Here is a 247,632-nt window from a genome sequence, read left to right as displayed (position 1 = left end):
GCATATAGTAAATTATTTTTTGAAAGAATAAGGTCATAAAGAAGTTTCACTTCTTTGTACACTAGTACACGCACACATTTTTTTTTCTGTTAGAGAAATTAGAATACTGTAAATTACATAATATTCATAATTACCATGGTTACGGCAAAAACAGTGAATGGTTTAGTTTAAAACAACTAAGTAAAAAGAAGTAATCAGAATACTTCTTTTTACTGAAAAACTACTGTAGATTTTTTTCATTTTAATGGAGCCTATTTATAAAGGAAAGTGTAGAATAAAATAATAATTACTCTAAATAAAACGAAATGATCACGGTAAAGTAATTTAATAAATTAATATATAGGTTGTGATTAAAACAAATTTTATATTTAGACTTTTACTTTATTGAACTCTAACAAAAACATTTTTTCATAGTAAATATTCTCAATAGTAAATAGAATAATAATTCTCAATAACAATTACAATTGTTTTCAAATACACTATTCATTTAGATATTAGGTACTTCATAAGCTTTTGAAAGTAAAAAATCTCTATTTTAATTAGGGATGTAACGATACCGATACCGATACCGATATATCGGCCGATATATCGGCAAACCGATATATCGGTATCGCCGATAATAAATCAACCGATACCGATATTTTTTTATTAAATTCTTTCTTTTCTTTTATGTTTTTGCATTGTATTCATTCATATTGTTTTATTTCTGTTTCTGTAATAGTGTTAAGGAAGAGCGGAACCTCCTGACACAAGCATTTTATTTGCTTACTAGGAGTGTTCCGATCACAAATTTGTTTATGTAAAGGAAAGAAATAAATAATTTTGAATTTTTTTTTATTTTTAACGTGATAACGTTTTTAAAATCGTTTTAGTCGGGTGACATGTTCATAAACTTGTGTCACACCAAAACCTCACGAGCGCGATCGCAGGTATAACGAGAGAGAGACGGACCGATCTCCCGTTTCATCTCGAGCGCTGCCACTGCATTATGTTATGACGTAAACATCTCGATCGTAAACCTACTTTACAAACAACCAATTTTTTTTATATCAAATAATTCAAAAATCCGCGCCCAATGAACGATGCGGGAGGCCGCCCGCGCGTGCGCACTTTGTTTTCTGAAAAAACTCTACCAATATAGTAAAATTTTATTAGGTACTGATTGTATGTGTATTACTTAAAGTTTAACTGACTTCGTAAAAATAATAATACTAAAATAAATGGTTTTGTTGTTTTTTGATTTGGCATTTTTATTTAAAAGAATACGATTAACAGTTGTCTCTGTTAAATGTTGGTAACTTTTTATGCATAATTCACTATTTATTTTTCTACCAAGCCATCGATATCGGTATCGGTATCGGTATCGCCGATACATTACTACAAATATCGGTATCGGTATCGTATCGGCAAAATCATGTATCGTTACATCCCTAATTTTAATATTCGAATGAAAGGTACCATGTTACAGTAGCTTAATAATTACAAACTTTACTGACTATAATCTAGTCAAAACTTTAATAAAACTTATTGACAATCAATGTCTAACAAAAATGTCCCGGCAGACGAACAGAGAACAAACGAATATAAATCATAGAATTCTTAGGTGAATTTCGTATAGCAATTAGCAAGTAGGATATTCTTACTGTATTCCTTCTGTAGGTAGACAACTACTTTTATGTTAAAGTTTAGTGTATAATAATATATATTTTTTTAACCAAAAATACGTTGGTATTGACAAAATTCAAATATTATATAATAACAGATTTTTAAGTACAATATTATGGCATATGAACTATAAGAACATCACAAAAATACAGGCACTCATCTTAAAAAAAATAAGCAAGTGAATATAAAATAGAAATAAAGTCCATGAATAAACAAATAAATCACTGGGAAATAGTCGTATCTTCTTGCCATGAAGAAAGAAAAAAAATGGTAAAAATAGATATAAACGCCATCTATAGTTAAAAAAAATATTGCAAGAATAAATAAATAATAATGAACATTAATATTCAGAATAACATAATATTATAGATTTTTATAAGAAAATTGTAGACTAAGGATATACTTATCTATAGAAATAATTACTATTAAATCTTAGTATCTTACATTTAATAAACATCCAATTTCAAAATCACAAGCATATAATTAATTTAATTAAGTATAGTACGACATAAAAGAGATGAAATTAATTATTTTGGAACTAATTCGTTTTTCATTACCTGGCAACCCTGAATTGGCAATGTAGCTGTCAAGTTGAATAAAAATTTGTTGTTTTTTTCGTGAAGTGGAGAATTATTGAGATAAAATTGTTATTTAGAACAAGAAATTTAAATAAAAAAGGAGACATCATGAAAAAGGTTAAACGTAGCGGTGTCCGTGATGTGGTGTATAAAGTTTTTATTCGGTGTTTGTCCGAATTTCAAGCTGGAAATTTATTGACTGATTTGGAAAACGTTTACAAACGTACAGCAGAATATACCGGTGAGATTCCATTTATTTTTGCTCAGTACTACGTAAAATAGAATATTCCATTAGTGACGAGTGTTTAATGTATGTATGTATGGCGATTATTACGTTTTCGCAATTTAATTTGAGGTTATTTGTATGTAAACAAAAACTAGTTTTTATAGTGCGACCAGCACAATTTGAGTTAAGAAGTTATATCCAATCCAACCAGCCTCAAATAAAGTACCTAGTTTAGATTTTACTACATAGTATAGTGATAACTGTTTTCATACAGCTATCTATCTATTTATCAATCAAACCATAAGAAAAAAAATCATGTTTACTGTATCATATTTACAGATACTGAAGATGCCCCGTAACCTCTTGCCAGTACTTCGAAACAGAGTGATGATCAGTCCTTTGAAGGAGTAGAATATTTAGATTTTGATGAATTATATTAATGTACAAAATTTATCTACAAAAAAAATAAAAATATGTGGTTTTCAAATCGCCTTGTTTTTTTCTACCCGACGGACCCAGAAAGAGGGTAATGTGTTTGTTCGAACCAAGGCCTGCCACCCACTGTCTCTCGGGAACGATTATAATAAAACAAAAGTTCCAAGTGAGCAACAAAAATTTATTCTTCTAAACAAATATATGTTTACACAAAAAAACTACAATAGTGCGATGTAAATATGGCTTAAAACAAAAATATGCCATCTCTCAGCGAATAGCAGAACTAAGTATACTCTAGGTATTTGATAAATGAACAAACAATTCAATAGCGCGATGCAAAAACACACGTTTTCGGTACAGCGACCTCTAGCGACAAATAGTTATAACTAGTACCTAATCAGAACATTTAACATTCCGCCCACCATGGACAGAATGTCCATCACTTAAAACTACATACATTGATAACTGCGTTACCGCCCACCATGAAACATTAATGGCAGTAACGTCTTAAGACACAATACTGATGAGGTGGGGCATTTAATATGCAACGCAAGGACACAACTCTTGTGACCTTGTCCGAACCAGTATGTTTATCTAAAATAACCCAATGAAGCAATCGCGTAGGAGGCAAATCATCCTCCAGCTCTCAATATGTGTTCACTGTCGAGATACGGATGAAGCGAGGTAAGCCAAAATAATGACTCTGACATACACGAATGCACGACATTAAAACCTCATAAATTTCGGAAAACCTTAAATTAACAGAAAATTTTGTTTTAGATTTAAAAATTAAAAAAAAAAACCTTCGGCAATATGTAAGAACTCTCGTTAGCTTAATCAATGATGAAAATCTTTTAATAAATTCATTTATTTTTTTTTTTTTTTATATTAACTACGTAACACAGAAATTTGTCCTTCTTCTCTTCAAGATGTGTATTTCTAACTTCACCCTTGCTATGTTCAATTGACTTATTTTTGAGCCAACTAGGTCCCTTCATCCATGACTCAAGTTCCAATAATTCCATCGGACTAACACCTTGCGAAGCGCAATCTGCAGGGTTGTCTTTCGATTGAACGTGTGACCATTGATCGCCATCCATAATGAAAAGTATTTCAGAAACGCGGTTTCCAACAAAAGTTTTCCAACGGCTGGGGTGTCTTGTCAGCCATGCTAAAACTACCGAAGAGTCAGTCCACGCATGTAAATTATTTTTCGAAACGCCTAATGTGACTGAAACTTCACTTAGAAGTTTCGCAAGCAATACGGCGCCACACAACTCCAACCGAGGTATGGACACCTGTTTGATAGGGGCTACCTTGGTCTTAGATGCTATGAGACTAATATGAATATTGCCGTTGGAATCAACTGATCGCAAATTAACCACAGCCGAGAATGCCCTATTGGAAGCGTCACAAAAAACTTGTAGTTCGAGCTCAATATCCTCTCGACTAGTGTGAATCCACCGGGGCAAGCAAAATTGGGTGAGTTTATGTAAATGGTCTCGATATACGAGCCAATCCTTTAAAAGCTGATGAGGAAGTTCCTCATCCCATTGAATACCCGAAAGCCAAAGTCGTTGTATAAACACTTTAGCCGTTATAACAACTGGGGAGATCCATCCGAGTGGGTCAAATATACGAGCTATGTCCGATACCACTCGCCGTTTGGTTACTGGAGTCTTCAAAGTAGGTAGATGGACAGTGTATTGAAATTCATCAAAATTTCGATCCCATGTTAGACCTAAAATCTTCATAACATTATCCTTTTCGAAGATAATGTTCTCATTACAATCACACGTTCTATCTCTTATCTTGAGTAACAATTCATGGCTATTGGTGGACCACTTCTGAATTTGAAAACCTCCACGACTCAACAACTCGGACAACTGACGATGATTCTGTTCGCCTTCAGAAATAGTCTCACAACCAGACAGAAAATCATCGACATAAAAATCAGACAAAACACGTTTTGCTACCAAAGGAAAATCATGTCCTTCGTCATGAACCAATTGCTGCAAGGAACGCACGGCTAAGTATGGAGCCGAGGATGTACCAAAAGTTACACGCAACAAACGCAAATGATGTAACTCAGTTTGCGTATTGTCACGCCACAAAATGCGTTGATAATCTACATCCTCGTCAGCTATATCCTCTGACTTGCCAATCTTGCATTGGGGATTGTCTGTCTTAAAAGGCAATCTAACGATACTCGTATCGTCTCTTTTGGTAGTTTTAGAGTAAAATTCCTCGCATTTCTGTTCTTCTTCAGTTAAAATAACCCCCAAATTTGAAGAATCTTCCGACTCTTCCAACTCCCAAAACTTCTTCAGATGATCATTGATATTCACCTGTGAATTAACAACTACGCCGTAGCAAGCCGGCTTTTGAGTTTCGACGGACTGGACTTCGCCAGACAAAATCCAACCGAGCTTAGTCCTTTGAGCAACTGGTGCTCCAGGTGGTCCTCTTATCAAACCTTCCTCCAGAACAGCGCCGACCACTCTAGTGCTCAACAGCAAATCAATACTGCCTGGAGTATGGAATGAGGGATCCGCCAACTCCAAAGGCGAAACCATCGGCAAAGCCTGAATGATCCTTCTCTCAGGAAGGTGTGAGGCTAGCCTTGTTAAAACATACGCGTCGACATATAAAACAAAATTGGGGTCTAGGCGAGACTGCAATTTAAACTTAACAATCCACTTGGAAGGCATTGAAATGCCTTCGTCATCGCCTAGACGGAGTATGTCGGTATGAGCAGGTAACTTGGTCAAGCCAAGAAGCTGGACTGCAGATTCCGTGATAAGGGAAACCTGAGAGCCTTGATCCATCAAAGCTCTTAAAACAAAGGCAGCTCCAGATCTCGATTCGACGTTGACCAAAGCTGTGGCTAATAAGCCTTGACTATGAGTATTTGCATAACAACAAACAGGGGTGGTTGACTCACCTTGATAAGATGTAGCAGCTGCTACATTTACATCTGCTGGACTATCAGTCACAGCAGCGTTGACAGTTTTAGGGTGCAGAAGTGTGTGGTGTCTTTTCTTACACTTATGGCAACGGGTAGATTGACGGCATGAATAAACATTGTGATTTCTATTAAGACAATTATAACATATTTTACTGATTCGGGCAAATTCACGACGAGAGTTAATGTCCTTTGCGGCGAATTCCTTGCAGTGACACAGTTTATGATCACCAGAACATAGAATACAAGACACAGAAGCTACATGAAACGATTTAGGATTATGTGAACGAGTAACATTTTGTTTAGGATCTAGATATTCTAGGGAACGAAATCGGGTTTCCAAAAATTCCTTCATACTATCAAAAGATGGTAATTCATCTTTCGAACTAACTCTCACCTCCCACAACTTACGCGATTCGGAATCTAATTTTAAGCTAATTATGTATATTATGATTGTGTCCCATGAACTTACATCTATACCTAATGTACGCAAACCGTGTAAACAATCAAGTGTCGTATCTAAAAGGTTCTTAATTAAATTTGAAGATTCTTTTACAATAGTTGGCTGATTCATAAATCGTTTCAAAATGCAATTAGACAAAAATCTCTTATTGTCATAACGCTTAATGAGAGTTGCCCAAGATTCCGTGTAATTAGAAGCCGTGACAGGAGTATATCTCAATAATTGTTCAGCTTCTCCAGATAAATGTGTTTTCAAGTAATGAAGCTTCTCAACGTCGTCCAAAGTTTCATTTTTGTGAATAAGTGAAACAAAAAGATCGCGAAAAGACGTCCATTCGTTATATAAACCGGAAAAAATAGGTAAACTAATTTTGGGTAACTTTACTTTCGATGTGACTTGAGATGCTTTACTACAATTATTACAATTTAAATTATCTTGTTGTGTATTTAACAACTCTTTTAATTCTGATTTATAATTGAAATAAATGTCTTCTGTTTCGTCGTAGACGTCAGCCGTAAAATATGGGTTAGTGGTTGCATCTTTGTCAGATGCCTTTTCGATGATAGACTTATGAGTATTAAGAAAATTTGACCATTGTGACTCGAGTGCTTCTAATCGAGTTTCAATATAAAACTGAGTCAATCTTTCTTTAGGAGATTTTTTGAAGTTGATCCTGCCCTTGTAAATAATATTTTTGTTGTTTAGTTGTACTTTAATCAATGATTCCATGTTAAACAACAATAACACAAATTTATGAAACAAAAATAAGAATCAGTAAAAATTCTAAGTTCAAGAATAAACTTGAAAAAATTACAAGTGTTTAAATTTATAAACAACTTAGAAAAAATCGGGCATGGATTCCCCGTCTAATCACTTTTTGCTTAATTATTCTAAGTCTAAATTAACTCTAAATTTTAAACTAAGTACAATGTTCTAAATATACGTAAAATAATTAAAGTCCCAAACACTTCACTAATAATTGTAACTTGATCGAAATGAAATATTTTTACAAGTACACAATGTTTACTCACAGTTGTTTCTTCAAACCATTCATAATATGTTGCCAGTCGTAAGTGGCGCCCTCTATAGTTGGTCGTGCTCAGTTGCTGCTGTGTGGAAGGCCCGCCCTCTGCCGGAACGTAGCACTAGACTGCGAGTGCTTGCTGCTTGAACTGGTTCCCATAGGCTGGTGGCGCCCTCTCGCGGAAATGCTGCAGCTTCTTATGCACACTCCTTATGGATGCGCTTACGCCGCTCACCACAATGGCGCTTCAGTAGCAATCCACTACCGGTTTGCGCGCCGTACTTTAATACAAAAATCCACTGGTCTAGGTTCTTAATATTCGCGCTCGAAGACCAAAAAATGTTCGAACCAAGGCCTGCCACCCACTGTCTCTCGGGAACGATTATAATAAAACAAAAGTTCCAAGTGAGCAACAAAAATTTATTCTTCTAAACAAACATATGTTTACACAAAAAAACTACAATAGTGCGATGTAAATATGGCTTAAAACAAAAATATGCCATCTCTCAGCGAATAGCAGAACTAAGTATACTCTAGGTATTTGATAAATGAACAAACAATTCAATAGCGCGATGCAAAAACACACGTTTTCGGTACAGCGACCTCTAGCGACAAATAGTTATAACTAGTACCTAATCAGAACATTTAACAGTGTTTGAGCTGCATGTATACTTGTTTGTTTGTATGTTTGATTCTATGTGCGCCTCTGCAGTCTAAGCACTTGACCGATTTTTATAAAATAACTAATTCCAAATACATTTAAGTAAAATTTGACCTAGGTAGGTCAATTAAAATACTAATGTATTTTTGTCTTAAATTTACACTATTGCTACAATGAAACAATTATAACGGTTTAAATCGCGGTATTTATTTTAGATTATATATATATAGATTTTTGGATTTTTATTCTATAGTATCAAGATCGCTTGCGTCGCAGTATCAGTGTTGCTATATGAGTGACGGTGGCGCCCTCATTTATTTTCATCTCTTTTGTGTCGCACTGTAAGGTAATTTGACAGAACTTAACAGGCGTACTACACGTCATAATGTTTATCTTATTTCACATTTAAGGGAGTATTCAGAGAGAAAGCTTGAAACTTATAAGCGCTTATCGGCGCTTGTCATGTTCATATATTTTCCTGTCAGTGCTGTCAACCCGCGCAGTTTCAAGTTTCAAGCTTTCTTTCTGAATACGCCCTAAGGAAAGGTGTGTAATGTTCAAGAAGCTTAATCTAATACACTGGTGATTTGAACTTGCCAAGTTAGGTGTGAAAGGGATAAAAAAACATACAGGCGTCATTCAAGGTCATATTTTCTTGTTACAAGTTAATGTTCATACTGAAATCTCCAGTGTATTAGATATAAGCTTCTTGGTAAATGGTAATGTGTAAGTCTCTTAAAAAAACCTATAACTTTAATGTTGCAACATTAAAAAAAAATACAGGTTTTTTGTTAGTCGTCTTTTGCCTTTTCCCGCTCAATTTTGAAATGTGTAGTACGCCTGATTCAACATATTCGCATCACACTGATACATCCACCAAGCATGCAAAATAGCTTTAAAGTAATATATAATTATATATTTTGTATTATTTATTCAATGTAAAGTTCAAAACGTGCGCGACCAACGCGGCTGGAGCTGCTGTAAACGATATCCCGTGTCCAAATCCGGCATTCCACATTGATCACGACGCCACCTGAAGAATATAATGCAATGCAGTCAGGTAATAGTATTTAGAATTTTTTATTAGACAAATTATGTAGGTACCTATGGTGTTGAACAGCGATTATTATTAACATTTATAAAATGTTTCAGTATTATGGCTAATTTTGTATCAATTTTATGTGATTAAGCGCGATAACCGCATTACTGATTTTAGTTAAAAAAAATTTGATTCTTTGAAAATTTTTTGAAGTGAAATTACGTACTTATTATAATTAAGTTTGCGATATTCATTAACGGATTCGTTGTAATTTGAAACTTACGCCGTGGGTTCTCAAAGAAGACAGCAACCAACGGTCCATGAGTTTGATCAGGCAGCTTCCTCGTGGAGTAGGGTATACGGTCAGCGGTATTCAGTCGGCTGGTGGGGAAGCCGGGTGGTAAGTTGGCAGGGATGTACTGGATTGGACCAACGTTCTCTTCGTCTGAGGTGAACTCGCCATTACAGGATACCCAAATGAAGTCCCCGTAGTGGTGCGCTGGTCGTTGTTGCTAAAGGATACGTAGATTTAATGCTTCAGTAAAATAAAAGGATTTTAATGTGGTAGTTAACAAATAGAAGATAACATAGTTTAGGGGTATTGACGCTTGAATACATCTTGTTTAAATTACTTAGCCAGCCAAAATATATTATTATACCTACGGAATCTCACACTATGTTCGTTAAATCTGACCACAGAATACATAATAGTAGCTAAACAAATCTTACCATAAATTGTTTGATATTGTTCGGCATCTCTGGAGGAATACCTAGTGGTTTAGACACATTATAAGGTTCAGGTACCCAATAGTGAATCTGCAACAATCAAATAGAGTTTGAAAAACATCAATATGGTACAAATATGACCTTATCGTCTAAAGAGATCGTCCAAACAACTTACATGATTCAGTCTCAAGAAAACACATGGTTTCCCAGCCGCATAGCCATAGAAGTTATCAGCATTACAGGGTGCCCACATGTTGAGTGTACGTTCACAGTTCGGCACCACGAGCCGCTGGTCGTGGCGATGTATAGAGCACGGAGCTCGAGGTGGCTCTTCTGGCACTGTGGTCTCATAGTCTGAACACACAGATTATTTTTTTTAATTTCGAAGAGTAGATAGCTTGCTGGGACACTTTTGAAAACTTAATAGTTGTTGTACGCTTTTATTTGGAATACTTAGCCATTATTATTTGTTTAGGGTATTTTCAATTTTATGTAGAAAAACTAAACACATGGTGAAAGCAAATACAGGCGCCAAAAAAAGCTGAATACCGACGTAGGTAGACTATAATTTGTAAAAGAGGACCCAAATGTAGGTGCATTAACTCAATAATGAACTATACTTAAAACTTACCACGTAGGAAGTCATTGATGCGCGTATACCAGATATGCCAGCTGCCAGGATCACTCGCTCGGAAGTGAATTAGAGGCTCGTAGTAGTTGTACTCGTCAGAACGGGGCCATACTTCCAATTCTAATCAAGATAAAAACAGTTCATACGAATTGCTGTTATGTAAAGATTATTTCAATGATTTTCGAATTTAAATAAAATTGACGATCATTATCAAAAATAAAAAAATCCGAAAATAATTAATATAGAGACATTATAGAGTTCAAAGGCAGTTATTACTTACCAACGTATCTGTATGGTAGGAAAATAGCCAAAAGTACTCCTAGGACGGTACCTGTGGAAGAATTATAAATTTTTATAGGTAATCTTCTCGATCATCGATCTTTACGATCGATGCGATGAATACATACGACATAATTTCCTTTCGTTGACGTGTTCTAAATCTTTGTCTTGTCTTCCTATTTATGAAATAAAAAATTATTACTGTTTTGCGTATGTTCAAAAAAATTAACAAGAGAATATACGAAAAATAATATAAGTTTACAAGTACACGTTTATTTTGCGATCTTCGCATACCTCTATAAAACTTTATCCTGAAGGATATAGTCCATCCACTACGAGAAGCCCTAGAACGAGGGACTGTAATAAGCTTACAACCTAGGCATTTTTAATTTCCGTATCATTATTAAATAGGTTAACACTTAGTTAATGTAAGTACTGTATCCGTTCAGGCTTTTTGTTTCCCTTCGCACTATTGCAGGTCATCAATTACCAGAAATATAAAATATATTACTTTGTAAATTTATAGGCATTCATGTGATTCTAAGCTTTGCTAAGCGTAAGGCTGCGTTGAATGAGATGTTTAATTTTCTTCCAAAATAAACAAAGGCTACAGTTAGAAAATAATTTTCTTCTAAAATAAATCTTTTTCCAAAAAATAAAACAAGACGCATGCACATTTACTTGGCCTTATTTTTAATGCTCACAAAACGAAGTTTTTTTTACGTTTAGCTAATAGCCACTCAATCACACTCAAATACACGAATCAATCAATCAATTTTGGGGGCCGAGTCACCTTCGTCCGTAGGAGTTTACCCGGAGTATGGATACCCTACACGTGGCCCCTGGGTGGTGCTAATCAGGTGACATGGTGGGAGACAATCGTCGCGGCTATAATGACCACCCATCAGCTGAAGCCGTGTCGCCAAGCGTCCGCGTTCCGACACGATGAAGCTGATGTAGCCCATGTGAAGACGGGTCGAATCAGTTGCGCTTATACAACCTGGACGATTTGACGCACACTTATGTTGTTGCACCTGGAGACTAGTCATGGAGGGTAGCGGGATCCGAGGCACGGTTCACCGCTGGCCGACCGCTAGTCAGTAGGGGGCCCAAGTAGCGTGCTAGCCACATGTGAAAGGCTGCCCCGCCAACTAGCGAAAAATCCCAAGATGCGCCATAGTGCCGGTTGGCGACCGGACGAGAGGGCCCTATGGACATCCTTGGGGGGGCTCGGGCGTCCCCGCAGTCTCCAGACTAGTCCCCATAAGTGTAGCTTCTGAATGTGCGTCTCAGGTCTAGAAGTATAGCGCCTCGATTCACTGCCGTCTTCACACCTACTTCACTCTCCATTAAAATGATGAAAAAGACAAGGTACAAGAAAAACGTTGTACAGCGGCAGCACTCCCTCTCGCTGAAAGTAGACCTCACTAACATCAGAGGTCTACACTCCAACCTCGTTGCAGTCCACTTCCACCTAGAGACTAGCAAGCCTTGTATCTTGTTCCTCACAGAGACGCAGATTAGATGTCCGTCTGATCAGGCGTACCTATCGTATCCCGGCTACACCCTGGAGCATAACTTTAAAGCTCGGTCAGGTGTGTGCGCGTACGTACGTGACGACATCTGCTGTCGGCGTCTCCGTTACCTTGAAGACCCCCATTTCTCTGTACTTTGGATGCTGGTGGACACAGGCCTAGAGAAACTCATCTATGCTTGTGTCTACCGAGCGCACAGCGGAGACCAGGAGACGATCAGGCTCACAGAGTACCTAAGTGAGGCGGCGGATGCTGCTCAACACAAATACCCTTCCGCTCAGCTAGTGCTTCTGGGGGATTTTAATGCCCACCACCAGGAGTGGCTATACCCATACCAGTGCACTGACCTCGCTGGGAGAGAGACGCGTAAACTCGCTATAGCGTTAAATCTCACCCAGCTGGTTCAAGGAGCGACGCGGGTTCCTGATGTTGAGAGCCATACAGCCAATTGCTTGGATCTTCTGCTGACAACCGATCCAGACCGTTACTCGGTAGCGATTTCATCGCCGCTTGGCAGCTCCGACCACTGTCTGGTGAAATCTGTATCTGTCTACTCGCCGCCCGATCCCAGTCCCAGGGGCTCTCGGCGCGTATGGCGATACAAGTCAGCAGATTGGGACGAGATGCGTTCTTTCTTTGCATCTTATCCCTGGCGGCCTGTTTGCTTTTCTTCTGAAGACCCTTCAACCTGTGCGGATGCTGTGACTGATGTGCTGCGGCAGGGAATGGAGTACTACATTCCATTCTCCGATGTAGCCACGTCCAGCAAAGCTCAACCCTGGTTCAGAGCTGAATGTAGACGCGCTGAAGCGCTTAAACATGAAGCATATTTAGCCTGGGCTGATGCTCGACACCGCAAGGCCAAGGACGTATCTGAGAAGAAGAAAGCCTTCAACCGGGCCGCCAAGTCCTGCAAAAAGGCTCTACGGAAAGCTCGATTTGACCACGTTAGCCGTATAGGGAACAAACTGGCTTCTTACCCTTCTGGTAGCAAAGCGTTTTGGTCCCTGGCAAAGTCGGTTGAATCGAATTTCTGCCGCCCCTCACTTCCTCCACTGCTGAAACCAGATGGGTCGCTGGCTCACACTGCCACGGAGAAAGCGAACCTACTAGCTACTCTGTTCGCTGAAAATTCACGTCTAGATCCAGCAAGCGCCAAACCTCCCAGTCTACCTGGATGCGAGGTGAGCATGCCAGAAATTCGCATCCGTCAGACTGAGGTTCTGAAAACGCTGCGAAATCTTGACGTGAACAAAGCTAGTGGCCCTGATGGAATACCAGCCATAGTGCTTAAAACCTGTGCGCCTGAGCTCGCTCCTGTCTTGACACGCCTCTTTCGCCTTTCGATGATGACTGGAAAAGTACCGAAATCATGGAAACTTGCCAACGTGCAGCCTGTGCCCAAAAAAGGCAGTCGTGCCGACCCCTCCAATTATAGGCCAATTTCAGTCACGTCCATACTCTGCAAGACTATGGAGCGTGTACTGAACAGCAGGCTAATGGCACACCTAGAAGCGAACGATCTACTCAGTGACCGCCAATACGGATTTCGCCGAAATCGGTCCACTGGGGATCTTCTAGCGTATGCCACCTATATCTGGAGTGAGGCCATCGAGAATCATGGTGAAGCACTCGCAGTCTCCCTCGATATCTCGAAGGCCTTCGATAGGGTCTGGCATGATAGTCTTATTGGCAAGCTTCCATCGTACGGTCTGCCTACTGGTTTTTGCGCATGGATCTCAGATTTCTTGAGGGACCGGTCGATTCGAGTAGTCGTCGACGGTTGCTCGTCCGACCAATTGGCTATTAATGCCGGGGTCCCTCAGGGATCAGTTCTCTCCGCAACACTATTCCTGCTACACATAAACGATCTGCTGAAACCCGGTATCTATGGGTACGCAGACGATAGCACCGTTGTGGAGAGATACACATCCAGCGCGCGAGCCAGTACGGCACAAATCCAGTCTCTACGGGAGGCGATGGTCGAACGCATGAACTTGTCCTTACAGGCAGTCTCCGAATGGGGCGAGGCCAATCTGGTCAAGTTCAATGCGACCAAGACCCAGGCGTGTCTATTCACCGCTAAACGGAGTCCATTCAACCTAACTCCGTCCTTCCAAAGTGTATCCGTACCGATAACTGACCACCTCGAGCTTCTTGGTATCACCTTAACGCCTACTCTCAACTTTGGTTCATACATTGAATCAAAAGCCCAAGTAGCCTCAAAAAAGCTTGGTATACTGGCAAAGGTGAGGCAGTATTTCAGCCCGGGACAGTTGCTCAACCTCTATCAAGCACAGGTCCGTTCGTGCATGGAATACTGCTCTCACCTCTGGGATGGATCTGCCAAATACCAGCTGGAGACACTTGAGGCGATAGAGAGGCGTGCCAAGAGGCTAATAAACGACGATGAGCTAGTAGGCAAAAAACTCCAGAGCCTCGCCCACCGTCGCAGAGTGGCAAGTTTATCGGTTTTTTACCGGATACACTTTGGAGAGTGCGCTGCGGAATTGCACGACCTAATTCCGCCATCCCCATTTTTCCATCGTTCGTCGAGGCGCACAGATTCTAGGCATCGCCACATGGTTGACGTTCCATGTACCCGGACAAAGCGGTTCGGATCGTCATTCTTTATTCGAACCGCTAGGGACTGGAACATGCTTCCTGAATCTGTGTTCCCCGACGAGTACAATTTGGAGGTCTTCAAGAGGAGAGTGAACAGGTACATTTTAGGGAAGCGCGCTCCATCTTAGGCCACATCTCAGCTTACCATCAGGCGAGATTGTGGCCAAGCGCTCCCCTATTGTACAATAAAAAAAAAAAAAAAAAAAAATCACTGTATGAGTCGTATTAGGTACATCGTCATTACCACATTTTTTATAAAAAAAACTTGCGTGAACGTTATTTGTATCATGCATGTATAATTTAAGTTTTAAGTTATTAGTTTAAGTTTTAAGTTTTGCATAGGTAAATTGTGTCATGGAATCAAGCTATTTGTCTCAAATTAAATTCGTTTTTATTTAAAAAGCTTTCAATGCGTAGGCCGTAGCCAACAATTTTTTTTTTGTTTTTCTTATACATAATAATATATCTGTTTGTTGTAAATATACACCATATATGTATATCTAATAATATATTTTTTATTACTATATTTCAAATAGAACGAAACGAAGTTACATGCAAATATTATGCATCATTTTCAGCAAATCCTTCCTTAATCCCTTCAAGGCACAGCAATAAAAATAAAGTTTACTTTTAATAATTATTATAACTTAAATCTCTTTCAAGTCAATAATACTTTAAATAAAAAACTGTATTGTATTAACTAAGAAAAAAAACAGCTCTATCTCACTCACATAACTTTCTTTAACAGAAAAATCTTTCAAAATCCGTCCAGTAATTTTCAAAATTTTCATTACAAAAATATTTTTACACTATCACAAATCTCACCCAGGACCAGAAGGACCGCAACCACGACCACAATGATCTTAATAGTGCGTTTGTCCAGGCCCATGGTAGCGACTGTACTCTGAGCGGGCTAGGAGAAAACTGTGGTATTCTAGGGTGTATTAGGTCAACGGGAGTGTTCGCAGTACATCGACGCTTTGATATTTTTAACCCAATTATCTTATATATTGCAAGATTTTTATGTCCCAATATTGGCAAAGTGCATTTTAATAAGTTGCCATTGTTTTGGGAAAATATGTTGAAATCAAAAAGTTTCAAACTGTTTTATAGCGCGATGTTACGTTGGGATTTATCCAGAATTTTGCAAAACGAATAAATTGATTCTTTTAATACGATTAAAATATCATTTCTGCACTTCCCATATATATACTTACATATTTTTTATGCTTTGATTATTGATAGATAAGTATATTTTAAGAGATCAGCTTTACTTTAAACTTTTACCCTTAAAACACCAGTTGAAGTAAGCTTTGGTATATAATGAGCTTAAAAATAGATTACTTTGTTTTTCTTTTATTCATTCTGGATTCGTAAAAATTGAGATAAAATTAGAGAAATCTTATTGTATACGCACAGATTTCTATCATTATATATTCATCCTAGATTTTTTGTGTTAAACACATAAACTCATTTTTATTTCGTAGGTAACTAAAGCTTCTTCATCTATTAATCATCATAAAACTGAAACATCTATCGCAATTTTATACGTACGGTAGTGACTAGCATAAAATGTATAAGACTCTAACCTACATTGAAAATTAAGTACCATTATGCTCATTATTTTTGGGTTTAAAATATGATAACCCCTTCACTTAATATGTTTTATCTTATCCCTCTAAATATCTACGATTTTTTTCAATAACATCCCTAAAAATAAAAAGATCAATTAACTAACTACTTATTCTATAATTTCACATAATATTATGTAGAGGTATGATATATATAACTCTGTTATTTACATACAAAGACGTAAGATAGTAAGAAAATCAATGTATCGTGATCTCGGCCAGGGGTTGTCTGCTACGACAGACGACAGGCGCCAAAACCGTAGCGTTGGCGCCAACCGAAATTGCGTAGCTTTGTTGTAAATGCCATACTGCCGGATTTTATAGGGACAAAGCTTTGTCTTATGTAATGTACGTTTTGTCAACAAAGAGTTTTGTAACGATTATTGAGTTTAATAAGGATACATGTAGATAAAAAAAATAGTTTTAAAGTTACTTTTTAAGTAACTATAAGTAGGATATTTTTATGGAACCTTTTGCTGCCTTACGAAAACTTTTTATTATAATAAGATTGTTTAATTATTTTATGGTTTAAATCGTATACAATAATTTTGAACATTTCTTAAACTTCCAAGCTAAATTAATATTTACCCACCAAAAAAAAAGTCTTCGAACAACCTAACAATTAATTACCACGTAAGTTAGGTACATTGTTCGTTTTCACGACTATCACAGGTGAGATCATGTAGCTTGTAGGACAGTTGTAAAAGCTATTTACTGTGCAGGTTATTGACTGAACTATATCAACTATATAGGATGAGATCGGATGTAGGGCATCGGCTGCGACAGCGCGGCGCCAGGGTGAAACTTAAGGTTATACCACATTGTAGGGATAGAATAAACATGACGATTCTTTGTAATGGGTGTGTAGTTGTGGACTATGTTAAATAGGATGCGGAGTTAAATGAATTGTAGATTCATAATCAAGAAAATAGATAATATTTAAAATCTTGAGAGTTGTATTATAAAAGTCTTTTATATTGTTATCCTTATATAATTATGTAATGAAATAAAATTTCATCAATATTCAAATTTGCCGCGCTTCACGCGTTCATGTTATCTGTGGCACGGATTGACGTAGCGGTAAAAAAATGGCAAGATAGGATTAAAAGTATTGTGTTCTGGTGTGCAACGCAATTTATAATAAAACTTAAAGATAGAAGGGATATAATTGGGGATTTACTATATGTGGACTTTAAATGTCGTTTCTTTGAATTTACAGACAAACAAATTGGTTTTCTTGAAATTCCTCAATAATATAATATCTTATATATACTAGGTTGATCCAAAAGTAATGATAATTGGGTATTTCCTGTGCACATAAAAATATAAAATAAATATTTTTTGCTTGCTCATGTACTCACTAAGTTATCACAAAAAAATCATATCAACAGGCCACGTTTCCAAGTATTTACATTAATTTGAATGTGAACCGTGGGTGCCAGAATGTTTCCCGACGAAAAGAAGAAACAACGATTCGACATTTAGAGGGTGAATTTCCAAATTTTTTATGAGATCAGGATAATTTTTTGTCACGATTTGTGATCATGGACGTTACCCGGGTTCACCATGTTTATGCTAAAACCAAGAAACAATCAATGGCCTGGATGCGAGCTTCCAAAGTGACGATGAAGAAATTCAAAGTGAAAATTAGTGGGGTAGATTAAAGCGGTAGTTTTTTGGGACGCTGAAGGAATAATTATGGTGGGATATTTTAAGAAGGTAGTCACTATATTGGGCTCTTACTACACATACCAAATTAAAAGATTACGGTAGGTTAGTAAGGAAAAGAGACATGGTAAAATGCGGGCTTGAATGCTGTTTCACCCAGACAACGCACCAGATCACAAAGCGTCAGTTGCAATGGCTGCCATTCAAAAATCGGCATTCCAAATGCTTGAACACCCACCCTGTTTGTTAGATCTAGCTCCTAGTTATTTCTATCTCTCTCCTCGGCACAAGAAACACCTTCGAGGCAAGAAATTTTAAGACGACAGCGAAGTGATGGCCGCAGTAGAGGGGTTTTTGTGGATGAAGTCAAAGTTTTTTTTTTTAAGTTTAAGAAAAAAATATCGATGTATATTATCTAGTTAGAAGACTATCTAGAGGAATACATAATAATTTTAACTGTAATGACCTTGTTTAATATTGATTATCATTACTTCTGGATCAACCCATGTATATTAAGAGATACAACATATATAAAACTAATTGTGATTAAAAGTGCATAGAAAGTGTAGCTCTTACACTAAATGTAATTGAAAAACAAACTTTTGCTTTCAAAGTTGCATTATGTAACAATTTCAATCCCAATGTGGCATGACCTTAAACGTTTTCCAATTTTCGCAAAAAGGGAGAGTGAATTAAAATAAAGATGTTCGTTGGATTTTAAATATTACCCTTGCGTTGTAGGGTACTTTCATATCATAAGAAACTCTCCCCTATTACTGTTAGTGTTATTGCCCCTCATATAGAGTTAGGTATTATATTCCAATTTAAGTGGAAGAATTTAGTTTGAATTATTTTAAAACATTATTTACACAGATAGGTAAGGTAATGTTATGTTTTATATTAACATCGCGACAAAAGGTTCATATTGTTTTATTTCTTAACTAAAGCTTTTTCATCTATCAATCACCATAAAACTGAAACATCTATCACAATTTTATACGTAGATAGCGACTAGCATAAAATTTATAAGACTCTAAAATATAAAAGCTCTTTTGGATATATTTATTTATTCTGAAATAGTTCCTGCAAATAATTTATTAGTAAGTGAAAGAGTAAAAAAAAGATATAATGACAGGCTCCTCAACCTTTCACAAAACTAGCTTTTTGTCTACGAGCTACGAGCATACGTCATACGATGAACCTACGTGAACACTTCCTCTTATATCATTATCTACTAATTTGGTCTTCAGTATTTACAAAAAGCATACTCTATCCATAAAAGCGTTTCCCTAAAGTGTTTGATGCATTCTTAGATGCATTTTTCGAAATCGACATTTATTTCCACGCATTTCCACGTTACTTTAATATCTATTGTACGTAGCTATTCATATCTACATAGGGTTCATATAAGTATAGGAAGCGGCATTTTGTTTTCGCAGTCGCAACATGAGGGATGAGGGACGAAGGTCCGACAGAGCGGCGCCGGGACCCTCTGCCAAATGTAACTGAACTCTCTTGCGTCACTAGCTGTAACGATTATCTAAGATATTACGCAGTACGCAGGAGTAATTTCACTTATTATTATAGTTAGTATAGTTGAGGGGTAAATAACATGGTAAATAATTATAGAATAGGTAACTTAAAATATCTCACTTGTGTTGTTTGAGTTTTATTAATAAAAATGAATTTTTGTATTAAGTAATTAGATTCAATTTTTATTAATCACTTTGAAATTTAATTAAGACTTCAGAATCAAATGGCTATCGCCTCAAATGCAGCTCCCATTAATTTTATTTTCACGTCTTTATGTTTATGTAGGTACCAACTGTAAATGTTTGATTAGTTGTATTGCTACTAGAAATTTTAAAGAATAATATATTATTATATAGAAAAAAATATGTCATTTGACACAATTCGCGAAAAAAATATTTTCCTAGATCATGTCGTTTTCGCGTAGAACCACACGTAGAACGTTCTAAAAAGCTTTGCTAAAGCTTTCTCAAATATAAATTTCATTGAAAAATTAAATAGGGTTATGTAGCGGAACACAGGACAAAGAGAAAATCAAATAAGTCGAGAGAATAAGAAAATAGAATTTCGAATTGTAGCTTTTGCACAAAACTACAAAACGATTAGCTTTGCTCTTGCATACTTTGAATTTTGACATAATTTATCTTTTAAGATAGATTTGTTATTCCAGTACTAATGGTATCTTGATTTTATTTCAGTTTTTAAGCTATTGCATAGCTTCTATCGCGGGCCTTGAGCGCGGGGACCGAATCGAGAAATTTCGTAACGAAAAAACCTCACGATCCCCACTCCGACGGACACGGAGCTGTGGCTTGAAGGCATGCTATGCAATAGCTTTACCGCGGCAGTCCCCGAGTGCCACACGTCTTTTTTTTATTATACTTTCATACTACGCGTCTTTTTACGCAACTCTACATATCAATATCTTAGCTCAAACTAAAACAACACAGTCTATAATAATGCTGCTCTACTTACTTATACCTATGCTAGATATATTTTATTTGGTTTTCCTAAAAACCTATCATTCTACTACTATCATGAAATATTATTCTTATCCCAAAATTTTAAACAATTGTAGCAGATTTTTTGTATTTTGTGTAGGTACTCATTTATATTAGATAAATTGTGGTACCTAACACGTTATAAACATCATAGCTTAAAAATAATATACAATTAGCAAGTATTTTGGTTCCGGATCGTCTTAATTAAAATTATTTTTAACTCCATCGTCGACACCTCCCAGATTCGTTTTAGATAATAGGTACACCTAATATTACGTTTTTTTTTTAAATGATCCAATTTTATACTAAATACGTTTCTACGTAAGAACTCTAACTTAATATTTAATCACATTACATGAACACAGGGCTGGCGTTAGGGGGGGGGGGGGGCGAGAGGGGGCGATGGCCCAGGGTGAAAAATTCTGGGGGGCGCCAAGGTCTGAATTTGGTTAACCTAACACTTGATATAGCTTCCCTCAAGTGGGTGCCACAATATTTTCGCCCGGGGTGTCAGTGGCCCTTACGCCAGCACTGCATGAACATAATATGTATGTTAGGTACTTTATTAGGATATTTTTGCAATTACTGCAAATAACAATGAATGAACAATAATTATGTTGTCTCAGAATTAACTTAGCATATTCTTTTCGGTACTTTCAATTTCCCTAATACTTTAAATAAATATCAATTTTTTCTCCAGACTTACGAGTAAGTAGAGGTGTGAAAGAGCTTTTGTCTTGATAGAGCAATCAGTGTTGCGTTTTTCAGGTGACAAATTTTTCTTTTTCGTAATGACTATTGCATTCCAAAGCTATTTAATTCGTCTGGCTAAAAACTCATCAATTAACTGTCTTATAATTTTATTATTCGGTAACTTATTAGTATGATATAATTTTCATTTTTAACAATAAGCTTGTAAGTACTAAAACTTTTTGTGTAAGCATTGATTACTTTTTTATGAGCACTCTTATTTATTTTCTGTAAGTTATTTGAATATGCTTTTAATGATATCGAAAAACACTTTAACCTGTTTTAGAAATCCGCAAGTAATTTAGTCACTTTTATAGTCATTAAGAGGATAGGAATAAAGGATAAATAAAACACACAAAAAAGCTAAATTGGAACCAACTATTGCATATTTATTGACTCATCGTCCAGAAAACATTAATATTAAACATTATTTAATAATTTAAACTTTATTTAAGCGTGTAAACAAAACTGTGTTGCCATGTGGCTATTCTAAAACGAATATAAATTAATCGCCAACTAGGCTATTGCTAAAGGTACGGCAGCCGGCGCCAGGCATGACCATGGCAGCCTTCGGCCAACTGACTTGGCCAGTCTCTGGACGACCACTAAACTGGGCATGGAATGCGTACACTCAGGACACACATTACACAGAAGTTTTGCAAGGACACAAAGAAAACGTTGAGCAAGAAAACACGAGCAATATTTGCGCAAAAGCTGCCACACGGAGGCTCACAGAGTTTAACACAAAATCAGGTTCAATAGAAATAAACCTAGTTTACTGATCGTCGAGAGTCACCTTAACAGAAACTTAACCAATTGGCGAACTATATTGGCAGCCAAGCACCATTTGGCCAATCACAAACTCAGAATGGCAGTGAGGTTGCAATAGAACGCTGGACGTTGACTAGAGTGCTGGCCAATGTGGCGATGGCGCCGAGGCGGGCGCTTAAGCGCGGTCCACCATCAGCTCGAAGTGGACAGACCCTCGCCGCTCGTATCTGTCGTAGAAGATGTTCTTGGCCCACGCTTTGCACTCGATGTTGATCAGGACACCGGCTGTAAACGAAGAAAAGTTATTTAATGTCTATATCATAATTTTATACAAAACTGACATCAATAACGAAAACCTAAAAAAAATGATGAAATTAAGGATATTTCAGATTTAGCTTCGGAGCTTAATTTAATGTGATGTTTTTAAGCTCTAGGACGGCTCTAAATTATATTTTGTAACATAAATTATTTATGAGCATATATTATTTCTCATCTACTTTATTTGAACCAATAGAATGATATAATCCTCAGTCCTGATTAGTAAAATTAGAAGCTTAAAACTCACTCCTAGGCTTCTCGAAGAGTACAGCAACCAGTGGGCTCAAGTACCCCTCCTTGTTGGTGAAGGGGTAGTAGAAGTTGGGGAAGCCACGGCGCGGGATGTACTGAATCGGTCCGATGTTCTCCACGTCAGCTGGATTCTCTCCCTCGCAGGACACCCACACCGTATTCGCTTCTGGCTTGCCGGACTGAAATGTTTTGATTTGGCAACTTTTTAAATGTGTTGTGAATATTATAACAGAACGGAATTAAGAAAACGTTCATGTCATCATTAATTATATTAAAGATGGAGGCTGATTTTATTATTCATTTTTTTGGATCACCTCCAGGAGTCATGATAAATGCGTATAAAAAGAGTGAATGAGTATGAGATAAAGACAAGCCCATGCCAAAGGAATTTTTAAGGTCATCAAGAATTTCTTTCACAAGTAATCTTTTTGCCTTGTATTTCGTTACGTGTTTATGAGATTCAATTATTGTAATTTGAAAGATATATAAACGTAAGCTACTTACCACCATCTTGATGTGTTGCTTCAGGTCCTCGGGCATCCTGTCAGGTAAGCCTTCCGTGTTGTTGTATGGGTTCGGGGTCCAGTTGAAGATCTGAAAATTGATAAATTTTAATCAACTTTAGAGTTTATTTATAGTTTAGTTTTTTTCATACAGAGTTAGATAATTTTCGTGCTATGTTCGTTACTTCATTTACCTACCCATCATTTTTACTGCGATTGTGACTTTACTATCTAAGGTATTTTTTTTTTTGTTATGAAGAATTAATTTCTTCTGTATTTTTCATTTCCGAGAAGCTTTTGTAAAACTTGAAATTCGATAGTCAACTGCTGAGCAAAAAATTTAAATTGAAGGAATTGTACGATTCATCAATTTGGTTTAAACTTTGAAGACGTAGGATTTTTCTGAAAGAACTTTGTGTGCTTACAATAAGAACAAAAAACACTTGATCATATTATCGATGCAATTTTACCTTGTTCAGCTTAAGGAACACGCATGGTCCACCCTCCTCATAGTTATACTGGTTAGCGGAGGTGCAAGGATGGAAGTCGTCTACCGGCACATCGCAGACCTGGTTCTCTCCCACGGGGCCAGAGGTGGGGGTGCAGGGGACGCGGTTTTCAGCACCAGAAGCCTCACCACTGCCACTGCCCTTCTTACGGTATTCTGGAAGTAAGGAAAACATTATTACTTAGTGCATTTTTTATTGTTTTTAAAATGAGGGTTTAATTAACATAAATGTCGTCACCTGACTTATTTTTACATACAATGTGAAATTTTACTATATATACTCGAAATTTTACTCTCAACCCGCCTAAAGAAGTTTCACTTTAAAAGACCGTCGTCTTATAAATATTTAAAGCAAACTACTCAACATACAATAGAAATACGACACGGCTCTCATGATCATAGAACATAATTTTTTCCAGGTTATAATTAACGATACATCAATTGCTTGTTAAACTAGCTCTCCGGTTTCACCCAGGTTTAAATAGATCAAAATGGTTAATAAATCAGTCTTAATTACAACCTTAGAAACATTTTAAGCTATTGCATAGCTTCTATCGCGGGCCTTGAGCGCGGGGACCGAATCGAGAAATTCCGTAACGAAAAAACCTCACGCTCCCCACTCCGACGGACTCGGAGGTGTGGTTTGAAAGCATGCTATGCAATAGCTTTACCGCGGCAGTCCCCGAGTGCCACACGTCATTTTTGTTTTTTTTTAATAATTTGATTTATATAAGTACAAACTTACGGTCAAGGAATTCGTCGATCACTTGGGCCCATCTCAGCACGGAGCCCTTGTCATTAGCCCTGTAGTAGATCAGAGTACTCTCGACGTTAGCTGCTTCGGGCATGGGGCGGAAACCTAAGCCTGTAAACGGGGACATTAATTTTAAACAAGTAAATTAAACTTTTTGCTGAACTACATATTGAAGAAATCCAATTAATTTCATTCACGGCCGATTTTCCAACTCCTGGATATATTATGTTCAGCTTGATAAATAATTTATAAATATTTACAGAAAATGAAAACATTTACCTAATAACTTATCGTGAACTATGATGTTACGCAATTAAGTTAAATTTTTATGAAAATATCAGGCTTACCAGGATTGCTGCCAATCAGGGAACTTTCCATCTGCCATTTAGGCATCTTAGAGTCAAGGGTCTGGTAGAAGATCGCCAGCATAGCGGCGAAGAAGCCCACCAGTATCGCATAGAAGATCAGGTAGAACAAGAGGATTTTTGCTGTAAAATAAAAAAGATAATGAATAAATTGTTCAAAGGAAGAGAGTGACTTCACTCTCAAAATTGCATCCGTCATTTGTTTTGGATTTTTGTTCCTTAGGCAAAAGTTAAGGAGCTGTTTTATTAAATGACGATTAACTTCTAAACAAATGTTTAATACTGTGCCTAGTTACATCTAGACCTTTTTCATAAAATCTAGATTAAAACCTACCAAAACCATTTCTAATTACATCAACTCGAATCAATTGAACCTACCACATCAATTTCGGTGTAAATAAACAGATCTAGAGACAAAATGGGAACGAATGTGCGTGTCCATTGACCAGTCTCAATGCTGTAATTGTCTCTAAACGATGATGTTCATGGATAGTAATTGTCAACCGAACATTGACCGAGTTATAGTGTAGCATATAAATGTATGTACATAAAAAGTGATTGCAAATTTATACATATTGGGTCATCTCGTATCTTTTTAGGCAGTTCCGACTTCCGTTCACGATTCACATCATGAAATGAATCTGAATATACTCATGATATCGTTATTTTTGCAAAAAGGACACATTATTAAAGATATAATTTGTATTATCCAGTATCTAGGATTTAAATAAAACCCTATTATCTAATTCTCTGTTGGCCATAAATCAAAATCATGTTACACTATAAATACTTACTTCCGAATATTATTATATACCTACATAACAGTGATGAAGCGAGGACAAATATAGCTGTTCTAGTTTCGTGATAATTAGAGTCGCTAATTAAAATGCGCTTGTTAACCATCTAATACCTATGAGACCAAAGAGATAGCTAATCTATAGAGGGTAAATTTTCGAATAAAATATATTCAATTAACTTTTACCTGAGATACAAATTCGTCCGCATGTTTTTTTTTCAGAAATGTGTAAAAGTGTAATATGCCTGTATTCAGGTAATGATTTTTTCAGATCCTTCGAAAGTTGCATGTTGCATGTAGCATGAAGCTAATGTATTATGCATATTTAAAACATGCAAAAAAGTAATATCATATACTGGATCTATATTCTGAAAATTGTTGTACAATGCACATATTATGTAAAAAAAGCTGTTGCTAAAGTTTTTTTATATTCCATAGCAATTTATATGTATACAAATGAAATACAGATGAGCGCTTCGATAGAGCACACGCCTGCTAGATACTATAAACCTAGTATTTTAGGTCAACCTAGGTCATAAAGTGTGCGCATGCGTACTAATAATGCGGTATATTATGGTGCATCAGGAAAACCAATGAATCATATCATATGTGCACCTAGGGTAGTACATATACTTATATTTTATATGAAAAGTTATACTGTCATTCAAATAGTGATAATTTTAAGCTTAATAATAAGGGTAGTATGATAGGATATCAGTTATAAGTAAATAGCTTGCATATGTTGAATTGAAATTATAGCGCAGAAGTCGTTGCTTAATAATTTCTATCAACTATGGAGTTTCTTGTCGGTTCTTCTCCGTAGATAGGTACTGCTTTCCGAATCGGTGATAAATGTTAAAAATATGTAATGACGTTTCAAAAGTGCTAATAGGAGAAGTCTAATTGAATAAATAAATATTTGAGTTTGTGCTTGAGTTTGAGTTCAACTAAATTTCAAGATCGCTATATTTAAATCGGAATGTTCTCAAAAAAATTCTATAAACGGGAGTAAGATGAAAATATCGTGACTATGGAAAAAACGTTATTCTCCTCCCGTTTCTTAAGTGAAAATACTTCTAATTTAAATTGAAATATGACCCTGGAAGTTATTTCACACAATTGGAATCCATTCAACGATATTTATAAATCACGTGTCTCTGAAATATTGGATCAACGTGGTGCACTGTGCACCTGTCACTATCTGCAAACGTGAATACATGACAATACATCTGAAATATATGTACATAATCACTACAATATAAGTAGTATAAAACAAAGTCGCTTTCTCCTTCCCTATATTCTTATGTCGTCTTTAAAAATTTCGATGCGGTTTTTTTAATAGAGAGAGTGATTAAAGAGGAAGTTTTGTATATTATAATTTATTAGGTTTTAGACAAAGCGAGCGAAGAAGCGGAGGGAAAGCTAGACGTACTATTTAATAGAATAATCATTATTATATTGATTAATCATGCTCCCTGAGTAGCTCTACTATGTAATTTTCATGTCGGTTATATATAAAGTTTATCTTTATCTAAGTGCTAATTGTTAGACAATATGACCATTGACCATTCAAGAGCACTTCTCAGAATAAAAGATTAAGATCGAGATACGCAGTCTCGCAAATTATACTAACTGCAGTGAGAATACTGTGAGAATTGAGATAGATTACTATAGGTTAATGGCATTATGATAAGATTACTAGAGAATATAAATAGAATATAGAGTTTTCAATCATTTAGACGTAAAAATAAACGATAGCAAAGTATTTGAAGCATTTTATCCTTCTCTTTCCCTAAATAGGCAATCGCATGTCAGTTACACGATGAAAACCCCTCTCAAAAAGAAATATTTTATCTATTTTCCCTATTGTCAGAACATGGTCAGAACATTTTCGTTTCTGAATAATATAAGCTACAATAGCAATAAATAAAAGCCTTTTCCATCCAATCCATTTTGATTATCTTACAATATATCTATTATGAAGAAACTATCTTTTCGAGATAGTAGACAATTCATAGTAGTTTGGCGAAGCGAATTATTCTACACCTATCATGATTATCGGCGAATAAGTAGGAAAAATATTGTTTACAGCCCTGAAACTTGATCCTTTAAATTCATAAATCAACAAAGCATACTAAGTCAAGCTGTTTTATGATGAATCCATAAAATATTCCCAACTAATGATCATAAACAGTGTATGGGCACCGGGCAGGTAGAAGTAGGACAATCACAAAGGTTGCGCTGGTGCGCCGACTCGGCTGCGCGCGGCTCCAATCGATCCAAGGGCATTGCTGCTCCACAAATAGGTTACCGATGCAAAGCCTAGATTTTCAGACCCTGTGACAAAGGTCTACGCAAAATTACATAAAACCCCAGTCTTGCCACCAGACTTTAAGGAAATTAAAGGCAAAATATAATGTCTACATTTGTCTTAAAGTAGAGTAACGCGTAAAAATTTGTAATAAAATCGTTAATAATGATGGTTGTAGAAACCAATTATTAATATTTATTTGAGGACGTAGATTCTCGAACGATAGAATAGACTATTAACTAGATATAATTAAATTTCTATGCACAATATAAATTCAAATAGGACCCAATAAAGTATCATTGTTCTTACGTTTCAATGTTTATTAGGTACTAGATGGGCTCTACATTCAATCCCAAAAATACATGTATTAATTTTATAATATATTTAATATCAAACATATAAAATGTTTTTAACAAAAAACATATCAAAGTTGGCTCTACATTTTAGAAAATACCACCGTACACTTTCAAATTCATAGAAAGTACTAGCGATCCGCCCCGGCTTCGCCCGTGGTACATGTTTACGTTTTCTCGACATAAGAACCATCCTCGTACTTCAAGGAATATAATAAAAAAAGAATTATCGAAATCGGTTCAGCCGTTCTCGAGTTATGCGCTTACCAACACATTTTGCGATTCATCTTCTTTCTTCTTATCTTATATATAAAATTCTCGTGTCACAATGTTAGTCTGCATACTCCTCCGAAACGGCTTGACCGATTCCTCTGAAATTTGGTAAGCATAGTGGGTAGGTCTGAGAATCGGCTAACATCTATTTTTCATATGTACCACGGGCGAAGCCGGGGCGGACCGCTAGTTTTTATATGTAAGAAGATTAACACAGTTGACAGATATATACGTGTATTAATGTTATATTTCTCCACAGAGGAGTTTAAAGTACCTACTCATAGAAATGAATCCAATTAGTGTATTAAAGAGAAGATAAAAAAAATTCGGATCTTAACCATCCTCTATTCTGTAATTTTTCTCCAGATGTCCAGAATAACACTCAATTAAACTGATTTATCAAAATAGTGCATCAAGGACCATACTTAGCAAATGTCAGTCTAATTAGAACCCTAACTCAAAGTGTTAGAGTTGTAATTAACGAATAGTATTCATATATGGCAGTAGTGTTCGTTAATAGCAAATAGGTAGTACAAATCAATCAGTAAGAGTGACATTTGTGAAATTGATACCAAGAAAAACATATTGTTGAATGCACATTTATTATGTAGTTTCACATTTATAATTTACTCTATTGTTTTTTTAAAGCATAACATCTACCTATTTTAGTAAACATTTTATTTGTAAATTCTAAACAAGATTTTAAAACTTAAATATTTAAAAACATCAATAAAGGTTTTTTTTGATATCTTAATCAACTGGCATTAGGTTATTCAATATCGATATTGTACGTAGTACATTCTATCTCGATGATATTATAGTATATTTTTAAATCGTCCCAGATTATTGCCTCTTTTACTCATTTCATCAAAAACGTGCTCTACAAATTAAAAACCTTCGAAAATCCGTAAAAAGTTAAACCATCTCCTTTTAACAATGTACCTATGCAATACATAAGTACCTAACTCCAATACTAAGTACATACTAATAGTTGTTAATGAAAAATCTTGACATGGTTTTCCTTAACACATTGATGCTAAGACACGTGTTTATGACCATTCATAATTAGTGTTATTTATTAATACAAAGGTCTTGAAATATTGTTATTAACTAGCTTTGTAAGCAACTTAATAATTATATCGTTTTAGACAATAAATATTTGACATGATATAAAATAATGTTTTTACAGTTCCGGTTTTTCTACTATTCGAGAAATGCACTACTTAATGAATATAAAAATTATTTAGTTGCAAAATTATGTAATTTGCACTTTGCTATTAGCTATTTAAAATTTCAAATTATTATCTTATCTCTATAATCTATAGGTATAATATTACAATCATAAATTATTATATTTAATACCTTTTATAACGACGTATTGAAATATTCTGTTCCTTATTTATCCATTTTAAAAAAGGCAAAACCGCGGGCTACAGCTAATCACATATTTAACGTTATAATATTCCACGTTCATAGGTTTCTTCAGTGCTTTGACTGTAAAGCCTTAATCCCTGTAAGGTATCCCACGTTACAAATCTCATAAGTTCATGACGTTAACTTATAAACTGTTATGTATTGTTCATTTAAATTATAACAGTTTTTTCGTGTATCATTTTTCGTATTCATTTTTCAGTGTCATTTTTTTATATTCAATATGTTTTAAATTTCCATCCCTGTACTTTTCTAAACCGAATATTTTTTAAGCTATTGCATAGCTTCTATCGCGGGCCTTGAGCGCGGGGACCGAATCCAGAAATTCCGTAACGAAAAAACCTCACGCTCCCTACTCCGACGGGCACGGAGGTGTGGCTTGAAGGCATGCTATGCAATAGCTTTACCGCGGCAGTCCTCAAATGCCACACGTCTTTTTTTTATTTACCGTTAGTTAGAAATTAATAAGAGTAAAGATTATTGTATAATTTTAATTTATCATTAGGTTAAAGTTCAAATTTTGAACGTTGATTATAATTTGTATCTTAAATTACATTGTATCTCTAGGGACAGTGTTCCTCATCAAATAGTAAGCAAGTTAATTAAGATCTAAAATATTCCACCTGTACTAAATTTTATGAAGGGTTCAGGTCACATCCCAACTTTTTAGTAATCTGTGGTAAGTAGGTATATATTCCAAATCATCTCAATAGTTTATTGATAGAAATTGTTCAGTTTCCTCAGAAAGATTTCTATGTAGAGTCACGTATCTACTGATTGTCTGATGGTAGAAGCTAGGAAGAAGGCATACATGAATACATAAACTAATTCTATCCAAAGGTTGCCTGGCAGAGATCGCTTGAAAGCGATAAGGCCGCCTATTTGACATGTTTTATCTGTCTTATATGTTTTTTTCTTTTCTTTTCTTTTCTTCTGTATGTGTGTGTTAAATAAAGAATTTTGTATTGTATTGTATTGTACATGTTTTTTAACTATTTTCCATCCAATACTTATGTGACAATTTCACTCATCCGTATTGATTTACAGGATTTTAAAATACCTATTCTCTTAGATACTCTGGCGACAGATTTCTGGTGTTTAGAGCATACTTTAATATGTTAGTGACTTATGACATGACATTTCACGCATATAAGAACTGTCAAATTTAGAAACAATTATAGACTTCAAGTTTGTGGTTTAGATGTTAAGGCTGACAAGCAGTAGAGCAATATTAATTAAGTAATCTAATTATCATAGCTATTTGCAGTACAGATAGTTTGAATTAGTTTATTGTAGTCGTAGCTTTAGTTTTTAATGAAAACGCTTGGGATTTAGATATTGTTTCATTAAGCTCTTAATTGTACAATATTTTATGCTGCAACGTTCATATCCTGATGCACTGAAAAATTCTCCTTGTAAAAATTATATTTGAATAATGAATAAAAAATTACATGATATATATATCAGTTAGGAATATATGTTAATTTGTTTCATTATTGTGCGCTTATCTCGCGCAATTGTGTGATTTCCGGTGACAATGATGCGCACGCGCAACGCGATACAATTAAATATCTTACTTTTATTAATGATTATTACGAACTTTTATAGCCATTTAGTTTATTTTTTATTTTTGGTTTTAATTCTACGTAAGTAGGCACATACGAGTCAATGATGATGTACATGAAAGATTGGCAATACTGAAATATTATTTCAGGTAGATAACTATTATTTGTTAGTGAAACCTCACTGAAAATGGCTACAAATAATTTACTTATCGAAAAAGGATGGCATTTATTAATAGCATAGCGCTTCATTCCCGAATTAAGTTATGTTACGTAACAGGGTATCTACGCCCATCCTATTATTAAAACATTAACAATAAAATGCATCTATTGTTCCCATTAAGAATCTATTACAATTTTCAGTTGCGCATTGCCAATCAATAATCGATTTTCCCTCCAAAAGACCGTCACGTAACATGATGCGGTACTCACCCCAGCTCGATCCCGTGCGGCCCAGCACCTGCCCCGTCTCCGAGTTGTAGATGAAGATCCTGAAGCCCTCCCATTTTCCTAGATCAGGTGGTGGAGCATAATACTGTTCGGTTACTTTTGTCTTGTCTGCCATGGTCGAACGCCGAGCCGGACTGCGGTGCAGAATCGATTGCCAGCGCCTTCGACCCTCCCGCCGCTCGCGCCCCGCACCCCGACGTACCCTCTGCAACCCTCTATCCCTCTTACGTAACGATTGCGTAACGCTGCGCGCGCATCTCGCTACCCGAAACCAGAGCGCAAGACCCCGCTTTTCCGATGTACCAGTACGGTCCGATCAATTTTCCGCACTGTGGAAAAGGCGTGAGAGCTCATGTTCTGTTGGACGCTGAATTAGGCTACAATCTTTAGAGTATATGCTGCCATGTTCTCTATATAGACGACATAAGGTGCTATTTTAAGATAGGCATTTTCTTTAAGTTTGTTAGGCATAGCCCGATCATGGGTTATCGGCCTAGACACAAGGAAATATGAATATTGAGTTTACATTATTGATGATTTCGAAACCTAATTCTGACACATTGTGCATTTTTCGCGTTATTAACTATGTGTATTTTTAGTATTACTGCTTACATGATTCTATTTATTTCGTTTCTATTTATGGAAATCCTTTTTAATTTAATTACTTTTTAAACGAGGAACACACAAAAATTATTGTAGGTTAAAATTTACTATTGCTAAAATGTATTTTTGATAGACTTTATAATAACTGGGCAATTATATTATAAAAAAGTCGTCTTAAACCGATTAAAAATAATTCTTACTGAAATTATATTTTATACGATTTTGTACAAATAATTATGAAAGATATCTAGATAGGTATTTTATTAGTGTGAAATGGCTTCGGAGAACTTTTTAAATATTTAAGTCTTACAGTAATTATGTATGCAGCCATAACTCTTTTTTTATTGTGTAGGAAATTAAAAATCAAATATAAAGCTATAAATTTATTCAAATACAATACGCTCTACAATACAATAGATTATAAATACGCCTGAAATATTTCTCTTAGCTCCAGTTAACAAAATACATTCCACTATTTTATTTCACCAGGCGCTAAAAAATGCAAAATCAACTCCAGTGAAGTTAAGTTCTTTGTCAACTTGAATGGAGTTATTAGATAACAGACATATTACATATTAAGTCTAGCCTGCTGCATTGGATCTCCTGCTTTTTCTACTTTATCTGGGAGTGGTGCATCACTCAATACATCAGATTGTGGTTTGGTCCACGCCTGACAAACGCAAGTAGGGCCTTGTCCCTGGTTATTAGGTACTAGGAAACCTTGTCCATTAATGGTTCCACTTTCGTTGCCCTGGTAATGTCCAGAACTGCCCTGATACTGTCCATTACCCTGGTACTGCCCTGTGCTGCCCTGGTAATGACCATTGTTGCCCTGGTACTGACCAGATCCTTGGTATTGCCCATTTCCTTGATACTGTCCTGTACTTCCTTGCTGACTTACAGCTTGTGTCGTACCATAATATTGGCCATTCTGCCCGGACACAGTTTGAGCAACGTTGGTCGCTTGACCAAACTGATTTGGTGTGTTTTGGTAAACGATCTGGTACTGCTGGTTTTGACCTTGCGTGCTAAAACCCTGGCTAGGTGCAGAGAATCCTTGGTAATTGTTGTTTTGGGCAAAATTTCCGGCTTGATTGTATCCGTTCTGATAGTTATATTGGCCCTGTCCGTTGAATTGTCCTTGATACTGAGTTTGGGAGTTGAAACCGTTTTGGAAATTCCCGTTTTGATAATTCGCTTGGGAGTTCCATTGTTGTGGATATTGCGGGTAGTTTTGATATTGGTTCTGTTGCGGCTTGTTCTTGTGGCTCTGTACGATGTCAATGACCCCGTTGATGATTTTCTCAGCCTGCGGCTTGAGAAGTCCTCCTGTCCTTACATCTTTCGTTGTTGCTGTCGCGGTGACGTCACGAAGGGCTATGAAGGCTATGATCTGAAACAAAGACGTTATATAAACATGAATATAGTAATAGACATGGGTTTTATAATCAAAACCGATGAAATCTACAGATATTTAGAAAAAGTTATGATTATATGTAGTGCGACCTAAATTGTACTTTGTAGCTTAGTTGCAAGAATTGCTATTGAATTAGTTATTGCGCGTCTTGATGCTTCTGTAGGTATCATTGATTATTTTGTGGCTAAAACTGCACAACATCATTTATAATGATTTTTGCAAAGGCAAAATTAATCGTCTCTTTAATTAATTGTCTTTGATAAACGATTTTAAAATATTCTTATGCATCTATCGAAATTCAATTATGTTAATTATTTTGCCAAGTCGACTAGATACAAAAATTTTAAGTTAAACTACACAATATACACTTCATTCATAACCAAAAATCATGCATTGTAGTGGATTAAACTCATATATATAGAATAGTACTATGCTATAGTTTTACTATACTATACTATATTTTATTTATTTAATATTTAAATACATAAAATATGCAGAACATCTATATGAATTAAATATTATTTGTGTCACGACTCCACTCGTGTGGACTGCTCTTCAAGCCGTAATACTGACCTAGCACACCATTTTTTTTATTGAAATTTAACATTTATTGTAAATTTACTTCAATTCAAAAAATAAAATAAATATAAAAATATTGGGTTAAAAAAGTATTGTACAACAACACATATCAAACGCGAATGAAACTCTAAATACAAAGTTTCCTCTACTTAGTAAAGAAAAAAGTTTTTTTGCAGTTTTTCTCCGTAAAGAAAGATTGTACGGTTAAAATCATATAACACCACAAATAAAATGCAAAACCATATTTATAATGCCATGTTCATCCCCATATTATATTATTTTAAGGATCTTTTTTTTGCTCAAGTATAGGAAAATAAAAAAAACTTACAATGAAAGAAATGCTGTACTTCACTTCCATGTTGGTTGACTGAAAGCTCCAAAGTTGCCGAAAAGTTCCAAGGACAAGCTTTTATATGCAACTCAGCGGCAAGATAGAGCCTGTGTCTCGCTGTAAAATCATTTATAGGGCTGCCAAAGATGCAAAATTAAATTAAAAAAATTAAATTTGGCATGTATGTTCAATAATTAGTGATTAGTTAAAAATAATATGAATTAAAAGATATTCATATATTAATAATTAAAGTATTGGTGTGTTTAACTTTTGAAATTTACAAAACAGTGTGAGTTACTAATATATTATATTTATGTATTTAGATTTATTTTGTTCAAAGTCAGTTCTGCATCTGTATTTTAATATTAATATTATAATATAGTATAGTTAAAATAACTATTCTAATACTTTTTTAATAAAATACCATACATGAATCATATTGTCGCATATGCATTACCTACAAACTAAAAGCGTCTCAATCGACATTTATATTCTAAAAAAAAGTCATCGAGGTACAACCCTAATGCAATTACAAGAGGTTCCGTAGTAGTGAGTGATGTGTACAAGTGATCGAGGAGGCGGTGCGCGAAATATCTCACCCTGTGGCCTACAGTCCCGCTATATGAGTGTAGTGTTGCGCTGTTGATTTATCGATATCCGATACATTTAATTTATAAAAAATGAAGAAAATGACAAAATATTTTTGTGTTAACAATCGGGCAAAGTAAGTCGTCAAACTCTTAGAGTATATTGTGTAGAGCTAATCTATTCACCTATAGGTGAATAGATTATATTACTTATAAGTAGTCAATAGAAAAGAATCACTTATAATACATAATATTTATTGTATTTAAAGTAAGAGCAGAAAATTTGATCATTCAAATCACTGAATGATTCGATTACAAATATATAACAAACAAAAAAATGCAAATAAATATTCAACTTGCACATTTATAATACGAATGCGTTAAATGCTTATTTTTTCTGAATAGCGAAATAACCGTATCGATAAAATTTCATCGTCAGCACCCACCACTAGCCACTGATTGACGCTCAGCCGAAGGCAATCCCTGCGCGTATTTTTTATTCCATTACAATAAAAGATGTTGGATCATTGTCGAATAACGATTTATTAAGTTAACCCCGTTCCGATTCGCGGAAGCTGATTTGTGCGTTCATGTAATTTGATTTTAAGATTGGTTTGTAATGAGGATAAGATTAAATAAAATATAAAACAGGTTACAAATTGGCAGCAGATTGAATTGGCGTGTGATATCAATACTAATTACGAAGGGCGTACCAATTTTTTACCGATTTTTAAAATGGTGATTCATCGGTTGTAATTTTTATTAATGTTATCTCGGTAACTACTTAACCATATTTTAGCTAAATTTATCTTTGCAAAATCTTATATATAAAATTCTCGTGTCACAATGTTAGTCTGCATACTCCTCCGAAACGGGTGGACCGATTCTCATGAAATTTTCTGTGCATATCGGGTAAGTCTGAGAATCGGCCAACATCTATTTTTCATATATACCACGGGCGAAGCCGGGGCGGGCCGCTAAAATAGTAGTTATTATATTATTGTAGTTATCAAAAACATATCTAAATGTACTTTTCTCCTAGTTTATGTACCTATTGTTTTTCTTCCATTTCAAGGTATAGATAGCGTGCTCTACCACAAATTGAATAATGATCTTTCGGTAGAAGAAAGAGCCAGGCAGTTCTGTTTAATATCATTTATTTTGGCTTATAATTAATACTTTTGATCATTTTAATAGATAAACAAATTCCTATTTATAACCTACTAGCGGTCCGCCCCGGCTTCGCCCGTGGTACATATTTACGTTTTCTCTACATAAAAACCATCCTCGTACTTCAAGGAATATAATAAAAAAAGAATTATCGAAATCGGTTCAGCCGTTCTCGAGTTATGCGCTTACCAACACATTTTACGATTCATTTTTATATATAAGAAGACTAGCGGTCCGCCCCGGCTTCGCCCGTGGTACATATTTACGTTTTCTCTACATAAGAACCATCCTCGTACTTCAAGGAATATAATAAAAAAAGAATTATCGAAATCGGTTCAGCCGTTCTCGAGTTATGCGCTTACCAACACATTTTGCGATTCATTTTTATATATAAGAAGACTAGCGGTCCGCCCCGGCTTCGCCCGTGGTACATAATATTTACGTTTTCTCTACATAAGAACCATCCTCGCACTTCAAGGAATATAATAAAAAAAGAATTATCGAAATCGGTTCAGCCGTTCTCGAGTTATGCGCTTACCAACACATTTTGCGATTCATTTTTATATATAAGTTTTATAAACAAATGCTCATAAAATAATTATTTAATCGTAAAATTGTTTTTTCAATCTTCTAGTTAAATCGCAGAGAATGTCACGGGATGTGCCTACTCAGACCATTCAGCGTGCGAGGTAAAGATAATTAAAGGGAATCTGAAACTATTAGGAGTCACCTCCCGCTAATAGTTAGCCCTGATGCCGCCAGGGGGACAGAGACGGTGTTATGCAGTAGTGAGACAGTGTAAAATATTGTTAAAAACGCAAAAAAAATAACGGACGTACGGAAAATAGTACTAGAATCATGAAATTATACAACTATTATCAGGCAGTAGAAGAGAAGAAATTAAATTAAATGTGTTTTAAATCATTGGTAAATTATTTTCCATAGCTTGTATCCAAAAAGACAGATTGTTTTACAGATGGTTTTTGTATTTACATAAGAACCTATGCAAAATGCGCCAAATCGTAAGGGCATAGAATACCTCTTTTTACTGCAATCAGAATAACAGCTTCCCTTCAATCACCCATAACAAAATAAAGGAATAAATCATGAAATACACGCGACATGGTGTCACTGCATGAAGCCATCCCATTATCCTGCGTCGGTGTACGAATGCGCGGGCGCATTTGCCGCGGCCCGTGTTGCACTGTGGACCGCGTCTGTCTCGCTGATACTACGTAAGTCCAAATATTTCCACTTGTTTTTTTCTTTAGATATTGAGTTTGCACGATTTTTTTTTGTATACCGTAGTTGGTTTAGGAACTAATGGTTTACCTGATGAGCTATCACCACCCATGCAAATTTGCAATCCTAAAATATGCAACTCTAAAGATGCTATCGAATAAGTAAAAATAAACTTTACTGTGTATGAAATATAATAAAGGAGAGGCATGATAACTTCAACGGTTGTACAACACAATTTAATACCATCTATTTTTTTGAAACAGTTGGTTAAAAACATCCAAAATGACGGTCAAAAAGCGCCCGTCTGACCTGACCAGCTTGGAGCGGTTCAACCTTTACTACCGGGAGAAGGAACCGCCGCTCACCAAGAGTCAGCTGATGAAGAGGTTCATATGGAACCCGAAGACGAGGCAGTTCTGCGGCCGCACGGGGGCTAGCTGGTGTAAGTATTTGTGATGTAAGGTATTGTAGATTGTGACAGAATTGTACAGATACAGAATACAATTCTGCATTGTGCCTCTTTGATAATTCCGCGAACACATTCGCAATTTGCGAAATGTGGACACAAATATACCCTAAATATCATATTATGTATTAACAATTTTATTGCTAAGCTTTTTTTAAACAAAGAAAATTACCCGCCTTGATTACTATATACAAGGAAGGATTATCGTCAGTCAATTATAATATTTTCAAATATTTTGCTACAGGCAGAAAATATATCACACACATTACAATATTATTCATATGTGCAAGTTTATTGAACGACTTTTTGCAATCATCGTTGAAGATTGTTTAAAATTAATTAGATTTTTTACTTAATTTTTACAATCCAATAAGTAAATTGTCAATAGAAAATAGAAATTTTACTTATAAAAGGTGCTATTTGCTTCAATGAATTTTAATTGAATATCTACATTATAGGATAGCTATCATGATAAGAAAATTTCCAAGCCAATCATTTTAGCCAAAATAGGAATATTGAGATCATCTCCTATTCTTTATACTGCTTAACTTTCATCCTTTACCATATTACAAAATCGAAACATTTATACATTATTGCATTGCACATAGTTTTACAATTGATCGAAATAATTTTTATCATAGCAAAAATCACGTAGTCAAACACAAGGGAATTCCTTTACACCCAGACTCGAAAAAAAAATTCCCCAATTTCATAGACATCGAAACATATGTTAAAATCTTGAGTCATAATCTCAAAAACCCGTGGTCCATTAGTAAAAGAGCAGCCAAGGTCCGCAAGACGCCCCCGGGCGGAAGCGTCGCGGCGAATTGGTCTCATTGTCACATCCTGCCTCACCGGCCACTGGACCGTTGTGATGTTCTATAGCTATACAACTTCTAGTTTTAGCTTATATAGTTCTTCTGTAGTATTGATTTAGTTTTTGAAGTTTTGGGTATGGCGATGTGAGACTTGGCTAAAAACTTTATGACGTAAAATACGTTGGTACTCTACAGATCTCTCTGTATCCAGTGATAAGTGTAATTTGGAAAAATAACTATGTAGGTATAAATTGTATTGTAAAGAAAATCGCTCAGAAATTTTGAGATGCTAAAAAGCCTTGTCACATTAATAGTAAAAAAGTGAAGATTAAACTATGTGTAGGTATCATTTACACCATACGATATGCCTTACCTTTTGTCCATCTACATTCCATTTCATTCGCATTTATTTTTTCAATTGTCAGTCTATGTATTATTTATCCAGATATTTCAGATTTACATGACTAGTAAGTCTGAACTCTAAACAAAATTTGGTACTTTGACTTGACTCTACATAATATTATTCGGCTCTTGCTAATCAAATTCGGCCTAAACCAGATATAATAACCCCACATAATGTAAGTTAAACGTCTGCATCCTTACAATTTCGCCCGACTAGCAATGATGTCACAAATCACAATGAAGGATTTAATACCACGTGGACCAAGTATGATATTTATTAACATAGTTTAGTTTATGTAGGAAACTATAACTTTTTGTCACAGAGAATAAAGCTAGTTTATGGGGAACTCTCTTTACAAGACACCCAATACAAACACATTTGTTAATAACTTAGGTAACTAATTATGACATAGTGTATCACGGGCGTAACCTTAAGTTTTAGATGTAGTGTAGGTATATTTCGATTTGTTTGTTTATTTAATTGTATCGATTTATAAAGCTTAATCTTTTTACAAGTTACAACAACTGTAGAATCAAAAAATTACGACCAGTCACTTGGCTTATCAGCACTTAATTAATGAACCCATGTCTCAAAAATCACATTAATTGCAGCAAAAATCGCGTTATTCTACTTCATATTCTACGCGGCGCTCGCGCTCCTTGTAGTCATATGTATGTGGACATTCCTCCAAATGTTGGACGCGAGACAACCGCGCTGGCAGCTGGAGAGCTCCATCATCGGCACCAACCCGGGGCTAGGGTTCCGCCCCACACCACCGGAGGTCGCTAGTAGTGTGATATGGTACAGGGGCAACGATCCGGGCAGCTACCAGCTATGGGTTAACGAGCTGTCCACGTTTTTGAAAGGTTAGTTTTAGATGCAAATTGTCATTACTTTTCACATAAGGTTTAGGATGCAGGTGGAGTACGACTAAGGTTAAAAAAAATTATAATTTTTTATTTGTTGATGGTGGGAAAATAAGTGCATAGTGACATCTCGAATTTAAATTGTGGGATAAGTTAATTTATTAATAAAATCAATTAATCAATTATTGTTTTACACTGCTGCATATCCAAAAGACATTTCATATTGCCTACAACAGCTATTACTCCGAATCTGAATGAAATTGTATGTTTAACCCTTCGCAGCCTACAAACGCGACGGTAAGAAGACAATCGCGGGTCAAAATATCCACAACTGCGATTTCAAACTACCGCCCCCTGCCGGTAAAGTCTGTGACGTAGACATAAGTGCTTGGGGCCCTTGTGTAGAAGATAATAACTTCGCATACCATAAATCTACACCCTGTGTGTTCCTGAAGTTAAACAAAATATATGGCTGGAAACCCGCTTTCTATGACAGCGCGGATACGTTGCCTGAAGCCATGCCAGATGACTTGAAGGACCATATTCGGAACATGACTGCGTATGATAAAAATTATGTGAGTTTTATTTTATTTAAAGCTATTTTTGGTTTAATTCATAATTATGTGGTCGACAAATGAAGTCTCATTAGCGTTGTTTAATCCCCGACATATAGAGCAGTCTATTTAGGTTAAACACGTGTAAATCTATAACAGCGGAATACCAATTCCAGTTTCAAGATTTCAAGGTTTCACAACAATAGAATTTAATATCACAAGTTATATCACAAGAGAAATTTTTTTTTCCATGTTTCTTATGTAAGCTTTCGAATAAATATTAAGATTTTTCAGTTTCAGTTTTGACAGTTCAATTTTCGCAAAATTTTTCTCTTTAAAACAGAACATATTAAATATTTTATTAAATTACCGCACCGAAAAAATACGTAATTAATAAACACTAATAAAAAAACACATCTTGGAATAAAAAAGCGAACTAATAAACATTTGACTAATGTTTTTTAACGATTCTAGCTGAACATGGTATGGGTATCATGCCAGGGTGAGAACCCGGCTGACAGAGAGAACATTGGTCCCATACAATACTTACCGTACAGAGGGTTCCCGGGATATTACTTCCCGTATACCAACCAAGAGGGATATCTAAGTCCTCTGGTAGCTGTGCATTTACAAAGGCCTAGAAGTAAGTTATTTTATTAAAATTTTCATGATTTGTGCCTGTTTTTCTCTCTTTCTGATTTTTTTCTCCCTATCTGAATATTGTGTAAAAAACTGTAAATTTGACCAATTTTTTTTGTCCAATATTCTTCTTCTCATTGTTTTGACTCCTCCCAAGAGAGTAACAAACTTAGAATTTACAAATTAAAGCATATTTCCTAATTTTTTTTAATGAAAAGTCCGTTTCAATACAGTTCATAGTGAGATAAAAATCGCAGCTTGCCTTTTATCATGTTAATAATACATAACAATGTGTAATCCCGTGTGTAATTCTATTAACCATGTAAAGGCCTAATCAAACTACAGCGGTATCTGCTACCGCCGTGATACCGCTAGTCGCTACCCACGGCGGTATCGGATACCGCTGTAGTTTGAATAGATAGATCTTATATATAAAATTCTCGTGTCACAATGTTAGTCTTCATACTCCTCCGAAACGGGTGGACCGATTCTCATGAAATTTTCTGTGCATATCGGGTAAGTCTGAGAATCGGCCAACATCTATTTTTCATATGTACCACGGGCGAAGCCGGGGCGGACCGCTAGTATACCTATAAATCCATGTTTTATTTAATATTATCTTTTCCAGCCGGTATGTTAATCAACATAGAATGCCGAGCCTGGGCCCACAACATAAAATACGACAGAGCGGAAGGCATGGGGTCCGTACACATTGAGGTCATGGTCGAATAGACCCTGTACCACGGGTATAGACCAAAGAGTAGTATAGGGTTAATGTGAGAGTATTTATAGCGAAAATGGAATAAACTATTGAATGTTTTTTGTGTTTTATTTTTATCCTTCCTTATAAGATTTATGATACTTTGGGTAAATTAACTTATTACCAGCTGTGCCCGCAGTGCTCCGCTCCTGTTAGTGATGAGCGTGATGATATAATATAGTATATATGGCTGATACGATCGGCCAAATCCTTAAAATGTATTACATACTATAACATAACAGTCACGGTTCAAGTTTATGTTTGTTTATGTTCTAATTTTTGGAGATTAATACGAGACAAATATTCATTTAAATAGGTACTTTAACCAGGTTACCAGACCTAGTTATTAAACATAAAACCTATATTAGGTATAGTGTATGAGTAGGTAATGTTCGTGTACTTATACTAAGTACGTATAATCGCAATACTAACGTGATTACGGTACAACCACACTTGTGTGTTTTCTTACACACTCGTGTAGGTATCTCGGCTTGAATATTAAATAGGAATTAGACTAATCACTAACAACTAAAATTAAGAATTTTTTACGATACTACAGCGATGGTCATGGGATAAAATTAATATCTCGTTTAAAATATTATGTTAAAATACTTAGATAATAATAGAAAAGTATACTCGCGTAAAATCGATGAAGAAAATATTAAGTAGTTAATAAAAAGTCGTATACCTACCTATAAAACATATTTTTATACTTATCATATAATTATGTACCTACATTTTTTTATTGTATGTATATAAATTGATTCAAGGGTTTCATTTCATTTATAATGTAGTGAAGTAATTTTTAAAACGTTAAATTATTAAATTAATTAATTAATTATTAAACATTAAAAAATTGCAGGTACCTGCAATTTTTTAATAAAATAGTTTGTCTTGTAAAAAGAATTAAATAAAACAACAATAGTCAATAAAATTTTGTATTACTAATAATATAAATAAATAATACAGTACATATACACTATACATATAAATAACAAAATATATTTTCTGCGTACAGTAGGTAGTTTTCTAAACAATTTAATTATAAATAACACAAGCAATACATATATTTACTATTCGTGATTCATCAATAAATTGCACCGATCTATTTATTGCCTACGTCCAGCAGTGGACAACGAAAGGCTGATGATGATGATGATGATGATGATGATCTATTTATAATAAAGACACATTTCTAAGGCACTTGCAGTTTTAAATATGATACTTTCACTTCCGTTAAAACTTTAAAAGTAGTAAATAAGTAAAAGCCCATTAGAGTACTTAGTAATGACTTAATACTAACCTAGATTTTGTTAACCTATAGGTATTTTTTTACAATTAACTTCCATCTCATATAAAGTAATTTAAGTTATTTTTTAATTTTTCGCAATAATAACATTTCAGCGATATTAGTATATTAAATAGATACTAAATTAAGTACATGATCCTCCTTTTTTACCAGATATTTCTACGTAGTTACATTATAAAAAATATGATATCTATCCAATTTTTTTTTCACATACACAGTCACATACTAATACATACAACAACATTAAAACCTACAACATATAATAAATAAATGCGTTTTCGTGGATATGTGCTCAATCTATCATGATCTCGAGATGAGTCGAACCGAGTCGTTCCTTGAGACTCGGGGTGTATTCTATGTTCTTCGCCCACGCTCGACAACGGATGTTTATTATTACGTTACCTGAAAAGATATAATATGAAATATTATAAATCATTATTAATAAGTAAAGGTTTAGAAATATAAATAGAAATAGGCAAATTATGAGCATTTCCATGAGACTAAAAAATTCTTACGACACTATTAAAAAGTTTGTACACCTTTTCAAAAGCTCAATAATTAAACTTTTTACAACGTCGGTGTCACTTTTTGTGCACTTAACTTATCACGATTGAAATAAATTTTTGAGTAGGTATTACTTTTCATGAAAAACTAACAAGACTACATAGAAACAGTAGTAGTATAAATAATTATTATAAACCATTAACCACGTTTATAAACTTATTATATAAACTATAATATATATTATTACTAGCGGTCCGCCCCGGCTTCGCCCGTGGTACCTACCTGTTTAAACTATCCTATCTCTCAAGTTGGATCGAACTGCACATGGTGTGCGAATTTTATTATAATCGGTTAAGTGGTTTCGGAGTCCATTGAGGACAAACATTGTGACACGAGATTTATATATATTAAGATTAAAAACAACTCACGGAAAGGATTCATCAACTGCACCGCGACCAAAGGGCTCAGATACCCTGGAGTGTTGTTATATGGGAAGTAGACCTCAGAGACCCCCGGATGGGGCCAGTACTGCAAGGGCCCTAGGGCTTCCACGTCCGCAGGCCGTTCGCCCATACAGGACAACCAGACTTTGCGTCGCTGGAAATATATTGTAACAAATTTGAAATGGTTTGTAAAAAAATGGTGTATTTATGTGAAACTAGCTTTCCGCCCGCGGCTTCGCCCGCGTTTTCAAAGAAAAACCCGTTCCCGTAGGATTTCCGGGATAAAACCTATCCTATGTCCTTTCTCGGGTATCAAAATATCTCTTTATTAAATTTCATGCAAATAATTGGTTCAGTAGATAAGGCGTGATTGAGTAACAGACAGACAGACAGAGTTACTTTCGCATTTATAATATTAGTATGGATAACGTGTCACTTTGTATAAGATAAGTAATGGATTTATAAACAGTTATAAATCATGTACCTAGCTAGCTGCTTTCTGGAATAAAGGTTAGACGATATTGTAATCTATTAAAATTAATAATTCTTTGTGCTCTTCCAAATTGAATTGATGATGATTATTATCTTTCATCAATCTTACAGACTCTATTGATCATACTAAGGGCATACCGGTATTATTTTTTATATACATACAGATATTATAGTGCCAATGGACAGTGGACACACAAAAAATGAAAAAAAAATATATTTTGATACATATCTTCAAGAACGTCTTGGTACCTATCAGAAGAAATATGTTTTTTACCTCTTGTGGTGTGGTTGTTTTGTTGATATAGTTAAGGATGTCAGGTGGCATGTCGGGGGGCAGGTCGCCGGGGTCGTCGTAGAAGACTGGGTTCCAGTCGTATATCTAGAAGAAGAAAACTATATACTTTAAAATTTAAAATTATGGATAGTAATTAGTAAGTAATCCAATTCTGTGGGCTTTTAAATACAAATACGTAATATCTTAAAATTCAGCAGATTTTTTATAATATATGTAATGTAATATTTATATTTTTTTAGGCTTGTAAATTAGGCTTAGGCTTTTTTAGGCTTGTAATGTATCTTAAAAAAAATAAGTTAAATTTATTATAGAGCAAAACAGTTTTCAGGTCAATTTAATCTAAAAATACATATCTCTATCACCTTATTAAGCTTTATTATAAGACAGGGCTTTCCTTCCCCATATCCATAGTCATTTTCAGCAGAACAAGGGCCCAGCTGTGACACGTTGAAAGAACAGACATCACCGGGAGGCGGCTTCTTGTCTTGGCAGTCCCTTTGGTTCAGCCCTTGGTTGATGAGAAGAGATTTGTTCTTGTACGCTGGAAAAATAACAAAGAAACATTGTTCTAAGTTATAGTAATTTTTTTTTATTATATGATCATACGAAGAAACCAAGGATGATGAAACTGAAAATGAAAATTTAAAAAAAAGAACGTGTTCCATCCATACAATTTTATCACATTTGATAATAATAGAAAATGCTTCCTATATATATTAAAAATGAGATGTTTTAACTAACGTTTCAATAGATGGCGTGTGATGTCGCTACCTATGGCATAATGGCACATAGAACCGGACGAAAAAGAAGTAATTCGATTCCTGACATAACGATTATATGAAATAATGGGGGCAAAAAGACGCGGAGATGGAACCTTTGATCACAATCATCAATCTCTAATCGATTTCTTTTCAATTAGCAACAGTATATTAAAATACAAATCCTTACAAATCCAACAATACTCACGTGCCAAGAACTCCTCTATATTATCAGTATACTTCTTGTAAGTTGTCTTATTGTCCAAACGGTACCAAATGAGAGCGCCCTCTTCGAAGATTATTGGTCGATGGCCCATGCCTGGGTTATTTCCTGAAACATTAATTGAGAAACATATTATTAGATACTTTCTCTTTAAAAAAAATGACTTTATTTTTAGGAACTCTGTATTTTATGGTAAATCTCTAACAATCGTCTCGGTTAAAACTAAACTAAATTCAATTCAAAATAAATGTACAAATACGTTAACTTTTTCTCTTAAAACAATATAATTTTATTAAAAACAATATAGACTTTATTTTTATTAACTTTATTTTTTATGAAAAAACTCTATATTAATGGTAATAGCCTCGATGAATCCTGAACAAATTTCGAATTCAAATTAGAGTGTAAAATGCGTATAAATACAAAAACTTAGACAAGGAATCTTATAAAGAAACAGACTCAAACTCAAACTCAAACTCAAACATTCATTTATTCAATTAGACTACTATTTAGTAGCACTTTCGAATCGTCATTACATAGTATTTTTAACATTTACCACCGATTCGGAAAGCAGTATCTATGGAGAAGAATCGGCAAGAAACTCCATAGTTGCTCTTTTAAAATAATGTCAATAAATTTACATATAGATATGTAACTTATATCTAACTACATAATATGCCAAAGAACTGTCCTGTGGTTTTTACGCGACAACCCTCCATGGGTCTTTATCGTCCATATATTCCTGAATACTACGCTCTCTGAACTAGTACATTTTTTATGTAAGTTTTAAATTTAGAACTACTAAACTCTTTAATATTGTGAGGAATTCTATTGTATAAGCGTATACCTTGACCCACAAATGAATTTTTAACTTTAGCTAATCGGAAAAATGGCATTTCAATTCTATTCCTGTTCCTTGTGCCATAATCGTGTCTATCTCCTACTCTTGTGTGTAAGTCAGAGACTCTAACAAATACCTATTTTCTCAGAGCAGCATACGTAAAAAAGCTTAGCTTCTTAGCTTTTCTTTATACGTAGATTAATTAAAGCAGCAATGAAGACAGAAATTCTCCAACAAATCTTACTTACCAATAATAGACTCAGCCAGTGTGAAGTACGGTACATGTTCATCCACGGTAGCCAGCAGCCCGCACATACAGATGGAGAAGAAGATCACAATACAGATGTACATAACTAGGTAGATGAGGCCGATTACACCTGCAAAAATAAATGTACATTGAGAAGTTTGAATTTGAGACCTTTGTTGAAGGGCTAATTGTAAAGATTAAAAATAACTACGTTAAAAAAACGACTTCAGAAACGGAAAAGTAAAAAATAAATAAATAATTGATATAATTACTACATTTCATTTAGATGTAATATTTGCTAAATAGATTTGTAGTCGGTGCCGTAGTAAGATAATATATGAACATTAAAATCTTTATAATATACAAAGCAGTAAATGCAGTAAATATGCAATGATTTGTAAAGACATTATCGTCTGCTCAATATATTTAACACTATTAGGCGATAAATGGAATACAACGTTTCTGTGTTTGTATTCACTCAACTTTAAATATAACCTAGTGTTATATTTTGTACCTAGATGTATATTATAGATATTGAAGGCCCTTGTAGATTCAGTTTCAGTTACAGTTAGGTTCCAATTTGAAACTTAAACTCAGTTAGGTAGGTATAACCGTATAGGTAGTTAGGAAAAATTATCAGCTCTTTTAGCGAATACATTATTTTATCCAAGAGAACGTTGACGATCTTTCAGAGACTTTAAACTGACTAAGTTTTAGTGTGTTTCTTTATGATTTTTTATATTATGTATTAACATTTTTGCGTCAATATATGAATCTTTAAAGAAAGCTTAAAATGTTTATAAACATCTGATCTTGATGAAGGAAAAATCTAGAACACTTAGTCTATATTTAAAATTGTAACCGCAAACGTTATTGGTTTTAACAAGGTTGATATTTCTTATGTTTCAATAACCACATTGTTTTATTCTTTTATTTCTTCTGTTTCATCGCTACGGACAGATGATTAAAACGTGTTTGTGTAAATAATAATAACAAGATATTATGTCAATCTTTATACAATTATATATTTACTCCCATTGTAAAGGTCTGAAAATCAATATTAACACATTTAAAACTATTTTTCCTAACTTAGTAACATATATTGCCTTTTATAAATTATGCATTTTTCCTTGCCCTAAATGTCTTGTAAATCGTATCAATCAGAACAGGAAAAGACCAAAATCCAGTATGAATTCAGGTCACAACTTATATCTAGACGTGAGTTTAGTGGATTTAGGTAATGCATACCCTAAATACACAAAATGACGTGAACGAATCGGATGTAGTACAAATAGCCCGGGCGGTCACGGACTGTTTACATTCGCGTATATCAAAGTAAAGTATGGTTTAGTTATATTATGTTAATAATATCAAATACTTTCCAGTAAAAAGATAAAACTTTCAGCTTCTTCGCTATATTCTTTTAATATATAGATAAATTGCCACCCTCTTGTTTCGGGTGTGGTATGTTAATCTCTAACAAGGTCAAGGCTTCTTGCAATTCGCTTTAAAATTATTATGTCGTAAAAATAGCATCATGAAGTTTTATGACGCTAAAATAAATTTTATTACCGCACCATTTCTCTGGTTATTCGAGTATTTGATTAAACGAGTTTGTGCAGTTTTGTTTGTTGGCTTGAGTTGATTCCATTATAGACACGATCATAAAGTCCAATTTCTTTGATGGTTGTAGCGCTGTCTTTGGTTACCATTTTATAGTTTAGTAGTTTACGTTTTGGCTTTTGCTAGTATGTAATGTAGGTACATATTGTGCTATGTTCTATCTGCTTCTTAAGCCAGCGGTTTTGCACGTACAATATGTAACGGTGCGTTTAGTTTAGACCTAACGAACATTGAGCTAGAGCAAGACCATACTCTCGTGATCTTTTAATGTAAACCAAAACTTGGATTCAGTGTTATTCATTATTAGAACATTGCATAGAACCTTTTTGAAAGCTCAGAACAACGAAAGAATGCTCTACGCCTGTTAAAAATAATTTGACATAGTGGGGCATATAAAGTTAATGAGCTATCGCTCGTTTGATCTAAATGCACATTAATAATGTACCTAAATATGCTAACTACATATATTATTCAGAGATTCTCAACTCTCAATAATATATGCTTCAAATTTTGAATAATATTGAACGAATATCAAATCAAATGACGATGAGGTATTCGTTTAAATATTTGTAACCATATTGTAATGAAGGTGGCTTTCTTACTTAATAAAATCTTTGTTTAATTATTTAAAAGTATCATTAATTTTCGTAAAAATAAGCTCGTGTTATGTAAACATATGAATAAATCAAGCTTCTAGCTTCTAGCTAACCTACGAACTCTTCACATATCATTCTAACGAGAAAGGAATATATTTTAAAGCCGTTCAGGTTATTTTCCCTATTCTCTATCTCTATATTATACAAGTTTAGTCAAGAAATGGTCCAATGGAGCCATCACAATCATCACATCAATTGTAAGTATGACGCACGTCCCCAACCCTTGTCATATTGTGTGATGTGTCACTTATGTATATCTGTAGTCTGTAGGTACCTATGTAACAGCGCTCGACAAATATTCCATCAACTTGTTACCGAAAACAATCATATTTTGGGTATCGAAAAAGTTTGGCAAATACAAATAAAACGATTGACCACTGGTTGTTGATTGCTATAGATAGCATATACATATTTTAGAAACTTAACAGCAGTTGTATTATTTTACACGCATTACGTATTAAATATTTAAGAGAACGACTAGAATTGGGTAGGTACCTACTTCACTTCATTTTATTGGGGCAAAGTATATTTTCCACGATTTTCTGGAAATTTTCCATGAAACTACATAATATTAAGTAAGCTAGTGTTATTTTAGGATAAGGGAAGTAGGAAAATAGCGAATCCGTGATTCGGTTGCAATTTATATATAATCTGTTTTAAAGATTTACGGTTGCGTTTATCTTTTTTTGACAAGCGCGCTTTTCATTCGCGTCGATGCGCGTAGCCTTCTACAGCTAGGTACCTATATCCTACGGGAAATTCTTAATAGGTCATTTTTATTTGTGTTAAAATTTAAGTTTAGCAATGCTTACGGCATGTAAGGAACATATTGCTAAACTTATTTAGTCGTTAAATATCACCTTTCTCTAAACCAAAGTTCGTCAAAATCGGTTCAAAACTTGCAGATCAAGTTAATATTTTAATATGTTTTGTGTTCTTCCATGAAACCTCTGAAATAGCCTTTGAAGAAACAATTATGTTTGCAAAAAAGAAACTGAATATAAGGATAATTTCGCACAATCCATTATAAAGCTATTACCTATCGACACCCATAGTAGCACTAGCACAGTTCTGAGTTATGGCTTCAAAAATAACTGCGGAGAGCGTGATTCACTTACGCGTAAAATATGAATCGAATTCCTCAAAGGAGTAACTACGGCTTTATAAAATTCACTTTGAATATTTTATGAGTTTTATACAAATCACGTGCGAAAATTGCGCCTATTTTCCCTTAAGTTTGAATTGAAAAAAGCTACTTAACATAGCTTATGTTTAACTCTAGGCCCTAGGGTCTACTTTCATTCCAAATTTCGTCCAAATCGGCTTGGTTAACCGATAAGCGTAACTAACGGTGAGACAAACAGACTTTTGCTTTAGTATGGATGTTAAATTAGTTTATGTTAGTACCTACTCTTCAAAAGATTCTTATTTATTAGTAGCTTTCCGCCCGCGGCTTCGCTCGCGTTTTCAAAGAAAAACCCGCAATGTTCCCGTTCCCGTGGAATTTCCGGAATAAAACCTTTATTTTTTTGAAATTATTTCGACTGATTTCCTTCTATCTGTTTTCCTCAATAATCTCATCTAAAGGATGTATAATCATAACGAATGCAGTTAGTTGCTCATAAAATTTTATTTTCAATACATAAAACTTACTAAGAACAAACCAAAAAAAAATATTTTAACCAAAATTAAGGCATTAATGTACGATGCCGTTACTTTTTGGAAGTTGTTATAAGTAGTAACAAAGTGTTCAGTAAACATTTGAGTTTGAGATAGGTAGTTTTAAGTTTGAATTTGAGTTGGATATATTACCTATAGTAGTAAGGTTATTTCTCTTAAAACTATGACTTAAGTAAGGATGCTATTGTAATAATAACATGAAAATGTTATATGAACTTATGGTAATTTATTTAATTTAAAGGTTTTTATTGAAATTTTTAATCGTAGAAACGATATAATAGGTTTTTTTAATTTTTTTATTACAGAAGAGGTTTTTGGCGAAAACCAAGTGAAATAAATTAAATGTTTGAGTTTGAGGAAAAACATCTTTACAATCTTTTTACATACAAACTTTTAGATTTATCACTTACGATATTGTAATTTAGGGAACATAATATAAGGACAATCGATTTTGAGAATAATTAATTAATTAAAAATATTTTCAATTAAAATCATCAAATTAATATTTAGGAAACTTCATAAGTTTTATAGATATTTTTTATTAGCAAATAAAACAAAATAGAACAAACAAAACAAACAAATAAAACAAACAAAATACGGTTGGACTCATTTCGATGGAAATTGGTAGCTAAACCGATAGTTTTCATCTCGGAAAAGTATAGTAAAATTTTATTATTATTCGAATTAATTTATTCTTTTTTTACTTTTACATCGCATACATATTTCAATAAAATATTTACCAATATCAATCAGAAATACTTTCCTCTATAAAAACACCTTATTAAAAAAAATACCGGTAGTTACTTACCCCACCGCTTCGGCGTCCTGCCCAAAAACTTCCTCTCTTCCGGATCCCAGATGGCATACTGTATCCTCTGGAGGAAGGGCCTCTGAGGAGGTCGCCTGCAGTAGTTGGGAACTCCGTTCGGCTCCACACCCATGCTGTTCCACGTCCTGTGGTGGACTGAACGAGATGTAGGTGTGTGTGACCCGAGTAGGTAGGAGTGGTTTGTGCCAGAGAGGTAGCGCCTCTGTGAGGCTGATTATGTACAAGGATTTTATGACTTTTGTAATGTATATACTTTAATAGTTAAACAGCAAATAGCTAAATAATAATTAATACATACGCAAAAAAATAGTGAAATTATGGTAATCAAAAGAGAGGATATACAACGATTAAAAAACAATTTATTAATTAAATTTATGACATTTTTTCTGCCCTGCTTTGTTTTTGATTGATATCGTTGTATATTTTGTTTATGAACCCCTTATTTTAACGTTCAGTATGGGTATTAATGTATGCATTCGTAACTAAATAAACTGCTCCTTTATATCAAAAGTTAAAAAGTTCGTAATTTTCAATATCGATCTTGAAACAAACCGTATCTACGCTACTTAATCTATGACAAGTCTATCCGCCCAAATCTGCCAGCAACCGCCCGCCCAGCCCTGACCAATTAGGTCTCGATACTATTAGCTAAGTGACGGAGCCTCCTGTTTGTACTAGTTAATGGAAAATGGAAATAATTCAATTACTTTACGTGTTGTGGCGTGGGGGATGGAAAATTTTGTGAAAAGTTTTCTGGATGAATTTGCACATGTATAGTGAAGTATTTGTTACCGGGAAGGTTTGCATGTCCATGATAAAAGCGTTAGTGTAGGCACACATTACTAAATAAGTAAATAGTAACCACGGTGTCGGTCTGCATATTAAATAACTCTAGAGGTCCATAACAATTTTATAAAAACAATTAGGTAGGTACTTACGTATTTTTAACTGAGAAATTTATATTTTTTTAATCTTGGATAAAATATTATGTAGCTGAAATAAATTAATTTGAAAATCTCATTCACTCGGGATCACGGGTAGCCGAGTTGGTCAAGGTGTCGATTCGCCCCGGATTGGCGGAAGACGCAGGTTCGAATCCCGCCTCGTGATCGAATTTTATCTATTCTTTAAAATGTATGCTGAATATATCAATTGGTACCTACATTAAACATTTTAAAAGTTATATAGAAATATCTTTAGATTTTATAATAAGTGTATAGGTGTAGGATAAGATTAATGAATTGAAAATTGGCAAACGTATTTTTTAATATTAGAAATAAAAGAAACGCATATAATTAATATATTTATTTAAAACATTCACAAATGACTGACAAAAATCTTTATATAATTTTGTACTTATTCCAGGTATACATATGTAATTAATTCATTAAAAAAGTATGTACAAATGTAAGTCCGTTTTATTATACTTATTACATAATTTTCTTTAAATCACTAAAATATACAATTTTCTTTCACTTATAGTTCTGATGATTAAAAAAATATTATCCAATTTAAATAATAATACGGTTAAAAACTGGTGTCATTATCACTAATAAAATCTATTTGACTCTAGCTTTTATAATAAAATACAAATTGGGAATGAAATCACGGTAAATCATTACAATATTCTATTTACAGTAATAAAATAAAAACGTGGCGTTGGCTAAGTTAAGACTTACAGCCATTACAGAAAATACACTAAAAGCACAAAAGAATAGATAGGTTATTTTATGTCACTAAATCTAAAATTTTCAAAATTTTTTGGCTCCAAAAAAATCACAAAAAATAACCTAAAAATACATTTTATAATGCTACGTATATAGAAGAAATTGTGGAAAATTACGCTGTATTTGATTTCCTACGGGTGGGTTTAATAAGGTAAAATTATCTACTTATCAATAACATTACGGTGACAATGCACAACCTACGTTTAAGTTTTTAGGTCATAAAAGTGCTATATTACATTAAAATTATAATAGTATAATCATGGACGTATAAAAAAAGACGGACACCGTATTACGAACAAACAACGTGAAGCCACCATAGTAAGCTAGCGATCGTGTAAAGACAGTAAACACGCACACACTCTCACCATAGTAAGCTAGTCGTCCGCCATTACGTCGTGAACTACCGACTGATTAACTGCGTCACTGTTTCACAAAAAATATTTAAAATGCCGTCTTGCGTGGTTAAATGGTGTCGTAACAGTACAATTTTAAATAACAAAACACAAGGGATTACATTCCACAGGGAAGCAAGTTATTTCTTTTATGTTTTAATGACAAAATTATTACGGCAAAATTTATAGAAAAAAAATACAGCCGCCATTGTCATCAGGACAGCTGTTGCCATGGCAACATGGCACACACACATGGACGTTTCGCCGCCATTACTAGGCTTCACTCAATGTTTAGGCGATATACCGTCCGTCTTTTTTTATACGTCCATGAGTATAATGTAATAAAATAACTCCACTAATTACAATAATTATGAGATTCCATAAAACGTGACAATAATTGAAAAAAAAATGTTTGTCTGCGATTATTATCATATACCCCACACGTTTAAACCCGATATTTTAATCAAAATCAAATTTTGATGGTAGGTATAATAAAAATTAACAATTGCAAACGTGAACTTAAAAAACTAACGTTAAGCTACAGTACATATTTCCAAGATATTTCCAAACACATTAACAAAAAATACATTTTTAATTTTCGATCTTCCAATTATTACAACATAAAATTTGAACCAAAGAGGTCATGTAACTATACAAACTTTTCTATAACACTAATGCTAGGCGTCCATTACAGGCGGATCGGGCCGGGCCGCATCGCAACGGGCCGTCTCTAATGGACGCGCTGTTTGCTCCTGCGTCCACCTGTACGGGGCGCGGCGGACCGCCTAGGCGGATTTTATCTAACAGACGCTCGCCGCTCACATCCGCCTGCCTGCGTCCACTAGACGGGTCGGGGCGGGCCGGGCCGCAGCGCACCGCCGGCAGAAATCCGCCTGCGAAGCGATATCCGCCCCGGCCCGATCCGTCGCTAATGGACGATGTTTCATACAAAACATAGGCCGGCGTATTTTTGCGTTGCGATGCGGCCCGGCCCGATCCGCCTAGTGGACGCCAGCCATAAAGAGTTATAAAACCTCATTTATTTGCTTTCAGCGACATCTGTGTCCGTAGAGTTGAAACCGGTTGTATCCTCTATGTAAAGCAAAATACGGGTGTATCCAGAAGGTTCTTTCAGGCTTTTGTTGTAGTGAATGTTCTTGGCCCAGGCTCTGCAGCGGATCGCGATTTGTGCGTTGGCTGTAAGAAATATGAGTTAAAATAAATAAATTGTTTTGAAAAATTCTTTCGGTGTTGGATAGCCCATTTATCGAGGAAGGCTATAGGCTATATATCATCACGCTAAGACGAACAGGTGAAACCGCGGGAAACAGCTAGTTGTTAATAAAATTGAATCTCTTTAACACAAGATTTTATTCACAGCCCAAATTTAAATGTTGACCTAAATGCTACGACTACCAACCTTGCTCCAAAAATAATAAAAAACTTACGTATAGAAGTGACTTTAACCGCGACAACGGGGCTCAAATACCCCTCCACATTTAGATAGGGGTAGAATCGACCCGGCAACCCCCTGCCCCAGGGGTATTCAATGTTTGTCGCGTTGACTGCTTCATCCTTGCAGGATACCCAGATTTGGTGATGCTGAAAATAAATTGCAGATTGCAGAAAATTTCAAGGTCGCGACATGGCAATACCATCACATCATGGAGTAAGGTGACGATTTTGGTATCTTTGCCTTACTTGATGTGACCGTAGTGCCATAACATAAAGTGCACCACACTAACATTCGTGGATTGCACTCAAATCTCAACCCTGTCCATCACCACCTTGAGACTGAAAAACCACATTTACTGTTTCTTACTGAAACGCAGATTAAACCACCTTCCGATACGGCATACCTTGATTATCCAGGGTATGTCCTTGAACATAATTTTCACGCAAAAGCCGGTGTCTGTGTCTACATTTCTGACAAGATCTGCTATAAACGTCTTCGCCACCTTGACAATAGGGATTTCTCAGTTCTTTGGCTTCTCGCTGATATCGGTGTTGACAAAATAATATACGCCGTTGTCTATCGCTCCCACACTCCTGATCAAGGCACAACCCGACTCTTCCAATATCTTAGCCTGACCGCTGACTCAGTTCAGCAGAAATTTCCATCTGCTCAATTAGTTCTTTTAGGGGATTTTAATGCCAGTCATCAGGACTGGCTATTTCCCTACATGAAAACCGACCACGCAGGCAAAGAAGTTCACAATCTCGCTCTGTCTCTGGGTCTTACACAACTTGTCAAAGAGGCAACTCGGATACCTGACGTTGACGGTCATACGGCTAATTGTCTGGATCTCTTGCTAACCTCAGACCCAGAAAGATATTCGACCTGTGTTTCATCACCTTTAGGCTCTTCAGACCACTGCCTTGTAAAAGCTATAACTACCTATTCCCCACCGGAACCCAGTACTGTGAAAACTAGGCGTATCTGGCGTTATTCCTTAGCAGATTGGGACGAAATGCGTCATTTTTTCGCTTCTTACCCTTGGCGGCGAATATGTTTCTCATCTAATGATCCGACGAACTGTGCTAGTGCTATTGAAGACGTTATACGGCAGGCTATGGAATATTTTATTCCATTCTCAGACGTATCTTCCGGTGGCAAAGAACAGCCATGGTATAATGCCGATTGTAGACGAGCTGAACATCTTAAACACCAAGCATATCGAGCCTGGGCCGATGCTAGAGCACGCAAAGATCCTGATATATCAACAAAAAAGAGAAACTTCAACAAAGCCGCTAAGTCCTTCAAACTAACGCTCAAAAGGACTCGCCTTAATAGAATCAGTCAAATTGGGGACAAGCTTATTTCCTACCCCTCTGGGTCTAAAGCATTTTGGTCCCTAGCAAAAGCGGTAGAAGCCAATTTCTGCAAAACATCTCTACTACCACTTTTAAAACCTGACGGTGCACTTGCCCATAGTGCGAGAGAAAAAGCTGATCTCTTCGCAAATCTCTTTGCAAACAATTCGCGTCTGGACGATGGCAATAAGGTACCTCCTTCTCTACCTCACTGTGGTTTAAGCATGCCTGAATTCCGTATCACTCAAAAAGAGGTCATTAAATGTCTCCGGAGTCTAGATGTGAATAAGGCAAGTGGACCAGACGGTATTCCTGCTCTGGTGCTTAAGAATTGTGCTCCTGAATTATCACCGATCTTAACACGACTGTACCGCCTATCGTACGAAACTGGTAAAGTTCCTATGTCTTGGAAAATAGCCAATGTCCAACCAATCCCAAAAAAAGGAAGTCGCAGTGACCCGGGAAACTACCGGCCGATCTCTGTCACCTCCATAATGTGTAAGGTAATGGAGCGTATTCTAAATAACAGGCTTCTGAGGTACCTGGAAGGTAACGATCTCCTCAGCGATCATCAATACGGATTTCGTCGTCATAGGTCTACTGGGGACCTTCTTGTTCACCTTACCCACATGTTTGGATCTGCTGTTGAGAAGCTTGGGGAAGCGGTTGCGGTTTCTCTCGACATCTCCAAAGCATTTGACAGGGTCTGGCACAGCGGTCTTATCAACAAGCTTCCTGCATTTGGGATTTGTCCAGGTCTGTGCAAATGGATATCTGACTTTTTGGATGAGCGTTCTATTCGAGTGGTGATCGATGGTTGTTCGTCGGATCAATTACCACTAAACGCCGGTGTTCCACAAGGGTCGGTTCTGTCTGCAACTTTGTTTTTGCTTCACATAAACGACTTGTTAGGTCCTAATATATACGCGTATGCGGATGACAGCACAGTTGTAGACAGTTATACGTCCGGAGCGCAGACAGGCAATAAAGTGTTGGTGGAGCAAAGAGAGGCTATGGTTGAGCGGTTGAATCTTACTTTAAAAACGGTCTCTAAATGGGGTGAAGCTAATTTAGTCGGGTTCAACTCTTCAAAAACACAGGCTTGTCTGTTTACAGCTAAGCGCACTGGTTTCGGTCTAACACCCAGTTTTCAGGATGTGTCCTTAAATTTATCCAATGAGCTGGAGCTTCTAGGCCTAACACTCTCTTCTAGCCTGAATTTCAAGAGCTTCATTGAGTCCAAAGTACAAGTTGCAGCTAAGAAGCTCGGAATACTTTCTAAGGTGAGGGAGTTCTTCACACCGGAACAGCTCTTAAACCTTTACAAAGCCCAGGTTCGCTCCGGTGTGGAGTACTGCTCTCATCTTTGGGCAGGTGCAGCTAAATATCAACTCAACGCTTTGGACTCCATCGAAAAACGAGCGATTAGACTCATTGCAAATGAATCCTTAACCACAGGCAAACTGCATAGTCTGGAACATCGTCGGAACGTAGCCAGTTTGGCGGTTTTTTACAGAATCTTTCACGGCGAATGTGCTGAAGAACTGCATAACCTGTTGCCAGCTTCTCCTTTTTATCATCGAGGGACTCGACGCCGGGCCGGTCTCCACCCTTATGTCATCGACATCCCACCCATACGCACTAAGCGATTCGCTTCTTCTTTTCTTATGCGTACTAGTAAGGAGTGGAACAATCTTCCGGCTTCCGTTTTTCCCAGAAACTACAATCTGGATTTATTCAAGAGAAATGTGAATAGACACTTATTAGGCAAACATGCTCCATCCTAGACCACGCTTGTCGCTTTCCATCAGGCGAAGCGATGGTCAAATGCTTGCCTAATCCTAACATAAAAAAAAAAAAAAAAAAAAATAACGCGACGCGAATTTTACTCTCAACGCGCCTAAAGAAGTTTCACTTCAAAAATTTGTGAAATTAACTTGATTTGGTGACAAATAGACAATGTGCGTATAGCTCGTGATAAAAGGCTAGAGTGTACTGATCAACTCATTTATCTAGATGCATGGGCGTAGCCACGGTGGGGCAGGGTGGGGCGCTTGCCCCACCCTGGCTCTAGCCTGGAAGGTACCTAACCAAATCTATAAAACTTAATTATCTAGGTACCGAACTTAATATCTGTTAAAAAATTCTCACTCGAAAGTTGTCAGTCGACACAAAAAGCTTGCGCTTCTATGTTGCATGATTTAAACCACCTTTAGTGACAGAAAAAGTAGTGTAGTAGGTACTGTTACTCCATTAAATAAAGCTGTTTTTATTTAGCCAAATTCGCACTAAATTTCCCATCCAATTTCACTTTTGTTTTAGGTTAAGGGTCACTTACTGACCATAAAAGCACAAAAAGCTGACAGATCCAGGTGGAGCTTCGCTCGCAATCGTAAATAAATGTTTTTGGCTGATATCTCGGAAACTATCCACTTTAAAGCAAAAAATATTTAGATTTTTTTGAAGATAGTAAAATTTTAGATCTTAGATACGTTGTAAACTTTATCGTAAAACTTTCCGTTTACGATTTATGGCCTACTAGCTTTCCGCCCGCGGCTTCGCCCGCATTTTCAAAGATAAACCCGCATAGTTCCCGTTCCCGTGGGATTTCCGGGATAAAACCTATCCTATGTGTTAATCCAAGTTACCCTCTATATGTGTGCTAAAATTCATTGTAATCGGTTCAGTAGTTTTTGCGTGAAAAGTAACAAACATCCATACAAACTTTCACATTTATAATATTAAAAGGATTTAATGATCCGGCTAATCATTTTTAGCAAGTAACTCTTTAAATATTGGATTAATCAATGAAATGCATATATCCATTTTTTAGGATTACTTTATTTGAAACTTTTTTTGTAATGCTTTTTGAGTTATTTAACGTTTAATGTTGGATTACCGGGCGAAAAATAGAAAATTTCAAGATATTTATGTTTCGTATATATTTCGTACAACTAAATAATATTGAGTAGTTATTTTATATTCGGATGCAAGAATAAAATAAAAGGAAATGAAAGGAAAATATTTAAAAAAATCTATTAAAAAAATTTCTAAGGCGATCCTCACACTGCCCCGCATCACGCTGCATGTTGCATGCCGAGTGCAGATCTGCATCATCGTGCGGGTTTTTTGCGCACTCACGCGCGTAGGTGCGTATGTAGATTCACGCACGGCGGCTCTCATTTATTCGCCGTTCTCTGTGGTGGTCGTACAATACTGAGCATCACGACGCGCGGCACTGCGGGATTCGGTGTCCTTGCGTCTCGCCCCGCACCTACGCGCGGGGATGCATGTTTCTCCGCGTGTATGCGCGTGATCCGCATGTACGCGCGTGGTTGCATTTTCAGTGTGTTAGACTGTGCGTGTTTTCTAAACAAACGGAGATACTTACAAGTAACGTTAAACACGCAGTCACGCAACATGCAGCGTGGTGCGTGGCAGTGTGATAATCGCCTATACCCGGCGCGGCCTAAGATGATCCCTATGACACTGACAGTTATTCTCAAGAGACAAACTTGTAATGGCGTCACCATTAAATTAGAAACGTATTGGAGGCGTCTAAAAATGGCATTTATTAATTTTTACGTAGCTTTATGCCATTACTTACAATGATATTCCGTTGGAATTATAACAATTCTTAACATTTACGAGAAATTATATCAATCTGACTTTACGTTTACGTCCTTCAAAACTTACATCGTTGGCATTTATCGACTAGTGCGGAAAGTATCGATAAACAAATTTCGATAATGGAAACGAGTTCACATTTTTTCCATGCTTAAGCTATAGTTCATTCTCTATTGAATGGAACAGAAGATCGCAGCATAATTAATTAATTAATTAATTACCGTTCGCGTTAATTTAATTACCTATGATAATATAAGTTTTTTAGAAAAATTAAATGGGGGATTCCATTTTCATGATAAAATAATATACACTGTGTTAAACGGGTTAAAGATTACGAGAAAATGATAAGGTGCATTTTTATGTTTTGGAAAACTTTCGTTTTACTTACCGTTTCGTTTACATAATAGATGTTAAAAATTCATTTTATAATATTTGTAAAAACATGTTTACCGACGTGGCTGAATGCAAACCACGCCTTAGCCTATAAAATAGTAAAGTATCGACACGATCCATCATACGAGCAATCACTCAGACGAACTGTCATAGGGATCATCTTAGGCCGCGCCGGGTATAAGTAAAAAAAAAATCCACTTGCATTGGAAATTTCTTGTTCGTTTTCATTACATCCGTAAAACAAACTTTTGGCCTGCCACGTCACCCGCCGAGCGGCGGCATTTCTACATTGAACGTACAACAACTCAAAAAATATGGGCACTAGAAAAAAATTCAAACAAAAGTTGTAGAGAATAATGTTATCTAAAAACTACATAAGTACATGCATTTTATTGATTAATCCAATATTTTACGAGTTTTTAGGCAAAAACGATAAACCGGTTCATTAAATAGTCCATAAACCGTAAACAGTAAGTTTTACAAAAAAGTTAACAGAATATAAAAGATGCGAAATTTGATTTTCTACAAAAAAGTCTATGTAACTTTTGCCCTAATGTGGATAGTTTTCGAGATATCGGTCAAAAATTATAAATATAGATTGCGAGCAAAGCTCCACCTGGATCATAGAGCATGTACCCCATGCTCGTTGACCTGGATCTATCAGCATTTTGTGTTTTTATGGTCAATAAGTGATATTTAACCTGAAACAAAAATGAAATTGAATCGGAAGTGCGCGGATAAATGCTTTATTTACTGAGTTATAGACCAGGGCCAATAATTTTTGAAACAAAAAAAAATCACAGTAGGATGAAACCCATTAGAAAAGGAGGGGAATGTGATAAAAATTAAGGGAAAAACAAATTACAGACAATCTGAGTTGGGGAAGTGGGAGGGGGGGGGGGGCTTCTAAGGCTAAAAAATGGTTTCTCTTTATTTCCGACAAAACTACAAGTCCTATGGAAAAAATTTCAATGGCAAAGTTGTAGGTAATAAAAAGGTCTACAACTTTTGTATTCACAATTTTTTCACATAACCTCAAAATTTAGGTGAAAAATTCAAAAAACCAAGGTTTGGGTTTTTTATTTATATATCTTTTTCAAAAAAAATTTTTCTACGATATTTGGTAAAAACTTACCATATTGTGTCCCAAATACACTGTAATTGATTTGATTGAAAATATTTATTTTTTCGCCGAATTTTCAATCGAAAATTCTGACGTCAAAATATCAGCTTTTTACAACCAGTTTGGGGGCTTTTTGTTCGTTGAAATATCTACTTTCTGATGGTGTAAAATATAATATACATTACTATAGTACATTTACTCAGAAAATGCATACAAACAGTGTGATAATAAGCTTTTAGGAGACTCCGACTCGCTCTTGGCCGGTTTTTTTTTTGCCCCACCCTGTGCCCATGGCTAGCTACGCCCATGTCTAGATGTACTAGATTATCCATTTACCTCAAGCTCTTGTAATGCCCCTATGTGTTCCTGTAAATCACTGGGCATGTCCTCGGGCAGACTGTTGACGTCGTAGTACTCTGGCTTCCAGCCGTAAATCTGAAAAGTGGGAAAATATTTATAAAAATGTATTTGTTGAATGAAATTTGATAATAAAAACTTCTTATTATGATGATAAAAGTGTATGGAATATAAGTACCATTTTATATTTTTTTAAACATACCTTATTTAATTTAATGAAAAAGCAGGGCGTGTCGGGATACCCAAAATTATCATCTGCTTTGCAGTCTTTCTTTGCTGAATACCAGTCTTCGGCTTCATAATCTGAAATGTATTAAATTTATATTTTACATCATTACTTAGGAGTAACTAATTAACCACACCTTTTAAATTTTTATTTTAGTTAAGTCTATTCCAATCTTCTTAGTTACCCCATCTATTTAAGGTATCTGAAACTTCTCACTATTTTCATAAGCTATACATATTTGTGAGCATAGTACATTCAGTAGACCAGAACAGACAATACATTAAAGTTTATGTATTACTTAGTATTAGAAGGCTGATGTTACTAATAAAATATAGATGGTACTAGTAAAAACCAGCTTCACTTGGCGTCACAGCTCACTACAACTATATTTTAACTCTAATCGCATTACAAAGTGAACCTTCAACCTACCACTAAAGAAATCCTTCAAATCATCCACAAAAACATCATAACTGGATGTGTTTGTGTTCTTGTAGCGTAGACCAAAGCCAGCAGTTGGTCTGAATGCTACGCCTGGATTCGCTCCTGAAATTTAAAATAATGTTTATTATTATTTAGTATCAGTGGTTATAATACGCTTCTAAGTTATCTTATTTCCATACCGCAAGCTTGAAATGATATCAAGTAGAGGTGTCTAAAGCGTTATCATATTATTTTACATCTGCGGTTTTCAACTTACAACCAAATATTAAAACTTGATAATATAACGAAAACTAATATCACATATACCTATAGCTATATCAACAAGGAGCCATTCAATACTAATAATTAATACAGTTATTGGTATAATACTCGGGATTGCTCAATACAATAGGTACTCGGGACTTCCTTGATATTCAAAGAATTTCAAAAATGTTAAAATGATACTATATCTTATTTAAAGCAAAAGAAAACCTATATTTGATACAGTAATGTCACTTTCACTTACCAATTAGAGAACTGTCTAGAACAAACTTAGGTTTCTTATCATCCAGGGTCAGGAACAGGACACCCATGCAGGTAGCGAACAGCACCGCCAGCACCGCGTAGAAGATCAGGTAGAACGCCAGAACTATACCTGAAAGGAGAGAAATCTAATTTGAAATTAGATATTTCGTTTTTATTCTTATATTTATTTCGACTAGTCACTCGCCCTGGTTCAAATGTAGCTTTATCGCTCAAAAATACTACTTCCTTCTGATGAAAGACTGTTTAAAAATCGCGTTTAGATCGATAAAATCGAATTGAGAAAAATAAATCCATGCGTTTATTAATATTAATGTAAAATTTAGATACTAAATACCTACGGGATACGACTACGAAGTTCCAAGGAAGCAGACCATAAATTTACATGTTAATAAATCTCAATTATCCTAGCAATTTAACAATTGTCCTGAGAATCGGCAAAAAGTCCATGCGCCAAATCGGTCAGGGAAACTGACCTAAATTTCACCTACTATGTCCCCTAGTGAGTTTAGGCACTAGGGGATACTTTTTTACTAACGAGTTAGGACATGGATACTCAAGAACGTTTATTATTAATGTCCACTTCCTGACAGGCATCATAAATTTAGTATATTCGTGTGTGAGGGGACAGGAGACCTGTAACCCTAATGTATTTAGTTATTTATCCAAAGTCCATTCGGATCTCCAATCTGTCTTTTAGGTTTCTTCATCAAGCGCTATAAATTCTAGATATGATTATTATATGTACCATAAAAATTACCTACTTCTGCGCCGTTTCATTTATAGCCTCGGCTCTTGATTAAAAAGCTCAGAATGATTTCCTTAAGTCAGTCATATTGTTTAAAATTATAGTAAATTAAATGGTGTTGTTTACATAACAGGCTATTATTTAAACTGCTGATTTAACAAGTTGATTGCAACACGTACCTATGCATAATTAGATACATATTATATTATGTCGTTATATCATAATAATTTAGAAGTAGTATTCTATAATAATTCAATGCGTGCACTTTATGAATAAAACAATGCTCTGCCAGTGCCATGCACCTTTGTTCGTTCATCACGTAAAAGCGACTTGAGGGAATTCGTTTCAAGTCAGTGTTTATTGAAAAACTGTATTAATTACTATCGTAAAGTTACATAAAAAATACATAAGTTTAATTTGATGAAACTAATTGACCCATTGATAGACCTAACTAAGATAATAATATACGAAATCTCAGGATTACGCTTGCATCGAGAAGCCCAGCATATAATAATGTACCATGTAATGTTATGGGATACCTAGTTCAAAATTTTGAAACATTTCTATAGTATATCTAGTCAAATTGCATATCCACTAGAAAAGTTAGAAATAGCTTTCCTGGACACTAAAGCTGCTGCCTACTATGTCTTATGAAGAATCTTCTTCTAATCATGGCAAATATTTTAATGCTCTCGCCTCTCCTACTATCGCCTGTTAAGATTAACCATGACCTCAAAATTTACAATAATCTGTGACTAATTATGTACCCATGAAAGGTACACTAACCCTAAAACTTTCAACAATCAGGTCAGTTCCGATATTTACAGTAAGGTATTGCGTCTGCGCTATTTCTGTTCCATGTGACGTCACGGCGACTGTCATTCGGCTATATAAATGTGATATACAGAACAAATTTATGTCTAATGTGCACTACAATATATGGCATAAGGAAATGAGTGCAAATTGAAATCTAGATTTTGGTTGTAATCGTGTGATAAAATTGTACCTATAGGTAGGTACCTACTTGAGGAACACCATTCCACCTAGCCAGGAGGAATTCTATAGCTCAGTAGTTAATAATGATTGCAATGAAATACAATATTACATGACTGCTTTGGAAAAGCACAGCACTACCTATCATCTACTGGCCACGTAGTAATTAACGGTTCACAAATTCTTGGGAAAAATTCATCGTAAAAAGTTGTCCATACTAGACTAGATGTTAGAATTGATTTACCCTCATCGTCCACATATTCACAACCAAACTCAACATTATTAATCGTGCCTGCTTCACTTAAACTCAAAATAAACAAAATCACCGAAAGCGTGAGAGCTAAAATCTTAAATACACGTATTTGCGCATATTGAATGCCTCACCCTTCCATGCTCGAAAGACCACAAAAGAACAAGTCCTTGAATGTATAGGAGTGGTAAAGGCTGGTTATTCAAATGGTAATCAGATATTCAATGGTGAGGGTCATGTATTGACTGTGCCGAATAAATTGCGAACATTTATAATGGATAAAGGATAAATAATGAATATTTAAAGCAGTTTGACGATTCTGAACCTGAAACTAGGTTTTATAGAATACGAACCACATGATGAAAATCTAATTCAGTCGGCTGTTAATTAATTTAACTGTTATTAATGAATATGTTAAGAACATTATAATATATTACCTAACATATATAAAATAGTGTCATTGAAAACCAAGCTAATAAAAAACTGCGGACATCCCGAAAGCTTATCGTCCATCTCTAATTACAGATCTCATTTTCTTCAACTATACCTACTATGTAATATATAATTATGTACGTAGTGATTGTATGGGCAGAGAGCACTATGGGACTTCATCTAGTGAATCTTTAGTGAATCATCTTTCAGGTATAGATAATAGTTATGAGTATTTACAGAAACTGGAAACGTTTAAATTGTCAATAACATGCTTTACGATGCCAGCAGCATCAATAGAATGGTTCTAAGTGACATATCACACTAGCGGATTGCGAGCGGTTTCAAAGCGGAGCGGGTGCGCAACGAATACGTTGCGGGCGCGCAACGAACACGCCGCGGTTGCGCAGCGAATTCGTTGCGGACGCGTCATTTTGTATACTCTCGCACAAAAGCCAGCCCTTCCGCCTTGCCTAACTTCCATTCAATATTTCCATCGTTTCTGTAGCACTCAATTTTTTAACCGTACTGTGGAAATGCACTTACTTAACAGTTAACTAAAGATGTAATAACAACTGGAGTTGTTAAAAAAAGGTGCTATAAAATTGAATTACTAGGACTTTTAGAATGTACCATACATTCCAAAAGTATGTAACGACTGACCAGTATAATCTCTCCCATAGCAACGTATGTTATAAAGAGATTTTGTGAACCTAATTATGAGCAAAGTGATAGTGAGTTGCTGGTTGCTTGATAAAATTTTCTATTCACTGCTATTTATCTAATAATAAGATAGCCCTGTTTTAGTTAAGGAGCTTTAACATTTATTTCACTAATGAACTTTCTTAATGAGCAATTAAGTTATCTGATTGCATTTCGACCAAGATTTAATAGATAAAACAATACCCTAAACATTAACATGTTATGAAACTCGTAAAAAATAATGATCTCATAATTATTATACTATCACAAGTTATAAGTAACAACCAGCACGGATTCCATTTTGTTAATGAGTGTACATGACTGCGACGTAAACGTTGCGCATCTGCCACGCGTCCGCAACGAATTCGCTGCGCAACCGCAACGTATTCGTTGCGCACCCGCTCCGCTTTGAAACCGCTCGCAATCCGCTAGTGTGATATGTCACTAACTGAAAATTTGGCAGAGGAATATATAACATACCTACTGATTTATATTGGCTCGAATTAACATAAATATTAAATACACATGTTGATGCTTTTATCGTAGTATCAAATAATTTAGTACCAACTGACCTGAAACAATATTGCTATTTCACATTCGAGCCATTTGAAATCTTTACTAATATTATAAAGCTGAAGAGTTTGTTTGTTTGTTTGAACGCGCTAATCTCAGGAACTACTGGTCCATTTTGAAAAATTCTTTCGGTGTGAGATAGCCCATGTATCGAGGAAGGCTATAGGCTATATATCATCACGCTAAGACTAACAGGAGCGGAGAAATGCGGATGAAACCGCGGAGCATAGCTAGTAAAAAATAAAGCTACAAAGCCCTAAAAATTAAAATTGAATTATGTCTGATTGCTGATTATACCTGACTAGAAGTGATTTGAATAATCAATGTAAGTAATATTCCACCGACTTAATTAATTGTAAACTGTTTTTTGGAGTTCAAAAATGTTATAAAGAATGTTTATAAATCGTAAAGCATTTGGTGAGTTGATTTCACCGTTTATAAAGGGCGTAACGATTAGGTATGAGTTATTTTAATATTGAAGGTCTTCGTATACGTAATCTACATAATTTTCCATTTCCTTGACCTAATAGATTGCGATTCTATAGCAAGGGTTCGCTTCCAAGTGAAGGTATTAAGAAAAGTAAATTGATTAGTATTAAAATACCAAACACACAAGGCGCTTATTTTAAAACAGAAACTTTACTCGATCGAACATTGGGCCGATTTTTCAATGCTTGGATAAACCTTATCCGTCCAATTAAGTACCTATTACACGATGATATTAAAATGTCACGTAAACTGTCAAATACGGGCAATTAGAATACGTTTTTAAAATGGTAGTTTTATACATTTTTCGACGAATAAGTTTTGTCCAAGCATTGAAAAATCGGCCCTAAAAATGCATTATATTATCAGAAGTATTTTTAAATCTTACTAGCTTTCCGCCCACGACTTCGCTTACATGCACATCAGTCATTATCACAGGAAGACGGTATAATTCCGCAATTTACTTCAGGTAATTTGAGAAAAATTAGTGGGCATATAGACATTAGTGTAGTGTAGTCAGAGATCATAATCTCTGGTCTTCAACTATCTCGATGCCAACGTTGTTCCGGCAAACGTTGTTTTGGCTTACTCTTATCACTGAGACCAGGGATATGAAAAAGATGTTGACCGCATTCAGACACGATATGCACGCAAAATTTCATGAGAATCGGTCAAGCCCATAGAGATCTAGATCATCTAGAGAGATGCCAATCGCTTGCGCTGAGTACGAAACCGTGTCTCATAAAAAATTTACGCACACAACTGCAGTAAACAAAATCAAAACAATACTTCGCGTTGGGTGCGTGTCATCACACAAAAGTATGAGAGCGACTATTCGTTCGCACACTAGATTGTAAGTGACGTACGTATACAGCACCGCTACAGTTTGTTCTCTTTTTGTACATATTGCTGCGACACCGGCCCCGCCCCCTAACCATATCTCCCTTTAGTTTCTGTGATCTGTGGTCAAGCCGTTTGGGAGGATTTTAACTACTTACAGATACCACATGTTTCGAAATGAAAATTTGTATAAAAATTATTAATTGCTCCAAAAGTTAAGTTATACCCGATGTTATGATGACAATTATAATCAAAACAAACATACGTGCCAATTACCTCAGTTTTGTAAACATTAAACGTAGATATAATAAAATATAACCTTTTAATCTTTGTTGTTACTATTGGGATTATGGATAGTGGTGTGATTAATTTTAGTAAATAATTCAAGCACTTTGTTGTAGGAAGATAGTCACTTTATTTATCTTCAAATAGAGTATCGAAGGTATGTCTTAACAGTCTGAAGGATACGAGTGAACTACACACAAAGAGCTATTTAACTCAACTATTTTAGGGTCTATATAACACTCAAAATTATACCTTTATTTATGACCCTCTTCGAGTATTTCTTACCCGTACTTCTAGGAATCTATACAATAAATATTCACAAGGTTTAACATGTGTTACCAAGCGTTGAGTGTATACAGGACTCACAATAGGTTTACCAAATGTGCATGATAAGAAAAAAAAGGTCGTTGCAATAAATCACACGTATAGTGTAAGAAACGTAATTGCTTTTTAAGAGAGAAACTTTTGTAAATGAAATCAATATTTCAACACGCCCCCTCAAAAGTTAATCTCTTTTCCAAGTTACAATTTTAATTGCAATTACATATTAATACATATACAATTATATTAATACATCATGATAACCAAAATTCTAAAGTTGAATACAATACTCTTAATACTGATCGACATACCTTCCGCTTACTCTTTGTCTGGGACGGTTGTTACTAACCGTATACATAGTGATCCGACATTTGTCTTCACGATAAGGGAAACCCAGGAAAACCTTATCAGATCATTAAAAATATATAAGTTTACATCAAGATACAACTTATTTACTAATCAATCTTCTGATGCCATTTTCGCTCTTAACTCCAGGAACCTCCCTGGTAGTGGCTTTGTCAGCATGTCTGCAATTTGAACACCTGTTGACATATGTTTAATAATTTTAGTATTATTTCTCATATTGATCCCAAAGGAATTAATATTTGATGTCAATATGTTTGGATCTAATAAGGCTTGTTGGATTGTTAGCTAGTACATCCATTTTACTATTCATATATATTAAGATAGGTTCTTTAGTTTTCAGGTTTATACCTGCTGCTAAAGTTTTTTTTTTTTTTCAACCATATTGCATTTAACAGCTTCATACAGAGCCATATATTCAGCTTCTGTAGAAGAACCTGCCTTATTGTACTCCAACATATTGTACATCAATCATACAACTAGAAGAAGTAACCCGTTGTACTTTTCTTTTTAAATACTAACTCGAATCAATTATCTTATCAATTTGTCTAATTAGAATCAAGTATCTTATCAATTTGTTCTTATATGTTTCCTTTACATATTTAATTTTAATCTACTTGTTTTTAAACATTACCGAGTTCTTGTTTATTTTCATTCACATGTCTGCTTATAGTTAAAGTCAGATCATTGTACATGAAATTAAATACATTAGATTTCCAATAAGAATTCGAAATGGAATACCGTCATTCTCATTGGATTCCATTGCCTCAAAATCTAAATTGAATTTTATGTAAGAAGATTTTGATCACCCATTGTACTAAGTTTATTTCATACGGTTTTAATATTTACTTATGTGCTTTGATCTAGTGTTACGACATTATTTTGTCTCGTGATTCTAAAGCTTAATAAGAATTTAACCTCCTTTTAAATCACCCATTTTAAATTAATTCATTAAATTCTGCATCGTTTTTCAACAATAGTCACTCACTATAATCACTAGATCGTCCACATTTAATTCAGTATAAATATTATTAGAGATATCTCATCTATTCAGTATGTACATTAGGGTGGAGTGATAATGTATGGAAGAAATTTTTTTTTGTTTTTTTCAAACGGCATAGCGACAGAAAGGTGCCTTTTAATGAGTGAATTCAGCATACAAAATATTGTTTACCTGTCTTGATGTTTTGAGGTGCCCCAACCCAATTGAAAATTAGAAAAATATGATTTTTTCGCAAACTTTGATTTCTTTTTTAATCACAGTATTTTTATGGCCCTCAAGTCTATTATATAACAAACTTCTTTGTGATACACTAAATAATAGTCTGATTAGTTGTTTTAACGTATTTCATTAATGAAAATGATATTATAGAGGAATGAAAATATCAGAAATAAGTAATTATTTAGTACTAGCTGCGCTCGCGGTTGCCTCGCGGTTTCACCCGCGTGGCTCCGCTCCTGTTAATCTAAGCGTAATGAAATATAACCTATAGCCTTCCTCGATAAATGGGTTATCTAACACCGAAAGAACTTTTCAAATCGGACCAGTAGTTCTGGAGATTAACGCGTTCAAACAAACAATATCTTCAGCTTTATAATATTAGTATAGATTATAATATTAGTATAGATAACGCTGTTTTTTTTTTTCAAAATTAGGCATTAGCAGTCGTGATACTGATGCTCTTGCCATTATAAAATCATTTTGTTTACTTTTTCAGCAAACTGCACTTGAAGCTTATGTCACCAATTTGATAATATGCTTTACGGCCTGGGCAAGGCATAGAAAATCTTTGATATTCTGAAACTTAGTCAAACCGCTTTTCACGATGTCTTTTAAGGTTTCTTCAGATAAATTAGAAGTCAGAGGCTCAGTTTTCTTACATTCTTGCCACATAGTTAAGTCGGTATAATCTTTTGAGCAAGTACAAGAGAGTTATAAAAAAATGCATTTGCAACTTCAAATATCAAATAACCTTTGGTACCGAGTGACAAAATACTTCAGTTATCTTTTCTTGTTCTTTTTTGTTAGTTTGTCGGTCTTGATAAGGTTTTAATAAGCGTCTATATTCATCGAATACGGTGTGTCGAATAAGTTGTAGTACCTACTCTATTCAAGCTAATAGTGGGAAGCGATGCTTTTCGCCACACATCAAACATTTCCGTAGCTAATCTTTCGGATAAATCAGGAATTTTGTTATTTTATCAGGTTTAAATTCATATCTAATAAATAAGTAATAGTTTCTTAGCATCAGTACAAGTTGGTAATTGAGACACTGGGTACTTCTCTGGCAAACAAAATGCAGGACAACATGTCGTTTGTCGTATTTTGACTTGCAACACTTTACTGTAACAAAGCGAAATTATAGATAGAACTCACATCAAAAATATTAAATTATGATCTTAATTGTATTTACGTGTAAAATGTAATTAAGAAATATTACGAACATTAGTGTTATTTCCTTAACGGCACTGTTTAAAATCAACGTTTCCTACAATAAAGGTCGGCGCAAACGGGCCACCGACCAGAGCCACTGGTAGCCAGCGATAGCCACTTTTTTATATATTGAAATATTATGTATTCTGTGTCTTCCTGTTGGCAACCAACGAGATAACACAGAATCTGATTTAGCGTTAATTTGTCAAAATTAAACTTTAATGATTTTCGACTAAATTTTTTGAATTTCTGAAAGTTCATGATGTTGGGGGCACCTCTAAATGTATCATCTGCAAATTATAATTTTGCATGTGTATTTATGAGCAATAATGACATCTTTTTACAGGTATGCCAAAACGAAAATGAAAAAAAATATTTTTCACTCCACCCTAATGTACATGAATCGATCCTTAAAATCATTTGTAAAACCTTTTTCTAATAGTCTTTTCAAATATTTCAATCCAACATCTGGCAACCTTTTAAGCAATATGCTACCTAATGCTTTGTTTAATTTACAATCGGGGTTCACAAGTGTTTTCACTTTTCACACCCTCAAGTATTTTAATATACTGTACGATTAACTGACCACTTAAAATGCAGTTTAATCAATCTGGTAAACTAACAAGCCATGCTGCTGTTAAAAGACTTAAGTTCAAAATTGTTGCAACCGATATTTTTACTAATACCTCTAGCAACTAAACGGGCTTTACACTTTTATGGATTTCCGAACTCATCGTACTTTATAATATCCATTTTCATTATATACAATATTTGTACTACTTGGTTTTGATACCTAAGTCCAAGCTTTTTATTTACAAATAAAGAATATAGTTCATCATTAATTGCATTTTTCATTGTTTAGCATCATTCCTATTTTAAATTATCTCATGTGAATTAGGAGTAAATATACAATGTATTATGCGCACAGTAAATAATGAAACGGCTAATAATCATCTTCATTAGATGAAGTTTGGCTTTTAATATCTATCTGATATATCGGTTTCATTGTCAATACTAATTGTCTGTGTCATTAAATTTTAGGCACTGTATTGTTTGTATTTTCAATACTTTGATAGCCTTCTGCCTTATTATTTTATTGATGACTAGCTACTGAGTTTAACGCAAAGTTATTGACTACAGTTTTTCGTCTAGGTACTGAGTTTAACGTATAGCTGCTATTTACTTCCAGTTTTCACCAACTGAGCTTATCACATAGCTATTCATTCAGTTTTCACCAACTGAGCTTATCACATAGCTATTCATTCAGTTTTCACCAACTGAGCTTAACACATAGCTATTCATTCAGTTTTCACTAACTGAGCTTAACACATAGCTATTCATTCAGTTTTCACTAACTGAGCTTAACACATAGCTATTCATTCAGTTTTCACTAACTGAGCTTAACACATAGCTATTCATTCAGTTTTCACCAACTGAGATTAACACATAGCTATTCATTCAGTTTTCACTAACTGAGCTTAACACATAGCTATTCATTCAGTTTTCCCAACTGAGATTAACACATAGCTATTCATTCAGTTTTCACTAACTGAGCTTAACACATAGCTATTCATTCAGTTTTCACTAACTGAGATTAACACATAGCTATTCATTCAGTTTTCACCAACTGAGATTAACATAATATAGCTATTCATTCAGTTTCAACCAACTGAGATTAACCCATATAGCTATTTTTAACTGAATATATAAGGTTGTCAACTGAGTTTAACGAATCGTTAGGGACTTCAGTATTTAAACCTGAATCAACCTCGTCTCCCTTTGCCTTTGATTTAAATTTACATCTCTTTCAACCACATATTTATTACTCTCCACTTTATACGCTCTATACCCATTTTACCTTTGATGACTTTTCATCAAATTTGTTTTACTGGTTTCAACATACGGCTGATTCGAAAACCTAAAGGTATTTTAAATATGGAGTTCGTGGCAATGTGAGATGATAACTGATACCTTTATCTACCTTTTAAGTAGTAAGATAAATTCTCTTTAACATGATCAGTAAATAGGTTTACAATACATCAGATTTATTTCTCATAAAATATGTTACACTCTTATGAGTGAATTCATCATTAAACATTACAAAATAATTTTATTATTATTTATTCATTTCTTTTAATCATGAGAACCATAAACATCTGATTTCAACATTATTTTATTAAATGACATTTACACTTGTTTATTGTTTATACAAGCTTCACACAAACAGGTAATCTACCTTTTCATTTAATGTCATCTATTAGCTACTAGATAATTTAACTTTATCAAACTTCTAATAGATAATTTAAAATTTATCTTTTCTTATTTGACCTCGTCACTGATGCTAATATTTTTATTCGGAATTAGAATCTTTATTTTAATAATTAATAAAGTTTAACTTACCGAAAATTCCAGAATAGATATATTGTATTTCGGCTTACCAGTCATTGCCGTCTTACCATTCCACCTCACTGTCAGCTGTCTTACTAACTGCTAAAAGGATATTTCACTTCCTTCATTTGTTAACTGAAAATTTCCAGCCATAAATGCAAAGCTGTCTTCAATCACTGGCTCAGCTTGAATGGTTTGAATTGTCCTTTGTCTTTCTGTACTTGGTTTGGACTTAAAGCGTTTCGAGAAGTTACGACATTCATTTTTATAATGTCCTCTTTTTCCACAATTGTGACACTTAATGTGCCCTTTATAATTTATACCATTTTGTTTCGGCTTGACGATTCCACGACGTATTTTCGATGATTTTCTAAGCTCCTTATTATTTCGTTTTCTTTCATTAGTTTTCTGTTCAACATGTAGAACCATTTTACTTGTGTCAAGACTTTCATTAACAAGTTTAACTTCATGATCTAATAATCTTGTTTTCACGAAACTTAACGTGATGTTGTCTTCTGACAAAGTCTCGATGGCTGTTATAACACCATTGTAAGAAGGTGGTAAAGTAAGCAATAGTTGAGTCACTTTATCAACCTCTGAGATAGTCGCACCGGCTGATGCTAACTCCGATATCAAAGAATCGAACATCATAAAATGTTTACACAAATCTGTGTCTTCTTCCAACTTCAAATTAAATAATTTCTTCCGAGCTCCAATTTGTTTTGCTACACTTTTTCTTTCGAAGATATTGTTTAGTACATCAAAAATTTGTTTTGTCGACGATTCTGGTTTCACGTAACTTAAATACGAATCGGACAAATATTCAATTAACACATTCTTTGCGGTTGACTCCGATTTCTTCCACTTGCTGTCAGGATTCGCTGGTGCTGGTTTATCGATTACATGAATCACTTCAAGTTCATTTAAGAGACTGCGGATTCTGAACTTCCATATATTATAATTTTCACCGTTGAAAGGTTGGATGTTTCTTTTAGATTTTATAGTTTCCATATTGTTTATAAAATCTTTATCTTCACTCTGAATGTTTTACTTACGATACATTCACTAATTTTCAATTGCACTTTGAAATTTTAATTTTCTTCCTCTCAATAAAATTTGTATTTAAATTAATCAACAACGTAGCCTGGGCCCATAACCTATTGGGATTATGGATAGTGGTGTGATTAATTTTAGTAAATAATTCAAGCACTTTGTTGTAGGAAGATAGTCACTTTATTTATCTTCAAATAGAGTATCGAAGGTATGTCTTAACAGTCTGAAGGATACGAGTGAACTACACACAAAGAGCTATTTAACTCAACTATTTTAGGGTCTATATAACACTCAAAATTATACCTTTATTTATGACCCTCTTCGAGTATTTCTTACCCGTACTTCTAGGAATCTATACAATAAATATTCACAAGGTTTAACATGTGTTACCAAGCGTTGAGTGTATACAGGACTCACAATAGTTACAATTTAAACGTTTGGAAAAAATATACCTACTTAATATGAATTACGGTGTAATTTTCATCAGTTTAAAAATGTCACAAAAATACTATATTCCGCTTATCAAAGCTTAAAATATTCAATTAAATTTAACGACATACCTATTATATGCCTATACATTATGATAAATATAATGTATAGGCATATTATAGGTATATACTATATATGCTGATATGCATAAATGAACTAGTATATGTGTCGTGGCCATATCGTAGATTTACTCATTTCATGAAATGATCGATCATTTCATGAAATGGTCGCATTTCATGAAATGGTTGAATGTCTATTGGCCACATCATGATGTGGTTTGAGCAGATCAATGATAAGAAATCGTTTCTCGATATGGCCAACTAAACGCGCGGTTTTTTCATGAAATGATCAAAATTATTTGATCATATCGTAAAATAGTTACATTAATTATTATTGGTAGAGGCTCTGCAAGCGCTGTGTTTATGTGATAAGAAGGCGGCCGCTAGCGAAAATTTAATTATTCTCAGTTAAAAACTTCATAATTCGTTTAATTACAATATGAAAAAAGTCATAGCAAAGAATTTAGAAATAGAAAGTGTAATTTACGACGAAGAGGTTCGAGTACTATGGAAAATGCGGATATGTTATATTGAAGAATAAATGCGTCTAAAATCCTATACATAACTATATATTTATATATCCTACTATGTTATTATAATAATTGTTTTATTATTTAAAAAGCGATTCGCTTCTGCGTTGTTTTAACAAAGTCTAACCTAACCTAACCTGTTTTCTATTGCAAAAACCATTCGCTTCTGGCATTCGCAGGCCGCTGCCGCGGCTCTAACTTAAATGACAATAAACAAGTTCTTAAAATATTCTGAATTTTTTAATATTTTATGGACTATCTATATTTTATACGATCTGGCCAAATGTGGATGATCAAATCGTGAAACATTGATGATTTAACGATCTGATCAAACTATGTTGGCCATTTCATGAAATGCGACCATTTCGTGAAATGATCAATCATTTCATGAAATGAGCAAATCTACGATATGGCCACGACATATGCATAATGCAATGCTAATTTATTAAAACAACGTTATTGTACAAACGTAGGAAGTTATGCACACATACTTTATAACTATGACAATATTTGCACTTGGTATCTATTTAATTGAACTAGATAGTGTAAAAAACAGAATAAGGTTTCTTCACCTTAATTGATAGTGAATTTTTAACTTTATAAACTGAAAAGAAGTCGCTATAAATAAGGTCATTTTGGTCTAAGGAGTCTTAGGTCTTAGGAGATCTTAGAAGTCTTCACTTGGAAGAATACCACTGAGCATCATCAGCCTTCCAGTTTATTTACCCTCAGTGAAATAGAACGAATCTCTATATCTGTCACAGAATTGATTAAAAAGTTTTTAACTAAGTAAGGTAAACAATCTGACCCACGTATTTATTACTTCAGTAGACAAAGTTAATCAAACCAAAATAAAACTAAACGAACTTAAACATTCCTCTAAAGTTATTCCCTTACACTGTACCTATATAACATTTCTGTCTACAAATAGAAATTCACAACAAATAATTACGTAAGTTTCACAATTCCAGAAACTACAGCCCTATATAGATTGTGTTAGAAGCACAGCCATTGTTTTCATAAACAATCTGCTTGTATAGGAGTAATGCAAGCATATTATCATAATATTTGAGTATCGTATTAAATCGTTTAAATATTTGATGTCGTTTGTGTAATACGAGTGTTGTGTATCTGGGCAAGGTAATCTGTTTATTTTGAACTAGTAACAACTAACAGATAATTACAGACTTGATCTGAAACAGAGGCTCTGAAAAACCACGAAAGGTTCTCAATTAGCAGTCTTTTTTATGGTTCACTTTTGGGCTTTATTTTTGGGCAACTTCAAATGTCCACTATTGTGGAATTAAATGTTTATATCTATATTATTATGTTTTACTGTAGAATTTCTAAGTTGTATTTGTATTTTGCAATATAATTTCAAAACATATTAGTCAAAGTTGGCTAAAATTGCTTCGCAATTTGTACAGGCCTCAGTTTACATGTCATGATCTAATTTATGTATGTAGGGGTTTGTGCAACCTTTCGAAAATTATTAGATTATTTATCTAACTCTTTATTATGCGGTCAACATAAAAAAGTTACTCTAAAAGAAGATATAGCACAGAAGACGGCCATCAAGGTATAAATCCTATCCTATCAAATACTACTGAACCGATTACAATGAAATTTAGCACACATATAGAGGGTAACTTAGATAAACACATAGGATAGGTTTTATCCCGGAAATCCCACGGGAATGGGAACTATGCGGGTTTTTTTTTTTTTGAAAACGCGGGCGAAGCCGCAGGCGGAAAGCTAGTATTTAAATAAGTTTTAAATTTTTATTATGAATACACATTACAAAACAATGAATTGTAAACAAAATGAAATTATAGTAAATCAATTCTAACGATAGCATATAATATGGAACGAAATTCTGCAGAATCGTACTTTAATTTTGCGATGTGTTAACTGACTCCTTGTTAAGAGACATTAAGTATATGCAGTTTTAATTTGCTTAGATGTAATTCCAATTTGTATCCATTCTATATGCATTATACATCTAGGATTGTTTCCTATTGTAATTATGTATAATCCATACTAATATTATAAATGCGAAAGTAACTCTGTCTGTCTGTCTGTTACTCAATCACGCCTAAACTACTGAACCAATTTTCATGAAATTTGGTATGGAGATATTTTGATACCCGAGAAAGGACATAGGCTACTTTTTATCCCGGGAAAATGACGCAATCCCGGAAAACCCACGGGAACGGGAACTATGCGGGTTTTTCTTTGACTGCGCGGGCGAAGCCGCGGGCGGAAACCTAGTTTTTTTTATAAAAAAAATTAGTAACTTTGTTGTGACATTTTGAAGTGAAACTTCTGAGGCGCGTCGACAGTAATTTCAAGATCGCGTCATGGAAATACCGTCACGTCAAGTCGACGATTTTGGTAAGCATCTTTGAATCATGGCAAAGAAGTTTCACTTCGGACGCGGATGCTCGACACACACGCTCTTTTTTAAATTTTCGCTTGTTTTAAATATATTAGGAAAAACTATGTACAGTGCACGAGTATCGATGTTAATTGTTTCCTTTACATTATTAAGTACCAAGGTGAGCGGTATAACTTTATATGACCAGCTAATGGGCCCTGGCTTCCATCATTTTATCTTATTAGTTTTTTCCGGGCGGTTTATTGGCGACAGTTTGAACTTTTGTTGCAGTTGCATTTCTAGTTTTAAAGATAATTTATCAAAATAAGGTAAACATTTAGGCAAAAATTCTGAATTTTGAAAAAAAAAGTTTAAATTTAAAATTATCACATATTAATTTGAATAAAATAAGGTGAACTTTGAATAAGTAATATATACAGCTGTATATTACAGTTTAAATACATACAATGTTAATTTAAATAATTGCCTTATGCTTACAAACAGATTAATATAATTAGAAATTTAGAACTATTTCCAGTTTACCTTACCTACTCCACAAAACACGAGACTGTGTGAAACATTAATTAAAACGTAATCATGACGTATGATTATAAAAATTAAAAACAATACATAATAAATAAACGGTGATAAATATTTTTTTATTGGCCGACATTTATGCACAGGTTGGATTCATTATATTTTATACTAGCGACCCGCCCCGGCTTCGCACGGGTGCAATGCTGATACTAAATACACTACAGAAAAACTGTGAACGTTGTATATAAAAATTAAAAACATAGCGTCCCGCTCCGGCTTCGCACGGGTATAAAATAGATAGCCGGGCGGCTGGCCTGTAGCGCTGCAAACGCTACGTCCCGCAATTTTTAAATCTGTAATATCTTCGAAAATATTCTCTTAAATCATACGGTGTAAAGGGCCATATAGATCTATATTAAATGAACAATGTATTCAAGGTATTTAATTGGTTAAGGATTAATGCTGTATTGGTTAAAATCGCATCGAAAATTAGCCATTATTTGTCGTAAAAAGTAAATGACAAAAAAAAGTTATTGTGGGTTATCCATAAGAGATAGACATATACCATCGCGGACTTTTCTGTAGACCTTTTCAGTGTGTATAGGGGAAATACGTACAAAACGACATGTATGGACAAAATGACATAGTCCCCTTATTTCAAAATTGGCGGGTTTAAGCTACGTCTCCGCGACTGTATCACGTGACGGCAGCCATCTGAGGCAGCCATATTTACAATCCTGTCAGACGTTGAGCATCATTCTGACAGTTGCGCCGGAGTTACCAGTTCAAACTTGTATCTGGCCTTCAAAAGTTTATTTTACAGGTGTTTTTTTCCTATTTTCTGGCGAGTTATTTGTTGTTATTTGTAATTATTTGTATTTAAATCGATAAACTACGCTAGTATCCAGTGATTTCGATTAAGTTTATTGAAATCATTAGTTATTTTATGGAATTATGATTTTTATTTGTTTTTCGGTGAATTGGGACAAAATGACATACATACAAATTGGACAAAACGACATAGTATGCCAGTATGCCATTTTGTCCATAGTGTCCATAGTCTTTTCCAATTCTAAGCCCGGTGAAGGTTGGTTACGATGTATAACTTGTTACCTTTGGGCTCATGCGTCATGTGCTGGTGTCCCAAAGAAGACCAAAGGATTTATTTGTGAACTTTGCTCTTAAAAATTTGTATGTCATTATGTCCTTATCTTATATGTCATTTTGTCCATACTATATGGACAAAATGGTTATTGTTATTAGTTATATTTTTCATTATTATATATTTTATTATAGATCCTACTTAATTATTAGACTGTGTTACTGATAGTCAATGAACCTAAGATGAGTATAAACGATTGATACTGATTATAATGCCATTAAATAAATAAATATGATTGGAAAACAAAACACCCTGTCATTTTGTCCGTACTTCCCCTAATACTTAGTACATTATTTTGATAAAACTCGTAGGGTTCAGCCTGCGTTTGCAATAATAACCTTGACCATACTTGACGGATCTCAAACCTCTACCGCTGCACCTTCTTTTTTCCTCGCATTTTGTATTTAAAAAGATACCAATCAGTGAAACAAAAAATCCTCGTCAGGGACTGTTGTGTAACTGATAATTTATTAAACATAAAATTTTCAGAGCTCTAAGTCAGCAGGTTACGAAGTTTATAGAGTACTAGCTTACCGCCCGCGGCTTCGCCCGCTTTGTCTAAAACTTAATAAATTATATACTAAAACCTTCCCCTTGAATCACTCGTTCTATTAAAAAAAACCGCATCAAAATCCGTTGCGTAGTTTTAAAGATTTAAGCATACATAGGGACATAGGGACATAGGGACAGAGAAAGCGACTTTGTTTTATACTATGTAGTGATTTGCGGAAAAATCGATGACCACGGCACATTTTTTTTCTAGAAATCTATTAACTTTGGAAAAAAGTCCTCGCGAGCAATTAAAGATCAAAGACCATCCTATTTTATATATATTTTTTTCGGTATTGTGCTTTATGTTGTACCAGACTTTATAGAGGTTGAACATAGTCGAAATTGCCGGGTAACGCCTTAAACGGAAAAAATGTAATTTTTTACGACATCACATTAGAAACCTCAAAAATAACAGTACTTCTCCACTATTTAATGGATGTTATTATACATATAAACCTTCCTCTTGAATCACTCTATCTATTAAAAAAAACCGAATCAAAATCCGTTGCGTAGTTTCAAAGATTTAAGCGTACAAAGGGACATAGGGACAGGGAAAGCGACTTTGTTTTATACTATGTAGTGATTATCGATAATTAATATTCACTATTAATTGATTCTGTGACATCAATGATATAAGAAGTAAAAAGATAGATTTAGGCATTAGACCAGCGTTTTCCAAAATGGAGTCCGCGGACCCCTAGGGGTCACAACTAAAGAAAATTACGAAAGCCTGACCAGACTATTCTGACGGCCGGACATTATACTAAAAACACTGCAAGAAATCAATCAATTTTTAAAATAATAATATAGATTGACTTATGCGAATAAGTTTTTTTGGGAATCGCGGATCATGATAAGGTGGCGCTAGGGGTTTTGGAAAAGGTTGGGAAAGGCTGCATTAGCCATTAGCGTTTCGGGAATGTTTTTTTGGGAGTATTTCACATCGAAATGTGACAAATTAGCCACATTTTTGTATCAAACTTGTTGTGGCAATAAACTTATTCATTCATTCAAATAATTGTAAATATTAATAATTCAAATAATGTCTGTTTGTAATATGATTTTTTAAGTGAGTTTAAATTAATTATCGTTAACCAATTTTGACAGGACTCTCGTAGATAGCTAATATCATACCCCTAATATACAGCTTTTAGAATCTAGAGAAACTTTGAATTTGTTTTAAAGTTGAATAAGCTAAAAAGTACCCTCATAGGAGGCCCGTGTCCCAGCAGTGGGAACTTATATGGGCTGATGATGATGATGATGAAGCTAAAAAGTATTTTTAGTTTAGGTATTTTTATTTTATATGTAACTGTATTTACATTTAACATTCAATAAAGCGGTGCGATTTAATTTAATAATAAATACATATAGGTAAGTACGATCCTTGATAAGTGTACATAGTTTGAATTAAATTTTAAATCTGTCCGTATCTCACAATAATATACGATAGACTGGTCAAAATCGAGTGTAAAGGGGTCGGTTACATACAAACACACAGGTGAAGCTAATAAAAGAGTGTTAATAATAGTTTTACGTCCCTATCACCAAAACATCTCCCATACCATGTGTGCGGTATAGTTTCCGAGTAATCGAAAACAAACAAAAAAAGCGCGCTTATCTATAATTAATGCATTCGAAATACAATTGATCAATGGATAATATACTGTAATCATATACCTAATCTATGTAAATGCAAATTGTTAGCCAAAATTACAACTCTCAACCTATAACTATGTACTAATAAAATGATTAGGAAGTTACAGGAGCTGCCTGCTGAAGTCTGAACTGCTGAGCTAAATTTGATGAATTTTGTTCAGATAGAAAAAAAACCTCTTAAAATTAATCCCTTCTAAACTATGTTTTGCTTTGAACACATTTTCACACAAACAACAATTTGCAGTACACACAAAATTAAACGCATAGTATTATTTAACCCATTCAAACGGTAAATCCAGGTTATTCAAAAAGAACAATGCCTAGGGTACAAAAGGGGATTAAAACCAGATTTATATAATACAAACTCACCCCATCGCTTCGGCGTCCTGCCCAAAAAGCTTTTCTCTTGTGGATTGTAGATTGCCTTACAAACCCTCTGCCAGAGGGGCCCAGCCTCAGGCGGCGCCCTAGCCCAGCCCGACGAATCAACACCGTTCGATTTGCCCGCCATTTCACAATATATTATAATTTAACTTTTCATAAACTCGTCCGCTATCCTCGGCGGGTTGAACGCAACTGCGCCCTACGGGCTGCGGTCTGCGCATACGCACGTGTTCGGAATCGTATGACATATGCGAACGATCGATGTACACAACACATTTCTGCCCACATTTTATTTGTGTAAATATAGATTGTCCGACTTGGACGGGGAGGGTACTGTTTTTCACCAGGTACACTAAATAATGAACAAATTGAATGGACAAATTGAGTAGGTGTTCTTCATACAGCTACTGTAATGCATTCAGAATGCATAATTTTACATGCACCGACTTAATTTATTACACATTGTTCACAGACGAAATGAACAAAGGATTTTTAAAATAATAAAACTACGTTTTCAAATGATTTATCACTCAACAAAATATATCTACGATAGAATATTTTTTATAGTCCGATACTCCAACCCAAGTCACAGAATTTTAATATGTACCTAGCGATTTTTATTAATCTTATTGTTGAGTGAAGTTACGAATAAACAAACATTGCACTCTACAATAACTTATAATAATTATACACAAAATTCACTGTAATTAACACCCGCAAATGAATGCAATCGAAGCGAAAATTCGTTATCTTCATGTTTTAAATTTCACTATCGAAATAGAATAAAAATACATACTTATCTTAAAATTAATTAAAATTTCAATTAATTATTACGGTCGTCGACACATCGACTTTCTAGTGGGCTATGCGACTTGCCAATTAGTATTGTTTAATCTGTGTCAAAAACTATGCGATCATTCTATTATATTCCACTTGCTTTTAAACGCGACTTCACCCGTGTGGTCAAAGTAAATCCCCATGAGAATAAGATGCGTAGTATAAAGTAGCGTATATCACTTTCTAGCCTACTGTAGGCTACAACTATCTCCGGGACAAAAATCATACCAAAAATCGATCTTTCAAACAGTGTTACGTGAAAGAAAGACAAATAAACATACACTGTCGCATTTATTCAAATATTTATTATTCTTTTTATTAATAAATATTTTGTATCAAACAGCGAAACGACAGATTAACGTTTTCTTTACTCGTGTGTTGAAAGTTGAAACCCGCTAACGACTAAACCAATTTCGATACGATTTTGTTTTATATCTTTTCAGATTCTAAAACAAAATCGTATCGAAATAGTTACAATGTAAATTTTTAATTTGAGTAACTACATATTATGTATACAATATATATGCTATGTCGTGATCATACATAATGAAGACTACTGTTTACATTGAAGGCTTTAGTAATTAGACAAGTTAGTTTATAGTAAATCAGTTATTGTATCATTTCGGTGCGCCGCGTAATGAAAAAAAATTATTACCTCAACACAAAACACTTCGATCGCATTTTTTCAATTTCATTTTTGTCTACAAAAATCGCACTATGAACCAAATATTTTTTCAATATTGTTCAATAATAAATTGTTTCTTATTACAAAATCATTTTTTTAACAACACCCTTCAATAAAAAATAACAGCTATTGAAGATATAACCCTAGATTGACAAGTCATGATGAACGTTAAAATAACAATAAGATGAACATTAAAGTTATAGCACCTTACAGTTATGTCAATAAGCTTGACTTTGCTTTAACTTTTTTTTCTTTCGACTCGAAATTTTACTATTACTTATTTATATGTTGTAAGTGTCTCTATTATGTTCTTAAATATCAAAGGCAAAAGGCATAATTCGTTTATGCATACGATGTATCTGTTTTTAAAAATAAAACAATATATTATACAAATAATTTTATTATCAAAAAAATCAGGCACACATGTTCAAATACATTTGGACGGATACAATTACTCTTATTCTAAGTACAAACATCAAACAAAAAAAGGGTTTAAATCCGGCAATATTCACGCCATACGGTAATGATTTATTAAATGCATTAATATAAGTAGGTATAAAGAATAAGTACCGCAGTTAGCTACTTATTTTATTTTTAATAAATATGTAGTAAAAAAATTTATCCACATGGAATGATACATTTTCAAAAAATCGTCCCCTATGAGATTGAAAAAGGGGAATAAAAAGTATGTTAATTCATACAATTAACTTGTTTTTTGTTAAAAAATATTATTAAATTGTAATAAGTCACTAGACAAGTTTTACAATACATGTTCTTTAGTGTATAAAATATGAATAAGACTCTCTATTTTGTCGGTATTAACTGCATTGTAAAAAACCTGTGTACTCCAGATATACTTCAGTAAAAATGAGACTTTTTACCAAAATATAAAGGTGTTAATTGTTCAGTCTTCCCGCTTTCAAATCAGTAGGTGGGATTAACTACATAATAATAATTATTGTTAGTTAATATTGTAAATTTATATAACTTATTTCATTAGATGCACAATAATCTGGACGGATTATGTTATAAATTCACTCGAGTCTGTTATTATAACTAAAAATATAGCAGCCATTCTTATACGTCATTAGAAAAATAAAAGTAAAAAATTATATAATATGAGATATCGTCCGCGTCATTGTAAGTTGCCGATTGAAAAAGATTCCTTGTAATATAAAAAATATACACTGTCATGAAAAATGTTGAAAAAAAAAACATTTTTGGCGGCTATTTTGAATTCGGAAAATGCAAATACAAAAAAACTTTTTTGTAAAATAGTATATAAAAAAAAAAATATAAAAAATCATTATACTTACGTAAATTCAGCAGAAAAATTCAGATCATCTTCATCATTAATTACATTGATAATATAAAATGTCTAATTTGTAGAAGTTATTGAGATTCGTTAGTCTACTGGGCTTCACTTGGTCTACTGAGGTCTTTTGATAAAAGTCACACTACTTATATAAATACATAATGATAAAATAAAAATATCATATAAGCACAAACATATTCTACTGAAAAGACCAACACGAGATTCGAAAAAAATATCCTTCATGTCAAACCTATTGCTAAATATTTAACTAAAATACCTATAAAAATAGGATCATTCTGTTGGTCTACTAAGACCGCGGTCTACTGAAAAGACCGAATGTCATGGAGGTATATAACAGTCTACTCGATCATGAGTTCAAAATGGACGACTCCCAGCTTCTCTCTTCTGTCGTATTTTATATTTCTGGCCCACGCGCGACATTCTATGTTAATGACTATACCGGCTGAAACAAACATACATTTTTTTATTAAATTTCAATTGTAAAGCAAATTAATTTCTTATGTGTTGAAATAAATTAAAATTATAATAATATGTTGTTTCAAGCTTCTGGTAGACTGTGCGGAGTGTTCCTATAGATATTTAAAAGAGAAATAATAAAAGTAATGTTTAACCTACTTAGCATTGAGGTTTCAAAGATCAGATCTAATCTATACTAATATTATAAACCTGAAGAGTTTGTTTGTTTGTTTGAACGCGCTAATCTCGGGAACTACTGGTCCGATTTGAAAAATTGTTTCGGTGTTAGATAGCCCATTTATCGTGGAAGGTTATAGGCGAGGAAGATTATATATGGATATATCATCACGCTAAAACCAACAGGAGCGGAGCAATGCGAGTGAAACCGCGGGGAGCAGCTAGTGTGGTATAAAACGTTATAAGTTCAAATTCCGCATCTTTTAACCCTTTTTGCTTTAAATTAGATATAAATGTCAAATTAAAGATGTGATTTTTTCAGATTTGTTACTAAAAACAGTATAGGAATGATGATTGTGAACAAAGTTAATTTATGTACTTATATCATAATTTTAATATTGAAATAATTTTCCCTTATGTACTCACTCGCAGGGCTTTGTAGATGCACGGCTACCAAGGGACTCAGATACCCTTCGGCATTATTGTACGGGTAGAAATAACCCGGGAACCCTGGATACGGTAAATATGTGATCGGTCCGATGTTCTCCTGGTCTGTTGGGGTTTCGCCTTGACACGACACCCATATCATGTTAGCCTGGAAGAAAATATTTTTAGTGGTATAGAATGGCAATTGAAGTAATTTATTTTTGGTCCATTGAAAAGTTACATTTGGGGTTGCATTTTTTAGAGGACATTTCGCTGAACATTTTCGCTTATAACTTTTTTATTTATAGTTCTACGACTAAAAGTTACTTGACCAAAGTTGTAGAGAATTTAATTTGCAACAAATAATGTAAACAAATTTTTTTTATCAAATAAATAGTTTAAGAGATATATCGTAAAAACCATTTCAACCGCTATTTTCAAGATGGCGGCCGTGGGACAAGGGTGGCGACCCCACAAACTTGGTGATAGCTTCACACTGACCACCCCTACACATCAAAAAAATAAAATTGCGTCCTCTAAAAAATGCAAGGTTAGGGCTAAAAAATGTAACATTTCAATGGATCATTTATGCGTTTATCCTATGGGCAGTAGATTATTCTATTATTGTATAGTAAATTATTAATAAATAATTATTACATGTAGTAGATTGGTAGCCATACTGATTTTTTTTAACTAGGTAGTAATTCATATATGTATTAAGTTTAACTTTATGATTTATTAAATTTCGTAATGGGATATTTAAAAAATATAACATCAAAGATACCTATTTGTATGAACAAATCTTGAAACTTTGGTTATCAATTAAATCCATCAAAGAGTGTGTGCCGAGCACGTGTCAGAAGTGAAAATTGTATGGCACGATTCAAAGATACCACAATCGTCGCCTTCCTCCATGACGTGACGGTATTGCCATGACGCGACCTTGAAATTTTCACTTCAATAATAATTAATAATTATCATAATATACTTACTGCATCTCTATTATATCCAGTGATATTCTTTATACTGCTCTGTAACTCTGGAGGCATACTCAGTGGAAGGTTGTTCGTATCGTTGTAGAATTCCGGTCGCCATCCGAATATTCTAGAAATTTATTATAATTTATACTAATACTGCGGGTAAAACCGCGGAGCACAGCTAGTAATTTATATAAAATCTTGCTTATAAAATTTCAGAGAAGTATTTCATATAAATTCGAGTTGTTTTTTATGAATTCACACTAATATATTATATAATACTACAACTACATAGATTTCCCCATTAGATTTAATAGAAATAGAAGTTAATATTTCTGAACCTCTTCACCTTTCATAATATTAATTTACAAGATTGTTGCTTTGAAAGAACTTCGAACGATCTACCAATAAAGAATTATAAATCAAAATAATTCTCAAATCTCAATTCAGAAATCAGCCTTTATTTTGATTTTCTAATCACATATTTATTATATGGGGGACGGCGCGTACGCAGTCCCCACTACCAAAAATAACGCGTCCGAGTTATCCACATTAGGGATAATCGCAGAGGTCAACCCCGCCGCAGTGCAATGGCGGGGCCTCGCTCTGGGGGAACCGCCTTCCTGATCACGGTGTCCCCTACGCCAGGTAAGTATGAATTCGCTACGGTTTCAGGGGTATTTACGTGTTTCAAAAAAAATTTCTATAGCGCGTTCTACAAAACCGCTTTGCACTCGTGGCGACATCTAGTGGCTGCTTTTCTAAACACAAATGCACACTTTGGTAACGTTCTTAGTTCCAGTTGTGTCCATAGAGGGCGCTTCTTATGACAATATTCTTTACTTTTTATTAATTTATTTAACACTAATATGTTAGTATTCAATTTAATCATTGCCTTCTTTAAAATCATAGAGCTGAGTTTATTAAAAGGGACATATTCAATAACTACTTCTTGGTTCAACAAAATAATAATTTTTGTATATGATTTTCATGATTACCGAACTCCGAAGAAACCTTTTTCATCAATAAATGAAAAATGTTGCAAAGATATGAAAAAATGGTTGAATACTCTGATAGATCATAATATGGGTTGGTAAAATATGAATATTTTATTTTCAAATAGTGTAAGCATTTTACAAAAATTGAAAAATATAGCGGATTTTGCCAAATTTTTTTTACACGATTTTTTTTTATTCATTAAGGCACATACTTGTTAAGCTTCAAGAAGATACACGGCGACGACTTGTGGTACGAGAAGTGGTTTTCTTCAGTACAGGGTTCGAAACCTCGTATGTCCACATCGCACACTTTCCCAGGCGGTGGGAGGTTACGGAAGTCGCAGTTGAATATGTTCTGACCGGCGCCCGCTGTTTGACCTTTCTTCTTGTAAACTGAAAATGTTATAATATTGTATGTTACAAATGAGAAAATGGTATGAACTAGGTTCTTTAGAGGTTCGAACACGCTTTTTGTTAAAATTCTTGTTGAGTTAGAAGAATTTTTTTTTATAACCAGAATGTGCATTAGTTATTTTGACAATATCAATTTTATTGATAACCCTTTAAAATGGATCCATCTATTCAGGCAGGTCAGAGATTACTCAGTACAGTCATTATAGTCCAGATACAAAATTATGAATACATATATGTACTTTTATTTTCACATTAAATATGGTCAGTCAATCTTATTTAATTGTATTGATAGTATAGTAACAAGTCTTTAAGAGCTTATCTTTAACATTTGCCATTGAGATAATTATTTCTGACCTAGACATAAGTAGATTACAAGTTAAGTCCCATTCATATAATGTTGCCAAGTTGGACTATTTTTAAATAAATAAATACCTATTAATGTTAGCTTAGTATATTGCATTATAAACATTGTAAGCCACTTAACTTTGAGTTGTGCATTTAAGTATTATAATTGAAATGGTTTCATCATATTACATATTATATGAATAATAAAGAAACTAGTAAAAAAGTTACATATTATGGCGAAAAATATATTTTTTAACTTAAGATTAGAAGTATCAAAGCACTGGGTTGCCAAATAAACATCAATAGTTACAAGAATTTAACACTATACAAAGGCTTAGCACACAGCGTATTTTATAGGCGCAGGCTACATGGTAAAGGAGCTTCAAGCGAGATTTGAACGCAACCTTGTAACCTAGGCACATGGGGTGATCATTGCTCGAAAAGTGCGTTTGCTTTGCGTATACGCGCTGTAGTCGCTCGCCTTTGCGTTTTGTTCAGAGACTCTCCCAGTCAGTTCAGTCAACACTGCTTACGTCGGCTTTAGTACTTAATTTAAAACGAAAAAAAAACAAATATAGCGTCAACGGCACCGAAGACGCACATACCTAATACGCGCTTCGCCTGCGCGTTTAAAATACGCCATGTGCTATGGGCCTAACATCGCTTCCTTATCACTTACCAGATAAAAAGTCAATAAGCTGATCCTCCCAAAACCTGTAGCTGTCGTACCCTGTACCCTTATACCATATAAGGGTACTTCTTACATCTTCAGGCAATGGACGGAAGCCGAGCCCAGGGCTTGTACCGATGAGTCCACCATCTTGTTGTAACCTCGGCACTCTTGGGTTGATGAATTGTTGTAAAAATGTCACCATGCATATGGAGAATAGAGCTATGAGCGCTGCATAGAATATTAGGTAGAAGAGGATGATCTTTCCTATAAGAGAGAGAAATAATAATTTTATTGTGTACTCTGACTTAAATCAATTATAAACTTTGTGTGTCTCAACAGGTAAACTAATTTTTAAAACAATCACGAAAATAAGAATTGGCTAAAAAGTAACACAGAAATATTATTGCCTAACCAAAATAATATAAAACATAGTTTTCAATCAAAGCCACAGAGTAATCCGTAATCCACAATAATTTATGTTACTGTTTTCAGTAAACTGCCTTGTTTTTTTTTAAATACTAGCTAAAAAACCCGGCTTCGCCCGGGAGTTGATATGAGATGACGTGGTAGAGTCGAAATAAAAAAATAAACTATGACGTAAAAAGTAAAAAAAAAGTTTATTGAAAACGTTTTCTCATTATTTATAATACTTGTTTATAAACAACATTTTTCATTTTATTGTCCGGAGTATATATATACATAAATTTTTCGGATTTCCTACTCTTGAGCAAGCTACATATAGCTGACCGTGAGAGAAGCAGGATTCTTTGAGGTTAATGCCACAATATTTTAAAGTTTATCCTTGCGCTTTGTTAATTGTAAAACTAAAGGCTAATTTTATTGGAAACTACAGTCTTTTAAATTGAAATGGCAATTCCGAAGAGATCAGTGGTATTCTAGGTATAAATACTGTCTGTCCTTTGGTCTTTCCAGAAATAAGTTCAGCTTCAATGATATTATTCGATAGCTGTTTTACGATCATTCTAGTTCCATTACATAATTTTGGGGAGTTGAGATTTCTGAGTAGTATGATTGGAGTTCCAATTTTCAGACGAAGGCCTAGTGTAATGGCATTCCTGGTACTTGTAAAGAGTTTAGAAATTCAGTGGGGAAGTTGACACTTTCTTCAATAGATACCATCGTGTCGATCGATTTATATATTTTCTCTTCACCAGGAATTTTCTTCAGAATATTAAAATTGATATCGTCAACGATATTATTTTTAGTGGCCAAAATTGCTCTTTGAAATAACCACTCTGCATTAGTATAGTTCTGAATAATATTTGGATAAATTTTGTCGATTAGTTCGTCTTCAGTAGTGGTTATATTACAGAAATCACTATTAAGTTCAATGAGGCCGGTCGTTTGGTCAGTAGGATATGTACCTTCGCCGATTTGTAAAAGTATTTTAGCAAATTGTGCTGTTGTTTCATCTCTTGATAATTCAACTCTCATGTTTTTTGTTAATTGCAGTATTTGGACTTGTGGCCAGAGATGTGATTTTTTCAAGCATGCATTGATCTCGTCTGCTGATGTTGTCTTGGGAATAACTGGAAGTGTTTGTCGAAAATCACCTGAGAGTATGAGTAGAGCTCCTCCCATTATTTCAGAGTTTTTTCGCAATTCTTGTAATGTTTTGTCCATGGCTTCTATAAATTTTTTATGGGCCATGGTGCATTCATCCCAGATGAAAATTTTAGCTTGTTTTAGAATTTGACCACGTCCAGATTTTCCTGAAATTTTACATACCGGGAATTGTTGTTCGGCTATATTCAATGGTATTTGTAAGGCAGAATGGGCAGATCGTCCTCCTTCCATAAGTGTGGCTGCAATGCCAGATGATGCTAGTGCCAGTGCGATGAGTTTTTTAGCACGTATTTCCGCCAGTATTAGATTTATGAGAAACGTTTTACCGGTGCCTCCTGGTGCGTCCAAGTAAATAATTCCACCAATATTGTTATTTATCCGGCTCATTATAACGTCGTAAACTTTTTTTTTATTGTCATTGAGAGTTGTGAGCAATGTATTCAAGTAGTTCATTGATGTTGTAACTTTTTTCCTTCATAATTTCGTAGTTTAGCACACTAAAAGCATTTCTTTGTGGTGCTGGCATTCCAAGTTCTACTTAGGCTTGATTATTTATTGCTAAACATTTATCTTCTAAGGGAATGAGTGTTTCATTGAAGATCTCGTCATTGAATTCTATAGTCAGTTCAGGATTAGCTTGTCGGACTTGGTACAATATATCATCACTCATACTCCTTTTGAAAGAGTCCCATAGCTGTTTTGGGTTTGATGGGTTACATGTTGTTAATATTATAGGGAAATTTCACGAAAAAAACCCACAAATAACTTTTTTCTATTTCGTTTCAAAATCGAGAGTTAATTAAACACACTATTAAAAATACTCACACGTGATACTTCTAAATAAAGGCTCACAGATAACTTCTCTTCTTTTCGTTTTGAAATCGCTCGTTTCGCTGTTCAAATTAAACTAACTCTGGTGAGCGACACCGGGCTCTTATATATTCAGAGAGCCTAGGCTCTAGAATATTCGAGAAAAGTTGAAAATATTTTCCCTCTCACACCTTCTAGAGTATTCTGGTCACTATCGTCCGCCATAATAAAAGGTTCTATAGCGGTAGCATTTGTACTAAAAGCGCGAAATTTTAAAACCTAAATTTTTTAATGTTTTGAGAACTAATTTGGATAACTAAATGTCGCTTTAACTCCAAAATATAAGTTAGCTAATGACGTACAAATACACAAAATTTAATAACTTTATTATAGCAACAAATTAAATTTAAGACTTTATTGAAATTGGAATTTTAAAATAATTTCGTGTCACTACTACACATGCTACAATTGCTCGCAACGCTTTTGGAAATGCAACCTAAACAATCGTTGTCCTGAATGAAGTTCAAATATTCGATAACAGATGGCGCCACTATGTAGGGTTGGAAAGTTCCTTATATCTTTAGAAACACGCCCTTAGATTAAAACGGGAACTTTCTAGCTTCTGTAGCGGTAGCGTATGTAGTAAAGGCGCGAAATTTAAAAACCTAAATTTTTAAATATTTTGAGAATTAATTTGGATAACTAAAATTATGTCACTTTAACTCCAAAATATACGTTAAATAATGACGTATAAATACACAAAATTTAAATTTAAGATTTTATTGAAATCGGAATTTTAAATTTCGCGCCACTACTACACATGCTGCAATGGCTCACAACTATGGAGACTATACACTATGTCTATTGGAGTGTAATATAGTCTCCGAAGTTCAAATATTCGATAACAGATGGCGCCACTGCACTTAATTTCCAAGTTGAAGGGTCGGAAAGTCCCTTATATCTTTAAAAACATGGCCTTTAGATTAAAACGGGAACTTTCTTGTTCGAGGGGGGATAAAGGGCTATCACACCACATAAGTCCCTTTATCGTGTCGGGACTCCTTTTTAAGTTTTATCGGCACGCACATTTTATCGACTTAGTTTTATTATATATATAGATAATTCAAATTCAAATTCAAATCATTTATTGCATACCAATACATTTATACATACATATTAGCAATCTTATACAGATATTGCAATACAATAGGTCATATTATATTAAAGTTAAGTTTTCTGTTAATTCAATACTAATACATAATATAAAGATTTGCATTTTGCACCTACGCGCACTTAATAATTAGACAATATAAAAAGAACGAAATTAAAATCTTAAGACATGAAGACGACAAAACAATATTATAAATTTATTCTATTATTTTTAAAAACTCTAGGAATGAAGCTTCACTACTTCACTTTTAGTATAAAACAAAGTCGCCTTCTATGTACCTATGTATGCTTAACTCTTTAGAGCCACGCAACGGACCTCAATGCGATTTCTTAACAGATAGAGTGATTGATTCAGTAGGTTTAGATAGTTAGGTAAGTATAATTTATTTTTGTTAGTTTCAGTTACATATAATAATTTGAGATAGGAAGAACTTAACAACACGAAAATTCAAGTTTGGCGTAGTTTAGCTTCGAAATATTCATTTATTGAATAAAAGCATTTTTGGATTAAAAGGAGCTTTAGTTGTTTGTTAAAAGAATAAATAGTTTTTTGGTTTTTAATTTGGTCAGGAAGTTTGTTATAAATTTTTATAGCCATGTGATAGGGGCTTTGATTTAACATTTTGATTCTTGAGAATGGTAGGTGTAATCTATTTTTAAAGCGCGTATTTACTTCGTGGTGATCCTCGACTCGTGAAAATGTATTAATATTTTTATAGACAAATGTGCAAATTTCATGTATATATATCGATGGTAATGTTAATATGTTATATTTTCTAAAATGTGGTTTACAACTTTCTGTGTTTTTTATTTGAGCTAAGATTCTCACGCACTTCTTCTGCATTTTAAATACATCATTAGCATCGACGCTGTTTCCCCATAACATCACACCATATCTTAGCCATGAGTAGGCGTACCCGTAATATGCAGATAAAGCGGTGTGTATATTTGTGCTATGTTTTATCTGGAATAGGGCATAGGTAAATTTCGACAACTTAGATTTTAAATATTCAATATGTGTTTTCCAATTTATATGTGTATCTATGTTTATGCCAAGCAAGTTAAACGTGTCTACTTCTTCTAATGGTGTATTTTGATATTTTATATTTATGGCAAGAGATGGACTTTTATAAGTTTTGAATTGAATTATTTTAGTTTTATTAAGGTTTATTTCTAAGTTGTGGTCTTTTAGCCAATTTGTTATTGTATGGAGTGTAGATTCGATTACTGGATTCGGATTATCTGGACTTTTGCATTTTATTAATACGGACATATCATCCGCAAAAAGTATGGGCATAGTTTCATTTCGATCGAGTATTTTCGGAAGATCATTAATGTAGATCAGAAAGAGGACGCAGCCCAATACACTTCCTTGGGGAATAGAACATGTTAACTCCCTAGCGGATGATCTGATAGATTGTATTGTATTATTCCCTTCGTCACTATATTGTATCTGAACAATCTGTGTTCGACGATATAAATATGATTGGAACCACGAGTGAGCTGGTCCTCTAATTCCCGAGCCGTACAGTTTGTTGAGAAGGATACGATACTGTACTTTATCGTACGCTTTCGTCATGTCCAGCAGCAATCCCAACACACGCTCCTTGTCGTTTAGGTGTTGGAGTGCTCCCTGGACATATTTGTATACGGCTAATGTTGTTGATCTCGACTTCCTAAATCCATTTTGGCATTCATCCAAGACGTTAAATTTCTCAAGAAAGTCATATACCCGATTGCACATGGCCTTCTCGAAAACTTTTGAGAATGTTGGTAGTATGGCAATCGGTCTATAGTTACTTGGAGTGTGTGTATCGCCTTTCTTATGGATTGGCTTTACCAGTGCGATTTTTAGATCGTCCGGAAATTTGCCTTCCTGGAAGCTCTGATTGACCAACAACATCAGCGGAGTTGAAAGCTCTTCTACACAGTGCTTCAGTAATATCGGTGGGATATCGTCCACTCCGCAACTGTGCTTATTTTTAATCACATTGATAATTTTTTTTATTTCTGTTATATTGACAGGACTTAAATATAAAGAGCACATGGGTGCGTTTATTACGGGCCGTCCGATTGCTTTTACACTTTGCGAGGCGGGGCTTTCGCCCACGGTGGCAAAATATTCGTTGAATATGTTACATACGGTCGCGGGACATTTTATATGGTCGTTGTTTAGGTTAAGTGTAATATTGTCATGCTTTATTTTTTTAGTTTTACCTGTTTTTGTATTTATAATATTCCACATTGTTTTTATTTTGTTATCGGATTTTTCCATTTTTTTAATATAGTCTTGTCGTTTTGATAGTTTTACACTCTTTTGTAAAATTTTACTAAATTTTTTATAGTATTTTTTTATAGTTATATCTTTGGTATGATTTAAAATAATTCTTAATGATCTTTTGTGTATGCATGAAATTCTAAGTCCTTTTGTTAACCATCCTTTTGACGGTTTATTTTGCATTTTTATTTTTTGTATAGGTATATATTTATTTAACAAATCAGATATAATTTTAGTAAAAGTTTTATAATTTACGTTCAGTTCTTCATCTTTTAGTATAATTTCTTCCCAATTGATTTTTTGTAATGAATTTTTGAAAAGAGTAATTTTATTATTATTAAATATTCGTTTATTTGTGTACCATATTTTATTCAAATGTTTTAGTGTATAGTCTGAGTTTAATTGGATATTTATTGCCTTGTGATCCGAAAGTCCATAATCAAAAACTGTTGATTTATCTATGAAGGCTTTATATACCTACACTATGGCATGAGTAATTTAAAAACATAGTTTTTAAGGCTTTTACAATCAATTTCTGATCAAATAAATTATTGAATGTCATACAAAATAATACACAAGAGTGAAGATTAGCATAACCTAGTTTAATCTTATTCTATCAAATCAAACCAAGTAGCCTATATTCCTATGAATTTTTATACCAAGGGCAATATATTTTAAAGATTAATGCTTAAGCCTGCTTGACACCTGACTGTAAGAGGTTTCAGATTACAGACTAACCCTCATATTTGTTCAGCACGCGATTTAACCGCTGCAATATAAAAACAGCTTTAGGGCTTCTGACGATTGCGTAACATCCATACTAATATTATAAATGCGAAAGTAACTCTGTCTGTCTGTCTGTTACTCAATCACGCCTAAACTACTGAACCAATTTTCATGAAATTTGGTATGGAGATATTTTGATACCCGAGAAAGGACATAGGCTACTTTTTAACCCGGGAAAATGACGCAATCCCGGAAATCCCATGGGAACGGGAACTATGCGGGTGTTTCTTTGACTGCGCGGGCGAAGCCGCGGGCAGAAATCTAGTATATACATATATTTTGATTTAAAGTACTTAGTGTAGAAAGAAAATGTTTAAAGATGATTATTACTCTAGGTTTTAGGGAAATTTAAAATAAATAGGTTTTTAGTGAGAAAAATTTAAATTATTTAGGTATAAAGCTTCTTAACTACAGCTTGAATTAGTGCAGCATAAATTGAAATTATATTTTTAGTTTAAGAAAAGATTTAGTCTTCTTTATTTTTAAATATTAATGAGGCTAAATTTCTTAGTAGACACTAGACACTTGGTATATATACTGTATTGAAAGTGTTACACATTTTCAACTTTTATATTTTCGTATCAATCTAAAAATTTATATTAAAAGTAGTTTTTTATAAAAAAATATAAAATGTTACATATAAAATATAATAATATGCATATCATAGAGCCAGCATAATTATGTGACGACTTTATAAAACCATGTAACATGTAACAAATCAATGATTTTTATATGTTGACATTAATTAGATAAAAAGTAAAAACCATTAAGTTATTTTTATTTAATTGCCCATTGCATAGAAATAAACTGTTATTGTAAATGTTAGGTATACAATTTATGAATGAAAAAGTGTGAAAAAGTGATGATAAATGAACTAACTAATCAAGTTATATTATTTTTTGTCTTTTCCACAAAACTTTCTCAAAATTATAATGAAGAAAAGCCTCAGTTCTGAACATAAAGGCGCCACGCCCATTAACAATAATTTCAAAAAAGAACTCGGTGCGTGTGAATATTCTTACGGAGTAAATATTATCAAATAGAACCTAGAAACTTAAAGTAAAATAAAGATACGAACCCCAACTTTCAGGAGTCCTGCCCATAATTTTTCCAGTCTCATCATTGTAAACGAAATCTGAAAACTTTTGTCGTCCTGTTTTTCTTAATGGTTTCATTTCTATTTCGAACTCTTCTAACTTGGGATTTCGCATCATTTTGTTAATCAAATAATGTTTACTTCACTTTGAATTACAAAACGTACATTCATGAAATAAAATAACCAACAAACATTGAACAACAACGGACGCCGCTTACAATTTTAATGATTTATGAATGATCAACTTCAGCGTCTTCAGCCAAGCCAACTCCAAATCACGAATCCACCCAAACTGTCAAATGTCAATGTCAATTTCAATATCATATCACTGTCTCGTACACTGTCCATTCATGGGCCATTCCGTTCATCTTCGAATTTACGATTTTATGAAAAAAGACTAGTTCGATTTTAGGATTAAATTAAACTCATCTTTATAATGGCAGAGCAGATATACGAGTATCGCAGTGGTTTATTACTATGAATCAGCACAAAAAAATCTGCAAATTAAACAAAATATTTCAAAGAAATAAAATAACGAAAGCAATGCACAGTGAAAACTGAAATCACAGAGTTATTACTTATATACTACGACCGGCGAAACTGTATTATTTAATATTAAAGCACTTGTATTCCATATGAGTAATAATTAATATTAAGCTGCTTGATCCGGTTTGGCCCAGGATACATAAAAATAACCATATGTACCAGTCACAGTACCAGTACATAATATACTAAATCTCAGTCTACTGATGTGCTGTATATTAAATACCCGACCGGTCGGTAAAATAATTAAGATTTTTCTCCATACAAAAAAAAATACGCCTAGGGCCTAGGTAAAAATTGTTGATTTTTTTGGGATTTTTACCATTAGAAAAAGTTGATAGTTGGTCAAGGGTGGTCAAATTATCTGTCTTAAAAAAAAACAGCGGGATAGCGGGGAACATTGAATCATGTGTGGCCTGTGTCCATGAAACTTGAATTTTGGACCACTGTGCGACGCCGCGGCCGACGATGACGGCCTTAGAGCGTATACGCACTATGCGGGTAGCCGTCCGGCTGACCGCAAGCACAATAATATGTACGTAATATTCATTTCTATGCGCACTGCGATGCGGCTACCGCAGACCGCACAGTGCGCATAGAAATGAATATTACGTACATAATTGTGCTTGCGGTCAGCCGGACGGCTACCCGCAATGCGGCTACCCGCATAGTGCGTATACGCTCTTAGATGACGGCTTTGTCCACAAAGGGCTCGGCTCGCGGTACTTATTGTATAGTGAATGGTGGTCAAAATTTTCTCGTTTTTGCGCTCGTAGATTGAAACGTAAATGGCCAAGCTGTCGCCTGTCAATTATTCAACTCAATTGTCAATGTCATAATAATCACCGTAGGACGTAGGATTCGTAAAAAATGAATGAGATCTAATATTTCTGATTTACTGAATTAAAATAATATAAGAGTCGATTACCAGAGTAAACATAGTATAAGAATTGCAATAATCAGTTTGTAAGATGTCATTCCATAAAATTATCCTCACTGTTGGATTTATATCCTTGTTCCACTCAGCATTTTCTGCAGCTCAGCGTAAGTTATTCAATAGCATCTTTGCAAAAGTAAATACATGTTTATTTTGCATTTTGAGTAAAAAAAATTATACAATTGTTTCAGATCGATCGTATCTACGAATAACCTCGCAAGAGTTTACGACGCTACCTTTAGATGTAAGTACTACGTATAACCACAGTTTTGCCAAAACTTATGGTTATATATAGAAGGTCCAGAGGGATTGAGTCAGAAAAAATGAACATGCATGAACTGTCTACTGGCTTTGAAAATGATCATATTGTCAATCATATTATACAGTAAGGAAATCGTGCTGGCAGTAAACATATTCATATAAAGATGGCCTAGACCAAGGGTCTTCAACGTTTATGAAGCCAAGGGCCAACTATACTTTGATATTTGTTCGGTGGGCCGCAATAAAACAAAAACTTTTTATTACTAGCTGCGCTCCGCGGTTTCATCTGCTCTTTTCAGTTCCAATAAGAATGTTGAAATAAAAACTAACAATAATATTTAAAGTTATTTATTATTTAATTTTACAGTACTAAAAGTAATTGAAATTGAAATTGAAATCAATGAGACGATTGACATTGTTTATTCTTAACTAGCTTATCAATATCAGTCCCTATGGTGGTCGTTGAAATCCTCAAACTGTTTTCTAGGTGAATATCGGTGATTCTACTCCTTGTCTTCGACTTAACGTTTTTCATCCGAGAAAATAACTGCTCGCGCAGGTATGTGGTACCAAACAGAGATGTCATTTTCAGTGCATGGTCTCTTATCTTAGGAAAATGTGTAGTAGTGATGTATTTTGAATAGAACTCGAACAATCCTAAGTTGAATTTGTCTTTCAAAGAAGAGTTGCATTGTAATTCTACCAACTCCATCTGAACATCATCAGGGACATCTTCGACAGAAACATTGAATGGGCGAGCAAACAAATTCAAGCTTTTTTCATGTTTTCGGAAATCGGTAAAACGCGACTCGAATTGTATTTTCAGATCCAGCAGCGCGGTAATATATTTGTCCATGTTGAGAATTCGACATGACGATAAATGTGGAAAATGCGTGGTCATATTATTTTTTAACTGATTGATCCACAACTCCAACTTCACTTCAAACGCTTTTAAAGCGTCAAATAGTTCATGAACCATATTATCTTTTCCTTGCAATTTCTTATTTAAATCATTGAGATGTGCTGTTATATCAACAAGAAATCCAAAATCACTTAGCCATGCTTCATCACCAAACTGTGGAATAGCTTTATCCTTATTAAGCATAAATGCTGCAATTTCTTTTCGCAAATCGAACACCCTTTTTAACATTTTTCCCCTGCTTAGCCAACGAACATCACAGAAATAGGTAATGTCACCATATTCGGCGTCTTGTTCTTTTAAAAACTCCTGAAATTGCCTGTGGTTAAGACCTCGAGATTTGATGAAGTTAACGGTTTTTACCACAGTACTCATAACGTCTTGAATATTAACTGACTTAGCACTTAAATTCTCTTGATGTATGATACAGTGGTACTGTATTAAAGAGACATCGGGATTATTTTTCTTTATTAAAGCGACAAGTCCTTCGTTTTTTCCAACCATAGATGGTGCGCCGTCTGTGCAAATTCCAGCCAAATTTGATAATTTGAGTCCATATCTATCTATGACGGAATTGAACGATTCCAACACATCACATCCTCTTGTACTACCTTTCATAGGAAAAAGAGCAGCCATTTCTTCGGTAACGACAAAATTAACGTCAATGCCGCGAATGAACACTGCCAGTTGAGCGGTGTCAGTTATGTCGGTACTTTCGTCGAGTGCAATGGAGTAATAAACAAATTACGACACGCGTTCCTTTAATGATCGTTCGATATCATTAGCCAATTCTTCTACCCTCCTTGCGACTGTAACGCCGGAGAGACTTATTTTGGAAAAAAGTTGTTTTTGCGAGGGACATAAAACTTCTGCTGCGGCCTTAAAAACAATTTCTATACATATGAACCTCATTTTGAGTAAACTAATTACTAATGCCGGGCCGCCAAGGATGCTGCCGCGGGCCGCATGCGGCCCGCGGGCCGCACGTTGAAGACCCTTAGCCTAGACCAATCATTTGTTATGATTTTAGTTAACTACTTGTCCCTCTTTTGAGTATTTAAGAGTCATAAAAAAGTCTATGTGACAAATTTGTTAGTATTTGTAGCATAAACTACAAAAGGTTGGTTGAATTTCAAATTACAAAATCTACACAACAGTTCTGCATAGTTTGAAATCTATAAAGATATTGTATACCTAGTCTGTGAAATAAATATTTTATGGTTTCAGATTGTCATCCAAGCAGTTGGTAGTCTATTTGCAGTAATGTGGGGAGTTTTGCATGTAGCTGGCAACCTCAGAGAGATCCAAGCTGCTGCAGAAATGAACAACACTACATGGGAGACACAGAAGAACATACCATCCTTTTATATATTTAATCATAGAGAGAAAGCGCTGACTAGTAATTATGTGCCAAGCTCTGGTAAAGGGGATTTGGAGAATTTAGAATAATTAAATACAGTTTTAGAGGAAATAAGTATACTTTTATTTGGTGGATGTAACTTGTTTTTATGGGCTACATTTTTCTATCGTTAGCTAGTTATTCATATAGATGCCTTCTCAAATGTCTTGCTTATAATATTACCGTTTGTTTTTAAAACAATACATAATAGTTTTAACCCATTGACCACCGAGCGGCCCGATCGGGCCGAGACACAATAGATTTTCTATTGTGTCTGTGATCCGAGGACTGACGGATTAAGTGAAGTAAATAGTTTAACCACATTGTACTATGATCAATTATTTATTGATAAATCCTTCTAATTGAAACATAACTTGCTTTCTATACTAGATTAAATAATAGCAGTAAATTGGTAGGCAGTTTCATAATCAAATTCTGATAGTTATTTTTTTTTTGTGGAGTGTAAGTGTGAGGGTTCAGTAAATATTTAATATTATTAATTATTATGTATTTTATAAAAGTTATTATTTATGTTGTGCAAAAATTATAATTTTGTTTAAATATAAGGATTATTAAAAATCAATTTCTTATCTCATTTTTCATGTGTCTTCCCTTCTTGATATTAATGATATCATAGTAACATAGTTGCATAATAAATTAATAATTTTAATTTAATAATAAAACACCAAGTGGTCTTATATATTTATTAAAATAAAGATATAACATATAGCCCTATGCTACACAAGTTATACAATTTTCAAAAAACTTAAATGGTATTTACATACAAAAGTTAACTCTACAACTTATACATAAACCAAACAATAATATTCACTGTAGTTATCCAAACCTCATATATCAAGGGCTATACCCATACCATTGAGAATGTCAATAAACTTATAACTAGGTATATCACTATCTTCCGCCGCGGCCACCTCCGAAACCTCCCCGACCTCGTCCACCTCGGTTAAAACCACCGCCTCCTCTATTGAAGCCTCCTCCACCACCTCCTCTACCAAAGCCGCCGCCACCACCCCCTCTTCCGAAGCCACCGCCGCCCCCGCGATTGAAACCGCCGCCACGACCTCCACGGCCGAACCCGCCACCGCCGCCTCCACGACCGCCTCTACCGCCCCTGCCACCACCACCGCGCTTTGCACCAGGTGGCTGGGGCAAGAACCTCTTGAGTGGCAACAATTTAGCCGGATCTATAAAGAACTGCTGTCCCTCCTTGAAACTCTTCGCTTTGATGTTCTCTCCGAGTTTCACAGACACGTAGTAGTCGCGTAAATTGCCGAAGATCTCGTCGATTTTGCCAATCTGTTCCTTGTTTTCTAAGAATATAGGCGCATTAAAGTAAGGCACGTCTTCAATGTCGACTTTACAAACGAGATCGTCTTGCACGGTCCAGCCGTAGTGGCCTAGAGGTATGACTGATTCAGGTGGTCCCGCGTCTTGATGTCTGAAGCCGCCTCCGCCGCCGCCGCGGCCGCGAAATCCGCCACCTCCTCGCCCACCACCACCACGGCCTCCAAATCCTCTTCCGCCGCCGCCGCCGCCACGACCACGAAACGACATTTTCTATTTATAATATAAAAATATTGTGGTATAACCTCACTCCGCGTTGTATTTACCACACGCTTTCTTGACAGGTTGTACTAGTTTGACTTTTGACACATTGGCCTTGTTGCCATCCATTGGTCATACTCGTGTCACATAGCTGTGAGTACTGAGTGTTGTTTTATTACGAATCGAATTCTTAATACCGATTAAAACCGAACAAAAATTTAAAGTATACAATTATTAGCATTATTTTAGATTGAAATGCATTGAGAACTTGAAATAAACATACCTACTCAATCGCTGTGAAGTTAAAAATATAACTTGAACCCAATCTGCCGCAGCTATTACAATAAATATTTCATCTTTGATATTCCAATATCTAAGCAAACAATTATTTGTAAAGTAGGTATTTTGTAATTTAGTACATAATACGTTGTTTTAGAATGCAGCTTTACACTTTCGCATAAAAACACAGCATAAAAATGTCCTTTTTATGTTGCCACTTGAATGGCATTAAGCCTTTCTCCTTTTCTCCTATTCTTTTCCATTCTTCCATGCCTGGTATCTGTCAGTGTCATTGTTTAATGATTAAAATGTCATCTGTGTATTTGAAAATGTTATGTTAGAAAATTGTATTGAAATCGTTGAAAAGCGTCTTGTTTAGTGCACTATAAATAATTATTATTGTTTAAACTTGTAACTGTGTATGAATAAACGTTTCTAGATTAAGTGCCTTAAGTGTTTTCAAGATGTCGAATTCAGAAAGTGAATTAAAAGATTTGCAAGAGAAAAATAACGAATTAGTTCAAAAACTTCAGCATTGGAAGGTGATTGCAGCTAAAAGGGAAAATGAAAAGATAAAACTGATGAAAGAGGCTAGTGAGTTAAGGCTAAAGCTTAGTGTAAGTATTTTTCAGTAGAACTTTGTAGAAGTCTACGCCATTTTCGAAGCATTTGCTATTTTCTCTCACTAACTTCAGACATAAGCTCAGTGGTAATTTATATAGTACTAGCGGTCCGCCCCGGCTTCGCCCGTGGTACATATTTACGTTTTCTCTACATAAAAACCATCCTCGTACTTAAAGGAACATAATAAAAAAAGAATTATCGAAATCGGTTCAGCCGTTCTCGAGTTATGCGCTTACCAACACATTTTGTGATTCATTTTTATATATAAGATTTAACATTTCACAGGCGCCTCTTTTAAAAATTAATTAACTATGTACTTTACAATATATTATGATGCTGCTAATCAGAGCCTTTAAACTTTGAAATTACAAGCCTTAATGAGATATCATCTCATGTTACTTCGCAATTTTATCGCCTGATATGAAGTATTTATTAAATCTACTCTAATTAAGAAATGCATCTTCCACAATAAAAAAATATCTTCTTATAAAATATGTTGATTATGAAATTGCAAGGAATGTGTAAGTAGAAAATCAACAACAGCCCCCCTAGACAAGTGGCTTTCTATTAGCGTAAAGTTCAAAAGAATAGACTATGAATGTATGAGATTGACGTAATCAATCGTCGTCGTCGTCGTAATCAAACGTCAATCTCATACATTCATAATCTATTCTATTGAACTTTACGCTAATAGAAAGCCACTTGTCTAGGGGGGGCTGGACAGACAAGATCAACAATAACAACACATTTATTTTTAGCAGCTAACACATTTTAATTCTGGTCTATTATCCAGTTTGGACAAAGAAGTGCAAAGATTAACCATAAAGTTTCTTACCAATTCGATTGAAGACAATCCAGTTTAAAAAAAACAATTCATAAACATTCTTCACATTTCATATATTTTGCACTTTGCATTACAATCTCATATTTTTTTTTAAATATTTCAATGTATGGGGTGCCCCATAGGTACTTTAAATGGAATGAGTAGTAGACATTTGATTGTTACGCGATTGAATGGTCGGTTGTTACAGTACTGCAAAATACATATGTCCGGTTTTTTTTCCTATAAGTATATACTTTAAAAAAATTATACACATTTTTCCAGATGCTTAGAAGCAACGGAACTACAAACGCTCGTAAATTGGACGCGGCCATACAATCGGCTGTCGAGGAGGCCCTATCGCACCTCGTGCACGCATCGAACGCGGTGGCGCGGGTCTCCGAACTATCAAAGAGCTATATGCAAGACAGAGAGTACCAGGAGTCTGTGATGCCTCGCTGGAGCTGTCTTAGCAATACGCCCTCCCCAGAAAAGGTACATAGGGTACCTCCGATGATGCTCGGCGGGAAGTCCATACAGCCAGTGGTGTCATTGAGCAGGACTTTGTTTGCCAGTAATAATAATAGTAGCAATTGTGAGTATTTTGTCTTTTTTTATAAAAATACATAATCATTTCCATTTTTTGAAAGAAATAATTGTAATCGCAAATACATAATACGTTAAATTGAAAGCTTTGTATCCATAAAATAACTTATATCGTTCAACATTATTGTGATGTAAAATTAAACCTTTAATCCAATTTGTAAATATTTTAAATTATCAATAGATAGAACAGTAACATTGTTGTTGAATTTTATTTCTAGGGCCAGAAAGTAGGACAACTAATTCAAACCTAAATGGTCTCAGGCCTATGCCCGTGCCTTTGTTACCAGGTAATAAAAAAATTGTATTATGATAATGCATATGTCGCAGGCAAATTGTATAATCTCGCCGTTTACAAACGCGCGGCGTTTTGTAATATGCTTTTTTTTTGTGTGGTGTTTCTCAATGTTAGCCAGAAGGGCTTCTGCCTTCTACATTTTAACGCGGACGCGTTGTAATGTGCTGTGTATTTACTTTTTTCAAACGTCCACAAGAAGACGGGGTCCTATTTCTGTGTAGTGTAAAAACAAGAACCTGACCTAACCTACCCCCTTATCCAAACAAAAAATTTCTGATTACGAATTCTCGACATATAACAAAATGCCTAGCGTTTGTAAAGTGACAGACGCCGTTTGTAAACAGAGGAAATTGTACAATTTGCCTGCGACACATACATTGTTATACGCTTATGGAACGTAAATTCAATGAAACAAAAATGGTAAGTCTAATAAGAAATATATTTTTGTTTGTCATAAACAAAATAATATTTAATATTTCAGATGTGTATATACCATTGACGAGGATAGATGCAGAGGAACTGAATAGAAATAATGGAGCGGCTGAGGAGATCGCTAATAATAGTGCTGACGAAATTGATGGGACGGGTTTGAATGGTAAAATATTAAAATATGTGTAATATATGAATTAAATGTCTTTTTTACTGTGCTAAATATGCATAAGTATAACAATAAGGGCTGATTTTTCAATCGTTGGTTTAAACTTATTGGTTGAATAACGTATTAAACTACCATTTCAAAAATGTATTCTTCTTGCCTGTAATTGACAGTTTACAGGTGACATTTTAATATTGTAATACTTTATTCGACGAATAAGTTTTAACCAACAATTGAGAAATCGGGCCTAAGACGAAATATGACAAGAAGATTGAAGCATGAACAATCAGACGTAAATACATACATATATGTATAAAAAAGCATTTTGTATCTTAATATTACATAGAAATTATTTTTGCAATAGAGTTGAAATATGTTCCTGTGTTAACGGACGGATTTGCCGGTTTCTCCGTTTCTCCGCGGGTGAAACCGCGGTTAAATAGTAGTGAATAACTAGTAGTGAATCAAACACTAGAAAATACTAGTAGTAATAGGAACTAAAAATATAACCTAAATTTTTTTTGTGCAATTGGTACTTACAGTTCAATAGGTACGTTTAAATTTAATTTATTCATTTATTAACAACTAACATGAACATTTGCCTATTTTCAGAAAGCGATGACAGAATAATTGAGGAGGAACCAAACATTTCAGGCGAATTTGAAGACTCGTAAGTTTATTTTAAATCAATTTTTATTTTTCGATTTTGCTTGCCATATTCAATATTGCTTTGAATATGAAGCAAACAAGTGAACCAGTTTTTTTATTGTTTGTTTCTGAAACTGAAATCTTATTTATAAAAATGAATCGCAAAATGTGTTGGTAAGCGCATAACTCGAGAACGGCTGAACCGATTTCGATAAAATACATATTATGCTTCAACTACTTTTTAGTCCCGCCAGGATACATTTTTATTGGGCAGTAAGAAATTGTTTTAATGTTTTATATATTTACTAGCGGTCCGCCCCGGCTTCGCCCGTGGTACCTACATGTTTAAACTATCCTATCTCTCAAGTTGGATCGAACTGCACATGGTGTGCGAATTTTATTATAATCGGTTAAGTGGTTTAGGAGTCCATTGAGGACAAACATTGTGACACGAGATTTATATATATTAAGATATTGATTTCAGACGAAGATTGCATGCTGTTGCTGAAGAATCAGATGAAAATGAAATCACACCACAGAGGTATGTACCTACTCATCATTTTTAATTACGAATTTTAGAAATTTTCGATTAGCGAATCGAATTTATCATCATATAATATCGAATTTAGCGATTTATTCATTGTATTTGCAGCGAGTCTCGCTCAGTATTTAAAATAAAATAAAAATATTTTTTTACTTATAGAAGTATTTTTTTCTTCAATGCGTACATATTATGTTTATTTTACGTTGATTATGATTATATTTCAGAAGTAGACTGGACAACCCACTGGAAGGACCCAGCTGGTTACTGGATGAACCCAACGATAAAGTTAATGTGAGTTTATCTGCACATCACTACATAGTATAAAACAGTCGCTTTCTCTGTCCCTATGTATGCTTAAATATTTAAAAATACGCAACGGATTTTGATGCAGTTTTTTTAATAGATAGAGTGGTTCTCGAGCAAGGTTTTAGTATATAATTTATGAGGTTTTAGACAACGCGGAAAGCTAGTATAATATAAATACATAAAATTGATATTACATTTCTTATTAATACACGATTGCGTTTAAATTCTAATCATTATTGTTCTTAAAATTTTAATAGCATTATTTAAAAAAAATGTCAAAAAAATTATTTGATTCAGGGCCGATTTTTCAATCTTTGGTTAAAACTTATTCGTCGAATAATGTATAAAACTACCATTTTAAAAACGTATTCTAATTGCCCGTATTTGACAGTTTACGTGACATTTTAATATTATCGTGTAATACTTTATTGGACGGATAAATATTATCCAAGCTTGGTTATTGGTCAATAAGTTTAACCAAGGATTAAAAAATCAGCCCTAAATTATATTTCCAGTTCTACATGAATAAATTTAAGTAAGTAAAACACATGAATTGTAATAATTTATAGCGAAATAAAACATAAGATTTTCAAATAAAAAAAAAAATAATAATAACATGCAAACATTATTCACAAAACGTGAGAAAAAAGGTATTTTCAATTAATTTATTGTAAAAAATAAGTAAAAGATTTTTTTTTTCGCTGAGGACAGGATTCGAACCTGCGCGGGTATAACCCATTGGATTTCAAGTCCAACTCCTTAACCACTCGGACACCTCAGCTACATACAATCATTTGAATATATCTATCAATAAAATATTAATTAAAAACAAGCGTTGCAAAAAATGTATTATTGATACAAGTGTTTCTATACCTTGATACTTGTTTGTATTATATTATAATCAGCTGTTATTTACATCAATTTGTAATTACTATCTTGGCAATAAATAGTATATGTAATTCATTCAATAAATATTTTTTTTGGTCATTTTAAACCTATTTAAAAAATACAAGTATGATTAAAAATTGAAATAGAAGCAGCTGTTTATGATTTTCAGCTTATTAGCACTCGATTAGAGATAAAGAAATACCTTTAAAGAAAGTTAAATGAAGCTCTAAATTCCGTTTTTATTAATCTATACTTTAACAAGTGCATTTGAATGAAAAAATTAATTAAATTCTTGACTACAGATGCGCAGAGGAAGGAATCGCATGAGCATAGCGCCTGATATCATGGAGTATGACGACATGCCGACAAACCACAATGACAGCGATACAGAGGTATATTAATTACTTTTTACGCAAGCCATATTTTAAGAATTGCAATTATGATTTGAGAATGATTTGTAAAGTTTTATTTAAAGGAACAGTCTAATTTTTGACGAAAATGTCTTGAAATTATGAGTTTTTTTTTTAATTCTTAAGCCCATGTTCATTTTGTATCTACTATTATTTATTTATCGTTTACAATGTTTGTTAATGATTTATTACAGTTAAGCAATAGAAAACACACAAAAACACATAAAATTCAAATTTAATGTTTGAAAATGTATAATAAGTAGGTATAAAGATAATATGCAAATGCAAAATGTTTTTATCTCAACGATAACCGCGTATAAAATGTATGTGTGTGCACAGGGTGTGTTTCCATATAATTATTTAAAATGAAATGAAAGTAAATAAATTTATTTGTCCATTTTAAATTATTTTTTTTATTTATTAACTTAATAATTAATATATTCGGATAACGCAGATCCAAAAAGTGTAGGGCGCGTGCCTCAGCGATGGTAAAAAATTATCTTGTTCTCTAAAATAGACGTTCTGTTTTTGTTCGAACGACGGCCCAGAAATAATGAATGAAATGATGTATGTGCATCCGCCTTTTGTGCACTTACCATTACTTACCATTCATGTTTTTTTGTTAAATTAATATGTTTTTATTACTGGTACTTGTACAATAAAGTGTCATAAATAAATAAATAAATAAATAAATATGTATGTGTGTGCACAGTGCGTGTTGGGGTTGGGGGCGGAGCGGCGCAAGCGCGCGTCGTCCCCGCACCCCGCCAGCGCCACCCCGCGCTCGCCACACTTCTCGCCGCGCAGGCGCTACAGGTTAGTTTATATGCATGTGTATGTATATAAATCTCGTGTCACAATATTGGTCCTCAATGAACTCCTAAACCGCTTAACCGATTATAATAAAATTCGCACACCATGTGCAGTTCGATCCAATTTGAGCGATAGTTTTATCCCGGGAATCCCACGGGAAAGGGAAATATGCGGGGTTTTCTCTGAAAACGTGGGCGAAGCCGCGGGCGGATAGCTAGTTGTTTAAATATGTATAACTAGCTTTCTGCCAGCGACTTCTGCGTAGTCAGAGAAAACCCGCATAGTTCTCGTTCCCGTGCGATTTCCGGGATAAAACCTATCTTATGTCCTTCCTCAGGTCTCAAGCTATCTCTGTACCCAATTTGAAGTAAATACATGCAATACTTTTTTCGCACAATAATCTTTGAGAGTAACATAATTTTCATGGACGACATTATATCAATATAAAAATCGCATTTACCACATAGCAACAATGAATGATTGATTTATTATAATTTGATTTGTAAACATAATTGTACCGTTATTTATAACAATAACTTATAATCCATACTTAATATTATAAATGCGAAAGTAACTCTGTCTGTCTGTCTGTTACTCAATCACGCCTTAACTACTGAACCAATTTGCATGAAATTTGGTATAGAGATATTTTGATACCCGAGAAAGGACATAGGATAGGTTTTATCCCGGAAATCCTACGGGAACGGGTTTTTATTTGAAAACGCGGACGAAGCCGCGGGCGGAAAGCTAGTGTTACAATAAAGTTAACATAATACGTCATAATAAGTCTGAACATTTAAGAAAACTGGCAACTTTGACTCAAAAGAACTAAAAAAAAAACTCAATAAAGTAATTACTTCCCAGCAACAACGGCCGCGTACTCAAAGTGCTAGTCGCCAAAATGCGTCTTGACGAAGACGACGAGGTACCAGCGAAGCGACAAATGATATCCACACCGCAAAGTTTCTCCCCACGAGCTTCTACTTCCCAAAACACAAGCCACTTCAAACAGAGTTTTACTAAGAGACAGGATTCAGAAAATTCCGAAACACAATCCCCAGTTTTAGGGAACTTCTCGAAGAGGCAAGAGTCGCGAGATTCCGATACACAGTCGCCAATTTTAAGGAATTTCTCCAAGAGACGGGATTCCGGAGGTTCGGGGAATCAGTCCCCGCTTGTGAGGGCGAGACGGTCTGTGTCCCGGGATAGGGTGAAACTGTCCCGGGAGTTGGATGGTAGCGGGGATTCCCCGGATGTGAGATTGCGAAGGCTGGAGCGGTTCCCGTCGTTTGACGCGCCCAGTCCTAACGGGTCTACGGACGCAAGGGTTATTGTGTCGTGAGTAGTTTTTTTTTTTATATTTTTAATAGAAACAAATTATATAGTTTCTTGCGCGGTAAACTTTTTAAAATATGTATTTATTTGTAAGAAACGAATCTTGCTTTTGGTACGATGAAAATTCAATCTATTGATATGCTTTGAAAATTCTTAACCATTAATTATAGATTTTACCAAAGCTTTTATATTTCTGAAATTAATTATCTTAAAACAAAAATGTTCAGGTTTTATCTTAAGCTTACTAGGAGGGCCCAACTATATGGTTACCCTACTATATGGTACTATATTAAGGTTACTATTTTTTTTTTTTTATCTTTCATTTTATCATATTTTTATTGTTGCTCAGCAAATTTTGACAATTTACCAACACAATACATAAAAAAAATCACAATAAGTTCAATGCTTGAATGAAAACTATCCTGAAGTGAGGGTAGTTTTACTAAAACAACGAAAAATTGCAGCGAATCGTCAGACCCGTGTACGCACGTGGCCCGTCGGGTCAAGCGCAACAACAGCAACAACAGCAACGACAGCCACGGCAACGGCAACAGCAACAGCGACCCCGTGAGCGACAGCAGTAGTGACTTGTTGCTGGAGGCCAGGACGAGGCGGGCAAGGAAACCGATTGTTTATAAGGAGAAACCGTTGAATCGGTAAGTGTTCAAAATATTTACTTACCAGCTTTCCGCCCGCGGCTTCGCCTGCGTTTTCAAAGAAAAACCTGTTCCCGTAGGATTTCCGGGATAAAACCTATCCTATGTCCTTTCTCGGGTATCAAAATATCTCTATACCAAATTTCATGCAAATTGGTTCAGTAGTTAAGGCGTGATTGAGTAACAGACAGACAGACAGAGTTACTTTCACATTTATAATATTAGTATGGATTGGCAAATAATTTGTGGCTACAAAAAATTACAAATTTTATACATACACTAGCTTTCCGCCCGCGGCTTCGTCCTCTTTGTCTAAAACTTAATAAATTATATACTAAAACCTTCCTCTTGAATCACTCTATCTATTGAAAAAACCGCATCAAAATCCGTTGCGTAGTTTTAAAGATTTAAGTATACATAGGGACATAGGGACAGAGAAAGCGACTTTGTTTTATACTATGTAGTGATATTAAATTTTCCAGCACAAATATCCAACTTTTGGGCATGCAAATACTTTAATTAATTTGTGCAATTGATATTACCTATGTTTCTTATAATCAAAACTTTTGGGAGTATTGAAAAAAATTTACTGATTTGTAATTTTTAAGCTAAGTTGAAATGCACCATAATCTTATTTTCCTCTGATAAAAATATGAGAAGCATTAAAATGTAGAACATAGTTTAACTATAATATAAACTTTATTGCGAAATATTATCACTAAAAAGTTTATTTTCTTTCAGGAAAATGCGAAGGTGATGGCGTCTTATAGCTTCGTTCTGTGCCGCGACTGCATTCATCCTATAGCCTTACTTTGTTAGAGAATATTTATTTATTACATTTTGATGAAACACTACTTTTTGTTTTATTTCAAAAAGACCGATTTTGCCTACGTATCATTAACATAATCAAAGTTGTATGTATTAACATACTCAAAACTTAACATAATACTCATAATATGCATTTTTAAACAAAATTCCCAATATTTAATTGGTTATTTATTTTTTGAATTTGATAATGAATATTATAATTATAAATTTGTATGTATTTTTTGTTTTAAACAAAGTTGGCGAAGCTGCAGGCGGAAAGCTTAGTCACGCAATAGCTATACAAATCACATAAGTAAATACAAAAAATAATCGGCTACAATACCTACTACAAGCACATGACATGACACATGTATGCGTTTCCACTGTAGATGTTATCGCTTGTCTTGTACGGCGAGATTTGAAAAATAAAATAGTTTAGGCCGGCCCTATTAGTTCTCCTCAATTCGCGATGTCATTGTTGTTTGTTTTTTCAGTTGCAAGTTGGTTGTATTTTAATATTAGTAAGGGTTTTTTTATTGCTTTGTTGGTATAAAACAAAAATAGTTGTATGAAAGAGAGAGACACTGAAATACGCCCACGTCGCACGGCTTACATCTAGATTCTAGTCCCCTTTCGTTCGCGATAGGGGACTTCGTTACAAAAATAAGAATACGTCATACTTTAATCATCCAAAGGATTAATAATTACAATTGGTAAGTGAATTAATTTTATTTTATTTAAAACAACCCTACATAATAGGTAAGAATATTGTACGTTTATAAGAAGCTTTGTTTCTGTATAGGTAGTTAATCTACTCGAGTGATAGAAATACCGCACGGCACACATTGAGGTATTATTATAGAGAGGACACCACAAATAAAATCTGTGCGACAAGCGCGGCGGCGCGGGGTAGCTAGTGAGTCATACACTTTGTAGATATTCTGCCTCTTATTACTTAAAAATTAAAACCAATCAATGTAACAAATAAATATTTTTTATCTTATTAAAAAAATATGAATAAACTTATCAATTAAAACCAATCAATGTAACAAAAAAAAAATAGTTTGAGACGATTGACTCTAACTAGTGTTACAAATAGTGTAGTAGTGATGGCCTCGCTACTACGTAGTAAATCGTAACTCAATGACGGCACAGCTAATTTTTTAAATTTTAAAACATATTTAACGGGCTCCCATGGAAAGTTCTTCATTTTGTGTATTGCAGTTTACTTAATGTTTCATGCCTATTTCAAGAAGGTTTAAGTTATAAAAACACCAATAGTCTTATATCAATTTTATTCAATTATAAACACTTAACCACTATTATATTAACAATTAGCACAGAATGTGAGAAAACATGCTATCAACAATTTTATTGCGTACTATTCTTGTAACTTTAGTAAAATTTTATATGGAGGATATTTGAACATTAATAAATTTTTTAATTCATAAACTAAGCTGAAATACAAGTATTTTGAACACAGCAAAATTTAGAATTAATAACTGTTAATTGTTTAATAACTTCACTATTTTATTAACAAAGTAAAATACTAATGTTAATTGAATGTCTTAATTTTAATGTAAAATATGAAGGAATCACTAAAATGCATCAATAACAGTCAATCCCATATTTCAAATGGAAGCTCTAATCCCATATATGGAATATGGGACATATGCTTTCCAATTCATTATTTTTACAGCATTGACGTACTATAAACAACCTTCAATCGTCTAAAAGGTCGTAGTGTCCGAACAACGTGGTATAAGACTTTCAATGGAATTAGCACCTTATTTCGTGGCAGTAATGTTCAAAATACATTGTATCATTCATTAGGAAATCTGTCTAATGCATGCATAGGCAGAGTTTCGATTCGGATAATATTTGGGCGCGATACTGAGTCTATTTGTTTATTGTACGTCAATGTTTTACAGTTATCAGTACCCTGCTATATTAAAACTTGGAAGGGTATGAAATGTCAATCCTAGACCAGGTATAAGCACGAAAGATTAGTGTATTATTAATTAAATATTAATAATATGATTTTTAAAACGTGTTTTTTTTTTAGCATTCATAAACATTCCTATCACATCGTTTCGAAGGAAATATTAAACTTCATACAAAATACATTCTATATGTATAATTTTTTACTTTTAAACTCACGCACGTGCGCTAGAGATGGCATAATGCTTCCTTCTCTTTCACCCACATATACCAGTCTTATAGAAATTTTAATTAACAGCATTAATAATATTTACTTTGAAAATTGTAAGTTTTAGCATGAAGTTATCTGCATAATATGTGCAATATTACGATTTACTTTTATTTCAACCTAAAGCAGGTTGTCATAGCAATGTTTACTTTGAGAACGTTAAGACAGTGCGCGCACGAGCAACTTTGTCTCCGCAACTATTTTGTCTCTCCACCCATGGGCTAGTATGAAAGTGCGCGCACGTAGCGACGCAACTCCCCATACAATTGATGGGAGAGACAAAATAGTTGCGGAGACAAAGTTGCTCGTGCGCGCTAGCTCTAATAAAGGCGTAGGTATAAGTGATAAAAACGATACATTTTTAAAAATACCACAACGCCACATTTTATCATACAAGTTCATTTACCAGAAATGAGATAGCACTATAGATAGACATATGAAAGAAAGAGACAAACATATGTTTCATATTTATTCCGTTACAAAATTAAAAATCAAATATACTTAAACATATACCTACGCCTTTTATTTGAATAATCATGGGTTGTAAAATGGAAATATGTTTAGTAATAATATATTTATTAAGTGTCTAAGTATCAGCGGGCGGCTTGTCGGGCGGCGCGGGCGCAGGCTCCGGCGGCTGTAGCGTTATTGATGCGGTTTGTTCCGTTGCTTCCTGAACATTTAATAAAATATACATTTGTAGCAATAATCACATAAAGTAAACAATATCGTAGTTAATACATTTTAATTTTTTTAAGAAGACTGACAAGTATAATGTTGACTGACCGGTTGGCTTGGTTGGTAGTTGCCCTGCTTTTCAAGTCTTGCGTTCGATTCCCCCCCGGGGCAAATATTTGTGTGATGAACATGTTTGCTCTGTGTCTGGGTGTTAATTTTCTATAAAAGTATTTATTTAAATTTATATATGTATGTTTATCAGCCATCTGGTTTCCATAACACAAGCGAAAGCTTAGTATGGGATCAGCCCCCCTAGTCAAGTGGCTTTCTGTTAGCGTAGCGTTAAATAGAATAGACTACGAATGTATGAGATTGACGTAAGCTGTAGATAAAACGTATCTACAGGTTACGTCAATCTCATACATTCGTAGTCTATTCTATTGAACGCTACGCTAACAGAAAGCCACTTGACTAGGGGGGCAGATCGTGCCGTGTGTGAAAATTGTCCTGAACTATTTATTTATTTAATGTTTGTGTGTATGTTCACCTGTACCGCAGCACCGCTAGTACCGGCGGGTCTCTTCCGCTTCTCAACATGGCCGAAGCAGTGCTCGCACTCGTCGTCGCTCTCCGTGTCCGACTCGTCGAAGCGCCGCGGCTTCTCATATATACAACAGCCTGGAAATTATAATTATAGGAGGAATCTATATAATTTAATGTCACCAAAAGTGTTGCTAAGCGTAAAACTCGAGAACGGCTCGTACAATTCGGCTACCTTTTTCAACATTTTTCTTAAAAGGCAGCTAAAAAAGATAATTTTGCTTATATGTAAACGCGACTTGAACTGAGCCTTTATAAGCTGTTACAATTTAATTTATCACCAAATTATATGTAGTATGTACATACTAGCTTTCCGCCCGCGGCTTCGCTCGCGTTATCATAAATATAAGAAATTATATACATTAAAACCTTTCTCTTAAATTACTATCTATTAAAAAATCCCATCAAAAGCATAATTTTAAAGATCTAAGCATACAAACACACAGTCAGCGGAAAGCGACAGTTATCCATAAGTTTTAAATTTTCATACAAGTACAAAAAAATAGTACAAAAGTACCCACATTTCGACTTCTTCTTATTCATATGTTCATTATCCACTGTGTCCTCAGTCCACACCACCTTCTTGCGTGTTTGTTGTTTCGTCGGCCGCAACGTGATCACGGTCACGCGTTCCACTGATTCCTGAAAATATATCTTGATGGTATTTATTGGGTTTTAAAATAATATAAACTAATATTATAAAGCTGAAGAGTTTGTTTGTTTGTTCGAACGCGCTATTCTCGGAAACTACTAGTCTGATTTGAAAAATTCTTTCAGTGTTAGATAGCCCATTTATCGAGGAAGGCTATAGGCTATATATATTATCATCACGCGAAGACCAACAGGAGCGGAGCAATGCGGGTGAAACCGCGGAGCACAGCTAGTAATTAATCATACCTTTATTATGTTACTGGGAAAGAATTGGAGGAGGCCTATGCCAAAAGGCACACCGAACTTAGGGACCTCTTGTAACCCTATGTTTAGGAATAAAAGGCTATATTATTATTATGTTACTGGGCTTTGATTTTTTGTGGGTATTTCATTTGTTAATAGATACTCGCCTTGGCAAGATTTATTTGTAAGTTTTAACAGTTATTATTCTAATCCAAGTGGAGAAAAATAAACAAATCAAATCATTTAACCCATTGAGCCGAAAGCGGCCCGATCGGTCCCAGACACTATAGATTTTCTATTGTGTCTGTGCTTCCGGGACCTGAGTTACTACAGTGCTGTAAGTTGTAACTAACGCGTCTTTAAATTTAAAGTATGATATAGTTTATAGAATGAAACATATATGGACTGATCATTTATGTTTTTTATGCATTTGATTCTTATTAACTGTGCTTAATTATAAAAATGAAACCATAAAATGCAAACATTTATTTTTAATTAACTAAACTTCAAAAATAAAACACATTTTTAATTCTAAAAGTTTTATTTCAAACATAAATAGCCTCTTCCAATACAATATAGGTGTATAAACTATAAATTTCACAACATTATTACATATAGATCAGTAAAATATCAAGAGATGCATAACAACAAGGTATCTCAAGTATTTTTATCTGATCTCTTTACATTAGATAAAACTAAAAAAAATAAACATTATATTTCAATACAATATATTTACAAAGAATATAAATATGATAATATGTGATATATTTTATCTTTCTGTCTGTGCAAATGTAGCAACTAACGTCTCAGAATACTGTAGGCTATACCATGACAAATACTGTGAAACAATACAGTTGAAAGTTGATCTGAGATCAAAACATTTGCTATTCAAATACATTCAACGACTTTACAGTAATACTATTTGCATATTATAGTTGAATTTGAACATTGATAATAATAATTTTTATTCAAGTTCGTTCTAGAAAGACTGATGTTAATATTGGTGATTTTTATGAAATATGACTCATTCTTTAATATGAATACACAATCACCTTTTTCTACTATAGTATTTCTCTTACATTTCTTTAAAATACCTAAATATACCTTCCTACTAAAACCCACTACAGATTATGCAAAATTGGTCATTTTCAACTACATAATAAATAATTTACATGTACAATACAATGTAATGTCACATAATCAATAAATTATCTGACAACTTTGTTTTCCATCAAGCCCTCAATTTTTGCATCATGATAACCTAAGAAATTCGTCAACACGTCTCGTGTGTGTTGCCCTAATTTTGGCGGTGGTAACCTGACCTCATTACCACCTTCAGAATACACAGTGGGAGGACCAACCATCCTAATCTTTCCAGCATCCGGATGCTCCAACTCTTTAACCAACTTTATTTGCTTCACATGTTCATCTTCAAAAATTTCCTTCATTGTATTTACTGGTCCATATGCAAATGATGCATTTTTAAACACCTCTAACCATTGCTTTTTCGACTTCGTAGCTATGACATCACTTATAATTTTTATAATTTCTTCGCGATTTGCTACTCGCGCCGCATTGTCTTTGAATCTTTCGTCCTCGATCAAATCCTCTCTGTGTATGAGTCGGCAGAAGTCTGCAAACTGAGCGTTGGAGCCTGTGCCAATAACCATCTCTCCATCATTAGTTTTGAAAGACTGGTACGGAACTAAATTAGCATGAGCCGTTCCCCATTTCTCGCCCTCAATGCCGCAGTTCAAGTAATTATTTGCTATATTAATCATGCTAGAGATTTGGGTGGAGAGTAGATTACAGTCAATCTTCTGTCCCTTGCCCGTATTTCTTCTATAGTAAAGCGCAGTCATGATCGCGCCGAAAGCATGTAACCCTGTGGTGACGTCAGTTATGGCCACACCAGCCTTTACAGGTCTACCGTTCCTCTCACCAGTTGAGTTTAAGAACCCTCCCATTGCTGCTGCGATCACATCGTAACTGAAATATAACTGTATGGTTATGATAGATTTTTAAGAAAAGTTAATAAATCATGTATGGTATGTAATATGAAATTGCAATTAATAAAACACTTTTGCATTTTAATTAAATTGAAAATATTAATAATAAGCATGCAGAATTTTAATCTATATATTGACTCTTATGTAATGTTTGTTAAATAAGTAACATAACTGATAAAATCATAAAAAATTCCATTATACCCTGGTTTCATAGCATAAGGTCCTGTTGGCCCAAACCCGGTTATAGCACAATAAATGAGTTTTGGATTAACTTGACTTAGTTTCTCATAGCCAACATCCAATTTATCTAACTTTCCGGGGAGAAAGTTTTCCACAACAACATCACATTTCTTCGCCAAGTCATAAATAACTGATTTCCCTGAAAAAATCTTTATTTGTTAATAATGATATGAGATATAATCTTGAAATTATTGATTTTTCATATTAACACATACATACACGGATCTATATAATGGTAACAATAAATAAAGTAAATACTATATTGTTTTGTGCTAATCAACTTACCTTCCAAGCTTTTTAAATCAACGCAAATACTCTTCTTATTTCTGTTAACAGATAGGAAATAATATGAATCATTTCCTTTAGTAAATGGTGGACCCCATTTTCTCGCCTCGTCTCCTTCAAAACTTTCTACTTTAATAACATTCGCGCCTAAGTCTCCGAGGTTCATAGTACACACAGGCCCCGCGATGATTCTCGACAAATCTAATACATTTATATCGCTTAATAATCCCGTATTAGTCGAATACGAAAATCTAATAAACTTCGACGGTGAAAACCCGCGAAAGATAGGCTTTATAATTATCATAGTTATTTTTTACAGCGATCTCATTTATCAATTCAAGTTACGGCCTATTCGTGTGGCAATTCCATCCAGTCTAGTTATCGTAATCAAAACATGTATTTAACTATGTATTTACAAGTCAAATACATTAGATAAGTGTATATTTACCTCCTCTACCTGTGGGGGAACCGTCGTCACGGCGGTGCTTGTTGTCGCCATGTCTTCAGCGTGCACGGTACGCTGCCGATCTGCCATCAATATCAATATATTAATCTCATCGCATCCTACTATTAGTTAGTTAGTATTAAATATTTATAGTAATAACACAAAAAGCACGAATCCTTGATCTTGAACATAGAAAACCGCAATCAATTTTTTTTATTAAATGTCATTACTGTCAACTGTCATGTTTTCACTCAACTGTCAACATGACGCAATACTTCAGATCGCATGATTACAGATTATAAAATTATACATTACTGATTACAGATTAAAAAAGGCTTCTCAGACTTGAAAAAAAAATAAAAAACGACGTGTGGCACTCGGGGACTGCCGCGGTAAAGCTATTGCATGCTATGCCTTCAAGCCACACCTCCGCGCCCGTCAGAGTGGGGAGCGTGAGGTTTTTCGTTACAAAATTTCTGGATTCGGTCCCCGCGCTCTAGGCCCGCGATAGAAGCTATGCAATAGTTTTACTTTAATCAGATTAACACCAAAAATCCGACTGCTGAAAGTATGCTTATAAAATGTTTAGATAGTATTATAATAATTACAAGATAATTACAATGGATTTTTAATGAATCCCAATCCCAATTGTTAATTGGATCCATTTGAAAATCAGCACCATCTGTTTTTGTGCAGCATATTATGTTTTTTGATAGGTACTGCTTTATTGTATAATTAACTAGTGATCCGCCCCGGCTTCACCCGTGGTACCTACATGTTATTAATCCATCCTATCTCTCCTTAGATCATTAAGTATCTCTCAAGTTGGATCGAACTGCACATGGTGTGCGAATTTTATTATAATCGGTTAAGTGGTTTAGGAGTCCATTGTGGACAAACATTGTGACACGAGATTTATATAATATATTAACTTAGATTAAGATTAGAAGATATTTTATTCTAAGATTAAAGTTTACATTGGATATTGTAAACATAATAAGGAGTACAATTAAAATTTTAATACATAATGTGGTTTAATACAAAAATTTAATACAAAATAAAATAGTTTTCATTATTTCAATACAACGCTTCTAAAATAACATGAAAAGTGTTTACGTACGCAAATCAAAGTATCTAGCAATCGCATCGTAACCTCATAATTCAAAAATATTAAAATTGAGCGCACAACGACAGATTTAATATTAAAAGATAACCTCTGAAAGCCGTAAAGTAACGTTAAGCGACGTAATGTTTAATAAAAATTATTTAAAATCGCCATTGAAGTGGGGTAAATATAAAAATGTCTCCATGGCCGCTCTTCACGACCTGACTTCTGACGCATAACACGAAAATATAAATAATACAAAGTTATTGGCCCGAAGGAATTCATTGGATTTATTCCAGCCGTTCATTGCTATGGGAAGTGGTTTTTTATTTATAAAGTGTACATAATAAATATTATGAAATCGTTGTAAATTGTATATAATGTATTGTACTTGCTATCCTATTGCTATTATTTGAAGATAAGGTAGGTACCGTAGGAAAGTAAATCGTTTGAGAGAACAATTAGCTAATTAATATTACTACATAATATGCTGTAGCCAGTAGCAGTATAAAATACGCAGGATAGTTTAGATTATTTGTTAATTTTGAATTCATCAGTGCCAGTGCTTGTTAAGTAGATATTAAAGTCTATGCTGAGCCTAAAATCCTTGATTTGTTTAATACTAGGTATAGGTACTCATACGCTTCACATTGACATTGGGATATTTGTCTCCAGAAAACTAACGTAAAATTACCAAATATTTGGGAATTTAATGGCCGAGATGCTAAAAGCATCATAAAAAAACAATAAAACGTGCGAATTGATGGGTTCCGACTGTGGGAATTGGGATATGTCAGAAGATCATCACTTTGATATATTTCAAGATGCTGGCTTCATTTTACGATTGTAGATACCTATTAAAAATAGCTATCGGGTGAAGCTTTAATTTTGGAATGTAAAGGAAGGTAAAACTGAAAATATTCATAAAACTAGCTTCCACCCACGACTTTGTAGGTGCATCCCCGTTTTTCCCCGTTCCCGCAAGAATTTCGGGAAATCCTTTCTTAGCGGATGCCTACGTCCTAACATCTACCTGCATGCCAAATTTCAGCCCGATAAAAATTTAGTCCATGTAGGACGTAGGTGTCGCCAACGAAAAAAATAATACATAGTTAAAAACCTTTTATTTCGTTAAAATGTATGTACATAATAAGTATGCTTCTTGAAACACTTTTTAAAATATTAGATATCACCGGTGTTTATAGCAGTTCGTACAATGAAGGAAAAGATAGAAAACTTTTATTAGAAAAGCTACCATAAAACTTTTACTGGTTTTACCTCGTGTCAACGTCCGCGGGGTCCCGACGTTAAGTGTCCTATCCGATATTCCGGTGTATATAGTTTTTATTATACTTATAGGAATTATCTAGCCCTTAGATCTAGCCCCTCTATTTTATCGACGATTTATGAATAGAAAGTAAACTGACAGTTTAATTACCCATGCATTTGATGTTATATATTTATAACCGATATTTTAAACACAGATCGCTTCCCCGCATAATATTATAATCTATCCCACATATTATAGAAATATGGACATGTCGTGGCCATATCGTAGATTTGCTCATTTCATGAAATGATTGATCATTTCGTGAAATGGTCGCATTTCATGATGTGGCCAACATAGTTTGACCAGATCGTTAAAGCGTCAATGTTTTACGATTTTGTCATCCACATTTGGCCAGATCGTATAAAATATAGGGAGTCAGATATTTTGATATTCATTTATTTCTCTTGGGTCTGGAGTGACCAAGGGACGAACATACATATTACATACATACACATATTTATTACCAGGTTAATAAGTCCTATCAATTTCAGACAGATATTTTCTCCTTAGCATTGAACTCAAATATAAATAGTCTAGTTTCTAAATATAAGTCTATTGTTGTTGGTGACGATGCTCTTAACCTGCATTAGTATGTAGGTATTGTTTACATAGGAAATAGCTGAATGAAAAGAATTTCATTGAAGTTACACACTAGTATTTCATATGTTGTTTTTAATTAAAAATTGTTATACGTGAGTAAATTGTAGTTGTACCTAAATTTTTGCTACACCAAGAGTGTATTCTAAACTCTTTTTATGTATTACTTGATATAATAATATGATCACATTCCAGTTCTCATTCTGGAGATTTAGGTATTTATTAGGTAGGTTAATACCATTCATAATTATATTTTAGCAAGTCCATATAAAATATCTAAAGATTTTTTTTTATCAGAGCAAGCAAAAGGATAGTTGTAGGCCACCTTATGTTAAGTGGCCACCGCCCATAAACACTGATAACACTGAAAATCCTGAAGATAAAGCTTTTTTATATACATTTGTTTAAAGCTTATTCTATAAGCACGATTAGATCACCTATCTCCTATCCATTGACAGTTAACAAGGAATAAAAACAATAGTTCGAACTCTAAAACCGCGCGTTGCAACGTTCCGTATGTAATAAAACTATATTTAGGAACAAGGCAATTGTATTGCTTCGAAGTCTGCACCGATTGATTTAAGATTACAACGGCTATTGCGAAAAACTCGGACGATGCTACACGAATATAGACCAGCTTATCATTCTCCAGAAATGAAGCGACAGAGACGGATTCAAACACCACCTGGAGAATTCCAGCTGTACATAGTATATGTATGGACTTTACATTGCTTATAATGTCTATGACATTGACTTAATGTTAATATATCGATAAAGTATTATTTAATTCAATATGCACATACGAAATCAGCTAGAGGCAATGAAATGAATAATTTAACGAATGTTATTGAGCTCTTAATAATTGGAACACAGGAACAACGACATTGTTATTTTGTACACAGCCTGTCTGCTTAAACGTCAAATTATTTAGAGAAAATATTACCAAAGTAAACAAACGAACGACAGCCTTATAATTTGGCAAAGAAATGTGTTTTAAGAAAAACAAGACGCCAATGGAAACTCATGATTCACGGATGAATTCCGAGCTGACAACGAACAGACGATTAATTCTCTGTGAAAAACAAAGAAATATATATTTAAAGCGATTTTTATAATTATTTCGGTATTGTCTGCATTTCCCATTAGTAGTTCGAGGAGAGTGGTCGTGAAGACAAAATGATCTCATCTTCGGAAGGCACCAATTTAGTAGCTACGTACTGTATTCTTTTGCTGTTGCTCATATCCTTGTGGGCTTTGTACTCGGTCTTCTAAGATTCTTCTGATTTTCAACTGTGAGTAAAAATATGTTATTATTTCTAAACAACTTTATGAAGAATCCAAACCTGTCATACTTTATTTTTATGCGTTCTGAAACGTCTCTTGTTGTAAATTACCCGTGAGACAATTCAGAAGGCGTCACATATCGTTTTAATAAATCTATTTTCGTTTCGCGTATCTTTCTGTGAGAATATAATTTAAGTGGACAAATTATTTTGATGTTCTATTGTTAAACGTCTGGGTAACATTTGTCATCGTTAATTCAAATTTAGACTTAAATTAAAATATGTAATATAATTTTTAATGACTTTCAGGAACAATCATAAAAATCTATGTAATTTTGTCTCTACATAAGATAGAGATTAAATCAACTACATATATTGAATCTTAGCAATATTTGAGCAAAAACTTAGCTAATGAAAATAGGTTAAGGTATATATTATTACTACTCATAAAAATAACTAAAAATCACATTTAATAATATTTTACTACTACTGGTGTTAGGTTTGCGTTTCAGTAACATTTAGAGGTTCTTATCAACGTCCAATACCACCACAACCATCTTTATCGACCTATGTTTCTATGCGTGCGTTTTTTGTATCTTTTTATTTAAAGTTCAACAATCAAGATTAGGTTGTTGAGTTTAATCTACAATCTAACGTAAAAAATGCAGTCACTTCTTTAACAATAACCTGGAAAACACCTGGAAGCGTCCTTACATGCTCGAGTAGGGCCCTGTCCAATGACGCAGTCGGTCAGCTGAGGGCCTTTTCGGCCAGTCCTACCACAGCTTCTTCACAATCATGCCGATCAACGCGGAGACTGTGAACCTGGCTGCTACTTATATGATCCTGGTGATCCTACTGTTTTTCCTCTGGCTGCTGTACTCTGCTGTGTTCTAGTTACCGTCAGCCGACTGTGAGTATCATTTTTGTGAGAAATGTGGCACTAATGTTCTATTAGTGAATAGTAAGGAAAATGTTAAGTTGCAAAAGTTCAATTGTATTATTGGTGAAGTCACATGTACCTTTAAAGTTGCGAATCTGTGACGTTTTTGGTTTGTTAAGAATAGTAGGATGTTGGTTCTAGCTTAAAGAGTCGCATAAATTGAGATATCCATGGTGTGATATCTTTCCTGTCTCTATGTTAACTTCAACAGTGATCAAGTTAATAGCAACTGAAGTCTTACAATTTGGACGTCGAGTGTATAAGAAATATAACGTTTTATAGCACTATTTTAATATAGCTATGTATGTGGCTATAATTAAACAAATCATGAGTGTGTACCATAAAAGTTAAGTTTTCTCCTCAGTTGTGAAAGTAAAAAGTTTTCTTTTGATCTATTAAGGTTTCTAGTACCTAATTAACAAGAGAAAACAGGATACTGGTATATGTTGATTTGGTCATTTGGAACTCAAACCAAACTCAGCAAAGAAAGTGACCTTCAACCATCCGCTGTCCTTTGGCTTAAGGCTTGTTTGTTGTCGTTATTATCAAGGGCCACTGCTATCGGTGACAGATCTAAAATTATCGAAGCATTTATAAATGTGGAATCGCGAGGGGCGTGGCGCGTGGGCGGCCGGTCAGCGGGAGACACTCTTGTGTCCCCGGCCAGTTTTCCGAGGTGTCCTGTCCAGTGAGCACCATGCCTAACCACGAGACTACCAGCCTGATCGCCACTTACCTCATCCTGGTCCTTCTGTTGGCCAGCCTGTGGCTCTTGTATTCGGGCATGTTCTGAGGTACTTGTTTGTTTTAATCCCGTTTTGGAAGTGTTGTAGTGTGTGTAAATGACTTCTCCACGAAATCTTGGTCGGATTGCAAGTTAGAGGTTTGCTCTAGTAAAAATGCTGAATTGCTTAAAATTTGATCAAAATCTGTATAACAATTAACATTAAAGTCCCAATTTAATTAATCAGAAGAAAGTATCATGCCCTTATGCTTAGTTTAGGTGAATCAATCAATCAAAAAGCAATCGACAAAGTGATATCTTCGCTTAGTAGCATTATATTTCACGTAACATCTATTGCTCTGCTTGTAATTTTTTCAATTATAAATATTGTCACGAAAAATATCCAGCATATTGAGAACCTCCGTCGTCTTAGGGATTGTCGTTAAAATTTTCAATTCCAAGCCATTTCTGCAATTTCTATCACAACCATACAATTCATCATAATTTTGAATTAGAAGTCGATTCCTGTCATACTTAAGGGACTGAAATTGTAGTTGGTTTGCATAAGAAAATAGTGCAGATAGAAAACGCCAAACTGCCAAAGTTAATGGATAGACAAAATATTTACTTGGCATCATGAATACATTTCTTAAAATAAAACAAAATAAATATAATGTATCCTCATAAGTGGTCAGTTCAATAATCCAGCAAAGCGAAACGTCGATATCTAAATATATTTGAATTCCAGTATTGGATAACAACTTGGCATCAACAAACGGTTGTAAATTTTAACTATGTATTAACTAACGTAGCAGTCCGGAAATTGTCAGACAGCCATTACTTTTACTAATTTGTATAGGTATATTTATTTATATTTATATATATTTTAATATGAACATAAAATTAACGACTGAATATTGTATACTTACAACTTAAGTTTTAATGTATATTTTATAGCCTCTTTAGTTATGTTTAGGTATTTTTTTTTTATGTGATTTACTGCTTGTTGAGTTAACTTCTAATATTTAAATGCGCGGCTTTGCTCACATGCCTTTAAATTTTTCCCAAAAAAATGACTTCTAATAACTTTGTGCTCGCGAAATGTAATTACCTATATAATTGAAATTATATTAACGTCTATCTATATGACGAAATAAATGCAAATTTATAATAGGTATGTACTGATGAATGGTTTCGAAGAATTTGAAAATCTTAGTGCATTATTTTCCTCTACCATCCGCTAAGTGCATAGGTACTACCACAGACTAATAATAATATACACATATAGAGTTAGAATAATATTGTTCAGAAACGTTCTCTAAAGTTCTAATGATCATGTAAAACTACAAATAAAAATTAAATTTGAAAGCACAAAATCTTTTATAAAACATCAATTGAAATATTAAAGCTCATGTTTTCTAAGTAATAATGTTTTAACACAACAAAGATATCTCTGGAAAAGCAGTGAAACTCTAAACCTCGAATCAAATTTTATTCAAGTCTGCGTAAACACTATCGCACTGACATGACGTCGCAATTACAATGTTCTCGGAATCAACGTTTCTATAAATGTCCACGCCGAGTCCTCTCGAAATCATAACATTCTAAAATAACTCGTATAATTTAGTTTCCCAGATATTACACGTAACGACGGAAATCTCAAAAGAATATTTGTACAACTGCCAAAATGGAGGCGCGGTCGTAATGCATTTATAATAAAAACATGTCAGACATTTCAATCACGATCAACGTCTGATAACACATGTGGTTGATCGAACTCTGATTGAACTATTCAACATCCAGGAACGATGGTAATAACGAGAACTAGAGGTTTGGCAGTTTTTGTGATAATGTTTTACAGGATCGCTACCTAACGATAGCAAACGTTATGTACACAATACTTATATGGGGGAAATGTCATTTTGACAGCGCGGAATTAGCGAAAGCGTTACATAGATGATCTAGCATGTAAAGCATATAATATTATACCAAAATACAGAGTTCACAAGTTGTGTGAGACAGTGTTTCTGGACGAGCTCTTTTGATTTCAGCTATAACTTGATTTTTTGGTACCTTCTAGGGAAGCGCGTTCCATCTTAGACCACATCTCGGCATGGAGATTGTGGTCAAGCGCTTCCCTATTCTCAATAAATAAATAATAATAAATCGCGGCTAAATAAGTGACAAACCGAAAACATATTTTGGATCAAATAGCAATTATTAACTAGTTTTCGTCGTTGTTTTCTTTTCTTTGTTTTGCATTTTTCCAATTCCAATTAGTAGTAGGTAGGCTCATATTTTAATCTAATTTTGCCAAACTAGGTATGGTAGGGAGTATGATAATTATTATAACATTGGATAAAAAATCAAAATATCCAATAATTCGTGTCTTGGAGAGGCACGTAAATACATAGTTATTGTACTACAGTTTATATATCTCAAACAGGGATTTTCTTATCACATAGATATCGTTAATGTTAGTACTTAGTGCTTCAAACTCAAGAGGATCAAGAGGATGTACGTCTTTGAAGTTACTCGTAAATATGCTATCAAATATTATGGGCTTGCCAAGAACTATTCATAAATTAAATTTAATATTTTATGAAATGGAGTAATAAACCGATCGATAAGTGGATATTAACTGAATCAAAACGATAGGCAAATACGTAAAAATCTCTATATATTTTCTTGTGCTTATATAGAGTTAACATAGTGAATGTGATGATTCACACTGTTTTGAGGTAAACCTTTCAGAATTGATTCCTGCAATTTTAATATAAATTCTTTATTCTACAACTTTTTCTCGATTGAAGAATAAATCGATGTCAATAAAGTTGGGCAGAATTCCGTCTCTAGACCAATGAAACGCTATTAATAGACATTTATTTTTAAACCATAGGCGTGAAAAGTAAATAAAAACAAGAATTGCGAATTTCCAGTACCAATAATTAGCTTTTGAAGTGATGAGCACCATAACAATTAATCATTCAGACCAAAATAAACGTGGGAGGTTATGGAATGTTGAAAATAGACGGCTCGTCGACGCGTCTTGACAAATGGCGACGGCATTTGTCTTGTGAACTCAATGTTACATTTCAATCACTGTTAACATGCCTAGCAATTAATCCCATTGATTTATTTACAAACCTGTAGATACTACTATGTTGAAAGATACAATTAGCGAGTTTATCGGTTACGCAGCTGTTGTTTTTGGTTCAACCAGTAATGCGTGATAAATCTATACTATACTAATATTATAAAGCTGAAGAGTTTGTTTGTTTGAACGCGCTAATCTCGGGAACTACTGGTCCGATTTGAAAAATTCTTTCGGTGTTAGATAGCCCATTTATCGAGGAAGGTTAAAGGCTATATATCATCACGCTACACGACCAACAGGAGTGGAGCCACGGGGGTGAAACCTCAAACCGCGCGGAGCAGCTAGTGTTTAATATATTTCGTGGAATAAAAATAACTATTTTAGCAGCTTGCTATAATAAAGGAAGTTATTAGTTTATAGCACAGACTAATAATAATATACTAGTTTATAGTGTCGATGTTTAGACAAAATAGGTCTAAAATTATTAGTCTCCTAAACGCAGATACCTAATAATAGATACCAAGTGCTACAATTTTTAACGTTCCGCAGAAATAGTTTATTTGTAAAACATGAATAATGTGCTCGATCTACATTATCCAGATGAATATAAATCGTTGCAAACTTTTAAACAAAATATTCTATGTCCGCGTTTATTCTTCTGCCAGGAATAAAACAAAGTTAACCTCGCTATTTCCCGCTATTCCCACGATGCTCACAGATTAGTAATATCACAGTAAATATAATACTATATCCATGGACGTATAAAAAAAGACGGACGCCGTATTACGAACAAACAACGTGAAGCCACCATAGTAAGCTAGCGATCGTGTAAAGACAATAAACACGCACACACTCTCACCATAGTAAGCTAGTCGGCCGCCATTACGTCGTGAACTACCGACTGATTAACTGCGTCACTGTTTCACAAAAAATATTTAAAATGCCGTCTTGCGTGGTTAAATGGTGTCGCAACAGTACAATTTTAAATAACAAAACACAAGGGATTACATTCCACAGGGAAGCAAGTTATTTCTTTTATGTTTTAATGACAAAATTATTACGGCAAAATTTATAGAAAAAAATACAGCCGCCATTGTCATCAACACAGCTGTTGCCATGGCAACATGGCACACACACATGGATGTTTCGCCGCCATTACTAGGCTTCACTCAATGTTTAGGCGATATACCGTCCGTCTTTTTTTATACGTCCATGACTATATCTATATCTACTAGGTTCTAATATGTACCATACGTATGATATATTAAACTATTAACTTTAATTGAAAATGACCGTTCAGTATAATTGTCGCTCTAGTTAAATTATTTTTCTTCAGCACAGAGCTACATAAAATTTCTTTAAATTAATTTATTACTAGAAAACAGAATATATACTAATTACTAGAAAACATACTAATTACTAGAAAACAGAATATATCCGGAACCTGTGAACCGATCTTATTTCTCGATGAAAAATGTTCAATCCCTTTTACTTTGTTACAGATGATGGTCGGGCATAGACAACAAAAGAGACCAATGATGAAGGGAGGTTGACAAACTAAATAAGTTAACTGTAAGAAACCGTAATGTTAGTAACTTAGTTAAGTATATTTTATACCCAAGCATTTACGAAGACCGAAGAGCACACAGCGGCTAGGAAACAAAATTATTAACACGATGATTATATTTCAGTGCTGGGCATTCCAATTAATGAAATTACTAAAATACTTTTACGAGAAAGACATCTAAAACTCAAATTACAACGATGTAACACTGTTCTGTTTCATATCTATCTAGAATGTTATCGTTATTGTTAAGAACTAATTGGTAATAAAGGTTTTTTTTAGTTCTGTGTTTTATTTTTCAATTTGATATTTTGCGTGATCCTTTAAATATATTAAAATGGTAAATAAAAAATCTTGTGTTTATTTTGTTGTCTCTAAACTACTATACCGATCTCAATGAATTTTCAATAGGAGTGATAGGACAGTTACTATCAGATTAAATTGAAGATTATTATTAATTAGGTATGATGACCTGATGAACTATACTCAGCCACTATACCTTTATATTACTGAATCTTCAAAGAGAGAGAGAGAGACATTCATTTTAAATTCCTAACCAACGAAAAACTATATGCATCTCTTCTCTACATTGTATTGATAATACCATAGACATAGAATGTCTGTGGATAATACTAATAGCATCTAATAGTACATTGTAATTACCTAGAATTCCAAAAATGATTAATTGAGCATCTAACGATTTAATAAACAGAATGGTATGCTGCTTTTACCAGTTAAGAGGCCATGATGATAAATGCATTCAGAAATAGACTTAGGTTCTGGCAAGGATCCAAATTTACTCCCGTTGATCCAAACTCAGATTGATAGTATGAATGAAAATTGAAAGGCGATAACACAGATAAGGAAAACATTTGTTTATTATGAGAATTGCCTATTTTGTAATAAGTTTTGATTTGAAAGTCGAAGAAACGATTTAACTACCAACTTATTACGAATTGATTCAAATGAATTTGCGTCATTCAATTTGTCTAGATGTTTATATCTTAGATTACAAAATAAAAGACAGATGGAGCGTTGCCGAACTAAACCGAATAATTTATCGTCATTTCCATAAAGCTATGTGTGCTGTCATTTCGCCGTTGCACTGTACGTACACGGTGCTTCTGTGTGCGTGTTATGTTACCAGATAATGAAAAATTTCCCAAATTTTTGCCCGACTACGGAAGAAAGAGGGTTATGTTTTTCGAGTGTAGGTATGTATGTATAATATTTCTTTGACACGCCCTGCAGTATAAACTGTTGGATCGATTTTGAGTTGTGACTTGTGAGGTGTCATTGCAATCATCTGAATTATGAAGGTAGATGTGGTGGTAGTGACGTAGGCTACATAAATTATTAGCAGTCATGTTTTAATTTTTATTTTAATATAAATTCGGGTTTTTGATATTATTTTATAATATTGTAAAAATTATTTTATCACCTATCTAGTATAGCTACTAAAGTTATACATGGACAAAATAATTTTATTCAATTTTTATTAAATAAATTACATTAAATTTATTAAATAAATTACATTAAAAAAAGTTTTTATTTTTCAAAACATATGAATGCGAATAGCGGTAGTTTTTAGTCGAGAATGCGGGACATTTTATTTTCATCATATCCATCATGTGTTCACATGAATTAAATCGCAAGCGAAAACGACGCTTTTTATAAAAGTAACAAAAAAATGTATAATGCTTTTTAAAATAATCTGATAATGACCATGAACTTTTATTGCACTATACAAATAATCACATTCACGATCGAAAAATCCAACAGCACTACCCCGAATATCTTTTAACCATTTTACCCCTAAAAATGGCAAATTCATTTTCAAAATACTGGCAGCATACGTTGAAGTTTTGAATTCCTTCGTATTTGTAAAATTATTATTTGTATACAAAATTAAATAAGCCAAATAATCTACAGAAAATCTGTAAAACGATGTTTTATCTTTTTGTTTGTTTTCGGGAACAAGTTTTACAGCGTTTTAATATCACAAGACAGCATTTTTTTACTAAAATATCAAACCCCTTTTGACGTATTGCATGACACTAGAATCGCTATAGCACTAGCGGAGGAACGTATTCGTTTTTGATTTCGTATTTTCTTTGACAAGGGCGATGAATGATTGACATGCTCCATCTGTATTTTATTTTGTAATCTAAGGTTTATATTTATAAAAATTTAAAGATCGTAGTAACTGTCACTAGTTTTAATCCGGTCAAAATCCGGCATACGAAATATATGAGAATTTTGCCAAACACGAATTTAAATCGTTCCGAATCTGCTTCGAATTCTTTATAGCTACTTAATATTTTTAAATTCGAATACTAAACAAAAGTCACACTATTTTTCCCAGTTCATATCGATATTAGGTTTATTTTCAATGAAATGAAACAAAAGCAAAATTTTAAATAATATATTCAGAAACATTATATTATAAAGCAAACAAAATTAAGGAATGAAGTCAATTAAGATTTAGTTCTTAACTTTTCTTCTTCTTCTTCTTTAAACTTCTTATCTCCTCGCCTATACTTGACTCACTGTCACTGTCCATTAGTGTTTCTGTTGACTCCAAGCTATCTGATTCAATGACAACATTTGGATCTATGTCACTATCGAGAGAATTAAAATTCTTCTCATTCGTAGATAAATCTCGGATAGGTTTTATTTCATGAGAATCCAGTGTCGCGTGTTTCGTTTCTTCTGTATTTTCGCCATAACGAACGTGAACATTGTGCTTTAAACGAGCTGTTGATGTTGGCTGGACATCATCAACACCTACAGTTGTTTCAGTAGGTTCTTCCATTATGGTGTCTTCACCATATCTTTCTAAAATATAGTCTTCAACACTTTTCATGTGAGTTAATTCTTCCAAAATTCCTTCAGATATCTCTCGTTTTAGTTTTTCAATGACGAATGATCGTGTTCTTCGTTTTTCATCAGTTGATGTATCGGTACCTTCTAGCTTAGCTAGTAACGCATCAGTAGCTTCCTCTACTTCTTCATTTAGTAATAAATCTTGATCTGTTATATTAATTTTTGGAAGATCTGTTGACTCACTCTGAGTCACTTCTAAATCTAACTGATTGTTATCAGTTGCTTCTGTTAAAGTATTTTGATCTTCAAGGGAATTTCGCCTGTTGTCCGTTGGCCATAAATAATTTTCAGGTAAATCGACAGTTTCATCATGATCTAATGGTTCTATAGGTGGTAGATAATCTAGAATTGTTTGTTGTTTTTCTTCATGTAAGAGTGCTTCTTCTGTCTTTGTCTCGGAAGTGGAAGGTTCCTCTGGAGTGACCCTTACAGTATTTTCTGCAATTGTTACTTTGCGCTCTTTTCTGGATCTATCTGGTTTACTACCGGGGGAACTGTCATCAAACTTCAAAGATTTTTCGATAATTTCCCTGCTATCGGGAAAATGTGATAATAAATTGATCCAGTCTCTAAGGCAGAGACTTAAAACTTGAGACTTCATGACGGTAATGTACGAATACGCGTAAGGCAGGTTGTGGATAAGGCCATATATCTGAAATGATTAATAGGAAATTAATGAATAACCACAGAATAACGATAGATTAAAAGTTCTTTAACAAAATAACTGTTATTATTATAACATGGTAGTAATGAATATCAATGTGGAAAACTAAGCATGGGACAAATACATTTATTTTATAAGTATCTTATCAATATCACGAACAAGCACTAGTAATTTATTACTCTTCTAAAGTTTATGCAACACGTACAGTTCCAAAGCTCTCCCCGGCGAAGTACAGTCGCGTAGTGCTGTCGTTTTCACAAGTTTCCAAAACTCGACCCGAGTGTACAAAATACATGCTGTCTGTTCTTTCATTTTCTTTAACCACAGGCATTCCTATAATACAATCTATGCTATAATCTTTCTTTTTATTATGGATATAAGGAACTATCAATTTGCACTAAAACATGATTGCAAAATGAGTTCTTCTAAAAAATTATAAGGCAATGAACCAGAAACTTATACCTTACCAACTTATCTTTGAAATAAAGTAGACAAATTATACATTCTGTAACATATTTTTTTTAATATAGACTATAATCACCTTTATTATAGGTGTAAAGCTGAAAGCATCCAACCAGTTGCCGCAAGAACACTGGCTCACACTGCCTAAATATAGGATGCTGAAATAAATTAAATTATGAGATATAAATTATATTTTCATCCATATATTTAAGAATAAAGTTAAAAGCCTACAAAATATTTTTAATGAACGTGACATCATGAGAAAAACTACTTCACAATGTATGTAATAAAATTACTGTTGTAAGTTATCATGGTTATTTACCGCATGAAGATGATGCAAATAAGCCGCCGACATCACCTCAAGTTTGATACAATTTGGTGCTTTTTTCAAGAAGATTGGTAGCTGGACCCCACGAGACTCGGTCCAGAGGTGTATAGAGTATTTGTGAACCAGATTAACGAGGTTTCTTGATACGCGATTGTTATTTAAGAATTCCTGAAATTAATATATACTCGTATACTGAAATTAAAAAGGATTATTATCTTGGCCAATCTATTGCACGCCTCATAAGCGAAGCGTTGAGGTGGGTACTACTGTCACTTCGCGCAAAACATCTGATTTTTCAAACTTAAAATGTCTTTATGTATCATACATTGCACTTGTAAGATAATACATACACACACATACATATTAAGAAAAAACACTATTTTTAACATTCATGATATTTTTGATGTCATTTTTGTTAGTTAAACTAGTTAAAAAACAGTTTAAAAAAGTTCTGTCTTGGACGTCCGTGTGTCTGTATGTGCGGAGGATTTTCTTGTTAACACGATAGCGACCGAAATACTTTACTAATCGAGTCTTTTTTTTTCTCTTACGCTTGAGTATGCTCAGGAATAGAACCCTTTCATTTTTCAGGGTCTGATTCGATGTGGTTTAATTGTTATTAAATAAACAAAAATAATAATTAATGAATAATTATTAAAAAAAAATTATGAGGCGTGCACTTTTGGATTTTCCAAATTATTTATTATTTATTCCAATGAAATATAATTCAGATTCAATCTTTATTTATCAGTATTTTTGTAACTAGTTTTCTTCTAGTCTCTTGTCTCTTGTCGATATCAATTTGATAGATGAATTTTGATGTGGGGATGCTAGTTTTCTGCCCAACCATATATTTTTAGACCAATTACGGGACATTCAAATATTATTTGAACTGTCTCGATATCGATGTTTAAAATTGATGATCTTACTTTAAAGCCCTTACATTTATCTTTTTTTTACCATGCATTCAACCTGTTTGTTTTAGTTCTCCAAACACTAACCACTAAGCAAGCAGTCGACATGATGAACAAGGCACGTTCGTAAAAATATTTTTCTTTGAACTCCTTTGAGCTCATTAATGCAGCTAATTTTCGCTTAAACACAATCGTTGACGTAACAAACCCTTTTTTTTTTTTTTTTTTTTAACGTTGGGAAATGCCTTTACGCATCCCCCTCGGCAGTTTTACTGTCCAAGGGGGTATGTGGGACTCGCTGCGAAGCCATACCCACTAAAACCCAACGGTGGCCGTCTATCACCCTTGAGCGACGGGGGTTAACAGCCAGGCCTTATACCCCCGCCGTCTGTGTGGCGACTGCCGCGTCATGGCGACCCTCCGAGGCCCGGGAGCGTGAGCGTGTAATGGGCGCCGATATTAAACAATATCGCCGTTCCATTCCGGGCCTATCCACCTTACGTCGCGGGGGATCCGGTTTCCTTGCCGCGAGCATAGCTACAGTATGCGCGTATCTACGGAAACCTCCCGCGCGTTTTATCTCTAGGTTGTTTTATGGCTGGCGCTGGTCATATAGACGCCTGCGCCTGCCGGGTCTGCGTCGACGCAGAGGATCCGCCCCTGGGTCGTTTTCCCGGGCCCTCTCTGCGTCCTCCTTTCTCTTCATTACCGTCGCACAGAAAGTGGCGACGATCTTCCATGCGCGGTCATCGTCGGAGGAGACCATGGTCTCTACAAGAGTCTGCAGAGTCAGCTGGGTGTCTGCTCCCAGCAGGCTCCGGAGGGACTCACGTTCGTCTGTCCAAGCTGGACAGTCTGCAAGGGTGTGTAAAGCTGAATCTTGTAGGCTGCTGCAATGATGGCAGGCGGGAGCCGGCTCACGGCCTATCCTGTGCAGGTAGTTGCCGAAGCACCCGTGGCCAGACAACACCTGCACCAGTCGGTAGCTGAGCGGACCCCACCGCCTGTCCACCCATTCCCTGAGTACCGGGCTGATAGCGTCCAAAGTCCAGGCCCCCACGCAAGACGAGTCTAGTTCCCGACGCCATCGGCGAAACACCGCGTCGCGAGCTTCTCGTTTCCATTCCAGGAGCATTTCGGAGGTGAGGCCCTCGTCCTTCGCTCTTGCCTCCGCTCTTCGCCAGTAAACTTGTGAGAGGGCAGCGGCTTCAAGATGCCAAGGTGCAGTCCCGGCAATGACGCAAACCGCATCATAGGAGACGGTGCGATACGCCCTGGCCACTCTTATGGCCACCACTCGTTGTGACCGCCGCAGTACGACTGTATTGCGCGTCAGCAGCTTATCTGCCCATATTGGACACCCATACAGTGCTTGTGATCGCACAACACCCGCGAAAAGTCGGCGACAGCCCCAGCTCGGCCCGCCAATGTTCGGCATAATGCGGCAGAGAGCCGCTGCCGTCGTGCTGAGCTTGGTGCTCAGTGCCGAAAAGTGACCCTGGAATGTCCACCGCGGATCGAGCACCAGACCGAGGTATTTCAGTCTGGGCCCAATTCGGATGGGCACCCCACTCACGACGATCTCTTCCCCCGGCGGTGGGGCCCTCCGGTGGCCGTGGAAGCATATAGCCTCAGATTTTTCGAGGGCCACTTTGAGCCCGAGGCTTTTGATTCGAGCGACCACCTGTGCCACTCCTGCTGTGGCTCGAAGTCGCGCCTCTCTGAAGTCCCGGCCTGTGGACACCACTAGGGTGTCATCGGCGTAGCAGATAGTGCAGACTCCCAGCGGGAGCCCTCCTCGTAGCACGTGGTTGTATCCGATGTTCCACAGAAGAGGCCCCAATACAGAACCTTGTGGAACACCGCATGCAACACTGTGACTACCCCAGCCGTCTTGCCTTTGGAAGGTTATTTGGCGCCCGCAGAGGTATGAGCAGACAATACGGCGGAGATAAGGTGGTAGTTCGTGTCCGGCAAGGCCGTCTAAGATTTTGTCCCAGGGGAGGGTGTTAAATGCATTGGAAATATCCAAGGATATTGCCAATGCTACCCCCCCTTGGGAGACGGATCCTTCACAGATATCACGCAGCCGAGCTATCGCATCCACAGTAGAGCGCCCCCGCCTAAAACCATATTGCGCCTCGTGCAGGTCTGGTCCTATCCGCGTCAGGTGGGTCTGAATGCGACTGGATATAATTCGCTCGAAGAGCTTGCCTGCTTCATCCAGCAGGACGATCGGCCTATATGCAGCTGGTGAATCCGCTGGCTTGCCGCTCTTTCTTAACAAAACAAGGCGACCCGTCTTCCAACGCTCCGGAAACCTCCCGCTCATAAGACATTTTGTCAACAGATCACAGAAACGTTGGTCCAATCCATGCGACAAAGCAAGGGACCACACTCTACCGTGCACTCCATCCGGGCCCGGAGCGGTAGTCTTTCTTTTCAGACGGTCTACCGCTGCATTCAATTCCGCTAAGGACACGTCTGGAATAGTTTCATCGCAGGTCCGGTCTTCTTGATCGCTTCCGACTCGGCCCGAAAGATCAGTTACTCTAGAACTTTGACCTGGAAATAGGGTGGTCACTACCTTTTGCAGCAGCGCTGGCTCCAATGTGGCTGTCAGCGGCGGGGCCCAAGGACGCAGCTTATTCATTACCAGCCTGTAAGGGCGTCCCCAGGGATCCAAGTTAAGCGTGTCCAATAATTCAATCCAGGCTCTTTCCTTCGCGACCGCGATGGCATCTCTGAGAGCCTTTTTGGCATTCTGATAGATAGTGTATCTTTCAGTCTCCTCAGCAGTAGAGTAATCAGCGCGTCTCCTTCTTCGCCTGTATTTGGTAAACCGGCGTCTAGCAGTCACACATGCTGATCGAAGCCGCTCATGTTCCCTCGACCACCAGTAAGCTTTATTCTGTGGGAGAGGTCTTCTAAGTCTTGACATGGCGGCATCCGAAATCTGCATCATTGTCTCGGCAAACCATTCCGCTTCAGCATCTACATTTATAGCTTCGGGTTTCGGGCACCACGCTCTGATTAAGGATGCTAACTCTAGTAGGTGTCCATCCAGGCTCTTAAGTGACCATCTCGGCTTCTTTTCGGCAGGTGCAAGGTTTGTGTTCCTCGTAGTACCTGTCGTAGGGAGAACCTCGAATCTGATATATTTGTGATCAGATAAGGTCTCAACCTCCGACAGGACTCGCCAGCCCTGGACACGGCAGGCAAGAGTGGGACTCGCGAAAGTCACGTCCACCACTGAGCCTCCCTGCATGCGCACACATGTGTTTTCGGTGCCTTGGTTGAGTGGAACCAAATTTTGAGCAGCGAGCCATTCTACGAGGATATCTCCACGGGCATCCGAAGCTGCAGAACCCCACGTCACGGATTTAGCGTTAAAGTCCCCAGCAACGATGATTTGGTGAGGGCGTCCCCATTGAATCAGGGAGCCCACTTCTCCCAAAAACGCTTCAAACTCAGGAAGAGTTTTATTCGGTGAGAAGTATGTTCCGATGACAACCGTGTCTAAGAGCCCAACAGCCACGCATCCGTGACCCTTCATGTGTGCGCGAAATGGGGTTGCACCTTCTGCTTGTGTCACCACTATAGCAGCCACTTCGTCCAGATCTCCAATCCAGTTATCCCGCCCACTGGGGATAGCGTAGGGTTCTGATAATATTCCAAGATGCATAGACCACTGTGCCAGGCTCTGGATCAATAAGTCCTGAGCCCTGGCACAGTGGTTGAGGTTGGATTGCAGAAACCGTAGGGCCATGTTACGCTGTAACGATTTCTACAGTCTCCATATCTGCTCCTTCTGCCTGGGAGCCCGCAGTTGGTTTATTTTGTCTTCTTTTGGGCGCCTTGTCAGCTGAGCAGCCGCTGCCGCCCAGACGATGGTCCGCCTTCCTGCCTGCAGCCGCACATACTATGCAGTTCGGCTTAGCTGTACAGCTTGCGGCTTTATGGTCCGGCTGCCCGCAGCGGTAGCACAGCTGACTACGATCGCATTCCGCAGCGCAACGGTTAGCAACGTGACCAACTTCGAGGCAGCGAAAGCAACGCAGCTCCCGTGGCTTTAGAACACTTACCCGCGCTGCAACCCATCCAACGAGGAAACGCGTCTCGGTGACTTTTTTAGCCGCTGTTATAGGGCAGTTTACCCACGCTGCGTACAGTCCGGTTTTGTCCTGTTGAATTTGGCTTACCCTTATCTGTTCGGCCGAGCATTCACCCTTTATAGCTATGGCTTCCTTCAGGTCGTTTGCTGTAATAGACGCGTCCAGGCCTGACACGCGTAGATCCGCCATTTTAACAGGCCGAGACACTTTTATGTTTTGGTCCTTAAAGATGTTCTTCAGTTTGACCGACAGCAAGTCAGCCTTATCGCTACTGCCAGGTCCAGCAATCTGTATAACAGTGGCTCCCGTGACCGCCTGGCGAAATTTCACACATTCAATTCCGGCCTCTTTTAGGTCAACTTTGGATCTCGCTTCTTTGATAACCGTAGCGTACGTAACACCGCTGGCCTGGGCCTCAGCTGGGATTGTCAGCACGACTGCTGCGGACCTTGGAGCCCTTAGCCTTGGTTTGGCTGGTTGAGACGCCTTACCCGATTCCACCGTGTGCCTAGCGAATTTGGCCTGTTGAGCTTTGTTCGCGCTCGCCCTGCCCTTCTTTGCTACAACTGACCATCCTTCACCAGAAGAGGTGGCTGTAGGCATAGTGGGCGACTCCACATCACGGCCTGTGGGAGCCACGACTGCGGGGGAGAGAGTAGGCGCAGGTTCTTCTATCCGTATTTCATTATCCTTTTTCGTTGAACCCTTTCCCTTTTTCTTCTGTTTCTTGTCTCCTTTCTTTTTTCCATTCACTTCTTTGTTTTTTGTCACATCCTGGGTAATTTTGGATACAGTTTTGGTTGCCCTTAATCTTGGTCTTGTATCCTCTGAAACTTCAGAACGACTCTCCTGTCGTTTACCAGCGACCTGGTTTCCCCCCCTATCCGCCGCATTAGAGAGGCAGAGTTGCGATTGCGTACTTGGTTGAGGCTGCAAGCTCTTAAGCCGCGCATCGATAAGCTCTTCTAGTTGGCGAATCATTCTAGATTCGAAATCCCGTGACAACTCCGTCGTTTGTTCAGACGCAACCGGGCCCCGATGCATGAGCAGTCGCATTTCTCGCATCTCGCTTTGGAGAAGGTCTAGCCTTATGCGCAAACGCTCATTTTCTGCACGAAGCGCACTTGTTTCGTCTGTTAACGTCCTAAAAGCAAGGGAATCGGCATCTTCTCTAATTGCTCTAGCAGCGTTTCTTAGATCGGCTACATAGGTGGTCTTTAGGCGATTGGACGCTTTGGCGATCTGTTCTACGGTCGCCAGGTTAGCTTCGATCCTTTTCCGTAAGTCTTCAGTCGCTGTATTTGTGTTTGCGCCAGTCGTCTGCAACTCTACAGCGGGTGAACGCACAGGTTTTGGCTCTGGATCTCCTGAGCCTGATGCTCTGTGTTCTACTTCCGCTTGGCTATCCTTCTCTGCCCTGTGCGCCTTGCGCAGGCCTGTCCGAGGTTTTCTTCCAGACGAGGATGGGATGGAGGTGTCACTTGAGCTTCCATCATCCAACCGAGACCGTTTTCGACATCGCCAAAAACGTGACTCCTTATTCGGGGTACATAGAGCCTCCCGGCGAACCAGGGGACTCATAGTTGTTCGCGAATTGATGCTCGCCATAGAGTTGGGAGAGTCCGACTCTGCGGCCGCATCTGTTACCGCATAAGAGAGGTTGACAGTTCCACCAGCAATTGTGGTAGGTGTTGGGGTAGCGCCTGTCACACGTTCCAACACAACATTACACCTTTTTATCGCCGATTCTCTCGGCATATCTCCTTCTACTTCAAGTTGGGGTTTCATATTGTACTTGGTAAGTTCCCACGAGCATGGGGGAAGTATACGGTCCGCCCGGGAGGTGCCCCCTGCTCCCGGGTAACCCTATTACGCCCCGGAGGGCGGGCGGTATCCGGGGGTTGGCCGCTCCGACTTGATCCACTCGCCAAGCCACCTGCCACCCAGCGGGAGGCAGGAATTCGACGCCGCGCTTTGGCCCCGGGGGGCGCCCCAACGCCGAATTGGAGGGGTTTTTTCTGAGGTCACCTTCCTCTTGGGCCGGCCGATTAAGGCAAGCCCCCTGGTCTCTAACGTGCCGCTAGACATGACAACGTCACACGTTAGAGGTAACAGTTTGCCCGGCGGAGGACCAAAGTCCCAATGCCCAGCAAGAGACATCCTCCCGCTGAGCCCGCCGCGCCGCGGTTCATCATCCGCCATCCATCGCTGTGTTGCAGCCGTTGGTCTCCAAGGACCCTCTTCAATGATGCCAATGGCATTCCGTCAAACGTCAAATAGCCGCATCCCGTATAGTTTTATGAAAAACGAATCGGGAGCGGCACTTGTGTATTCCATATTAGCTTCCCCAAGATGCTGGCTTGCAACCCAGGTACTGAGCCCCCCCGCCACGACAAGGCTTGGAACGATGGAGGGGGACGTAACAAACCCTGATCCATCAAGATGATTGATGCCGGTTAGAACAACAATTGTAATGAATGTATTGTTTTGTGAATAACTAGTTCAGTTGATTTTAGTTCAAAGGAAACGTAATTTAGAAGTTTAAATAATCTCTAACACTTCCAGTGGATTTTGGTTTAAATAATTGATGTCGTTTTGTAAAATGTTTAATGTAAAAATTAAACTAAAACAAATTACAGACAAAAACATAAGTAAATATGTGAAGTCACAAAATAATTTAATAAGAATTGGTACCATACCTGTAGCTCCATTATCTTGCAATAATAACCAAATGAGCGGAAGGAGTAATACTGTATAATGTTAGAAAACTCTCCCACGTAGATCATGTATACCATGATCGAGAGCATTTGCAGAACCGATACAAATATCACCTGAAATGAAATGGCTATGATTTTTATCTTATACCTTCGAAGCATTTGAAGAAGGTCGTTTAGGGAAATGCTGCTTTATCACGGAATAACTCAGAATCTAGATTAGGGAATACATAATATCAATTCAGGGCTGTTATCAGTCTGTAATTATAATTATACACAATTTTAGAAAGTACTCTAGGTATTTTTGGACGACATTGTACATATTATATTAAAATGATCCTCTTACTTCTGATTGTTTCTTGGGCAAGATGTCACCAACACCATTCTGTGTGAACGTGGTCAGCACAAAGTACAACGAGCAGATGTATTTGTTCCAACATTGGTATTGTCCATACTCTAAGAAAGAAGTACAAAATATACTGCTATTAAGAAACGTTTAGTTAATCGATCTCTGGTATTCATTTTTTGACGTGACAACGTCTTATAATTCGATACAGCCGTCTGCACGCAAAAAACATAACTCATGCGGCGTTACCTCGCTCTGAGGCGTTCCATGTAAGGCTTGAAGTGCAAGCGAGAGCGCGGAACGAGCAACAAAGAAGCACATTCGGACGTTGTCACGTTCAACTATCGTCAGTAAACTTTACAGACAACCAATTTTTTTTTTACTGTCGATAGGGAAGCGCTTGACCACAATCTCGCCCGATGTTAAGCTGAGATGTGGTCTAAGATGGTACGCGCTTCTCTAGAAGGTACCTGTTCACTCTACGCTTGAAGAGTGTACCCCCATATTGTACTCGTCCGGAAACACAGATGATCCTATTTGAAAGGAAGAAAATTAAAATGTATGCGTGTACTAGAGTACACACGTAAGAAGTGAAACTTCTTTATGACCTTAAAAATGTCACGAGTATGGCGTAACGCAAAAATGTCACGCGTACGGCGTAATGCAAAAATGTCACGCGTACGGCGTAACGCAAAAATGTTACACTTAATTTTTGTCCAACCCCGATAAAGAAGTTTCACTTCAAAAAACTTCGTCTAACCATTGTAAAACCATGATGAACCAACTTCAGCGTTCTCTTCCATAACCCCAATGAAGTACCAGCAGCAGGCCGACACGTGGATGAAGAGGGTCATCCAGATGAACACCGAGATGGTGGTGGTGAGGATCAGGTTGGAGGAGATGCTTTCTTGGCGCTTCTGAAGGCACTTGTAGACGGTCACCTAGAAGAAAATGGAAGAAAAGTTAGCAATGAGGCAAATTTCATATTATGGTTTTCATAATTTTGAACTTGAAGTATCAGGATGCAAATTGTCTAAAACCTGGGAATTTATCTCCTTAGCTCGAAAACTACATTTGACAATATGGTGTTAGGTTTGCTAAATACATATTTTTTTCCATAAACGAAATTTATGTAAGATAGGATAATACATTACTCACAATGCGAAAAAATCTATTTAGTCGCAACCACGAAAATATCAAGAGTCTGTTATTAGAACTTAACAGACACAGTAATTCAAATGGTATGACCGATATAACGTCCATTTTAAATTCACGCTCAAAATATCTGAAACAACGCGATACATTCAGAACGAATATAAGGATAAGTGAAGAAGACTGATGGTGAAATTAAAGAGTAAATAAATCGATAAAATATAATAATGGTGAAATCTTTGAAAACATGAGCAGAAATACTAACCTTTTTCTATCCTTCCAGAGAGATGCCATCAATTCATTGTTCTGATCAACAGAGTGCGGCAGAAAATATTTAATTAAGAACTTCCAAGAGAAACCTAAGTCCATCAAATACAGACCAATTATGAGACTAGTTCTATTATCTTGATAGCCAGCGTTGTATACATCGGTGTAGATGCACGCAAGAGATATCGTTATTAAGTAAATTTGAACTAAAGATATCTTTTGGAGGGTGTAATTGAGGAATCTTTGGCCAAGCCTGACCATATGGTAAGTTGAGAGTTCTTTTTTATCTGGTTTTATAATTTCCTCCAAACCAATGACGTAATGCTGAAAAAAGATTAGCAGATAAGGGTCTTTACAAATTGTAAGAAAACATATTCTATTAGATTAATCTCAATTAAGTTTGTTTTCTATCTTTACCTGACTATACTTTAAACGAGCCATTAATTCGTCAATGGCAATTGGAAAATCAGCAATAATGCCATGGAATATTATTGTATTTATATGTAGAAGATGCACTTGGCTGATGGATATTACTTCGACTGGGGACCGGATAGATTCCACATAGCTTAAGTTCCCAAAAATGCTGATAAATAAAGATTGAATCTGAATTATATTTCATTGGAATAAATAATTAATATAACACAAATCTGAACAAAAAATCTTCATTCTAAAGGAAATTCCACGTAGTATACGTAATATTTCGAAGAAGAAGAGAAATGTTAGTGTCATTTCAAAGATTAAATTAGCTTTCCCCATTTAGCTTGCTCTATGTAGTGTTCAAATTAAAATTGTATTCATATTGTCATCTAGTTGAAGACGCTTTTTAACTATATTTGTCTCATTGTTCCCAATACTAACCTTCCTTTCCCCAACTGAACACTCTCCATATCTTCATATCGTACTTCAAGCACGCCTTGGTCAACGAAATACAGGTCCGTCACGATGTCGTCACGGGAAATAATTTTAGTATCCTTTAGAAAATGTAGCGTGCGCACAGCTCGACCGATCATTCGTAATAGGGATACTTCACATTTGTTTACTATGGGACACTAAAAGTAAAAAAAAAAATTACCTTTTAATAGGCAGCCGCTATTCTATGCATTAAATGATGCCATTCTGCTTAACACAGTAAATAATAACTGTCAAATAATTAACTAAAGGCAGCGTAGCAAGATGGACTATATCATAATGGTATAAGTAATAAGTTTATATATTTAAGACAGGTGTGTGTGGGAGGTAATCATATAGGATGATGTTCATGATAATTAGGATTCATTGGATAAAAACCTTAGAGAACGTAGGTCCATAGATGTGCAATATAGCATCCGTGCGTAATGTAATTTGATCGCACAGTTTCAGCACTTTCCGGTAGTCCATGCCCGCCATTCTGTCCCACTTGTGCTTGTAATACTCGAGCACTTGTCTGAATTGCAAAGGTCAAATTAGTTAATAGGGTATTTTTATCCCCTGTAATGTATCTACTGGAGGAGGTACATTTAATTATTAGTCTGGCAGTTTCGATGATTAGTGAGAAAAGACAGCAAGCCTGACGAATAGGTTTAATTGTAGTTTTTTTTATAAATACGATATGCTATCAAGCTGATAAATGCATAATAAGCTATATCTAATTCTGACATTACAAAGAGGTCCAATTTTATTACGATTCAACAAGTCTGTAGACTATTCTAGCCTTTCTTTCAATTTGTGAAATAGATAACCCGATATTAAATACACAACATTGTAAATATATTTTTTTCTCCAATTAACTAAAATCAATTCTCATTACTCCTTAAGCTGGGGATCCAAGTTCTCCCGCTTCATGAACCGAGCGATGTCCTTCATGTGCTGCTGGAACGACGCCAGTGACTTGTTGACGTTTGAGCGCGTGCTGATTATCCGCACAGAGAAGTATGTTGTTATCATCGCTCCTGGAAAACATCTTTGGGCTATATTTATTAAAATAAAGCTATATAAGTTTTAAATTTTCAAATTTTGAAGTAAACTCCTAATTAGCTTTAATTTACAAGGAAAAGATTTGTTAAGCGACGAAACCTAATGTCACAAGAATAATGGTCATTCCATTGCCAATTGACCATTGCCATTATCAGCATAGTTCACTCTACCAATTGATTAACATTCTTTTCACCATACAGCCATCAAGCAAGGAATTTCTCTCAATATCTACATAAGACCTCAACAATTATTTCTAAGAATACATAGAATCAGTTTTTCTTTAATGCTAACCAATAATCATGCCAGCGATAAGAATCCTCATCAGCGAGAAGTTGGTCGGGTTGAACGTGCCGTAACCCGTGCTGGTGGTCTCGTACACCGCCCAGAAGTACGACGCCAAGTGCAGGTTCCAAGGATTCTCGGTTATATTGAAACGGACTGTATTCAAATTCAATATTCTTGTGAAATCACGTGTAACTTTATGGATGTGGCAAATAGATTTAGCCTTCCGTCTTGACAGAGTTTTTTTTATTTTATTTACCACACTCAAAGGGAGATTCAGTGCTTAACGGTTCAACGCTAATCGCTATGCTATCAAAAGTACCAAGGAGATGGTCGTCAATTAGGATTTTAAGATTTAGAAATCTAAAAAAGTTATTTGAATTATTCCAGCTATTTCTATCTGATTTAAATATTACATTCTATTCTAATTAATATTGTAATCTGATGAATTAAGATCGTGTGATTCAAAAGCATTTACAAAATAATGTAACTATTACTATGGGTTGAGTTATAAAGAAATGTAACTCACACACATTCTGATACAAATATATCCACGATCCACCATCGTCATTGAAAGGTATGAATTTTTTACCCTCTTTACACTCAAGCAATTTAACAGAGTTAAAGATGATGAGGCAGGTCAGCACGTTCAATAGTGCCAGAAACGGCGGGATCGCTTTCAAACTGGTAAACAATTTAATGCAAAATGAAGGAATGAAGTTTGTTTTATTTCTGTTTCTGTAATAGTGTTAAGGAAGAGCGGAACCTCCTGACACAAGCATTTTATTTGCTTACTAGGAGTGTTCCAATTACAAATTTGTTTAAGACCTAATGTAAAGGAAAGAAATAAATAATTTTGAATTTTTGAATTTTTTGAAGGAAACAATATGTGCTTTATGTGAATATAGAATCATTTTATCAAAATCAGCCGACTATATCTTAGCTGTTACTTTTTTAAAAGACCGTTTATTATATTTTCAATATAAACAAAACAAGAACAATATCCAGAATATTCGGTGATTATTTTAAAGATGTAGTTGTAGATTTGAATATTTTAAATGATTTAATGCAAATCATAAGAAAGAATATTAAAGGGTGAGTGGTAAAGGTAATCTGATGGAGGAAGAGTTTAGGAATGTATTCGTTGGGATACATACACAATAATAATGTCCCGTCTAACATAGCCCTTAAGGCTGATGAGTGCACTGGGCGTCCGGTAGAGCTGGATCAAACGGTTCAGACACAAGTACTGTGACATGGGCCGCAGATGGTATTGACCCTCTGTACCAGAAACAAAGCTTTTATTACAAGATCAAGCACAATCGTTGACAAAATTAGTTAACCTAACCTATTAATATGTCAATCTCCAAGTTAACCTAACCTTTTAATATCTCAATGTCCAAGGCGCTAAAATTATTCCGAAAGTCTTCTCAACGTGAAAATTATTGAAATTTCTCACGAAACGTGACCAATTCTAAAATATATAGATTTAATACCAAATAGATTCTCGTCTGTTAGATCATCGTTATCAATATTAATCCTTTTTTAAAGCGGATGGTATTCATCAAACCAGTTACCAGTCTGCTAACAATGAAAGACAGTAGATAAAATACGCTACCATACGTTTCCTTAACGTTCAGCTCCAGTTTTTCAAGCGGCAGACAGGCAAGCAGGTCAATCAGGAAGGTGCCCTTCAAATAGTGAGCCGCCGTGCTTGCGGGGTGGTACACTAGCAGGCCCTTTTCGTTGTAGTAGCCCACGAGGATTCGTTGCAATCTAGGGTAGCACACTTTTTATTTTTAATTACAGGTGTGATTTATATAAAATTGTTCTAGTTTTAAAATATGATGACTCTCTACTAAATAGTTCATATGGGGCGTAGTTTTAAGTAATTTTATGTTGCCACTGCACGGCGTATATAGCTATACCATACGACTCTTCTCTCTATCTGTGAACTGTTCTCTTATATCCTAATAGAATCAAAAAAGTTAATGTATCAATACTCACATATCCAGATAAGCGGCCAGATCGAGCACGTTGCCCACGGGCTCGACGAAGCCCCAATACTCCTTGAGGTACGCGTACGCGGGGAACAGCGCGGCGCTGAGCAGCGCGCACGTGGCGCGCAGCCACTCGTAGCGGGCGAGGTAGGGCCCGTCAGGGCGGATCGTGAAGCGTGGGAAGATGTATCTATTGTTATTTGTTGAAGGCTTTTGAAACATATAGTGAGAAACAGAATTTTAATCAAGTAATAGATAATATTTGGAAAACATGATATTTTGTCTGTATATTTTAGCAGTTTAGGTTAGGACATATTATATCAGCATAGTGTACCTACGCATGCTAAAAACTAAATAGGTAAAGAATTAAGATTAAGTTGTTAGAATTGAATAAAGGATATGTTTAAAACGTAGACATCTGAATTAAGTTTACTACAACTACAAATGTAGGTATTCTATATGGTATTCTGTATTCTAGATATCTATCTGTCAGTGCTTATTCGTACCTCAGTACAGACAAGAAGCCAAGTCTATTAAAAGGATGCAGGAACGCGAAATCTTTCTCATGTTTCCTCGGCAATGGGAAGCGCTCCACACAAGGCGTGGGTGGCGCGGGCTCGTACCAAACGAAGGGTGGGAACGGGGTTTGTAAATACTCGTATTCCTGAGATATAATTCATAATTATAACAGTATGTCGACAAATGTTTGGTAAATAAGACAAAAAAGGGCGTCTCGGAAAATAGGACAAATTTAAAGAGCCTTCCCCTGGAATTAAAAATGAAGCAAAAATTTAAGCTACAATAGAGGCGCCATTTGCTATGAAAACCATTCCTGGTTTGTTTTAATTGCATTTTACAATGTAATTTCCAATCGCCTAGTTATGATAAATAAGAAAAAGCTCTTTTCACTCTGGTTGAAAATAATGGTATATTTAAATCAAAAGCATTTGAAGGAATGTAATAAAATATCTCACAGGCAATTCTTTGACGTGATCAATTGCATCCTTTATCTGCGGTATCTCGATAACGTTTAGCAAATACTTCCGTGATAGAGAAAATACTTGCACGTGCGTCACAGCTCGAATTGTGTAAAAGGTTGGTAATCCTGGGAAAATTTCCAAAAATTGAAAACCCCTTTGTTCCCTTCTTTTTCTTAAGTTAATTAAATTTTGGACGAATAAAAGCAATCTAGGGAACAAAGGAATCCTTTAAATCTATTAACGTTTATTAGATGTGTTATTCAGTAGTAATAAATCGATTTTGAAACATTTATTTCTGCATAATTTAAAAATGTACATACGCAACAAACAAGCGACAACTCCAAAATGATTTCTGGCAGATAACTCTCCAACCACCGTCTTGGTAACTGGACACAGTACCTTTATAGCAAAAAATATTAGCATATACGCAGTACTACCACTACTCTTATACTTTGATGTTTTTTTTTATTGTTACATTGCTGGACAATAAATTCATAATCAATCATCTAATAGATTTTAATAAGGAACTTATTTATTAATGTTAGGTAACTTATTATTGTTTTTCGAATTTAGTTAGTTAAAACTTATTTATCATTTAACAATAGCACTAAGGCTCTATCCAAGGACCACGCGAAAGCAGCCGAGTTTGAAATAATTTTCAAACACAATCTCAACCTCTTCGAAATTAACAGTTTACCTCACAAATGCCCTGCTTGATGACGTACATCTCATTGGACATGTCCCCAGTGCTCAGAAGTATTTCATTTGGACATGAACAGAAAAGCCGCGCGTTTGACGATATGGTCTTCAATTCTTCTTTATGAAGGAACTAAAATTGATTTTAAACATATCAGTAAGTTTATTTTAAGATCGAAATTGAGATGAATGTAAAGAATCTAGAACATCCAGGAACAAGTTCGTCAAAATCCAGCCATTAAAAAAAATAATGACAAACATGTACATATTATTTATAAAAAATGCTCTTTTAAATTGAAATCTTCTGTTATTACGAAGCATTCAGAACACCTCTATACAGGGTGTAATCGTTAAGTGTGCACAGGCGATTTTTCCGTAAGTATTACAGATAACAAAAAACTTTAAACTGATATCGAAAGTACTTAACCTAATGAGTAAAATGGCGGTAATAAATTTTTAAAAATAAATCGAGAAATATCAAAAAAATTATCTTTAAACCCTCCCATACATTAAGTATGAAATATGAATATCCCATATACATTTAATATGAAAGATTTTAGCTTTCTTTTTCTTTTTTTGGTTTTCTGCTTTAATTACTTCGCAAATTTGAAGTGACATTTTCCACGTTTTTCCGGACATTTCCACGCATTTTCCGTACATTTTCACGCATTTTCCGGGTATTTTCCAGATATTTACCAGGCATTTTCCGGAAATTTCCCTGACATAGCCTGTAAACGTCTGGAAAATGTCTGAAAAATCCCCGGGAAATAACCGGAAAATGCCTGGGAAATGTCTGGAAAATATCCAGAAAATGCGTGGAAATTCCCGGAAAATAACCGGAAAATGCCTGGGAAATGTCTGGAAAATATCCGGAAAATGCGTGGAAATTTCCGGAAAACCCGTGGAACCTGCCTGGAAAATCCCTGGAAAATGCGTGAAAATGTCCGGAAAATATGCGGAAAATGCGTGAAAATGTCCGGGAGAAGCGTGGAAAATGCTCGGAAAATCCCCGAAAATTGCCTGGGAGATTCCCGGAAAATAACCGGAAAATACCTGGAAAATGTCTGGAAAATATCCGGAAAATGCGTGGAAAATTCCGGAAAAACCGTGGAAAATGCCTGGAAAATATCCGGAAAATGCGTGAAAATGTCCGGAAAATATCCGGAAAATGCGTGAAAATGTCCGGAAAATATCCGGAAAATGTCTGGAAAATATCCGGAAAATGCGTGAAAATGTCCGGAAAATATCCGGAAAATGCGTGAAAATGTCCGGAAAATATCCGGAAAATGCGTGAAAATGTCCGGAAAATATCCGGATAATGCGTGAAAATGTCCGGAAAATATCCGGAAAATGCCTGGTAAATGTCTGCCAAATATCCGGAAAATGCGTGGAAAATTCCGGAAAAACCGTGGAAAATGCCTGGAAAATCCCTGGAAAATATCCGGAAAATCCGTGAAAATGTCCGGAAAATATCCGGAAAATGCGTGAAAATGTCCGGAAAAAGCGTGGAAAATGCCACTTCAAATTTGCGAAGTAATTAAAGCAGAAAACCAAAAAAGAAAAAGAAAGCTAAAATATTTCATATTAAATGTACATGGGATATTCGTATCTCATACTAAATGTATGGGAGGGTTTCAAGTTAATTTTTTAGATATTTCTCGTTTTATTTTTAAAAAATTATTATGGCCATTTTACTCCTTAGGTTAAGTACTTTCGATATTAGTTTAAAGTTTTTTGATATCTGTAATAATTACGGAAAAATCGCCTGTGCACACTTAACGATTACACCCTGTATACTCTATAACTTACCTTCATAAACGGTATGCACAGCATGTATTTACTCCTCTGCCTCGTCACTATGTCTTGGTGCACGTGTGGTGGCAAGTCGTGGAATATCGACTTCCTCTTATTCGTCATAGAATATGCCTGTTTGTCACAAAATATACTTAATTTCAAATTTTAATAAAATACAACTGCAAGATTACGCAATAATTTTACACCCATCATTATGGCCTAGTGGCAAATGTGTGTGGCTAGTGCCACACTTATTTGTTTCTCAATATACCCTTATCAATACGACACCATTACCATTATGATTATATTTTCACCTTATCGGTATACCAGCAGAGTTCCAAATAAGATTTGAAGCGGTGTATCAGAATTGGTTCGACCTCATTACGTCTCAAAAAGTTTGTCACATTTTCAATACATGCGTCATAATTCTCTCTGGAACATATTTGATTAATTAACTAAAAAAACTAAAATTTAACTAATTTTTATTATTTTTGAAATTACTTTACATTTTCACCTAAAATGCTGAATCAATTGAAATGGATTGAATGGATGGATGGATTGGAGTTATATTATAAGAAGAATATACAAGGAAGAGGAAGAGAATAGAGAAGAGGAAGAACCAGACCTCATAGCAGTAGTGACCATAATAGTAGCAGAATAGACAGCTTCCATGAAGATGTGTAAAACTATACACAGCTCGAGTACCAGCATGATGAAGATAACATTTTCTTCATTCCCAGTGCCGAAATCTTCCATATGTGCTGGGAAGTTTTTGGGAGTTATTATATTCCTTTTAAAAGCTAATGATTGGGACATTATTCTATTTTATATGCAATTACGTCGTAAATTTGTTATTCTGGACAAATTATGATTCTGAAGGTTCCAATGGGCTTAAAAAAATTAACTAACATTGCTTGGAGCTATCATTTGTATCCACCACTTTTATATTTTTGCCTTTACGTGGTTCATGTTGTTTTTAAAAAACAGTATCTATAATTAACTACCTGTGCAGAATTTTTGAACACTTTATACGTCCTACATAAAAGTGTGGTACAAATTACAACATCTGTATTTGAACATTTAAATGTAGTTACTAGTACTTAGTACATACATGTAAAAGTAATCATTGATATGGACCAGTAGAGGCTGAACGTGAGTCTGCTCTCGACTGTATCGTCCAGTGGCTCAGCATTCCAGAATGGCGAGTGTGTTATATTCTTCACGAGGCAGTAGCCGAAACTGAATGTTACAATGAGTAGAGAAACTGTTTAATAAATCTAGCCTTAATTATTCAATTCTACTCTTCTTTATTTATTTTTATTTTATTTATTTATTTATTTGGTCAACCAACATTTGTTTACAATGATTCCTTAATATAATAATTATTATATAACATATAGTTCTTGCGATAAAGTAACAAATAATTAGAGGTCAACACAGCATGCGCCAATTATACAGAGCTATTCTTAAGAGTATAATACAAAATTATTTTTATTATTAAAAGAATAAGAATTTTTAATTAACAGATGATAGATGATGACAACAATTTAAGGTTTCAATTTTTGTATATCCTTCACTATAGAACGGAGCTTGTTGGGTGTATGGAAGAAGATGTCGATTTTATCACTGTATTTATTGATAATTTTTGATAGTCTGGGTAGTGGGGAGTTGGCCCCGGAAACGGAGAATCTTCTGAAGAAAGAAGAATCTAATGTAAGATTTTAATAATGGTACGGGAGCTATTAACGTTTTAAAAATAGTCATTTTAGTATAGTTGGGTTTTTGATTTACTGTTTCTCTTGCTATTTCGGTTAGAGTCCGGGCTGTCTGGCTGGCGGTAGTGGTTGCGTTTATTAGTGCGCACAGGAAAATATCCGTAATTTAAAGTCATTTATTAACGCGTAATTTCTGGAATGGAATTTCGATGGAATTTCACTTATTTCGATGACATTTTAATGATTTTGAAATAAAAAATTGCGTCTGGCACTTATTTAACAACGAAAAAAACGTCTTGCAATAAAAAAAATATGTCTGATGGATCTATCTATAGGCAAAAGATTAAAAATTACGCGTTAAAAAATGACTTTAAATTACGGATATTTTCCTGTGCAGATAAGATGCGCACTAATAAACGCAACCACTGCGGCCAGCCAGACAGCCCGGACTCTAACCGAAATAGGAAGAGAAACAGTATATCAAAGAACCAACTATACTAAAATTCTCTCTTGTCAACGTTGGTAGCTCCTATACGATAACTATTTCTTTCATCAGTGAGAAATTTATCAAAATATAATCTTATTTAAATAAAAGCATTGTGTCATTATAGGTAATAATTTTATGTCCAAATTTTAATTTATTTCTAAAATCATGAGCACGACATGTTAAAAATAAGCTGTCCTTGACCCTGCATGGTTCGAAAAATTACACCATTATTGGCATTAGCATAATTCAATTTAATCACAAGTAGAACTAGAGCATCGTAAACAGACCCATAGCACATAAAGCCCTGCTGCAGGGCGGCTAGCAAGTAGCAGGCGATCAGAAGCAGCAAGGAATAGGAGAAGAAGCGCAGCAGGTTGCTGTGGTACACGCACTCGTCCTCCACGGCTTTGAGCATGCGGAACACCTGCATGTAGATACTATAATTTTTATGGCATCTATAGAGAACTACAAATTTTTAACCATTTAACTAAGGATTGTTCCTTCTGCTTTATGTGGCGTAGGCGTACTGCAATATAATTAATGTTTCATGTCGAGGTTTATAAATGGTTCAGATATAGCGGATATTTCGTTGACGACACGCTTGATAAAAAAATTTACCACCAGCTAAAATCGAGCGGCTCTACATCTTAGTGAGACTTTAGGCATAGCACGAAAGGTACGTAAAAATCTACATTTATGCAAATAAAATCGATAAGTAAAGTAGTTGGGCAAGGGAAAATAGCAAAATTAATTAAAAGGTCTCGGAATATAAAATAATTGATGATAGTGAACTTAGCAGATCCTTTTTAGCAGATCAAAAAAAAATGTGAGTTCTTATCGCGTGCAGTTGAGTTCTACAGTTCCTGATACTTTTTAGAAATAGTTCTGGCGTTTTTACCTTAAAAAACGACATTTGAAAAAATGATCTGCCAACTTCCCGTAGCAGATCATTTTTAGCAGATCAAAAAAAAATGTGAGTTCTTATCGCGTGCAGTTGAGTTCTACAGTTCCTGATACTTTTTAGAAATAGTTCTGGCGTTTTTACCTTAACAAACGACATTTGAAAAAACCCGACCTGGACCCGGCTTAACGTGATGCTAAGACGTAATGCTACGACGTGATGCTACGACGTGATGCTACGGCGTGATGCTACGCTGTGATTCTACGGCGTGATGCTACGGCATGATGCTACGGCGTGATGCTACGGCATGATGCTACGGCGTGATGCTATGGCGTGATGCTACGGCGTAATGCTACGGCGTGATGCTTCGGCATGATGCTACGGCATGATGCTACGCCATGAAGCTACGGCATGATGCTACGGCATGATACTACGGCGTGATGCTACGGCGTGATGCTACGGCATGCTGCTACGGCATGGTGCTACGGCGTGATGAAATATGACATAAATAAATTTTCTAGTGTTTCATTTTACGCGAGTATTTCTAAAAAGTATCAGGAACTGTAGAACTCAACTGCACGCGATAAGAACTCACATTTTTTTTGATCTGCTAAAAATTATCTACTACGGGAAGTTGGCAGATCATTTTTTCAAATGTCGTTTTTTAAGGTAAAAACGCCAGAACTATTTCTAAAAAGTATCAGGAACTGTAGAACTCAACTGCACGCGATAAGAACTCACATTTTTTTTTGATCTGCTAAAAATGATCTGCTACGGGAAATTGGCAGATCATTTTTTCAAATGTCGTTTTTTAAGGTAAAAACGCCAGAACTATTTCTAAAAAGTATCAGGAACTGTAGAACTCAACTGCACGCGATAAGAACTCACATTTTTTTTTTGATCTGCTAAAAATGATCTGCTAAGTTCACTAACATAAATAATTAGTTGTTTTTTGATTAGGTACCTTATGTAATCGAGCGACTTTGTTCATTCCAGCAAAATGGCCATCTTTTATGAACTCAAAAATGGGTAAAGTAGCAAGCACGTCGAGAAGAAACCAACGGCTTCGTGCCTGTTGGGACGCTGTCTGCGCAAGAGTTATCGGTACACCTAGTTAAAAAATGTTGAAGAAGAGAAAACTGTTAAAGAATAATGTTCCCAATTTAAAATGTCAAAAATAACGGATCACTTGGTCATTTTAAAGGGGTGATGTTTTTCAGGAAGCAGCAAATGTTAATCTGAGAGGGTTTTCTAATTGCCTCAAACAACTACGCTAATAATATTCTAAAAATGAAAAATAAATAACCATCTTCAACATTATCTCCAGTGGACAGGTGGACTATTAGGTCGAATATGAAAACGGTGGTCACGGCGTAGTCGTAAAATCGGAATCCTATTGGAATCTCTTTCTTGTACACCATATAGTACGGATGAGTCTAAAATTATATATTGAACCCGATATCAGATATCATAACATATCTAAAAAATAAATTTTATTGATTCATGAATTCAAAATCTTTCTATTGTACAATATTCTTATTTTCCCTTTATTTTCCATAAATTTAGCAAAAAACACGGAAAATCTATTTTACCAGTTAGTTAATTATGATGCAACCTGTAGACAGTTTATGAATAACAATTTTTTTTGATCTACCATTGGTTGGCAAGTTGCTTTGCTCAAAGAAGTTGATCTAACACTTTGAGCAAAAAAAATTCCAAAGTACTCGATAGTTACTCTCTATAATCTATACCAGATAAAAATCCAATACGTACAATACAAACAGCTAATATCAAGCAAGTGACGAACGAGTGCCAGGCCACCAGCAGCGAGGATGATGGCTGCAGGATGCAAGGGAACGTTGTGCGGAGGCATATCGCGTCGGATTCCTCCGTGAGAGATGCGTCTGCCCTCTGAGGTAGGTATTTATTTATCATTTAATATTTATTTTACATCATAATTTGACGTAGATAGAGAGTAGGAGCATGGTCTATGTCGCTAAATAAAAGATAAAAAAGGTGGTTTACTCGTATTATAATATTGTTGATGTTGATGTTGATGTTGATAAGCATGGATAAATACTATTGAATCGGGAAGGTCATTTAAAATGTAAATTTAAATAAATTGGTGTTTATTCAACTAAGACAGATGTAAGGAAATTGATTATGAATATGAGTAATGTACCAGAAAGAAAAAAATGAAAACTATACATGTTAAAAAAGAATCTGGGTCTCCAGCCTACTTTTTACGTATAACGTGGTATAGCACTACATAGTTTCGTATCATAGCTTACATTTCTCATCACATAAGATCCAGCAATTTCCATCATCACGTCTGTCTTCGCAAGCTGAGGCAATTCGTTCTCATCCTTATCTTTTTTCAACTCTAATAATTTCCTTTTGAAATGCAAAATACTGCTCTTGAATCTGGACACAGACAAAATAGTATTTTTTGTGATTGTTTTAATTTTGGGATAGAATTCTAAATACAAAAATAAAATTAAATGTACACACGGTGCAACTTCAGGATTTTTCCACAAATAGTGCCGTTTGACTCTCTCGAAATGATCCTGAAAAAAATTAACATTTTGACAGTCCAGTCTTCAAGCTTTTCGTACTTCGTTACACAAAATATTTCTGACAATATGGCAAATATCTGTGATCAATAGGTACTGAAAAGGAGCCCAATATCACGGTCCTCTTCCTCTAGCTATATCGCATCAATTCCGCATTTCGACACATGCAGTCGTCTGTTTCATATATCCACATGGCACTCACATAGAACGCGCCCAGTATCACGCTGCCCTGGCCATACCGCAGCGCCGTCCTCCACAGCTCGGCCGCGTGCAGCACGTGCGCGACACAGAAAGTCGCGGCGCGGATATCCACGTGCGCACGCCCGCACGCCACCACGCACCCCGCGTACGGGGACAGGATCGTGCCGCGCGTCATACGCAGTATTGCTGTCGAGTCGTCTTCTGCTGTTAACATCTGTGGGAGTGGCTTTATGTGGACACTGAGTGTTATAGTCGTTGAATGACTAAGCTCCTTGAATAAACAAAAATATATACGTGGAAATCTATTCACTATTAATTCAAGGAAATAACTTATGTATGAGAGTTATTATGTAGAGCAGCAATAAACATGTTCATAAATGAATCATCTATAAAACTTCCACGTTCTAAATAGAATGTAATAGAACTTGTAATAGGTACTTAACTAATTTTATTGTGTTTTTACTCACCTCTACATCACCATAAGTAACGTAAATAATAGAGGATTTCTTAGTATTTCGCTTTATTATAGCATCGCCGGGTATGTAGTGAATCGTTTGCATTTTCTTCGCCAATTCTGATAAGAACTGATATGAAAGCTCGCGTAGAATACGACTCTATGGATGTAAATAATAACACGTGATGCAAAAATCATATAAGTTATGGGTAAATTGTAAAAATATTAATTATATAAAGGTTGTTAATAATTTAACTTGAATTAAACTTATAACTCAACTTGAATAAATGGTGTATCAATACCCAAAAAAAAAGTTTCTATAAGCATTCATAAAGTTATGAAAATAACCTTAGGACTCTACCTTTTGCGTAGCCCTAAAATAAATATCGGTATAAATGGTAGCAACGAGGGTAGGCGGAAATATCGGCAGCAGCCGTGTGGCAGACACTGCGCGCTGCTTATGCCAGTACATCTTATAAAACGTCTCCACTTTGTGACGCAGGCCTGGTGGAACGTGGGAGTCTTTCTGAAGATAATAAATAATAGGTTAACGATACCAAAATAAATAATTGTATGGCACATAGGATACTTGATACCAGTTCATTATCTAATTATCTTGATCTGCAAATCTACAAATCTTTTTCATGATTTCGTACATCATATTCTAGTATTTTATGTCGTTATATTATGTTCTAGCTCTATACCTTTGGATATGGAGAAAGATTCCGCTATACGTATGCTAACAAATAAATTTAAATGGAGTCAGTGAAATTGCCTATAAAAGAATTCCAAATAATAGTATTCTGTGTCAATAGTTGTGATCTAACCATTTCCTTGATAATCAGTCTATATCTCGATCGGAAAGTTTCCTCTGGTCTCATATACAGGCTTATGACCAGGGACAGAGAGGCCACCGCCACCCCCGTCACCACGAAGCATCCGGTCAGCATAACTAGTAGGGACGCGATGCGTTCCCCGTCATTTGTTGGTAATACAGATGTCCTATTATTAGTACATTCTTATAAAGTTGGATTTACTTGTACACTCTACGATCATCTATTAGCTCTACCACAGATGACACATTACCAAAATATTAAACGGCTCTAGGATTTCTCAAGTATCTTAACCATTCCACCATGTTATCATTTTGTTGGTATCTGGGATAGATATCTTCTTAATGGCTGCCAGACATGGTACGGTATACCTGACAGGTCCATCGTCCACAGTCCACGTGTGTGGGAATAGTCCTGTGGGCTGTGCAGCATTTTGAGCCTACCTATGATTGGTAGACGCAGTTATACCTGTACGGTAGACCGTAGCATATCTGGCTTGCAAATGTGAAGAATTTAAAGCATTATGATTTATTATTTGTAATGGACATAAATAGAAAATAAAGAATCTGGACTATTTTCCAGAGATGGCGGGTGTTAATTAAAAAAAAAAGCTACCTGTAGGTGTACCTACATGATATTTTTATGTTATTTTCACCTGCATATTTTTTTAACATTCTATTAAATAATTTGTGGTTAGAACATTACCCAATTGGTATAAACATCTTATTCAAAATATAAAAGACGACTATGAACTGTATTGGTTCGCTCGCTTGTTTCTTTCCTGGTTTATAAAGCTGTCGCACATTGGCTTTTGTTTCTCTAGTATATACTTCTGAAAACTGTGTAAAATAAATTTTAAAATATGTAGAAACTATTTAGGAGATAGAGAGCTAGTGTAGGTAAATAAATATAATGTATAAGTATTTTCTAAATATGCTCTGAAAGGCTCGATGGACTTAAAATTTTAGTGATAATTGTTGGAGTCTGAGTACCCAATCGTTTGGAATACAAAATCAAGTTGGAACGTGATATTTCAAAATTGTCATGAATTAATATAGATCCTACTTCCTATCCTAACCTACTAATATTATAAATGCGAAAGTTTATGAGGATGGATGTGTATGTGTATGTTTGTTACTCTTTCACGCAAATACTACTGAAACGATTACAATAAAATTTAGCACACATATAGAGGGTAACTTGAATTAACACATAGGATAGGTTTATCCCAGAATTCTCACGGGAATGGGAACTATGCGGGCGAAGCCGCGGGCGGAAAGCTAGTTAAATATAAATACTAACAATGCCCAAGCGTAACCAGATGAGAGCCCATGTCACTCTCAATACAAGGAATATGTAGCAGTACTTCAGTGTAGTGCCCAAAACACTTCCCTTCATACTCTCGTTGTTTAACGACCCTAGAGCATTTGATCATATCATTGATGGAAAATTTAACGCTTATTAAAGTTTTTCTTAACACACTTTCTATCAGACGAGCAATGGCTCACTAAATCTATTTTACTAAATTTTATTGGGTGTGATTGTAGAGCAAAACTAGAGAATACGAGTATTCATTTTACAAAGAATAGAAAAAAATCGATCACGAGGCGGGACTCGAACCCACATCCTTTCACGCCAATCCGGGGCGAACGCATGACCAACGCATTTGAATGCCATACAACCAAAAATATTAAATTCAATACGAGTATTTATAAAAAACCGGGAATGGACCTTCAGTCTTTCGGAAATTTTCAATTTACTGTAAATTAAAAAAATATTGGCGTAGTTGTCTCATGGATAGATAGCCTAAGATCTAATATTGTAGACCTAGCTGAGAAAAAGTTCAATAGATGCTGTTACAATAAAATATACTTCACGACATCTTCATAGACTACTTTTTCTTTATCTTTTTGATGTTTCAAAAAGATAAATAAAGAAAAATTCAAGGCAAGTTTTCATTTATTATGTACTTACAGAGATATCTCAACGGTCTATGCAGGCGCATGTAATAGCAGAGAATCTCATAGAGCTCAAAATCACCCGTTTGCACCATGTAGTGAGAATACGTGAACAGATCCATCAGAAAACTAACTGTAAATTTATACAACTCCTATCATTTTAATTAACGTATATTGATTAAGATTTTCTGTAAATGGTTTCAGTGTTATGAGAGATCTACTTTTTTTATCTATTGTCTTTTGTCTATTCGCCTATTTTTTTTGTTGGCAAATTCATTTTCAAATTATTTTACAAATTAATATTGGGAAAAATATTATTCCAAACCCGCAAACTAAAAAAAGGTATTATACCTACATCATCCACAACATAACCCTCTTTTTATATTACAAAACAAAATTACCAGCGGTCCAAAAATCGATATACGAATACTGCAATCGTCCCAGCACTTGGCACAAAATGGCCAATACATGTATCGTATATGACACGTTATATATCCAGTCCACGACGGTTCCCTTCAACTTCATTGTGGCCACCAAGACCAACGCTACCAGGACAATGGCGCAAATGTAGCAGTTCCATAGAGCTTTGTTCGGGAGGTGGTAGAAGGTGCGCATGATGCTGTCGTGCGACCACCACATGGGATATTGTTTCTATAAAATTTGCATTAATATCATTCTAAAATGTTCTAGACATTGTTTCAGCAGCTCTTGCATCTAATGTTATGATAATTGTGATAATTTATAGAATAAAAACTTTAGCCAGAACAATAATAAATTACTTAAGAACAGTAAAGCATTGTAGGGTTTTTTTTAAAGTTATTAAAACCTATTACTATACTATATGATTGTAAAATAGGCATATTAACAGATCATTGTGTCGCAAGGTAAGAACGATTTATCACAGACTCTTCTAATAGAGATTCAGATGAGTTTGAAAATATTCTTTCCAAGAGACAAGCTGTACTATATCCCTATAGTAAATAAATAACCTCCACGTACCTCTTCTCTTTCCAAAATAGCAAGCAATTCCACATCTCTAGAATTATCACTGCCTCTACTATCGGCAATATTTGGTTTACTTTCTCTCATAGCACAAAAACAATACAAAGGTCTTGCCAAATTAGGAAATAAACTTTTTCGTCTCTTTGTTTAGTATCATTTCATCACGTCCAGTGAGGCGTGACAAGAGGTGACAAGTCAATAAATTATAGCGTTGCAAGAATACTCTTTCAAAAAGTTTCGCTAACCTTATGAAGACGACAATATTTTCAAACTCAAAACTCAAACTCAAACATTATTTTATTCAATTAGACTTCTTCTAGAAGCACTTTTAAAACGTCATTAGTTACATATTTTTAACATTTACCACCGATTCGGAAAGCAGTATCTACGGAGAAGAACCGGCAAGAAACTCCATAGTTGCTCTTTTTAATCATGTCAGTTTTACAATTTAATTACATTTGTTGCAAGAATACTCCTTCAAAAAGTTTCGCTAACCTTATGTTATAATTGACACACTAAATTACTACCACTTACCACTGAATAAATAAAAAAACCTGTTAATGAAGTTTAAACTTGATTAACACTAACATTAAGTAAAATATTTGCGAATGAAACCTCGGGATATAGGTTGCAATAAAACACTGGAATTGTAATAATTAATATTTAATATTCTTATTTAACATCTCATCGCAAAAATGATCAACTCTTATTAATAATCCTTAACAACAAACCATTGTACTTACGAGCTCAATGCAACAAACTTGATATGTATTTTACAAACAAAATAGAACCTATTATGAATTTCTTAAACTAAAAATTATTTGAACAGAATAGTTTCAGCTTTTTACATACCTGTATCATCATCACTACATAGTATAAAACAAAGTCGCATTCCCTGTCCCTATGTCCTTATGTCCCTATGTCCCTTTGTACGCTTAAATCTTTGAAACTACGCAACGGATTTTGATGCGGTTTTTTTTAATAGATAGAGTGATTCAAGAGGAAGGTTTATATGTATAATAACATCCATTAAATAGTGGAGAAGTACTGTTATTTTTGAGGTTTCTAATGTGATGTCGTAAAAAATTACATTTTTACCGCTTACATTGCAAACGCAGGCTGAACCCTACGAGTTTTATCAAAATAATGTACTAAGTATTATACACATTAAAAAGGTCTACAGAAAAGTCCGCGATGGCATATGTCTATCTCTTATGGATAACCCACAATAACTTCTTTTTGTCATTTACTTTTTACGACAAATAATGGCTAATTTTCGAAGCGATTTTAACCAATACAGCATTAATCCTTAACCAATTAAATACCTTGAGTACATTGTTCATTTAATATAGATCTATATGGCCCTTTACACCGTATGATTTAAGGGAATATTTTCGAAGATATTACAGATTTAAAAATTGCGGGACGTAGCGTTTGCGGCGGTACCGGCCGGCCGCCCGGCTATAATATATATTTTTATACCCGTGCGAAGCCGAAGCGGGCCGCTATATGTTTTTATATACAACGTTCACAGTTTTTCTGTAGTGTATTTAGTATCAGCAATGCACCCGTGCGAAGCCGGGGCGGGTCGCTAGTTTATACATATACAAGGCTTTTAAAATATTAAAATGGAATAACTTCATATTTTCCCGCCCTTATCCTTTTCTTCTAGGGTGATATATTATTACTTAATCAAAAGCATCCGAAAAATTCGTAGACATTGTCTAGATTTTAGGCAATTTGTCTAAGACCATTTATCTCATTTCTTTTGAATTTGTAAAAGAAAGAGACAAGAATTACATCAATTAACTTTGCTCTGAATACCTTTGCCTTAAATGCTCATTTGCCTTTTTATTTGTTTTCACGCATTTGTATCAAGTCTAACAACTTATTACCTAAATCTAATAACTGCGATACCTAAACCCATTGACTATTTGACTTAGAATGTTCGATTTTCTTCCTTATTGAGCCTTTATTTTCGCATTTTCTAAGTATTCTTGACGGAATTCCTTGTTTAATCGCTCCCCGAAGTAAATTCTTAACCATTCTGGCCCACATTTGATGAAAAAGTACTGAAATATAAAAGAGGTATTGTTATTATATCTATAGAAATGAATAACAGAGACCCAAATCAAAAATGTGTGACCAAATGGTCCACATATAGGAACATATACATACTACCAAATTAAAAATCAATTTTAGTTTCGTCAAGTAAATTTAATTCTGGCACTTTAAGTACCCCCAAAATCTCATATAAACCAATGTCTAAACCAGACATTACATAAAAATAGATATAGCAAAGAACCTTCATTCTGGGAAACTTCAGGAACTTTTTAATACTTTTTAATACAATCATGACCTCAATTTTATTAAAATCATTATAACTTCTATAGACATGCGTTGGATAGAAATGAGTGGAAGCGGCTGGAAGAGGCCTATGTGTCACAAGACACGCTGATCAACAAACCGGAAAATCCGATGTGTTAGATAATAGTGTTAAGGATAGATTTAGTTTTTTATATGTATGTTTGTATCAGCAATAAAGACTTAAATAAATAAATAAATTTCTATAATCTAGAAATACACACCTGAATGCCATGCGTCCAATAGCCAGTAGTATCGCTAACTCTCCCGAGCGTGTTGACAGCACTGCGTGCGAACGTGCGCGCGTCCGGCACGAGACTGTTCCCATTTAGCAGCCGTTGCGAGAAGACGTTCATCTTGGTCGCCACGAACAGTGGGGATACGTGCTGCACGTGGATACCCAGTGGGGCGTATTCCCTGCGTACTGCTAGCGTAAAGTTGCGGACGTAGACCTGTTAAATGTCAATTTAATTTAGTCCTTGTAGAGACATGTTGGTTTAGGAAGGGACAGTGTTTTGATTGACAGCATATGAGCATATGAGAAAATATCTACTGAATGTACAAACATAGCACACCACGGTATAAAAATGAAATTGTTGCAAGTAGAGACTATTTGAACAACGTAAATCATAACACAACTAATCAGTATTGATTCTACACCTTTTACTTAATATTGTATTTAGAAACCATATCACTATCCTATTAGATTATGAAAAAGTTTCTACGCAACAATAATTACTCTTCGATCATATAGGTGCTCTTTTATCCTATAAGATCCATCTTCTACCCACCTTGCTAGCAGCATACACAGCCATCAGCGGCAGCGGCTGCAGCTCCGACCCTGAGGAGATGTTGACCAACGCTCCCTTCCCCCTCCCCACCATGCCGGGTAGCACCAGCCGGGTCATGGCGGTCACGGCCAGAACATTGACGTTTATGATCTCGGAAGCTTTCGAGAGGGGCACCTCGCATATCGGCATGGGGTAGTCGTATTGTAAGCCTACGTTGTTCACTGGAAAGGTGAAGATCATTGGTTAATTTTATCGAATCGTAAGCGATAGTTTTCGTGAATAACTTCTGCGGAGAAAATTCGGTAGTAGTAACAAAAAGAAAAGGCATCACTTTTTCCTTTTTATCATACTATACCATTGCCATCCCCATTAATTCATTATTAGATATTTATTTCACATCTGAAATATTATAACCCCTTTTTATTAATTCAATAGAAAAAAGGTAATGTGATCAATTTGGTAAATTTATTCCGACTATTCAAGTACGTCAAACAAATATTGACTGCTAGGTAATTAGCATTAAAAAGTGTGAAAATGAGTCCAATATTTGGCCAGTTCATTAAATATTGACTTTGAATATCGTCTCGTCTCGGGCCAGACCAACATATTAAACATTGATGTCATCGGCCTCGGAAAATAGCTAGTTTGATAATAAATCTAAATTGATGTTACTTGTGTTATTTTGCTAAACGTTTCATAAGATGGTCGACTTTAAAAGCTACAACTTTCATAATATGATTGAAATTGGTAATAAAATCGCTGATACAAACAAAATATCTAAATTAAGTAACAAAAAGAATATTGATTTGCATAAAATTTCACTCTCTAGAAACAGAAGTTTCCACTCTTTCTTAATTAATCTTACCTAATATACCGACAGGTATGTCTTTCAGTTCTTCTTCTATATGCTGGTATACTTCTTCCCCCTTGCTGAAGTCTGCGACGATTGTTTTCGTCTTTACTCCAAGCTTTTCTGGAAATAAAAAGTATTTCATTAGTTTCGGATAAACCAAGTCTTTTTTTGCCTTTTCAAAAGAAAAAGGAAGTTTGTCAGCTACAATTCTTCTATTTTTCTCAAGTAAGTTAAAAATACAAACTATATAGTACCTACAAAACTGACCGAGTTTCATACCAAACATTTGACTCTTAAAAAGAGCTATGTGTTATATCAGTTAATCAGTCGTGTAACCATCCCTTTTACATATTTAATTATATCTAGTAAAACTCACCAATCTCTCCAGCGACACTCCTCAACTTGTCTGGATTTCTGCTGATGAGGACAATGTTTACTCCCTTTTGCGCCAACTCCAGCGCATAGTGCTTGCCGATGCCATCCGTACTGCCAGTTATCACTGAAAAGATGTATTTCTTTGTTATTATAATGCATTTTAGAATATAAAAGATTGAAAGAATGATAACTGGATCGTTAGGATCAGTGGTTTACTAATTACTTTTTTAGGGTTCCGTAGCCAAAATGGCAAAAACGGAACCCTTATAGTTTCGTCATGTCCGTCTGTCCGTCTGTCCGTCTGTCACAGCCGATTTACTCGGAAACTATAAGTACTACAGTGATGAAATTTGATGGGAATATGTGTTGTATGAACCGCTACAAAAATATGACACTAAATAGTAAAAAAAAGAATTGGGGGTGGGGCCCCCCATACATGTAACTGAGGGATGAAATTTTTTTTTTCGATGTACATACCCGTGTGGGGTATCAATGGAAAGGTCTTTTAAAATGATATAAAGTTTTCTAAAAAACATTTTTCTTAAAGTGAACGGTTTTTGAGATATCAGCTCTCAAAGTCGTAAAAAGTATGTCCCCCCCCCTCTATTTTTATAACTACGGGGTATAAAATTCTAAAAAAAATAGAGGTGATGCATGCTAATTAACTCTTTCAACGATTTTTGGTTTGATCAAAGTATCTCTTATAGTTTTTGAGATAGGTTGATTTAACTGTAATTTATTATATTTGCTGCTACGGAACCCTTTGTGCGCGAGCCCGACTCGCACTTGGCCGGTTTTATTTTATTTTTGAACGGCCTTATTTTTAGTACAGCAATTTTTTTGTTTATCTCATTAGGTACTTCCGTTTACATGCTTTACTATATACTTCGATTAAAATGACCGTGCTTTTCAGAGAATAATATTTCCAAATAATTACAAGAAACCATATTTTTTAATTATGTAAATATATTTATACAATTTTATTGACAATTAAAACATTATTGTTTAAATACCCAAATGTTAAATAGGTGCTAAGGTTATAAAATGTTTTTTTTTTCAAATCGTGCGTATAATGAACATTTCTCGATTATATTATGGTCTATTCAAATATGAACAAGCATATATTTGTTTGCAGAGCCATCTTCGAAAAGCAAACTTTGCATCATCGATGTTAAGAAACAGTTTCATCAACAAATCTCAAGCAACAATTGGCCGTAGCAACGCAAACATAATGAGCGATTGAAACTCGATAAACATACCAAGTTTGCTTAAATCATGGTAAAAACTTAGGGTTCTGTATCAAAAAAGGTGTCGCATAGATTCCAGTCACTTATTTGCATTTTTTTGTGTGGTGTTTCTCGATGTAATCAGAAGGTCTTCTACATCTTAACACGAACGCTTGGGTGAACTGGAAGGTTCACCCTGGTAGCGACATGCGCAAGGGCGTCGCTTGAGTGGAGGAGGCCGAACGGGCCCTAGTCGGACGGGATTTATTTGCATTAGTCACTGTACTATGTATTGACACTGTATTTAACAGAATTAAAGTAATTTAAAGGTACTGTTAATTTATTTCTTATGGAGATTGGTATGGTGGATATTAAGTTATTTTTAATAATAATAAATAATAAGGTATGAAATTGGCTTCAATATAAAAAGTTTAATACGGAACCCTTTGAGAGCAAGACCAACTCGCTCGCACTTAGCTTTTATTATTTACATTAAAATTCAAATAATAATTTTAACAACACGCTGTGGGTATCCGCAAAGCAACTACATAATTGTCTATTTAGATAAAATATAACCGGTTTGAATGTAATTAATTTTTTTGTACATTAGCATCGAATTTATGAATTTCTCAAAAGTGGTATTTATCTAATTATTGTATTATGACGTATCAAATATGTTAAAATTCTCCTTTGATTCGATATTTTTTTCCGAAACATACGATAAACATAATAGTATGTAATGGGTTTAAGACCTACCTATGTAGACACCTACCTACTCTAGATAAAATTCAAATTATAATTTTTATGACTACCAGATATAAATATAAATAAACGAGTCCAATTTAATTAAACTATTAACATAAGCGCCCTTGTTAATTTTCCATGCGATTTATAAAATAAAATGCTCATAAATATAAATAATTAATAATTATTGATCATTAATATTTTTAAAATAATAAAAAAATTACCTAAAGATTAGGAAAAGCTTCCATCATGAGGTGGAACTTGAACTTGCGTATTTTGCCGTACTACTTTTTAGTATAGATTACTAATTATAGTATTTTTGAACTTGATTTTCCGGAACTAGGTACTACGTGGTACTACTAAAGAATACATAGGTTATAATATTACCTAATTATTATTATTAATTACTAGCGGTCCGCCCCGGCTTCGCCCGTGGTACTTAATATTTACGTTTTCTCTACATAAGAACCATCCTCGTACTTCAAGGAATATAATAAAAAAAGAATTATCGAAATCGGTTTAGCCGTACTCGAGTTATGCGCTTACCAACACATTTTGCGATTCATTTTTATATATATTAAGATTATATTTAATTGAGTTTTATCTAAAGAACGACAGTCAACATTAGAATCTTAAATTAGTCTCTACGAACGTCGATATAATATTGTAAGTGTAATAGCACAGTATTACCATTATTTAGGAAATAATATTGTAATACTGTGGTAATAGTATAATCGAGTGATGAATCTTGTCTAGATCATACTATTTCGTCTCAAGAAAATGTAATTTGACCAATTACTTTAATGTTTCGACATTAAAATAAGTGGTTTTTGATCTGATATTTACTGAAATGTCGAAGTTTCTTGTAATAAAACAATTGCTCTATTTCAAAAGATTATGTCGTAGGTAAGAAAATTTTCTTGCAGATGCACATCGTAAAAAGGATTTTGATTAAACTAATTTTGATTGTTTTATTTGGGATCCAGTAAAACTACCATAAATGATAAAATAATTTCAAAATCATCAATAAAGATATTCCATTGAAATAAACTTGAATTCTGACTTAGAATTGTTATACATATTTATCATGTTAAAAGGGGCTAATTAAATCAAGTTTTGATAACTTGAATATTTTGACGATTGGCATGGAGACTAAAACCTGTTGGTAATATATCACTAATAAAAAAAAAGGTTGCACTCCGAGAGTGCCGGCAGAAGTGAAAACTTGATTATTAACGTTCAGCATGTTTGATATTTTGGAATGGTATCCGTCTTACGCATGGAATATAAGGGCAAAAAAAAAAAAAAAAAACATCCGTCTTACGCTTTTTCGATCAGGCCACGTGTCCTGACGCGAGTTTAAGATTTTATACCCAACCCCGCTAAAGAAGTTTTCACTTCAAAAAACTATGGTGAATAAGAAGAATAAGATTCTTTCTCAAAATTCTCAAATTAATAAACGAAAAATTCCTAAAAACGATAAATGACAATTTTTTGAGTTTAACAAGGGTCCATGAAGTCTGATCCTAATAAAAGCGTTCTTTTTAGTAATACTTCTTTTAATCTTAAGCAATTAATTAGCATTCTTTCGCACGGCGTTATCTATAACTTATAGAATACCTTTGCATGAAGCAAATCTGACATTGACCCCGTTCAATATTAATTATACGAGTCGAATCGGATAGCTGTGTCGCAACAAGTTACGAAAATGTTACAAAATCATAACCGGGCCTTGATTGTGGAGTTTTGGAAATATCACCGTTTTCAATGTGTCAACAACCGGTGTACACAATCTGTTATGTGCTAGGGCTTCATGACGAACCAGACGAAGTGGTATAATTGATTCTCTAAATATCTAAATGCCTCACTTGGAAAATGGAATCTCTATATAGAGACTACTATCTTGCAAGATTTGGATTGGGTGTGCTATATTGAAAGAGTATTATGTGTGTAGTGTGTACACGTCTTTATTCTGATTGCATATATATTTTTGTACATTTCCAAATGGTTTTTCCGGCAAAAACATAAACAAAAAATTATTGATTCTTTTTTTTTGCAGAAACTAAGTATAACACTAAATGAATGAAAAATATTGAAACTTGGATGTTCTTTTCATACGAATGGATAATCTTGAAAAAGCCTTGAAATTACTTATGCTACCGTCTATAGAGAAACAGAGATTACACAAACGTGTAGGTAAATGTTTAGTTCATATGTACCAGTGTATAAAAATATCATAAAGAAATCGATATAAGTAAGCTTTTGATTACAAAATGGTGACCTAACAGTGAGAAAGGCGAGCGTGTTGATAATAACCACAAATATAATAAAACCGGCCAAGTGCGAGTCGGGCTCGCGCACAAAGGGTTCCGTAGCAGCAAATATAATAAATTACAGTTAAATCAACCTATCTCAAAAACTATAAGAGTTGAAAGAGTTAATTAGCATGCATCACCTCTATTTTTTTTAGAATTTTATACCCCGTAGTTATAAAAATAGAGGGGGGGGGACATACTTTTTACGACTTTGAGAGCTGATATCTCAAAAACCGTTCACTTTAAGAAAAATGTTTTTTAGAAAACTTTATATCATTTTAAAAGACCTTTCCATTGATACCCCACACGGGTATGTACATCGAAAAAAAAAATTTCATCCCTCAGTTACATGTATGGGGGGCCCCACCCCCAATTCTTTTTTTTACTATTTAGTGTCATATTTTTGTAGCGGTTCATACAACACATATTCCCATCAAATTTCATCACTGTAGTACTTATAGTTTCCGAGTAAATCGGCTGTGACAGACGGACAGACGGACAGACGGACAGACGGACATGACGAAACTATAAGGGTTCCGTTTTTGCCATTTTGGCTACGGAACCCTAAAAAAGTTATCAAATGTGAATTTATCATGCAAGAAAAATAACAGGCAATCAAGAAGTATTGCAATTATTATTTCTTAATATTTTTAAAAACGTTTCCATACTGATGAATTGAAAAAAAAGAAAAAGTTATTGATGAATTGATGATGTCTTCAGACTTCAGTAAGGAACGAAAGTAATCAGAAGCGATGAAGCTGTATGCGATCCTATATCCTTATTTCCTCACTTAAGGGCTTGGTCTAGTAGTGCAAACAAATGCATCCTGTCATCCTATATGTAAATAATACAAATGTACTAAGGGAAAGTTGCTCCACTTAATTTTTAAAAATTAAATCATTCGTATAATTTAATATTCGTAATAAGTACCAAAAATGACAATTTGAAACAATTTTCGTGAAAATTACACCGGGTGATTTTTTTTTATCAGTACACAAAATTTGCGAATACTTTCTATTGATATCTTCAACTTCATGATTATATAACTGATCAACTTTTACAAAGAAATTTGGACGAAATATAAAAAAAATAAGCTTTCCATACAAAATGCATAACTCTATACATTTTTTTCGACCTAAGTTTCTTAGTGAAAGTTGTTCAGTTTAACTAATAAAACGGATAAACAAATTTTGTATTTAATAAAAAAAAATGTAATGTTTGTGTTAAAAAATTATAAAATAGAAAAATACGCAAATGAAAACAAAAGATATTTATTTCTGACTAGCTTCCGCCCGCGACTCCGTCCGCGCGGATGTCAGTCTTCGCGTCTTCTACAGATTTATTATATTATGTATTATGTATAATACATATATAGATTTATATTGATAAACCTAATAAATCTTTTGCTAGCATTCTGATGCTTTATCGGTTGCACTGGATTTATCTCTTTTTTTTCAATCGCTTGAATGATATAGGATGGGTCCTTGATGGGCATCGAATGCTGAGTCTCGAATCAATCAATTTTGACAGTAGGCAATTTATGTAAAATCCAATAATGGTCCATCATTTTATTTTGCGTACTTTCACGTTACATACTTTTTTATATATTCTATTTTTAACGAATGATTCACTCCAGTCCAAACAGCAAATAAGCAGACTTCTGCTTCTGCAACGTTTAGTTGTCCCTGAATTTGGAAAAAATAGTCATGATTCTTATCTATGACAAAAGTGTTATTTTTTGCATTGTATTTCAAATATTAAATTTTTTTTAACCGCATCTTCCGCATGTCTTTCATCTTCATCTTCATCATGTCTTTTGCCGGAATTAGACATTTAACTTCTACTAGTCCCATTTTCCCTTTTTGATATGGGAGTGTATAAAGTAATTTTTTTAGATATTTCTCGTTATACTTTTAAAAAGTTATTATTGTCATTTTGCTCATTAGGTAAAGTAATTTCGATATCAGTTTTAAGTTTTTTGATACCTGCAATAATAACGTCATAATCGCCTGCACATACTTATCGATTACATTTACACCCTGTATACAATCCACCATCCACATTCATAATGTTTTCCTGTCCTCCTCTCCTTTACGCTGTTCACCGATACATTTTAAATGAGTAAATCTGCTACCACTGAAGGATGTTTCATTGTGATCAGCAAATTTTCACCACTGTTGTCGATTATTTGTTTTTCATTTTTAATCAGCAATTGGGAATCATCAGTTTTGTTTTTTGCAGATTGGTGATGTACCCTAACAATACGTCGAAAAGGGAAAGCATCAACGAATTATCGTTTTCGTCCTCTTTTTTTATTCTTCGCGTCTCTGTTACTTCTGTTTGTTTAGTTCTCAACCCCACTGAATTTTGATGATGTGAAGATAATCCATTCGTTTTAATATTGGTACTTAGAGTTTTTTGGTAGTTTTGTAGTTAGACTAAACTAGAAATGGTGGACTAAATTTGTCAGCGCGTCTGTAAGATCAGAATATAAAACCAACATCCTGTATTTAAGTTACAAAATTAATAATCAAACAACATGCCGCTACGTTGAAAATGACTAGAAGAAAAAATTAAAACACCTCGGATCAATTTTGGAGTAAACAAATCATTTTCCCCGTATGGGGATTTCCCCGGATGAACTTGGGAAGTTCAAGTTCTCAATACAAGTTTATATTATATTTCGTATTTCTCAAACGAAAAATAAACATTTTTGGAACTTCAAAAAAATTATATTATAAGAAAATTTATGAGCTTACTTTATAGTTTTAAAGAAATATATATACATCCCTTTACTGACACCCCGTAAAATAAAGAAATTGTTGCCAATCACCTTTGCAATCTATTTGGTTTCATTAACTTTATGTTCGAAGATAATTTTTTTTCTAGTAGTTACACGCGTATTTTTTTCGTTTATTTTCCATATCGAAATCAAATGTTTAAAAATACGAATATTTGCACAAAACTAAGATAAAAATAATCAATTAACAAAAATATTAAATTTAATGAAGTAGAGCAACTTTCACTTCGGTATGAAGGAAAATCGAGCGTAGAGCACACGTCAGAACGCTCCGGCCCAAGGAGCGCGACTAAAGAAATTCGCTAGGATTTTTCCTTATTATTTTAAATATTTTTTTAATATTTAAAGAATTATCAAAATTCAAAAAAAAATTTTTTTAAAGGATTAATACTCATTGGTCTTCAACCAACTCGAATAAATTAATGGAAAAAATAACTTTTAGCAGTATTTATCAATCGATTTTGTAAGGCAAAAAATGGGAAATTTAATGAATTTATAACGCTCTAATTAAGAAAATCATAAGTTTTTCGGCAATTGTATTCAGCAGTTTTTAATAACGACTATATAAGGATAATAATGCGCTGATCAGATTATGTAAATTGTAATCGGTTGCAACGTAGTGAGTGCACAAACTTAGCTCGAAATGATTTTGGGGGAAAGAGACTTATCTTGAAGGCCTGATTAAGGTAACATAAAGTAACTTTATAAATGTGAAAAAATTCACGCGCATTGCGTATATAACACTAATTGATAAACAAGAAAAAAAAATTCAGTTTATCATTTCATTAGCCGGGAAAAAATTGTCAAATAACTTGTTGAAAACGCAATTTTGCTAGACTGCAGCCTTAAATATAAGAAATGCGAAAGTAACTAACTGCTTGTCTGTTTGGCGGTCTGTCTGTCTCTTCTAAAGGGCTATACCACTGAATTTGGATGAAATATGGTACGAATGATATAGTACACAGTTCTTAGGATTCCAGCCCCCCTAGACAAGTGGCTTTCTATTAGCGTAAAGTTGAATAGAATAGATTATGAATGTATGAGATTGACGTTTGATTACGACGACGACGACGATTGATTACGTCAATCTCATACATTCATAATCTATTCTATTCAACTTTACGCTAATAGAAAGCCACTTGTCTAGGGGGGCAGCCCCCTAGATAAAAGCAGCCTAAATCGCACGAGAACGGTCTTTTTCGCGATGTCCCATTGTTTGTATGATTACTTAGTCGTACAGGAACTATGTGGGATTTATCGAGTCTATGCGAAACGGGCGGAAAGCTATAGTAGGTATGACAGACAATTATGTATTTACAAAATTCTCCTTTCACAACCACAACGTATGAGCTAAGTGAGGTTAAGTTACTTGAAAGTACCTAGCTTGTTAATGTAATAAGGGTCACGAGGTAGGATTGAGTCGTGACACGAGTGGCGTGACCACAGCATTATGATGCACAATGTATCTATAGAAAATGAATTTTAATTTAGAATGTTCTGGAAGGTTATTATGTGTTGATGCAGTTGATTGCAAAATTTGTATAGTAATTGCAATGTAGTATTGAAAAGCTTTTCTAAAAGAAGTCTAGCTTAATAGAAGTATAGTAGGTAGTAGCACAGACGACAGATTAGTAAATACTAAATAGTAGAGGCTAATAATTTGAAACAAAATTTTCATTGAGGAATGCCAAAATATATTTTTACGATATTATAATTTTCAAGGAGGCATTTTTTGTACTTGTATGTTTCAAAATCGTAGGTACGCTTTTTGATGCCGTAACTTTTGCATAAATTTATTCGTAGGCCGTTAAAAAACAAAATTATTCATTTATAATGAAATAAATTAAAATTTTCATCACATACAATTTGAGGTAATTAATTATTATCATTATCTAACGAAGGTAACTTTCGGATTAAATTATAAGTATGCGTCAGTCGCTTGCCTCGTACTTTAAGTAGGTACCTATACCTAAATTAAATATTAGTTGTTTAATAATACGTATTAATAATTGGCATGCTTAAAAATAATAATTTTCATAAAAATGAACACTTTAGTCTCCATGACTCGGAAATCTAAATTCATCTATGTGTCTCGAATATGCTGTGTTGGCTCCGTGGGTAGGACCACGGTGGAGGGATCGAGACAACCGTGCAATAATAAATTAATTTTTCAATTTATCTGCACATAATCCACATTTATAGCAAACGGTGAAGGAAAACATCGAAAGGAAACCGGCATGAAACAAAATTTTAACATCGTCCAAACCGCACTTGCCTATTTTTCTATTTTCTGCAGATAAAAATGAATTTTATAGTAAACTAGCGGTCCGCCCCGGCTTCGCCCGTGGTACATATTTACGTTTTCTCTACATAAGAACCATCCTCGTACTTCAAGGAATATAATAGAAAAGAATTATCGAAATCGGTTCAGCCGTTCACACGTGATGCCGTGACAACGCGAAACGGGTGCGGACCCGCCGCCTTTTTATAGCTCCCGCCGCGAAGCGCGTCGAACGCGGCAACTGATACACAAAAATAATCCTTATGGCATGATTCTGTATTCACGCGCGATGACTTATAGCGTATTTCATGTATAACTTTGGTGTTTCTACACCGATTTACATGATTTTTTTACTATAACCTGCCCAGGAGTATGAAGAATAATTGTGCCAAATTTGGTTAAAATCCGTCGTGTAGTTTTTGTTTCTATAACGAATATACAGACAGACAGACAGACAGACAGACAGACAGACAGACAGACAAAAATTTTACTGATTGCATTTTTGGCATCAGTAGCGATCCCTTATCACCCCTTCATAGTTTTTTTTTAAATATATTTCATGTACAGAATTGGCCTCTCTACAGATTTATTATAAGTATAGATTGAAATTGAAAAAACATGCATGTCGCGCATCAAGGTTCTTCCTAGCTGGATAATCTTAACAAGAATACATATCACAGTTAAGTGATTGAAAGACGACCTGCGCAAGATTGACTCATGATATGTCGCTGCCAAGATGGTAAATCAGGTGTTTAATTAGAATTTAGAAGCATAAGTTTCAGATATTTTTTTATTGAGAATAGAGAAGCGCTTGACCGCAATCTCGCTGAGATGTGGTCTAAGATGGTAGGCGTTTCCCTAGGGCCTAGAAGGTACCTGTTCACTCTACGCTTGAAGACCCCCATGTTGTAGGTACTCGTCGGTGAACACTGATCAAACGACGCAGTTGAAAAAGAAAGTGCCTAGGAGTGATTATAATATGCATCATAATCGATATTCTCATGTGAATGAGATTATTTCTGTGGTAAAAAGCTATACATCTCTATCCTCGTAACTGTCACCAAACACCGCAATCAAAACATAAGGGTGCATTTCCACCGATATTGTGCCAGGCTGTGTAGCGAGTAATGTGTTTTAAATAACCAATCATATCGCTTCATTTACTTTGAAGTTTGAAGCTTTTAGCTTTTGAAGTGATACTATTGGTTATTTACAGACACAATCCTCGCTACACATACTCGCACATTATTGGTGGAAAAGCACACTAAAACAGCTCCGGTGCGATGAAATATGACGATGACGAAATATGAGATGACGAATGAAATGAAATACAATCAAAAAAACACTCTTACGCTTTACATTAAGAAAATAAGTAAGTAAAGATTAATAAAGAGACTTAACTATTCATGAAATGACCGATTTAACTACTTCACTGCGGCATATAAATTCTAGCATTTGAACCGAATAAACACTGAATACATTATTTTATATATTTACATTATTCTTTCATTATATTATGAAGTTTAAATTTATATTTATTTCAAGGTTCTATTTATGTTTATAAAGTATTTTACAAAGTATTTAATTTTACGACAAATAAAATACTTTGTTGTTGATTAATATAAATCTAAACTAATATTAAAATAAGGTTACATACCTTTATTTGTTTTTTTTTTTAATGATCTACACCTAAGTAATTTACAGAGACACAAAATTTATTTTTTTAATTGTTTATTCTTCATTTATTCCGAAACTATTATTTGATAGATTTTGATTATTTTTTTTGATAAAGAATGCTCTTTAACATGTCTTTAACCCATTGAGCCCCGAACGGCCCGATCGGTCCACGACACAATAGATTTTCTATTGTGTCTGTGATTCCGAGGCCTGAGTTATTAATACCTCTAATTACATAATAATTATAACCATAAGTCATAGTATTAAATTTATTTGACTTGGTAAATAGTTTAAAATTAAAGTCTAAGTACAATTAGTTTAAATGGAGTGGAATAAAATTATAATTACTTATCATATAATCATTACGAGAATTACTAAAGCAAAATAATGTAATCCTAAAGGTTTTTATATTAATTTATTTATGCAAAACGGAACATTAATTATTAATTAAAATGCAAATATAATATAAATTAACATAAAAAACTTGATACTTTTCCTGAAAGAAAAAGTGCGGGGTCAAGACCCGATGTTTTAATTTTGTTAATTTGCGATAAGTTATTTATAAAATGGTTTAATATAATACTATGATACTACTTTGCAACTGCTAAAATAAATATGTAGCTATTCTTCTATTAAAAAAATAATAAAAATTGGTCAAGCTGTTTCAGAGAAATTGAGTTAAATTATGTATAATCAATGTGAAAAGATAATGTTTATTTGTATCCATATTAAAGAAAAACATTGACACACATAAGTTTCTTCCTTAAGTTCCTTCATAAGAGACTGTAGAGTCTCTAAAATTCTATATCTGCTGCACCGATGTAGCTACATACAAAATACAAACCTGTATAATAGTGTTCTACAGGTTTGTATTTTGTATGTAGCTATAGATGTACATTGTACATGTAGCTATAGCTCTGTTTAGATAATAATTCATTATTGTAATCATTTTCACAGTACGCCGCGGCGCGGCCGTTGTATCCAAGGTTTGACATTCACCTCAGTTCCACACTCGAAGCTCGAAGGGTGAAGGTTTTAAAAACATTTAAATTTAAAAACTTCGTCTATTGTAATTTGATATAATGAAAAGATAAGATGTAGAGGTGATAGATAAAAATTCAGAAAGAGATCTAAAAAAATAAATAATAAAAAATTTAAGTCTTCTCTAAAGATTATTCCCCACTACATTATTTGCAGCTTGGGCTTATTACCACTTCGCGACGACATAATCTTATTACCTGGTAAATTGTGTGAAAAATTGCAGCATTTTATGCTCCAATAAAGTGTAATTGAATGATCTATCGTGACTCGTGATCCATAAAAACAACGAATTGTTATTTTTTGTATTGGAAATATTACTTACTGTGGCACAATTACTCAAACTATCAATTTTTTTTTCTGGCGGCCGCGGCGGTTTGATAACGAGTAAGTACATATATGAAAAAGTAAACCTACATTATTCAGAGATAAATCCTAGGTTTGTATTCATAGCATCTTTCCCAAGTGTTTTGCAGTAAGTGTAGGTCAAACCTGCAGAACATTACTCAACCTTCAAGCCTATGCATGACATGACGAAAATCATCTTCGAAGTGTTATGCAAGTATTGCATACACGACTTTCTCTCCATTGTTCACTGTTAATGACTTCGCGGTTAGGGCTGGCAAAGGAATGATTTTGTTATTGTTATTTTGAAGGGAAGTTTGATATATGCTACCTATATGAATTATCATATTTTAAGAATTGGGTACGCGACTATACAGGGTGTAATCGTTAAGTGTGCACAGGCGATTATTCCGTAACTATTACAGATATCAAAAAACTTTACGTTTTACTAAAAAAAAATACTATGGCCATTTTACTCATTAGGTTAAGTAATTTCGATATCAGTTTAAAGTTTTTTGATATCTGCAATAGTTACGGAATAATCGCTTGTGCACACTTAACGATTACACCCTGTGTACAACGCAAATACCTACTATTCCTAAGGTGAAATTAGATTCTAATATTTTTTTAGATTGTTGCATTTCAGAAGTGACCATTAATTATGAATTATGACATAACTTCTATTGTATCGTTGATTGCATCCAACATCCAACACTACATCTCTTCCAATACTGACAAAACGATTCTATTGTTTTTGTAGATGTTGCATTTTGGCGCTCGTCTAGAGACCTATGACATAACTTAAACTTAATCTATGTCATAAAGTTATATAAACAACCATTGGGTACGAAACTTCAACATTAAACTGTAATAACACCTACAATAAGATAGGGCAATAGTTATGGTCAAATACTTAAAAATCGGTTTTTGATATGTTTATAAATTATAACATATTATTTATTTTATCAATTAATTACCCACGAATTAATTTCGAGTACAAGGCGAAAACTATGCATAAAATATGTATGTAAGTCGAATTGTTTTCATGCATGATCTACATTTTACTAGATTGATATAATTTTGCACGCCTCATAAGCGAAGCGTTGAGGTGGGTACTACTGTCACTTCGCGCAAAACATCTGATTTTTCAAACTTAAAATGTCTTTATGTATCATACATTGCACTTGTAAGATAATACATACACACACATATTAAGAAAAAACACTATTTTTAACGTTCATGATATTTTTGATGTCATTTTTGCTATTTAAACTAGTTAAAAAACAGTTTAAAAAAGTTCTGTCTTGGACGTCCGTGTGTCTGTATGTGCGGATCCTTTTTCTTGTTAACACGATAGCGACCGAAATACTTTACTAATCGAGTCTTTTTTTTTCTCTTACGCTTGAGTATGCTCAGGAATAGAACCCTTTCATTTTTCAGGGTCTGATTCGATGTGGTTTAATTGTTATTAAATAAACAAAAATAATAATTAATAAATATTTATTAAAAAAAAATTATGAGGCGTGCACTTTTGGATTTTCCAAATTATTTTTAATTTTGCTAACTATAGATATAGTATTGATAGCTCTGTCAACCATTTGATTATTTATTAATGTAGGTATAGTACTTACCTTTAAATAAATTACATATTTCGGTTTAATGAGCAAAAATGAAGATATCTTGAATTTAAATATGCGAATTAAATGAAAATTATTTTGTTGGAAATGTACATAATTTAATTTTCATAACAGTTAAGTTTTTATATATCTACTGATAATTAAATATTTCTTCATGTCATTCAGAGAATAAACAAAAAAATAATGAACGATTTTACAGAGTTTTTGTTTTTATATATGAATGGTAGGTATAGTTAGTTACCTAGGTAACAACCTTTTTTGAAAAACTTTTAATTGCATATAATATTAGTATGAAGTGTAGGCAAATTTAATTTCTGTGTACTTCTCTTAATTATATTTATATTACCTATATCTTTCATACTTGTAATTAGAAATAGACCACATTGCTACTTAGGTAGCTGTGTTTTCAATATCGCTTTTGAAATATGTACGAAGTGTTTCCATTTTATGGTTAACAAATTATTCATAATAGGCATGACGAAAGATTTTGAAATCCTCTTCCATAATGTGTGTATACGTTTACTATACAAGAAAAACCCTATATTTCGGTAATATGCTTAAATTTAACGAAGATAAAAGCCATTTTCCAAAAAATATTTATTAACTGTGCCAAAACAGCTCGCAGGTGTCATGGCGTAGGCGTGACGTCACACTTTGGTAAATACGCAATTATTTGTACGCATTGCGAAGAAAATTAAAAAAATATTTATTTAATATGTGTTATAGAAACGAATTTCAAAGTTTATAAGTGGTGTGCAGTATTGCAGTGTGAATCCACATAAAAATAATGCTCAAAAATGTGTTAGTAATTATTTCAAGCGAGAAAATAATAAGAAATGATTGTATAAAGTTGGCGCGGAGAACCCCGAACCATGTATTCGTGAATTCGCAATTATATTTCTGTTCTGAGTCGATAAAGCATACGTGAAACAATAGAAAATAAATAAAAATGCGTATTCTCAACATATTCATAACAACAAAAAACATCTGACGTGAGTTGTTTACTTAAGCGTGACGTCACGCGTGTTTTAGTCAAAATGGCCAACTGCAGCATTTCAATGTTTTATTTTATTGATAATCTCATTAATCCTAATGTTTTTAAGATTTCTGAGTCACTATATGTAATTTATCTATTATACATTTTCCCTTAAAAACACTAATACGATCATTTATGGATACTGTCGTCATGCCTATTATGTGTTATCACATCAAAATAATTATTTTGCATATATGTAGGTAGTAACTAAGAATTTATTTGATGAGATTAATTAAATTACGTACATAATAGACCGGGAGATACTGACACAAAATTTCGAGTCATTTGTAACAGGATGGCGGTTCTACAGGGGTCTTAATTATTACGCAATGACAAAAAGAAAAACGATGGTGTGAACACTGGTACCGGCGGCTTAGTCGCGTGGGCGTTAGTCGAACTCGTCGTAATAATAGCGAAAGTCAAACGATTTGTAACACAAAAATTTTAGAATTTACCGATAGCCCATAAAAAAGAAGTAGGCGGTAGTGTCATGCCATACTTTTCCGGTGTGACTTACAGCCCGCCATACCGACGCAAATGTGTTGATTTAAAAAAAACAATTCAACCATTTGTACCAGGCTAACTTTTGCACAGGTAACCATCGTCGTGTAGCCATTTACGAAAATCACCATGCCATACTTTTCGGACGATTCCAAATGGTCGCCATACCGCCGAAAATCTGCAAAAATTTTTGCCATAAAAAAATTTTGGGAAAAAGTGCTGCCATACTTCATAAATAAATTTATTATTAATTTATAGAAGTGAAGATTTCTACCACCTAGATCTTTGAAATTTTGTATTTATATTTGTTGAACCTCAAACTTATAGGAAAGATTAATGCAATTTAAGCAGCAAAACTTTAATTTTTTATCATAGAATTTTAACAAACAAAACAGCGGCTGTAATTTTTCCGTCCGTTTTAGCTTTTAATTAACCAAAATACATGTGTAATAAAACGAATGTCAGAGGTACCAATAAAAGATTTTCGATTAGATTTTCGAAGATAATTAGATATAAGTATCTATCAAAATAAATATCAAAGTTCAAAAATCTAAACTTTTTTGCGCGTCCTTCAGACGACCGAACTTAAAAATACATTTTGCCATATTTAACAGGTTTTCCCATAGTAAGGAATGTTGAACTAGCTTTAACATTTTTTTATATTTTGATAATATTCAATTTGGTCACCACAAAAAAGACCTAACTACGTATTTTTTATCTGTATGTTTAGGTATTAGGTAGCCAAATCAATAGGTAGCAATATTATTAGTGTAGAGATTTGCGCAGATAACGAACACTCAGCGAGAGCAGGATTATTGGGATATACGGTGTACCTCCTGTATTTGTTTCATCATGTAAAAGTAAAAAGAAGACAAGATTGAAAATTCAGTACGTACCTACCTAGGTAGGTACGACGTTGCAGTTGGTGTATAGTTAGTTAAGTTTAAAACAAATTTCAATGTACCTAGGATATGTACCTAAACACCTAAACTATTTGGCGATGTAATTTTTGAAATAAATATATTAATAAAAAAATATTATAACTACTATAATAATTGTTAAAATTTAAAACCATGTTTATACATAGAATTAAGCGGTTTAAAAATTATGTTATTTGATGTATAGGAAATATTATAAGTAAGTGAAAATTTCAGGTGAAATTATTCTGAAATGAAAAAATACATCAGTAGTTTTCCATGACAGCCAACAGCTTTTCACAGTTTTGAGAGAGTGGGTTAAAAAAGTTAGTAAGTAGTTAGGTAGGTACTTGTTAGGTAGGTACATACTATTCAGAATGATCATAATATGAGACAGAGAAATGAGCTATAATATAACCAATACTCTTAAGACTTAAACCGATAACAATGTAAGGCAAACATGACAGTTTAATTATTTTTAGAATAAACGTGTTAAAATAATGGTAATTACAAATTACTACTACATTTTCGCGGAAACTCCATAGACCGGTCAAGTTCTTGTCCTTCACTTTTAAATGTGGTTAAAATAACATTTATATTTTATTCACTTAATAATATTTTAACTGGTCTTCATAAAGAGTAAAGGTTTATACTAACTATTTTATTTTATTTTAGAACGTAAATTTTAGTTTAATGCTGTACAAATTGACCAAAAATATCCGTAATAAAAATTAAATAGGTAAGTAGGTAGGTATTTCGTTTATAATTTTTTATATCAAATTTAGAATGATAATATATACCTATTACCTATCTAACTCCCTTATAAATAATGAATAGGTAATTTTCCTCGGGTAAACACAAGAAGTGAATGACCACAACAATTTGGAGATATCTCTTATCTTATCAGTGCATAAAATAATTAATAACACAGTGCGCCGCCGGCCGTGCGCTTTAAAAATCAGCTGTTTATAAGAATGTCATGTACCTATTTTGTTTTACGAAACTAACTTGTATGGTCGAATCGGGTTAAACACGTTTCTTCAAAGTCACGATGTTAACATAAAATTATTCCAAATAGTAACCGATTTCAATTAAAAATGAATAAGTAATCTATAGTCAACAATCAGACATAGGCAATAAATATTATTTCCCGCTAATTTTGTTGTTTTTTTTTTCTTTTCAAAGACAACATTTATTTTTTTTAATGTTACCAGATCACAATCGTTAAGTAAATGAAACAAATATACAATAATTAATTGATGTCAATGTCACGATAACAACTTAATTCAAAATAAATCAAAGGTACGAACCAGCCCAATGTCCATATTTCTTCCATAGTGGAAAGTCTTCAGCAGGAATAAAATACGGTGTTAAATAAGATATTAATAATTCTACTACACTTTTTAATGAATCTATTAAAATGCATGCGACGGCTAGTGCGCCTACAATAGCTAATATAAATACCAAAACCATGGTTAAAATATAAATTCACTACAATAATTTAGTAAATACACAACATACTGACGCGACGACTCGTCGACAACTAAATAGTAGTAAATACGGTCACAGTCGACTATTGCATGGGAGTTGTATCAAAAGTTAAACTATCAAATCTTGTTGACCTACAATGCTTATGTCATTGTTGATATTACGTTTTTTAGTTATTTCCTGACATAATCTAGCGGCTAGCATATCGATTCAATTGTAGGACATTACTTGCGTTTCAGATTTAGTTTTACTAGCTAACCTAGTAGAAGAATTTAGATGTAGAGCTCTTTCTGAGTTACCAAATATCAAAATCATTCGTATCAACTACCCGCACTTTATGTAAGTACCTACTATAAATTATTGTAAAAACTCACACTTGTGAATTTAGTAAATATTTCCCGATTCCATGGTCATCATCATCAAAGCACTGAATAATAAGTACTTGATCATAGTCTAACATTTGTAAACTAATATCGAATACCAAATTATCATAAAATTATTCCCAATTTCTCCCGCGACCATTTTTACCAAGTATTTACCAGCAACGAACATTCCCAAATTAACATTTTTTATTCGGAGGGTTTTTGTTTTGCCAATTATGTATTACATTATAAATACTATAGCAGTAGGTACATATTGCATATGCAATTTATAATTTATCATTCAGAAGGTAAAGCTTTAATTTATTTAAAGATTGGTTGAGATAACGCCAACACAAAACAAAAAAGTTTCGACACATTGTATTTTATTACAATAAAAATTTATGTAGAGCCAAACTTAATTAGTATAAATTATAATTGATAGGATAATTATTCTTTTAACTAATTATTAAAGACACACAAAAAAGGCTTAGCAATGCACCGTTTGCGGGAAAAAATCGTAATGCGGCCATTGATATACTACGTATGGAGGAGACACCACGAACAAAATCTGTGCGCCATTTTTTTGCTCTAAGTATTAAAAATATTATCTAGTTAGGTACTTACCGATGAAAGTTATTCCTTTGCACTTTTCCGTATTATTTGCAATATCTTAACACACACGAAGGCATATTTGATGCGTTTCACTTTAAAATAAATAAAAAATGAGCGTACAGTTACGCCATATGGCGTATGTTGAGCGGAACATAAGTGATGTAGGCGGTGTCGTCTCCATATGTATATATCAATGAATGCGGCCATAAGATGCGTTTCTTTGGTCGTGGTAGAATACCAACAAACACCCGCGGCTCTGTCGCGTCGTCAAACAAATTTCTTGCGCCTTTAACGTTTTAAAGCAAATTTCTAGTAATATTATTTTGCCTGAATTCCTAAGATTATAAATTACTAATACATAATTTAATTTAATATTTTTCTGTTCTCTGAACTTCTATGAACACACATCATACACACTATGAAGTATGAAGAACATAGATAATATCAGCAGCGTAATGATCTTCCAGATTTTTTTATCATGTATCAGAACGGAACGACTCTAGGTACCTGAGTACATATTTTTTTAAGTACCTAGATATCCCGGTATCTTATCCATCTCAACATAATATTACCACCTAGTTATTTTGCTAATTATAGTGGAGACAAATCAAACGAAAAATAATTAAAATTCGTTCAGCCGTTCTTGAGTTATGTTGTGTATAAAACTAACGCTACATTCTTCTTTCATTTATAAAGATATATTAATGATTATAAGATAGATATCAGCACAAGGATAAACTCAAAATTGGATATTCTTGTTCACAACAAATTTAAATAATTTGAAAGTTTTATTTATTTTTATTTACATAACACGTTATTTCTATTCAAAAATACGATAACAATATTATTAAAAAATATCCTGTTTATGCGAGTAGGTTTAACTCTTAAATATTTATAGAAATCCAAAATAAAATAATTGTTTTATTTTATAAGGTTTATTTAAAACGACAAGTACCTACTTTATAAGCCGCACTTTTTCACTCCCGGCGTTTGCTCGCCTACACGAGTCAGGCAATTACCTGACTTTATTATTTCTATTTTGGAGCGTGTACAACGTATCTATCGCACGTAAGCATTTTATTTATAAGTTAAGTTAATGCATTAAAATTTATCACTTTATATTCTGTAATAAACAAATTTATCCATAAAATTAATATAAAAATACTTTAAAAATATGTTCTTATTAAAATAACACGTTTTTAAAGTCAATTTTAGCCAATACAATGTTGGCAATGAAACGCATAGGTACTACAGTAGTGAATACTTTTTTATTTTTTGAAGGTTTTAAATGTAAATATCAACAACAAGCTGTGTATTGTCTGTAACGTATATAATTATATACTCAATCATTTCCTCGATTCAGAAAGTACCTAGGTATCATATTCATTATTCATACAGCCTCTACATCCTCAGTCTTCAATATTTATGACTACAGAATTAAATTAAATTTCTTGAAGTTAAAACTCGTATTAAAAGAACAAAAACTATGTAAAATTTTTATTTATAACGTATTGGTAACATATATTTATAACACAACCCATTTTCGTTTTCTTATGCAATGACGTCATTGGTTGTACTTTCTATTCCCTTCCCGCCATTTTCTTCAAATGTTATCACTATTTCCTTCCTTTGATTTGGTTTCGCTGCAAAATTTTAATAATATTAATTAAAATAAAATAGTTAGTTTAAAAAAACTAAAAAACACGCTTTTTATAGAAAACCGAACTAAAAAATAGAAAATTTTATCAAATTAGTGTATTGTCATCGGTCCTCAATAAATCTAGGTACAAAGTTTGAACGAAATCTGGCCGTCCTGTTAGTGGGTCAAAATCGCGCCCAAAGAAGTCGGTTACAAACATACAAACATACAGGTGAAGCTAATATAAAGCGTGTAAAAAAACGCGACGTCATAACATGCAATTAATAATTCCTATTGTATGCAAATTCAAAAATCAAATAAAATCGTTAAACTTGCTCTATATATTCGTATATTAGTTCTTAACAACTAGGTACCTACTTATGTAGTTTCATAATTCATTATTATAAATTGATTTAAGTCCAAATCAATAAAAATTGTTTATTTTATAATATAGAGCTATATTGCAAATATTATAAATACCTACTTATTATAAATACATTTTTATACATACCAAAATTACAAATCTTCGCTCCAATACCTTTTTTCTTCATAAACTTGAAGACTTCGTAAAAGAATATAAATACTAAAGTTCCTAATAAATAATAAATCAAAAACTCCATCATCATAATCTTATGATTATTGTATCAAATAAGCTTTTTATTTTATATCGATATTCGATTCCTAACTGGTTCCGGTCACTGACTTGCGGCTTGCGAGAGAGGATTAACGTGCATGGTGAAACATCTTGTAATACTGCATGGCTCATGCAGTGTCCTTTCAATGACGCGTCATCGATGTTTTATTTATTTTTGATAAAATTTTGACTTTCAATATCAGATTTACATTTTTACAACTTCTTGAATCAATCAATTCTTCAATGAGATCTCTACAATCTTATTTTGTATCTTATAAGATCTTAGGTCTTTAGCTAACATAAGAATTTATCTACGAATAATAATGATACTCAACTCTTTTTTAAATACATATTTACTTAAATATTTCATAAAAAGATATTTGATTTGTTTGGTTAGTAATAGCATAGGTAATAGTTTTAAATTAATAATAGGTATAGTTCATTTTATGGTAGGAAAACTACCTACTACTTGTATACGTAGTATATTATTATTAGTCTGTGCTACTACTTACTGTGTACACCATAGATGTACATATAAAAGGTTTGTCCTTACTCTTTAGACATTATACTTCGTTGACAATAATTATTTTATACGCATTAGAATATAGCATTGCTAACTACATTCTATAGATGGTTAATTGTAATTATTATGTAAATATAAGCGCTATTAAACCTTCAGATGTCTTTTTTTACAAAACGTTGTTGTACTTTTAAATTCTTGCAATATTCTACGCATATAAAACAAATATAAAAATATACAAGGTACTATTGACGGTTTGAGATAAATTTAATCTTTTGTGTTTGGAATAAAACGGAATAGAATGATGTCGTTCTTGACATTTTAGATTTTTTTTGTTTATAATAGGTACCTACATATTATTTAAGTTCTAAAGTCTAAACAATATAATGATTATTAAAATAATCAATTGTTAATCATAATTTACCTATTATAGTAGAGCCATTTTAATAGGCAACATTTGAACGTTTGACAAAATTCAACAACGTAACCTAGTAACGGCGACATAGAATAATATGTCACCGTTACTAGGTTACGTTGTTGTATTTCGTTTTGTTAGAACTTCAAAGCTTAACTTTTTTCAATTACGATTACATATTAATTATAATAATAATGACTGATACAAGACGTAATTTAAAGATTTGATTTAATTGATAAACCATTCTAAACATAATAAACAATTTCTGATTTAAAGAACTGACGTCGCTACAATTTTGTGTCAATAAACCTTTTTGACGTGATAACGTCTTTAAAATCGTTTTAGTCGGGTGACATGTTCAGAAACTTGTGTCACACCAAAACCTCACGAGCGCGATCGCAGGTATAACGAGAGAGAGACGGACCGATCTCCCGTCTCATCTCGAGCGCTGCCACTGCATTATGTTATCACGTAAACATCTCGATCGTAAACCTACTTTACAAACAACCAATTTTTTTTCTTTTATACCAGAGACGTTACTCTAAAAATCGAAATCTGACATCTAGAATCAAATGCATTGATTACAATATGTAAATAAAAATAACCTTAAATTAATAAATGCGTTGCGTTTTTTTAATTAAGTAGATACTTGTCTAATTTGCTCATTAAATTTATGAATTTTAAAATTGACATGTGTTTCGAGTTCGATTGACAATAATTAAGACATATGCCATTTTGAATTTGATCAACAATAAACTCGGAGACAGGAAGGATCTTTGTTGTGTCGGAGAAAACACGTGCCATTGAGATTTTTGTTAATTAACTTGTTGAGAACACTCTTTTTTAGTGTAAACTGGTAGTGATAACCAAATTTGTGATTGTCTCTATATATATATATTGGGGTAAGCGTTTATTTACTAACTTTCCTCACCCATCATGAATCCTGATCCTCCCGACCCTGGTAAACCTCCTGACATCCAGGGTGAGGTGATGGAAGCGGAGCATACAAGTAATAAGAGACAACGGTCAGAGCCATCCGTTGCTGATACAGATATGATCCCCCCTAAAAGACATGTTACAATTAACAACTACGCGATCGCATCGTCTCAAAGTTCATATGTGGATCCCATTTTATCTAATCCCATTACATATTCCGACAATGACAGTGGTCCCTTTATTGTCTATGTGTCCCGTACAGAGGCCGATCCTGCGGCGGGTTTAACCATCAGACCGATCAAATTTGGATCTTTCCTTTACAACAATCGTGTAGCTAACATAGCCAAGGATGGAGTTAAAGCTATTGGACGTAATAAAATTTCTGTAGAATTCAATACCGCTTGTGACGCAAATAATTTTATAAATTTCCCCCATCTTAAAGATTCAAATTACCAAGCCTCCATTCCAACTTTTCACATCACTCGTATGGGCATTGTCAAAGGTGTCCCTACGGAGTGGTCTATGGAAGAATTTATCAGCCATGTGGATTTCCCAGGTGGAAGAGGCAAAATATTGAAAGCCAGACGGCTTAATAAAAAAATTAGAATAGATGGTGTTACTTCATGGTCACCATCTCAAACCGTTGTTTTGACCTTTCAAGGCCAAGTTCGTCCAGAAAGAATATACTGCCTTTACAACTCCATGCCAGTAGAAGTGTACCAATACCCCACAATTCAATGTTATAAATGCTGTCGGTTTGGACATGTACGCGACCAATGTCGCTCTAAGGAACGTTGTTTCAAATGCTCACAGGCCCATTTGGGCGACTCTTGTCCAATTTTAGAGTCTGATGCAACATGCCTCCATTGTACTGGTAAGCATTATGCCACTGATAGGAAATGCCCCGAACAAGCTAGGCAAAAGGCCATTAAGCAGTTAATGGCATCTGAAGGGATATCTTTTGAGGAGGCTTCTAGAGTCATCCCGTCAGCTCGTAGATCCTATGCTGAGAATATTCAGATACAGAATCCTTTATCTATACATTCCCAAAGCCTCCCGTCTTCCCAATTTAATCCTCCTATCCAATCAACACCTAATGTTTCATACAGAAAAACAGTCACTAAGACCCCCCGTTCCCGAGCTCCTCTGGGTAAGTCTTATGATAAGGATGCACATCATTCTATCATTCGTGAACCTCCCTCCTCCCTTTCTAATGGTTGTGCTCTCCCTAATACGGGCTCTTCACTTCCTTTTGATGAACATCTACTTAATATGTGTTTATCTTTTATAGAGACTTTACTTTCTTATCCCCACCAGTTACCGTCCAACGTTGCCGAAAGATTATCCCGTTTCTCATCAATCCTCAATTATGGATCTAGTGTTTCTGCAATGGAACGCCCAGAGTATCCGTCCCAAGAAGCACGAGATTTTTGAATTAATAACCAATCATAAACCTTTGGTTCTTGCTATCTCAGAGACATGGTTAATGCCCGGTTCTCGGTTTAGGGTTCCGGGCTATTCCTGTCTTAGAGACGACAGAGCTGATGGTTATGCTGGCTGTGCTCTGCTCTTGAATAACAGTATTCCCTTTTCACAAATTCCACTTCCCCATCATGGCTGTAACTTTAATGCAGTTGCAGCTAGAGCTGCTAATATATCAGTCTTATCCGTTTATGTTCCTCATCCCCATCCTAGTTTTATTCCAGAGCTTTCCTTAATCATCTCCTCTCTTCCTCCCCCTGTTATTATTATGGGTGACTTTAATGGCCACCATACTTCTTGGGGCTCGTACATTTGCGACTCCTTTGGATATCTTTTGGTTGACCTCTTTGAAGATCTGAATATGTGTATTATTAACGATTGCCTTCCTACCCGTAGAGTCTCCCCATTACAAAATCCTAATACTGTAGTGGACTTAACAATTTGCTCTTCTGTCTTAGCTCCTTCCTTTTCTTGTTCTACGCTTTCCTCTACTCATGGGAGCGACCATTTTCCAATCCTCATCTCCTGCTCACGCACAGTCCATGTTCCCACTAGAGCTTTCCCACCTTTGCTCAAATTTAAGTTAGGCAATGCCGACTGGGAGAAATTTGCCAACTCCCTTGATACCAAAATAAGTAATCTCCCAAATGCTTCACCTGAGAATTGTTTGGAATCTTATTCTCTTTTTGTTAACTGTCTCGAGACTACTGCTACCGAATCTTTCCCATTGAAAACTTATTCAACTCTGTCTTTTAAGAAGCTATCCCCTCCCTGGTGGGACCATGAGTGTACTGCCATAGTTAAGGACCGTAAAGAAGCCGAGCTAAGATATGATTCCAGTATGTCTTATGAGAACTTTATTAATTATAAGAAAATTGCAGCACGAACTAAACGGGTGCTATCAAAAAAAAAGAAACAGGGTTGGATCCGTTTCTGTGAGAGCTTATCTCCAAAAACCCCGCCATCATTAATGTGGAATAGTATTCGCCGTTTCCGTGGAGCTCTATGTGATAAAAATAGAGTATCCAACAACTCAGACGTTTGGCTTGATGATTTCATTGACAAACTATCCCCTCCATTTGTCCCCTCTTCTGATCATTTTCCTTGTCCTCCCCATAATTTAGTATCATACGACAGTATGGATTGCCCATTCACCTTGCAAGAACTTGTTACGGTTCTTGATGGCTTAAAAGACTCATCCCCTGGGGTTGATGGTATACCATATTCTTTTCTTTGCAAGTCAGGCGATCAAACAAAATCTTTTTTTCTAAATTTAATTAACATTTTCTTTTTACATGCCATTATTCCGGACTCTTGGAAATCCCAGCTTATTATTCCTATCCCCAAACCCGGCAAGGATCCCCTTAACCCCAATTCCTATAGACCAATCGCCCTGTCTTCTACCTTAGCCAAAATCACCGAACACCTTATTAAAAATCGTCTAGAATGGCTGGTCGAGAACAGGGGCCTCCTAGCTAGTTCCCAATATGGCTTTAGGAAAGGTTTGAGTGTATTAGACAGTCTTAGTATTTTAACAACTGACATTCGTTCCTCTTTTCACAATAAACAGTATTTGGTTGGCGTATTTCTGGATGTAGTTTCAGCGTACGATAATGTTCTTCTTCCAGTGCTCAGACAGAAAATGTTACAGCTGAGTTTGCCTGAGAGGATGATACATTTCATCTTCAACTTATTAATGTTGAGGACGATACAAGTACGCTGTTCTAAAGACACACCTACTAGACATGTATTTAAAGGCCTCCCTCAAGGTTCCGTTTTGAGTCCATTATTGTATTCTATATACACCTGGGATTTGGATAAAGCCATTCCATCGTATTGTAGCGTTCTGCAGTATGCGGACGATATAGCATTGTATACTTCGTCAGAGAATATGGATGTGATTACCTTTCGACTTAACAGCGCCTTATCTTATTTGGAAAATTGGATGAACGATCATGGCTTGTCACTATCGCCCAGCAAAAGCAATGTAGTTGTGTTCACGAAAAAACGCTTGATCCCACAGCCGGTAATATTACTAGAAAACTCCTCAATCCCTGTAGTCAACAAGATTAAATTTCTAGGGGTGGTGCTTGACCAAAAGCTGAATGGTATGGCTCACACTAACTACATTTCTCAGAAGTGCGAAAAGGGTATTAATGTTTTACGCTCCCTAGCTGGTGTTTGGTGGGGATCACATCCATATTGTCAAAAACTAGTTTATAATGCTATAATCCGTAGCCATTTGGATTATGCGTCGTTCATCTTAGAACCTTGCAATAAAACAGCTTTAATAAAATTGGACAGAATACAATACAAGTGTCTACGACTCATTATAGGTGCCATGAAGTCTACCCCAGTCAATGCCCTTCAGGTAGAATGTGTAGACCCTCCTTTATATCTCCGCCGTCAATATCTGTCAGACAAGTATTTCTTTCGGCTTATACAATTATCCTCTCATCCCCTTCTTCCTAAAATTCGAAATCTACTTCAAATACTTACTCTAAATAACCTCCGTCGTCCATCTGATTTTCCTTGCCTACTTAAAAGTCTCATCAAATTTAACCGCCTTCCGGATCCAACATCCCAATTTAGTATCCATCCTTTATATTCAACTCCGTTTCATGCACTAGTTTTTAACCCCAACATTAATATGAGTTCTGGTATTCAAAAATATGCTCCAGATTCTAATGTTGCTTTTAACTGTCTGGTTTCTTCCTACTGGCGTGGTTATAATCTTTTTTTTACGGATGCCTCAAAAGTGTCAAAACATCTTGCTGTAGGGGTTGCTGTATGGCACCATAACTCTAACACTATTTTACAATTTAAATGTCCCCCTCTCTCTTCTGTTTTTACTGGTGAAGCCACAGCTATCTTGGAAGCTCTCAATTTTATCGACTCTCATAATCTCCAAAATTCAGTTATTTTTTCGGACTCCCTCAGCTGTCTTCAGACTATTACTTCTAACCCTTTCCGCTCAAAGTCTAAATTTCCTATCATCTTTCTAATAAAATCCGCACTTTACAACTGCTTCAGAAAAGGGCTTCAGGTAGATTTAGTACATATTCCAAGCCATTCTGGTATTGTAGGCAATGAGAAAGCTGACGTTCTGGCTAAATCTGCCATTCAACATGGTACTCTGGAGCATTACTCTAATTATGCCCACGATCTCTCTTCTCTTTCTAAGGATCGCTTGGATCATACATGGAACAGTCAGTGGAAAAATTCATCCAAAGGGAAATTTTATAGAGATATCCAACCCTCAATTCCACGTAAGCCCTGGTTCTTCCGTTTCCCTAATATAGACAAGCCTACTGTTTCCACCATTTGCCGCCTCCGTTTGGGTCACAATACCACTCCTAATCATTTATTTAAAATTCATGTTCGTGACCATTCTCTCTGTGAGTGTGGTATAGACGAAGGAAGTTATGTCCATTTATTCTTTGTTTGCCCTAAGCTCCGTATCTCACTTCTGGATATCCTTCCCCCAGATGTTCCCCTCCCTACTAATTTTAAGTGTTTACTTTGCCTTGTCCCTACCTCATTTGTGAATATCCTATCAAAATTTATCAATTTTAACAATCTAAAATTTTGAACTTCCACTGACTACCTATACCTATTTTATGTTATGCTTTTGTGATGTGTTGTGTTGTCTATAACTAATATTTGTTCTTTGTCAGGTTATACAGCTCCATGTAAGAAGTCTTTCAGTAAATAAAAAGTAAATCATCTCAACCGTGATTTTTCCTCAGCACAGAGCACGCTTAACATAAGCATTAACTTAAACTGACCATCCGTTCAAAACTTGACATTGGCAGAATCCGTCCTCACTGGGATCGGGAGTTGCCATTTGAAAAAGAAGAAGAAGAAGAAGAAGACAATAATTAATGTTTAAAGTCCGTATCGATTAATTCCACATAATTCACTTTCTCCTCTCTTCGAAGATAAAATTGATAAAATTGAATATCAAATTTTGCCTATTAAACTGGCTTGACTATAATTTGATCTTTTCACAGGAATCTATCCATTCACAAGATCCATTCATTGGAAAATATGAAAACAATATTTATGGCTAGCATCTGAATTTGACAACTTGTCAACTTGACAAGTGACAATGGTGACAAATCAAATAAACATTATTTTAAATTGTGTTTTTGAGTTTGTCTCATTAATTAATTGGGTGAATTATTTGTAAGCGTTAAGAACTTAACAAATTAAACCATGGAAAAGGACTTGGACAAAGTTGTTGAGGAAATAATGTCAACACCTAACGTGACTGGGTGTATATTTGCTGATCATAAAGGCCTGTGTTTAGCAGCCAGAGGCGCTGCTCATGTAGACTCCGCAGGAATTCTCGTAGCCATATCCGAGCAGGCTTGTAAGCTACAGCCCAATTTGAAGCCGCCCACCTTGTGCCTAGAGACTGACCAAAAAATGTGCTTGATTCAACGGCACGGTACTATTACAGGAGGAATTTTCAAATTGAAGACATAGAAACACAAGTGACAAATATTTCGCCTAATTTGGCAGTGTTTGATAATTAAATGGCAATTTTCTAATAATTATGTAAAGATACTCATTAATTGAACATTATGCAAAAGGAAGAAAGTAGATATACATTATTATAACAATGTATTAGTTCTACTTAAATCTCTCTTTGTATTATTTATCGATGTATAGAATTCATGAGTATGTATCTATATAGATTTAGCTATGTTTTTAAGTTTTTTGTTATTATTTTAATAAATTAAGTAATTAAATTCCATATTTTAGATCTATGCTTTTATTTCCTCTTTTATTTATGAATATATAATTATCTCTGGATACTGATACTATTACAAGATTTTACTCCAGATGAGCAAATGCATAATATTATTTTTTTTTACTTCATTCCTTGTTTCAACTCCTGTGATCGAACATTTACTATCCATACTAATATTATAAATGCGAAAGTAACTCTGTCTGTCTATCTGTTACTCAATCACGCCTTAACTACTGAACCAATTTGCATGAAATTTGGTATAGAGATACATATTTTGATACCCGAGAAAGGACATAGGATAGGTTTTATCCCGGAAAGCCTACAGGAACGGGTTTTTCTTTGAAAACGCGGGCGGAAAGCTAGTTTTCTATAAAAAGCATTTTCAAGAAACACCTCACAAATCATAGCTGTGATAAAAACATTTTGTTTATGGCAGGGATGTACAAATAATACAAGAAAAATGCAATATACACACATTTATTACAGATATGCTGTCCTAACAGTAATATATGACAAGAACAATGCAGTAACCACTTCTACAACTATAACATACTCAAACATACATATAACTTCAACTTGTTACTACATACTATATTCAAGATTTTCTTTTTATTAGCATAGATTAGACAGCTCCAAAAATTATAGCGTACTAGCGGTCCGCCCCGGCTTCGCCTGTGGTACATGTTTTCATTTTCTTCCCGTAAGAACCATCATCGTAAATCAAAGAATATTATAAAAAAATAATTATCAAAATCGGTCCAGCCGTTCACGTGTGATGTTGTGACCAAGGGAAATGGGGATTCATTTTTATTTATAGAGATTACGGTGAACTGTAAACAAATTTGCTAGTAGAAGGAGGATGAGATTCCTCCATCAAATAAGGGAGTATCTTCAACCAGTCAATATGACTGGTTGGTAAGGCCCTGATGGATGTTGTACACATTATGTATTAAAAATATGCAATATAGCCTATGTTGTAATAAAAATTCTGTCATCGCGTGCGCTGCGGAATCTATTCCTTGAAGTACGAGGATGGCTCTTATGAAAAAAAACGTAAACATGTAGGTACCACGGGCGAAGCCGGGGCGGATCGCTAGTAACAAATATAATAAGAATTTACAGTAGATTTAGGGCCGATTTTTCAATCCTTGGATAAAACTTACCTGTCCAATAAAGTATTACACTATATTATTAAAATGTCTCCTGTATACTGTCACAAGTCAATAACTGCGTTAAAAACAACCGACTTCAAACTTGCACTTGCAACATTTACAAATACAGACAAAAATGCTCATAAAATAAAAACTACTGGGCCTATCCGAATAAAATTTTTATGGGACCAATTCGACACCATCCTGCATCGAACAAAAAAAGAATCACGTAAATCGGTTCAGAAACCACGGAGTAATCGGTGTACATACATAAAAAAAAAAGAACAACATACCGGCCGAATTGATTCCGCCTTTTTTTTGAAGTCGGTTAAAAATATACGGACAATTACAATACCTTTCATAAATGGTAGTTTAATACGTTATTCGATGAATAAGTTTTAACCAAGGATTGAAAAATCAGCCCTTAAAAGATAATTTATCAGAGAGTTTGTTGTTAAACTGGACTCTAATAAAAATCTGTTTTAAATACAATGAAATCTTTTTTTGTTATTAATTATTGGACCTGTCTATCTGCCATAGAAGTAAAGATTTAAGTTATTATAAATTTCATATTAATTTCTATGTACAATAATATAATACTATTTCATTGATAAATATGTTTTGTAAATAATGTTTATGATTTCATATAACTGTGTCAAGATATGTAAAAAGCCTCAATAAAATATTATTCAAAATAAAATAATCAGTATATTTTGTTTATGTAAATAAATAAGAAAATCATAATAAATCAATATGTGTTTACTTTTTTTAACTCCAGAGTCTTTAAATGACGTCACACTGTGATTTAAATACGATTATACCTACAAAATGATGAAACATTGATCCAGATTAACTTATTTATTTACACAATATTTTACGAAATCTTTTACATAATTCATAGTAATTTATATTTATTTATAGGGGATATTTTTCGAACAAAGCTCAATACCAACAAAGCATATACGCTGCGAAACCGTAAATGACATATATTTTCTTTTTGAAGACCATTCTGGTAACAATGTTGCCTCATACATCAACATATATCAGTTTCGCTAATCTTAACAACAAATTATAATCTATACTTAGTGCTTTATATTCATAAAATTATATACAAACGAAAGAGGGAATAATTTACACTTACAATGTAATAAAATAATGATTCGCTTTTGAATAAGGAAGAACATTGAGTTTAACATAATAATTAGTTGCCATATTTTAACGTAAAATAATAAGGAGCACAAGCAGATTGTCTGTGGAAGCAAAATTATAGATAATTAACATATTTTAAACATAAAATACATTTGTATGTTGATACAATTTTTCGAACAAAATATTCAAATAAATTCAATTTAGATGAGCAAATGATAAAATATAATTATGAGACTAGGGTCTACTTTAGTCGTCTTAAATTTTTAATTAAAAAAATTAACAATAAATATCCATGCTTTTTAAAAATTGTTCTAATTTTTCCCGTTACACTTAATAATACATTTAATCTATGTTTATTTCCTTCACTTATAAACTTTATATAGCTGCGTTACACTGATTATAATTATCAACACTTTCTGTCTCACATTGAGTTAAAACAAAAATGAAAAGGTATAGGTTATAAAAGTTTATTAGTATGATCCTATATACGCATTATTTAATGTAAGTGCTTAAAATTATAAAAACAATAATGATCAAAAATTCAACACCACTTGCGGCGATGGCACGGCAAATCAGCTACAAAAAAATGACAGTCACGCCATAAAAGGTACATTTCAAATCACACTTGATTATGCTTAATTCGAACATTCAAGGGCAGATAGCATGAATTGACACATGTTTCTATCAAAGTTTTACAGCCGTGGGACCATTAAAAAATAATTATAATTAATTTGCATAAGGACGTATGTAAATGAGACCCTATTGGAATTTGGAATGTATACAACATTATAATAATAATTCGTATAACATAAATACTATAAAATAAAATCCTTATGAACTATATGTCAGCTTATTCTAAGGACTGAAATTTTATCATTTTCATTTTAAATTGAAACTTTTATTACATCGTCTCAAACTTTTTGGTCTGTGTAGCGCATGTCGCGAGTATCGCGGCTGCCGAGTAGGTATACCTACTCGGCAGCCGACCGTGACGCGACATGCGCTACACAAAGCAGTGTTTGGAACCGTTCGAACAGTTTCACTTTTACCTTGGTTTCATAAAACCACACAACATTTTTTTATTAAGGGCCAACCTGTAAATTTTTTTAAATTTTATTAAATATGACATAAGAGGAATTGTTTCGACTTCTGTGAACTTATATCTATCTACGAACAAAGCTAGCAGGTAATATATAATATCAAATCTTCTTCATTGTTTAAACAGATTAAATGGGGAGGGGTATAGAGAAAATTAGAAAAGTGATATAAAGGTAATACAAAAGGGTCACGCACACAAAAATATTACCCTATTTGTATTAATGACTACAGAGTGACGAACTATTTATTATCTAAAAAAGGCCTATGGATAAGACATCATCTGTTTGTATGCTACACTAGAGGGCGTAGACCACTGGAATCGTGCACATGTATGTATTAATCTTTATTATCCATGCTCAAGAAGCTTATATATAATACACTGGAGATTTCAGTATGAACATTAACTTGTAACAAGAAAATATAACCTTGAATGACGCCTGTATGTTTTTTATCCCTTTCACACCTAACTTGGCAAGTGGGTGTGAAAGGGATAAAAAACATACAGGCGTCATTCAAGGTCATATTTTCTTGTTACAAGTTAATGTTCATACTGAAATCTCCAGTGTATTAGATCTATGCTTCTTGATCCATGCTATATATATTTATGTATCGAATCAACTTATAAATAACGATAGATATGTTCTAATTCAACATGAACTAAACTACGTACAAACACTCATAAGCTGTAACATATCACAAACAAATATCTAACGGGAAATGAAATAATTACCTACGAATAACAATTTATCTATCTACTGCATTTGTCAACCTTTAACAAAGTGATATAGTTATTTTATACGTCATAAGTACTTTAATGTAGACGCAAAGAATGACGCGAAGATATATTATAAGAATTTAACGACGTAAAAGACTTCTCTTGAATAGTCCGAATCATTTAAGAATCGATTTGAAAATGTTGGCTGGTATAGTTCTATCCCACTCGCAACAATGTCGTGCGCGATAATGTGTAACGTGCAAGTGAGACAAAACCATATAGCCAGCATAATTATGACTAATCTTTCGGTTTCTGCAGTCTTTTTTCGCGTTTCAATTTAGACCTATTTTCGTATCAATCGAAATAAGTCTTATTTTGTGAGAGATCGTTAAATCTAGAAATAACTTTACGTGGTTTATTAACAAGACATTCATAAAGCGACAACAATTGCTTCAAAGAGATGTTGATGAAGATTGGTCCAAGATCGTCGACTTGAATACAAGATTTTCCTTGAATACAAGAATATCGAATGCATAATTTTGGAAATTATTTGGTCAATATTTTCCAAAATTATGCATTCGATATTAAATAGTTCAAAATTCTTATGTCTAAGCAAAGAAAGTTGCTTCGTTTGGCTTCGCACTGACGTATTGTTCACACTTATATTTACGTTCAAAGTTTGTGTTTTCACGCCAGTGAAATATGCTATTTTTATGGAGGACATATTATATTGGAAATCGATGGAACAAACATTCAAATTTCACCCGCAAACCACGCAAGACTTATATTTAAAGTGCTTATGCTACACCTTAAATGCATTATAGCCTTTTTCTGTTCACGTCCAGTCACGATTGCTTTCACAATTTACTATATGTAATCAAATACAGTTATTTACGAAGTTAACTTTCAAAAATATACGCTTCAGAAATCTAACAATCTAACTAACTTGAGCACACGATACTAAAACGGAAAAAATTTAAACAGTTATTTCACCACAGTATTCATAACATTTTTGGTGTACCGCAAGGATCTGTATAAGGTTCACATTTGTTCCTCGTATATGTTAATGACTAATGTGTTATTATTGTGGGTAGCGCAGTGATTTCACAATGTAGGACGTATGTAAAGTCACTTTAATCTATTTTCAGGTCAATTGTTGAGAGGGGGTCCTGAGAAACTGAATGGTTGTTCGTTGGTGACGAGGTTAGCTCGCGGCGCCGTCGTGGGCTGGAAACCACCGGCCTCTAACGTTGCCGCTGATGTCCTCATTTCTTCAATAGACGCTCTAAAGGCAACAGATTTAATTTAAACTAAGCAACAACAAAATAAATGCAATCCGTAAGTCTATTCATTGCGAAGCATAAATGAAAAGTGCTGAAAGGGCCACAATTTATTACCGTCGCTATATTTCTAGCAAGTGCCTTCGAATAACTAAACACCGACATCAATGAGCTAGTAGCTTTTACTTGCAATGAAAAATAAATAGCTTTAAGGAAAACTATAAAGAAGAACATCGACTAAAGACTAAAATACAATCATGTAAAAGTAACACTGGTTATTGAAAATAAATCGTGCCAAGCAAAATCACCCAAAAACAAGAAAATATCGTGCAAAGCATAGCAGTGGGGTTATATCAATAAAGGTGGAATGAAGATAAATAAGAAACTTCTCTTTATTCATAAAAGTCTAAAATCAAGATTTAGACTACGCGAACGTCCAGAAAAGGTGATATACTTTGCGATCCAACTAAGAATAAGATCGATTCGACGACAGATTGTTGTTAATTCAAACGAATTCATAATAATCTATGTTAAGCAACAATCTTTGTATTTGAACTCTTTTCAAACAACGTTTGACAAAGACCATCATTCCTATTCTCAATTAGATCACACTCTACACCATTTATCATCCAACCCCCATTCCACCGTGCCCCAAACTCGTATTGCCTTAGTTAGGACGCCACACGTCAGGGTCCTCCATGAGCGTGACGCTGTGGTCCTGCGGCGGCGCGCCCGGGGGCGTGGTGCCGCCCGCCATCGCGGCCATGTCGTCCCGCGAGCCCCTACCCGCACGCAATGTTAGACCGCCCACCAAGGGTAACAATATAATTCGGCATTGTGTTATTTATAGACATTTTTTTAAATTTTTTGTAAATTGGTATTCTTTGAGTGTCATTTTTAGCTAATTTGGTATTTTTAATGTATTTTTAGCTAGTTTGACAGTCGTTTAGTGTAATTTAAAAAAAAAATTGGTATTATTTTTGCGTAATTTTTAGCTAATTTGGCATTTTTGAAGTGTAATTTGTAGCTTATTACCGCATATTTTTTGTCTAAGTGAAACATTATTAAGTTATGTTAGCATTTCTTGGTTTAGTAATTTAAAATTTAATTACCGAGTTAAGTTATTAGTTTGTACAAATTAAACATTTTTGAAGATTTTCTTGATTATTAAATTTTGCCTTGTTGAGCTCTTTTTGATTGTGAAATTTCAAATTGCATTACTAAGATTTTTAGCAGTTTTTGCTGCTATCGGCAGATCATGACTGTTTGGTTTGTTTTTGACGTGACAACGTCTTATAATTCGATAGAGCCGGTTGCACGCACGAAAAAACATGACTCATGCGGCGTTACCTCGCTCTGAGGCGTTCCATGTAAGGCTTGAAGTGCAAGCGAGAGCGCGGAACGAGCGACAAAGAAGTACAATCGGACGTTGTCACGTTCAACTATCGTCAGTAAACCAACTTTACAGACAACCAATATTTTTTTTAATGCAAGGGTTTATAAAAGTTCGAAGTAATATAAAATAACGGATTCTTCCAATTTTCGTTACATTTGCAGTTACAAATCGAAATCAGGTTCACTGATAGATCCATCGAATTTTATAAAGACAAATTCATAAGAATTTACCTACGTGAAAATTGCATTACAACCTTTCAATAAATTTTATCAATAAGTAATTAATTAAAATCAGCCGTCATTATATTGTTACCCCACTTTTTCAATGTTAAATCATTAGATAATTAAAAACACACATAAAAAAACATCACACAAATATGTGTGTCGTAAGTATTAGTTTCACAAACATATATTTTATTATTATTTGTTTAGATAAACAACATTAAAGCAAAGCTAACACACTGTTAATAATTCATACCAACAAAACGATTGTGACTTGAATAATCTTTGAAAAGAAACATTTAACACATACATCCTCCAACATAAAATGTACCACAACTGTATAAAGCATTCAACCCATTATGAACCTTATTTCCTAAGGGACAAGTGCTATATTGATGTAACGAATTACTCACTTTTTGCCTAGCGCCATCATTCCGTACACGATGCCCGTTGCGAATATCAATCCACTGCCGAACCATGTACTGAGACTCAGGAAACAGAGAAAAAATGGTGGCAATGATAATCTGGAAAGGCGAAAAATAGTTTTAATTTAAAGGACTTAAATCTTTTTAAATTAAACATAAATATAGGTATCCAGCTGGACATTGCATTTAATGCCATCTAGTTGTTCAGAAAGCAAGCTTGTACATTAAATATGTATATAGATTATATCTCAAAACAACTGATAACTATAGTTATTTTAATTTAAAAATATATTTATACAAAAGGAACAAAGGAAAACGGTGTACTGCACACACCAGTACAAAGTAATTTCTTTTCTCGTTATAAAAAGATACATTGTGTGTGTACACTGTACAGCCTCGTTTACCTAACACGTGTGTGTACTGCCTCGTTTACCTAATTTCACAACTACCCACCATCCAAATATTTATGACGAAATTTTATTGCAATGTCGTCACATATCGAAAATTACTTTTTAATGTTTCCATTTACGTTTTATATGATACTGAAGATATTAAAATTCATTTAATAGTCTACACCTATACATCAATAAAATTAAAAATTAAAATGTATGTACATCAATCTTTCATCATAGCTATTCAAGAACTTTCAATTGTTATTTGTCTATTTATCTTTCCGTTTCTCCAGATAACTCTTTTGTATGAACTGTTTTTAATTGGATGAATTAATTTGATACATACTAGACATTTAATCTCACATAATATGAAAAATGTCGGGGGCGTCGTCGAGTTCATTTTAAATATAGAAATAAATATTCGACATAAATAAAACATATATGAGTCACATCATACAATCTAGTGGTTTTCTTGCTTTGTCATTCAAGGTTAAAATATACATTTAGTTAATGGACTTTTTAATTCACTTCATTTATCTTATCTCTATAAACTATGACAATATTTGTATAACATACTATTCTTAATTCATATAATAATTTATTAAATTCAATATTTAGTTATAAAATGATACCGTAGCAATATATTCTATATCTATAGTCTATAATACATACCCTAAAAATTATGAGCTATATTAATATGATAAATTAATGAGAATCTTTAAATATAATTCCAATGTAAAGCAAATTGAAGAATTTACAATGATTGAGAAATTATTTTTAGTAGAGAGAAAATATATACCTATATTAAAGTATATAAAACTAGTTTTACGAATTTAGTCGTTCACATACACTTTACGCTATCAAAGCCATAATTTTTTCCATACCCTATTAAGCTATTGCATAGCTTCTATCGCGGGGACCGAATCCAGAAATTGCGTAACGAAAAACCTCACGCTCCCCACTCCGACGGGCGTGGAGATGTGGCTTGAAGGCATAGCATGCAATAGCTTTACCGCGGCAGTCCCCGAGTGCCGCACGTCTTTTTTCACTCAACTCAACACTCAAGTTTTGTGTTCTTGGCAAAAATTTCTTTTCTAAATTTCATCAATTTCGGTTCATTGGTTTAAGCGCGAAAGCGTAACAGAGGTATAAAATTACTTTCGCATTTAAAATATCAGTGGCACATGGGAATTACCACATTAAAATTCAAATTTACTTAAGTATTAATGCTGTATCATCTTATATTATCACAAATATAATATTCTTGAACATAATATCTAAGAATACAAGATAGTTTATTTCTAAATTTCATTGATTTTAAAAAATGTGTGCGCGTACTAGTGTACACACGTAAGAAGTGAAACTTCTTTATGACCTTATTTTTCAAAAAATAATGTACTATATGCAACTTTACAGAAATACGTCGAATCACGCGTGGTAGGGATAAGAAAAAGATGGCGCGTAACGGAAAAATGTCACGCGTAACGAAAAAATGTTACACTAAATTTTTTTCCAACCCCGATAAAGAAGTTTCACTTCAATAAATTACCAACAGATAACAGTAAGAAGAGTTTTAACTTTTAATTTCACAGCCTAAAACTGCTCATTTCTTTATTCTAAAATTTATAAAACCGTACCTAGTTTTAATAACATTAATTCTCACCCAATATACAAAGCTGCCTTGTTCCAATACGGCCGGCCCTCTATCTTATCGGACAGCGCTTGCACATAATCGATGAAGAAACAGCAGCAAGGCGCCTCACACACAATCACTATGAAGCCAGCGAGCATCTGCCATATACCAGCTATGAGGCATGTCACTTGAAAAACAATGATGCCCGTGCAGTTTATCAGGCCCAGTACTATTGCAACTGGAAATTTGAAGGGTTAATTAGTTTTGCTTGCTCAAGTTGAGTAAAAATCAATAAAAAACATTGCATTTGTCAGGAAATTCATGGAAAAAAAAACAAATTCTCCATTGTAAAGAACTAAAATTGTTAGTTTCTTAAAATCAAGCTATCGATTTAATTTTTTAATAACATTGCAATTTTTATGATCTTGTTCATTGACTGGGATTAATGACTCAGCATTTTTTTAAATTGCAAAACTCGAGATTTCATAAATATAATTAGGAAAAAGGACAAATGTTAATAAAGATGATACTAATAATATCTTTGCAAACTACTTTGAATAAAAATAAAGTCTTATCTACATGAATAAGAAAGAACAAATTAAATAGGTATAACTACATGATGCATGAAATTAATCTTTCATACTTTCTAATTGTTACCATAATAATTATATGATCAATTATGTATTATGCTCACACTGTACAGGGAATATACTTTGTTACCTAATAACTAACCTACTAATGATTTTTTTATTACATAAATAATTATTCTAAAGGGACTTATTTCCCTGAAGATTTATTACAGAACAGACTTGTATTTCTTTTAGGCTATATTTTATATGAAAGAGAGTAAAACTGCAGGCTAAAGTTAGTTATTCAATAGTGTTTATAATACAATTAATGATATACACACTTGAGTGACTTTTAAATGGATTTTACTTATGTGATTAGATTGAATGTGCTCTGTGTTGTTTTTATTAATGATTTTGTACTCAATATTTTCCATTGATAAAATAACTGATTTTATTTTTACAATATAATTTAAAGTGACAGTGGGTTACTTCACCTACAAATTATTATGATTTACCTCACAAATAGGTATATATACGCAATTAATTAATAACAACTAAAAGTATAATTAACCTTTTGATTGAAACATATGTTATAAGTAAAGAAACAGTCAAGATAATTCTAGTATATAGAAAATAATTAGACGGTATAATTTTTAAAATACTATGCAAATAATATAATTTTAAAGAGGCGGTCACGATTAAATAAAAAATAATCAGGTTTGAATACCAAACTGATAAGATAAAGAAAGTAAATAAAATGAAACGTTCACATCGTCATAACAATGCACTTATTGCATTGTTTAGCATTCCTTCGTTTCATTATATAAATATAAATAAAATACGTACTGAAACTGCCAATTGTTCCCAACCCCCGACCAGCGTAACGCAGTGTCCAAGGAACATCATCTTTCTGGACATTGTCGGCGCCTGGGCGGGCCCATAACATAGAAATCTTGTTGGCGAAGGACTAAAATAGAAAGAAACGTTGGAAGAATATACATTTCAGGCTTAATATTCATTTTATTTACATTTATTAACTCCACTTACCATCTTCGAAAAAATCAATCGCCTTGGCACTGCTGTGTCAGGCGTCAGCTGTCAAACGCAGTCAATTTTTGTTATAAATTTGGCAAAGGCTCATTTCACACAGATTGATAAGAATTTATTTTCATGCGTAGGTAAAAAACAGTCATTCACATGCCCACGACAAATAAGCAAACCCAGAAGTGTAGTCGACAGCATTTACAGATGTATTTTTTCAGATTTAAATATTTTATTACATATCTATAGATAGTACGAATGTTTTACATCAGCAAGCAATGATATTATATATAGAAACAAGAGGTAGATACGTCATTAACGCACCAAAACTGATTCCATGAATTGGTCCTAATTGGGACCAATGCAATCAGTCAGATTGTGACCGGTCCCAGTGAGCGCATGTGCCGATAAGTACATTAAAGTTGTCGAAAATGCCTTCCTGTGGGTTCAGAAAGTGCACGTATTCGTGCAAAAAAATAAAAAAAGATAAAGGAATATCATATCACAGCAAAATATATTAAATTATTACAGTATAACAATTTACAATTCTTTATGAATGACACTTGCTTGACACGTGTATTGAAATAATGAAAGGGATAAAACATTGCTTCAATCACTAGTGTGACAAAGCTAGCGTACACTGTGTTCAAAGATTATCATGTAGATACGATTATTGAAAATAGAACGGTTATTTTATTAATTTCGATTTGGGTCAATACTTGATTATTTTTATATTTAAATCCACAGTTTACATCCAGTGCATATAATTAACAAATATAGCTATTTATTATATACAATGAAATCGTGATGCCAAAAATGTTTGTTTGCAATAATAAAATGATAAATAAAAATAAAATGATGTTGAATATACGTAAACATTAAAGAAAAGATTATCGCTACTGACGAAAAATGCTATTTGCTTTTCTGTAAATAGCTATTGAACATAAATTTTATTTGTGTTGTCAGCAGTGGGTGTTTATCGGGTGAAATGATGATGACCGAAAACGAACACCACAGCTAGTAATAAATACTTAATACAGTTATATCTCAAAAAAATTTTTTTTTTCATTGTAATACGACATCATAATAATCATAAAATAGTAAATGAAATTGTCACATTTATTTACTTGTGCAGGAAACCTAACATCTATATTCTATAACATTGAACCTTCTGTGTCGTTAGTCTATGCCAATTACCATGGCAACTATTTGTTTATTTATATTTAATTGGCGAATTCTTATGACTTTTGCTTACACCTGCGCGGAAGTGACAAACTATCTTTGTCTTTTTTGTTTATATCATTTTATTAGAGCCATCTCTCTTATACAGTCTGTCAATGTAATAAATTAAGTAAAATGAAAATTGTATTTGTGTGTGCCTGACACTGCATATGAAGCATTTTTTTTGGATATATTGTGAGTATATAACGTATCTATACATAAAATATCATTGTCAGCAAGCAAATGACCAGTACTTGAAAAAAAAAAACGTGTGGCACTCGGGGACAAGCCACACCTATGCGCCCGTCGGAGTGGGGAGCGTGAGGTTTTTGTTACTAAATTTCTGGATTCGGAATTCGGATTGGATTCGGTCCCCGCGTTCAAGGCCCGCGAAAGAAGCTATACAATAGCTTAAAAAAATAAAAATTAGTTTTAATTGTATCAGATTATATGAATATATACATTTAATATATTTTAAATAATTAATTTTATGCTATGCTGTTAATATATTATTATATTTAAAATTATTAAATGTACCTTAGTTCATACCTAGCTTAAATTTTTTAATCTGTTTAAATGGCGAAATTAATTTCTGATCTGTCATTTATGACATGTCTGAATGTGAGTTGTGATTGAAGATTGTGTCGGCTTTGCAAATTATATTCATTTGCCTGGTTAACTTTAAGTTTTGCAGATAATACTGTAATACTATCACTTTTATTCTTTATCACATTATTAATGTTGCGAGTGGTATACTAGGAGAAAAATGCAACCTACAACAATGCTTCCTAAACTTTCTGACACAACCCAAACTATGTAAGATATCAATTTTAGTTTTATTTTTATTGATGATGGTCACAAAACAACTCATTCATAATACAATTTTAATGTCAAGTTAAAGCTATGTTACCTCAGATTATTTACGATCTAGAAAACAATTCGTAAACTCGTTTCTTTCATAACCTGCTGTCTTTTTGACAAGTTGAATAATAATTTTAACTCTCAATAATTTATATTCGTAGATCATTTTCCGAGGAAGATGATACATGCAGCGCGGAGGTGTTCGCCACTGACGTGGTGGTCACTTCAAATCTTGGTAATCATAACCATGGGAGTTCCAAAGTCAAGCTTACGAATCTCGTAGATTACAACTGGGAGGCTAAGTTTTACCCTGGCCGGTTGATAGACGTACACAATAGTGGAAAATATTTGGCATACTGTATTAAGGGTGAGTGTATAGGACTGTAACACAATTTATTATACATGTAAAGTAAATGTGAATCTCACAAATATTTAAATTAATGAGGTAAATTAACAACAATATACACCATAATATAAATGTGCACTAAAGCATTGTTGAGTAACATGAATTCCCTGTTAAAGTGAAACTTTTATTACATCGTCTCAATCTTTTTGGTCTGTGTATCGCGGCTGCCGAGTAGTTATACCTACTCGGCAGCCGACCGTCACGCGACATGCGCTACACAAAGCAGTGTTCGGAATCGTTCGAACCGTTTCACTTTTACCGTGGGTTCATAAAACCACACAACATTTTTTCTCTGTGTTAGTTTTGTTATTAATTTATATTAACAGTCTTCCATGCCGAGCTTCACAAATATTTCTATCATATGCCATCCCTTTTAGATTTAACTCACAGTATATTATCATTAATTATAATTTTTATACATTTTAGCACCTAGCTCAGTGGATGGCATGGTCAGAGTGGTGTATTTGGAGCCAGGTGTCAATGAGAGATCACTCATCAAAGGGATGAAAGGAGAGGTAAATATTTATGATTATTTCAAACAGAATTATATTATAATAAAATTTAAGGCCCTTCGCTCATGGAGCTACTCAAAAAGAACTAGTCACAAACTCAAATTACTAACGAGTTGCCTGAGCGTCACAGCCCATACATGTTCTATGGAGGTTCGCACACGACGCGACTAGTTACTAACTGGTGAGTAACGCGTTAGCAACCAATCACGCGCGACGCGTCGTGCCGGTCTCCACGCTACTGGTTTCCCGAGTTTCTTTGTTTTTTATGATAAAAATGAACGAGCAAACATTGACAAGTGACTGAAACCTTATAACTTGAGTAGCGTTGTATGCGAGATACAATTTGTAACTGGTTTGTAATCGTAATTACTGATTAGTTCAGTCATTTTTGAGTAGCTCCATGAGCGAAGGGCCTAAAATATACATTGCAATTGAGAAATTTGTTACTATTTCAAAGATCAACTATTCAAATTTGAATGAATTTAAAAATATTTTAAAATAACTTAATATATGAAATGAATACTGTACATATTTTATACAAATACTAGTGGTCCGCCCCGGCTTCGCCCGTGGTACATATTTAGTATCCTATGTCCTTCTCCTGGCTCTAAACTACCTCTCTGCCAATTTTCAGCTAAATCGGTTCAGCCGTACTTGAGTTATAAGTGAAGTAACTTACACGACTTTCTTTTATATACATAGATTAATATTTATTTTGCACATGATCTATATAGATTTATAAATAACATGTATCAAATATAATTAGTCACATTCATGTCTTATTGAAATCAATTCCTACATTTATTGCAAACTAACTAATATAGATAGCAGCTTTTTAATTTTAATTGTTTTTTTCTTTTTTCATATAGCAAGAATATAAGTTTACCAATAAATTTCAGTGGCCAGTAAGTTAATTTGAAATGTTTTATTTCAGGTACAAGATTTAGCATTTGCCTTCATACAGAATCAAGTGCTACTGGCTTGTATCGACGAACTGGGGTACATTTACGTCCATGAAATTGAACTAATAGATAATAGACTAAGGTAAGTAGGTTATAAATTAATTTGTTGGCTGTTTGTTTTTTAATTGATGAGTATGAAATATAGATAGATTTCTTCCTTTCTATTTACCTAGTTATTCTATAAATGTTGAGTGATAATAAAATTTTCAAGTAAAGATATATAGCATAAATAAACCTGTAATGTAGAAGTGAGCACTTAGCCTTATTTGAAATATTTTTTTCATAAAAATAAATGTGACAAAAGAATATTCTAAGGAAAAGCAACTTCGCTTATTCGCTATTAAAATTTTCAGATGTACACTAATGGTGGAGATTCAAGAGGACACTGGTATGGGTGGATCCGCCCATCTACTAGCTTGGTGCCCGTACATACCTGACGAGGAGGATGACTCCACAGATGACGATGTCGCTAAGATGCTGCTGACCACACATTCTAATGTTGGTAAGTAGTTCGATAGGTGTGGTATATACTAGTGGTATTTTTCTAGAAAAACTGCTATGCATACATTTTTAAAGTTCACACAATTTTCTCTTAATACTTTGGCATTTACAATATTCAGTCTTTTGTATAAAAATGTATTACATCAACCTGCTTTAATTGCAATGTGAGTGGTGTTTATAAAATGTTCTTAATATAATACAATGTGTGTAATTAATGTTGAGAGACTGTCTCTCTTTGATTGTTATAACCAATATCCTTATCCTGTCATAATATATTATAAATGCGGAGATGTGTTTTTTGTTTGTCTTTCTTTTACGTCGCAAAGGAGTGAATTTATGGTATGATTTATAACCTGGAGATAGTAATCTCTAAATTCTACTTCACTATCTAAAGCTACATTTACCGCTAGTTATTTTTTACCACACATGCCAATGCCCGGTTTCCAGCTAAAACATAAAATGTTATTCGCAGCACGTATGTGGAACGTGCGCGAAGTATGCGCGCTAGCCACGCCCACGGGGGCTACGCCCTCAGTAACAGCGAGCACGGCGCTCGCGCGGGGCGCAGGCCGAACGGCCGGCTCGCACGCGGCCCCGCTGCGGGCGGCGGCCTTCTCGCCCGACGGGACTGCGCTGGCCACCGCGGCAGATGATGGCTATGTTATGTTCGCGCAGGTGGGTGGGATACATATATATATAACATGGGGTTGTGTAAATCTATACTTATATTATAAAGAGGAAAGGTTTGTATGTATGTATGTATGGTTTTCGTTTTTATGGACCGCCTCCTTGGTACAGTGGTTGACGCGTGAGCGTAGCACTGAGGGGTCCTGGGTTCGATTCCCGGTGGAAATGAAGAAAAAAAAATGTCTCGGTCTGGTAGGACACAAAAGGCTGATCACCTACTTGTCCCTAAAGAAAATCGATCAGTGAAACAGATGTATAATGCATCTGCCCCTTACCCCACTTGGGGACATGGGACTTCACTTTTTATGTATGGTTTTCACGCATAAACTACTGGACCGATTTTGATGAAATTTGGCACAGACAATCTTTAGACCCTGAGAAGTGAGAAAGAACATAGGCTACCTTTTATTGCGAAATATGTACCACGGGCGAAGCCGGGGCGGACCGCTAGTAATCAATATTACGAATAATGGTTTAGTGTCATATAAAAATTGATATGTATGTTTTGAAAAGTCATAGTTTATCTTCAAAAATGTTTATCACATCAAGTTTGTATTAAAACAATTAGTTCTCTTATTACAAAGATTTTTTAAATATTACAATCTATTTTAAACTTCATTAAGTATTTGGTACCATATTCTGTTATTTTCTATCTCTTATAAAAAGATCGAAATTAATTTCTGGATTTATAAATTCATAGGTATATATAAACAGTTCGACAAGTCCCCGCTGCCTTCACAAGTGGCAGCCGCACGAAGGCAAGCCGCTCACTTGTCTCTTCTTTTTAGACAACCACAAGAATTATAATGCTGAGTAAGTAATTAAGTTTTCTAAATTCAAATATAGTTCAAAAATATCGTTCAATAGTTCAATAGTCCCATCGCAAAAAATAACTTCAAGAAAATTTATCAGTAGAAAATGTATCAGTGAAGAGTCATAGTTGTTGAAGGGAAACTTCTTTAGACGTATTGAAAGTAAAATTTCAAGGTCGCGGTGAAAGGCAACGATTTTGGTATCTTTCAATCTTTCCAAAAAAGTTTCACTTCTGAAACGTGTGCTCCACACACACGATCTTTTTTTGAAATATTATAATTCAGAAGATCGTATTTTGATTGTCCTGACGTAATTTTTACCTCACAGCGTCCAATTCTGGAAGTTCGCGGTAACGGGGGCAGACAATAACACAAACATAAAGATCTGGTCCTGCAAATCGTGGACCTGTCTCCAGAGCATTACCTTCACACCACCGTTAGGATCTGAACCGGCCCTCGGGATGAAGGCCCAACTGGATATCAGTGCTAATTACTTGCTACTGTCGGACTTCAAAGCGAGGAGTCTATATGTGCTGAACATGGCTAGAGATGGTGGGGATAGCGCTGCGTATTGTCGCAGTGTGGCAGAGTTTCTGCTGCCGTATCAAGTGCTGGGATTCTGTATTGTGGATGCCGGTGGGTGTTTAACGTTTTGAACATTGATTTTCTAGTGGATGTATATATTTTCATGATAATAAAATTATGTATAGAATGTACTATACTGTATATTGTGCTAGTCGCTTATAAATTCATATATAAACACATACGATATAGCCCTTTTATGCATTTTTGATAAATATTTTGCTTACTCATGAAAAATCTATGAACTGATTCAACTCATATGAGTTTAATCAGTCTATTAAATTTATGTAATATTTTTGTATGGACAAAATATTCGCATAATAGATTTCCATAGAACTATATAAAAAAGTTTACATGTATAAAATATCATTTTATGTATGTGTGTCCTCACACTCAAACACATTTGGTATGCGATTTTTTTATTTGTCCTACAGAGGAGCAGGCAGTTAAATGCGAGTCGCGTTGCGAAGACCCCTTCCACAGGAACGGTTCAGCCGCTGACGATTCACCAACTCATTTTGACTTACATGTAAGTTAAATTTGATAATAAAAAAAATGGTTTTTGAGTGATTAAAATAAAAAAAGTGCTGTGCTGTATTGAAGATTTTTTTAAACAATGAACTTGTGGTGAGTTTTTTTTTTGTTTAATGTTGTGTAATGTTGTGTACTGTGATCATGTATTTGTATAACCACCAACCGAAATACTATAACTTCAATCGATTATAGCACACCAAATCTGGGACATCCTGTATTATAAAAATTCTTATATACAGGAACACCCTGTATAGTAAATTTTTTATCTTTATCAACAGGACAATGACATAACATGCGCGGATATAGGCGCAGGTGCGAAACGTACACGACTGCGGTTATACCTCGTGCAGCCCAAGGGCCTGCAGGAGGCCGACCTGCTGTATATGCACCGCGCTCCTGAGACACACACACACGGTAATATACACACACGCATGGAAATATGCACATACACACTCACATGCAGTCATACACAACACGCTCACACAAGTACAGTTATACGTAGGAACGCACACGCACGCACATATACGTACGTGCACGTTCAAATTGTATTCGCACGGTAACACTCCAACATACATACACACACATGGAAACACTTATCATCCGTACATCTTCTAAAAACAAAAAAAATATTCTTCAATTTTCTTTTTAAGTTTTATTAAATCCACCAACTTATCCACTTATTCCATAAAAACAATGAACAAATTAAAAAAAATCTAGTCTTTACAAATTAATTTAATTTCACACTATTTTATCAAAATTTTAGCAGTTCCGTCTATCAACACACAAATCCAAGATACCAATACAATATATCTAAATAACACGACTCTCTTACAGACATGTTACAACTAGACGCAGATGTAGAAAGCTTAACACTAGAGGAGCCCGCAGAGGACGAGATGCCTGCTAATATCTTGCAGCAGCAGACGCAGCAACTAAAGAATTTGCTGATGAGAGCACAGGTGGGTCGATTTAATGGGTTTTAAGTGTGATTAAACCGTGTCATAATCATAGGGTAGATTGTAGAATTTAACGGGTTTCTTGCCGGTTCTTCTCCGTAGATACTGCTTTCCGAATCGGTGGTAAATGTTAAAAATATGTAATGACGTTAAAAAAGTGCTTCTAGAAGAAGTCCAATTGAATAAATGTTTGAGTTTGAGTTTAAATGTGAGTTTAAATGTGATTATATGTTGTGATCTTTTTAGTATTTTTAGGGGTTGTAGTTATAAAGAATCCGCTTATTATGACTAAAATACAAACTTTGTACTGTATAATGAATTATTAATATTTTTGTTCAATCTATTATGAGATGCATGAAACAGATAGTATTTTTTGTGGATCAATATTTTAATATTTGATCACTATTACTTTTATAGCATGTAAAATATTTCTCGGATGATACTCACCATATAAAATGTGTAAAATAATTACTATTATTATTTGCAGCCACAACCAAATAGCCTAATCAATCCTCGACCAGAATCGCCGAGCAGCATGCCGCAGTTGAATCTGATGACACCAGATGCCTTTAGGTAATAAATTAGTGTTCTACACGCTTCGCTCGCATTATTATTATCCTTATATGTCTCGTGATAATAGTAATTTGTTAAAAAAAAGTGCGTGTGTGCCGAGCACACGTATCAGAAGTGAAAATTCTTTGTCAAGATCCAAAGATACCAAAATCGTCGCCTTACACCGTGACGTGACGGTATTGCCATGACGCGACTTTGAAATTTTACTCTCAATGCGCCTAAAGTAGTTTCAATTCAAAAATCATGCATCTTTTATTTTTTGTTTGAATGCACTTAAAAAAATGATATCTTACAATCATAGAAATCTAAATAACAAGACACATAGAAGTGCTATAATGTCATAATTCATATGAAAACCGCTGTCGCCAAAATCAACACATTTAAACCGATAGCTAAACAGTACACACAAGTAAACTATGCCTTTTATTGGACAGCTTGATTTTAGTGAAAACTAACTTAAATATTCAATTAAGCTTTTTAATATGTATCCTAACGCACGAATTTACGGTTTATTTTAGAATAACATCCCTAAGTATATGAGACGTTTTGTTTGTTTTTGTTCCAATACGAAAAAATTCGGCTTTTCTACAACAGAAGTTGTCAATTTTCAATAGATATAACTTTGAACATAAACTCATAGAAATATGGTTGAAATTTGTGTTAAACGTGATAATAAGAATGGTAGACTGTGTCATTCATTGTTATTTCGATTACTATGGTGACACTCGTAATACTTGTAAATATTCTATAATTTTAAGGAAAAACGGCATTATTTCTAAAAAAGAAATATTTACCGATGAAATATTATTCCTTTATTAGTATAATTACAACTTGTGGAAGAATTTCCGCAATGGGATATGCTGAAACACACCATGTTTATACACATACGTCTCCAGAGCAACTGAACAGTGACGAACACGCTGGTGTTGTGAAAGTCACCTGAGTGGCGACAAGGTCACGCGCGCTTACGACTTCTAGTGTCTTGTTATTTAGATTTCTATGCTTACAATATTATTCAGAGTTGGATTTTAGAACAAGTGAATTGTAACATTATTTGAATACAAATCTCTAAACCTAATTTTCTATACATCCAAACATCCAAATATTGCTTTATTCCATTCAGTTAAACAATTTAAACAATTTATTTATAGTTAGTTTGATAGCATAAAATATTTACATATTTTTTATTTCAGTTCGCCAGGCAAACGCGACGAAGAGGAAGTGGTTGTCACAGCACAAGAGAACGGCAATCCTCTACTGGCTGCTGGTAAGTGATATTTCATTATATACTATTAAACACCCGCGACATTGTTTATGTTGTATGTTTTTTACGGGAATTACGAGCTCAACAGCTGGAGATCTACTTTAAAATAATCTATATACATATATAAAAATGAAACCCGTTTCGCGTTGTCACGGCATCACGCGTGAACGGGTGGACCGATTTCGATAATTCTTTTTTTATTATATTCCTTGAAGTACGAGGATGGTTCTTATGCATGTAGAGAAAACGTAAATATGTACCACGGGCGAAGCCGGGGCGGACCGCTAGTTAAAGATAAAGTTATACACCTCTCTGCTCGGTTTTCCGACCGAGTTCCTAGATTAATAATATATTTTAATCAATTATTATAAAGAAAGCTTATTAAGTTCCCAAACAAATAAATTGTCATTTCATTAAATTTCATTCGAACGGCGTCGTCAGCTGTGCAGACAGTGCACACAAACACATGCTGTGTTAGTGTGCACTATGTAACACTTTTCAAAACAAAACAGTCTCTACATAAATGATCTGTTTATTTCTTTCTATGGTTTTGGACCTTATGTAATGACCTTGTCGCTGTCGTCGATATGTTATGTGATTTTAACCCATTGAGCCCCGAACGGCCCGATCGGGCCACGACACAATAGATTTTCTAATGTGTCTGTGATTCCGGAAATCCATAAATAAGATTTTATTTATTTATTTACGCAGAGTGCGAAGAAGAGGTGTTAGTTAGCGAGGGATCGGTCAAGCAGGTGTCGGGCGGATCATCGCCAAGTAGAGAAGTGCAGCAGATCATGTCACACAATGACTATTATAAGGTCAGTTTTATATTGAATACTATTTTATGAAAAGTTTCTTGGATTTGAAAAGTTTCTTGGATTTATATTATACTAGCTGTGCCCTGCGGTTTTACCTGCAGTGCTCCTCTCCTCTTTCTCTCGGTCTGAGCGTGATGATATATTGCCTATAGCCTTCCTCGATAAATGGGCTATCTAACACCGAAATAATTTTTTAAATCGGACCAGTAGTTCCTGAGATTAGCACTTTCAAACAAACTCTTCAGCTTTATAATATTAGTATAGATTTCACATAATATATAAAAAAGTGTAGATATAAGTAATTATCCATCCAGGATTGGCACGTATAAATGTGGCTAATTAGCCACATTTTACTGCCTTTTTTTATTTAGCCTCTTTGTGCATACAATAGTTTAATCATGCCACCTTACATATACATATATACATATTGACATATTGTACCATTTTATGAGTTCAACAAACATGTTTTTAATGTAAATGTATTTATTTTCATTTTACATTTTTACAGGAGGAAGAAGAAGAAGAGTCTCAACCATCTCCCGTGGAGGGGGAGACCACTTTCCCCGCAGACTTGTACGTGTCGCCCGAGAAACCACCGCCGCCAGCCAAATTACAACATTCCAGTGAGATATATTATAAACTAGCTGTGTCCTGCGGTTTTACCCGCATTGCTCGGCTCCTGTTGGTCTTAGCGTGATATACAGCCTATAGCCTTCCTCGATAAATGGACTATCTAACACCGAAAGAATTTTTCAAATCGGACCAGTAGGTCCTGAGATTAGATTAACAAACAAAACTCTTTAGCTTTATAATATTAGTATAGATAATTAATAGCTTACTAGGTATAGGAAACTTTGATATAAGATAAATTAATAATATCACGTTAGAAATAAGAAACTTTGATGTAATGAAAAATAATAGTGACCTTGCTAGGAATTTTTATGATCTTGATATCCATTTTCGTGCAAAGAGGTCGTTAAAAAGTGTGAGTGGTTAGCAAGTATTTATTCAAATTAACACCTTATTTCGTGCTAGTAATGTTCAAAGTCATAACAAAAGTAAAACTCTGCCCTATAGATGCGTAGGCGGAGTTTTGCTTTGGACAATTTTTAAACAGAAAATCTAGTTTATTATTTTCCCTCAATACATTCATAAAAGTGAAGTCCCGTGTCCCCAAGTGGGGTAAGGGGCAGATGCATTATGCATACATCTGTTTCACTGATCGATTTTCTTTAGGGACAAGTAGGTGATCAGCCTTCTGTGTCCTGCCAGACCGAGACATTTTTTTTCTTCGTCTCCACCGGGAATCGAACCCAGGACCCCTCGGTTCTACGCTCACGCGTCAACCACTATACCAAGGACGCGGCAATACATTAATAACTAAATGTTATTTACTTTCAGATAGCGACGTATCCTGGCCTCAAATATCGCTAGCTCAGATCACAGAAGCCAATCAAAGGAAGGCCTCAAGTGATAAAACAAGCCAACCGCTACCGGCGCCGCCTGTTCCTGTGGATGACGTCACGAGAGCTAAATTAGATGCGCTCGAACAGAAGATTGATAAATTGACAGGTATTATGCGGTTAATTAATACTGTTTTGCATTAGGTCCGCTGATTTTTGTTAAAGAAATTGTTCGAAAAATGTATTAATTCTTTCTTCATCCAAATATTTATTCTTTCTTCATTTGATAATGGATTTTGTTTGAATTTAATTTAATGCGTTAATTTTGAAAAGTGATGCAATGTGAATAGTTAATTACTGTCGTTTATGAGCGTAACAGGTGCTGGTCAATATTATGGTGGTGCTTCACGATATTGCGTGTACGTGTGTGTGCGTGTGGGGGATATATTGATAAAAATATCCCTTTCGTATGTATAAGTGGGCATGTATGCGTGTTTATATGTGTGCTTATTATAGCTTGTGTGCAGTGGCTGTAGGGCTGTTTGTGTATGTGCACGGTGCGGCAGGACAGAGTACGGACTTTTCCGTTTCTTTCTAACTTCTAACTCGTGCTCTTTCTTACCCCCACCCCGCCGAAACCGCACATACCTACACCGCCCTACAGCCACTGCACACAAGCTATGATAAGCGTATGTTCCCAGAACTGGTAACAGCAGGAGGTGATGACGAACGCGAACTAGGAAGAATTTCGTACATTAACCTGTTATTACCTGTCACTGTCACTCCCGCGTAAATATAATGTGTCTTGCTCGCACAGACGCAATGACCGCCGTCCTCAGGGATTGTAAACCTTTAACCTGAGAGCGTAAGGTTTGTTCTTGATTGCATGTGGTTTTTCTATTGACCTTGAGTCACGACAAAACGTATCGTATAATATATCGTGGTTATTGAAAAAATTAAACTGTAACTAATAAGTATTGTAAATTAATAAAAGACATTTATTTAATAAGTTAGTAAAAAACATTTTCTCCCCTAAATATTTCGTGTAAACTGCACTTCATTCAAAAATGTTTGTGACCACTGTCAGTAGGTAAAGAGGTCATTGTACGAAATTCTACCTGCTCCGCGACTGGACTTAAGGTGATGAATTAATTTTTCTAACATTTACGGCCCTTTTTAAACCTTCGTAATTTTTATATTATTAAAGTTGTCGTGATGAAAATTCTTGACAAGAAAGTTCAATAGTAACACAATACGTCTACCGTTTTAGAAACATGATTCCATGATATTTTCTCGATAGAAAAAAAATACAAAGTTCTCATTGTTATTTTTTTTTAATCTCTGGCATCTTCAAAATAACAAACGTAAAGTTACGACTTTTTGGATATTAACCATAAAATATACAACCTATACGTCTACCGTGTTAGAATTTTGAAATATGCGATGGTTTTGAAATAAACAAGAAATACTTGAAATTAGCGCGCGACCAGCCAATATAGCGAGAGCCGCCCTGTACCTTCCTACCCCGATCGCTGCACGAGTCATTCCCGCTACGGCCGTCACACGGGGAACTTGTGTCGCTTGCGCAATCGTAAAAAAGGGTGACAACACGATAAGACAAAATGAGACAAATGGGGACAATAAAGAAAATAAGAAGAAGAAACATAAAGGTTGGAGGAAAAAGAATGCTTACAATTGGAACAAATTAATGAAGTAAGTTAGTTTTATTTTAAATTTGATGATAATTGTATTATAGACGATGTTTGATATGTACCCCTGTTTTAAGTACATAACGAATGTGTAAGATTTTTTCATTTATAGCATAAATAATCTTTTCAGAAATCCGGAATCCAGAAGGAAAATAAACCCACTGATTGTTCACAATGTGAACCCACTCCTTCGTAAGTACCTTTATTCAGTCAAAAATGTATGTTATCAACGCTCTACTGGTTTTATCGCATGATTCCATTTTTAGCAAAAAGCAACAAAGTGCAAAGAAATAAAAAATCATGGTGAACTTAGTGGAAGTATGGTGGACGTAATATGGAATTATGGAACAGGAGCTCGTTGGAGTAGTATTATATTTAAAAAAAATACGAAAAAATTTCATGAATTTCTTAGTAGGTGGTAGATAAGTATGTTGTATAAAGAATTTGATGTTGATATTTATTTCATTTATACTTACTACACCTGTGCGGGAAATTGCTTAGTACTAAAACCGGTTTATATTCATATTTACATAGTAATGTGAGTTTTCATTTCGAAAAATTTTGTGTAAGTATATTAAATTGAGTTCCTGGGTGATCTGGAAACACAATTGGGCCCGGAGGATGGCGCTGCAGTCACTCCTTAGCAGCAGTCACTGTGCAGTCACTCCTAATCACATGAACCGATTTGGATGAATATTTGTGTGCACATTTCATTGTTGTGGGATGATTGGTTGATTCGTTTTCACATTAGCTAATATTATGTATTTTTGTTGTTAGAAAGTAAACTTAATTTAATGTTTATAATACATTATTATTGGTATAAATAAGCCAGTGTTCGTCTCACATTGCTGTACCTGCCTACCTAGGGGTTTCTTTAGAGAACTGCCGCACGTATTATAGGTTTTTTGTGGGGGGGGAATGGGGGGGAGGAGGGGGGGACCCTCCCACCAAAAGGGGAAAGTTAGGAAACTAATAGTTTTGGAGAAAAATCAATTTTCCTATTCTAACCTCAAAATGTATGGAAGTGGTGTAACAAAAATTTTACGATACATAAATAAAATACAAACAAGTTGTGAAAACCTACGTAGTTTTTTTTATTTGAGTGGGAATCGCCCTAAAGTCGCTTCTGGCACTCGCCGGCCGCTGCCGCGGCACGCTCGCTTCGCTCGCTCGGCTCGTGCGGCAGTTCAAATGTTAAACCTAATACGCTCGTCGCTTCGCTCCTCGCTACCTATTTGAATACTAAAAGTAAAAGTTTAATAGTTTTTTAACCTACGTAGATTTTTTAAGCTATTGCATAGCTTCTATCGCGGGCCTTGAGCGCGGGGACCGAATCCAGAAATTGCGTTACGAAAAACCTCACGCTCCCCACTCCGACGGGCACGGAGGTGTGGCTTGAAGGCATGCTATGCAATAGCTTTGCCGCGGCAGTCCCCGAGTGCCACACGTCTATTTTGTTTGAGTGGGAATCGCCCTAAAGTCACTTCTGGCACTCGCCGGCCGCTGCCGCGGCACGCTCGCTTCGCTCGCTCGGCTCGTGCGGCAGTTCAAGAGTTAACCTAACACGCTCGTCGCTTCGCTCCTCGCTACCTATTTGGATGTTAGAAATAAAAGTTTAATAGTTTTTTAACCTACCTACGTAGATTTTTTTTTTGAGTAGGAATCGCCCTAAAGTCGCTTTTGGCACTCGCCGGCCGCAGCGTAAAGTCACAGTACAGTGAAATGGAACGTCTAGGTCCGCTTTTTTTGCACAACAAAACGGATAAATGCACTTTTTTCGCACAAAAAATTATTAACTTTAAAAATTAATAACTAAAAAACTACAAGTTTCCTAACGATAATATTTTGGAATTACAATCTTACATTACCTAGCTAACTAAAAATATAAATATTTCCAACAAATTCGTGCGGCAGTTAACTAAAGCCAACCCGCCTACCTATCCTACCAGGGCCTAACTTTGTTCTGACTATTTTATTTTGATTATTTGTAATGAATAATTACAATTATAATAGAGTGCAAAAAATAAATACATGCGTCAATATATTTTGTGTTTTTTTAAACAATTTTTTTATTTAAAAAAATATCATTCCGACCGCGGCTTTGCCCGCGTGGAATTAGGTTATATCATGAATCCTGTTTTATCCCACAGAAGTGTTCAGTTCGGATAAAAAGTATCCTATGTGTAAATCCAGGCAATTAGCTATATTTTATCAAAATTTTACTGTATTCAGTTTTACTGTATTAGCGATATCTTCCACTCTTGACTTTGACTGAGAAGAATTAGGGTTTATAACTTCTTTCAGAAATAGTACCTTTCATTTCTGGGCATGATGTAATATCTACGTCAGCATCAAATTCTATCTAAATCAATTCAGTAGTCCGCGTAATTAGGTACTATTTCATTTTTTCAGAGTAACAATATTTTTTGTTATTTTAAAGATTATTTATAACCTGTATTATTTTGTAATAAAGTAAACATTACGAAATAATAATAATTAATAATTATTAATAATGTCTAAGTAGTTGTTAAAAAGAAGATAATTTAGTGTTTATAAGCAAGAAAATAAAACCAATTAATCAACAATTAAATATATGTATAACAATATTATAACTGTATGACGACTCCATACATGTTTGTCCCGAGTCGGCCAGCGGCAGCGCGGCGAGTATGCAAGAATGACTTCGCGCACACCCGCGTTCGCGATAGCGAGCTATTAGACTCCGCCCGCCAAGCAGTGGATTTTTTTTTGTGTATCGTCTTAACCCTCCCACATTAATAAGCCCGTATATCCCTCTAATTAATAAACTATTCTTTATGGTGGTTTCAGAGCTAGTGACAGCGCAGTCCCGCGAAGTGCGCGCGGCGCGTGGCGAAGCGCGCAGCGCGCGGGAGCAGCTCGAGCGTGTGCTGCACGAACACACGCAACAAGCTAACGTCGCTATGGAGACGGCGTTTGCTAACGGGTATTTATTTGTTTATTTGTTTTCGTAGAGGTGGTAGGTACGTGGGTGCCCGTGTTTTACAAGTGTAATAACCGCAGTTGAAAGGGCTTTTGACATAATTTTTTTAGGGATGGATTTTTTTTAAATAAAGCATAATATGCTTAATATTTGACTCTTCGGCTATTTTTGGTTTGAATCTATGGCAACTTAACTTGTTATATAATATATAACTTGTATAAATGTAAATATTTTTACTCGGTGTGGTATATTAAATTTTTGAATAAATAAATAAACTTTTCGCTATTACAGACAAACGGAATTACATTTTTTTAATGTTTTTAAATATTTAAACGTGTATATGTCCGTGCACACACATTATAATATATGTACGTCCACACAAATCCTGGAGGGTATTTTAACGAACATAATTTACACAACAACATAAATTAATTTTTATGCGGGTATATGCGTGTTCAAAAATTTTAACAATTATGTTACTTAAAAATTGTTTTTGAGCATAATTATAAATAAGAATTTTTTTTTTACTTATACATATTATTAATTTTAACACAAGCGAAAGCTAAGTATGGGATCAGATCGTGCCGTGTGTGAAAATTGTCCTGAAATATTTATTTATTGCACGCCTCATAAGCGAAGCGTTGAGGTGGGTACTACTGTCACTTCGCGCAAAACATCTGATTTTTCAAACTTAAAATGTCTTTATGTATCATACATTGCACTTGTAAGATAATACATTATACACACACATATTAAGAAAAAACACTATTTTTAACATTCATGATATTTTTGATGTCATTTTTGTTATTTAAACTAGTTAAAAAACAGTTTAAAAAAGTTCTGTCTTGAACGTCCGTGTGTCTGTATGTGCGGAGGATTTTCTTGTTAACACGATAGCGACCGAAATACTTTACTAATCGAGTCTTTTTTTTTCTCTTACGCTTGAGTATGCTCAGGAATAGAACCCTTTCATTTTTCAGGGTCTGATTCGATGTGGTTTAATTGTTATTAAATAAACAAAAATAATAATTAATAAATAATTATTAAAAAAAAATTATGAGGCGTGCACTTTTGGATTTTCCAAACTATTTATATTTTCTTACAGCTGGGAACGTATAGCCCGCATCGGTGAATCAGCCGGTATAAGCGCGGCACAAGCTGCAGGACTTGGTGCTACTCGAACATTGGAACAGTTATCTACTAACCTACAACGGGAAGTTGCTACCAAGCTGGCCGCTACTGATCAGATGCTGCGGACTAATATTGAAAAGATCGCTAATAGCAAGGTAATGTTGGGCTACCATAGTCCATAACTTAAGTAGCACTTGATTCTTGCTGCCGCACGAACATTGGAACAGCTTTCTACTAACCTGCAGCGGGAAGTTGCTACCAAGCTGGCCGCTACTGATCAGATGCTGCGGACTAATATTGAAAAGATCGCTAATAGCAAGGTAATATTGGGTCAAGGGCCGTAGTAGAGGTAAATCAAATATCACTAATTCAGTAGCATTTGTAATGAATGTGTTGTTTAGCATAAGAGACAAATAAAATTTTTGAAGACATGATATAACCACTGTTGTTGCTGCAGATAAAACACGGATGATTGAAAAATATTTTTTAATATCTGTTTTTTTCTTCAAATTATTCAGTGTGAAATGTAATTTTTTATCTGATCTATAAATGCACTCAAATTTATGAGCAGCTTGTAAATCAAAGTATATTATATACTTCACATTTTTGGGGTGTATTTCAGCATTGTTTGATTTTGTTGCAAGTAACGTGATTAGTCACGAACCTACATACACTTATTAATTAAATTATCCTATCATATGTGCTAGCAGACCGTCTCAGCATTATTGTATCCATTAAAAAATTGGTTGTTTGTAAAGTAGGTTTACGATCGAGATGTTTACGTGATAACGTGTTATTGGTGGCAGCGCTCGAGATTAGACGGGAGATCGGTCCGTCTCTCTCTCATTATACCTGCGATCGCGCTCGTGAGGTTTTGGTGTGACACAAGTTTCTGAACATGTCACCCGACTAAAACGATTTTAAAAACGTTATCACTGACTCGCGCCTAACTTCAGTCCGATCAAAATGTTTCGTATTTATTAAAATCTTGTTACACAGGTGCTAGCGGACCGCCTGAGCAGCCTGGTGGCGGGCGCGGTGGGTGAAGCAGCGCGGGCTGCTCTGCGGGACGCGCTGCTCGAGCAGGCGCTGCCGCTGATGGAGAAGGCGCACGCGCAGGTGTTCCGCCAGATCAACCAGGCGTTCCAGGCCGGCACCAAGGAGTGTATGTTACATGTCCTACTAATCACTACATAGTATAAAACAAAGTCGCTTTCTCTGTCCCTATGTCCCTTTGTATGCTTAAATCTTTAAAACTACGCAACGGATTGTGATGCGGTTTTTTTTAAATAGATAGAGTGAATCAAGAGGAAGGTTTTAGTATGTAATTTATTAGGTTTTAGACAAAGCGGGCGAAGCCGCGGTCGGTAAGCTAGTATTATAAATGTGAAAGTTTGTGAGGATGAATGTGGATGTGTATGTTTGTTAGTCTTTCATGCAAACATTACTGAAACGATAACAATGAAATTTAGCACACATAAAGAGTAACTTGGTTTAAAACATAGAATAGGTTTTATCCCAGAAATCCCTTGGAAACGGGAACTATCCGGGTTTTTCTTTGAAAACGCGGGTGAAGCCGCGGGTTGAAAGCTTGTGTATTATATTATAATGTATTACTCACTTATTGGGTATATAATGTAGTACTCACTCCTAGAACACTTTTTGATCTCGTGTAAAAATATCCATAAGTAGTGACTGATAGAACGCTTAGTTGAGTGAAAAAAATTTGAATAAAGATTGCGGGTAGATTGATGAATGATTATGGGCTAAATTTAAATGAATACATAGTGCGTGTTGTATAAAAATCATTGCTCAGCCTATATTAAACGCAAAGTTTATAAGTGAAATAAATTTTGCACCCAAAATTGCGGGTAGTATTAAATATTTGTTCACGAATAGTAATTTTAATCAATATTTAAATTCTGTAATGTTTGATGTTGTAAAAAAATGAGATTTTATTTAAAATTTGTCATCATAACAGTTGCAGCGAACACGGAAGCAGCAGCGCGTGCAGCAGCGGAACGCGGAGGTGCAGCAGCGGCTGCTTCGCTCCGAGCAGCGCTGGAGCAGCACGCGGACGCGCTGGCCCGAGCCGCGCCGCTGCACCCGCAGCACTTCGCCGCGCAGCTGCAGGAGGTGGCCCATAGGTAAGAGCAGCTGCAGAGGCAAAGTTAACGCAGCTGCAAAGGCAAAGTTAACGCGGCTGCAGGGGCACAGTGAGCAGCTGCAAAGCAAAGATAACGCAGCTGCAGGGGCACAGTGAGCAGCTGCAAAGCAAAGATAACGCAGCTGCAGGGGCACAGTGAGCAGCTGCAAAGCAAAGATAACGCAGCTGCAGGGGCACAGTGAAGCAGCTGCAGGGGCACTGTTAACGCAGCTTGAGCAGCACAGTTAAAGCAGCTTTAGCGGCGCGTCATCACATGGATACAGTTGTATGGATACAGCAGCATACACAGTAGGCAGCTGCAGTACATTCTGTACAATTTGCGCAGTTATAATGAATAAACAGCGGTTAATAATAATTATGATCGTATATTGTATCAAACTATCGCTTATCGTTATTAGTATCGTTACTAGTACAATGCGTTGGTTGTATTTTATTTCTATCCCATTTGCAATATATCTAACCACCTAAAGATCGTACTGGTCTTTCGAGCCGGATTACACATTAATCAGTATATTTCTACATTCGCAGCGTCATTAATTAGATTTTTTAGGTTCTTACTGATCCTTCGAGACGAATAACACATTAATTGTAATCTTATATTTTTTTACAGCGTATTAGAAAAGGAGATGAGTTGGTGGCGTGAACAAGCGCGTAGTGTTGCGCAAGCTTCACGCGCTCATTCGCCCGCCACGCCTGCACTCTCATTGGCTGATAGACAGGTGCGTTGTTTGTTTGTTTGTTTTATATGATAGAGTTATTTTGTTTAGGGATTTTTTAGGTTTAAAAATGTGTCGTAGGGTGGTGGTGGTAGGGTAGTATTTGTAGATGAAAATGCAATTATGAGATTTTTTTGTAAATTTTAATGACAATAAAAACTTACAAACATCAAGCTTTTTAAAAAAATAGGTGATACATTAATTATATTGTTGTTTGTAAAAATGTTAGATTTTTATATTTACGAAAATTTTCATACATAGGGATAAATAATTTTTAATTATTTAGAGACAACTTTTATTTCCGTCTACAAATAAAATAATTATGTAATAACGATTTTTAAAAATAACTTATTATAAAATTAAATAACGATTTCAGAAAAGCTCCCGAAACATGCCCCGAAACTGTGTCCAAGAGTCCTTGCCATATTTACTCAGAGTATACTATGTTTAACTATTATTGTAGAATTTATTTTGCAATTATCTAGTATATTATGTTTCAAATTTGTATGAAATAGTTTTGAAATTTGTGAGAATTACTTATTACATTCTGAAAACATTCTGTACTACATACCACTTCTTTCTCAAGTTACAACTCTGTACCTATAGCAGTTTTAGTGACAACAAGTTATTGTAAATGTATTTTAGTTTTATGTTCAGTAGTTCGCTGCCTCAATCATTTAACATTATGTATGTCACACAAAATTTGTTCTAAATAATCCATCATCATCACCCTTTTTGACAAGTATCTTACAAATTCGTTCCACAGTTGCAAGTGAGCCAGATCCAATCGCTCATAATGAATGGCGATGTGAACGGCGCGTTCCAGCTCGCGCTATCCGCATCAGATCTCAGTCTGGTAGTTGGTGCCTGTAGGGGAGCAGAACCGGCGCGCGTGTTCGGGCCGCCCTGCCGGCTGAAGCAGCACGTGCTGCTGTCGCTCGTGCAGCAGCTCGCGGCGGACATGGCGCGGGACACGCACCTGAAGCAGCGGTGAGTGTGACGTCACCTGCCGGCTGAAGCAGCACGTGCTGCTGTCGCTCGTGCAGCAGCTCGCGGCGGACATGGCGCGGGACACGCACCTGAAGCAGCGGTGAGTGTGACGTCACTGGCGCGATCCAGCTCGCGCTTAGTCGGCTAGTGTGTTAGTAGGACGGCACAACAGCGATCCAGCTAGCGCTCTATCTCATGGTGTTACTAGAGGGACGGCAAAACAACACGAATGATCAATCTAAACTTCAATTCGTGTAATCTTCATTTGAAAAGTCATTTTCGGAAAGGAATATGATACATTACAATGTAAAACCGACAAACAAAAGACATGAAAATATCTATAAACAATAAAACATTTACTTGATATAAATTAACTACATCCTCCATTTACAGATACCTGGAAGAAGCGATAATGAACTTGGACACAACCAACCCGGTAACCCGAGAGCACTTACCCACAGTGATCCGCGAACTGCAGAAGCAGATCCTGTCCTTCCTCCAAGCGAACCCTGGCCACGGGCTCACCAGGCAGTTCCGAATGCTGCTGATGGCCACCGAGGCCCTCGTGAAGAACACCGCTTGACAAACTTGCTGCCATTGTGCCTGTGCACGATACTCGACATAAGTGTAAAGTGACAAGTGACGAAGTGCTAAGTGACAAAGTGTTAACTAAGTGACAAAGTGTTACTAAGTGACTAAGTGTTAACTAAGTGACAAAATGTTACTAAGTGACTAAGTGTTAACTAAGTGACAGTGTTCAAGGGAATAAAACTGTTTATGAAGGACAATAATGATAATTGAAACTGATATGGAGTTATAAATAGTTGATTTGTTGGAAAATGGGGGGTGCCAAATCTCGTCAAAGATTAAGCAACTGTGCAGATGTTAATGTGTCTTGATTAAAATGGACTTGATATGATTAGTAAAGTGATTGTGGCAATTAGAAAAGTTATAAACTGATTAGACTTTATATTGATATTATTTTGTGCTGACTGCTTTTGATATTTTGTTTAAATATAGTATAAGACGTGTATATATAAGTCTATTCTTGTATAAGTGCCTCATTTAGAATCTAAATAAAGATTTTTTCTATATTGATTTGACCTAATGGTGGTGTTAATGTGATTTTTTCCTGGATTACAGTTAAATATTTTTGTACTTTTTTATAGGCAACAATAGCCTTTATTCTGCTGTTCCTATTTTGCTTATTAAAAAAAAATGTGTGCGTGTACTAGTGTACACACGTAAGAAGTGAAACTTCTTTATGACCTTATTTTTCAAAAAATAATTTACTATATGCAACTTTACAGAAATACGTCAATTATGCGTTGTAGGGATAAAAACAAGATGGCGCGTAACGGAAAAATGTTACACTAAATTTTTTTCCAACCCCGATAAAGAAGTTTCACTTCAAAAATTATTTTTGTTAGCTAGTGTCTTGTGATATAAAAAAAGCCACCATTCTAACTTTTAAACTCATGAGCCAAGACTGGTAATTTACATGTAATTACTAAAAAGAACAACTATTTTTAAAAACATCTATCAGCATAACAAATTGCAGTAAAATTGTTCAGTAGTGTAATAATAATAAATAATGAACATGGCAGCCCACATTTACATTATTCTACAGTATATTCATGTTTATCGCTGAAAAGTGTTTTTAGCCGACTTCAAAAAAGGAGGTTTTTGTAAATAATTGTCCCTGTGTCACTTAAATATACATTCAGTATTAAAACTACAATTAAAACAGACTCGAGTTTTTTGTTCCTTCCCATTAGATTTATATAAAAAACTAGCGGTCCGCCCCGGCTTCGCCCGTGGTACATATGAAAAATAGATGTTGGCCGATTCTCAGACTTACCCGATATGCACAGAAAATTTCATGAGAATCGGTCCACCCGTTTCGGAGGAGTATGCAGACTAACATTGTGACACGAGAATTTTATATATAAGATATTACTTACTAAAATATAATTGTGGATTAAAATATACGAACATTAAATTAAATATGTATCTTTATTTTTCTTACTTTTATTCCCACAATTTCTAAAATAAAATAATTGTTTAGACATGAGAATAGATTCCATCTAAAACTTTAGTTTTTAAAGTGAAACTTTTATGACATCGTCTCAAACTTTTTGGTCTGTGTAGCGCATGTCGCGTGACGGTCGAACCGTACGATAATAATTATCGTACAAATACAATAATTTTGTGCCTAAGTTTCACTTTTACCGTGTTTTCATAAAACCACACAACATTTTTATTCTTTTTGCTTTCATTTTTTATATCAAGCTGGTGCTCTAGCTCTTGCTCTAGTACCTCTCGATCTTATTTTTACCCTAAATATTTATACTTATTTAATAACGAAACAAATCATTATTAGACCTTTGCCGATTATTTTTGAAACAAAAAAGATCATAGTGTAGTATAGTGGAGTAGGTATACCTACTCGGCAGCCGACCGTCACGCGACATGCGCTACACAAAGCAGTGTTCAGAACCGTTCGAACAGTTTCACTTTTACCGTGGTTTCATAAAACCACACAACATTTTTTAATCTGTGGTTACTTTGTTTTTTTATAATATGTTCAATTTTATTTTAAAAAGAAAAGACACTAATATTATCCGCTGGTTTTGCGTGTAAATATTGTGTATAATTATATAAAATTAATTATTTAAGTCTGGCCACTTCGGTGCACGTCTATAGAAGTATAGCGTAATTATTATATAAGCTATTTTGTATCGAAATGAGTCTGATAAATAAAAACACGACTGTTTGATTTCTTTGTTTTATTTAATTAAAACCTCCAGATGCAGCCCATCACTGCACTTACATATTTAGCTAAACACTTAATATATTTTCTGAATTAAAATTTTATTATGGCATCTAACATACATAGGTAACTTATTTTGTTATCGATACAAAAGCGAAACAATGATGCTCAATGCGTTTCTATTCTTGTCTGTAAATGGACTATCAAACACAAAATATTTATTTTTCCATTTCGAACCAGTACTGTGCCATTACTTCGTAAAAATTTGCTCATTTTAGGTAGGTACTATCTAATTTACATATTTTTTGTTTTCGCTTCTTCCGAATATTTTGATATTGCAATCAAAATTTTGTTTAATTTCCGGTCAAAAAATTATAACAAAAATGAAGGTATCCATAAAAAAATCGCCAACACATATTGAGGTTACAGCATAATCGTGAAGTTAAAATGGTGATTAACTCGGAAACTAATTTAATCAGATCAAAATCCACTGGAAACCTACACATTAATAGTGATAACGATCATGATTATTCTGATAATCGTGCGAACAGTGAATCTTCGTTTGAATGGGAACAACACGATGAAGCGAGAAAAGATTCGCTTCGATTCGATATGCACTTCCATAGCATAATGGACGATCCAGAAAGCCCTTTCAGGTCTTTGATGAAAAAACTGGATAATATGTCCAGTAAGTACTTTTATTTATATACTGTCAAAGATAATATCCTAATACCTACTATGCTTTGATACATCATAAAATATTCAAATTTTTATATGTAAATTTTGTTCGCAATGTGTAAGCGCAATCAATTCCACAACCTTTCAGTCCAAGCAAATGCGGTTGTTCATGCCATAGAATCAGCGAAACAGGAGGTTATGGATGTGGTACATAAAATGAACAATATCCAATTATTATTGTACCCACGCGTACGAAATTTAAGGTGAGAAATTACAACATATTAATATATTTCGTCCGTTAAAGTTCTTACCCAGCCGATTCGTTTTTTAAATTTTTAAAAGTCTAATCCAACGAACCAAAAATCATTAAAATCTGTTCAGCTGTTCTTGTGTGGTATAACGAACACGAATTTAAAATATTTTATAGGTTCTTAACCAAATATTATAAGTTATAATATAAATTTTCAGTCCGGAAAGAAAAGCGGATTCACCAGAAAGATCCGACGAACCCAGCAAGAGGTTGCTTGACGCCATTACAGCGCAAGAGCTAAATGCAGAAATTGATAATGCAGTTACTGAATTGTTACAAAGTGACGTAAGTATAATAAAAGAAAACCACTTCTCTTCTCTATAAACGTGCCACAATGTTAGTTACTGTATATTTCCGAAACGGCTTGACCGATTCTCATGAAATTTTGTATGCTTAGTGACAAGGGTACTAGGAAACCACTAGTTCGAAGATGGTCAGAGTCTTGTAAAATAAACTTAATTATTTCATAAATAAAGTTCTATTCACGAATCGCGTTCTATTTTATTACTTCCAAAATCATCCTCTCTTTCAACAGGAGTTCAAAGACCGCGTGGTAACCACAACAGTAGACTGCCTGAGGTCTATCATCAGCAACAGCATCAAACAAGCCTTCCCGGACACGTACCGGCCAGTGCTGAACAGCTTCCAGGCGAAGGTGGTCCGACAGGCGAAGAGGACACTGCACAATGCGTTTCGTGAATGTGAGATCCTCTTACTAATATTATAAATGCGAAAGTTTGTATGTTTGTTGGTTACTCCTTCGTGAAAAAACTGCTTAACCGATTTTCATAAAATTTGGCAAAACACATAGAGGGTTACTTGGATTATAAAATAGGATAGTTTTAGTTTTTTAAATAAAATGGTAACTATAAAAGCTAGTATTTTAAAAGCTTGTTTGTTGAAAAATAATTATATGTTACATAGTAGATAGAAACTCGGAATACTTCTGCCAGTCGGTTCAAGAGACCACCCTGTCCATCACACGCGCGGTGAAAAAACGTGAAAATCCTAGAAACACAGAAGAGTACAGAAAATCGTTACAGGAGACATTGGAAGAGTAAGACTTTGTAATATTTTTTACAATACACTTTTTTGTCTCTTAAATATGTTTAAAAAGATTGTAACATATATTCATAAATCACATATTGCACGCACAGCAATCATTTCTTTATATAATTTATTATTCACACATTAATCATTATGATACGACAGGATTTTGAAAAAAGAACTCAAGGAATGGCGCCAAAATCTATGGGACATTCTGACACCGCAAATGTTGCCAAAACCGGAGTTCCCAGAGAGACCAGAGACACCAGAGGAAGATATACCCGCTAGCCCATCCCAGCCACCTGACCCTTCCAAATCTATTGTTGAACAATTGGTAATAAATATTGATGTATTTTATTTATTCAGTTAGACTTAGAAAATATTTTGGTTCGTCAGCTTGTAGCGCGGAATCATTCAATTTTTTTATTATCTTTTGTAAATCAAATATTCAAATAAATTCCAGTTCAAAAATCAGCGAGTGTAAAGTGAACGAATTTTTCGAGCAAGCGCTCTCTGCCCGTGACCAGTCACTCGTAGTAGCGGCTTGTCATGCAGCAAGACGCGCTCGATTTTTTTTATTCGAATTTACGATCGATTTTTATTTTATTTATTTACATAATCTATTTACAGTTAAAATCGGCCATGATCAACAAGCTAATAAGCGAGGGCAAAGTGAACGAGTCCTTCGAGCAGGCCCTATCTGCTCGTGACTTGTCTCTTGTAGTAGCGGCTTGTAGAGCAGCAGGGCCGACTCTTGCGCCGCGCTTGCAGCAACACACGCTGCTGTCGCTCGTGCAGCAGCTCGCTACGGATATGCTGCATGAGACGCAGTTGAAGTGCAGGTGAGATTTTTTTTTTCGTTTATTGCTAAACTTTCGTCATTTTTGACGAAAAAAAAACTTACATTTTAACAAACTGTAGTGTTTGCATCTTATTTTTTGTAAAATCCATACTACTACTATTATAAATGCGAAAGTAACTCTGTCTGTCTGTCTGTTACTCAATCACACGTAAACTACTGAATCAATTTGCATGAAATTTGGTATGGAGATATTTTGATACCCGAGGGCAAGGACATAGGCTACTTTTTATCCCGGGAAAATGACGCAATCCCGGAAATCCCACGGGAACGGGAACTATGCGGGTTTTTCTTTGACTGCGCGGGCGAAGCCGCGGGCGGAAACCTAGTAGAGAATAAATGAGTAAAGTTTATTACATTTTTCTACTAGTCTTTTCAAAGTTGATACAGCTGTTCTGTTTCGCAAATTTTTATCGCATACACTTATTAAATATTGATTAAGTAATTATTTTGAAAATCAATGACCAAATAAAAGGAGTTAAATAAAAATATTACTCTTAAAAGAATCATCAACTCCAACCACATTCATCTCAACTGTACCCATAATTTTTTTCCCCACATTTTCAGATACCTTGAAGAGGCTTTAATAAACTTGGATGCAAGAGATCCAACAACGCGGTGTCACTTGCCGCTGGTCGTGGGCGAAGTTCGCAAGCACCTCTCGAATTTTCTTAAAACCTACCCCGGTCACGTCGCAGGCCGACGTATTTCATTGATAATTTTGGCTGCTGAAAATTTATTAAAATGATTCATTTAATTGTTATTTTTTATGGCATATACTTTTTAGTTAAAGTAAATAAATATAATACATTAATGCATGTTAAAAATGTTGTTTTATTTTGCTCAGTTTAGGCTAAAATGCTACTTTGGCCCAACCGCCGAGCCGCGCATCTTACGAGTAAAGAAAACTGTGAAAGAAAAGCATTAATTCATTAAAAACAGCTGCTAGGACGGTTTTTTCCCGCGACTAATTTTGAATCAGTAAATGGTTAGCGAGAATTGCTTTCAATTTCGTTTTCTTAACATATTAATACAAATATTATAACAGCACAAGGTTTTTGAAATCTATTGCGTGCATTAAAAAAATCAACTACATCCTTGAGTTCATCCAATCATCTATCAATTTAAGAACGCAACTTACTGTTAGTAGCTAGCTGTCATTTTCGTAAAAACTAAAAAGTCAATGTCAGTGTCGCTTCAGTCTGCAAAGCCGAGCTGCAAAGTGTCAATTTTTATTTATACTTTGTAAAAATAAAGCATTTCGTTTTATTTTAGAACAAACTGAAAGAATGTTATAGTAACATAAATATTACACATAGCGTTGAATGAAAAACGACTTGTAACCTAAAACAGTAACATTTCAAACAAAATGAACTTTCAACACTTCGTATCATTTGTGTTATTGTTAACACCGAATATTTTATTACACTGCGCGTCGGCGGCGGTGCACAGCCATAGCTTGGATAACACGGAGCGGGAGTCGGACGGGGCGTACCGGCCGCGAGATGCAGAGCACTATAACGACGCGGGTCATAACGTCGAGTTTGATCATGAAGCGATTTTAGGTACGGTTTACTTATAGGTGTTTACATTTAACGCGCACGCTGGGTTTTGCAATGCTCAGTTGATAAGGCGAGCGATAGCGAGATGTCTGTGAAACACTCTTTATACATTCTCGTGCCAGCAACACTGATTGTGACTTATTATTACTCGATAGGCAGTGTGAAGGAGGCTGAGGAATTTGACAAGCTGTCGCCCGAGGAGTCGAAGCGGCGGCTGGAACTGCTGCTGCCTAAGATGGACCTCAACGGAGACAAGTTCATCGACCGGGATGAACTTAGGAAATGGATCTTGAACTCTTTTATGTGAGATAATTTATTTGATTAAATATTCAATATCACTCCAAAAATAACTATTAAAGAAATCACCACCGCCTTACTGGTTTCATCTAGTTATGTAAACAAAAAATACTCAAACAATATTTAAATATCTTTTTTTTTAAACAATTATTATTTTACTACTAAAATTATTTGCAATAGGATTTATAATCGGCAATAAAAATTCATCGTATTGATTTCAAATTGTTGCTCGTTCTAAAATGATTATATGCATAGGTAATGCATATATGCTTATTTCATAAAATCTGCACCTGAGACAACAGTTTCAATTTGCTCAGGGATCAAGCATGCAGTTATAATTATTAAATTCAAGATAAATTATTATATGTATTAAATTAAATTTGCTTTTTAAATTTCATTTCCTGCTACTACTAACAAATTCTTATATTGCTGATGCAGATTTAACAACTGATGGACACATAAAGATTTATTCAATCTTACACAAAAATTATCAGCAAAATGAAATTGCCCAATGATATAATAATCAACTACTGTCTAGTGTCTACTATTTTTTGTGTACTGGGAAGAGGAATTTACATCTATAAAGTGCATATTGTCAGCATTTTCGAAACTTAAATCCCCTCAATACAAGGTACATAGTACATCCACTGCCCCCTGGGAAGGAGCCATGGGTTATGCTGTGCATGGCTTATAATCTACTTTGAACCTTATCGCCTAAATACAAAGCTCATAACTGCTGCTCTCATGGAAAGAACCATGGGTTATATATACTGCTAAATGACTTTGAACCTTAAACCCTTACAACAAAGTCCACATCTGCAGCAATCTCTCGCGGGAAGAAGCGGAGGAACGCATGTCGGAAGCTGACGAGGACCGCGACGGGACGGTCACGTGGGCGGAGTACTTGCGCGACTCGTTTGGAGTGGATACCGAGGAGGAACTCAATCCGGAGGATACAGGGGATACTGGCTTGGTAAGTTACGGGAAAAGCTGATGCCAATCAGTCGTAGAGAGAAACCACTTCTAAAAGGTAGGTAAGGAAGGTGGACCCCAAAATACAGGCTGTCCTAGTTTGGGGTCCAAATGCTACATGTTTGTACCTAACCCACAAATTGATCAATAAATGATTTTTATTTTTATTTTTTTTATTATTATTATTAAAAGAAAAACATTTTCTTATAAATATTGCTTTAATATACTAAAGGCTAAAAGCTTTTGCCCGTCAGTCTTTGGGAGGAGAGACAAGTCTAGAAGAACAAAATTTTCTTATAATTGTGTATTGATACATTTGCTACTATTTCTTTCATTTTGTTATTGATTATGTACATGTATTATATATACGAAAACTATGACACACAATAAATTTCTAAAATACATAACATTTTACATGACATCCTTTGAAAAGCACAATTCTGTAACTAAACAATAAAACTTACCAATATGCTGTTACTTTTAATGTAAAACAATATATAATGTAATAAATATTTTTTGATGTTTATTGCCATTACCAATTGTTCAGAAATTTACAACTGTTTAAAAAGGTGTCGTGTGCCATTTATTTTTCGCAAAGGTTACTTAGGTTGACATTTTATATTGTAACAAAGAATATATTATTAAATATGCAGAATCTCCTTTCACTTTTTGCAAATATGTATTTATAAATTACTAAATGCTATAAAAATGGTATTTTTGTTACCAGTTGGTTCGTGAAGAGAAGACCATGTGGAAAGTGGCGGACCGGGATGGTGACGGGAAACTGGACTTGGCTGAGTTTGAGGTGAGTTATAGGCTGAGTGTGAGTGAGTTATAGGATGAGTGTGAGTGAGTTGTGGAATGAGTGTGAGTTATGAGGTAAATATGAGTAAGCAATCAGCGCCTTGGGCATGAGTTTTGCTTATTCCATAATTTTACAGATTCACTGCTATGATAGAATGTAAAGAAAAATAATCCTACGACAATTATATAATATAATATTTTTAAAATAGAATACTATACGAAAATATTATGTATAAATACATAGATTTATCATGTTACAGGTGTTCACAAACCCAGAAGAACATTCAGTGATGCATCCGTACCTAGTGGCGCAGACGATGCGAGACAAGGACAGCAACAACGACGGGCTCATTGACTTCAACGAGTATGTGGGAGAGAGAGGTGAGATAATGCACTATGTGGTGTATAGATGAGCCTTATGACTAGAAGTCAGGGCGGGTCTATCTGTTTTAGTTTTTAGTAGCCTATTGCAGTTTTTTTTAATAGCTGTGATTGGAGCGAAGGTCTTAAATTAATTTTTGACAATAAAATAAATGATGTATGTATAAATTTTCTATAGGAATTGCCTAGAAGAAATTGTAAGAATCTATTAAATATTATTTATTACTTTTTTACGAAAAAACTACTGGACGTATTTCGATACAGTAATATAGGTTCATAACACATGAGCTATAGAATTTTAGAGCTATAGATTTTTCCCATTTTTTTTTTTCGTAATAGTATTATTATTTTTAACGTGATAACGTTTTTAAAATCGTTCTAGTCGGGTGACATGTTCAGAAACTTGTGTCACACCAAAAGCTCACGAGCGCGATCGCAGGTATAACGAGAGAGAGACGGACCGATCTCCCGTCTCATCTCGAGCGCTGCCACCAATAAGACGTTATCACGTAAACATCTCGATCGTAAACCTACTTTACAAACAACCAATTTTTTACTAAAAAACCTTTCCACCAGGAGTCCAACAAGACAAAGAATGGCTAATTTCCGAACGTGACAAGTTCGACCACGAGCTGGACTCAAACCGCGACGGAATGCTCGATGAGAAGGAGGTGCACCGCTGGGTCATACCGGATAACACGTGAGTTTATAAGAAATTACAAAAAAATAGCAAAAAAAGTTCTAGTAGACAAACTTGGAAAAATAACAAAAAAAATTGTAAAAAAGTTCTAGTCGACAAACTTGGCTGGGACATGCCGTTATAATACGTGAGTTTATAGAAAATAACTAAAAAATAGTGAAAAATAATTCTAGTAGACTGTAGATGAACTTGGCTGGGTCATACAGGATAACAAGTGGGTTTTAGACAAAATAATTTAAAGAAAAAACTCAAACTCAAAAAACAAGTTCAACTAGACTTCTTTTAGCGCTTTTGAATAGCTAATTTTCGCCATCACCATACAAAACATATTCATAATTTTTAATCATCATCACCACCACCCCGATTAAAATATTATAATATAATAGGTTGCAAATATAGGTAGGTAGTAGTTATTGAAGTGAAAACTTCTTTAGCGGCGTTGAGCACTTTTTCTGTAATGGGTATAAAATCTTAAACTCGCGTCAGGACACGTGACCTGATCGAAAAAGCGTAAGACGGATACCATTCCAAAATATCAAACATGCTCAACGTTAATAATCAAGTTTTCACTTCTGCCGGCACTCCCGGAGTGCAACCCGTCTTTTTTTTATTTTTATTTTCTCCTCAATAAATTAAAAAAAAACAAGCTATTAATTAATCTATTTATTTGTACAGATGAATCACTTAATTGTAATTGCATCGATTCGCTACACAATGTTTACAGATGTATGAAATTACATTAAAATATTTTTAAGAACATTTATAACATAGGAATGCGTCATAAAAATAACATACGTAGGTTAAATAATCGATTTACTTTTACGACACAGCCGTAGAAATAAAAGAAAAATATTAAAGTTTTACGTGGATCGAATATTATAATTGCGAAAGTTACTCCTTTCCGTTTGTCTCATCACCCCGCAACAACTGAACCGATTTCAATGAAATTTGCTACAAATATAGTTTGATACTTACCTGAAAATGGACATAAGATATTTTAATTCCGGAAATCGGACAAGAACTGTGCAAATTTCTCTTTGACTAAGTGGGTGAAGCCGTGGGTGGTAGCTAGTTTACTTTTGCTAAAGTATAAAACCGTTTGGTTTGCTTGCAAACGATTAGACTTTGATACAGTAAAAATGGTGTCTAAGTTCCACAGGCACACAGAAATGCTATTCGAAATTCAAATATTACGTTTTTTTTTTCAGTGAAATAGCAGAAGAAGAAGTTGATCACCTATTCGTATCAGCCGACGATGATCACGATGATCATCTATCATATGATGAGATTCTGACTCATCACCACGTGTTCGTGGGCAGCGAGGCCACGGGATACGGCAATGATATCGATAGATTTGATGATGAACTGTAAATGACCATAGACTGTAGTAGATTACTAGGTTTTGTACCATAGACAAGGAATAATTGGAATGGCAACCTAAAAAAAACTTGCATGTTGTACACTACAACAATCGGATAAAAACATGATGCATTTCAAAGCAATCGAATAAGATAAAAATAAGTATGATTCAATTTGTGTAACTTTGATCCTAAACTTTAACAAATTCGATTCGTAAACAATAAAATAAATAAAATTATTTTCATGGAACTTGGGAACTACTATGATATTAAGCTCTCTTTTATTGATTTCTTAACGACAATTCATCACTATAGAATGTCATCTGAAATTCAATATTAATCGATTCTACTTGCATAAAGTGTACAAATTGCAAAACATAAATCTAATTTTTTGCAACATTTTATTTCAAGCTTTTTTACATTAACTGGATGTTTTCTATAAATGAATAATAATTAACCATAATGTACTTTTTGAAATTGTATGTAAAAAAACTGTAAGTAATTCTTATTATAACCCCTGGAAGATCAGATTTTATATCGATCTTATCATCTTGGTCAAAGTGTCACTCGCACATTTTTTATAAAAAAAATATTCACATAAGACTTTTTCATAAAATAATGTAATATGTCTGTTTTTAAATCGTTTTATACAAAAATATATATGCATACTTTTGAAATAAGATCATGGCCAGTATGTTAAACACCCAAATTAATTACTAAAAATTTAATTAAAATTAGTTTCTAGTGCCATATTTATTCATAAATTTCGATCTTTTATATTGATAATTTTTGTAGTTAATATCAATATAATGCATATTTAACATTTATTTATGGAAAATTTATGTTATGCGTTTATTTATTTGTTAATAATACCAAATTATGTATTGTTTTTATTTATTGGATCTGTTACTTATACGCCGCAGTACTTTTTCTGTACTTAAATGCCAATTTTTGCCACAAAGAAGGTTTTATACAAGATTGTTCAAAGAAACTAGTCAGTAATTATTTACAACACTCAATAAAGTGGTTCGTGGGCACCATCTCCATTCATTTTCCATCGCAATTTTCATAAGAAACAAAAAAATATATTTTCCTATAAACAAGATTGATTGCCATACATTTATTTTAAAGTACGAAAAGTACAGATTTGCAAAATATCAAACGTAGTATAAAAATACATAATTGTTTGTTTAAAGTAATGAGTTTTAATCAAATTGGGGATGGCGCCATTTATGTAATGGAAAGAAACCATCAAATATAACAACAACAAATGTATTATTTTATCTTAATTGTTTATCGAATGGTATTTAAGTTTTAGTTTAATTACGATGTTGTATGTTTCTTTTAGTAAATAAACGTATATTTACTACTATAATCTGTTTTATTTTATTTTCGTTTCCTTCACTTTTGTACCCTAAAGTACAATAAATATTGATGTGTTTACTGTTTTCCAAGTTCTCTGGACTCTGCTGGCTGCTGCTGTTTATATTTTTTCTATTTTGCCATAAACAATCTGCACAGACGTTGAGCCAGTATTTCTGCTGAACTTATCAATATCAGCCTTTTCCTGGCATCAAATCACAATTTAAAAAATGCGAAATCGATTCAACTATTCACACAAGATACCTTGAGAAAGTAAAATACTTTATTTCCACAATATGAAATTAGTGAGTTGATCAAAGTAGATTCTAAGACGCAAATGCATAATTTACTACGTATGTGGCATGAGTGCTTCAATAATCTTACTCCCGCAAGTACGTGCGTAAGTGCGTTGGCACGCAACATGCCGCTCGATGCGGTGTGCGTGTATCTAAAATGTTAGTTTTCACTTTTCAAAGTATTCGTATGTTTAAGTTTTGTGCCATTTTGGGCTTGGTTGCACCATATTTTAGTTATAGTTCCTCTTTCTTAAATGGCAATTCCCGAGTGGTCAATTTGACCAAATTTAATAAACAGTTAGAGCTAGCGCGCACGAGCAACTTTGTCTCCGCAACTATTTTGTCTCTCCCATCAATTGTATGGGGAGTTGCGTCGCTACGTGCGCGCACTTTCATACTAGCCCATAGGTGGGAGAGACAAAATAGTTGCGGAGACAAAGTTGCTCGTGCGCGCACTGTCTTACAGTGACAGCGAAATAGGTTGCACTTTTGTATTGGACGCTTCTAACAGTTAATTAACGTTACTTTAACCAGCGAAACACGAGCGGTTAAAGTGAGTGTTAAAATTATGACGTCATAGCTATAAAACCGTCAAATGGTGCAGGGCAAAGTGAGCACAGCTACGCTTCGATTCAACGCTATTTGCAAGCAAACGCCCCATGTGTTAATTTTATTGAAAAATTAAATAGTAATAGCAAACTGTACAGTAAAATAGTTATTGAAATACTGTAACTTTTAAGAAAATCCACCCAGTACTTCTTGATTGTATCATGATAAGACGCAGTCGGAACTGTTTTATAAATTTTAAACACGGGGAAATAGTGTATTTTTGAGTGCTATAAGATCTTTGTATGTCGTAAACCTATGGGCCTAATCTATACTAATATTATAAAGCCGAGGAGTTTGTTTGTTTGTTTGAACGCGCTAATCTCAGGAACTACCGGTATCAGTATCATATGCAACAACTTATAGAGCAGTCTCAACTTAATTTAAGTGCCTAGTTTGAATGCTGCTTCAAAATAATTTTCAGTAAAAAAAAATACCTTACGAACAAGCTCTCTGAGGCGTGATCGTTGTCTTAGAGCTATTTTGTTTTAATGTTATCAAGGCGCCTCTAGCCAGTTTTTAATAAAAGATATTCATAAAATACAAAGAAATATTTCGTATTTGTGGTTCTAACTAACTTTGAACTTAAAAATTTACTTCTTATATTGCCAAGCATAATAATGAGTGAGTGTATGTATGTCAAAACAAATAGGGTAAACATCAAATAAAACAAGAACATTCATTTACAATATTTTTTTATTCAATATAATAATCTTAATAAATCCAAAATATTTACACAATACAAAAACATACTATATGACCTTGATCAACGTCCGTCTCCGCATGTTTTCCATATTATTACACAACAAACCATGTTTTGTTAACTTCTACTATATAACTCTAATCTGAAGGATATCAGAAACCGCGTCCTGCGCCTCTTGCGATTACGTTACAACTAAAATATTCTATTTATATTTCATTTACGAATCAATGTTCTCGGAAACCATTTGGACTTCGATCTATCTACGTTTACAGTTAGCTCCCCGTTCCCGCCAAAGCTATGCGTTAATATTAACAAATCACAGATAAAATAGAATATTTTTAGCCTTTGCACAGATTATATCGAGAAATGTATAATTATTCGCGTACAACTAATTTACATATCGTATCTTAGCGAGTTTACGTGAACAGGAGGCGGTCTGATTACAGCTAAGTATTGCACATTTTATGGTATGATGTCTATTTTTTTACAATTTAGCAATATTTATTTATATTATTATATAATCGAAATTTCATTTTGCCGATACATTATTTATATTTATAGAACACAAGACATTACACCAAAAAATGATATGGAAAAGCGACAAGCACTTTTGTATTAAATTAACAATTAACATACATTTGTAATGTAAGCCTAAGTAGAAAAATTAATTGATTTAATTTAAGTTTGCTTAATATCAGGGACAATTTGCGTTTCAAATGCTTTTATTATTATTCAGTGTTTATCTCAAATCGGAGCACGACTGGAATATATTGTGTGAAATTCACGGTTGAAAATAAATTGACAATCAACAAAGACGATTGCTAACTGCAAAAATCTTAACGGTGACCTACACTCGACTCGCTTCGTCAATATACTGGCGGTACGCGAGTCAAATGAAAAGATTTATCTATACTATAGAATTCAATTAAGTATAATATGTAGAAAGGAATAGAATCTTTGCTATAGACAAGATGAAGAGAATAGAAGAGTTGGTCATAGACAATTCACGGGCCCATAGACAATGTAGAATGTCAGTTGGGCGCCATTACATTATCCGTCGGCCATTTCAATAACAGGATGCTACTGCATGCACTACGCCCCTTGGAATGCGATTACAAAAAAAAAATACATCTACTGCCACAGATTGTAAAATCCACCGATACGATTCCCTTATAAACAAATAATATTATATTATATAATATACATAATATATGACGTTACGTTCACTGAATGATTAGCGTTCTAATAGAGCTGATAGTCTAATTTCATCTAAACTAAATAGGTATAACGATCTCTACGCGTCGTCGCGACGGGACGGCAAATTAATGAAATGATAAAAAAAATATAAAAAAATACATTATTACCGCCAATAGAATACATGCCGCAAGATTATAAGAATAAAGTTTATCAAAGAATCTTCACTTTAACAGAGTTGATAGTTCACATCAAACGCATGTATTCTACGGGCGAATGAATTGATTGAACCAAATATATAATATACAATAATCCTACAGAGTTGTAAATGTACACGCAACATGATTTAATGAGTGGAATATGACTATCGCCACAGAACGACGGAACGAAAATAATTAAAAAAAATCCATAAAATCAATACCAATTAATTTAATAATACATTTATATGAAGAGCTAAAATATATAAATTTATTGCAAGGCTTTAATAATTAAAACCCTTTGCTTCAATAAAATTGTTTCCAACAAATCAATAACCACTTGTATAGTGATCACTGATCATAATATTTAATAAAATTTCGCCGTTCTGCCAACGACAGTTCTACGAGCTTTTACACTTTGCCGAGTAACGCGTTACTTTTGAATCGATCCATTTTCGCACGGGTTATAACTTTTACATATTTTTGATAGCAATTTTTTTCGACACGTGCTATCTAGTACGACTCAAAGTAACGAATCAATGTTTTTTATTGCATTTTTGTATGAACATATTATATCGACCGTCCGCTACTCAGCATAGTGTAAACTTTCACAAAATGATTATTAATTGGGTATAATTAAAGTGTTTCGTGTGAACCCAGCCTTACGAAGCCGTGACCTAAGTGAACAGAAAAAGATACATTAATTTTTTTTGTTAATAATTTATTAGTTCATAACAATATTTTTTTCTTAATATTACGTATCTTAAATGCACCGTCACCCAATAGTGAATCTTCGAATGTACTGCAAATGATGAAACAAGAGTAATTATAGATTCTAACTATCCTACTAATTAATTATTGCTTTATATTATGTTAATTAATTAATTAATTAATCCGAAATATATTTTGATCTTTTTACATCGCAATAAGAAATAGTTCTTTTGATTTAATCCAAATTATTCTCAATCCGGACTGAGGTAATAATAATAAATCTACTGAACCAATTTTGCTGAAATTCGGTATAATAGCTTATTTATAATATGAAGTAAATTTCAAACGAATAAGCGAACGAAAAACTAACTGATAAATATGTGTGTAATAATTGTTCAGTAATAATATAATCTATATGAATTGGGATGAAAGAGAAACAATGATTTTATAACTAAATTAAACAGAGGCAAATCCATGTAAATAACTAGTATTCATATATGACGTCAGTACCTCAGCCCCCGCGCACCGCGCCACCCCCGACACACTCGCACTGCCTCTGGAAATTGAAAAAATACTCTATTAATAGGAATATTTTCGTTTTTA

General features: G+C 34.7%; 21 protein-coding genes, 3 long non-coding RNA genes and 2 other non-coding genes across 27 annotated transcripts; 10 read left to right on the top strand and 16 right to left on the bottom strand.

Annotated features, from left to right (window-relative positions):
• Positions 1–3,767: 3,767 nt before the first annotated feature.
• On the bottom strand, positions 3,768–7,316 carry LOC149910777 (uncharacterized). Its single transcript, XM_090109709.1, has one exon. The coding sequence runs from the start codon at positions 7,059–7,061 to the stop codon at positions 3,768–3,770; it is 3,294 nt and encodes a 1,097-aa protein (XP_089965835.1). The 5' UTR covers positions 7,062–7,316.
• Positions 7,317–8,364: 1,048 nt separating this feature from the next.
• LOC149910776 (sodium/potassium-transporting ATPase subunit beta-2-like) lies at positions 8,365–15,760 on the bottom strand. The gene is made up of 7 exons (XM_090116672.1): positions 15,678–15,760; positions 10,694–10,744; positions 10,414–10,533; positions 9,958–10,136; positions 9,786–9,872; positions 9,340–9,568; positions 8,365–9,050 (listed from the first exon to the last, which is right to left on the bottom strand). The coding sequence occupies exons 1-7, from the start codon at positions 15,739–15,741 to the stop codon at positions 8,947–8,949; spliced, it is 834 nt and encodes a 277-aa protein (XP_089972798.1). The 5' UTR covers positions 15,742–15,760; the 3' UTR covers positions 8,365–8,946.
• A 6,031-nt stretch (positions 15,761–21,791) lies between these two features.
• On the bottom strand, positions 21,792–32,237 carry LOC149910775 (sodium/potassium-transporting ATPase subunit beta-2-like). Its single transcript, XM_090116660.1, has 7 exons — positions 32,062–32,237; positions 24,886–25,026; positions 24,530–24,649; positions 23,747–23,940; positions 23,278–23,367; positions 22,769–22,952; positions 21,792–22,488 (listed from the first exon to the last, which is right to left on the bottom strand). Exons 1-7 carry the CDS (start codon positions 32,192–32,194, stop codon positions 22,379–22,381), a joined length of 972 nt encoding a protein of 323 aa, XP_089972786.1. The 5' UTR covers positions 32,195–32,237; the 3' UTR covers positions 21,792–22,378.
• Positions 32,238–37,888: 5,651 nt separating this feature from the next.
• LOC149910774 (sodium/potassium-transporting ATPase subunit beta-2-like) lies at positions 37,889–42,573 on the top strand. The gene is made up of 6 exons (XM_090108565.1): positions 37,889–38,001; positions 38,272–38,450; positions 40,307–40,561; positions 40,844–41,136; positions 41,590–41,758; positions 42,383–42,573. Exons 1-6 carry the CDS (start codon positions 37,889–37,891, stop codon positions 42,484–42,486), a joined length of 1,113 nt encoding a protein of 370 aa, XP_089964691.1. The 3' UTR covers positions 42,487–42,573.
• A 1,135-nt stretch (positions 42,574–43,708) lies between these two features.
• LOC149910773 (sodium/potassium-transporting ATPase subunit beta-2-like) lies at positions 43,709–52,532 on the bottom strand. Its single transcript, XM_090108553.1, has 7 exons — positions 52,394–52,532; positions 47,628–47,756; positions 46,524–46,646; positions 45,920–46,098; positions 45,537–45,641; positions 44,756–44,924; positions 43,709–44,225 (listed from the first exon to the last, which is right to left on the bottom strand). The coding sequence occupies exons 1-7, from the start codon at positions 52,524–52,526 to the stop codon at positions 44,116–44,118; spliced, it is 948 nt and encodes a 315-aa protein (XP_089964679.1). The 5' UTR covers positions 52,527–52,532; the 3' UTR covers positions 43,709–44,115.
• Positions 52,533–55,557: 3,025 nt separating this feature from the next.
• On the bottom strand, positions 55,558–83,887 carry LOC149910772 (sodium/potassium-transporting ATPase subunit beta-1-like). The gene is made up of 7 exons (XM_090116649.1): positions 83,636–83,887; positions 64,020–64,148; positions 63,503–63,616; positions 63,050–63,150; positions 62,827–62,925; positions 55,982–56,135; positions 55,558–55,730 (listed from the first exon to the last, which is right to left on the bottom strand). The coding sequence occupies exons 1-7, from the start codon at positions 83,775–83,777 to the stop codon at positions 55,573–55,575; spliced, it is 897 nt and encodes a 298-aa protein (XP_089972775.1). The 5' UTR covers positions 83,778–83,887; the 3' UTR covers positions 55,558–55,572.
• Positions 83,888–86,510: 2,623 nt separating this feature from the next.
• LOC149910770 (sodium/potassium-transporting ATPase subunit beta-2-like) lies at positions 86,511–98,945 on the bottom strand. Its single transcript, XM_090116614.1, has 6 exons — positions 98,684–98,945; positions 90,981–91,238; positions 89,755–89,935; positions 88,560–88,671; positions 87,568–87,736; positions 86,511–86,950 (listed from the first exon to the last, which is right to left on the bottom strand). Exons 1-6 carry the CDS (start codon positions 98,817–98,819, stop codon positions 86,847–86,849), a joined length of 960 nt encoding a protein of 319 aa, XP_089972740.1. The 5' UTR covers positions 98,820–98,945; the 3' UTR covers positions 86,511–86,846.
• On the bottom strand, positions 89,039–89,200 carry LOC149910771 (U1 spliceosomal RNA). Its single transcript, XR_016458239.1, has one exon. It is a non-coding gene; the product is annotated as a U1 spliceosomal RNA (small nuclear RNA).
• Positions 98,946–100,083: 1,138 nt separating the features above from the next.
• On the top strand, positions 100,084–102,835 carry EMC5 (ER membrane protein complex subunit 5). The gene is made up of 3 exons (XM_090108542.1): positions 100,084–100,288; positions 100,373–100,425; positions 102,589–102,835. Exons 1-3 carry the CDS (start codon positions 100,216–100,218, stop codon positions 102,808–102,810), a joined length of 348 nt encoding a protein of 115 aa, XP_089964668.1. The 5' UTR covers positions 100,084–100,215; the 3' UTR covers positions 102,811–102,835.
• Positions 102,836–103,450: 615 nt separating this feature from the next.
• On the bottom strand, positions 103,451–104,435 carry Gar1 (Gar1 ribonucleoprotein). The gene has a single exon (XM_090108529.1). It carries the CDS (start codon positions 104,333–104,335, stop codon positions 103,673–103,675), a length of 663 nt encoding a protein of 220 aa, XP_089964655.1. The 5' UTR covers positions 104,336–104,435; the 3' UTR covers positions 103,451–103,672.
• Positions 104,436–104,909: 474 nt separating this feature from the next.
• On the top strand, positions 104,910–113,999 carry LOC149910766 (uncharacterized). Its single transcript, XM_090108518.1, has 12 exons — positions 104,910–105,222; positions 106,335–106,644; positions 106,874–106,942; positions 107,432–107,545; positions 108,158–108,215; positions 108,678–108,734; positions 108,962–109,028; positions 110,234–110,323; positions 111,054–111,157; positions 112,019–112,492; positions 112,954–113,145; positions 113,887–113,999. Exons 1-12 carry the CDS (start codon positions 105,070–105,072, stop codon positions 113,900–113,902), a joined length of 1,704 nt encoding a protein of 567 aa, XP_089964644.1. The 5' UTR covers positions 104,910–105,069; the 3' UTR covers positions 113,903–113,999.
• TRNAS-UGA (transfer RNA serine (anticodon UGA)) lies at positions 109,743–109,824 on the bottom strand. Its single transcript has one exon. It is a non-coding gene; the product is annotated as a tRNA-Ser (tRNA).
• Positions 114,000–116,617: 2,618 nt separating the features above from the next.
• Positions 116,618–121,430, bottom strand: LOC149910764 (E3 ubiquitin-protein ligase PPP1R11). Its single transcript, XM_090116605.1, has 4 exons — positions 121,316–121,430; positions 117,961–118,081; positions 117,387–117,517; positions 116,618–116,834 (listed from the first exon to the last, which is right to left on the bottom strand). The coding sequence occupies exons 1-4, from the start codon at positions 121,400–121,402 to the stop codon at positions 116,748–116,750; spliced, it is 426 nt and encodes a 141-aa protein (XP_089972731.1). The 5' UTR covers positions 121,403–121,430; the 3' UTR covers positions 116,618–116,747.
• On the bottom strand, positions 118,856–121,275 carry LOC149910765 (succinyl-CoA:glutarate CoA-transferase). Its single transcript, XM_090116593.1, has 3 exons — positions 120,868–121,275; positions 120,544–120,721; positions 118,856–120,322 (listed from the first exon to the last, which is right to left on the bottom strand). The coding sequence occupies exons 1-3, from the start codon at positions 121,169–121,171 to the stop codon at positions 119,542–119,544; spliced, it is 1,263 nt and encodes a 420-aa protein (XP_089972719.1). The 5' UTR covers positions 121,172–121,275; the 3' UTR covers positions 118,856–119,541.
• Positions 121,431–127,177: 5,747 nt separating the features above from the next.
• On the top strand, positions 127,178–132,236 carry LOC149910763 (uncharacterized). Its single transcript, XR_016457385.1, has 2 exons — positions 127,178–127,364; positions 131,894–132,236. It is a non-coding gene; the product is annotated as an uncharacterized LOC149910763 (long non-coding RNA).
• Positions 132,237–134,446: 2,210 nt separating this feature from the next.
• LOC149910762 (uncharacterized) lies at positions 134,447–145,938 on the bottom strand. The gene is made up of 8 exons (XM_090109703.1): positions 145,802–145,938; positions 145,145–145,325; positions 144,385–144,494; positions 144,024–144,155; positions 136,290–136,463; positions 136,047–136,125; positions 135,711–135,838; positions 134,447–135,493 (listed from the first exon to the last, which is right to left on the bottom strand). Exons 2-8 carry the CDS (start codon positions 145,236–145,238, stop codon positions 134,447–134,449), a joined length of 1,764 nt encoding a protein of 587 aa, XP_089965829.1. The 5' UTR covers positions 145,239–145,325; positions 145,802–145,938.
• A 25-nt stretch (positions 145,939–145,963) lies between these two features.
• On the bottom strand, positions 145,964–163,719 carry LOC149910761 (uncharacterized). Its single transcript, XM_090109694.1, is given in 32 exon segments — positions 145,964–146,127; positions 146,662–146,852; positions 147,091–147,226; positions 147,590–147,731; positions 148,048–148,214; positions 148,594–148,722; positions 149,196–149,319; positions 149,657–149,814; positions 150,046–150,228; positions 150,545–150,702; positions 151,013–151,143; positions 151,318–151,417; positions 151,716–151,847; positions 153,524–153,640; positions 153,823–153,940; positions 154,134–154,269; positions 154,620–154,747; positions 155,998–156,134; positions 157,576–157,721; positions 157,918–158,047; positions 158,385–158,522; positions 158,903–159,035; positions 159,123–159,178; positions 159,387–159,599; positions 159,853–159,999; positions 160,201–160,365; positions 160,667–160,841; positions 161,378–161,511; positions 161,975–162,090; positions 162,647–162,763; positions 163,032–163,281; positions 163,630–163,719. Coding segments are annotated over 32 exon segments (4,428 nt in total). The 3' UTR covers positions 145,964–146,096.
• Positions 163,720–165,233: 1,514 nt separating this feature from the next.
• On the bottom strand, positions 165,234–186,093 carry LOC149910760 (inactive hydroxysteroid dehydrogenase-like protein 1). Its single transcript, XM_090116581.1, has 6 exons — positions 185,843–186,093; positions 168,017–168,139; positions 167,653–167,760; positions 166,788–167,008; positions 166,221–166,448; positions 165,234–165,704 (listed from the first exon to the last, which is right to left on the bottom strand). The coding sequence occupies exons 1-6, from the start codon at positions 186,003–186,005 to the stop codon at positions 165,594–165,596; spliced, it is 954 nt and encodes a 317-aa protein (XP_089972707.1). The 5' UTR covers positions 186,006–186,093; the 3' UTR covers positions 165,234–165,593.
• Positions 186,094–188,478: 2,385 nt separating this feature from the next.
• Positions 188,479–189,567, bottom strand: LOC149910759 (uncharacterized). Its single transcript, XR_016457461.1, has 2 exons — positions 189,145–189,567; positions 188,479–188,637 (listed from the first exon to the last, which is right to left on the bottom strand). It is a non-coding gene; the product is annotated as an uncharacterized LOC149910759 (long non-coding RNA).
• A 1,532-nt stretch (positions 189,568–191,099) lies between these two features.
• Positions 191,100–192,572, top strand: LOC149910758 (uncharacterized). The gene is made up of 2 exons (XM_090108826.1): positions 191,100–192,288; positions 192,430–192,572. The coding sequence occupies exons 1-2, from the start codon at positions 191,139–191,141 to the stop codon at positions 192,570–192,572; spliced, it is 1,293 nt and encodes a 430-aa protein (XP_089964952.1). The 5' UTR covers positions 191,100–191,138.
• A 4,153-nt stretch (positions 192,573–196,725) lies between these two features.
• Positions 196,726–197,391, top strand: Lamtor5 (Late endosomal/lysosomal adaptor, MAPK and MTOR activator 5). Its single transcript, XM_090116573.1, has one exon. The coding sequence runs from the start codon at positions 196,839–196,841 to the stop codon at positions 197,109–197,111; it is 273 nt and encodes a 90-aa protein (XP_089972699.1). The 5' UTR covers positions 196,726–196,838; the 3' UTR covers positions 197,112–197,391.
• A 1,758-nt stretch (positions 197,392–199,149) lies between these two features.
• On the bottom strand, positions 199,150–208,621 carry fwe (calcium channel flower). 2 transcript variants are annotated; one of them, XM_090116567.1, is made up of 6 exons: positions 208,456–208,621; positions 208,255–208,375; positions 206,870–207,077; positions 204,803–204,913; positions 203,439–203,554; positions 202,640–202,777 (listed from the first exon to the last, which is right to left on the bottom strand). In XM_090116567.1, exons 1-5 carry the CDS (start codon positions 208,456–208,458, stop codon positions 203,440–203,442), a joined length of 558 nt encoding a protein of 185 aa, XP_089972693.1. In that variant the 5' UTR covers positions 208,459–208,621; the 3' UTR covers positions 202,640–202,777; position 203,439. The 2 variants fall into 2 exon arrangements, with proteins under 2 accessions (XP_089972686.1, XP_089972693.1); XM_090116560.1 differs by lacking the exon at positions 203,439–203,554 and having other exon boundaries at positions 199,150–202,777.
• A 1,658-nt stretch (positions 208,622–210,279) lies between these two features.
• On the top strand, positions 210,280–231,435 carry Ge-1 (Enhancer of mRNA-decapping protein 4 homolog Ge-1). The gene is made up of 23 exons (XM_090116558.1): positions 210,280–210,486; positions 210,693–210,898; positions 211,364–211,452; positions 212,384–212,493; positions 212,765–212,913; positions 213,385–213,587; positions 214,300–214,412; positions 214,740–215,047; positions 215,428–215,522; positions 215,806–215,941; positions 216,362–216,486; positions 216,971–217,056; positions 218,250–218,323; positions 219,032–219,141; positions 219,650–219,764; positions 220,543–220,713; positions 225,083–225,218; positions 226,321–226,501; positions 227,346–227,511; positions 228,328–228,493; positions 229,124–229,232; positions 229,996–230,219; positions 230,613–231,435. The coding sequence occupies exons 1-23, from the start codon at positions 210,437–210,439 to the stop codon at positions 230,800–230,802; spliced, it is 3,312 nt and encodes a 1,103-aa protein (XP_089972684.1). The 5' UTR covers positions 210,280–210,436; the 3' UTR covers positions 230,803–231,435.
• On the top strand, positions 221,683–222,887 carry LOC149910755 (uncharacterized). Its single transcript, XR_016457384.1, has 3 exons — positions 221,683–222,257; positions 222,384–222,445; positions 222,520–222,887. It is a non-coding gene; the product is annotated as an uncharacterized LOC149910755 (long non-coding RNA).
• Positions 224,839–236,707, top strand: LOC149910753 (uncharacterized). The gene is made up of 8 exons (XM_090116548.1): positions 224,839–225,017; positions 233,767–233,933; positions 234,139–234,265; positions 234,516–234,681; positions 234,905–235,037; positions 235,193–235,361; positions 235,658–235,869; positions 236,454–236,707. Exons 2-8 carry the CDS (start codon positions 233,785–233,787, stop codon positions 236,632–236,634), a joined length of 1,137 nt encoding a protein of 378 aa, XP_089972674.1. The 5' UTR covers positions 224,839–225,017; positions 233,767–233,784; the 3' UTR covers positions 236,635–236,707.
• A 384-nt stretch (positions 236,708–237,091) lies between these two features.
• LOC149910752 (reticulocalbin-2) lies at positions 237,092–241,989 on the top strand. The gene is made up of 7 exons (XM_090116540.1): positions 237,092–237,451; positions 237,604–237,751; positions 238,568–238,718; positions 239,445–239,522; positions 239,782–239,902; positions 240,479–240,602; positions 241,811–241,989. The coding sequence occupies exons 1-7, from the start codon at positions 237,256–237,258 to the stop codon at positions 241,971–241,973; spliced, it is 981 nt and encodes a 326-aa protein (XP_089972666.1). The 5' UTR covers positions 237,092–237,255; the 3' UTR covers positions 241,974–241,989.
• Positions 241,990–247,632: the final 5,643 nt, after the last annotated feature.

The sequence above is a fragment of the Colias eurytheme genome, chromosome 2, assembly GCF_061535395.1.
Source record: "Colias eurytheme isolate Ceu_HAF_F1 chromosome 2, ilColEury1 Martin Lab GWU primary, whole genome shotgun sequence".
Lineage (NCBI taxonomy): Eukaryota > Metazoa > Arthropoda > Insecta > Lepidoptera > Pieridae > Colias > Colias eurytheme.
The sequence above is the reverse complement of the archived record's forward strand: the minus strand, read 5'-3'. Positions and strand labels throughout refer to the sequence as shown.

What these genes read in the sequence shown, in the direction of transcription:
- LOC149910772 (XM_090116649.1), bottom strand. Translation starts at nt 83,777, where the DNA reads ATGGCGGGCAAATCGAACGGTGTTGATTCGTCGGGCTGGGCTAGGGCG. An exon ending in TTTTCATTAAATTAAATAAG is followed by an intron (nt 62,926 to 63,049) that starts GTATGTTTAAAA and finishes CCCACTTTTCAG; the next exon opens with ATTTACGGCTGGAAGCCAGA. An exon ending in GGTTAAAGTCACTTCTATAC is followed by an intron (nt 55,731 to 55,981) that starts GTAAGTTTTTTA and finishes TATTTCTTACAG; the next exon opens with CCAACGCACAAATCGCGATC.
- LOC149910752 (XM_090116540.1), top strand. Translation starts at nt 237,256, where the DNA reads ATGAACTTTCAACACTTCGTATCATTTGTGTTATTGTTAACACCGAAT. An exon ending in TGATCATGAAGCGATTTTAG is followed by an intron (nt 237,452 to 237,603) that starts GTACGGTTTACT and finishes ATTACTCGATAG; the next exon opens with GCAGTGTGAAGGAGGCTGAG. An exon ending in TGGATCTTGAACTCTTTTAT is followed by an intron (nt 237,752 to 238,567) that starts GTGAGATAATTT and finishes CCACATCTGCAG; the next exon opens with CAATCTCTCGCGGGAAGAAG.
- LOC149910764 (XM_090116605.1), bottom strand. Translation starts at nt 121,402, where the DNA reads ATGGCAGATCGGCAGCGTACCGTGCACGCTGAAGACATGGCGACAACA. An exon ending in TTCCCCCACAGGTAGAGGAG is followed by an intron (nt 118,082 to 121,315) that starts GTAAATATACAC and finishes ATATATTTTCAG; the next exon opens with GAATCAGTGGAACGCGTGAC. An exon ending in CTAGCGGTGCTGCGGTACAG is followed by an intron (nt 116,835 to 117,386) that starts GTGAACATACAC and finishes TTAAATGTTCAG; the next exon opens with GAAGCAACGGAACAAACCGC.
- LOC149910758 (XM_090108826.1), top strand. Translation starts at nt 191,139, where the DNA reads ATGAATCCTGATCCTCCCGACCCTGGTAAACCTCCTGACATCCAGGGT. An exon ending in CCGTTCCCGAGCTCCTCTGG is followed by an intron (nt 192,289 to 192,429) that starts GTAAGTCTTATG and finishes TATCTTTTATAG; the next exon opens with AGACTTTACTTTCTTATCCC.
- Ge-1 (XM_090116558.1), top strand. Translation starts at nt 210,437, where the DNA reads ATGCAACCTACAACAATGCTTCCTAAACTTTCTGACACAACCCAAACT. An exon ending in CTAATAGATAATAGACTAAG is followed by an intron (nt 212,494 to 212,764) that starts GTAAGTAGGTTA and finishes TAAAATTTTCAG; the next exon opens with ATGTACACTAATGGTGGAGA. An exon ending in ATTCTGTATTGTGGATGCCG is followed by an intron (nt 215,048 to 215,427) that starts GTGGGTGTTTAA and finishes TTTGTCCTACAG; the next exon opens with AGGAGCAGGCAGTTAAATGC.
- LOC149910766 (XM_090108518.1), top strand. Translation starts at nt 105,070, where the DNA reads ATGTCGAATTCAGAAAGTGAATTAAAAGATTTGCAAGAGAAAAATAAC. An exon ending in AGTTAAGGCTAAAGCTTAGT is followed by an intron (nt 105,223 to 106,334) that starts GTAAGTATTTTT and finishes ACATTTTTCCAG; the next exon opens with ATGCTTAGAAGCAACGGAAC. An exon ending in AACCCAACGATAAAGTTAAT is followed by an intron (nt 109,029 to 110,233) that starts GTGAGTTTATCT and finishes TCTTGACTACAG; the next exon opens with ATGCGCAGAGGAAGGAATCG.
- LOC149910773 (XM_090108553.1), bottom strand. Translation starts at nt 52,526, where the DNA reads ATGGGTGTGGAGCCGAACGGAGTTCCCAACTACTGCAGGCGACCTCCT. An exon ending in CAGGACGCCGAAGCGGTGGG is followed by an intron (nt 47,757 to 52,393) that starts GTAAGTAACTAC and finishes TTATTTTTGCAG; the next exon opens with GTGTAATCGGCCTCATCTAC. An exon ending in AAACAACCACACCACAAGAG is followed by an intron (nt 44,925 to 45,536) that starts GTAAAAAACATA and finishes ATATATTTCCAG; the next exon opens with CGACGCAAAGTCTGGTTGTC.
- LOC149910777 (XM_090109709.1), bottom strand. Translation starts at nt 7,061, where the DNA reads ATGGAATCATTGATTAAAGTACAACTAAACAACAAAAATATTATTTAC.
- Lamtor5 (XM_090116573.1), top strand. Translation starts at nt 196,839, where the DNA reads ATGGAAAAGGACTTGGACAAAGTTGTTGAGGAAATAATGTCAACACCT.
- Gar1 (XM_090108529.1), bottom strand. Translation starts at nt 104,335, where the DNA reads ATGTCGTTTCGTGGTCGTGGCGGCGGCGGCGGCGGAAGAGGATTTGGA.
- LOC149910760 (XM_090116581.1), bottom strand. Translation starts at nt 186,005, where the DNA reads ATGGTTTTGGTATTTATATTAGCTATTGTAGGCGCACTAGCCGTCGCA. An exon ending in GAGTGTCGCTGGAGAGATTG is followed by an intron (nt 167,761 to 168,016) that starts GTGAGTTTTACT and finishes TTTTATTTCCAG; the next exon opens with AAAAGCTTGGAGTAAAGACG. An exon ending in CATACCTGTCGGTATATTAG is followed by an intron (nt 167,009 to 167,652) that starts GTAAGATTAATT and finishes TCACCTTTCCAG; the next exon opens with TGAACAACGTAGGCTTACAA.
- LOC149910753 (XM_090116548.1), top strand. Translation starts at nt 233,785, where the DNA reads ATGTGTAAGCGCAATCAATTCCACAACCTTTCAGTCCAAGCAAATGCG. An exon ending in AATCTATTGTTGAACAATTG is followed by an intron (nt 235,362 to 235,657) that starts GTAATAAATATT and finishes ATCTATTTACAG; the next exon opens with TTAAAATCGGCCATGATCAA. An exon ending in GAGACGCAGTTGAAGTGCAG is followed by an intron (nt 235,870 to 236,453) that starts GTGAGATTTTTT and finishes CCACATTTTCAG; the next exon opens with ATACCTTGAAGAGGCTTTAA.
- LOC149910765 (XM_090116593.1), bottom strand. Translation starts at nt 121,171, where the DNA reads ATGATAATTATAAAGCCTATCTTTCGCGGGTTTTCACCGTCGAAGTTT. An exon ending in TGATTTAAAAAGCTTGGAAG is followed by an intron (nt 120,722 to 120,867) that starts GTAAGTTGATTA and finishes AGATTTTTTCAG; the next exon opens with GGAAATCAGTTATTTATGAC. An exon ending in CCTTATGCTATGAAACCAGG is followed by an intron (nt 120,323 to 120,543) that starts GTATAATGGAAT and finishes GTTATATTTCAG; the next exon opens with TTACGATGTGATCGCAGCAG.
- LOC149910770 (XM_090116614.1), bottom strand. Translation starts at nt 98,819, where the DNA reads ATGATGCGAAATCCCAAGTTAGAAGAGTTCGAAATAGAAATGAAACCA. An exon ending in ATCTTCTTGAAGCTTAACAA is followed by an intron (nt 88,672 to 89,754) that starts GTATGTGCCTTA and finishes ATAAATTTCTAG; the next exon opens with AATATTCGGATGGCGACCGG. An exon ending in CTGGATATAATAGAGATGCA is followed by an intron (nt 87,737 to 88,559) that starts GTAAGTATATTA and finishes ATTTTCTTCCAG; the next exon opens with GCTAACATGATATGGGTGTC.
- EMC5 (XM_090108542.1), top strand. Translation starts at nt 100,216, where the DNA reads ATGTCATTCCATAAAATTATCCTCACTGTTGGATTTATATCCTTGTTC. An exon ending in AGCATTTTCTGCAGCTCAGC is followed by an intron (nt 100,289 to 100,372) that starts GTAAGTTATTCA and finishes CAATTGTTTCAG; the next exon opens with ATCGATCGTATCTACGAATA. An exon ending in TTACGACGCTACCTTTAGAT is followed by an intron (nt 100,426 to 102,588) that starts GTAAGTACTACG and finishes TTATGGTTTCAG; the next exon opens with ATTGTCATCCAAGCAGTTGG.
- LOC149910762 (XM_090109703.1), bottom strand. Translation starts at nt 145,238, where the DNA reads ATGACCCTCTTCATCCACGTGTCGGCCTGCTGCTGGTACTTCATTGGG. An exon ending in GCTTTACACCTATAATAAAG is followed by an intron (nt 135,839 to 136,046) that starts GTGATTATAGTC and finishes ATTGTATTATAG; the next exon opens with GAATGCCTGTGGTTAAAGAA. An exon ending in CCGGGGAGAGCTTTGGAACT is followed by an intron (nt 135,494 to 135,710) that starts GTACGTGTTGCA and finishes TAATCATTTCAG; the next exon opens with ATATATGGCCTTATCCACAA.
- LOC149910776 (XM_090116672.1), bottom strand. Translation starts at nt 15,741, where the DNA reads ATGGGCCTGGACAAACGCACTATTAAGATCATTGTGGTCGTGGTTGCG. An exon ending in TGCGGTCCTTCTGGTCCTGG is followed by an intron (nt 10,745 to 15,677) that starts GTGAGATTTGTG and finishes ATTCTTCCACAG; the next exon opens with GTACCGTCCTAGGAGTACTT. An exon ending in CTTCTTTGAGAACCCACGGC is followed by an intron (nt 9,051 to 9,339) that starts GTAAGTTTCAAA and finishes TATATTCTTCAG; the next exon opens with GTGGCGTCGTGATCAATGTG.
- LOC149910774 (XM_090108565.1), top strand. Translation starts at nt 37,889, where the DNA reads ATGGTGTCACTGCATGAAGCCATCCCATTATCCTGCGTCGGTGTACGA. An exon ending in GTCTGTCTCGCTGATACTAC is followed by an intron (nt 38,002 to 38,271) that starts GTAAGTCCAAAT and finishes TTTTTGAAACAG; the next exon opens with TTGGTTAAAAACATCCAAAA. An exon ending in GCTGTCCACGTTTTTGAAAG is followed by an intron (nt 40,562 to 40,843) that starts GTTAGTTTTAGA and finishes AACCCTTCGCAG; the next exon opens with CCTACAAACGCGACGGTAAG.
- LOC149910775 (XM_090116660.1), bottom strand. Translation starts at nt 32,194, where the DNA reads ATGGCAGACAAGACAAAAGTAACCGAACAGTATTATGCTCCACCACCT. An exon ending in TGTTCCTTAAGCTGAACAAG is followed by an intron (nt 23,368 to 23,746) that starts GTAAAATTGCAT and finishes ATCAATTTTCAG; the next exon opens with ATCTTCAACTGGACCCCGAA. An exon ending in AGCAACACATCAAGATGGTG is followed by an intron (nt 22,953 to 23,277) that starts GTAAGTAGCTTA and finishes AAAACATTTCAG; the next exon opens with TCCGGCAAGCCAGAAGCGAA.
- fwe (XM_090116560.1), bottom strand. An exon ending in AAGGCAGCTTTGTATATTGG is followed by an intron (nt 204,914 to 206,869) that starts GTGAGAATTAAT and finishes TCGCCTTTCCAG; the next exon opens with ATTATCATTGCCACCATTTT. An exon ending in ATGATGGCGCTAGGCAAAAA is followed by an intron (nt 202,778 to 204,802) that starts GTGAGTAATTCG and finishes TGTTGCCTTTAG; the next exon opens with AGCGTCTATTGAAGAAATGA.